General features: G+C 43.1%; 1 protein-coding gene across 5 annotated transcripts; it reads left to right on the top strand.

Moving 5' to 3' along the window:
* Window positions 1-10,270: 10,270 nt before the first annotated feature.
* DTNB (dystrobrevin beta) lies at window positions 10,271-216,260 on the top strand. 5 transcript variants are annotated; one of them, XM_075048827.1, is made up of 22 exons: window positions 10,271-10,426; window positions 11,140-11,218; window positions 27,475-27,542; window positions 31,513-31,593; window positions 33,569-33,782; window positions 38,827-38,912; window positions 48,538-48,692; window positions 55,679-55,784; window positions 68,838-69,004; window positions 79,641-79,765; window positions 109,533-109,610; window positions 128,527-128,616; window positions 136,664-136,754; window positions 149,073-149,158; window positions 151,523-151,636; window positions 155,778-155,874; window positions 162,667-162,687; window positions 200,048-200,207; window positions 206,631-206,720; window positions 209,875-209,928; window positions 213,736-213,771; window positions 213,968-216,260. In XM_075048827.1, exons 3-21 carry the CDS (start codon window positions 27,476-27,478, stop codon window positions 213,738-213,740), a joined length of 1,887 nt encoding a protein of 628 aa, XP_074904928.1. In that variant the 5' UTR covers window positions 10,271-10,426; window positions 11,140-11,218; window position 27,475; the 3' UTR covers window positions 213,741-213,771; window positions 213,968-216,260. The 5 variants fall into 5 exon arrangements, with proteins under 5 accessions (XP_074904928.1, XP_074904929.1, XP_074904930.1 ...); XM_075048828.1 differs by lacking the exons at window positions 162,667-162,687; window positions 200,048-200,207; window positions 206,631-206,720; ... (1 more) ...; window positions 213,736-213,771; window positions 213,968-216,260 and adding an exon at window positions 183,736-183,789; XM_075048829.1 differs by lacking the exons at window positions 128,527-128,616; window positions 136,664-136,754; window positions 149,073-149,158; ... (6 more) ...; window positions 213,736-213,771; window positions 213,968-216,260 and adding an exon at window positions 114,058-114,165.
* Window positions 216,261-224,889: the final 8,629 nt, after the last annotated feature.

Genomic DNA, 224,889 nt, shown 5'->3' with positions numbered 1-224,889 from the left:
AAACACTGGAAGCCATCAACAATGAAGATGCATGTTTAAGATTTAACAAAGAATTAACACCTAACTCCTACATGAATGAAGAGGTAAGAAGAGAAAAATGGAAGAACAAAGAAATGGAGAACTAGAGAGAATGGGGAATTGACAGAACAGACAAGTTCTGCTCTGTGCTTCATAAAACATTTACTAGGAGCATCAGACCAAACAGTCTTGTCTTTACCTTCCATATTATTCAGGAATCCAACAAAGGAATACAGACCACAATGTAGACTGGGACCCACACAAACAGTGTAGAGAAGTTTCTTCTTAAAATTAAAAAAAAAAAAAATACTGAGTGCTTTTTTCTTTCCTTAGACCTAGTAATCAGCTATAATTTCTAACAAAAATGGGACACAGCATAAAATGAAAAGTGAGCCAGTGTTCAAAGAGGAAATTCAGCTTTCATCTGGAGAAATTAAATAAAAGTTATGAAAGGAGTTCAGAAAGTTTAAACTATTTGAGACCAACGCCATGAAAGAATGTCAAATAGATGAGTCCAGGCTAAGGAAAACATTTCAAAGTATGGATGCTTAATGACAAGAAAAGTTAATGGAAGGAGGCATAATCAGTTGGCAGGCAGTTACCACCTCAGAAGTATGTAAGAAATGAGGACCCAAGTAAGCTGAGTAGCCTATAATACCATATAATCACTGGGCATTTTAATAGGCCATGGTCAGTCAAGCATACAAATACTCAGCTGGACTTGGCAGCGGCTGTGCTCATACAGTCCTAGGGGATGAGGTCTGTGTCTTCTGTCTTGTAGGAGCACTGAACGCCTTGCTGATGCTTAAGAGCTCCTAATTACACAGTAATCGCCATGTTCAGTCAAATAAAGCCACCAATTTGGCACATACCACCAAACTGGCAAGCCAGGATGTTATACATGTTTATAGGGTGCTGGGTGGTATATCTATTTTAAAATAGAGAATAAAGAAAAAACAAAAACTGATAAAAGGTTGGTTTAAGCCATGTGGAAGAAGAATTATACTCTGCACTGTCAAATCTGTGGATGACAGAAAAATGATTTAGAGCTCCTTACCTGCAGAGGCTATAAAAACCTACAGAATTACCTTGAAATTAGCCATCAGTAAGATTAATTTTTAGAATTTTTGACATAAATAACTAAATGTAACTAGTAGTAGTACATTTAAGCATACCTGTGCAGAGTGCAGTGCATGACTCTGATTAGCCACAACCAAGAACAGTGAATTCATAGTGCAACAGGGTCCATGAAAGCTTTTCAGTCTAACCAGGGGAACAGAGAATCTGCCATTGACAGAAACTAAACAAAATGAGGGTAGATCTTATTGCTCTTCATAAACAAAAACAACAACAAAGAGACAATAATTACTGGAACTAAAGAAACGCTGGCATAGGATTGGAGTGCTCTGAGCAGTGAATAAATGCTTCCATCTGCACAGAAGTAGCATTTTGGAACATCTTCCAATAGATAGGCAGGTGGAAAATCTAACAGGTTTTAAACCCTATAAATTTATGAAGTGAATTATAGACATGTTGCTAGTGACATCAAGAAGCTGTTCTTGATCCAATAGATTCTTTCCAGTTCTACGTTTCTAATCATGAAATACACTTTGTGCACTATGTCACATTTGGAGATGTCATATAAATAAAAGGGTCCAACTCACCCAGTGGTGGAAAGTGCTGCTTTTGAGTCACCACTTACCAACATCTTTCTTCACCATTGATTTCACCACAAGTTTAACAGAAAGGCAATTTTCAGTCAATGACTGAACCAAAACCAAGTATCTGCTGAAGATCTTAAATTCACAGCTTATCTTCTGAAACATCTTCTCTCTGTTTCAAGACATGAGAAGCTGCAAATGAAATTCTGCCACACTTTGCCACTTTGCTAAGAAAGCAAAAGTTGTAAAAGGGGAAGGACATAAAAGATTGTGCCACTGTCTCTTCCATGCCAACCTCCCCCCCCCCAATTTTTTCCATATTTTGCACAATATATCTTTGAGAAAACATTTGCCCTTGAAATGGCTCTGGTTTGAGTTTGCTGCCTCAGCATTAGTTGAGATTTCACTGCTGATTACTCACAGTGTTGTAGTGGGCAGCTCCGACTGCCCCCCTTGTCTTGTTTCTCTGTGGTTCTTTTAGACAGAAGCCTTATTACTCTTGTACTGCTGAGAAAAACCACACAGAAGACAAATATAGCCTGTGGAAAATACTTCTTTTTACTTCAGAATAATGGAAAAAGTAAGCTATTTACATTGCTATGCAACTTCTATTATTACTGACATTGCAAATCCTTCACCCTTTCTCCATACAAAGCTTAACCAACTTTAATGCTTTCTTCTGTTTTCATTTCTTCTTCACTTCTACTAAATTTGGTTTAGCCCTCTCCCATCACACCTACTGAAAACGTTTTCCTTTCTTGCCTGAAGCTGGTCCAAAACACAGCTGCTTAAATTATAAGTGTAAGGAAACCAAATAGTCCTAATAGGTATTTTGTTTTTAAAATTCCATTTAGTGCTGAATATTTAGTAATGGAAAATAAAATGAACAGCCGATTCTCTGCTGGAGGTCTCTAAATAGAGAGACTTGTAAATTGAAGTTATGGTAATGTTCCAAAACGTGCTGGGACACTGAATTCGAGCAAAGAGGTACCGATGTATTTTATATTCTGATTCCCCTTCAGATCTATGCTGAGCCATTTTTAAAGCAAAAGCAGGAAAAGCGTAGTAGCAGCAGTCAGCACAGACAAATGCATGTATGTACAATCAACAGCACACACACGGCTGCAAGACAGGGCAGGTGGCAGTGGTGTATAGGAAGATGTAGGATTTGTTTCAGACAAATATCATACTTGAGAAAAAGGAAATCGTAATACTGGGCTGCATAAAGAGAAGTATTATTTGTGAGTCTGGTGAAGTGGTTCTTTCCTGAGCACTGCATCAGGATGGCACTGACCCTGAGTACTGTATCTTGGTTTGGGAACCAAAGTTCAAGGATGAGTGGGCCGACTGGACAAGAGTCCAGAGAAGAGCAACTGAATACTTCTGCATAGAAAACATGCCCTACGAGGAGGGCTGCTGTTTAAACGTGAGAAGAGAAAGCTTAAGGAACATCTAGAACATCTAGCAATCAATCTAGAAATAACTGTAAAGAGGAAGGGAGTCAAGTTGCTCAATAGCCAATGGAGGAAGGACAGATAGTAGCGCAGAAATAACTCTCTAATGGTAAGGCTAATTTCACACTGCAATAGATCACCTAGGGAGATTATGAATTTTCCATTGCCAGAAGTGTTTTAAGTCAGGCTTGACAAGCATGTGTTGTGGGCACATGTTCCATGTTACGAGACAAACGTGATGGGCATGTTTGTCTTTCCACAGGACAGAAAGAGGTCCATTCAAGACTTACTTTCTGTGCACCAAGAACACTATATTCAAAGCAAGTAGGATGCTCTTCTACTAGAACACAAAAATAAAGAATATTATAAACCTTCTACACCTACAATCATCTACTTTTGGGTTTGCTTTTGTTCCTCTTAATGTCTTTGCAACAGCCACAAAATGCAAATTCAATCTTGTGCTCAGATCTGAGGTGACATCACCTGAGGTTTCCTTTCATTTTTGTGTTTTGTTCACAATTGGATGAAATGACGTATAATGACACTGAAGCTGAAAATCTCAACAAGAAGACAAATATTTCCTATGCCAGATTTCATGTTATTTTTAAACTAGTACCACTACTCTGGAATGCTAAGTACATTCTTCTGACAAAAACTTCTGTCAGAATTGTATCATCAAAGCATACTCCTACAGAAGAATGTCTTCAGCCTCTTCGGCTTTTTTATGTAGCTGCTTCTGCATCCCAAAGAGGAACACTGTGGGCTTGCAAGAGCTGTTTGCTATTGCCAGCTCCAATCTACTTATTCAACATTTAAAGAAAATGACATTTTGAATTAAGAAGTATCTGTAGGGTTTTACTCTCCTCTTGATGCACGCATCCATTGCCCACAAATACAAAGAGAATTTTTATCTATACAAACTGAAGGGAAAATCCATCTTTTTACTATCTTAGCTTCTATATGTGGGTATTTTTAAGCTGTAACAATGCGAAGCAGTTGAAAATGGCAGTGGGGCATTTCTAAGCATTGGTACTTTCTTCGTATTTATTTCTTGAGTGGCATTTTCTCTCTCTCTCAGATTTGAACCAGTAAGCTAGTACATACATGTGAGGTAAACAGGTTCTCCAAATACTTGTTATCGCTGGTCCAGAAAACAAAGTAGCAGCATCAGGAAAAAGCAATTTACTGAAAAAATTTAAATTTTACATTGGTGATGACAGATTCAATTCTCAGTCATATAGGATATTTTTAAATGCATTTCACTAAGTGTAAATGATAATGCCAGATTCCATTTACTCCAGGTTGCCAGCACCTTTCACAGAGGAAAACGAGGAAATACATTTGTAGTTAACTACTACATGTATGCCCAGGACAGATTCTGCACATGCTGAGGCTACCAAGTGTCTGATTTCCCTAGACATGGCAAAAGACACTGTAACACTATATATTATGTCACTACTCAGAACTGACAATTTAATCTAATTTTCTGGCACTACACTTAAAAATGGGAATATGTTCTTGTTCCTATTTTTTCCTAAGGAAGCAGGAAATGAGATTTCATTATAAGAACATGAAACAGAAAGATATGTCAACCGGGAAACAATATCTCCTTCAATTATGAATGAGAGATGACCGAACTGCTTTATTATTGAGAGAAGACAGAGTTTTTTTTAAGAAAAATCCATCAGCCAAAAGAGACATAATCATTTTCTAACACAATGCTAAAGAGTTACAAATGCCATTAACAGCTGCTCCCCTTCTCTATTAGTTTTATTCAAGTTTTAAATTTAAATATGTAATTTAAATAAACCAGAATCTCTGAAGAGAGAAAACTATTTTAAAAACAAACTGAAACAGTCTGATCTAACTTTAAAGCTGTCTCTATGGATCTGGTCCTCAACTGAGTAACGCCTTGGAGCAGCATGACCTCCAGTGGTCCCTTCTCACCTAAATTACGCTATGGCTCATTGAATATAAAGACTGTAGAGCAGCATACCTGAGTCCGAATGCAGTCAGAGGTTCACAGGATAATTCAGGCTGAAAGGGACCTTGGGAGGTCTCCGGTCCAACCTCCTGCTCAGAAGAGGGGCAGCTTGGCCTCCACCAGGTTGCCCAGGGCTCTGGCCAGCCCAGGTTGGATGGAGATGACACAACCTCTCTGGGCCCCTGCTCCACTCCTGGACTGTCCTCATATGAATAATGTTTTTCCTTATGTCCCCTCTGACTGAGACTCATTTTCTCTCATCCTTGTGTGATGCACCGCTGAGACACACCTGGCTACATCTTCCTGACAGCCTCCCTGTAGGAGCAGGGTGGTGGCTATCAGATCCCCTTCAGCCTTTTCTTCTCCAGCCTGAACAAGCTCCAGGTCCCTCAGCCTCTCCTCCCAGGGCAAGCGCTGCAGTCCCCTGAGCAGCTTGGTGGCCCTCAGCTGAGCTTGCTCCCGGTTTTTATGTCCTCCTTGTATTAGAGGCCTTGGTCAGTAAGGGTACTGCCTGCACTGTCGTCATCCTCAGCTTCTAGCTTGTCTCCCCTTGTCGAGCAGCTGGGCACTGCTGTCCCTGACCACCGGGTCTGAATACAAAGTGATGACTTCAAGCTCAGGTGGTACAATTCTTGGGCTTCACTGTCTCAATCCACTTTAAATGCAACAGTATTTCTTTTCAAATGCCGTCACTTCCTGGGACTGAATGTAGCACTGCACAATGCAATGTTTTACAGAGCACTGCAATTAATTGCAGGTAGTCGATGTTGACATTCAACACAGCAAGGAAAAAAAAGAATAGATCTATTGATTTGGGTTATCACAATTCAGGAGCCATGACTGTACCTGCTGCACTCCTTTAGAAATTGTTACCTGTAAGGGTGAGGCTGTGGAGTGCACTAGCTGCTGATACCATGACAGCAACATGAGATGGGTTTCATTGGCCTTAACTTTGGCATCTTTAATTTAGATGTCTAAATCTGAACAAGTTATGATTTCCCTTATAGTCAACGCAGGCAGACAGACAGAATTCAGAGGGCAAGTCATGTCACCGTAAGACAGGTGCTTAAGGCAGGTCATGTAAACTGCTGTCTGAAGGCTTTCCAGGGTGTTGGGATCAGACTTATTTATCTGATTTTTAGATTTCTCAAGTTAGATGATACAAATCCCACTCAGGGAGCTAGATTCACAAAAAAGATACAGGCATCTAAATGTCTCTTTAATCACCAAAGACCATCAAGAGGACACTGTTAACACTCAGAAAACCCCCATCTAGCCCTGCAGGTGCTTAAATTTTTACCATATATGATGGAATAATTTCTTTCTAATCCATGTTAAAAAGTGGCTCCTGGTCCCCAGACAAAGCAGAAGAAAATGCTTTGTGTCCATAGTGGCCTAAGTCTAAGATCCGACAAAGCAAATCAGCTGGGGTGCTCTGGAGCACGATAGCTGTTGCTTTAGCCCTTGTACCTCCATAACACAAGCTGCTCTTGCATCACTATTAATACCCTCAGGTTATTTTCTTGAGACTACATTAGTATACTCTACATAAGGCAGTACCCTCTCTGCACACTTTCTGCTGCTGTTTTTCTTTAGCTGCATAAATATCCTGTGTGCTATTGCTGCAGTTCCTCCTTTTTTTTTTTTCCTCTAGAATAGCTTGGAGAGGCTGTGACCTAGAATGGAGCAGTACTGGGCAGATGGATGTTGGCATCTTGGAGGCAACTGTACTGCAAAACCACGAGGGAATGGAAAGAGTTTTGTGCAAACCATGTCCATTAATCTCCCCTCCCAGGCAGTGACTTTGGTTTGGGTCACAGCCCAGGCTTGGTTTCCCCTTTGTCAAGGAAAGGTTTTAAGCCAAGGGACTAACTACACACTAGCGTGACTATATTGTCCTATTTACGCTGAGCAACCCACAGCACTTCAGAAGGGAAGAGACCAGTCTGTTCTGCCTCTGCCAGGAGCTGGTGCCCACTCAGGAGGACTGCGGGAGCCAGCTGATGTCAGTGCGAGGCCATGTCTGAAAGGTCATGGTGATCGGGGGATGTTCCTGAGGACTGGGCAAAAGCAAATGTCACTTCTGTCATCAGGAAGGGCAAGGCAGATCCAGCCTCACCTCAGTCCCTGGGGAAGTGATGTAGCAAGTTAGTCTGGAAACCATTTTGAAACATATGAAGGGCAAGAAGGTGATTAGGAGTAGTCAGTGAAGACAAAATCATGCCTGACCAACATTTTAGCCTTCTGCAGTGAAATGACCAACCTGCTAGCCATCTATGATGAGGGAAGAACAGTGGATGTTTACCTGGGCTTTAGCACAGCTTTTCAAACTCTCTCCTATAACATACTCGTAGAGAAACTGGTGAAGTACAAACTAGATAAGGGGACAATGAGGTGGACTGAACACTGGCTGAACTGCTAGGCTCAGCGGGTTATGATCAGTGGCACAAAGTCCAGTTGGAGGCCAGTCACTAGTGGTGTTCCCTGGGTCTTGGTACGGGGTTCAGGCGTTTAATATCTTCATTAATGATCTAAATGATGGGACAATGTACAACCTCAGCAAGTCTGCAGAGGATACAAAACTGGGAGGAGTGGTTGATCCTCCAGACAATTGTGCCACCATTTACAGGGGCCTCGACAGGCTGGAAAAATGGGCATAGAGGAACCTCGTCAGGTTCAAAGGTAAATGCCAAGTCCTGCACTCAGGAGGGACAACCCCACGTACCAGTACGGGCTGGTGGACAACTGGCTGGAAGACAAATTGAAAGAAAAGGACCTGGGGTCCTGGTGGCCAGCAGCATGCCTTTGGGACAAAGGAGGTCAACAGCATCCCGGGCTGCATTAAGCAGAGTGTCACCAGCAGATTGAGAGAGGTGATCCTTCCCCTCTCTCGGCACTAGTGAGGTCACCGCTGGCGCAATGTGTTCAGCTCTGGGCTCCCCAGTACAGGAAAGACCTGGACTTACTAGTGTCAGTCCAGTGAAAAGCCGCAAGATAATTAAGGCATTGTCATAGAATGAGAGGTTACAATCGCTGTGCTGCACACCCTGCAAAAAGCCTCCAGTAAGCCACTCTGCGTCGAGTGAATTCAGCAGCTGCGTTTGGACTAGCGAGTGAAACTTGCCCGAGGGTTATTTAGAGGCATGAGACCGTATGGCACAGAATGGACTGCAGCCAGACTACTAAAACCTGTCAGACTGCACAAAATGGTGATTCTATCCAAACTGGCTACCAGGAATGGCCCCTATCCCATGCAAGATGCCCAGAATTGCCTGGAGGATGTTTGGGAGAATAGTAACTGGGCTGAAGCTTATATATACACACTAAAATACATTGGTTGCTTAACTGTTTCAACAGTTAAACAGTACCATCAAATTCCAGTGCCAATGCCTACATCCTGCTGCTACTTAATTTACTAGTATAGATGCAGTCAGCAAAAACAACGCTCCACACCACCTCTGCCGAATCTGGTTCCACTGCTGCTAGCGGGCCTGACTCCAGAATTTGGGAAAAAAACCCATGTACTATTATTTGCACATATATAGCTCGGAATGAACATTAACGCAACACTAGCTAGAATACCTAAGCAGCACTTTTTTCCTCTCATTTTCCTACTCTCTCATAACAAAGTATCTCTCTTCCACACAGGCAAAATGTTAGTAGCCCCTCCTCTCCACACACAGTGTAGGAATCCTGTTCCTTTCCCACAGGCACAGAAAACATTTTGCAGAAGGAACCATGGCATTTCCACACAGGGAGACTGATGAGAGGGAGACTGCACGCAGAGCCTGAAACAGATGCCTGTCCTGTCCCATCTTCCTCAGAAAACACTCACGTACTAGTCATTGCTGTGACTGTTTGTACTACGATTGGTTGCCAGCAAGCCAAGCTGTAACATAGCTGATTGCTATGCAATAGCGTTATCCAGCCAGACACAGATGGTCAAAGAATGGAGCAGGGGAGACTGCCATTTGAAAAACTTGCCATTCCTCTGGTGGGGGAAGCTGTAAGACACAGCAGGGTGCTTTTAGAAGACTCCCTTGGTGTACAAGTGACACATCCTTGAAGAGCACAGTTCCTCACAAGCCAAAGCTGCCCTCCCAGCCCATGAAGGGTGTTGAAGGTATAGTCACAGCAAGATATACTGACAGAGCTAAGGCACTACACCAGCATCTGACCTTCAGCAGAGGATCCTGCAGACTGCTTTGGCGATGCCTCCTGAGGGGCTGGCTGTGGGCTGACCGGTGCAGGTTCCATCCCTCACCCTTACCTCCTTCCCTGGCCCTTTTCTGACGCAGGGCCCCAGCCCGATCCTGAAACTCACCAACGCCTCTGTGGACGAAAGCAGGCCACAGCTCAGCACACAGGAGCACATGCTGAGCGGCAGCGGGCCGACTGGCTCTGCGGGGCTTTGATACACAAATATCTATATATACGCACGAACACCGCACTTGGCTTTCTGGAGCCACGGCAACACCACGGAGCGCTCTACCAGAGCCCACCCGTGCCGGGCCTCCCCCTGTCCCACTGACAGGTCGCTCTCGGGCTCAGACCCGGGTTTCCACAGTTACCTCCGGGCGCCTCAACGGTTTATAAGAAACCGCCCCTCCGCTCCGCACCGCTCCACAGGCACCGCAGGCGGCCCCCCGGTCCCGTCAGGGCAGCCCGCGGCCGTCTCCTCAGCGGCGCGCACTGCGCCTGCGCGCTGCCGCCGCGCCCGGAGAGGGGACGCTCCGAGAAGCCGGCGGCGCGCGCCGCGGCGGCGACGGGAGCGCGCGGCGAGGCGGAGCTGGCCCGCTGATTGGCCGGGGAGCACGAGCGCTCCGGTAGGCGGGGGCCGGCGCAAGGAGAGAGCGCGCGGGCGGCGCACGGGCTCGGCCGCCGATTGGCTGAGGGAACGGGGGAGCGCGCGGGGCGGGGCGAGGCTGGCGGCGGGGGGTGTGGGGGGGAGCGACGCACGTCCGCCGGCGGAGCCGCGTCTGCTTCGTGATTGGCGGCCAGGCGGCGTCGCGCGGAGCGGGAGGGGCGGCTGCGGTTGCTGATTGGCTGACGGCGGCGAAGGACGGGGGGCGGGGTGGGTGAGGCGAGGGCGGGCTCAGATTGGCGGGAGTGCGCGCGCCCCTGCGGAGGCGTGCTCGGATTGGCTGGGCGCCGCGAGGCGGCCGGGGACCGTTGGAGCGGGGAGGCTGAGGCGTTTGGCCGCCCGTGCCCGCGGAGCCGCCGGAGCCTCCGAAGCCCGGACGGTGCGTCCCGCGCCCGGGCAGCCCCGGAACCCCCTCCCCACCCCCCGACCGCCGTCCCCGGGAGAGGTGCGTGCTCGGGCGGGACGGAGGCAGGCGCTGGCGGGGCCGTAGGCGGGCCCGCTGCGAGCTCCGCTGCCGCCCGCGGGGTGGGAGGGTGCGGGGCCTTGTGGGGAGGAGGGTGCCCCGTCTCCGCCGCTGCCCGGGCAGGGTGCAGGGGCCGGCCGGCCGGCGGGCAGGCCCGGGACGCGCCCCTCCTGCCCGCGAGGTCTCGGCGGTAGCGCTGAGCCGGAGCCCCTCGCCTCAGCCCCGGGAGCTGCGGGTGCGGTGGTGGGGTTTGCCGGGCTCCGGGCCTGGCGCGGAGGAAATGCCGAGCGGAGCGCCCTGCGGGAAGCCTTGGGAGGGGGGAGAGGGTGCGCTGCCGCGTCGGGTGCTTCTAAACGGGCCCCGGATACCTTGGAGAGAGCCTGGCAGGTTTACCTGCCCCGTGCACCGTCGCCGCTGCTCTCTTTGTGGAGGCTGTTGGCTGGTAGCGGGAACAGTCCTGGCACCCAAGTGGTTTTGGCTGTGTCTTCTTGTTTCATCTTGTAGCAGACAGATGCTCCCATAGACGCAGAATCTGCAGGCTTTGCTTCTTTGTAATTAGCAGGAGACACAATCAGGGCAAAAGTAGCATAATCATAGTTGTAACTGCAAAATGGAGGGGGGGGGTATTTTTCTGTGGAAAACCACATCTTTCTTGGAAAAAAAAAATCTTGGGTTTTTTCCCCCCATCTTTTTAGATTGTCTTTAGACGTTTGAAGAAGGAACTGAGCCCAGGAAAGTAGAAGTTGCCCTGAGAGACTTTTCAGTGTAATTCAGGTAATGTGATCTGTTGTGACTACCTGTGGTATGGAACTTAAAAACTTGTGTTATGTAACCGATTGCAGTTACCTGTTTGTTCACACTCAAGTAACTTGCATAGAAATTTTTCATTTATGGCAAACTTCTGGTATGAAGTAGTGATTTCTGCATTTCATGTGAGGTATTGGACATGTAAAAAGTATTCATATGGGAGATGCAATCCTGTAGTTAAAAAAACCCACACAGTTACATTACTTGTGCAACAGTTCCCTTAGCTGGGGAAGGTGAAGCTGATGGATTTCCTTATGGAGAACTAGGAGACTAGTCAGTTCACATCATGTTTCCAGCAACATCATTCCTCTGCCCCTTAAATTCTTGCTATGCTTTCATCTATCCAGGATGCTACTCCAGAGGTAGCTTGCTTAGGTCATTGCCTTGACTGTATTGTCCTATTTAAATCTTCTTTGGGTTTCTGCTTCTTATCATTATCATACATAGGATTCTTGTCTTTATTTCGTAGCTATTTGATGATTTATCCCCAATCTGCTGCTGAGGTTGCCTTCAGTAACAAGAAGGGAACTCCCCACTCTGGTGTTTGGGATGCCAGAGTTTGTTGCCTACATGTTACACGATCTCACATCCAGTAGACCTCTGTGTAAGCGCCTTGTGACACCCCACCTCCCCCCCCTACCTTGTTCATTAAACTTTTTGTTGTGATGAATACAGAAGAGCCATGACAGCATTTAGACTGCTGGCAGGCTGATCAGTGTCTCAAACTCCTTGTTTGTTTGCAGCAACGAGCTTGTTGTCTTAGGCTGTATGTTACTTAGAATGGTGAATTCCTTTATATGTTGTCTGTGTTGCAGCTAATATATTCAGGCTTCTGGTTTATCACAGAACCTAGAGGTTTCAGTAATATAAATTCTAAAAAGTTAAGTGATGGATGCTATGGAAAACTTGGGAAGAAACTGTAATGCAAGAACAAGGGCTTTTGCAATATCATAAAGTGTTGATAAAAAGACATAATTTTTCCATCAGTTTAATTATATTACCCACTCAGTACCACAGGGTGGCATTAGGAGTGACAACTTACAATTCTTTGTAGCCATAGTCGTACGTTATCTATGGTATGTTCTGCAAGCTGACAGTTTTTGAAGAGGGAGAAAAATAAAATCTTGAAGTTTAAAACCAATGTCTTGGGGATTAGTTGGCACATTAACCAGAGTGCACAGCACATACTCTCTCTGCATACTTCAGAGAGTCTGGCTTCATGTGGCTGGCCCCTCACAAGCTTTTATAGAACCTAAATGATGTATTCAAATGAGGCACTTTTTGCAAATAATTTCCTAGATCTTCTTTTAAAAGGTAAGGTAAATAATTCTCATAGTTCAGACATGGTAGTCTGTAGTATTGAAGTTACCGTTGTAGTTACAGAATACATCACCTGATAGAAATGAAGTCAATTTCCCAGCAGGTGTGAAGGATTGGCTTTCAGCATTCCACTCACAGCACAGCCTGATTCTCTCACCATTATCTATCACTGCTACTTTTTTTTTTACTTTGTGGTTTCAGGGTTATCTGGTGATAAAGATTTGAATTCATAATATTTGTATTGAGTTAATATTTCTTCCCCCCTCTTGAGTACCAGGGAGAAGAAATCATGATTGTATTGTGTATGTTTGGTTTAGTGTTTAAACAGGTTTCCACTGATAAACTGTGGCTGAACTTAAATAGTTTCACGGGTCTTTTCCAGCCCTGTGGCCTTTCAAGGGCTACTAGAAGGAATGAAAGTATTTTAACCTCTCAGCTGTGCTTAAGTAATACAGATTTATAAAAATACTTATACCACTGAAGACTTTTAGGCAACCTAAATCTGGAAGAAATGGTAGGAGACCTTATAATTTGATATCTGTTGTGGAATTTTATTTGGCCAGTTGTATCTCTTTGGAAAGGAATGCAATTATGACAGCAATCTTTTTAAAAGATTGGTTGTATTATGTGTGTATTATAGCTACAAAACACTTAAAATTGTAATAACTCTACTGTAAGCAGTTACTGACTGACTGCAAGTGTGAGGTATTTTTTAGTCTTTATCAGTCTTGCTGCTTTCATGTGCAGCTTTTTACTTCATTTAAGTGGTGGAGGAGTGAAGAGGGTATTTTGCTGTAAAGCAAACAGTGAGGGAGCCTAGTCCCTAACTTAAATTTTTTTAAAAACAGGAAAAGTGACAAAGGTGAGGGATAAAAGCCCTTAGTTTTACAGAAGACAATGGCAACCGTGATCAACTAGTTTTACATTTGGCTTATTTTGTTTTTCCTTAAAGAAAAAACTTCATTTGTGTCCATAGTTGGTGAGATATTTGGATTGTTGTTGGATCACAGATGATTAGAAAAGAAGCTGACAGAGTTCTGCATGTGTTACAGCTGTGTATGTGGGAACAGCAATAGAAGACCATGCAGAGCTGAATGTTAAGGACTGAATATTCTAAAAGGCATTTGTTTGAATAGAGTCTGCAAAGAGAAGTTAGATAGGAGGCAGGGAAGGGAGGAAGTTTCCAGCTCTACTATAATGTATTTTGTGTTACTGCTTGTAGGTCAGTTTTTTATAACAGCGGAATAGACTTTGAGAAGAAACTTATGGCAACAATAAACATTAAGAAAATTTGACTGGGTATTAGTATCAGTTAACTTGCTATATGATTGTGATCCTGCAGGTCGTATAGCAGAGCAGACAGCAAATTATTTGGAAGTAGGTGTGCTATGAAGTATGCACATTAAAGTGTTTCTTGCCCCGGTTTCCTAGTGGATGCAACCAAAATATGGTTTGGTTTTTTGGTTGTTTTTTTGGTGGGGTTTTTTTGTTTTTTTTTTTTATTTTTAATACCTAGCAATATGGGCAAGCCTGCAAGTCTTGAGAGGCTTAACTAGGATTGCACAGTAGAGCAACGTAGCTGTGTGGGCATGGCAGAGTTACACCTAGGGAGAGAGGTGCTTTGGGGACAGGCAGAATGCCACATAAAAAGCACAACAGTATTCTTTGTGTTTGTTTATGTATATTAAATTTCTTTTGCAGTGCTTATGGAATCTTATCTTTTAATTGTTTTGATTTACTCTTTTTTAATAGACCGGTCACATCAAAGTAAATACTAAGGCAGTAGGGAGGCAATGGTGGTTTTGACAACTAGTTTGGGCTTAGCCAGATTTTTGATGAAGGTATTGTACATTTCTGGCAGCTCAGACAAAATTAAGGTTACCTGGGACTATATATGTGTTCACTTTTCCATTGACTGTGCCAAATGGCAGATATACTTTTTAAATGTAATGTAAATTCCTTATTCTATACTCTTATACCCTTTTAAGAATGTCTGACACTTCTCAAAAAAAATATACCTTTGTAGACTTGTGAAGTCAGTGAGGATGATTTTACATTTTAAATTAATGTAGGAGATAAAATTATCATTGTGTGAATAATTAAGCTTGGGTAAGCTTTCTTTCCTAATTCAGTTGTGATAGTAGTTCATGTTTCCATGTGTTTGTCACTACCCCTTTGACTGGAATTTACCATTTCTACAGGTGTGCCAAAGGAGCAGTTTCTGTGAACTTTTTCTGATGTGCTGAAACTTTTAATCTAAGGTGATTACATCTGAAGTGAGGTGGGAAGGGAAGGTCTTGCTTGGATTACTATTGATTGGTGAAGATGGTAGCAGGTGATAGAGAACTAGAGGTGATGACAGATACTGAAAATGGTATTATCTTCTACTGATGTGGATGGATTGGGAGGAGAGTAGTGTTTATGCTTCGTACTGTCATCTGCCAGCCCAAGATCAGGGTTTGTCTGCATTCTGTCAGTCTTCACTTACGTATGTTATCCTGCTGGTGGTGCATTCCTTACTCTGTTGATGCTCAATCTGTTAATCTAGGTTAATAGACAACGGGGCAAAAATGTAACTCAAAACATTTCCTAATAAATATTCCATTTTGGTGAAGAGGCAATTTTAGAATTCTCTCTTGTGGTTTAGTAAGCAGTTCTGAGAACCTGCAGAATAAAATGGCTAGAAAGGGTTTTGTAAGATTCACACTGGAAAATCTGGGAAGCACAGATTGCACAGAAATCCCCTCCAGTGTTATAAAGAAGACGAGTCTTCCCTTCCTCAGAGGAAGAGGTAAGCTATTAGGATATTTCCAACTTCTTACTCCTTGAAAATCACAGTGTAATGTTTCATTTATCTAACATTAACACTGCTTTATTTTAAGGAAACAATTTTAACTGCTAAATTTGCTTTTGTTTGCAGGCTTGTGGTAAATCTTACGTATAGGCATTACTTTTAAATTCAGCCTTAAAATCAACAGGGCAAGTTGTAAAAACCCACTTCTGTTCCTCAGGCTTTTGGGCAATGAAGAATAATAAGAGTTTGTGATGGCTCTGCAGTTATTAAAGAAAAGCATTTTTGTATTCTAAGTACTTTGTGTCCTGACTTGTATGCGTCCTCTCTTTAGTTTGCTGGAAGACAAATCTGACTGTGCAATACGTGTTTAAACACACAATGTTGTCCTTAATAGCTTGCAGTTTTCCTGTTCTCCATGCTTGACAATTTCCTGTTTACTAAAAATGAATATATATTGCTATGTACCTAAAGTAATACCCTGTAGCATTCTTTTAACGCTTTCTTTGTTTTTGTGACAAACTTCACAAGAAGTAGGCTACTAACGTACAGTGCCCACCATCAGTCTCACAAACCTGTCTATAGTATTGCACCTGACCTGTAAATTCTTTAGGGCAGGGATTTTCTTCTGTTCTAGGCATTGAACAGTTATATATGTGAACTTAAATCCTGTTGTGTTACAGTAATTCAGATGGTTTGGAACTCTACCTGGATTTGATTTTTTTCTGTTTTGTCTTGAGGTAATCTGGAGCTTCTTTTTAAAATAGTGTTAAAAGCTTTTGAAGGTTTTGAAAGAAACCCATGATTAAATATTTTTACTTGTTCCATCTTTGTTTCTGGTAAAATCTTCATCAATTTCTTACTAGGTGGGAAGATAAGATTGCTGGTCTCATACTGGGGCGTAGACCAATGCTGTGGTTGTTTTCTGTAACAGAAAATTAAAGCAATAAGGACTGGCTGAGGTTGTGTTGCTGCATGCAATGTCCTGTACGAACAAAGCAGATGGCATTTTATGCCTTGAAAAAAAATCTTACAGTTTAAACAGAAGTGGCAAGGCATGGAGTAGGGAAATGTTTAGTTCATAGTACTAAATTTTATTTCCTAAACTACTTGATTGCCCATTCATTTTCAAGAAAGTTTACTGTACAATATGTGCATGTTTTTGCAAAATCTTCTTTAAGAGTAGCTTTTGATCCACTGTATTTATTTAAAAAAAAAAAAAAAAGGAACCACGACTTATATAGAATTTCACAGCAAAGTTATAATCCATTCTCTTGGTCTTAGTCTAGTGGTTTTTTCCACTTACTCCCTTCTTCTAGACTGAAGTCAGTTTTGATTTGTAAAGATCTTATGCAAGCATTTGAGTCCAATAGTTGTAAGCAAGCTTTATCTTAAAAATCTGTGAGTGATCCAGACCTTTAACTTTTTAGGAAACTATGCAACTAGAAGATACGTATTATTTCTCAAAGATGCTCTGTTACTCCTGTTGCTTTAGATGCAGAAGTAACATTTTAAAGTATTTTTAATACTTTTGTGCACAATTGCTTATGCTTCAATTACTTATCCCATACAGTGATTTTTTAAGTTGAACTAGGAGAATTATCAGAAATGGTTAAAATAGGCATTAAAAGAAGAAGTTGCTGGTCTAATTCCATAAGTATGAAAGGTTTATCTTTTGTCTTTCAGGGTTTTGGTCTAAGTGTGTTAGATGTGTCCCCCTGAAATAAATTCTAGATTGATTTCTTTTTCTTAGTAAGAGATACAGGGGAATGAAGGAATACTTTTAATCAATTACATATATTAATATTTGACTGTTGATAAAAGGGACATCGGAATATTAACCAAGAGAGGATGAAGAACAAAGAAATGAGTAAGACAGCATCAAGTATTTTGGACTGAGGGGGAGATGAGGGAATGAAATCAGTCTTTGTGGGGTATTTGTTCAAGTTCTTAGTAAAGAAAAAGTAAAAATACTTCAGCATCTTTTTACTGAAATCTGTCTAAGATGAATAAATGTAAGTGCCTTTATCTTAAATTTATTTTTACACTTTAACAAAGCATTTATGAACATTTAGAAATTATTTAAAATTAGTCAAATCAAATGACAGTTGAAGCCGTACAAGTTTAGAAGCCCAAAACAAGTGACTGAAGTGCTAAACCAGATGCGACAGCAATAACTTTTTTTGCAAGTGCAGGTATGCCCTGAATTTTTATTCAATATCTTCATCTCAATGACAGGTTCATTCAGATTTTAAAAGTGAATGGACTGACACGGCAGGAAAGCTTTTCTTTAAACCACCTGTGAAGATGTGTTCTTTCTAATCAGAAAATTAGCAGAAAGTTACTAAACTTCCTTCACTGTGTATCGAGTACCTTTAAGATTAACATATGCCCCAAACTGGTATTCTGAATTTTTTTTAATCACAGGTTATTTCTGAACATAAATAGGTATAAGCGCAATTTTACCCTCACACAGCAACGGCAATCTTCTTATCAGTGATATCAACTATTATTTCTTCTAGTAAAATGCAACATCAAGAATCTGAGCAAACTCAAATTTAATAATTCAGAAATACAAGTTAATTTCTGTTTGGCTGATGAGGCTGCATTTCAATGCAAACCAATGCCTGGAAATGGTTATCACATCATAAAGATCAGAATTTCCTTTGGAGTCTATCTTAAAGGTGGAAATACAAAATAAAATTTACTTTAAAGCAAAAAAAAAATATCTGTCTAGCTAATTAACTGATTGAGTGTCTAAATTAGAATAATCAAAAAGCAGTGAGGAAGCATCTGAAATTGCAGATGTGGAACCCAAATAACAAAGTTTAAGTTTATAGTCCCTAAGGTAGTAGGAAGTCAATATAATAGCAGTTAGGGAAGAATAAAAGTGTGACTTCTTAGGTGGTGGCTATAGTTAGTGCTAGAATATAAAGGCTGCTGTATTAGCTGAGATTAATTACATGGCCTGTCTCCCTCCCTTTGATTTGAAAAGGAAAAGCTGCTTATTTAGGCCGTTACCTACAGCTGATGAGCTCCAAGAAGAGCGAAACCTTTTAAGATAGGTCCTGTAGTATTGGCCTAACAATCTTCAGAGTGGCTTGCTTGCGTTCATGTTTGTGCTTAAGCTACAAGTGTGACCAAGAACCACAGAAATGCGTGGTCTAGAGTCATCAGTGGCTGAACCTGTTACAGCAAGTCAAGGGGAAAACAGTCATTAGATTTTACTTTTTATTTATATCGTTGGCTTTTATCCAGCCAGGTGTACATATATAATGCATGCATGTGTTGTGGGTGTGGGAGAGAGCTTTTAAAGGTAAGGAAAAGGGAGAACTGTGAAACAGAAGAATGGAATATAAACAGGAAAAGAAAAAAAACCCACAAGGTAAATAAGAAAAATGTTTGAGTTTATGGTGCTATTGAAGATATTTTAGATGATGACTGACTGTAGAATTCTCCACGCTTATTGGTATGGAATTTGTAAATCAGCTTTTTTCTTCTGTCATAGAGGTTATTCATGAAGCAATCAGTGTTATTGTAGCTACTGAGAGAGGGAGAAGGTGAATGGAAAAAGGGAAATGGTAAACTTTTTGAAGCTTTGCATCAAACATACTCAACTGTAGTTTTGTAACACAATTTTTGTGCTTTAAGGTGAACATTACTTTGCAACAAGTATATGCAAATAACTGATAGCATTTAATGATTTTTTTCTAATATTTAATAATAATTAAACTATGTTTCTTTACTGAATATTTTACTGCAGTAAATAATTCTCTGTTGATTCTCAACATTGCAAATTTAAATAATAGGCATCTGGAACTTGAGATTAGTCTTCCCATTACAGTAAAAAAAAAATAATCCTTTTTTATATATGTATATAGACATACAGATATATACACAGACATACGGATATATACACACACTTATGTGTAAGTAAAAATAAATTATCATTATAATATTAGAGTGTCTCGGTAATTTTCAACCACCTCAGCCTCTAATCTGAATACTTAGAAAAGCAAGTTGAGCACATGCATTATGACTGAAGTAGTTGAAATTGGGGCAGGTTGTGGCTTACTTTCGGTATCTTTGCAGTTAAATCAGCAAACACAATCAGCATGGCGTCAGGTGCTGGCTGCAGCAGTAACTTCAACTCTTAAACTTTCATTTCTGATTTCAACTTGAGCATACTTGACTGTTAAGACTTCTAGACTGCAGTCAGTATTGGTACGTATCCTGACTTCTCTGGCACATAAAAGATAAACTCTTTGCCAATACTGGGTTCATCTTACTGATTTCAGATTTTCTTTCTTAAACAAAGTTGCTGCGTCTTGACATAAAGCAGAACCATATTCTGTGGAACAAGCACCATTCTGATTTTAAATTCAAGCACTGTTCTATCACTTTGGGGAGGAAACTCTGTGTTTCACTGAGTCAGACTTGTGCAGAGCACTTGTGCACTCTCTTGCAAGTTTTCTGTACTTCCACCTTAAGTGGTGACTGTAAATTTAACCTGTGCTGTCAGAGCAAGAACTGATGAGAAGACCAAAACCTGTGGAACTAACTTTTACTTCCAGTTCTCCATGCTTATCAGAATCCTTGAAGGAAAAAATGCAGTAGGTTGAACCTACTCTTGGTCCTATCCTTAAGTGAACCAAGAGCTGTCGTAATGCAAGTGTCCTTTCTGGATTGCCAAAGGTTACAGAAAGCTTTCTGAGGAAGAAATACCAATGGAAATCATCCAGGACAGACCATGTAGACTCACTGGCACATCACCATGACTGGAAGCCGAGTAAGTTACTTGATGATACTGCTTTTGCTAGAATAGCAAAACAGGGTGTTCATCAAGAAACACTTGTGTACGTGAAATTCACATCTTTATCAGATTTTAGGTTTTCCTCTCTAAAAAGACTGGTGGCAATACAGATGGTTTGTGGCCAGGCATATTTCTTTAAGCACTGGAGGTATCAGCCTTTGGTTGAATTGTGTGTTATTAAAGCTGAAGAAATTAAATTCCAGTGTCATTCTTCAGTTATTTATATGTACACAAATTCTGTACTTTTTGAAAATCTGCTAGTCTTAGCACTTGAAGCAATGTCTAGACCTCTGATTTTTCTTTCAATTCAGTTATGAGTACAGTATTTACTTTGACAATGACTTCTATGACTTTTTAGCAGCAAGAGAGAAAACAGGTTTGTTTTATATCACACAATATCGATTTCTAATTTGAAAAACACTGGAGTGGGGAAATGGGAAGCAAAACAAAAACAGATGAACTCATCTTACTGCTAAGAATGCCTCAGTATAGGGTAGAGGTAAGAAAAACATACCTTTCTACTCTAAGAGCAAGGTTATGTTTTGGGGTAGAAGGCAAATATAGCTAAAGAGTCAGAGAATAATTCCTTGTAGGCACCATCCCCAGGTTACACTGTTGTACACTGTTGTTTATGACAGTGACAATCACAAATGATAACTGACCAGAGGGTGAACAGTGAGGTCTCTGCCGAAGGAAATCACATTAAAAATGCAAGCCAATTATTAAGATATTTAGAAGGACTCTGTTAGCAATTGACTTTCATCTACTCTTTTATTGTCCACTGTAGAGGCATATGAAGTTATGCAAATAAAGGGGTGAGAGAGGGGAGAGGATAAATAGGCAGTCCTAGATTTAAGTGTCCGCTTCTAGGCTCTGAACTGTCCCTCAGGATTAGTATCCCGATGCTTTAGTATAGTTCTGTGAAAGCTTCAGACCAATGCTCAGTCATGGTCCAAAAAAAAAAAAAGCTTAATAAATGTTCTTAAAAATATTCTTAATGTTCTATTAAGAATATTAAGAGCCTTTTAAAAAAGAAGACAATGTTATTCCTGCTGTATAAAGCAGTGGTGTGCCTACCTATTGAATACTCTGTTCTGTTTCTCCTTCATCTCTGAAAGCAGATGATGGAATAAGAAAAGGGGTGGTAGAAGATGATAAAGATCAATCATAAGTCTGAGTAATTTCTATGCGAGAAACAGCTAGTGTCCAGATTCTTCTGCCTAGAAAAGAGATGATGTGTGAGGATTGTTTGTGTCTTGTCCGATACAGAAATGGGTGGAGGCAGGAGGAAGCATAAAATGGAACTAACCAGTCATGAGTCTAAAAGAAGCAGAAAGATGATGAGGAACCATACTTTTGGTTTGACACAGTGTGCTCATTCTTATGTTTCTATTTAAAATAAACAAACAGAAACCACACCCCTGCAAATTTCCAAGGGTGCAGAATGGAATTTTACAGGTTTCTTGTCATACAGAAGAACCATGGAGAAGACAGAACTCGGTACTACAATTTTAACCCTGGCCTTTAAAGCAAAATCCAGCCTTTTTGGAATAATTAAAGCATAACATTTCTGAACCTAATTAGAAATATTGAGTTTTCTGTGAAATTCAGAGGTTTTTGATTTCTAGCTTTATACAAATAGCAAGAAGTATTGTCTGGATCTCAAAGTGCTTGGCTTCCAAGAAGTTGAAGTATCTCTGCTGACAAGTGAGGTGCTTTTTTGCTGCAAGGACCTTTTAGGGAACCTTGCTTTTCTGTGTAATTATTCCGAGGTTCAGTGACGATATAGAGTGGGGGAAGGAAGAAAGTGGATTCTTTAATTAAACACTACTAATCCCAAGTCCTGGTATCTTAATGCATAGGCTCTTTCAGTGAACTTTACCTTTGAGGTGCTCAAAGGGTATATGGCAGGAAGCGTAAGGGAAGAAGTAAGAAGTCATTAGGCCTAGTCCACAGAAAATAAGTGTACTGTCTAGCATTAGAAAGTCTGACTGGATGGAGGTCGGGCATTTTGTACTATGGCCAAAACCACAGAAAGCTGTCTGGCATTTTTGGTATTTGTGTATGCAGTTTAAGACCATGCTTAGAGAAACACTGAAGTTAGGATTTAACATTTCCCTTTCAGTCTTGGCCGTTTTCCTTCAAACACATGTACAGTGTTTACTGTTGTTTTTATAAAAGTCTGATTAATATTTAGGGTAGTTTTATGTTAAAACTCCCTCCTAATTTCATCTTCTGAATACATAATGACTCCTGCATGCATTCTTCATCTGCAAGTTCTAATGTCTGTAGGCATTTGCACCTTCAGGTAGCATATAGCTACCTGTACCGAAAGCTACAGGAAAATGAAATGCATTTTATTCTCTATTTCATGGATAGAGGAAAACTTAAATTCACAGTTACTTTATTTTGGAAAAGCTGGGGTTTTTTTCTGCTGTCTGTAGCAATTTTGATCCTTACCTCTCATCTTTCAGTTTGTCCAAGTCAAATAACGTTCTGTGTGTTCTGTGTTGCTGCTCACGGCCATTCCAGTCATTCCTGTGCAAAGCCATGATCCCCTGTTCATCTTTACTTCTCACCCCCTTGTTCAGCCTGTTGTGGTTTTCCATCCTAGGCTTTTCCTAGTAACGTGCATTAATTGTTTTAGTCACCCCTCTTTGTTTGACCTTTCCTTGGCTGCTCAGCTTTTTTCATATGCGTGTGCTGATTTGGACTCATAGGAGCACAAAGTGTATTTGGTACAAGGAATGACAAAATAAGCTGAGATCCCTCACTGTGGAAGAGAGGCAGTTGGGGAAGAGATGTGTTGGAGAGCTATAAAATCATGAATGTTGTGGAGATCATGGGCAGTGAAGGGACAAACACACAGGCTTGTGGCGGAAAGGGCTGTTGATGGTTACTAAAGACAGAGAATCACTTTGGCTTGGGAAGTCTTGGCACTGCAAACTTTGGGAACTTGAAACGAAGTTCTTGGGAAGTTTTTCTGTATGCTTGCCCCATTCTTGTATTCTTCCTTGCGCATCTGCTTTGGGTTCCTTTTGGAGACATGGTGCTGCGTTGGCAAGCTGGATTTGGCCCAGTAGCATGCTGTTATTCTTTTAGTAGAACTCTGCAATAAAATAATGAAGGCTTTTAAGCATGACCAAGCATGTTTCTTCTTCTAAATCCCTCTTTAGCATTTCATCTGAGTTCTTTTTATGACTCAAGTGCAACAAATTAGGTCTGGGTCACTGTTACATTAATATTCAGGTCCAAAGCTGATGTTTTGTGAATGTAGAAGAACTTTTGTCTGTTGATGGTGTAAAGTATTGACAGTTTTAGATGCATGTTGCTGCTGTCCTTTTTGTAGCAATATAGTACCTGGTTACTGCAGGCATGGACCTGGGACTTCTTCAGCATAGAGTGATCATATAGTGTATGCTGTATAGTTAGCACATTCTAAAATGGTAGCATATGCTAAAGAGCACAAAAATACAGTACTGTTCTCTAAGATAGGTGTTGGTCTATGTATACCGCTTATCCCAAGCATTGCTGATCTTTCGGGGATTTGAGGAATGATGAAATAGATACCAAGTGTTTACAAGCAGCTCATCACAAAATGTGAAGGACAAAACTGGATGAAAACACCCCTCATAAGTACCTGTTTAAACATGTAGTGTGATACTGGAGAATCCCCAATGCATTCACATTGTCATCTGTTGGTACATAAATATATTTGAGTGTTATTTTTCCACATATGTCCATTGTAAGGTGAGCATCCATCTTAAGAATTTTTTTCTGCCTTGTCATTTCAATCCATGCATGTTTCTTGGCACTTTTCTCATGCATTGTGCCACAAATGTTAAAAAAACAAACAAACAAAAAAACCCCCACCAAACAAAAAAAACCCACCACAATGCACAACCAGCCAAACGAAAATAAAACCACCAAAAAAATCCCACCAAAAAACCAAACCAAACACCTCCACCCCTTCAAACAAACAAAACCAACCAGACCAAAAAACAATGCAGAACAAACTGCAGTTTACCTTTCTTGTTTTCTGATGTTGAGCACTGTCATTTGCATCCTTAACATAATTGCAGTTATTCTGGTTTTAGTTCATTCCTGTTTTGACCTTGAGATAGGTTTGAAGTGCAAAGGTGAATATAGACTTTCCATCTTTCTCCTTCCCAGCTTTGTCAGTAAGGGATCCTTCTGTATCTGATTATTTAGGCTCTAAAAACAGGTTTGTCAGTTATTCTAATAGATCTTATATGACTAATGTAATTTCCACAACTTTTCCGTATGCTTGCCGGCTTGTCTCTTCTTTCTCCACTCTATTTGTTTTTAGAATGTGTAACTCTCTGGCCCAGAAAGATCATTTACTAGATGTTTGCCCCCTCACAGATAATAGCAGGAAAGAATCAGCAAGGAGAGCCTCTGAATCTAAATAGTAACATTTGATTTTATTTTTTTTTGGGGGGGGGGGGGGCAGCAGGTACAGGATTGTTGAGCTGTTCATCTAATGAAATTTCAAATCTTTTTCTCCCTTCAAGAAAGGCAAGACACTTGGAGGAGGGCCTGAGGTAGCATTCCTTAGGACATGATTTTCCTGAGACCATACCTGAAAAATCTGTAGAAGATAATTCCTGAGCTATGGGTTGATCAGGCTTTGTTGATGTGTCCCTGCAGCACCTCATAATCATGGAGAGACCAGTTTACTTACGCAGATCTCATTTCAAGGACATTGCTGAACAGATAATTCACTCATTTGCTTTGCAGGGAACATGAAGGGTAATGCTAGCTCCTTTAAAATTTTAAAAGTGTATATCTTGGTCAATCTAACCTATTTAGCTATGAATTATGTATGGTAGTCTTCTATGATCATGGTCCATGCAGCTTGAATGACCTCTTAAAAGACTCAAATCCTGACACTTGCAAGGCAGTAAAGTGTCTGTAGAGAAAGAGATTGATGTCATGGTAATATCATGACTTTAAACGCACGTGTTACCAGAGAGCAGCAAAATTAATTGCAGCCCTTAATATACAGTATTCGTCTCATACCCTGCTTCGTCTCTGCCTTTAGTCCTTTCCTCAGCCCCGGCTGTGCTACTTGCACAGCCTCTCCAGTAGTGGTGGTGAATGGGACCGTCTGGCGTTGCTGTATGCTTTTTCTTGCCGGTTGGTAGCATGTCTCTGCCTTCTGTGAAAGCACGGTAGGAGGCGTCTCTTGTGGGTTTAGCTGAAATCCATGGGCTCTGGTAGGTAATCGCTAGGAGAAATAACAGTTACGGTATCTCTAGTATCACTTTATCTTGCGGCTCTGATGCGAGGCAAGTTTCCCAGGGACTGGTTCCAGCTTTGCAGAAAAATGAGATTGGCTTGGAAGCAGGTGCTTAAGAAGGTGGAATGAGGGACACATGCACCCAAAGCCCAAGAACAAGAAGATCTAATATTATCATGAATATTTTTTTGATGTTACAGAAGATTCAAGTGGTATTGCCCCTTATGTCTTGATAAAATAGTCTCTACTAAAAACAATTTAAAAGATCAAATAAGTAATCTACCCCTTGGAGTCCATCTGTTGTGGAATTTAGAGAGGCGCTAGCACTTGAAATAAAGCTAATTACTGGTACAGTAACTGGCATTCTTCGAGATGACGTACATGTTTTATGTGATGAGGAAATAAAGAGAATAGTAGTTAGTTCCAAAAACTACTAACCTTGGGGCAGCATATGAGGATAGCTGGAACTTGTGGGTGAACCAAATGAATCGCACAGGCAAATTTTCCCAGTGCCCAGCTGTCTGAACACCTGCTTCAGTCTACACTGAAGTACAGCTTGAGATAATGCATTGTGAAGAACCTTGGCTGAGAAGATAAGTCACTCCGTTTGCATATATTTATTTAAATTAATAAATTAACTTATTTTAGGAAGCTGAAAAAAAATAAACTTTTACATATCTGCAAAAAATGCCATTGAGGTTTTTCCTTTAAAAAAAAATAAAATAGAGAAGCATGTTGGTTCTGAGTCTGTGTTTTTCTGAAGTAGGAAAAAATAAGCAAATAAAGTATATCTGCAGATTCCTTAATACCACCATACGCTTATTTTCCTTTTATGAACAGTGAAGAAAAAAGGTTTTGGTGGCTTTCAAGATGAATGTGTTGTGAGACCTTCACTAGAGAATAATTAACAGGCAACGGACAACTGCTGAGGGAAACTGTTAATCAGAGAGTGTATATTAAGTGCCAAGACATGACTTTCTTTTCCTTGGTTGACATTTAAGCCTAATGAAATCTGTCCTGCCATGTTGCATGAGGGTGAGCTAACTAACTCCCTGCCTGGTGTAATTGTAGAATAATTGTTTGGTATTTTTGCTGCCTTTTTTTTTAGACATTTTAAAAACATATTTAATGAGTTGTGAACCTGGTAACAAAAGAACAATGTAATGTAGTAATTTTAAGTGAAATTTTACACTGATACTGAATTACGTTGCGCTTTTTTTTCTGCTGGAGTTGACTGAAATTTAGCATCTGTCGTTTAGGACTACATAATAAAGTACTAATAAAAGTACATAAGAAGTACTAAATTGTCCCTATGCTCCCTTACCTTGGGTATAACTTCCACTATGTTGCTGTCACTTCTTTAATCTGTTTTCCTAAGAAAGGGAGGCCTGTGTGTCCGAACTGCATGGGTTGTTTTTCTTTCCATCTTAATTAATTACATTTAAGGTCTTTACTTCCCTAACAAATATGATTTGACCCTGGGCATCAGGTTTCAAAGTTTCACCCCCAAACCCAACATCCTCACAAAAACCCTAAGCAGGGAAGAGGAGTATTATTAATCTCTGTCAGCCAGGGAAAGGAATGCTATAAGCTTTCTCTTTTTGAACACCAAAGTCTCTAACATGCAAATCCATAGGGCTCTGCACTTCATTGGCTCAGCTGCTCCCAGAGAGGTCTTGCTTGCTTTGTATTTTGCAAACAAAATCTCTTTGAACAGAAAGCAATTCTTTACATGATATTGCTGTGTATATGTATGCAGCTCTGAGTTCTGCAAACTTAAGATGAGCAACTAAAAGGTTTAGAATTAATGTTTCCTGTGCTGTGCACCACTTTAAAAGGCATTAACAAGTCTAAAGTGTATCTTTCCATTATGGAATATGATCCTTATGAAGAGATGTTTGTCCTTCTACTGGTCTTTTCGTTTACCAAATATAATCAAACTGTTTCAATTGAGGTATAACATAATGTTGTTCACAGTAAGTTGCTCTTGTAACAGAAATTCTAGCACAAACAGTGTTTGCCATTTTTGTCTTCAGAATGATTGAGGAGAGTGGGAAGAGGAGGAGGACAATGGCAGAGAAGAGACAGCTGTTCATGGAAATGAGTAAGTAAGAAACTCAAAGACATAATGTCACTTATTCTTTACTGAGAGCTTTGCTTTGATAGTTTTACCAGATCATTTACATCTTGTTTCCACGAGACCATTACCTCATCTACTGAAAAGTATCCTGGGTGCTCCTGGGTGCTGGTCAGGAGAAGAATACAAGAGGTGGGTCACAACTGCCTAAAAGGTCATTCATTTCTAGGTTTTGTGAAGCTCCTTTTTTAAGGAACATTCATGTTTCTCATATATGGCAATATCTAAAGTTTGTGGACAACTATTAAATAATGACAACAGACCGATCACCTTTTACCTTACCAAAAAAACCAACCAAACAAAAAAGCCCCAAACAAAACCAAAAACCCAAACCAAAAGTTGCACCACAGTGCTAGTGTGACTCAGAAGAGAAACCATTTGAGGGCTTTGAGGGGTTGTTTTTTGTACAGGACCATTCTCTGAAAGAGAGGCTGTAATTGTTACTAGAAATCAAATGTCTGTCCAGAGATAATATAATTTAAAGGAATGAGACATAGCCTTTTAAAAAGATATGTGCAGTTAGAAGTAAAAGACTATGTCTGCATGACATCATGTTATTTTACTTTTCTACAGGAACACAGGACTGAATGAAATTCCTAGGTTAGGCAAGCATGTCCTATAATTCCAATTATAGGCTGATGAAGGTCTGCCTTAAAACAATAGTATAATCATGCTGTTTTGTTGAAGGAATTCCAAAGTAACATTCTTTTTGTGATTGTAAATGTCTTAATGTCAGGAACAGTTTCATTCCTGGCTAATTTATATCTGCTTCCTCTCATGTGAGACTGGTCTTGGATAGCTTTTCTCCCTATCTTCCCAGCTTGCTTTGTGTTTGAGTTTATAGTCGTGTCCCTTTTTGGCTTGTTCAGCATATGGCACAAGCTAATTCCTGTAGTCTCCCTGCTGTACACCTCATCTTCTGTTCTTTTCTGCCTCTATTCAGTTTTACTTGGGCAAAGGTGACTGAACTGTGCCTGATATCCTGGATGAAATCTCATTAGAACCTTTTAAAATGACAATAGGATTTCTCCACTAGAGATGCTTTGACTGGTGCATCAGAGTATTATATTTGTCTCATCACTTTGAAGCGGTGCAGTCATCCTGTGATCGTTTAGTACAGAAATTGACTTGCTAGTTTTTAGCTTCGGCTAAATGGTTAAAAATATTCAGAAGTCTTCCAGTTATCTTTATACAAGGTGTCTGTTTTTGCAACTATGGTTCTTGCTGTTCATTATCAGTGAAAGTGCTGGTGTATAGGCATTCCAAATTGCCTTTCTCTGTAAGGCTTTTTAGCATATCGGTATGAGAAATCTAAGGTTTTCAAGCTTCACCTGTCCTGTGGTGGAATATTTCACTATAAAGTGAACACATAAATGTTTGCCTTTCTAGGTGAGCTTCATACACAGAGTAGATGTGTGATGTGTATAATTGATGCTTTTGGTGACCATTTATTGTTGGTCAACATACAAATTTGCTGAAGTGTTTAGATAATTGCTTGTGTGAGACAAGAGTAGACCTGAGCATTCGCCCATACTGGGCATGCTACCTCAGGATGCATTTGTTGGTTTTGTAGTACTTATGGAGCTGTCTGACAGGCAAGAATTCTGTGCAAGCTATTCTAATTTCTCTGAACCACAGAATACATATGGAGCTTATCTTATGGAAGGATATAAAGATGATGGAGCCAGATTTTTCTCAGCCCAGTGGCAGGATACAAGACAATGGGCACAAGCTGAAACACAGCTAATTCTGTCTGAATGTGAGGAGAAAAAAACCAAACAAAACCAAACCAACATTTTTACTGTCAGGGTGGTTAAGCACTGGGAGAGGTTGCCGAGCGAAGTTGTGGAGTCTCCATCCTTGCAGATATTCAAAACTCGACTGAATGCAGTGTTGGGCAAATTGTTGTAGCTGACTCTGCTAGAGTGGGGAGGTTGGACTAGGCGATCTCCAGCAGTCCCTTCCAGCCTCAGCTATTCTGTGATTCTGAGCTGTATAGCCTGTCTTGAAAACACATCCCGTTTTATCTTCAGATAGTTTAGAAGAATGACCTTGTTGAAGCTTTTGTGGTAATGTGACACAGGAAGACAAGAACAGAAAATGGATGACTTTTTGTTGTAGTTTTTGCATGTAGCTGTTAAATGATCTTTTTTATATATAAAAATATACATACATCTATATTTTATATAGATTTATATACATATATTTTATATAGGCAAAACGTTTTGTGAAGACTCACAGTCTGTAGAAATGTTTTCTGTGGTTTGAAAGATAGAAGTATACACCCTAACTGAGAGTTTTGAAAGAATATTGCATAGAAAATACAAAATGAGCTATTTTGTTGTAGCCTTGGATCTGAATACTCCAGCTTACATTACCTGGCCAAGTACTTTCCTGAAATATATCAGAGACTAGTTTTCTAAAGATGATACTGTGAAATAATCCACTTAAGTTTGTTGCACCATACCATCAAGCAGAAAGCTCTTCAGATGTTGGCTAGTCTAGTGCCACTCTTAGGTAAGCCGTCATGGGGAGCCTTGGAGGTCAGCCTTGTCACTGATCTTATGAGAGGCTTTTCACCTCACGTTCTACATCAGTGATGAGGAGAAGTAATTCTTTTATGTCACTTTCAAGACACAGTGCATAGGTCTTTAAGAACAAGCAGATGCTTTGGCATGTGTGCAGATGCTTTGGCATTGTGTTTGTGAAATTGTAATGAAATCTCTAAAAGACAGGAATACTTTCTTAAATATGCAACTCTGAGTCAGTGGGTGCATACACAAAGGTAATTCAAATGAGGTATTTGCAAGTTGGTTTCTGAATTCAGAATGTAGGAGGGAATAAGTTACCACCTTTGAGCAAGACTCCCTGATACAGCAATCGGATACCTTCTCGGGAGGATGTGGGTTTGGGTTTTTATTAAGTACGTTTTAGAAGTTTAGGTTCTGTAAGTCACAGTTATCCCCGTTTCTCAGTTCTCTATTCATCTAGGCTCTGGCTTTTGAGAGAAATATGAAAGACTGCAGCAGATTCTGCTTTTATGCACTCCCGTGAGAATATAAGAGACACAGGAGCCATGTGCATCCATGCCATTGCCCATGTGCAACTGGATTGTTTCAGACTACACCTTAGAACTATATTGATTATAGGACATAGCTGCTAATGCTGTTGAAATGTGAGCCATTTAAAAGGCATTTTGGTTTATGATTAATGGGATTTTCAAGACTTGACTTGTTGGCTGCTTCCAAATTAAAATGATCAATACTGGACTTTAAACCAGTATCATTTATCATCTCATTTGATCAGTGTAGGAGGTACACAGGTCTGTTTGGCAGAGAGTTAACACAACTTTCTGAAATTGCTCAAGTTTGTAATGTTCAGAGTAATTGCTGGAACTGGTGGATGTGGTACAGACCAGTGATAGATAATAGCATTCAAATCTTTCATGATGTGGTATTGTTTGAAGGTGTAACACTTACACATCTTGAAGTGGGAGGTTGTTGGTGAAGATAAGATTTTTTTTTTTTCTTCTATGCTTTTTCTTCTGCTTCTTGCCTATCTAGACCTATTTGGGAGACCAAAAGCATGCTCCTGATGGGGCTGCAATGGAGATGGTCGTAGGAGTACCAACCGCCCCTTTTCTTTGTCTCTTATCTTTCGTGTACATGTCTTCCAACATCAGTGTGATCCTCATCCTTACTCACCACTTAATTCTTGCTCTCTTATAAGGTACTTGTATCAGTCTCAAACTTAGGTCAGTTTATAATATACTGCTGAAAATCGCTTTACCATGAGTTACCTAATGAAAATCTTTGTCACGTTCATAGGACAAAGATGATGTATGTGAAGAAACACTCATACCATTTTTGAAGTAATTCTCTCAGATAAGCTGAATGTTATAGAGGAAAGAAAAACACAAACTTTTTTTTATTCATAGGAGCACAGAATTTTGATGTCATCAGACTTTCAACGTATCGAACAGCCTGTAAACTGCGGTTTATACAAAAAAGATGTAATCGTAAGTTATAATTACTCTTTATCTTCAAAAATTTCTCATGCATGATTGTTTAAAATAGTCTACCCATGTGAACATTAAATATAGCAAGAGTAAGCAAACATTTTGTCAGACAATGGTAGTTGTTACTTATACTAAACAGACACTAAATATATAATTAAAAAGAGGCAGCGATCTTTTTCCAATACTCTGTAATATCTTCAGGTTTATTCTTAAATTTTTGAAACATTAAAAATATACGGGCCAGCCTGATGTGTTTCAGTTGCCCTAAGTGTTGGATGCAGGCAGTCTCAAGCTATTTGAGCTCCTGTTCCATCATGGTGTACTGCAAACCACCTGACAGGCACAGGTATGAGTTTGGTGATGCATTATACAGTCACTAGCATGAAAGTCTGAATCTGATCGTGGTGGCATATATGAACTGTAGCAACCATAAAGAATTCTTCAAGTTCATACCATACTAGTCAGCGTAAGTTTTCTTATTCTCTTCCATGATCCTTGACCTTGGATAGCTCACCAAAGCAAAGATTAATCCAAGGGTGAATAGGTGATACTACTTTGCGTTCTGCTACCAGTGGTGAATTGGACAAAGCAAAAAGCAGAACAGACTAATGTACACAAGAATAGGTCCCTCCTCCCAGTGAAGTGGAGTTGGTGTGTGTCTGGTGTAGAAGAGGACAGGAGAACAGCTAAAGAGTCCTGTAGAGAACATGTGCAACTGCATGCTGCAAATCTTAGCTCCTCTGTAGCACAGCTGACCCTGGGATGTGTGAGTGTCTTAGGGCTGTTGTGGCAGTACCCACAGTGCCGTTAGTTTGATGGATGGCTTACAACTTTTCATTCCTGTGCAAAAGTGTTAGTTCTTGTCTGTAATTCACGCTTTTGAATTAAAAATCTCTCTTAATCAGTAGAGAGGTATTAAGAAATGCTAATTATAGTACATTGCACGCTTTGGGCCCAATTCACTGATGCCATGCATATGCCTTGGGTAACCTTTATACCTGTGTATGTATAGATGAGGCTGTGCATTTATGATCTTTGTCTGGACCACAGGGTGATCCAGGGGCATATGCTTGGTGTGACTAGGTAGCTTGGCTTTTATTGTTGTGTGGTTTTTATGTGAGAAATATAAAGACAAGTTTTGGGTAAGAAATGTTAAAGATCACACTCTTCCTTCAGACCCTTTTTTATAAGTTAAGGAAGATGACAAAAGTTGTGAAGTTAGCAAATAAGTCCGTCCTTTATAACTTGGATCATGTTCAGTTTGGACTGATGGATTACTGTTGATCCCTAGATGTCTCTTCTCCCACTATCATGCATACCTTTCAAGCTCTGGAACATTTTAAAATATTATTTAATGTGGTTCTGCAGATCACTTACTGTGGTTTTTGGAAAACTTTTTCTCTACATTGTTAACACTTCTTAGATATGCACTAAGATATGGCAGGGTAATTTAGGGAAACGCTTTGGAGTACTAGACCTATGTTTACAAATTATGCTCTGGACTTGGCAACTGGATCAACTGGAAACAGTCATGGTTTAACTGGAACATCAAGTTCCTCCTTCAATACTCAACTACTAGTCAGCATGAAGATGTTCAAAATTATTGTAACCAATTTGTAGTGGATTTAGAATATGGTTGATGTCTTTCTCAAATGAAAATATCTAACTCTGCTAAAATGCACTGCATGATGATGGAAGATCGCTTGTCCCCTTTATCAACTTTTTCTGCCAGAGCACCCAGATGTTGAAGGGTGGAATGAAAGGCATGCAAGATGTCTGGGCACTGCTCTGTTATTTTAAACTAGCTGACACAAACTATGAGTATGAATATCAAGAGTCTGTCTCTCACTTTGAATATAGATAAGTAACTGTTCATTCCAAAATAAAAGCTAACATAGTATTCTGAAACAGTACCATAAAAGTAAGCTTGCATGCATTACAGAATAGAATTTAATTTTTTTTCCTTTATTTTTAGTTCATCTTGTTGATATCTGGAATATGATTGAAGCCTTCCGAGATAATGGCCTTAACACTTTGGATCATAACACAGAGATCAACGTGTCTCGACTAGAAACAATCATTTCATCCATCTACTACCAGCTAAACAAACGCCTTCCTTCTACTCACCAAATCAGTGTAGAGCAATCCATCAGCCTCCTCCTCAACTTCATGATAGCAGCATATGACAGGCTAGTAACTCCTCTAGTTGTATTCTTAAACTAATTTTTTCTTTTAGTTAGATGAATGCAGCCAACAACTGCATGAGTCTCTGGCAAACTGTCCGCATGCTATTTCTCAAGTTCATGAAATTGTGTGTTGCTCAGACACACACATATATTTAATATCATAATAGTGCCTGCAGAGATTTACATTGCCACAGAAGCAATGCTTTGTCTTAAAAATTGCTATCTTAAGAAAAATGAGTTAGTGCCTTCTGGAACTTGCAGACTGCTGTAAGCCATGTATCTGAACTGAGGATGAAGTGAAACTGTGTTCTGCAGACTGTGATAGAACATGTTAACCTCATGGTGATATAGCACTGTTTTAAAAAGTGAAAGTGTTTTACTGAATCTTAATCAACAAGACCATTTTATAACGCTGCCTTGTTTCGATAGTCAGCCTGCATCCCATTCTAACATGCTGTGGCCCCGTAAAGGCTAGTTCTCATTTCTTGGCTGGAAGAAGCTTGATTTCTTGTTCAGGTACTGTCTAGGCACTTCCTTGTGTCCAGGTTTATGAGTTTCTTTCACAGCCTCTTTCTTCACAGTTTGGTCTGCTAATCTTCTTGAGTAGATGTGTCTCTGTGGGTTCTCCAAGTAGCAACTGCAAATCTTTCACTGTTGTTTAGCACTTCCTACTTTTTGTCTTATCTTTCTCACAGTCAGCTATTACTTCAGTCTTATCTTTCTTCTGCTTTTGCCCTCTCTCCTAGCAGTAGAGAACTGCTTGTGGCCAGGATGCTGTCACAGAGACTGAGGAGTTTTACCCAAGACAATCTGGAGCACTGAATATGCCAAATAGTTGTTGTGTTTGTAATGTCCAGACTTTGATCCTTCCCTAATGTGACTACTACGTATTGTCACCAAACAGAAGCTAGGTTTCCCCCACCCAAAAAAGTACCAAGTCTTCAGAACAATCCCTGTCTTGCTAAGGACAGATAAAAACAACACAAAGCTTAGAGCAGGAAGACTGCTGTGACAACAGAATCAAATGTGTATTTTTCTGTTTAGTTCTGATTTGGTATTAGTTGTGACACAAGTTGTAAAGGTTAGCTGATGGTTTTAGTTCTTCTGAGACAGTTCACACTAGAAAATACAGAATTTAAAAATAGAAATGGTCATATTTTGGCTCAAAAGATTGAGGCTTTAGAGGTATGTTTTTCTCCCCCACTGCCCCCAACCCTGCAAGTTCTGCCTTTTCTGGAACCCAAGCAGCACGCTTGATCCCAGCACGGTACCACAGCTTCCCTTTAGATTCCTCTCTGGCACATGGGATTGAGAGAGAAGCTGGGATGCTGTGCTGTGTTATGCAGTGGGAGAACCAAGAACAAGAGGAGACGCAGGGCTGAGGCTCCCTCTGCAGGAGCTCATCAACATGGCAGACATTTCTTTTTTACAAAAGTACGCATCTGTGCTGGAATTGCATCACTGGGGTAGCAGTGTGGTTACTTGAATGCACATAGTGCAGTAGCTTCTTACAACGTGGTGCTGGTGGTGATGTCACAAAGTCATTAGCATTCCACCAAACAGGTACAAGAATCAAAGATTTGACTAGCGTCTTCCCCATGGAAATATTTAAGTTAGAACTTAGGTAAGTATGAAAAATGCTCGCAATGAACGCCTCACTGGAACCCATACAACACTGATCATGGTGCAGGAATGATGGCTCGTACTGCATCAGTGGTGCGTTGTGAGGAGGAACGGCTGCGGTATGACGTTCCTTGCTGCTTTCTCCCACAGAGCTTTGCATGGGTGTATGACAATTTATTCCTGGTCTGTTTTTCCCAATAGCCTCTCATGGCTTTCCAAAGTCCCTGGCACCTCAGAGTAAAGGCTCATTCCCTGACCCCATTCAGAGCAGTCAGGTTTTTATTTCATCGTTTCTAGAAATCGCATCTAATGTGATAGTGGGTTTAGTTGCTCCAGCTTCTTTTTTCTTTTTAAATTGTAGGTATCAAACCACACTGTATGTTGGTAATAAAGCAGTGTGCAATAAGGGGGAGGGAGAGGATGACCAACAAACAAGTGAGGCAGTGAGTTGGCGAGCAAAGTGTGGAGTGATGCGATTAGGAGGAGCCTTGTAATCAGCAGAGCTGGAAGGGGCTTACTTCAAGCATATGCATATACATAAGGAAATGCCGACAGATCAGCATTGTGCAGAAAGCTCTTGTGCCTTTTCTGGGAACTGAGCATGACCGGGTGCCTCTCTGAAGTGGCTGTACACTATTGCATGCAGCTTGGGGAACAAAGAGGAGGAATTAGAGGTCTGATTCCTCTAGAGAGGACGTGGTGGGAGAGCTGACACAACTGGAGTGCTGCAATGGGTTCTTTAGGATGGACAGACGAGGAGGGGGAGTTGCCCTTTATGTGAGAGAGCAGCTGGAGTGCATGGAGCTGTGCCTGGGGATGGATGATGAGCCAGCTGGGAGTTTGAGTCAGGATTAGTGGGCAGACTGACATGGACATCATTGCTGTGGGCGTCTGCTACAGGCCGCCGAGTTAGGAGGATGTAGAGGATGAGGCTTTGGAACTGGAAGAAGCCTTATGTATGCAGGTCCAGTTTTTAAACAAGTCCCTTGGTTCTGTTTCCAATCCTGAGAACTCCTGATTGTTACAGGAGTTTCAAACTCAAATTGAAAGTTCTGCCCTTTTTCCTTTCCATAGGGAATTCAGCAGATTGAATAGCATTGGTACAAAATTTGATTTTGGCAAGTTGCTTAATAATTACAACTCTACGAGATTGCAGGGGGAGGAGTTTGGGGGTTTTTTGTGATTAATAAACAGAATGTCAGCAGAAGCAGGCCTAATGTCTGAAGGCACCATAAGATACCTCTGCAAGGATAATTTTTGTCCTGTGAGGAGATATTGATGGCTTTAGTCACTTGTTTTTTCTGGAAATTAATGCAAAGCTGAACTCTCTTTTTAGAGAAAATGAATATCTATTAAAAAGGAAGGGAGAGGGGGGCTGAGACTATAACTTAAGGAGATTTGAATTAGCTAGTAAGATTTGCTCAGATAAAAGTGGAGGTCAAGGCTTGAAGAGGATGAACTTTTCAGACAATCAATTTCAGATATAGTCAAGTCTTTTTTTTTTTTTTTTTTTTTCCACAGAGATGGAGTGCCAACTTATTCTTTTGAGAAAGCTATTTAAGAGAAAAGACAGAAATAAAACAGGATGGCTGAGGTCTTTACCTTGTTGTTAACTTTATAGCCTTTATATAGCTTGAGATAAATATCTAATGTGTTTAGTTTTCTCCCTTTGCTTAGTTTCTTCAAACAGCAGTTAAAAGGGTACTGGATATCAACAAAGTGATGGCCTTTGAATCGCCATTCCTCTTCACAGCTCTTCCTGCAGTTGTAGCTGTAGGAGAGATTGCCTCTTCTCTAGAGGGAATATTTGAAAAATACTCTGAGTCTGTAGTAGAGAAATAGCATATTCTATTTAAGGTACTTCTCAGCCTGAGAAAGGTGGACAGTCTTTGCCTCACCATGGAGTGTGAAATGTTACCAGAAGATAATATATGCATATTAACTCTGCATGAGAAAGGGGCGGGGGGGGAAGTTATTTGGTTACTTCCTGATGTCTCCATCTGGTTGCTCGTCTGTCACTGACATTAGACCTTGTCACTACTTCAGTACCATGAGCCAATATTTACTTTGAATAATTCTACTCTTAACACTTTCCAAGTGCTAGTCATCCAAGTGCAAATGTTAATTATGCATCTCGTTTCCACTGAGAAGTACTCTAGAGTTTTTCTAGATCTCTTCCAACACTCATCATGTATTTTCCCCATCATTGTATTTTCCATGATAGTACAAATTATCTGTCCAATACATTTAATTACAGTTACTTGAACTTATTTTAGTTCTTTTTCTCCTTTATATGTGACTTTAACTTTCTTGGTGCTTTATCAGTCTGTACCACTGTTGCTGTTTATAGTTAAGGATAATGACTCAGTATGTTTCTGTTTGGCAATAAGTTGCTCAGAATTCCAACAGCTTTTACCCACGTTCACACACATTTCTTTTGCGTTACGCACCCCTAAACCAACATTCAACCAAGTTCACAGTAATGGTGGCTTTACACTGAGATCGCCACACTGTGGCTGTCTTAATACCATGTATTGGAGGTTTTCTGACTCCTGTCTTTATTACTATGAAAGACAGAGAAAATCAGGAGACAGGGAGGTGGGATGCATGCCTTCTGGGCCAGCGCTAAGCTGGGAGAAACTTACTGATGTCAACTGCGCTGTGCTTTAACCCAGCAGGCCGCCTTCTGTGTTCCTGGTGACTGGATTCCTTCATAATTTCATCCTTATCTTTCTTTCTGGTAACAGGAATAATACACGTAGCTGTTTCTACACGTCATACAGTGCTGAATGGGCTTTTCATACTTTCCATAGAGACAAATTCATTTTCTCTTGCTGATACTAGAAAATTATTCCCCAAATGTGCCATCTTTTCTGATAGTACAGCAGCTTTATTAACTTAAATTAGAATAAAACATTGTTCACGTTATTCCTGTTCTATGTGATGTATTCAGGATATTGTACAACTTCTCCATTAGCTATCAATTACTGTACTATTTTTAGAACGAAATGTGTATTTCAACATCAGAGTTTAAATCAAGGAGTAAAAATTTAAAACGACTAACAAAGGGTAGCAGAGGAAAAAATGAGATGTAGTACAGTGAGCAGATGTATTTTAATGGAAAAAATTAACACATTACTTTTTTATAGGACAGTTGTGGGAGGAACAAGACAAATGGTAGTCTCTTTATCTGTGTATTTTTCATAATTGTGCAAGAAAATTTGATTTGCGATTAGACACTTGTTAACTCTTCCAATATATTAAAAATACTAGTGTTATCACTGTTTTAATGTTATATTAAATAGTTTTGGCACATCTTAGTAGTTAATGGAGGGCATTTATGCATTTCCTTCCTAAGCCTCAAGTACTTTTGTTACTTATCATTCTATGTAGTGATTACTTACCATGTCATTTTTTTTCACAGTGAGGGCCATGGGAAGTTGACGGTATTTTCAGTGAAAGCTATGTTAGCAACAATGTGTGGTGGTAAAATACTGGACAAACTAAGATGTAAGTATTTTCAAGAAAATCAAACCATTTTATGAAATATTTTTCTTTCCATTACTGGCCACATATGTTTTATTGTATTAAGTTCTGAAAGCTAACTTCTTTGCCTATTCAGCGATCTTTATACTGAATTGAAGCTTGCTATATTAATGTTGTTGTTACACATGCCATCTGCTGGCCATAAAACATACTGGGTTTGTTATTGAGTAGGCTTTACAAGTACATTTGTTTATTTTTAAATGCTTGGGCACTTCTTTAAATCTAAAACTTCAGGTCTGATTTTTCTGATAGTAATGTCAAATTTGTTGCCGTTTTTCCTATTTTGAGGATGTTGGGGGGCTTCTGTATATCTTCTCCTTCATCTGAGGTGCTCTCTGCGTCTTCTCATTCTGTAATTCCAGCTTCTCAGTTCTTATTTTTTAACTCTTTTATTCTCTCTTAGTCTTACTTCCTTTTTTCTTGTTTCCATGAGTCTTCTGCTATAGCAGTAGAGAATCAGTGATATCCGTAAATACTGGTTTTGTCCTTTAGTAGTAGTTCTTGTTCTTCTATCTTTCTTAGTGCCAAGGTGTGCTGTTATTATGGGTGTTCCTTCATTTCATTTCCACCCTGAAAAGTTGGGAAGTTAATCTTGCTGTCAGTGCCAGATTTTTACTGTTCAGGTCTTGTCTTTTTCACTTCACCCTAAATTCCCTTTGTGAAAGTTATCTGGTAATAATTAATTCCTCCTAATCTCCATGGTTGTCATTCACTGTAAATAATTCTTTAGAGTTTTCTACATCGTTAAGCTTCTTTATTATATTTGCTTTAAAACTAGCAATGTGAAATACTAGTGTGCTGAATTAAACTATATGACAAGGTCTGAAAAATAGTGAGAAATAATTGCATGCATATATTAATATTAAGGCTGCATATGTTTCAGTACCAGGAAATGTAGGGGTTTTTTAATCTGGTAGTAACTATAAAACTCTCTGATTAAAAACAAAGCTGCAGGTGACTAAAAATTAGTGTTAAGTAAAGGGGACAGGCATATATGACAGAGAATATTTAAGACTTCTTAAGCATTTTTAACCAATGAATTACCTCTATAAAACGTACAAGATCAAATACTGGGGGGAAAAACAGAGACTGTATCTCCTCAGTAAAAGATTACGTTTTGGATTCAATTAAGGTAAGATTTGAGGAGGTTACGGTATATGAGCAGTTCAGTACAGGCCTGGGACAGAAAAGGAGCATTATTTCTAGAATTAGCAAGACAGTACTGAAACACATCAAGAAAATGGCAATGTGACCTTTTTAGTGGAAAAGGCAATTAACCACTGGAATTAAATGTTACAGAAATCAGTAAACTTTTGATGTTTTCAGACAAAGACCTAGATATCGTTCTGGAAGCTATATTAAACCTCAAGTTATTGATTCAAAAGGTGGCTAGTTAAGATCTTTCACCTTAAGGACATCTTATTTAGTAGTCCTATTTAACAGGTGTGTCTAGTCTTAAAACTTATAGTTTGTGCATTTAATGTACTTTTCTCTCTCTGTCTTTTCATAATGTCTGCTTTTCTTCAGAGCATTTGAAGCCTCCTTTTTTCTTATTCTGTTGGCTTCTGTTTCCTTTGCCACTGTAACTTTCTTCTTTATAAAAATTCTTAACTGACGTTCATATACGTTGAAGGAAAGGCTTTTAACTACTTTCACTGAATAGTGCTGCTTATTATAGCTTTGCTATATTCTGGTTGTCATGCCTTTTGCTTATTCTTTCTTGTATCTTATCAGCTGACCTTTAGATTGCATTGTACTTCTGGGATTTTTCCTCCAGTATCTGCTGTCCCTTTTTTCTTGGTGCACTTCTCTTTGGATATGGAGCATTATTTTCAAAGAGCATGTGACTTTGAATTTGACATGTTTTGGACAGTAACACTTCTGTCTTTTTTTTTTTAATTCAGTGTTAAAACTCAGTTCCTCTCCTTGCCTTTTCACTATGTCACACTGACTTCCCACCATTTGATGTTTCTGGGCTAGTTCTTATGACAGAGCATTAACTGTTGACCACACCTATTTAAAACCTGGTTTTAGTGAGGGTTTTTTTGTTGTTCTGTCAGGTACAATATCTTACGAGTCAACTGACAAAGAAAAATTTCTTTATCCATAACTGTAACGGTAACGCTGATTTGCCACTGCTTTGTATGGTCATGGCACTTTCTTCACGTGCACCGTCTCCTGTGGACACTCCTCTGTTACTTCTGGATACTCCTCTGTCCCCTCGTGCTCATTGTTGTCTCTGCTTAGTTGGAGAGAAAGACTGGAACCACCTTACTATTATTCTATAAAATGCTCACAGTGCCACATGCAAGGTTAGACATGGAGGCAGAGTCTCAGCACAGGATTGTCCAGGAAAAGGGGCTTTTGGCTAATTTGGAATTGAGATTTTAGGAGTATAGGAAATCTGTGCAGGAGGGAAAAGCTTTCTCTGAACTAGGATAGAATTAGGCTGTTGACTTTTCAGCATTCTGTGGAATGTGGGAGAAGATCTGAGATTCAGGATACTAGGATCTTGTAAACCTTCTGGGGGCAGAGGAGAAGAGAGCAAGCGTGTCATATTGTTAGTGGAATCAGTTTCTGACTATCACCAGAACTCAAGAAAAGTAATAAAATAGCTGAACTATTAACTGTTGGTTACCTGTCTTTCTGAAAACTTTCTAAGGGGCTAGGGAATGGGAAGAAGAAAATGTCATGTGAAGTTTGGGAGGAAAGATTTGGGGACGTGCAAGCCTGTATACCTGACACATGTTCTGGGCAAGCTGTTAGTAATAAAGGGTGAAGTTAGTTGCCACATGGATAAATGAGGTTTTATTGTTGAGGGAAATGGCTTTCGTGAAGGGATGCCTTATAAACCCACAGGAGTTCATTAAAGGAGGCAAAAAAAAAAAAAAAAAAGATGGACGAAGGAGTTCTGTTTCTGCTACAGACTTCTTGGATTTCTGAAAGGCATTCAGGAAGGTCCTTTATCAAATGCTTAAAGAGATTTAAAAGTTTGATGAAAGGGATGAAAGGTGGGGTCTTTGCGCAGGTAGAAGACTGTCTAAAAGGAACCAAAAAGGAACAATAAAGATCCTTTTTGTATATTGAGATTGGTGGATAGTGCTGGACCTAAACTGTTTTAAACACGGTCATAAATGATGTTGGAAAATACAGTGAAAGGGGACAATTTGATACAAAGTAGATCAGTGTAGTAAAAGCTAAAATAGACTGAAGAGTTGTAGCATCATCTGACAACACTGAGTAACTGTGAAATAAAATGTTAGGTGAAATTCAGTGTGAATATATGTGAAGTGCTGCATGCTGGAGGAGTGAAGTGTAATCCTAATGTGATGCACAGAAAGGTGAGCTAAGAAAGTTATTGCTCAGAGGAGAGATCTTGGAGCTATACTTCTACGAAGATGTTGACACTCTGTGGAGTAATGCCTAAAAAGCATAAGAAATGTTACAGAGGGTAAGGATGTGAAGAACAAAGTGGAGAGATAAAGGCACTGTATAAATCCATGGTGTCTTTATGCCTTGAGTAAGTGCTGCTCTAGTACCCCCCGTCTGGTACTCTGCCCTTTCCAGTTCTGATACATCTTTTCTGAGAAGAACAACAGAGATCATCAACGGTAGAGAAAGCTTTCTGTACAAAGAACAACTAGATAGAGCAGGATTCTTCAAACTGGAGAGAAAAATGGTGGTAAAAGGGTAGTGTTCTATAAAATCATGAGCAACATGGTGAATAGAAAACAGCTGTTCCTTTCCCCTTCCAGTACAAGAATTAAACGGCAGTAACTGAAATTAGCAGTGACAGATTGAAATAACAAAAAGCAATACTTCTTTAAACTTGACCAAAGCATGCTGTTGGTATCAAACGTTTGCACCACTTGATTACTCCTTGAACCAATTTCACTGAAGGCAAATTCATCAAAGGTTGCTGAATGCAAAGATACTCTCAGTGAGTGGAGGAATATTCTGGGGAACGTGGTTGCCTGAGCCATATGCTGTTGGGATAAACAGACTTTTGATCTGATCTGCCTCAGCTGTTCTCATATTCTTTATTTCTTCTTCTGATTGTTATGAATATGCTGTCCTGTTTTTTTTCCCTTTCCTGTCTTTCCCACCTGTGTCTGATTACTGACCAATTTCATCACTGAACTTCTTCTGTTTCCAGTTTACTTGTTCCCCTGATTCCACCCCCACTCCTGCACTGCCTCCACTCCCTTTCCTAAGCAGGCTGTCAGCTCCAGCTCAGCTGGAATGCAAGGCTTTCTGGAAATCCTGGAAGTTGTAAATATATATTTTTTTTCTCATCTCATAATTTATATGAATGATAGTAACTTGGTCTCTGTACTTGCATATGTACAGTCTTATTTTTTTAAATTCTGAAAATGTGAACAAATGGAGTGTTTTTCAGTCCATGCAGTGTCTGACAGCACATATGAAATGGGAGTTGTTCAATGATACCACTTTGCTGTCTCTGGAAAAGATTATTTCCTGTGATATGATACTCCTTGCAAAGGAGTTTCTTTACATGGTGTGCAAGGTAGGAATTGTAAACCCAGCCTACTGCTATGGACTTTATGATTTTTGTCATAGCTTTTTAAGCCCAAGAAATGCTGTATAAAAATGTCAAATTTTGTAGATTCAGATTACTTCATTTTGGCATTCAAGTAGATTGATTGTGAAGTAATTAGTGCTTCCTTCCATGTCATTTCTGCAAGTAAATTGCAAACAGAACTTCAAGTAATCAAGACTCCATCCTGCTTGTTTTAAGGGCTGTCTGACTTCTCTAATGACTGGCTCTACCTGTGTGGTGCTCCTTGGCTCCTTTGCCTCACTAGCTCATTTTTTCCTCTCACCATCTGGCTCTGGTAAACCTTTAGTGCTTACTGAAGTTCACCCTGAAAATTCATACAATAGTGTGTGCTAAATACTAGGTTTCACATAATAAAGGTCCTAAAAGTTAAGCTGCTGTAGATGAATTAGCCTGATTGTGGGGTTTTGTTTTTGGGGAGAGGGTATTTTGTTTTTTGGAGGAGTAGGGGTGAAGGGGGAGTTACTTGTTTTGGTCCTAATCAGTGGACCAAAGTAGCAGTAGTAATAATATGTGGTTTGTTGTGGTATCCCATCTATTCAAACTGAACAAGCTCAGTGCATGATTGCATGCAGGCTTTCTTGCATCTCATTTGTTTATAACAAATGTTAGGAGTTGCCACAACATCTGCTGGTCTGATAGAGGTAAGGCTGCTGCAGTGTCATGTCCCCAGTCCACCAGTGATGAGGGTAAGCATGCATTCCCAGTAGGAACACGCGCACGCCCCCACATGACAGAAAATACCCATGTGAACACGAGCAGCACCAATGACCTTGTTCTGTTCCCTGCCTTCTGCCTGATCAGGATGAAAGCCTGTTAGTGACATAAATATATACATATATGCACATGCCTGTACAGTATGGAACTCTCCATTGACTGGCTTTAGATGCTCATCTGTCTAGTAGCTGGTCCTTGGAGCCTCTTAGATCCTCTGGTCTCTCCAGTATCTGTCCCAGACTTAGGACCTCTCTGATACCTAGCTTTCAAACTCTAATCACTAAATTTTCCTCCAAAAGCATGTTCATAATCTCCTTGTAGGTGTTTGGGTGGTGTTATTAGGTCTTAGTGTCTTATCTTCTCCAGACTGAACAATTGGTATTTCCTCAGCCTGCCCTCATAGGGGAAGTGCTCCAGTGTACTGACCATCCTTGTAGCCCTCTACAGAGCTCACTTCAGTTTGTCTTTTATATTCTGTGATTCTCAACAATTCTCTGATTCTGGGGGTTCCAAAACTGGATACAATACCTAGAAGAGGTCTGACAAGCACTGAGTGGAGGAGGATAATCACTTCCCTCTACTAGCTGAGCTCCTGTTTGTACAGCCCAGGATGATGTTGGCCACCTTTGCTGCCAGAGCGCGCTCCTGGCTCATGTTCAGCTTGTGATCTCAAAACCCAGAAGGACCTTTCCAGCAGAGCTGCTCCCCAGCCAGGCAGTCCCCAGCCTGGATCACTGCCGGAGTCTTTTCCTTCCCAGGGGCAGGAATTTGCATTTGTTCTTTTTCTATTTCATAAAGCTTCTGCTGGCCCGTTCCTCCAGCCGGTTAGGTCCTGCTGGACGGCAGCCCTTGCCCTCAAGGGTATCACCCGGTCGTCCCAATTTGGCATCATCTGCAAACTCGACAAGAGTGCGCTCTGGTACCTCTCCTAGATCATTGATAGACATGTTGAGCAGGTCATGTCTCAGGACAGATTCCAGCAGTACTCCACTTGGTTTTGGCCTCCAGATAGAATTTGACCCATTATCCACTACCCTCCAAGCCTGATCATCCAACCAGCCACTCACCCATCCGGTTGTTCACCCATGCAGACTGGGACATCACAGGTTGGATACTGGAACGTCGTGGGGCAATAAAAAGTAAAAAGCCTTGCTCAAGTTGAGGTGAATAATACCTACAAATTCAGTCATCTTACCACAGAAGACAGTCAAGCTGGTCAGGTGTGATTTAGCCTCGGTAGATCCGTTTCTTTCCTGTATGCAGGAATGTGCACCAAGAAGATTTGCTCCATGATTTTCCCAGCAGCTGAAGTGGGACTGACTGGCCTGTATTTGCTTGGATTGTCCTTTCGATCTTAATACATACTTTGGATTAATGCCAAAAAAACCTGCACACGCATACACACCCAAAAAGCACAGTCAAACCAAGTTATCTGTTAAATTTATTTTCTTGGCTTTTACCGATATTAAACCTGCTATTTAACAAATATTTTAGCAATTTGTACAATAAAAATTGACAGCTTCATAGGAATTGAGACACAGGATACACTCAAGGTCAAGACCCTAGAAAATGAGGGTGCCAGGTTTTTGTTGCTTTTTTAACTTAATTGGAGAAATGGTTGAGCCTTCAGCTGAAACTGTACAAAGCATCAGGCAAACGCCTTGATTGGAAAACACAGAACAGTCAATTTTGGCAGTTATAAGCAACTGAAAAGAGGCTCTCGAGGGAGCTGTTGGACAGGTTTAACAGATGATATTATGAGTTCTGTTCTTTGTAAAAGTTTTACTACAAACTTTTGAAAAAAGGAAATGGCGAGTTACACAAGTACCATTTTATGTTGATATTTTGGGGACTGAGAAGTGCTTTTTGTAGTTCTAAATTTTTTTTATTCTCTCTGGTTAAAAATAAAATTATAGCATAGTAGCATTGAACTTAAATTTTGTATGAGAATTAAAATACAATACCTTGTCATCAGGAAACTCTTAGCATGTGCCTGTTGTGACCCTGAGGTGAGCTCTTGAGAAATTACATTGTTAGCTTCTGTTTTGCTTGAAGTTTTCTCTTTAAGGGTAATTTACTGCCCTTTAAAAGGGCAGATGACTATATAATTATATCCTACTAATCTTTATCTTTTCCAATTTCACTGGTAATTTCCCATGTGGAAGTTCCCCGTGTAAATGAGTTCAACTTTACTTTGACTATAAACCCACTTTTTTTAATGACCACAAGATATAGGTTAGTAGGGTTTATTTGGGTTATTTTTGTTGTTTAATTTACCCTTGATATAGCCTGTTCTATTTTATCTCATTTTCAATTTATTTCCATAGCTTTAATTACTTTCTCTTTAAAATCATTTAAATCTTGCATACTGTTCAGATTAATAGACTGTATATACCCAGAAGATTTCTGTCCTTTTTTAAATACAAGTAATGTCATGTTCCAGTCATGTTCTACCAGTGCCACCTTGACAGATTTATTACTAGACCTTCAGTTTCTGTGCATTTGCCAGTTCTGGAGTGATTCTGTTCTCGAATGGATTAGGATTCTGGAAGTTTGCCTGTCTAATTAGTATTAGTAGTTTCCATAGTGTTCATTTGTGTGCATTTTGATCCTGAGTTTTCTTCCACATTCAATTTTCAGGTTAAATTTAATTTCTCTGCTTGGCTTAATTTTCTAAAAGACAGCATTCCCCCGACCCCCATTTTGCTCCCCCCCACTCCCTTCTAATATGGTTTGTAAGATTATTCAACAAGGGCTTCCAACCTTCACTTCAAGCTTGTCCGTTTAGCCAGGGATACAAATTCCAGATAGCTTTATCACCCTTAACTTAGATATTGTAGGCTTCTTTGTGAGCTCGTTCATCCAGGAGATTGCAATAATTTCTCTGGTTTACTAGAAATATGCCTGCTGAAATAGTCTTTTATTTATGGACCTAGTTTTGGTCACTTAAATTAAGCTTATTTTCTGTCAACATATCCTTTTTGATGTTTAATTACTGATGATGTCTTAAATAACCTCATAGATGATTCAGTGTTAGTGTTAGTTCTGGTATCTGTCACACCTTGGAAAATATTAGGTCTTACTAATATTAGTGCTCTTATTAGACAAATCTTCCTTTATAGAGTAATCTGACTCTGCAAGTATCTTGGAGACCCAATTTTGCTGTTTGAGAGATTTGTCTTTCCCAATGAGGTTTTTGATCCCAGGACAGTTCTGCTTTACATGTATGCAGCTGCCCTAATATTTTATGACATAATTTTCTTCTAATGCTATCTACACATATTCTCCTATATTTTTACCTTTCCCGAGACATGAGAGCTGGGAGCTTTGGGTTGGTCTCATGGAATGGCTGGAGCAGCGAGGTTGGAGTAGTTAAGCTCTGTGCAGTAAGGGGATAGAGGGACTCCAGAGCAGGAGGCTCAGGAGACATCCTTCTGTCCACATGCCCATAGCTAGGAGCATGGCGTGGAAGTGAAAATACCTGCAGAACTGCCCTCCTCCCTGCCGCCTTCTGGGACCACCCTCCCTACCTTTCTCTTTCCATGTATGCACAGGATTGCTGAACATCTTGCTCGATTCTCTTTTTGGTTTCAGAAATACATTTAGCCCCACATAGCTAATTAAAAAGCACACCTCGTCTTATCACAAATGTTTTTCTTGTGTAAGGACAAAAGTTCCTATTCTAGCTCTTCAGTGTGTGTAGCATCTCTGATATAAAATAAGATCAGATTTCCTCTTCCCCATCCGCTCAGCTGCATGGCTCATGTGTTTTAGCCTTGGAGATGGAGGTCATTGCACCCCAGTTTCTCACTACTTTACATCTGATGCTCTCTTCTAATGCTGTGTTACTTAAATTCAACGTGCTGTTGACATGCACCAGATTTACCAGGATTTTTGCCAGTTTTGACTTTGTGATTCTTACAATGTTTTTAATTCTAGGAGACTCCTCAGAGGATTTTATGTAGTTTTATTTTGAAGGCATAAACTTGAAGTTTTAATGTTCTATAACTTTTATAATGCCTCCTAGCCTCTGCTTTCTTGCTATTACAGTTAATGTACTGGCATGATCTTTTCTCAAGGCTGGGTGAGATGGAGTGGAGGAAACAGGAAGATTTATATGATAGCATGTTTGAATACGTTCTTTTTTTTTTTTTTTTGGTAGCAAGTGATAAGAAACTATGTTCAGAATAAAACAAAAAGAAATTTCTTGGGGTTTCAATGGATTGAAATAATTTTTTTCTTTTCTGTAGTAAGCATGTATTTACTGTAGGATTTTATTATATTTTCTTACAGATATTTTCTCTCAAATATCAGATTCAAATGGACTAATGATATTTACAAAATTTGATCAGTTTTTGAAAGAAGTTCTAAAACTTCCAACAGCTGTGTTTGAGGGACCTTCTTTTGGATACACAGAGCATTCTGTACGGACCTGTTTCCCACAACAAGTAAGAGTTAACAAAACAGGATTTTTGTATTGCTTGTTAATACTGTGCTTTCTTCTGAAGTCCACTGGCTGTGTTGGTTGTAGTTTGTATGGGATTTGGGGGGTGGGGGAGGTGGTAATATGTGCTATATAAACTAAGCAGTTTTAAGACAGTCTGAATAATTTAAAATAGTATGTCTAGGTTCTTGGCAATTAAAGGATTTTGTACAATTTTAAGTTGTTCCCCCTCCTTGAAGGGACACTTCTGTTCCCTATCAGAACAACAGCAAGGATGACCTATTTCTATTCTAAAACATGAAACAGCATTTTTATTATTTTCCCTTGATTTTTTTTTGAAGCTTTCTCAGTATGTTAAGAGTATTACTGTCAACAAATCACTTGCTAGTTGGGTGGGTCTGTACAAAATAAATATGTTTATTGTACACTTAGTTTATTTTATGTATGTGTAGTTTATTTTTTAATGAATTTCACTGTTGTGCTTATTGGTATAGCTGTTTTTTCCAAAATATTTCCATTAAATGTAATGTTTGGAATAGATGGTGTAGTAATGATCTTAAAAGAGCTTTTTATTTCTTATGCATTTTAGTTGTAATTTAATTGTTCCAAGGATTTCCTTCTGATTTGAGATAATGTAAATAGTATAAATAATCCTTAAATCAACTGTAAACATGAACCTAGATAATCTTAGGCCTAAAATTAAATGTTTAGACTCTGGTCATGATTACATTCCAGAAAAAATATTTCTGAAGTATTTAGATTTAGAATTTATAGCCACTTTTCCTAAATTTAAATAGCAATCAGTATACTTGAAATACAGCACAGTAGGAACCAGCCTTTGATTTAGGAAATGATGAGGGCTCCAGCTCATCTGTGAGTTACTGAGGACAGAGTTTCGTTTTACTAATAGTGTAATTAATAAATATTTTTTTCTTTTTCCATACTGGCTGAGGCATTTGTGGGCCATACTTGTTCCCACGGACATGCCACCCTTTCTGTTATGTCAGTGCAAGCTGTTTATGCATGTAGGTAAACTGATCCGATCAAATCAAGTTTCATGTTAGTGGCAGTGCTGTTGAATGCAAAACCTCGGCCTCACTATGGAGCTGTAGAAGTCAGGTGTTGGATTCTAAGTTCTACGTGCCCTTTCTGTTGTCTGCAAAGGCAATGGGGACAGGGGTTTTGTTTTGTTCAGAAGCCCACACTCTGGAAGTGACCATTTCTCTCTTAAGCATAAAGAGAGGCTAGTGTAGTGAGCTAGACTTTGACAGTTGACTGAGATTTCTAAGATACTTGATGCAAATCTCTCCATGGTAGCCAAGTGAGGTATAGTAACTGCCCATGAATACAAGCCAGCAGTGTGCCCAGGTGGCCAAGAAGGCCAAGGGCACCCTGGCTTGTATCAGAAATAGTGTGGCCAGCAGGACCAGGGAAGGGATCACCTCCCTGTGCTCGGCACTGGTGAGGCCGCACCTCGAGTCCTGTGTTCAGTTTTGGGCCTCTCACTACAGCAAAGACATGGAGGTGCTGGAGCGTGTCCAGAGAGCAGCAACGAAGCTGGTGAAGGGTCTAGAGCACAAGTCTTATGAGGAGCGGCTGAGGAACTGGGGTTGTTTAGCCTGGAGAAAAGGAGGCTGAGGGGAGACCTTATCGCTCCCTACAACTACCTGAAAGGAGGTTGTAGCGAGGTGGGTCTCGGTCTCTTTTCCCAAGTAAGAAGTGATAGGATGAGAGTAAATGGCCTCAAGTTGTACCAGGGGAGGTTTAGATTGGATATTAGGAAAAAATTATTCACGGAAAGAGTTGTCAAGCACTGGAACAGGCTGCCCAGGGAAGTGGTTGAGTCACCATCCCTGGAGGTATTTAAAAGACGTGTAGACGTGGTGCTTAGGGACATGGTTTAGTGGTGGACTTGGCAGTGCTAGGTTAATGGTTGGACTTGATGATCTTAAGGGTCTTTTCCAACCTAAATGATTCTACGATTCTGTGATTTGCACGTGGCTTGCCTGCAGCATGTCTTAGCACTCTTTGACTTTGGCTACCATGAACAATAAAGCTGATTCTTCATATTGATTCACTTTTAGAAATTCCTTGGCTCTCATTTTATTCAGGAAAACAAAATCCCTAGTGTAAGGCCAGGTTTGTAGAGAGTAGTAATGTGTTTTCAATTAATCCAGATATACACTGTACCCCAAGACAGTTCTTTCATTGATTTGAAAACATTGAAACAAACAGGTCCTGGGAAGTAGATAGATAATGTCTTAGATTTAATTCCATTTTCTTATGCCTCCCAGATCTGAAAATAAGCTTCCCAAAGGTACTTCTGTGATATTCTCCTTTTACAGCCTGTCATTTTGCTGAAATTCTCTCCAGATGGCATTGATAAAGCTGTGGACATGATGGACATACAAGCTACATCTGTACTAGTTAACTAAACAGTGCCTTGAGCTGTTCTGTGGTCCTAAGGCCAACTGGAATGGTCTAACCACATCCATGCTATTGAACTCTCTTATTCCCTCAAGCAGGGTGGTTACATGGAAGCTGTTTATTAAAAATGATTCCTAGCTGATATTAACACCTGATCTGGCTGCTGGAATCATTTGGGAGAGTGAGTGGTTAAACCAGGCACAGGTTTAATAACATAAAAGCATGCATGATTGAGTTTTAGTGCCAGGAACATTCCCTAGTGTTATTTAAACTGCCAAGAGACAAATCCTTCCTGGCCAGCTGTGGTTCCTGGCTTACCCATGGAGGTCCTGGTTCTGGGAGCCACTTCTTTCAGGTGCCAAAGGCTGATAATTTACTGCTGTCTGAGTGGTGAAAGGGCAGACAGGCAAAGAAGTGTCAGTGATTGTATACGCTCCACAGCTCTCTTTCATTTCTTGGGTCACAGATAGAATAATTCAAACTTGTTGCCCACGCAAAATGGAGTTTATCGAGATGCTTTTGGCAAGAGCTGCATTCTTTGTGATGGCTTCCAGATGTATAAAGAGTTTCCAGTAATAATTTACTATTCTAGGTCAAGTGGGGGCTTCCACAGATGTAAGGTATCATGTCATACTTTTCTTAAGACTTGTTCACTTGGCTACAGTCCATCTATTTGTTAGAGATGATGTATCACCATGACATTCCCTGCCTCAGTCAGAATCTTTCTGTGTTTATGGCACAGCCTGCCCTGTCATTGCAGAGGTGTGTCCGCTTTATATCTCATTTACGGAGCAGTTTAATTTCTACTGAGCTGAGAAGTTCACCTTGGAGACTTAGGAGCCAGGAGCTTGGCTTCCATATAGTCAAACTGCACGTTATTCTGTTGAAACTCAGCAGCACAAATTATACAAGCAGGCCTAGATAGGCATTGGTTTGTGCGTACCTCACATGAAAGCTTTGCTAAAGCATTGGCTAACTTAGGCTTCATGGATGGTATGGCTGGTAGCTGAACTGACTGCACAAGCTTAAGAGTGTCAGAAGGATGGTCAGGATGTACAGCCTTATTAAAGCGACTAATAAGAATATTAAGAACAGGATGGCCTTGTGTATAAAGGATGGTGTAAGCATACTCTGATAGAGTTGCAGTTTAAGCACAAGATGCAGGACAGTTAGAGATACAGGCGGGGTCTAATACACAGCTGCTTAGATTGGTGTAACTTGTTTTGATCACTGCAGAGTTAAAAATTGCATATCTTTGTGTTGGCTCAGAGGATGTGGTTTTGTGCCAGTAATTTGTGGGGAAATATATGCATTAACATCTTGTTGAAACAAGCATGTTGGCAGTGTAACAATAAAACTGGCTGAGTTTTTGCTATTGAAGCAAGCCTATGGTCGTCTTCTAAATGTAAGAATAACATTGGTAAAATCTGCCACTGCACCACCTGCAAGAAGATCTGAGACTACAGAGCTATTAAGAGAAGGAAGTATGCTAACAGCAATTGGTAAAAACAATTATTAAAATAGGATAGAGAGTAAGCAGGTGATTACAGAGAGCATCTATGCAGATATGCATTTGTTCTCCTGCGGAGCATTTGACCCTTACAACTGGTTGTGCCTTCACATTTACTAATGTTCAGTTTATGTTCTTGGAACCTGCTTGGAAGATTACTTGATTGTTGTTGCATCACAAATGGTGACTGAGTCATGTTTTTGGGTTGCTCCATGGCTGGGTTTTGAACTCGGTAGGAAACGTTAGACCAGTGACAAAAAAAGGCTTTATCTAGGCTTCTACTCTGACACATAATTTCCAGGAGAAGGAGACTGCGGTTTGCTTTCCTGTCAACTCGGCCATTACCGAGAATGCCTATGCCCAGACAGACAAGATGTAGCAGCGATAACGCTGTGTGATTTTTTTTGGTCAATTGGTGGCAAAATATCCTACTTGTATTGGTGAAAAAAACGCAAAGTCTGTGCCCCGACTGCCCTCTTGTGAAGTACATGGAAGTTGCATCACTCCGTATACAGGCTTTGACAACTCATAAGGTTCTCCATGCTTAAAGGGAACCCATTTTTTTCTTTGAGGAACATCCTTGTCTATAGCAGGAAGAAACTCTCCTGCTAGGTTTAGGTTCTTCCACCACTGTTTGTCTCATATACCACTCTCTAATCATAGACTTTTAGAATCATAGAATGGTTTGGGTCGGAAGAGATCTCTGATGTTCATCTAGTCCAACCCCCTGCCATGGGCAGGGATGTCTTTCACTAGATCAGGTTGCTCAAAGCCCCATCCAACCTGACCTTGAAAGCTTCCAGTGGTGAGGCATCCACAACTTCTCTGGGCAACCTGTTCCGATGTCTCACCACCCTCATCAAAAAAATTTCTTCCTCATGTCCAATTTAAACTAAACCTACCCTTCTTCAAGTTTAAAAACATTACCCCTTGTCCTATCACTACATGCCCTGGTAAAAAGTCTTTCTCTGTATTTCATAAAACCCCATTTATATATTGAAAGACCACAATAAGATCACCTCCCTGTCTTCTGTATGTTTCGACATGTTTTCCGGGAGGATCTGCTCCATGACCTTAACAGGCATGGAGGTGAGGCTGACTGGTAGTTCCTAGGATCCTCCTTTTTACACTTTTTAAAAATAGGTGTGATGTGTAATGGATCCTGAGTCTTGTCTCCAGAAAACTTGTCTGTCTGTGAGCAGTATTTATTATCTGCAGTAACCTTCATACTCTTGTGTATGAAACAGTATGAGAGATGAGAGCCAAGGCAAAATTGGGAACTTTGGAGGCATTTTGATAAAGTTGTACAATACTGATACAAGTAAGTAACTGGTAATTATGTTAAATTTTGAAACATACAGTCTGCACATCTACTACAGATGCTGCTGCCATTTAACAAAATAAACACAGTGGTTTCTGGTTGTGTGAGCAGCCCTTTGTGGCCTCAGACATCGCATACCACTATCAGTTAATTCCCAGTTAAAAACTGTGGTTCTCCTTCTATCAGAAGGCTTGGTTCAGTATATTTAGAGTGTTTCATGGCCTTACTGAGAGGTGCATTTGTTAAAAGATTTTGGATTTCTTCAGCCAAAGAGAGGGGAAGGCAGGTTGACTGTGTGTAGTTATTAATAGCCTGAAAGATGACTTGGCTTTGAGGAGGGAAGGCTGGGATTGCCAGGCAAGATCCAGGCATTTGTTCTTGTCCAGGTAGTGCGTCTGATGTTGTATCTGGCAAAGGAAATTCTTGGACTGTCTTGTAGGAGCAGTTAAATATTCAGGAAAAGTTTTCATTTACTAAGCAGAGAGACTGGAACAAGGACACCTTATAGAAGTTAGAAGAAGTAAGATTAAATATTTCTTAGAATTTTCCTTAATGGTAATTGGGATAGATAATTATAATTCCATATTATCTCTCCAGGGTCGTTAGCTGCAGAGGTATTAGATATATATATTTGCCACTAATCGTGAAAATATTGATGCTTTAAATTTAAACATTCTGTTTAATTAAAAAAACAAACAAACAACAACAAACAAACCAAACAAACAAAAAAACCCCAAACAACCAACCCACAACCAAAAAAAACCCCTGCAAACAAAAAACACCTTAATTTTTGGCATGATAGTTGCAAGTGAAAGCTACAGTTAGTTTCACAGCTCCTAGAAGACTAGACTTGCTTTTCCTCTAGCTCTGCTTACCCTCCCTGTTGTGGATGCTTTTTGGAGTAACACTGCCATATGCTAAGGTGAGAAAAAAGTGCCATCTGACCAGCTGGTCTTCTGCCTGTGAGAAGTTCTTAAGCATCTAGCTTATTGTATGCAAAAGCCAACATATTCTTTCTTTGTATCCATAATATTCTTAGCTGTTTTTCTTACCAATTATCTCCATCTGTTTGTATTTGCAGCAGATATTTTCTCTTGCTCACTTGAATTTGAAACCTTAGAAAATATTACTCTTAACATGCCTGACTTCCTTCTCGTAATGATTTCATTTCAATTTTGTTTTTATTGACAGTTTTTTAAAATCTTAGCCTAGTTCTCCCCTTGCCTCTTTTCTTCTTATTTTGCCTTTTTAGAAAAAATTCATTTACTGTATGGATCACGTATGAATATTAGTTGTAATTACTCTTTTATGTGCGTCTACTTTTTTCAGTGCTGTCTGTATGTTTGAAATACCGTTTTCTACATTGTCAAATAACCTCTGCTCACATTTGTTCTATTCCTCTTCAAAATAAGACTCTTTATCTGCAACTCAGGAACTAATCCTGACTGACTAGTCCTCCATTTTTTGGAGTTTTCTGTTCATCTGTTTGTCACTTATTTTTGTATGATTATATCATGTGTATACTAATACCTTCTTTGTAGTGTTACTGTTTGCCTAATGTAGCCTGAAACTCCCTGAGCAAAGAAGTTGTGATATTTATCTCTTTATAGCATATGAAATATTCCTGGTAGACAGAAGTTGAGTCATAGAGAGATTTGAAGGCTGAAGTAGTTTTGGTATACAAAATTGAAATTTTTCGTATAATTAAGTTCTATTTTTCTTTTCTTTGCAGAAAAAGATCATGCTAAACATGTTTTTAGACACATTGATGGCTGATCCACCTCCTCAGTGCCTTGTGTGGCTGCCTCTCATGCACAGACTTGCCCATGTTGAAAATGGTAAATGGAATATTTTCTTGTTTGAAACATCTGGTCAGAGCAGCGTTTCTGTTCAACATATGTAAATATGCTGTCCTTTCTCATATAACAAAGCACTTAATGCCTTAATCATTCCCACTGTAACAGTCTTAGTCTCAGAGCTTTTAAGCCCAGACTTTTGTTGGAGTGAAGTGTTCTACACTTCTGGGATGAAGACTGATTCTCTATGAAATCATCAGCAATAATGCAAAATAAGATTAGTTTTAGACTTCTAGCATCGCCAGTAGTGGAAGATGAAAAAACAAGCAGCAGAAAAATGATATTCTCTAAATGTTCATGTTTATTCTGAAACTTTTAAAAATCTTCACTTGAACTGTGCTTCAACATACGCTTTCAAGTGCTGACTCCCAAAGATTTTGGTACCCATTCAAATGTCTGTCTTGAGTAGCATTTGAGCACATGAGTCACTTTAGTGCTCACTATGGGAGGCAAATGCTGAGCTCCTTTCACTTCCAGACCTTTTCTTAGCTAAAATATCCTGGGTTTACTGCCTATGGAAAGTATTTAAGGAGCAATAAGGGATGGAAAACTGAAGATTAACAGTGAGAAAGAGTGATGAAAGAGTCATGTGGCTGAGAGGGCTTTATGGAGTTCAGGAAAGCAAAAAGATTTCCTGCAGAAAGTTGTGCAAGTGTATCAAAACTATTTGTTGTTTTTAGTGGCCAAAAAGTTGCTGTGTTTAATTTCTTGCACAGTTGCACACAGTATACGTGTATGATGTTTTGTATGTGAATTCTAGGGAAGAAAAAAAAAATAAAACTTTTTTTTTCTTCACCCATAAACTAAACTTCATCCTTTGTTTCCTGCCCCACAGAGTAAAATCATGTTATCATCCTTCAAAACCCCTGCCCTACTAGTTGTAAACTCTTCTTCCACTTAGTGCATTTATGGTCATTTCAAGGTGTATAGATTTCTTCCTTTGAAGACACAGGTAGATAAACTCTAGACTCTTTTTTCTGCCTAGCTGTTTACAGGCACAGCTTGGCAGTCTGGCTTTAGCTAAGTTTTCATGATTTATATTCCATTATCTGTTTCTTGACATTTATGCCTGTGGCATGCTTAAGTATTGCTGTGATTTTGATATGCTGGTTTTTGGCATTTGTTTCATTGTATTCTCTTGATCCTCTTGCAAAGCATATCTGGTTGTGAATTTAATCTGCATTTGTTCATCAGTGAACAAGATCAGAGTTGCAATGCTCAATGGGCCTTTTCCTTCTGTATTGCAACAGAAGAGATGGTGAATTTCCCAATTGCTTGATATGTTTACAGTCATTTCCTGATGACTGTGGGTCACATTAAAAAAGTGATTTTTAAAAGAATTTTGAGGGGAGCAATTTCATGGAGACAAATCTTATGGGAAAACTTACCAAAAAGGTGAGAAGTCCGATCTATTTAAAATATTAGGCAAACTACAGTACTGCAGTGTCTTTCCCATCCTTATGGGCCAGGTTGCACTAATAGAAGGGCAGCAGTGACTTCTTGCTTTCTTCTTCCTATATCCTCTTACCCTTATAAACTTGTACTTCAAGAAAAGCACATAGAGTGAAATAAATATAGTAAGGAAATGGGCAGTAAAATTGTTTATATGGATTACAAGTCAGGATAGAATTGCACAGAGCTTAGGCAAGGGTAAAATGTTTAAACAATGTTTGGACAGAAATGAAATGGTGGAAAGATCTGGAGATAATCCACAGTCTGATCTTTTTTCTGCTTGAAACTACCTGAAAGAAATTACTAGATACCCAGAATAATATCATCTTTATAGATTAGTGCATGTGTTCCTATATTATCTGACAGCTTCTGCCCTTATTGTGCTATATGGCTGCTCCATAATATGCAGATCCCTATTCAGCCATCTTCACTGGGATCAGTTGCATAAGTGCCCCTTTTGTTGACACTTTCTTCCAAGCAGCAAGAGACTGCCCTCCCTGTTCATCTCTTCTGCCAGCCAGTCCCCAGATTTAATCCTGTGTTACACATAGGTTTAGCAGTCAGATAACTTGGCAGGATAACTTTTAACATTTGTGGCATTAGAATTATGTTTCTAATTCTTATAAGCCTCTTCTACAGCTACCTCCCAAGCTGTTTGCTGAATTTAGTTACCATTGATAATTCGTGCCGGTGTTCTTGCCCTTTAAGTTACTACTTTTTTTTTTTTTTCCTCAGAAACTTTTATTCTGTTGCAAATGGTATTTTTGCTCCAGAGTCAGGCAGTAGTTCCTCTGCTTAAAAGAGCTGATGAGAAATCATTGCAGCTGATGTAGAGGTATGTGGCAAGCCACAGCAGGCTTAGCAGGTGGGGGAGATCAAGCCTGGATTATGTCCCTGCAGTAAAAGAAGTTAAGGGAGGATTGGTGTTGGGGCCTGACTATGGGAAGGTAAAAATAGCAAATTTGAAGGATAGAGACTGTAGAAGGAATGAGTTTGGGATTACTGGGACATGTGGTAGGAAAAGAAATGTTGAGGGAAGACACAGCTCTGATTACTGATGTGTCAGCTAAGGAAAAAGCAGGCCAGAAGCTTTCATGGTTTAAAGTCTGGGACAGGACATATGCAAGAGTTCATTGTTACTATGGATCTGGATTGAATATCTCCTATTAAATGGTCATTTTCAATGTTTAAAAAGCAGAAGATGGAAGATGTGAAGCTTGTGCTGAGAATGCCTACTGCTGTGGCTTCTGTGACTAAATTAATATGAAGTTACTTTGTAAGTGTTGTGTGTGTTAATATCTGCATATATTAAAAAACCCATAAATTTTGTTGAAATGTATGATTGTAAGAGGTTACAAGAACGCCTGTCTCCTCTCATTTGAAAACTTTTCCAGAACATGGGCAAAAACATGAAAGAAACAGAAATCAATGCTGATTTAAAACAGGATCATCTTTTTTTTGTTTGTGGTGGTATGTAGTACTAATGCCTTCAGTCAGACTTTTGTCAGGCTTACAAGCCTGCCAAAACCGGTCCTCTGATTTGGAGGAAAGAATTGGCCACAAAGATTCTCTTGTCTTCATCTGTTACGTGATAATTGGCTACTGCTGCGAGTGCATACTTCTTTGAGACATTGCCTCCACTTCTAATCCTGACTGGTTGTTCAGTGCTGGGTGTAGGACTGCTCTTTTCCAGGACTGGCATGGTGGGAACTTCAGCACTGGATAGGGTAGGAATTGGCATCTCCCTATGGCAGTTGTGGAGCTGAAATCTGAGACATTAGGTTCCCAGACAAAATACTGACATTGTTCCATAAAGTGTTGCACAATTATTAATAGGGCTTAAGTTTCAGATGTTGATTTGGGCCCTTATTGAATTTGGTACACTCAGTTTTTAAATTTTAAGCTACAGCTGGCACCTGTGTTGCAGCACTGTACAATTTCTTAGTGACAGGTTCTCATATCCAGTGTAAACTAAAATCAGCAGCAGTAACAATAGGGAGAGTAACTCTGATATCCACCCAGATGCTGGGTGCTTTACTAGGGTTGCTACTGAAGCTCTCTCTAGCTGATGAACCTCTGTTATCTTGTGATCTGATACTAGAACTTGTGAGAACTGTGAAACATTTCCACCTTTACCAGTGGAAATGTAAGGGAAGCTCATGATAAATAACCTCCCTGCTCAAGGTGAACTTCACTTTCTAGCACTATGCAGATATATTTTTTTTTAATTTTGTTTTTACTGTGGATGCTTTACTAGAGGTGCTGAACTGTTTCTTCAGAATAGGTTTTCAAGGCTGTAGTCAGTTATCCTGAAATGTATAAGATGATTCTCCCAGTGCAAATTCATGAGAATGTGAGGTCTTAAAAGTAATTTTGCCTCTTTCGTCATGAGCCTCACGAAATTCAGCACTGAAAAGGAATAACCCCATGCACCAGTGCACATTGGGGACTGACTGGCTAGAAAACAGTTTGGCAGAAGAGGACCTGGGGGTCCTGGTGGACACGGAGTTGAGCATGGGCTAGCAATGCCATCTTGAAGCAAAAAAGGCCAACAGTGTCCTGGGCTGCATTAGGAAGAGCATAGCTAGCAGGTTGAGGGAGATGTTTATTGTCCTCTGTTCAGCACTGGTGAGACCACATCTGGAATACTGTGTCCAGTGCTGGGCTCTCCAGTACAAGGGAGATATGGACTTTACTGAAGTGAGTCCAGCAAAGGGCCACAAAGATGATGAAGGGACTGCAGCATGTGTGGTACGAGGATAGGCTGAGAGAGGTGCAACTGCTTAGCCTCGAGAGAAGGCTCAGGGAGACCTTATCAACATGTGTAAACAACTGGTGGGAAGCAGTGAAGAAGATAGAACTATGCTTTTCTCAGTGGTATCCAGTGGCAGGACAAGAGGCAATGGGCACAAATGGAAATAGAGGAAATTCTGTTTAAACATAACAAGATTTTTTTTTTTATTGTAAGGGTGGTCAAACTCTGCGTCATCAGGTTGCCCAGGTTGTGGAGTCTCCATCCTTGGAGATATTGAGAACCCAACTGGACAATTGCCTGAGCACCCTGCTCTGGTGGACCCTGCTTTGAGCACCTCTCCCTAGGTCCCTTCCATCCTCAGCTGTTCAGCAATTTTGTGATTCTAGGTATGATTGCAATGAGAATCATTAAATCATTCCTTGAAGTTCTCCTCTTCCATGAGTCTGTAAACAATGTTTATTTGATAAAAATGGGCTCAGTCTATAAAGATCCATCCTTTTAAGTTTGTGTCTTTGCCACTACTATCTTGAATGCTTCTCCCTGTAGTATCGGTTTAGTAGTAGTCTTGTTCTGGAGTCAGTTGTTAATTTCCACTGCAAGTTAGTTTTCTTTGGATTGCACCTTGTCAGAGTGTAGTGCTTCCCTAACCTTCCTTCCCAACCTGATGTTTGTCGTCTTCACAGCTTGTAAATATTCTCATTAATTACTCTGGCAATCACTGCTGAGTTACTTCAGAGGCACTTGAACACCTCAGTTGACACCTTTAAAAAAAAAAAAATGATCCTGCAATTTCCTTGGTTGTCTTTTCAACTCTGATATAAGCAAAAGGCAATTAAGCTCTGAACTGAGCTTGTTTTGTTGGCGACATAACATTTACAGGTAAAAAATAACATATGTTCTTTCTCAAGGCATCAAATAAACTCCATGGATTGCTAGTATTGATCTAAACAAATAGGCCAGCATGTTATTTTTGAGAGCCATCATCTCAATCTGCATGCTGATATGCAGCCTAATAACAATATGCTTTTGTGCAGACATTCTAATCTGTTTAGTTATGCTTTTGTAGAAATAGGATCCTTTGTAAAGGCCAGTGAAAGAAGTCGTCTCAGGCTATGGGGTTTTTTTCTCTCCCATTTATAACAAAGCGAAAATATAGAAAAGAACATCTAGCTTTTAAGCTTGCCATTGCTGTTATCTTAAGCTTATATTAACATTTGTAGAAATACTTTGCTAGCTCATAGACTCTTTAGGGTAAGGATTGTATCTTACCTGAAATACAACAATTTAAAAAAAAACAAATGCGTGTGGTAGGGAGAATGCAGTTCCTGTTTGGGAGTTCCTAATTAAAAAAATGTTCCATACCATTTTTTTTTAACCATGTCAGGTCATTCTTCAGTCAGGTATTATAATTCAAGCTTTGGCTGCCTTCTGTGACAAATAAGTCTTTAACTTTCCCAGAAGATCAAAATAATTTCAGTAATTTCTGAATGGGGTTGAGAATTTCTGCCTTTCGTAAAATGACAAATTTGTGTTTAGCAGCTGTAAAGCAGCCTTAGCTGGGGTAAATCTTTTACTTTTTACAAGGGAAGGTAAAGCCTTGCAGTAGAATTCATTTTCAGCTTTCCTTTGAAAAGAAGGGAAAAAAGAACAACAACAAAAAAGGCTAAAAAATCCACGGAACTGTGGTGATGATGCCATTTTTCTTTTTTGGGTTTTTCACGTTTTTTGAAAGGAGGAAGGTGATTTCCCAGGAAGATATGCAAGATGTGCTGGTGTTTTGACAGGGATGTTGAATACATGAGCCATCTTAACACTTTCCTCTTAACAACATTATTCCTCTTGTGGGAGGGTGAGTGGAGGCTGGCCAAGATCACGCTCAGTTATTGCAGAGCTCTGACACCTCTCGGTGGTCTGTGTCCGACCTCTGCTCCCTTCCCCTTTCTTCCCTTCCTTGCTTCCAGATGGGCATGTCAGTGGCTGAGCAGTATTTTCAGTGTCTGGGTGGGTTGTGTTGCCATTTCTCTGCCTTTCCTGAAGCACAGGGGAAAATCCCTTTCCAGAAGCAGAATTGCCTTATTCTCACACTTATTCTTTCTGTGCTTCCCCAGGTTTCTGTGAATTCTAGCTTCCATTAAGAAATGTAATATAAGTTTACAGACATACTCAGAGTTACTTCAGAATTATCTTGATGGTGGTAAAGGAGTTCCAGTGACAGAAGCTTGTGCTTTGGATTCAGTCTGTCCTTTGCTGCTCTGAATGTATCAGTGACATCCATCGAGAAACTACTCATCCTTTTTTCCTTATTGTGATTTTTGAGACAATGTTTTTATGATTACTCAGGAGCTAAAATTTTTTCAGTTTTTGCTTTAGGGAATGTGGACACTTTCATGGAGGTCTGCATTGTCCTTGGGTTGTCAGTAGGTAAACAAAAGGCTTAATAAGAAAACTGTAGCTGTACCAGCAATAGGTAATTTCCTGCACTGTCAGAGTTGTAAGTTGTCATTAAGGAAGACTCTTCTGATTGTGAACTCTCGCCCTTAAAAACCAGTTGTAAACTACTTAGATTCTCCAGATGATTGCTTTAAAGAAAGGGAAAGGAAGCTACAAACTGCTGTAGACATCATTATAATTAGGAAGACTGATAACCCTCTAAGAGGCGCAATGTCATTTGTACCTACTAGTGATAACAAATGTCTGAAAGCACGTTTCAGAAAGAAGCCTCTACAAAGATATTTTGGTCCATGCTGCCCTGGTATGTTAATTCCTGTCTGTGGTAACTTGGGTAGCGTAAGTCAGTAATTCTGTGTAGCTTTTTTACAGAGTACAGGAAGATGTTAAGCTACTGCTCAGCAGACACTGCTAGATTCAGCAGAGTCTTTGCACAACTTAGACTGGGTTTTGTGATACACTTGTGTTTTTCCATGCCCTGGTTAGAGCCATCATCTGACTTGGCACCTTGGAGCATGTCCCACTGGTGGTATTCTGTGAGTTCTTAAGTCCATCATTTCTTTTCTGGATACAAATTCTGTAATGTGTTTCAGTCTTACTCTGTTTTCCTGGTACCTAAGCTTTCTAGTGGAATGTAAATCATTTTAAAAGGTTCTTCTACATAGGCTGCTGTGTAGCACATGCCAGATTGCTTCTGTTCATCATAACCTGCTGATGCTGTCAAAGTAGTCCATCAGATCTACGTGGTCCATAGATCACAGGTTGTAAAGCAGTGTTCCACTGCAATGAGTGGAGCAGAATGTGGTTAGTCCAGGAGATTAGCTTTTGTTCAGAGATTTGGCAGCAGAACACAGGCCCAAAGAGTATTTGGGTATATTCACAACTGTTAATTTAGACCAAGGAGGTCAGGTTCCTGCTTTAGTCAATAGGAAGGTATAGAATCCTGCTCTGACTGCTGCCTGAGCAGACCTCTATCCACTGCTTTTCGATAAGAGTGTTAATCTCCTGCAAGAGTTCTCCTTCTGCTTATTTGAATAGTTTCCATGGAAAAATCTGCAAGTCAGAGTTGAAGCCTGGAGCTTGGCATTTATTAGACTTGATTTTTGTAGTAAAATTACATACAGCTTTATAAGGAATGCAGTATTTGGAGTAACAGGCTTTTTGTGGCTTGTTTAATCTCATAGCTAACAGTATCATTTGCATGTATTTTACATTCGAGTAATAGAATTTAGAAGTTACGGGTGTACACATCAATATTGCTGGTCTGTGTCCACTAGCACAAAGCAAAATCTTGTAGCAGTATGTCTTGTTTACAGATGTAACTGTGAGTACCACATGTAAAAGAACAGTGTAATAAAAGTTTGTATTTATAGTCATGGCAAGTTCTTCAAAGCATTTCTCCTCCAACATTAATTCTGTCTTAGCCAGAGTTTTGAACAGGAGGGGTTTTTCCAAGGTTTTCCCTAAAACATTTTTGTGAAAATGGTGAATTATTACATCTTCATCATGCTTTCTACTTTTATTATCTCCTCTTTGATTTCTTTTCTTGTATTTTGCAGCTGTCATATTTTCATTTTCCTTTACCTGCTAGTTTTTTTAATGTCTCTGGGAATTTCTCCTACACAATTTAATAAAGGCTCTCTTATTTTCCCCTACTTAGTTCTATCTACATTTTGTTATTCATACTGTTCTGCCTACAGAAATACTGTCAAGTGTAAGCAGACAACTTGGATATGCTTCTCAGTTCCAGACCAGTCTCTGATCACCCAGTCCTGCATCTCTCTTAACTCTCTCATGTATCTTTAAAATTAGGGTAATTTGAAACAAGATGTCCAAAGTATAGATCCACAATTTTCCTCTAAAACTCTTCTTCATTATTTCATTTTAGCAATCTATCATTTATATTACTCTCATATTTTGGAAGCCCTAATAATATGTCCCCATGAGAAGGGCATTTTCCAGACAGAGCAAAGACTGGGTTTTGGCATCAGCAGTCAAAATATAACATAAAAGATGACTACATGGAGCCAGGGCAGTATATGGAGATTGAAATACGATGACAGTCACTGACTGTATCAGTTGAAGAAAAAGGGAAAGCAAAAACTTGCAGAATACAGATCTGTGATCAGGAATCAGAAAAAGGAGGAAAAGCCAGACAGGAGAATTGGGTTCATGGTCCAATCTCTCTGGTTACTTCCCTCTCCTGCCCTTCCTGTGCTTTCCATTGGGAATTGGTCTGCTGGCAGGAGAAAAGGGAAGAAGGAGCAGGTTGTCCCTTTCTTGAAAGACCTGTAGGAGATTTGAGTCTGGAGTACTGGCAGCCAGAAAAGGGAATGACTGAAGACTTGGAAGCAGTGAAAAGTGCAGAGAAGCTTAAAACTCCCACTCCCATATGTGGCAAGGAGCTTTCGGTATAGGGATACCTTCAAAAGAGAAAGGTGTCAACAACAAAAAAAGTTGAGATCACTGAGGCAGAGAAAATGCAGCATGAGCATTTTGATTAGAACAAGTATTTCAGGGGCAGGAGAAGAAGAGTAGGAAGGAGAGAAAAAAAATGGATTGGGACATGAGGTGAATTCTTGCAGTCCACAGGCAGGAGGGGTCATGGTGACTCAAGTGTGACTTGGAGTTGGGCCTGTCAATGATGTGAAAAACATTTTCAATTGACCACTTCATGGCAACTACAGTCTAGTTGGATTTATGCAGATTGGAGCGTGGAAAGCGATCTGAACAGGAAAGAAGAGAAATAAAGTTTGCAACAACATATTTTATGGCATTCAGAAATGAACAAAAAAATGGGAAAAGAGTAATACCTACATTTGATCATGACATACCACCTGCCAGTAAGCCAGGAAGGGGAAGACAGCAAGTTGGTACTGGGAAGAAGCATGCTGTTCCACCTCATTTCTTTGTTTCCCATCCATAGCTAAACTTTGTCACTTTCAGAAAAAGACACCCCAAAAAAAAAAACCAACAACAAAGAAACCCCACAAACAAACCAAAAAGTGCACCTCTTTGGTTTCTATCTTGATGGCCAGGTACCTTGCCCATGATCTAATAATCTCAGATACTGATTGTTCTGATCTTCTCTTTGCCAATCATTTGGAGAGCATGCTTTTTTCAGTACATTGAGTACTGTCACCATTACTGTTTTGCCTCATGTTTTATTTTATCAGAATGTTGTTATTGCTTTCTTAAATCAAGCATATAAATTTCAAGGTTTTGATTCTTTGGTTCAGGATGCTGTAGTACTTTTGTCCCCTTTTCATCAATAGTAATCTCTTCTAAATGCATGGAGTCAGAGCAGATAAGAGACATTTTTGAAAAGGTAGGGAAGAAGAGACAAGATCAAGTGGCATGCAGAGGTAGACAGAACATGCTGCGATCAGCTGATACCAGTATATTGGCTTTCATTAAGGTAGTGACTTAATGCTCTGGCTTAACAGGAGACAGCATCCCTGCCCATGGCAGAAAGGATATTGTGGGAGAGTGTGGGGCTGGGGGTGCGCAAAAAAAAAAACTTTGGGAACCTGTGACTTCACCCATCTCTCTTCCCAAAGGCAAGCTCAAGTGTATGTAAACATTCTTGAAAGATTTGCCTCGCTGCTTCTTAAAATCCTATATCAAAAACTTTCAACACCTCTTTGGACTTGAAGCTGGGGTGAGATCAGTATTTAAATATTCTTAGGCTGAGAAAGTTTTTCCTAATGTTCTAGCATGAGTTTTTTCTTATTGCAGTTTAAACCCTTAAGTACCTGTTTTTTGGCCACTGGCTCTGGAGAATGTATTGCTATTTTTGTAAGTACCTCTTGCATGTTTGATGATACCTTCTCATAGTCTACTCCCAGCAAAGATGTCTACTAGATATTGTTCAGACAATCCTATTGCTTTCTCCTGTACATACAATTAACCCACATCTTCCTTAAAATGTGATGCCCTAAATCGGACATTTTTGATGATCATTCAGTATGTTTATGAAAAATATTGACCCATTTGTGACTTGGAATAAAGCCCTTTGCTCATCAGATCTTTCCATTTTAACTGCTCTCTGGTCTTTTTCCAATGAGATTCACATCCAAGTTACAGTCCTTTTGTCTACTGTGTATTTCCCATTGTCATGAGAATATCATGGGAGACCAATTTTGTAAGAATGCTGAAGTAAAATGAAAAATTGATGACATTTGATGCCTGTTTCCTATTTTCAAGGTCAATTACTCTGTCATGGTAAAACATTAGGATGATTTGGCAAATGCCCATGGCTCATTTCTCTGTTGTTCTTCAGGTGTTTACAGTACTGTACTTTATTATTTGTTCCAGTATGTATTCTACAAGTTAAAATAACATGAGAAGTCAGCAGTTACATAGGTATAACTTCACACCCTTTTAAGGATCATAATTACAATTCCGGTAATGTCCCTTTTAAATCCCCTGCTAGTTTTCTCTCATTCTGTTTTTTCTAACTTTGTGAGTATTTTAACCCTCATTAATAATTTGTCCCAGTTTTCACTTCTGTAGACTTCCTTTTGAATTTTAGGTTATTAAGGAGCTATTCAATTTTAGCTATGTTGGTCTTTTACTAAAGTCTGCTCTTTTCTCTGCACTGAGATATTTTATGCTTGTTTCTTTAGCATAACTTTTTAAAGAAACTTTAAGAATCCTCCTAACTCATTTTTCCTCTTGAATTTTTTCTTCTTGTAGCTTATCTACTCATTCTCATGAGTTTACTGAAACCTGCTGCACTGAAGTCGTGTTTTCGCTCCTCCACTTCCTAAAATTCACAAAATTACTCTGTTGGCATGTTAACTTAAGGTCACTTGTCATCATCTTTTTCAGCCAGTTTTTTTCTACTGTTTGATCCAAATCTAGAAGTCTTCCTTTTCATTGCTTTCTTTACCTTTTCTATTTAAAAAAAAAAAAAGTCACCAGTTCCTCTACAGTCCATTCCCAAAGGGCATTTGTATATTGAAATCGTCTACCACGATCAAGTCCTTTGCTTTATACAGTGTTGCTACCTGCTGCGATAGAGCATCATCCACCTGGTCATCTTGGCTTAATTATCCATGGCATTCCTGATCAGATTAATGCTCAAGTTGTCTTTGCTTTAATTGTTATCTGTGTGTTTTCAACAGATTTGACATATGCATCCACTCTTGATGTAGTAGTCACTTCTGCACTGTTAAACTGGCCAAACCTTTCTGTAAGAGCGGTATCTTTCTACATTAATTTTATTGCCCTGTGCAGTATTGCACCAAGTCTCAGTTAGAACAGCCAAGTCATCATTTTTATCACAGATCAAAACTCCAGACTCTTTCTAATTATTTCTCTTGCATCTTTCAGTAGTTTATAATAGATGTACCTAAGAATTTCAGCTGACTGGCCAGTGAGCTGCTCTTTTTTCCTGTGGTCTTCTCCATAGCAGTTATTTATACCTGTCTGTAACTACTTATGCTCTAGACCCACAGCAATGCTAAACCATTTGCTTCTGTAATTCACCTTCACCTTCACCCTTCCGTTCCATGTCCTGTGCCTTACCATTTAAGATGCATTTGACATAGTAAGATATCTCCTTTACCTCATTCTCACATTCCTCTTTTGTTTATCCTGAAGACTTCTCTCTTAAATGAAGCAAACCTGTGATTGTTCATGGGTAGAAGAACAGGGAAGAAGCTTTTTTCTTTTTAAATTTTTTTCAAGCCTGCTTCTGATGGTGGTTCTGCATGTCATACCTAATTTAATTTTCCTGTTCTCGGATGTTAAGGTTTAGAGGTACATTGGGGATTTCTTCAGTTTAAGCTATAGAGGTACAAGAGGAAGCTCACAGTTGGGGAAGAGCAAGGGAAGTTCCTCAGTGAGAGGTGATTCAGAGCAGAAGCCCATCGTGGTGCTCTGAATTTGCCTGTTCTGTGAAAAGCTCTCTCAGCTGACTCTAGGGCAAAGTGATCACCTTAGGCAGAAATGAGTCCATGAAGATAGCCTTTCTGCTTTTCCTGTCCACATATATGTATTCTCAGTGTTGTTGGACTTCCACGGAGCCTTCTGGGTCCGAGTGTCTCCAAGGAGGGAGAAATCTGAAGAAATACTGAGCTTGTCAGATGGAACTGCTCTGAAGAAATACTGAGCTTGTCAGATGGAACTGCTATGTTATCATCAACTTAAATTTACGGTTAATCTCACCAAAATTACCTGCTCTGCACTCAAAATCCATGACCTGCCCAGAACAACAAGTTGGTTAAGTGGTTAAGAACGTGGGGAGGGGGGGTGGGGGTTGTAAGCTCCAATGAAATTTAATGGTCGAGGTTTTCCTAAAGTTCACTTATTACTTTTCTTTTTCTTTTTCCTTTTTTTTTTTTGGTCCCCCTTCCCTCCCCATCTCCACCAAGTCTTCCATCCTGTGGAATGTTCGTATTGCCGGTGTGAGAGCATGATGGGTTTCCGGTACCGATGCCAGCAGTGCCACAACTACCAGCTCTGTCAAAACTGTTTTTGGCGTGGCCATGCAAATGGTCCTCATAGCAACCAGCATCAGATGAAGGAGCATTCCTCTTGGGTAACTCACCTTTGTTTGTCATGCTGAAACAACCACCTCTGTACTCATTTATTCTGAAAGTTAAAGTTTTTATAGTAGAACTGCACAGTAGGACTTTTAAAGGTTTTCAAATAGCAAATGCATATAAATAGGTACATTGTACTGTTTTTATTACAAGTAACGTTGTTAATTTATTGATAGTTGTCATTGTATTCAGTGCTGTTTAAAGCACACAAGACAGCACTGTCCTTCTCAAGGCCTTAACACGTGACGGGGGAAGAAAACACACATCAGTCCTACTTTTCTTGTATTTTCCTCTCTTCTAGCTTAAAAAGACTTAAGGGTTGCAATACCTTTCCTCCCCAGAAAGGTAAACCAGTTAGCATGAATGCTGTGCTTAGAAAGGAACTTTATCCAAGTGGCATTGTTGAAGATAGTATTTCTTCAAGAGAAAAATTCAGTATTGGTATTGTCCTGACAATTGTAAATACATGCATTGAAAACTCTTAACTAATAAGCCTTAAAGAAATTATATGAGAAATAACATTCAGTTAGATGACTATATGATAATCACATCTCAAGAAATAATAGACAATTTTAGATTAAAAAAACCCTATTTTATGGCAAAAGATTAAGACCAACCTTTTACTTACTCAAAGAGAAGTGCAAATCATGATTGAATTATAATTAGTAATTATCTTCATGAGGAAGAGTCATTATAGCATTACTGTTTAATTTAGAAAATTGGGGCTTAATACCATTCAGTAGTTGGACGGCGAAGATAGGAAAATTTGGTCTTAAATATTGTCCTTTTTTTAACTACGTGGGTGATAAACTTCTGGAATGTTTAATCTGAACTACCAGTAGATTATTATCCCCTTAAGTAGATATAAATCCAGTCTGCATTTTTTAATACAAAGATGTATCTAAATAGTAGCTCTAACTCTAATGTAGATATTTCCTTCTGAAGTCTCTGACCTGTGTTTGCAGCAAGTCAGGTTAGATGGACTGTGCCCTATTCTGGTAGTAGGACCTGTGAATCTGTCATCCTGTTTTGTTTCAGTATTAACTTTTGAGGCATTTCATTCTTTCTAGACTGTACAGAATAAGTTGATTTTAAGAGATAATGTGAACTGGAGGAGTGGGAAATTATATAAATGGAAAAGGAGGATATTCAGACTATCACTCTTCTGGTAAATGAAACAGTGCAGGGTTGTTGCATGATCTGAACTGCTGGACTGTCAGAACAATCCCTAGCTTTATCGTGGAGCAGACGGCAGTCTCCCAAGCAGCTCCTAAGGTAAGGTTTAGGAGTTGACACAGGCAAGGAACCATGCCTACTAGACAGCCTGGGTGCAGCCACCTTGCTTTGGAGATCAAGAATTCAGATTACCTGCCATCAGGACCAGGTAGTGGCTCTGGAACTGTTCCCTTCCATATTCTTCATGGAGGAGGAGAAGAGGGAATTGCACCTACAGAAGCAACACTAAACAAAGCATGAAACTGGAAGTAGAAGATTACTGGAAACAGCAGAAGATACTGGGAAACTGAGTTTTTACAGAAGAAAAGGAAAGAAAGTATGAAAGAAAATAATGATAGTTGGGAACCCGGAAAGAGGCTGCATTTTAATATCTTATCTAATGAAAACACTGATACATAAAAACAATTGGTCCAGAAGTCTGCAGAAGGAATTTTAGCAGTAGCAAATTTGACTGTCTTGTACAGAAACAAGATGTAACTCAAACTGGTAAGAAATTGCAGCAGTAGGTGAAATGGAAGGAACGCCTTTAAAAGGCGTGCTTATGTAAATCTCTTTGTAGGAGGTTTGTATAGTACAACTATGGAGTTACACCTGGATGTGAGCCAAAAGAATAAAAGGCATGAAGAGCGAAGGAGATACTTATGTTTGTTGTTCAGCATAGTCAGAATCCACATCAAAGAAAGATGAAAATAAGAGGCTAAAAGTTGCATAAAGGTGAAGGAAAGACAAAAGGTGGAAATGAAGGACAAAAATGGAGAAATCTGTGGGATTCCAGTAAACAATAAGGCAATCGTAAGGAGCATTTATGTTCCTGCAGTCTAAAGTAATATTTCTGGCTCTAGCTCTAAAAACTTATTTCTGAGCCTTTTTAACCATTTTGCAGATTTTTTTTAAGCAACAAAGTGTTTTAAATGGACTAAAAAATTCAGGGATATATAAAATACTACTACAGACTGGGTTGTCTCTTATGAACTGAGCATGGAAGAGGAATCTTGAGAGAGGTCTCTTAAATAGTTTTTCTTTTAATCTTTTTTTAACTTTTGCAAGTCTTGTGCGTCAATTTTATGAAAATTGAAAATCAGTCTTCCTTAATTTAAAAAAAAAATATCTTAGTTTTGGGTTTGGACTGCATTGCTAGTTAAATAACAGACAATGAAATCCATCAATTGGTGAGGTCAGGGAATCTGAAGTGTCTTTTTCACGTCAGTTTTCAGTAGGACACTTCTGCCTTCATTAGCTGGGTGATTAGTACCGCTGGTAAGGGGGCAAAGCTGTACCCAATAAGAAGATGAAGAACATCCAGCAAAGAGAATGAATTTGAAGGTGTCTATTTTGGATTGCTTATGTTTTCAAAAAAGATGCAGTTCCATACAGAAAATTGCAAAGTTCAAGTGAGACTAAGCAACCGCAAAGTTTCGTGAAGGATACGTGGCTGGGGAGCAGTTCTGCAGAAGGCAGTTCAGGGAATGCAGTTGCCTATGAACTGAACACGCATCAGCGATGTCAGACTGTTGTGAAAACACTATATTGGTGTCTAGAAAGGAAGACACGACTGCAAAATGCGCATTGTAACTCTTTCCTTCTACTGAGCACTGGTGCAGCTTCAGCTGAAATAGCATGACCTCCTTGTGTGTTTACTCAACAATAATTTCTTGAGTGAAGACCCAAAGACTCCTGCTGACCAGATCTGCAGAGATTAGCTGGTACTTTGATACAATGAAAAAAGAAACTTATTTTACCTGGGTTTCCAATACAGCCAGGTCCAGTTCAGTCTTGTATGGTGTATTTTCAGAAGTTTGGAGCCCTAAGACCCAGAATAAGCATTAATAATAAGTATTTTCATAAGGTTCTTTTTCCTGAAATTCTGAAATGCCTTTGAAAATTTTTGATACTATAAATCATATAGTATGGTGATATTTTAAATATATATATACATATATATATTACTAGAGTGATATTACATATATATGTAAGTTCAAGTAGAAACATTTTTTTGAAAGAGGGATTTTGTTGCATGAACACATTGCTTGTTGGGGCCTGTTGGGGGGGGGGGGGGCGAGACACCTTCAAACACTTTCCAAATTTTTCCTTCTGGGCTATTTCAATTTTGTTTTTATTAAATAGCCTTAAACACTGATTCATTTAGTTACGTACGTGCAGCAGAACTGAAAATCAAATTGTTCATTTTGAAAGCATGTAGTTAGTCATTGTTCATTCTGTTTATTTTTTGTTTAGTCTGCTAAACTTAAGCAGTCTGTCATCTGTAATTTTCACGTAAAATGTTAAAATAGCCAAGTACCCTAAGGGCTTATACCCTAGGGTGTAAGTTTTGATGGCTTATTAACTGTGGTTGAGTTAGAGCTCTCTTCCTGCTATAAATAATGGAATGTTTGTTATTTATAACCACCCTTAACATGGTGGCTTTGGAATATGTATCAACAAACCAAACAAATGTTTAGTTGTTTCTATAGTGATAATATCTATGGCTTCCGTTGGGAAGTCATTATACTGGGTACTAATCAAATCTAAAACAAAAGACAGACCCTTTTATCTACCGAGTTAAAGTCTAGCAATACCGTAAGTAGCTGTTAATAAGATTTTGCTCTGACAATTACATCTCTTATATTTCTGGTTCATTTAATTTCCCATTTAGACTACCTTAAAGTTGTTGTTTAAAATTTTCGAACATGCTTTTATTCAGTCTCCCAGAAACAAGCTGAAAGGGAACACGGTATTAAATGGTGTGCTCTGCATCCCTGTCACGTTGCTGTCTATGTGTGGACTTCCACCATCACATGGGCTGCTATTTTCAAGTGATGTGAAAAACCCTTTTATAATTCAGCATTTTCCAGCAGAGGGCACGCTGCCCTCGCACACAGACAGATAACAGGCCTGGACATCTGGGGTGACTGTGTACCTTCTCTGCTGAGAGCTGGAGGCAGACGTGTGTGCTTTAGCTTCCTTCTTGCAATACCATTTCCGTCTATGCATTCCCCTCGCTTCACTTACCTTACGGGCTTCTTTCTACTTAATCCACTTGGCTGCTCAGCACAATTCCTCTGCTCGGAGAAGAGGGAAAGTTCTCTGTGCACTGACTCTGAAAATTTTTTTTGCTTGCTTACCCATTTTCAGTATAGAAGAAGGGCGGATATGCTGCCTTACTTTGTGTTTGCATCCTGTGTGGTTTATGATATTACAAGTAGTATCCGTAGAATGAGACAGATATTGGAGGGGAGGGGGGGAAAGATAAAGAGTGAAACAGATAACTTTAAAACCTCAATTTTCAAACAAGTGTTCTTATCAACCAAGTTTCAGTTCAGTTTTTATTACCTACAAATTTCTAAGGCCATCGTAACAATTGTTTACTGGACTCTTTTGGTAGAGGTGGTGTGATTAATAAATAGACAATTAGAAAAAGCTAGAGACACAACTTTTGGTAACGTAGTTTGTAGTTTCCAGCTTTTTAATTCCATGATGGAAGTTTTGGGGTTTTTAAGAGATGTAACCTTTGATAGGAAGGCAGGTGGACAAAGACAGATTCATAGAATGGTTTGGGTTGGAAGGGACCTTAAAGATCATCTAGTTCCAACCCCTCTGCCATGAGCAAGGACACCTTCCACTAGACCAGGTTACTCAAAGCCCTATCCAACCTGGCCTTGAACACTTCCAGGAATGGAGCATCCACAACCTCTCTGGGCAACCTGGGCCAGTGCCTCACCACCCCCATAGTGAAGAATAGGATAGGATCTACAAACTATTCTGCAGTGAAGAGGATCTGGCAACACACAATACAGGTGCAATGGGTTTTCAAACGTATGGAACATCACAGTTGCATTTTACTGATAATTTCTCATGTCTTTTGCACATGTAACAGTTTCTCAGTGGTATCTGACCATAACATATTAGTTTTCCCAGCAGAAAGTGGTCAGTCCATTTGCATTTGAGGCACATACCTCAGCCGTATTTGTTTGTGCAGATCTAGGCAACTCCAAGGGTAATGCTTGTCGGGATGGAGGCGCAACTCAGTTTTGTCTAAACTTGGTTAAGAACGTACACACTCAGCACTTGCTGTGTTTTCTGTGGGAGGTCCCTTCGTAGTATGTTCCTAACTCCCAGGACAGCAAGCTGAATCCCTGCTATTAGAAAGCAGCTGCAGAGCAGCGTTTCCAGCTGTGAGCAGTATGCATGTCTCGCTGGTCGAGCAGAGCCAGACCCCGCACAATGCGGTGACGCGCTGACATCTGCCTTCTGGGTCTCTGGGAAAAATCAGTTGAATAGTTGCTCTAGTACTTAAAATGACTTTTATAGGCTAGGTGCACGCTTACGCAGGCATTGCTACATAAGTCATATTTTGTTCATGCTTTATTCATAACTAAGTTGGATAAAACCATGATTGTTTATTAAATAAAAATGTAGAATCTAGAACAGTCCTTGACTGATGTATCAATGATAAATTTACTGAAATAACTGAACCCCAAGTGTTTGGTTTACATTTGATTCTAACTGAGGATGAGTGCCATAGGGAGAGCGATTCCATGGTTAATAGGAAAGGTGTTTTAACCTTACCTTGTGGCTCTATAAGTGGAATGTGAAATCACCAGATGTGTACAAGTGCAGAGCCAGGGTCTCCTTCAACTTTTTAGGGGAAAAAAAGAGAACAAACATTCCAGCTTCTCAGAAGTATTTATTTTACTTTTTTTTGAGCTTTCTCTGGAACCTGGAGAAGTCAGATGTGCTTGCTGGTAGGTAGACACTGTTTTGGATAATGAAAACTGTGTTTGCTGCTACTTATGAACTTCTGCAGCTTGCCACTGCAGTAGCTGCAGAAAGCCTGCATACCAGCCAGTGCTGTGCCTGGAGAGAGACAACTTGTATAATGTTCACCTGATCTGACCTTAATTTCTTGTTCAGTTGAAAAATTTATTAAAATGTATCATCTAGAAAATGGTAGTGGAAGTGATGTTATAGAAACAGCCTGGGTATCTGGATTCATACGTAATTCAGTAGTCCAGCTCTGGCTCTGAACTTCATAGGTATTTCGGAAGACAGGAAACCCAAAAACATGTATCTCGAATAATCAGCTCAAAAGGAAGGGGATCTACTGGGATGTCTAGTAACTGCATACTGAATTGTAACTATCTGGAGGTCATTGATTCCTTAAACACCTAGGTAACTGGTGGCAAACATTTCTCACAAGTTTTATTATTCTATGCATGATGAAAAAGAAGCAGAAACTTTCTTTTGAATATTTATTGATAGACTTGGGAAAAAAGTAAGTATCCTCCACTGGTAGGTCTAGATAGGTAAAAGGCTGAGAGAGTTTGCTGAAGAAGGAATCTCAGACTGTAAGAAGATTTGTTGTGCTGAAAAGCAGGAGTTCCACAAGAAGCATTGCAGTTGTTCCTTGCTAATGCACTCAAAACTGCAAAGCGCTACTGGCAGATTGCTAGAGCCAAACTGATACTTTTGTATCTCATGAACCTTTTGGAATAATGCAGAGAAAGAACTTTTCATGAATGTCTTGGCCATTAGATGATCAGTAAAAAGGGAAAGTAAGTTGCTATGTGACTTAACATTTTGGAGGAAAACCAAAAACATGAATACCAGGGTCCAGGAAGGTTGCTGAAACGTTGTGTCCAGATAAAGAGCACGTATTTCGTTTATGTGCCTGACTTTTTTTGGATCATCAACCATGCTTACCATCAGACTGATATAATGGCCACAGTGGTGCAAATCCCGCTGAGTCATGTACCGTGCCCATTTAGGAAGTAAAAATGGATTGCCTGTTAGCCATTCCCAAGAGAGTGTGTGGATGAAGCTGAAGGTAGAGCAGCGTGTTGCTGGCTGGTTTCTGCAGTTATGCTTCTGTAGCAGAAGGAAACATTAAGTGGTTGAAAGCCTCTGAAAATAAAGGCACACCACACTGTTTTCCCATCTAAAGCTGAAGATAAATAAGTCCGTAAATTGGACTCTAGGATGTGTGAAACCTTTTTCAAAGTCTGGAATTCTTTATTAATTTTAACTACTTATTTGGAGTTGGAATTTATTAATATAGGGGATTTTGCAATAGTACATCCAAGCTCCAAACTGACTGAGATCCTGTTGTGACAAAAGTTGCAGATACTTCATAAAACATAGTTTGCCCCCAGCTATTTACAAATACAGATTAAAGTCAGGAAGGAATAAGATGAACAGCTGGGGAGGTAGAAGTTGTAAAAATACAGTAGTGCTAGTGATGGGCAAGTGGATGTGTTATGTGGGGAGGTTCACAGTGGTGGTGTCCATGATGGGGAAGGGGATAGTGGTATTTGTGGTGGTGGTGGTGGATGAGAGGATTATGTTACTCGGGGGCTTTCTGTTTGTTTTTTCTGCTTTTTTGAAGGGGAAAGTATCTTATAGACAGTATCAAACAGGCAGGAGGTCAAGATTAGCAACAATGATGAGAGAGGTGGTTTTTATTAGAAATCACTAAAGTAGAACTCAGCTAATTGAAAGAAAAAATAGCTGTTTCTCAGGGAAATGAGATACCCGTAAGAGGTATACTTGCCTGTGAAGTAGCATGCTCATTCTGCCTGCTGTGCTCTTTTCACTGTCAGCTGCACTGAGAAGCATTATCAAGAAGTTGGGATCAATGGAAATTATCTTTCCCCTATAATTTTCAGAAAGTGAAGCTGCAGTAGTGGCTCAATTGTACAGCATTCTAGACAGCACTGCATTTGTTTGACAAAATAAATGGTGGGGTAGCACAATAGGATATAGTGTTTGTTACCACAATGGAAAAAACACTTTAAAATAGCCTAAAAATACTCTAAAGAGGAGGTCACAGAAAAGGTACGCTGAGAATAGATGGTCTGTGCAGAAACCAAAGATGAACAGGGTAAAGAGTCAAGTAGGAAATACTCTAAAAGGACAAGAAGTGGAGAACAGATTGAGAGAGAAATAAATGTGAAAATTTTCAATATATAGAAGAATTAATTTAGGAAAACTAGTATTTTACTTTCGGTATCATCACATTTGTGTGCATAATTTAAATTTTACTGTGGAATTAGGAAGAAGTAACGTAAAGATTGGATTGTGTTTTTCATAGGATTTCAAAATAATTAAAGGCTGATGATCATCTGTAGAACCTTCATAGTGAGAGCGCTGTGTACTTCACTTTGCAAGGATCATCCATTGATTGCAATCTACCAGGTTTTCTCAACACATTAAAAAAAAACAAACCCAAAACAAAACAAAAACAAAACATCAGCTTACTATCAGCAAGTCTTTTTAGTGCTTAGTATTTAGTGAATTAGTAGGCTGAAGTGCTTCTGAACATGCTCTTTTACGGAGGTCCCTATGGGAGACTCACCTGAAGCAGTTAATTATCTTGACATCCTTCCTACTGAAGCCCTTCTTGGTGAGAGGAGATAAGAATCTTACACCCCTCACGAGATTTTTGCAGTGGTACTTCAATAGGCCCAAGACTTTCTGTCTGCAAGAGCCAAAGATAATATATTGGGAAGATCAATTGCCCATTCCACCCGGTATCTGATGGTTGTTAGATGGCTTGCTCTCCGTGGCCTTCATGTATTCTGCTGCTTCACAGGTTGGATCTGTGGGCTGATGAATAAAAATTCTAGAATCTGAAAGGAATTAGGCTGCAACATATTGAATAATTGGTTTGATTTGTGAAACAGTATGGTCTTAATATGGTAACCAGGCCAGAGTACGCATTGTAAAGCAGTGTTAGATGCTGATGGAGGCATGTGACTGGAATTTGACTGTAGCTACCACTTGAATTGTCTCTGACGTGTACTCCAAGGAAGAATATGTTCATGAGTAATTCTTTTTCTCCCAAAACTACATTCACCATGAATTCGGAGGCAGCTTCCATTGATGGTTTTTAGAGTTCTCAGTTAGCATTGACTTTGAGTTGTAAGGTAATTGAAGGAGGATAATAAATCTTCAGTTAAGAACTGGCTATTCTAATAAATTCTCACAGGCATCCAGCTCATCTTTTCTAATTTTGAAAGGAATTTTTCTCTTTTTTTCATTGTTTTCCAATTGATATAAAGTATTTTACTTTATACTTAAAACGCATCCCAATCTACTATAAACCATGTAAATCCACAGAGGGAACAACTTCCTCACGCATAGATTCTCCACTCAAAAAAGCCCTTATTGCCTGTTTTATATTGCTAAAGCCAAGAGGCCCAGAGTTGAAGATTCTCACTGGTTTACTAATTACTAATTGTTTTTCATTGTTAGTAAATATTAGTTAGTAGTTGCTAGTTACTAATTTATATAAACTGTAACTATATGTGTAACTCCTGTCCTGGGTTGTCTTGCCTCCTACTTAAATCAGTGTTATCTGAATTTTAATTTGAATGTGCCTTGAGAATTGGTCCTAATTCTGCTTTGCAATGTCTTACAGGAGTAGTAAAAAAATTACATAGGAGTAATTAGCCACTCGGTTACACATACGTGGACTGTTAGTGGGTTAAATCAGAAAAACAGAACTGTCAGGTTACTTCTGAGCTCTCGTGAAAGCATTATCTGGCCTCCCACATCACTGGCATGAGTTCAGTGGATGTAATAACATTTTAAGACTTAATTTTGTAAGTCAACATTGGACTAAAAACACATTTTAAGCGCATGACTCAGGCCAGCTATCCATTCTTGCGTGTTTGGCAATGCTTGTCACCAGCCTTTCATCTTCCTTAGATGATCCCAGGATAGTTGCTTCTGTGAGATTAGTTAGCACAACCAAGTGAATTTGTGGAAGAAAATAAAGAAACCAGTCATTCATATCTAACACTATGGTTCACCTTGGCTTTGCCCATAATGAACAAAAAATTTGAAAGTTGTTTTTCAAAAACAATTGCCTTTGCAAAGGACAGAGGGAGAGGGCATAGCGCCAACTTTCTGTTGATTCCAATAGATGGGAAATGAAGGCGGTGTTGGCAGTTGGTAAGGCTGTGCATGCAGGTTATTTACCTGCTCATGCACCAGGTCCTTTGTTCTTCCCCTGCCCTCCCCTCAAAATACAATATCTGTGTTCAGAAGACATTGTGAGTAAGTATAAGAAATCCCTTAATTGGATATGATTGCCCCTTGATTTAATTCCTGATAGAAAGACTAGACAATTGGATTATTTCTTCATCTTACATACTTTTGTTAAACTGCTTCATTTTTCAATATTACAGCACAACACCCCCCACCCCCCCCAAAAAAAACCCAACTTGTTCACCTATGTGTAGTGTCTGTACTAGTTTCTCAGGTATGGTATAATATAACCAGATATTTCTGAATATTCTAGTACTATGTATTTTTTTACACTTCTGTTACCTGATTGCACATATTACCCTGCTCTTCTAATAGTCAACTCATTTTTGTTATTCTTTTCAAAAACAGAAGTCACCTGCAAAGAAGCTGAGCCATGCAATTAGTAAATCACTTGGTTGTGTACCAAGCAGAGAACCACCTCGTCCTGTATTTCCTGAGCAGCCAGAAAAGCCACTTGATCTTGCACATATAGTGTGAGTATCTATTTTAATCTATTTTTCACTTAATCAGTGACACAAAGCAAGGTATTTGTGGCTGTATTTCACTTTGAAATAGGTTAGCAGAAAGGAGCCCTTAGATTAGAATTATAAAGTTGCAGTGATATAACTGTTACAAGTGTTTCTCTGAAAAATTATTTGAAACATATTGTTTTGTTAAGAATATCTTGTTAAGAAGAAAAGAGATACAGAATATGTTTATGTGTAGTTAAACTAAGTCCTGACTGTATATTCTACTTGCATCTATTAGCACTTCAAAGTACTAATCAATCTTACCTTTTGCCCACCACCATATTGGAGCAGACTCTATTTTCTTATGTATTGTAGATTAACATTGCTTTGTTTATACAATTTTAAACATATTTACTTGCAAGTTAATGTTGCCTAATATTAGCGGTAGCGTGGTTTAGCTTGTTGCTGCTGCCTGGGAGCATTGGCTTTACATTCTTACTTGTCTTACTGAGAGGTTTGTGTTTTTCTGCTCAATGGCATTATTGTTACCCTTTCATTCTGACCTTACTGTCAAACTGATGGAATGATTTTAACTAAATACCATTGTACTGTTGTTGAACAGACTTGAAATCAGTCTGCTTCCCCAATTTGCCAGTTTTCACATCAAAAGTAAAACCTGAGACAAAAAAAAACCCAAACAACTTCTGTTATTGTATATGTATAATAAACAAAGCCTCCAAATAGATCTGGTTTAATGTCCTACAGAGTCTTGAGAAAAAGTCTTAGTCTTTTTATATATCTAAATTTAAGCACGTGCTATAGAGAAGAATGAGGAGAGAGGAGTAAAGCAAAGGGATATAATTTATGTAAAATAGAGGACTCCCATTTTCATGTGTATTGAGTAGTTTGCAGTTCTGAGAGTAAGTGGAATTGATGTTCTTCCAGTTTTCTTTTGACGTCATAAATACAAGATTCTTCTTGAACTGTTTTCTCTGTCACAATTTCTGAATGGAGAACCAAGGTATTCAAATCTGAATGTCTTGTAACCTCTGACAGTTCGATATTAGGATGTGCTGCTTTGGCCTTTCCTAATGCCGAATTATTTTGATTGACTGGCTCTTCTATACGCTCCTTTTAACAGTTGTGGCAGTCATTAAGAAAAAGCTGGAGGCTAGCTTGTCAAAATATCGGAAAGGTGAGAATTGTAAAGCTTATCATAGCGTGGTAAAACACTCGTGTGGCTTTCTTTTGTGAAAAGCATAGAAGATCCATAACTTGATATGGAAGAGTAGTTGCAATGCTAGACTCCTTAACAACATAGTTTTGAGCTTTACCAATTTCTGCTTAGCTGTGTGGTTGTTTTTTCCAGTTCTTGCATCACTGAATATTTACCAACTTTTATAATGCTTGCTTTAGTCCTGTGCAGTGAGGGGAGTTGATGTGATTTAATGGTATATAATTGTTCTGATTTTCTCTGTGAAATTGCACTCAAATTAAAAAAAATTTAAAAAAATCTTTTATACTACTGTTCATTTCAGAGCTGAAGTCTGTGTTCTCCTAAATGAATGGCTTATCAGACCCACAAGGACAAGGTTGTACATTGTCCACAGAACTAGCTCCATGCCTTGGCCAGGATGTGTTGTGGAGCTTGTCACTTAGCTTTAAATCTGTTTTTTTCTGTAGTAAGTGTGCTGCTTAGCCTCGTAGAAAACAATTTCATGTTTAAAATCTTATCAGATCATGAATCTGTTCACATTTTTCTTTTTAGATTTTTCTCTGTGCTGCTTCCATGTTGAAACGCAATAACATTCACAAGAGAAAATTAGTAGTTTACAATGCAATACTTCTATTAAAAAAAAATTAAGTAATTGCATAAGTACAGTGTATGAAAACAATTACAGCAATGGTATTGTGACTGCCTGCATGAAGGAAGGCTGTGGAAACTGATCCCAAAACTACGAGACAAAGTTTTAGTTCTGACACAGATTACCAAGTTTGATAAATTACTTCTTTTGCTAGGACTTAATAATTTGTTAATGGATCAAACAAGTTTCAGTCCGCAGCTAGACAAGGAATGGTAAAAGTGGGTGGCTTGCTTTTGTGGTTTTATTTTTAATTCATGACCCATTGAAGGTGCTGGTAGAGAAGTGCCTCCAAGCTTGCTTTTTGCTTCCAATCAGTAACAGCCTATACCTTGGCTTACAAACCTGGCGTTGCCTTTTTCCTGAGCCCGGAGGCAGTTGGATGCCCCAGCAGTGGGGGGAGCTCCAGGCAGCCTGGCAGGAGTGCGTGGCCCTGGGGACATGCGGGTGGGGGTACAGCACCTTCTGCAGTGACTGGGACTGCTGCCCAGACACTCTTGGCAGCAGCGAGACAACTTGGAGACATCTGCTCTGTGCTGCCAGCTTTAATTTAAAAAAAAAAAAGAAAGCGTGCCCTAAGAAGCCAAAGTATTGGGAAATACTGCCTAATTCTACAAGGATGACTGCAGGAACAACAGATAATGGTCTGCTGTAAAAATAATGTAAGTAGGTGATTGATATCAAACAATCACATGAAAATAAAATTAACATAGGACAAAAAAAGACCTACTGGGTTTTTTATATAAGTGATGTAAGATGTTTGAGGTTTTCTGTGTAAGTGATACCATTGAAATAAAAAAAATAAATAAACTTTTAAAAAAGGCACACAAAAAACCCCCACGGTTTTTAAGTGTGAAAAGTGACATAGCCAGAGGAGATTCTTTAATAGAACTCAACTTAGAAAGAGGAATTGCTCAGGGCCACAATGACTCATTATTTAGGTGTCGGTGATCATGACTTGATTACATTTGTTTCATGTAAACGAGGTGCACATCAGCATCTAACAAATGCTTTAAAGGAGACCGTCTCACAAAGTTAAAATCTACTTCAGCTGACTAAATAATGTGAACGTAAAAATATTAATAACTAGAAACAGTTTAAGAATACTTGGCCAAATGTTCCAGGGAAAACAAGGCTTGGAAGGGAAGAAAAAGTAGCTATGCTTGTCAAGGGAAGGAGAAAAGACAAAAATGGGTAGCAAAGAATGTAAACTAATGGTTTAAAAGTTATTGGAGAATAGTTTTCAGGTTGTGGTTTGGCAGGGGGGCAGCAATTGTGCAATATGCTGTTGGTGAGATACTTAGCTTCCAGAGATAAGCCAAAAGGATGTTGAATTGCACTGTCTGTTTTCAGTCTAAACTGCGTTTTGAAAGAATTTATTAATTTGGATACTTACTGCTGATTGTTGATGTCTTGGAGCATTGGAAAGTTCCCAGAGCACTGGAAGAAAATGCATATGATCTCATTTCTTTTTTTCAAGGCAGTGGGGGAGCAGGGAATGAAGTCAAACAGGGCAATCTCTGACATGTTGTGTTTACTAACATGACTTTGATGGTGAATAAAATAATTGAGCAGTAGATAAGCTATTTTGTTGATCAGTAAATAAAAAGGTAACTCATGCCAATCAAGCATAGGCTTTTGGCAATTCAGTGTAGTCAGACTCGGTTTGTATCTTTTTTTTTAATGAGATTAATTTTGATTTATAAAGTGATATTGTTGGCATAATGCATTTATTATGAATATTGAATAATTTAGAAAACAATAATCAATACAGCACATATACAGCAGCTTGGAAAAAAAATTGTTTAGCTCGTTGTCCTCAATATAACTGCAAAAAGAAGGTTGCTGAATAGGGTGTGTTTTCAAGCGGAGTCCTGCAGAGATCAAGCCTAGCTTCTGTGCTATTAACATTCATTTTCATGAGCAGGAGGAAGACATATAAAATCCCTACTGATAGGCTAGATAGCCAAATGAGAAAAATATTGGAGGAATGAAGAAGATTAAAAGGACAATATGCTGGCAGGATGACTCAAAAAATTTTTGGAGGTCATGGTATGCAATTGGCTGAATGTGCATTTTCAGGGCGATTTTGTAACCAAGGATGCTAACAGGATCTGAGAGTGCAAATGGGAGAGTTTACCCTTTGTGCTTGGTGGTGGCAGGATCCTTGTCAGAAAACTCTGTAGTTACAGCACCCACAATCAAGACAAATGTTGAAAGACCAAAGGGTTTGAGAAGGTCAATGAAAACGATTGAAGGACTGGAAATACGTATGGGAAGATGCATAGCTTTTACATCCAAAGACTCAAGTAATGTAAGTATAACACACAGACGTTAAGGAATGATTTGATATTTCTAAAAATATCTATCCTAGGGAAATTAAATATAATCCTAGGGAGCTGTAGCAGATAGGCTTAACAAAAAGACACAGACCAGAAGTTGAAGCTAGACAAATTCAGAATAAAAATAAGAAATATGTTTTTAATAGTGAATGTAAGTAAAGAATTGTTAGAATAGATTACCAAAATCAAAGGGGGGGGGGGGGAGCGGAATTTCCACCACTGAAATTTTAAAATCAAGAGGAGAGTATTTTAAATCAAATAAGAATTCCAGTCAGTCTTATGTTCTGTTTTACAGAACCTCCATTAGTACAGCGTTTCCTTATAGCTTTGAGATATGAAAAATGCATTCAAAAATTTTAATGTAGTCTCAGAGTCAGGAGTTTTACAGAATCCACTGCTAGAGCACCATACATATGCTTTCATGAGTTTTGCTTTACTTACGTTTCCAAAAATAAGTGAGTGTTTCTGAAACTACCTCTACCTCTTTTTACCTGCATTCCTGCAGCTGTGCTGGGTCAGTAATATAAACAATAGAAATTCTGCTATTTCCTGCTATTTAGGTGCATTCTGCTTCTCTCCCCCTTATCTCTCTCCCTGCATCCTCCTCCAGATTGTAAGCCGTGTCTAGGTGCAAGTTTCCTGGCTGCTATAGAGTAATTCTGCATGAATCATTCTCTTCCTTAGGTGTTGGTTTTCTGAATACGATTGCTGGAACCCACAGGCTCCAAAGGCTCCCCCTTTTTTAAGGAATTACAGTCTATATGATGGAAAAAAATAATAGGCATTTAAAAACACTTTTTAGCTTATATTTGATAAAACAGAGATGGTGTTTGACATGGATCAGTTTTGCTCGGAGGAATCATTTAAAGTTTTCCTTCACTGCGGTGTTATTTCAGGTTATAACATGATCGCCTTCCCCTGGCTCTGGACCCATCAAATGCAAACCCCTCCCATTACAGCCTTTATTTTAAAGTGTTAGCCGAGATGGATCCTTTCGGTGACACAACCCTGTTGCACAGGACATGAAAAATTACTGTTCTTAACCGAAATAACTGTGCTAGCAAAAGCTACCACTACCGGTATCGTCCTACAGTAAACATTAGAGTGCTTAGGTGTTCTCGTGCTGTCGCTAAACACCGTTGTTCTCAGTGGCACGGCTGCTGCTGCGGTGACAGATGGGCTGCGTCACGCTCAGCTATGGCAGGTGATGCCGCTGCCCCGAGCCGCTCCTCTCTCCTCGCTGCGAGAAATCGGTGTCTTCGTGGGAGAGGCGGCGGAATGTGGCATGTGTCACCTCCGCAGCCGTTCCTCTTCACGGCTTGGGGGAGTTCAGCGTGACACTAGCGAAGGTGGGTTTGTGCTAATGAGTTATGCCACGGTTGGTGACAGCTGAAGAGGAAACGTACGTCCCACTCCGGTGGCTCACAGAAAGGGAGTCTGTCTGCTACGAGTCTCTCCAGGTGACAAATACGTGAGGCCACGGAAAGATAAGGGACTATGGATTGCTTCAAATCAACTTTCCTATGTTAGAGGACTGGAGATGCTTCTTCAAGCCTTCAGCAGATAAATGAAAATGGGATGAGGAGCCATTTGTAGGGATTCATAAAGTGTTCATGCTTCTGCTGGCTGGGATGACAAAAGATAAAGTTGGGGCCATATTGTGCTTATGTTAATGTGCTTTCCTGGTGGTCAGCCAAGGCCAGTATCAGAAGGGACTAATAATCTCTGATGTATAAAAGTTGCCCCCCGCCGCCGCAAAGGGAAGCTGGGGTCACGTGGGTTTTGCTGATCGCCCCAGCTCAGCCAGCAAGCGGCGTAGCTACGAACTGCTGCAAAGCGCAGCAGGCTGCTGAGGCTGTGGATCCGTAGCTGGTTCCCTTGTGCGAGCCTTCACCATCCCCGGCTGATGCGGCAGTACTCTCCTGGTGCTCAGGGATTTGCAGCGCAGTTGCAAGCCCACCCCTAGATCCCCACCAGCAAGTCCCAGACGTGGGTGGATGCTGCAGTCAGGTCTAGGCTCAGCCCTCCAGAGAGCTGCCTGCTAATGGGAGAATGTGTAATGCTATCAGTAATATTTACTAATATTGCTAATATGCTACTTCGATACAGTGAAGAGGGGGGAAATACTTCTGTGCATACAGAGCGGAGATGATGCGGCTGACACATGCTAGCCAGCGTATATATTGTATATATTGTACACAGTGCAATGTAGCCATGCCCGGGCTGTTAAGAAAGTACAATTTCTCTTTACGATGGAAGAGCGGTGTAGCAGTGGGGTCTAAATGGGGAAAACTGCCTGTGGACTGGCTTCTTTTTCTTCCCTGTTATGTTATTTTATTTACATGTCACATTAAGTTAGAATTTGAATTAGATCCTGTTTCTAGCAAAATGGCACTTCATAGATTGACCTGAGTTCGAAAGACCAAGAGAGTAGGCTTAAGTCTTTGAGAAAGGCAGAAATTGCTGAATTTAAAATGGAGCGTGGTTCTGCATCGCCTGCTTCCTGTAAGAAATCACAATGACTTTTTTTGTTCTCTGCCAGCAGTGGTATGACCAATTTGGGAAGAGATTTGGGTTTGACACTGAATATATTTCTTCCCAGAAGTTTTTGCAGTGTTAATGTGTAAAAGGTTTGCCTTTGCACATGAAAATAAATTCTGTAAGATCTTTGTGAAGAGTTACATGAAGAATACCACTTTGCAGGTTACAGAGGTGTTTCTGGACCATCAGATGTACGTTGCCAGAAGTTTTATGTTGTTTTCAACAAACTATTTACTGACTGTTTTCTTCTTTTGCCCACAAACACTTTCTCAGGCAGCAGTGATTTTGGGTCTCTTTCATTGCTTCAGCTCAAAACCCTGGAGGGAGCAATGACCTATCAAAAATCATATCCCTTTACTGCTATGGACAGCTCTACTGAAAAGCTTGAAAAATATGTGGATTACGGTGGAAACCAAAACTTTGATTTGCTTATAAAAGTGTGTATTTCTTGGCCCAGGCTGCCTATTGCCTCTGCAGTGCTAACAGTGGGGCTGAAACGTCGGTAGCTAATTTTGTGAGGTTGCTTTTACTGGAAATTGTTTCTTCTTCTTGCAGTTGCCAGAAAGCTCTGACGTTTAGAGGTGCTGAGACACCTCGTTGTCTGAGGTACGGTACACCCAAGGTGCTTGTGTGGCTCAAAGGAGATGCTCTTGTGAGCTGCCCTAGTGCTCCTTCCCCAGGAGAGAGAAGGGAGAGGAACGTACGTGGCTGATGCTGGCCACTGGATCTCGAGTATCATGGCCCCCTGTCCCTGGGCATCGTTCAGCTGTGGCTACTGCATGATCTTTGGCTGTCAAGTTAATGTCTTAACTTGCGTGTTACTCTGCATCTGTTCCTCCTTTTAAACTGCTCTGTTTTAAATATCTCAAAAAACAATACTCCTAGCAAGAAAAATAATGTCATGTTGAATTTTGCTTAACTGTACGTAACTGCCGGGCATGCCCATTGCAACAAATTATAGAGCAAAACAAAATGCTTGGCTATTGTTTCCTGCATGGAAACCCTTAGGAGCCCAACCCCACCCTATTTTATAGTAAGTTTTATATATGGCAGTTATGATTACTTAGGGTTTCCAGCTCCTCTCAGACAAATTAATCTAGCCTTACTCAGTGACTGGACTTAGGTGAGAGTGACAGTCCTCAATGGAGGACCACGGATAAAGGGAATCCAGTGGATTTTGTGTGTCTGGATAATTTGTCACAGGCTATTAAAGAAAAGAAGTTACCATGGGATTGGAAAAAAGGTCTTTTGATGGACTGAAAAGTGTTAAAGGTTAGGGAAGCAAAAGGTAGAGGTTGATGGGCAGTTTTGGGGTGGAGGAGGGTCAATCCTGGGGTCCATTAGCCGATCCTAAAGGGACTAGGTGGGGAAGTCCCCTCTGATGTTGCTGGTACAGCAGGGCTGGTGTTTTCTGGAGAGCAGCTTTGCGAAGTGTTACAGATCGCTTTGCTGCTGAAACCACCTCACTCTGGATCGGAGCAGACTGATCTGATTAGGAATATTTTTATACTCCTTCATCCTTGATATGAGGCTTGTCTGTCCAACTGTTGAACGTTAGTGACAACTGCAAACAAATCACAGTTTTTCTTCCAGTTAGGGAAGTTTTCTGGAAAACCTTCCTGTAAAGGTTTGTGGCCTCCAAAACCTTCAAGAAAATGTAGATCCTTTCCATTCGAATCAGGGGTTGCCGATCCAAATCGGCTTCTTAAATGTATTAAATAAAATCTACGTGAACAGAAAGGAAAGGAAGGAGAAATATGCTTAGGTTGCCAGTATTTATTGCAAACATGCATCAAAGATGACTTTTTATAGAAGTTAAGGTCAGAAAACATTAAATCAGCCGGTCTGACCTTCTGTGTTTCATTGATCATTAAATGTCACCACCTTCCTTCTCTACTGAGCCCAGTAATTTGTATTTGGGAAAGGTTACCCTCCATAAAGGCACTCACTCTTGATTTCCAGAGGTTATAAATGCCCAGTTTCTCGAATAGTGGTTTGTTTGAATGGATAGTCTTTTATTTCCATTTTTTTTCTCTTAAACTATATTCTGTTTCCAGCATTTGTTTTGTTTTTATTTCTCTACTTAAACACTAATACATTTCTGTATACGTATGTTCAAGGATCAGATTAGCTCTGCCAGCAACAAATTGCCTTCGCTGTCCACTGTGGTCTTGTAATCCTTTTTTGTAGTCACTGCTTTTGGAAATTGAGTGCTATTCTCTGAATCTACTCTGCATTTTTATGTCCTAGATGTATAATTTTACATCTGGACTTATTTAAATACAGGATAATATTAAAACAAAGTATTAAAATACAGTTTATCAAGGCTCATTTTCTGTGTATTTTGAAGCCATAATTAAAAGTCTCCAATCTTTTATAGTAGCTGTAAAAACCACTAAGATCATTTAATTTCAAAGATTACAAACTGACAGATGTTTTTGAGATCTAACAGTCCTTAATCCATTTAAAAAGACTTTGTTGATATTATGTAGTTCATATTTTCAGTTTTGTAGCAGTAAGCCACAAACTTTATGGCAAATTCCAGCAGCTGTGGTTAGTGGGTACCGCAGCAGTGGTGTGCAGTGCTTCGCACTGGTGACAGAGCACGGGTAAAAGATGGTTCATACAGCGGGGGAGGCTCGGGGCGGGCAACGAAACTTGGATGCTGCCACAACGGCTTCACCAACCCCGAAGTTGCGCTAGGGAACTGTTGAAGCCTCCGGCGTTGAGCGAAGCAGCCACAGCTCGCTCTGATCTGGAGCAGCCTCGGGAGTGCTGCCGCTGCCAGCTGGGGTGTCTGAAGCGGCGATGCCGTTGCCGCAGCGGGCACGCGGCCGCGCCGGGCGGCTCAGCAGATGATGCTCCAGGAGACTGCTACGGCTGTGAGATAACAGCTCAGTGCTGCAGCATTTGCTGGGCTTTAGGACGTTTTTCCCTTAGAAAAGGAAGCTGAAAACATGCGCGCCCTCCCCGTAATACTTCATCCCTTTAGCATAGCGGGATGCTGCTCTGGGCCGTGCCAGCCGAGGGAGGCTGGAGCGGCTCCGGCGTGGCAGTGGCTGGGACGGTGTGCCAGGGAAAAGTTCCACGCGCTTCCACGGGCGTCTTGTGGGGATGGGAGGTGAGGAGGGAGGACCAGGGCAGGGCTGAGGGATCACCCGCTCGCCTGTCAGAGCTCCTCGGTCTCTCATCCCATCATGCATGGGGTGTCAGGGCGGCGTGTTCGGGAGTGCAGTAGCACCCTGCATCAGATAGATTCAGACTAGATATAAGGAAGAGATTGTTTATGCTGAGAGTGGTGAGACACTGGCCCAGGTTGCCCAGCGAGGTGGTCGATGCCCCATCCCTGGAACTGTTCAAGGTCAGGTTGGACGGGGCTCCGAGCAACCTGATCTGGTTGAAGATGTCCCTTCCCTCATTGCAGGAGGGTTGCACTAGGTGACCTTGAAAGGTCCCTTCCCACCCAAACAATCCTGTGACTCAGTGATCCCTCGGTGCTGTTCGCGGCAGCAGGAGGAAAGGACAGGCACAAGTTGTTCCTTGGCCGGGGTGGGGAGGGCGAGGAGATTCCTCTTGTACAGGGTTCAGTGTCCTGAACCTGCAGCATGTGAATTACTGACAATTCTTTCTGATTACCGGGAACAGGAGAGAGAGCAACCTGTTACCTTTCTGTCCTTAATGGATGAGAAAAAGATAAACTGGATAATTGAGAGAATTCTCTCCCATCTGAAATGGGGGTAACGTGAGGAAAGGAGAGCACTAAGACCTCGAGGTGTGCGAGTACCTTCTTCCCCTGTTGGTACGGGTTGTAATCGGGAGTAGCCAAGAGAAACTTGCTCTCTGCATTGCGAGCTCGGAGGTTTTCTCGTTGCAGTGATGTGTGTCTGTGTATGCACGCACACACGTAGGTGAGTCTGCGTGGTGTGCAGAACGTGTTGCCTACTTTCTTTTTTTCCTCTGAACTTTTGTACTGGAAGCGATTCCAGTCCCCATCCTTCATGGCCACTCTTTCTGCTGGTACGTGTGATTAATAGCAACAGCCAGCCAGCCTCCCACGGACCGAGGAGTTGCGTGTTTACACCTGCCAGGTTGAAGAGCTCGAAGTTCCCCCACGGTGGCCACGCGCGCTTCCCCCCAGCCTGGTGTGCAAACACCAGCACGGCATCACCCGCTCAAAAAGCAGATTAGCGAGCTCTGCCGCAGGGCTCCCGCACGCACCCACCTGTGCTGAGCTCAGCAAGAGTCTTTCCACGCTTGCGCTGATGCCACCGTGATTTGAAGAAGGTGATGCGAGACACTGAAAAGCGTGTCTTAATTGTCATTGATGAGATGCTGGCACGCAGTTGTGAGGTTTCGGCTTCCTGTTGTTTTTATCTTTTTGCATTCTTTGAAAATTGCTGTATTTTCCTAAGATCTGCGTAAGCATTTGGTACAAATTTATTTTGCTGGAATACGATGGCTTATTTTTAACTTTCATGCTCATTCTGTCATGGCTGAGGAATGGTGTCTGCTTCTGTCACATTATAGGCATTTTTTACCAAAATTGCATAAATATACATTTAAAAAATGTAAATATGTTTAAGAGAAGACAGATGACATCTTTTTTTTTTTATGAAAGAGTTATAAAGTTAAACATGTTTGAAATGCACATTTTCCTTGATTTTGGTATTCTGTTAGGTTTTGCATTTGAATACAACACCTGCTACATTGAATTTTCCTTCATTTCCCAGTGAAGGAGGCATGTTTCTGTATTTTCTGTAGTCATCTTGATCATTGCTTCTTCGGGATTAAAATGGTTTTAGGTATCTCCACACTGGGGGTTTGATTTGACTGATACCCCATGAACATTTTCTTAATAGTCTTAGACTGAAATTCATTCCCAGTGTGTGTAGCAGGTTGGGCTCCAGACTAAGAGCTGCCTCATGTGTGAGAGATCCGTATCTCATGCCAGGAGAGGGATTCTTGCTGAATTTACATGCTTTTCTTGAAAGCAAGCTATTCCTGGAGGACAGGGCAATTTCCTAATGTTTGGTTCATAAATCGTTTTGCTGCTTTACACAGGCAATGTGCTCATCTGAATTAACACGTAACAGCTCTCCACCAAATTTTGTAACAGCCTTTAATGTTGGGGACTGGCACCCCTTGCAATCTAATGGCCCTTTAAAGGGTATTGATATTTACTGTGGGCTTTTTTTTTTTTTTCCTGAAGCATTTTGGCCAGTACTATAATTGAAGTGTTCAGAGTAGAGAGGCTTGGATGATATGCTTGTTTTGACTGCAGCTGTCCTTATTCTCCATGACAGAACAAAATTGTTCTTTACTTTGAATTCTTCTTGTTTGCTTCTCTGGTATGCTGTGAGTACGTGCGTTTTTTGCTGGCTGAGAGAAATCTCTTCTTGATTTCAGGCTGGTAGAAGATTATTATGATATTAACCAGCAAAATGAATAGGAAACTCCAAGTGGTGAGATTATAACTCTGGTTTTTTTATTTTCAATTCTTTTTTATTCATATGGTACATCAATCTTCTAATGATCTTTTTACAGTATTAGTAAGCAGCTCTCACCTGTTCCTAGACAATGCGATATTATCAAGGTACTATGTTATGTCATCAAGTTATGGGATATTGTCAATATTTATTTAATAATAATTTAACATCTTATAATACTTGTATTCATAGTCATGGTTCTGGAAATAATGCTGTCACTCTGGGACAGAATGTGGAGCATTAGTTATACCTCCTTTTATACTTGAAAAAGGAGCTGAGACTTGTTTTTAATGCTTAAGCTATTGATGCTGAAGCCAAACAAATTTCAGTTAAGAATCTACCTTTTATGATCAAGATAGTAATGGAATAAACAACCAAGGGAAGTTGTCGTGACTTTTCCTCTTTGATGTCTTAGATCTGAACTTACTGAAATCAGGCTTTAGACAAAGCTAAATAACTTGCCTCAATGCTGGAGTAAGTAGGTGAAATTTAATTTTTTTGTTGTTTTTTTATATGCAGGAGGTCAGATTACAGGGTGGAATAATCTCTATTATACTTACAATTTATGAATCATATTAATTTTTCTTTTAGTTCAAAATGTACAGGAGTTTGCATTTTAGTGTGTGTATATTGATTAGACCTGTGATTATATTCTAGTCAGTCTTTATTTCTGTTCCTTCCTCCCTGCTGCTCTTTCCCTTCTTGCTTCCTTCTTTTCCTTTTAAATTTCCATAGCTCCTCAGTGCTGCAGAGAACACGATGTCAGTGGCTCTTCTGTAGCCTTTATCTACGGGCAGCAGGAGATCAGCTACTAATGCTGCAAGTATTAAAGTCTTAGATTTACTGAAGTTGCTGAAGCCTGGGATCCTGTTGGAATAGGAAGAAGTCTGATCTACTGAAGACTTTAAAATCACAAATGTCTATATGGCAAATAACTAGGAACCTAGAATTTTACAAAAGAGAGAAACTATTCCATACTCTCTTTAATCCACATGGGACATGCCGTGGCTGGCTGCGAGCAGCCTCGTTAGAGAGCCACAACAATATTCTTCCTCTGAAAGCCAGCCTCTTCATCTCGGTGTGGCATTTCCTGTGTCATCTTTAAGTTTCTCATGATGAATATTGTATTTTGAAGAGTAAGTTTTGCACTTTTATATTAATTCATTCAAGGGGAAGAGTGTAGTGAAACATAAAGTGTAGTTTGCTTGTTAAAAAACTTCACACATGGGTTGGTGTGCTGCTTCTGGCTGACAGGGTGACGGGCACGTCTGTCCCTTCACCTCCAAACAGATCAAAATGGGTTAGATTTAAAAGAAGAAAAAAAAAATTTAAAAAAGCCCTCAGTCCTTTTGTAGCTGGACAATCCATCCTCGGCTGCCTTACCCAACCGAAGAACATTTTGTCGGATAACATGCCTTGTGCCCAGGAGATGCTGGGTCACGTGGCGGCTCCGTTTCCTTGGAGACGGCGCCGTGCCGCGCATCGGGATGCGGAGCGTCGGGATGCCAGCTCGGTGGAGGACCGGAGAGCCGTTCGCCAGGACCACAAAGGTTTGCTGGATTCGCGTTCCTCGCCGTTTTGTTGCTTTAGCACGAAAACGCTAGCCAGGGCTTTGCAGGCTGTGGGGATGCAGGAGCGCACTGTTAAGGCAGAGTTAACTTCTCCGAATGCTATTGGAAGCGTAACCCTGGGTTTTCTGGCGGTGGTTTGCGGGGAGCTGTTATGGACTAGCGAGAGGGATGCCCGTGAGGAGCGGCAGCGTGGCCGCGCTGTCAGGTTTTATTTGTTTCTGGCTGTTGTAAACAGATCGCAGGAACAGCTCAGAGAGGGACGCGGCATGGGATGTCTTATTGAACAGCCTGGAACGGGTAACTTGCCGAATGCTTCGTTTCCATCCTTCCTGTTAGTCATTTTTGAACAGGGCAAGAACAAAGTCATTATGAAGTAATATCTCACTTGATGCCTTGTTTACAATAAGAATTGTTATTCATAGATCATTCGTACCCCTCTGACATTTTAGTGGAAAACAGCAGAATTTACCATGACATCTTGTCATCATAAGTAATATGCGTATTGCAAATTACTGGAAATAAATAGGCATAATAACGAGCTCATATTTGTGTCAGTGTCTCTGAACTGTTACTGCTGTTCCATTTACACACTGGAGACAGCAACCAGCTGAAGAATGCTCTTTACTGTTTTTGTTAGAGATGTTGCATACAAAAACATTGGCAATTACACACAAAAAACAGTGAAGACTTCGTTCTAAAATTGCCCAGAAACAATACATTGTATATATTTCGCTAGGTGTTGTTAATAGTGGTCAGGGATTTATTTTCTTCGGTACCCGTCTTTATGTAAAATCTCAAATATCTGTATTTATATTCAGGTTTGTGATTGGTTTTTAACTTCTTAGCATGTTTCATTTTTTTCTGATCATCTTAACAGAAGCATATACCTTAAACTATTTTTTAAATTACAGCAAACCCTGTAAAATTAAAATAGTCTGTTCATCATTCCTGCTGCTAAAATAACCTAAATCTGCAGTTTTCAAGAGGACAGAGCAAAAAAGATGAAATCTTTGAGTCCCCTCACCCAGGCGCGTGGTAATACAAAGCCAGGCTGAATGACAGGAGGTTGTTATCCCAGCTTTAGTAATGAGTCAGGTAGTGAAACATTATCGTATCCAAACATGTTTAAAACGTTTCCCTTTGGCAAATATTTAGGCTGCTATTTTTGGATTATACATTTTTAACCTAAATTGTTGTTGGATTATACGTTGTTAATTATTTTTTCTGCCTTCCTTTGCATCAAGATAGTTTTTGGCTGGTTTACTATTAAGTGGCATTAGGAAAATTAGTCACAGTTAAACAGATGTAAAAGCTCCATAAAGGCATGTAGAAAACTTAGTTCAAAATTTTAAAGGGAAGCAGAGACCACGTTTCTCATTCCTAGTCCACAAGTAAAAAACCACGTTTGAATAGTGTAAGAGCAGGAATTGGCTATTTGCTACTGTTTAAAATAACAAAGAGAACAAAGGAGTAATTAATCTGTAATATATACATGCAAATTTTCTTGAAAGTTGCTCACATGATTTGCACCGGAATGGGGTGTTGAGATACACTTTAATACTACAGTAGTTATGTTCCCTTTTTATAGGAAAAAAAATGTTGGCTCAGCATACCCATGGATGTATTTGCCCTTGGTGCTCTCATTGGAGAAGTGTTAGCAGCTATTTTTAAACAATAGCTAATTTTTTCTTATAGATACACTGTCAGAAAGTAGTATGTTTCAATGAGGAACTGCTGACAGTCATCTTGTGCTTGGAATTTTACAAAAGTTTTTGCAGAGTAAGTGTTCAGTGCCTTCCTGAAACTGCAGTCATATACATCATTTTTTAATTACAATGCAATAATTCTTTAGAAATATTTGAACAATACTATAATCTGGATAGCTTAAGGAACAGGTAAAGGGCTACGGGGAATTTTACATCTGGTTCTCTGCTGTTCAGGGACGGCCACAAATGCTTTCCCATTCTCAAGTTTGTTTCATCTGCACAATTAGTTGGTTTGCATGTCCTGTAAATTCAAGGTACCCCTATTTGTTTTTTTTTGTTGTTGTTCCCTGCTCAGAATAGAAGCTGAATAAGTACCAGAAACTAAGATCTCCCTTCTCCACTGAAAGTGCATTTTGCCTTTGAACAGACTTTCTTTTTTATTTAATGGTAGAAATAACGGGTAACAATTTCCCACTTTTTTCTGGAGTTTTTTCGTATTTTATTAGGGCAACTCAAAGGTAACATCAAAGCTCAAGACTGAACCTGACTAGCTGCTCTCTCTGTCTCCCTGATGAGATAAAATAAGTCCTTGCATAGAATAGAGGTGAGGTAAGAAGCGATAGGAATTTTTCATTGCCCTGTGGCCATGTCTGCACTTGTCTGGGAGCTATGCACCAAGCCGTTGTGGTTTTTGCCTTGAATGCAGCTGCATAAAGTTTTGGCAGCTGGTCTGGAGCTGCTCCTGAGGACATGGTTTCATGAACCAGTTCACCTGTGGCAAAGTCAAGCCAACTGATTTTTTGGAAAGCTGCATCGTGTAATCCCCAAGTGCAATGAAGCTCTGTTCCAACAGCAGCAAATTGCCTTCGGGTGAATTGGAGCTAAATTTGTCGCACTTTTAAATGTCTTTTTTCCAGTGCAGAGTCTGTTTGTTTCTGATGTCTCCTATGCACGGCCTGCTCATTTCCATGTAGATAACGCAGCATTGTGTACTCCAAGTCTGTGCCTCCAGCTTTGTTGCTCCATTCACATATTCATAGCTCCCAGTGCCGGTACAGCTAGCTCTATTCACTTCAACAAAAAGAAGTGTTTAGTCATTTACTCCTGTTAGTTTGATGCAGCCATTACTTTTGCAGAAGAGTGAGTCATGTTCTGTTGTGGCTCATGCAACACTACCAGCACAGCAGTTGCACATACTCGCTGGAGAAAACAGTTGTGCCACTGGCACTAAAAGTAGAATTGGTCTCTGCACAAGATCACAAATTGGACAAAACTGAGATGCTTCCGTTCCAAGTCCTGCCTGCCTGTGCGATGGAATGCCCTTTTTATTTGAAATTGAAGAAATCTAATCTGAAATAGCTTCAGAACAGAAATAGAACTCAAACAATTCAACTCTCTCTAAAATTTTCTCATTGTAGCAGCATATTTTCATTATCAGGGTTTCCTGATGTAGAGTAAGACTTTTAAACTTTCTGTAAAGGGGGAGGGAGGTAGTTTCTTCTTTCTTAATCCGAACTTCTACCCAAGATTTAAAAAACCACAAAACCCACTAAGGAAAGATTTAATATATTTCTGGTTTGTGCATAGTACCTCTAAAAAAAACCCACCTTAATATCGTTAAATATTCTCCTACTAAAGTAGCCAGAAACCCTCCTCTGTTTTTTAGGTGTAAGTGGTGTTCCAGCTCAGTTTTCAGCCTACAGCTGGAGTGCAGTGAGCATTTTGAAATATTGTCTCCTAAGTCCTCCTGCCAAGAGGAATCAGAAATCTTGGGCTTGATACTCAAGTCCAGCCGAGCCATGCACGGTGCAGGATTCAAACTCGGCTGCCCAAAGGGCTAAATCTTCTGGCTGCTTGACGTTGGCCAGAGTTGCTCTATGGGAGTTCTGTGAGGTGACAAAGGCTGCTGCAAGCATGGCTGCAGACCTGGCCGTGAGTTCTTTGATGTACAGATGGTGAAAAGGAAAGAAAAGCCCAAAAGAGAAAGAACAAACCGTTCTTAAAATACAGTGATTTTATTTCTGAGGTCTGTTTTGCATGCACTGCAGCATCTTCCCACTGCATTGTTCAAACCTTATTTTGTGACTATGCAAATTCAGACTTTCTGAGATTTTATCATACAGTATATTACATGAAGAGAAAGTGCAGTGTAGTAGGAAAAGCAACAAATAGCATGTTGCATCAATATGTCATTTTGAAGGGACCCGTTCCCTTGCAGCATCTCGTGGTTGATCGTTAGCTGTTTGAGAACATGGGCCTTAGCTGCCAACAAAGTGTAATTTTGAATTTGCATATTTTGCCTCTTGAATTTGGCTGGTAATTCTTACATTTGTGTCTGATGGATTTTCTTGTGTCATAGATTTGTCTTCAGTCATTGTAAGAAATCATATATATATATATATATCTATGACAAAGAGAAGTTTCCAGACTTTGTCTGCTGTGAAGTTTTTCCCTCACATTTTGAGACAAAAGAGCTCCAAACATATACACAGATGTTACTACAATTATTTCCTAATTTGGAGTTCATGGAGTCCAAGTGAATCATCACAGACGTTTAACCTCAACCACAAATAAAACAGATCAGAAGATTTCTTTGAATTACTTCCTGTGCAAAAAATCAGATATTCTATAAAAAGCATTAAAGTTTCGAACATGAAGAGGGTGCCACAGCCATGGAAGTAGTTCATGTGCTTTGTTGAACTTTGTTCATTGCAGTTTCTGCTCTTTGGATTTTGTTACATCTTTGCTTGTGTACTGCGGTTTGGTTTTATTAGAAATAAATCAAATTTATATGTAAGATGCCATCAAATCACCACATAATTGTCTGCTAAATAGGAGGTTTGGAATTACGCTTCTCTCTGTGGAAAGAATGTTTTCCAGCTTTTAGTTGTTCCTGTGTTTCTTCGCTGAACCACCCCTGCTTTTCAGCCTCCCTCTTGATTGTAGTTCCTAAAATTGAAAGTAATTCCATTAGTATTCTACAGAGCCAAATGCAACAGAAACCCCTCACTTCCTAGAAACTGCTCTTCTCCTTTTGCACATGGTTATTGCATTTGGCTGTTTTGCTCTAGCATCTCACCAGGGATGCTTCTTTAGCTGACTGCCATGAACCCTCGTGCCCTTTGCAGTCATTTTCCCAGGACGAAGTCTATTTGTGTCCCTAATCTGTCAGTTCTGTGAAAAAGGTAATTCTGGCACCCTCTTCTTTGCTTTCTGTTGTGAACTTTTGTTTTTCATTATCAGCTATTGCATTTTTAAATAGGTTATCCTTTTCTTCATTGGTCTGCCTTCAGTGCCTCCTATTGAACAGATGTATTGATCTTACATTCTACTTACCCAGGCATGTAGTCAGAGGGAAAAGGCAGCAGGAGATCATTATTTAGATTTGAATAATAAATAATGGACCTTATTTATGGGTTTGGTTATATATAATACACTGTACAAAAGAAGTCATTCTTGCATTTCCGCCTACCTAATGATAGTTTTTGAGCAATTAAGAGGATAAGAGTTCATACAGCAAATAACAGTAAAAGAATTACCCTGTTAAATAGTGGAACAATTTTGTTCAGTAGAGAGAACATTGGACAGAAAATTCACCCATCTAGTGCTCACTGTTATCAAGCGTATGGTATGACCTACTAATGTCGGAGCTGATGAATTTCAAAGCAAGTAGGTATCTGACCCAATTAACTTCCAGAATTGTTTCAAGTAATTGTTGAACTCTTCAGGCACATAGAGTGGAATAGCAAGGACAATGTTTAAGTAAGAGGTTTGAAACCATTTTCACCCAAGCTTGTTTAAAAGTAGCTCTGTGGACTACTGCTGAAGCTTCGCTGTCCCACAGCATTCCACAGTAGCCCTGTCTGCTCATGCCAGCCCTCCTCTTTAAATTTAATGTATGTCTGTGTTGCGCATTTAGCCCATGTTATGTATATTGTTTGGCCCAGAGTCCTTGCCATTTGCACACAAAGCTCTGAGATACGTATCAATATGTTCATTGAAACTATGTTCTCTTGCCTAGCATGAGTTAAAGCTTTCACTTTTAGACATTCTTTAACCTATACCTATTGTGGAGAGATAATAGCCAGTGCTTGTGCAAAGTCAGGCCTGAAAGACCATTATGAAGTGCATGAACCTTCTATGTCCTGGTCTTCCCAGCTGCTTGCTCACCACTTGCCTCTAGAGCATTTGTAGGTTTATCATCATAGAATCATAGAATATCTCAGGTTGGAAGGGAGCCATAAGGATCATTGAGTCCAATTCCTTTGAGGTTATTGAGTACCTTGGTGCAGACTGCTCTGTTTCTGCAGACCATCCCAGATCAGACTGATCAAAACCTCTGATGTAAAGAGGAAAGGCTGCCTGATTTTGGATGAAGTATGTGAGGTAGTTGAGCACTGACGTAGGTTGCTCTGAGGGGCAGTGGAGTCTCTGTCCTTGGAGATATTAGGAACCTGACTGGGCAACCTGCTCTGGCTGATCCAACTTGCACAGGGAGATTGGACTAAGTGATCTCAAGAGGTCCCTTCCGATCTCAACAATTCTGTCATCTGAAATACCCAATTGCAGGAATCAGCTTCAAGGTTCTGGGGCAGGGTGATCAAGCAGTGCCAGAAATCATCAGTTAAATCACGATTGTCAGTTCCCTGTCTGCTACCACTGATGCAAGGGGTTTGCCTGGATCAGTGCTGGTGATCAAACACTGTCCTCTGGCAGATTTCTGATTAAATGCTGTGCAGCTTTGATATCAGAGGAAAAACTGAAGGTGCAAAGTCAAAGGAATACGCCCTCAATCACGTCAGAGTGCTGTGTATGCTGTTAATTTGAATGTGCCTGGGACCGTTCTTTGCCAGAGAAGCCAGCTGGCTCTGAATCGTCACATCCATGCTATCGATCTTTCTTACCTTCCAAAAGAGTCTGGCCGCATCTGAACTGCTTACTGCGAGTCATTCCTGGCCCCTGCTAACTCCCAAACTACTCCCAGGAATTGTTTGGGAGAGAGCTATTTGACTCAGGCCAAAACTGCGCTAGGGTCTGCTAACAATTTAAAGATGCAGATGATCCCGTTCCAGGGTATTAGAAGACTCCCTGGCACTGTTTCATTTACTAATATAAGTGGGCCCAAACTGGCTCTGGATCAGGCCATCAAACTACATTCTTGAAGATTTGTGGGACATAAACTGTAGGAACAGTTTGAAAATGAGGCATGCTGGAGTGGGCTCTCAGTCTTTAACTCAGTAAATGGTATCTCCTATTTTTAGTATTATTTTTGGAGAATTTGCAATGCAAGGGGGGAAGATTTCAAATGTATTATCAATATAGAGCATTTTGCATATAGCAAAATGACTTTATCCTCTTTCACTGAGGGAAGACACTAACCATTTCCTTGCTCTCTTGAACCTTCTCCCCCCCAACTCCACCCTTCGTTTTGGTCATTTAGATCCAATGATCACTTTATCAGAGTGAGTAGACTTGTATAGTTGCTAGCACTAGACCTCAATGGCCTGGATACGCTTTCTTTTCATGGTTGTGTCTTGTGCCTTTTTGTCCTATTGCCATGTCTGACATCATGCCAGGTAGGGGAGAGACTCTGTTCCCCTTAGAGCATCGCAGGGTCCTTGTACTGCATTGAACGTATACCAAGTCTTGTCTTATTTGTGACAGATGGGAAGATTCTGAACAGGAGAAGTGTTGAGATTCTCAGGCAAAGTGTATTTCAAGTGTTTGTCTCTATATCTGTCTTCCTTTGCCACTGCTTGGTAGGTTTTTCATTCAACTAGCAAAAAAAAGAATCAATCTCCTTTATACACTAGCCTGGAAGAGTATGTCCTCCTTTGGCTTTTGGATTATTATAGAGTAAAATTGGCTGGAAAGGAAGCTTAAAAACAAAACAGTAGCAAGAGATCCTGTATCTTGTCATCTTAAAGATAAACAAGACCTGCTAGAATAACAGGAAGAACAGGCAATCCACTAATCATCTTTGGTGTGAATAATATCCATGTTGTCCCAGTAAAATAAATGACGTATCATCCCAGCATCAAGCGTACTAAGGCCTTCACTGGCATTGATGAACCTACGAGTCTATGCATAATGACGGAACTGAATGAAATGTGCACATGTGCCTTCTAGCAAACAAACCAGCAAGCTTCTGAGTGTCAAAAACACATTATCTGTTTTGTTAAATGTACTAGTTATCATCTGTAAAAAGGTTATAGTTTCTCTTAAATCAGTACTATACTAGCATCAGCTGAGATGCAGTCACCACACTGACATGCCACAAGGTAGTAGCAATATGACAGCCAGCCCCTGGTGGTAATACCATCCTGCTTTAGAAGTGATATCATCTCGTCCTTATTTGAATCCAGGTAATGAATGGGCAAGATAATCTGTTCATACATCTCTGTAAAACTCTCTTTTCTTGTAAAGGTACCAGAATCGCCATTGCCTCTTCCAGGTTGGTGTCACTGTGGGTTTCTTCCACATTAGACTGGCCTTTCTAGTTGTCCTGGTCTAGAACTGCTGGTCCTCATGCACAAACCCTAAGTAACTACAGCTGTAAGACATGTCTCCACCCTGTGAACTCCCCTTCAGGAGCCACCCCTCTGCCAATGACCAGAAATTGCTGCTGAGTCTTTTTTCAGTTACATTGCTGAGTCACATCGCTGAGTCCTTTTTCAGTCCTTCTGCAACAGTAGTTCCATCATTAAGTCAGCATAAGCAGCGCTGGATCATCCGTGGTTTGGTGTTGCGTGGAGCAGGTACAAGGAAGGAGCGTTGGTCCTGAAGTTCCTCAGCCGAGTGCATTGGCAAGCGAAGAGCAGTGCTGCAGAGGACCCCGTGGACAACGAGCGTGTTCTGCCACGGCATACAGGAGCACGAGTCCTAGCATGGCTTGAGCTGGTGATGCTGTAAGAACAGTGGTGTACGCTCCCATCAGTGTTTGCACTAAGCACTCTGCAGGCTGAGTGTTCAGGTGATATTCTTGGGAAAAGTAGTAGTGTCACATGTGCCCAATCCTGGATGTAGTATACCACAGGGTGCTCGTACCTGCAGTGTTTTGGTTGCTGTGAAAGAAGGAGGTTGTGATAGTAATAGGTAATAGTCCAGCATTATTGGAATTTGTCCTGAGCTCTTGTTAGTATGATAAACTGGCATAACATCCTCAGCAACATGGTCTCAGATGTGGATGCAGTTGTTGGCTCATGAGAGTTTAGGAGCTAGTATGTGCTTCCATCCAAAACCCAACTGCATTCCTTGAGCAAATGTCAGTACAAGTGATTTGACTGCAGTGATGTACAGTTTGCTAAAGCATATAAGTTAGCTAAGGAAAGCAAAGTGTCATGATTTGATTCACAGTTTCTGCAATGTGTGTCTTGTATGTGTGTGTGGATGTATTGAGCAAAATGCGGATTTGCAACTTTAAGTTTAAATAATCAAAACCTTGTATATGGAGTTACCTAATTATGGTTACCAGCAAGTAGCCTTGTTTTCTAAAGAGTGGCAGGGGAGAAGTAATCTCTTTTATTAAATCAGCTGTCGTAACAGGAAAAAAAGAATATGTTTTTTGGGTCACAACCTTGCTCCTGTCCCTTCAAACCATCACAGCATTTGTCTTTCTGGGAGAACTGGGTGGCACTGCTAACAGACGGGGATGGTACTTACTGTAGGTAGCTTCAGTCGTGACTAGTGTTTGGAGAAGTCTTTTGGTCTCTCCCGAGAACCAGAGCTAAGACAGAGCAGGTAACATTATTGTGGTATTAACAAAATGTATTAGCATAGTTCTTCCAGGAATATGATGTGAGAAAAGCTGGTCACACTTCTGTTGCTTTGAAACCTTCCTGATACGTTATAATAGAAAGAGATTAGTTTTTACATGGTTATTCATGGGAGTCTCGCACTGGACTTCCAGATAGCTGTTGAGGCTTTCTTTGCTTCTGTGAAAATGCCATGCAGTAGAAAGCAAGAATTACATTAAATCAGATTGCACTTTATAGTCAATGTCCTTCTCACCTGGAGGGAAGTGCTAAGCAAAAAAGCATTAATAGCGTGTGTGTTGTTAGGAGCAAACAATTCTAATGAATGCTAATGACTTGTACTTCCTGAACTGTTTTATGAGAAATAATAAAGTTCCCAGAAAAAGGAATCAATCTCACTTTATTGCTTTTTCCAGTTGACTCCTTATCTGAGAAAAGTGAAAGGACTAGCATGCCAGCTGGGATGTTTTTATTTTTACAGTTTTATGCAACTATGTTTCATCAGCCATTTTTTATCATTTAGGGTGGGGGGTTTCACTTAATAAACTGAACTAGGGTTCCCACTGGATTTGGTTGCTATTCCTTTGTTACAATCCCTCTGTTCAACTTCAAGCAATTCTCTCTTATGATATCAAGGTCTTGACTGCAGTGTCTGCTACCTGTGATGCCAGCCTGCCTGGCACCTAGAAATGCTTTATGTTAACCTTTACCTACAAACATCCACAAAACTATCTGTTTTCTTTTAAATCTCTCCTTAAAGTTCCATCAGCATGCCTGTAAAATAATAGTAATAATAGTAATAATAATAATCAGAGATTATAGTCAACTACTCTAGTGTAGTGTGATGTAACATCAGTATGGTTTTTCAGTTTCATATATCTAATATAACCTTTGGTTTGTGCCTACGTTCATGTGTCGGTCCAGTCTTGGTTGTAATTCTTTGTAATTCTCTTTTCACAAAGAAACACAACCTGGCCTGTCAGTGGGATTCCTAAGCAATGTCAAAAAGACTAATAGTATCTGTTATACAATCTTACTGGTTTAGAAATTCTCAGGTTATAGAGCAAAACTCAGCTTTAAATTTAGCAAATAAATAGCTGTTCAGTTTGTAGCTATGTAAATACAATAGCTACAATTTTAGAAAAAAATAACAAAAAAAGACTGACAGATATCACGTAGTTATCCCCACTAATTCCTAATTAAAAAGTAGCTTAATTCCAGGCATTATTATATGATAATTAAAGAAATATTGACATTTATTATAGTGCTAATCAGTGCACCTGAAAAATACTGTCTTTTTTTGTTATATGTGATACACACACTGGTTCTTACACACAAAACATTGAATAAAGGTAGGAAATGTTACCAGTTATGCCTGTGACATGGATACACTTTTAACTTCTGCTGCTTGAAATCCTTACCTGGCTCGGGACCCTTCAGAGCCTACTTAATTGTCCTTCCTGAGGGCCAGTGAAATTTTTCAAATTTTGGAATTTTAGGTGTCAGTCTTTGACTTCAGACTTATCAATTTTAGATCTGACTGACAGAGCATTCTTTCTTTTTTTTCTTCTTTTTCTTTTTTTTCTTCTTTTTCTTTTTTTTCTTCTTTTTCTTTTTTTTCTTCTTTTTCTTTTTTTCTTCTTTTTCTTTTTTTCTTCTTTTTCTTTTTTCTTCTTTTTCTTTTTTTTTTTTTCTTGGCTGCTGTGACAGCCCTTAACCCTCAAGTATAGATTGCTTTTCCTGAGCTTTGCATTTTCCAAGTCTCTGCGCTCTGATGGAAGCCAATAAATAATGTTGCTTTGCTGCACATCAGCAATCTCAGATAGGAGAACTGTTTAGAGCGGAAGACAGTTTGGTAAATTTTGTTTACTGTTGCTTTTTTGTAAAGGTCCCTTTACAGGGTGATTGTCCAGCACAGCAAAAAGTCTCAAGATTTAGTGCCTTTTATTTATTGAGGTTTTAGACTTCTGAGGTCTCAGAATTGTTCTGGTTTTGTTCTGGACCTTCATCAACCAAGTCTGAAAGAAGACAAGCAAGTAATTAGACCTAGTCTTAATTGTTCTTTTCTTCAGAATGCGTAATGATTGATTTTCCTACTTAGGAAAACTGTTGACACAAAATAGCAGTGACTAATCTGTTTCTTATTTCTCATTTTTAGACAAGATTACCTTTATATTTAGACAAGATTACTGAGAACAGGTGTGACGCAACTTCAGTTACATCTGGGTCTCATAGATTTTACTACAGTTAGGAGACAGTAGTTAATAAGACTAAATACTAGTGATAGAGAGAAGTCAAGATTTTTGCTGATTTTATTAGAATTATGGTAATTACCCATAAAAGCTTGTTGACATGTTTGGGAAGATGATGGGGAAATCTAAGAACAGAATATCATCCATCCTGAGTTAGACCAAAAAGCTCTTTAGTCCAATATCTTGTTTCCAGTAGTAGCCAGAACTGGACACTTAGAGGGAGTTGGTCATGACAGAAGAGACGAAGGTAATATTCACACATAAATATGTTTTGAAAAAATAAAGGAACATAAGTGCTGGGACTGGAAAGCTCTAACTTGTGATACCTTCTATAAAGATGATTTAAGGTATTTTAGCTTTAGAATTAACTTTATGACATTTGTGTTAAAAAAAAAAAAAGTGGGTAAATTGTTTAAAATGGCTCCTAAGTGTTGGCATACCTGCATTGTTCTTTCAAGTCTTTATTTCTTCTTTCCTAAATTTGTGCTGAATGCAGAGGACTCTCATGCCCTGTTTTCAAGCCCTCCACAAATCTCTACTATTTATTTGTGTTCTGATAGCATCTGCTACTGCTATACAATGCTTCGGTACATGAAAGTGTACAGACCCTGGTTAGAGTGTGAATAAATCAAACCCAAGGAGACCACGATAATAGAAGTACCCAAAGCTGTAAGTTTTCTTCTACGTGTCCCTGGCCAAAGGAGCACCCCCATCATTAGATGCTTCTCGCCAGTACAAGTGTCAAGACGAGTCCTTGTCCTGGCTTTGAGCCTACAATGCTGTTATTTCCTCAATTATTTCTAGGTCTAGTTACACAGAGAGGGATAGCATTTCAGACATCGTGACTGAACAAGTTAGCACCTACTTCAGTGCTAACCAGCAACGTACTAAGTAGAATAAGCGTTTTCATTTTGCGAAGGATACTGTCGTGTTTTTCAAACCACTAAAAGTTTATGCAATATACACCTTGGACCTCACGTGTGGAATAGGAATAAAGATTGCCGATGTCTTGATTTATGCTCTCTGGCATAGGCTGATCTCTGATCTCCCAGCTGTTTGGCTAATGTCACTTTTCGTAAGCATCGTGAAAAAAGAGAATTTAAGGAGTTTGATTTCTCAGCTTCTATGGCTGCTGCGTTTGTCCCAGCTCCTGGGTATGTGGAAGATTTCTCTTATTTCACTGCTTATTTTTAGGTGCTTTTCTTCCCAACAGCACCCTAGGCTGATTAAACACACCTTAAACGCCAGATAAGTTAAACCTGAAAATTTTAACCTAACAAAAGAGACGAAGTTTTGAAAGAAAGTTGTAAGCTGTTCTTGATATGCATCAAAGTCCCTTAGCTGTTTTAATATTTCAGCAACATTGTGGGTGGGAGAGGAGTTACTTCTTCTGAGTGCATCTTCTGAGTTTCTCTGCCAGCGATGGTTTGGGGATTTCTCCTGTCTCAGGTGTCTGGATAGTTACGTTTTCTGGTGAGATTATCGAGGCAGAAAAATCTCTCCTCAGTAGCTGATTCAAGAATATTTGTCTTTTTCTCTGTTATGTTGGTAGGCTGTAGCAGATGCCAACTATCATGAGCATCTTGGAAGGGGATTTCAGTTATGTTCCTTTTAAACTAGAACCTGTGGTAACGTAAGGTGGACCTGCACTGAAAGTCCCAGGCTCATAAAAGCAGCTCTTATTACTCCAGTGGTATTGTGTACCTGGTTACAGCATCCTCCCAGTTTCACAAACAATATGATTTTTCTGTCATGGTTATACAAGAAAAAATAGTGCCATCTTGACAGAGTTACAGTTTTTTGAAAAAGTATTCCATAAAAATATATAAATGGCCTCAAGAAATTCTCTGAACTGGGAAAGGCTTTATTGTACTTAATAAAGAAGATGAAATTGTGCTATTAGAAATCTTTTAACCAGATGTTCGTATTTAATTTTCTTTGCCTGTTTCACGGTTAGCAAGGATTTAGCTGGAAAATTGAGGACACTGGTATTTACAGAACTGGAGTGAACGTGTGGAAATGTCTCATAATGGTACTAAAACCAGATTGCGAATGGTGAATTGAATCCACTTTCTTATTAGAAGAGTCATATAAAAGCAATATTGTAATAAAATAAAGAATTATCCTTCACTCAAAAGAGTAGACCCACAGAGGTGAGCTTCTGTGGGATAATGGAAAATGTGCCCTCATGTACAATTTGTTACTTAAAGTGAAATGAATTCTGTGGAAACTTCTGCTCTTGTATGCGTCTCGTGGAGGGTGAGTATGCGTGAGCTGTCCTCGTCGGTCTCTACGCTCCGTATACCCCCGTGCAGCCATTAAAGGCTGGCAGCACGCTGCGGTCTGGGCTTCAGTGTCTCAGGCACACTCTGCTGTGAGCTCGCTTTATCCCCTCCACTGAAATGCAATACCCTGTGATTAAATTCACTTACCCTAGAGTTATTAGGAGTACTGAGGTGGTATGTGTTGTGTTTAAGGAAACCGCTTGTCCCTCCCAAAGGACAAAACCCAGCTAATGCACACAGAAACGGTGTAACAAGAGTTGTTGCTGAAAAATACAGTTTTGGTTGCAAAAGCTGCTTCTTGTTGTAGCTGTTTCTCTCACAGCTGCACATATAGTTTTATGGTGTGTGTGGCAGGAGAATGCAAAGCCGATAAGTAAATCTAGGAAAAAAGGAGAGTTTTGCAGTGGAGATGTGGACAGAGCATTCCTTGCGTTCGGTCAAGAAGAAATAAGTAGGGAGATAAAGGGGCAGAGGGAAAGCACTGTTAGTTAACTGCTCGTTGCCACAGGATGTGTTTGTACGTTCACTAGCAAAATTAATGGCTTCCAAATGTACTGTTGGATTTCCAGTGCATTATAATCCTATTTCTGCTTTTTTGTACAGTAAGAAGTTCCTTTTCCAAAGGAGCACATTCAGTAAATACCTTATGACCAAATCATTTCTTGGTTTAATGTTATATTTAGAACAACATTAACATGAAAGCATGCAGCACAGTTACTTCTGGGCAAATCTGTCCTGAGCAAGGACTGAGAACTGAAGTGCTTGTGCACTCAAATCCTACATGGAGAAGGAATGCAGTAAGACGTACAGGAAATATGTTCTTTGTCATTTCATATGTTTGACATCCAGCTGATTTTTTTTTTAAATGGTTGTTTGATTCTCTGGATTACTGGGCTCTTAAAATTGTTGAATGAAATAAGCTAATGAGTCTTAAGGCAATTCCTAGTGTTCACACGTCCGAAAGAGGAGCTCCGTGCAGCTGCCCTGGGAATGTCAGGGAAGGCAAAACCTGCGAACGCTGTTGGGGAGAACACCTTCTGCACTGTTGTACTGTAGAAAATGGAAGTTGGTAGGAATTAATTTCAGTATTATCTGCAGTAAATCTAACTAAGAGGAAATGCTAAGATGATGGCAAATACAAACCTGTGAAGATTTTAATCCATGTTCCAAGAAACCATGCAGGAAAGTGTGGCATTTTTCTCCATTAGGATCTGCACAGGTCCCATGTTGTCTAATGTGCAAATTGAGCTTTTATCTGTGCATAGACAACCCTGCACATTTTTGCACGTCTCATTTTAAAAGATGATGGATGTATTTGGATATCACTGGAGGGTAAACATAAGCAAATATTGATTCTGTGATAGTAGCTGCTGTAGTTGTTCTCTCCCAGTGGCTTGAATTTACCGGCAGAGCTGTCTGGGGACGTCCCGTGTGGGCTCCTCATGTCGTCCCACTCCCTGCACAGCCACAAGCAGACAAAGCCTGGGTGGCCACAGCAGTGTGGCACTGGGAAACTTTCAGGGTTTAAAAATGCAAATAATGGGAGCATCAATCTGTGGTTGTATTTTATAGGGCAGAAAGGAACACAAGGCTCTATCAATTTATTTTTTACAACTACCTTTAATTTATTAAAATAAAAACCAGACAGATGGTGTATATGGTTGTTGTATAAATGATTGCTTGTTATAATAAATCTTTGCTTAATTCCTTTAAACATTTCAAATAATTGCCGTAATTTGAATGGTTTCTGCATTTTCTTGAACTACCTAGACAATGCCAAAGGTCAACTATGTAATCACAGATGGTTAGTTTTATCTTCATTTTAGTGTGACACGTGAACTGTGAAAAGCAATTAGACTAAAGCAGATCAAGCTCTTCAAGTACCTGTGTGCTAAATGCAAAGAGCACAGTTATGTCCTTTTTCCTAGTGTAGGTTTTGTTTCTTTTTTTATTTTTTAAAATCACTAACTGGAGTAAATATTTTTATTTTAGTCCTCCTCGGCCTATGACTAACATGAATGACACCATGGTGACCCACATGTCCTCTGGAGCACCTACACCAACAAAAAGGTATGCGTGCTTTGCAATATTGGTTGGTTGTTTCTGTGAGAGGTAAAAAATACAGAGCATGGATTTTGCATCACTAGGACTCTTCTAATATATTTCACATAACACTGCCCCTTCAAAACGTGTATGCAGCATTCATAATATAAGGAACTGTTTGCAGTGCTTCATTTTGTTCTCTCTGAAGAGTGATTTTCTTTTATTGGAATAGATGTTATTATGTGAGTGTGACTGAAGAAATATCTAAAGAGCGCTAAAGATATTTTTGTTTTTCATTTTTAAATAGAGCATTACTTCCAAAGCTGTTCTGAGAAAGGCTGGTCTTGTTGTATCATAGGCTCCTCCACCGACAAAGGATTATTCTGTTCTGCTGGAGACATTTCACATAATGAGTATACTGCGTTGCCATTGTTAACAGTTGTTCACACCAAACACAGCTAAGCTGCCAAAGTTCTTTCGAGTTGCCCATGTCTACTAGAGGCATTTAGGTTTGAGTTGGATTTGGTTTTACTTTTACTTAGTTACATATATGTAACTTATTGTATGGATGTACGTATGTAAACATGCAAAAAACTAGTTGAATCATGTATTTGCACTTTTCTTTCTTGTTAAGATATGTTAGGGAGAATAGCAAGGTGGTTCACTGGAGACTTCACTTGTCCAAAGCTGTGAATGAATAAATGTTCCCTGCCGGGAATGAGAAACTGAACTGTCACAATTTTAGTGGCAAGGTAGCACTCAAGAGGCAAGCCAGATTCCTCATTTTCAGCAGCAGTCCTTCAAACAGAACTAAGGAAAGATCCATGTACTTTCCTTGACAAAATAAGTCAGTTATGTATGCAGGTTTGAACTGGCTGTGTTAAAATTATTTCACAATCGATCTGTAAATCATTCCATGTAACATCTACAAATGCTACGCAATGTGCAATACACTGTATGACTTCAAATATGGGATGTAGTAGGGCCCCTATCACTGGAGGTTTTCAAGACACAATTGAGCAAGGTGTTAGATAATCTTATCTAGGCTCCTTTTCCCACAGAAGGTTGGACCAGATGACCTTGTGCGGTCCCTTCCAACCTGGGCTGTTCTGTGATTCTATGAAATACATCTTTTGCTGAATTAGAAGCAAAGAGGCTGAGAGAGCAGAAAATTCCCAAAGCCAGTGCTTTACAGACTGCTTTTACAGTCCTTAAGCAACATAACGCATAACGTCTTGTTTATTGGGTTGCAAGCAACCTTGTGGGCAAGGTCTTTTGCATTGTCTCTGCTTTTAACCTCTGTTTGGGGTCCAAGTTTGTTCGCTGTAGCGCAGGCAACAGCCATCTCCAAATCTCTGTCAGACAAGATTGTGCTTTAGTCACTCATGTCCTCTGTGCACACAAGCTCGAAACTTTTCCCAAGTAGCAGTGTCTGTCAGGTTCTCCTGCAGCCTCTTCATCCTCTTGCGTAAAAGGTCTTACAGAATGGAATGGTGCAACCCTCTGTCAGTTCTGACTCAGGAGCAACAGTTAATGTGGGTAGTGATCACCTAGTTCTGTAGTTTCTACTTCTTTGTTTAACCACCTTTTCCTGTTTTCTTAATCCAAACTGGATAATGCACATTTAAAAAATCTCTTAATTCCACTGTCATCAAGACCATCTCACCTGTCTGGTAGGGAGAGCTTCCTAATGCCATCCTGTCATGTTCTGGCTTACCAGCATTTCACCTCTTTCCAGTATGTGATGAGTTTCTGTGTTGGTCAGTGGGTGTGATAGGTGCCTTTTTGTCTTGTGGAATAACGTAGTCCCAGGAACCGTTCATTCCTCTGCTTCTTTCCATTCAGAGATTTCTTTCTTTCTCAGATTGTCTGCTGTGTTATCTATAAAAATCATGTCTGTTCTGGAAGAAGAGGCCAGTGAAACTTGAGTCAAGATTATCCACAGCAAGTGTCTCTGTGTTTCTTGCTTTGCAAAATACCAGGAGACAGACTCATGCAAAATATAAGCTTAGCACTGAATATTCTGGAGGATGGCCTCTGATGGAGGAGGTGAAGCAGTCCTCCACAGATATGCTTTTCGGGTGCCAATTTAGTTCAAGCACACAGGAACAAATACTTTATTACTAAATGAACAAAAGAGAAGATACCAGTATTGGCTTTATTGCTAAGTACCAGTATTGATCCTAAAGTACATTTTAGCTAACGAAACACTTGGGTTTGGTTTTGGTTTTTTTTTCCCATGGGAACATCCAGAAACTCATTCAAAATACCTCTTTCACATCATCATCTGCCAGCTGTGCTTCCGTTCCTCCGTGGGCAGGGGCTAGCCCACCTATTCCCTTAATTTGAGAAGGGGAACACTACAGAAAATGCTAGGAAAATACCATATCAAGCACTAATCCAAAGAGAAGGGCTGGCTATTGCCACCTGACCCTTCTACTTTTTTTCTTGGCCATGTAGATCTTACAATACACTGTTGAGATAAGGAATAGTGGAACAGCGGTTTTGTATGGAATAATGAAGGGAAAGAAAATCAACAGCTTGTGGTAAGTAGGTATTAGTAGATAAAGTAGTGCTGAAGGTAAACTTTAATTACATTATGACAAGACCTTTACATTGTCAGGGGTTTAAGGGTACAGGAATTTCATGCTGATATTGTTTCCTGTCACCCATGATGACAAGTAGCAGATGCTTAGAGAAGTTTATAAGCAGTAAATCATTAAGTCAAGTCAGTAAGTCAAATTTTGCTCTTGTTTTTTGCACTTGTTCCCATCTTGCAGCATTTATCAGTCTACTTCCTCATTTGCAGTATTTAGAGACCACTGCTTCATAAATCCAGCATCCACAAGTGAGTTCTACAAGTCAGTTATGACCTGTTCAAGAAAACTCTTTCTTTTTTATTGTAACATTCACCAGTTCACCTTCTTCATTCTATTGAACATTTTTTATACCCCACCTGCTTCTAGCCTAAGAGTCCTTGTCGACTTAATTCTTCCTTGCACAGAAGGTAGTCTGTAACTTGGATCATGCTCATTGTCCCTATCGGTACTCTTCTTCTTTCAACATTTCTTTTTGATGTGGGATGGCCAGAACTGCATCTAATAGTCAAATCTGAGGCCACTTTGGTGTTCCAGTCCCATATTCTTCTGCTTGTGTGAATTGCAGGGATCCGCGTACGTCTTGTGAGCAGAGACTGTCCCAAAGGCAGGCAACTAAAGAAATCTTTCTCCTCTCTGATGTGGGCAAGGATATGCATAGATCTGGATTTGATCACAAGAATCCCAGAAATACTGAATATAGAAACCGCAGTGATCAAGGGAAACAGAAGTAGCTTTTCAACAGCGCTACCAAGATCAGTATTTTGACTAATAAGGACATGACGGAATCGGCAACAGGGCTTTAGAATCAGCAACACCCTTTGGCTTGGACCATTTTTGTATTTATAAAGGAGCAAGGTCTCTGTTGCTGTCTGTTGTCCAAGACAAGATCAGTAGACCAAAGATAGTTCAGAAATAAAAACTTTGAGAAATCAGACCTGTTTGGACATATGGCATGTCATCTGCCTCTACGCACCCTGAAATTGTCAACTAGCAAGACTTGCTTGAAAAGTTCCTTGTGAGAATCAGTTATCATTTGGTAACTCAGGCCTCATCTGTAGAAGGGAGCTGACTGAGATCATCAAAAAACACTGGATGGTAACAAAAATGTCAAGATAGGCTACTTCAGCCTTTGGGGACGATCCTTGGTTACAGTTATTACCAAACAACATACCAGTTGATTGCAAGCAGCTCGTATTTTGAAAAACACACAAGTAACTATAGGTGACTGCCCACTTAAAAGCACAGAACTTCTCTGTACTCCGATACATAAGCCATTCCCTCAGCGATTCAAAGGCTACACTGAAGTAACTCAGAGTGAAGACCTCTATAGCATATATACTTCACAAATACCATCCCCAGCAAAGGCTAAGAAAAGAAGTTGGATTAAACACCAAAGAAATTACTTGATTCTGCAAAATGATCGTTGTGTCATCCTTTGTCTACAGTTTGCTCTTTCTGAGAGGCGAGGCATTCGCAGAAGTGTGGAATGGCACTAGACCAGTCCAGAACCAATCTTTAGAAAGCCAGAAATCATCTTACTTTCAAGCATCCTCTTTAGTCAGGCATCATGAGAACTGACAGGCAGCAAATGCATGGTAGATGTCACCATCTGTGATCGCCACACCTGTATTAGTATCTGCCTTTTACCAAGGTCCTGGCTCTTCCCTTCCCTCTTCAAGGATCCCACTTCCAGAATTCTGTTAGGAAAGGTTATGTCATCTAGCAGATTCTACAAGAGTTCACGGGAGGAGGTTCCTTCTCTCTGTACTTGCTTATTCCAAAGAAGGAATGGGGTATTTATCTTTTCCTGGACCTGGGGGGAACGGACAGGCTGCCTCAGGTTCAGGTAGTAATGTTTGCCTCCATCATTCCAGCTCCTCAGGCTCTCAGCTTGCAGAACGCATACTTCTCCATAACCACTCAACAAGCCCCTGGGGATGTACCTGAGGCTCGCAGTGGAACCCAAACACATCTCTCGAAAGGTATTGTCATTCAGACTCTGCTTAGTGCCTTTGTTCTTTGCAAAATATCTAGTTGTGGTGGCTACGTACACCTGTCCAAGTCTAATCAGGGTTGGTTTGTTTTTAATCACATAATAATGAGAAATGCAGGTCTTCATCAGAGCTTCTCTGTTTGTTCAGCTGAGGTTCTACAAGAAGTGATCAGTGAAAGCCATTTCACATTATAGGATTTGTATGACCCAAGCTGTTTCCGTCTCTGCAAGGCTTGCCTGCTGGCATTACTGAGTTGAGCTACACTGAAAAGTAGTTCTAAAGTAGCATAGATTATCTTAATCAGGCTGTGTCCACACATACCAGAGAAATACTGCTTTCCAGGTTTTACTTGAGACTGCTAAAACTTTGGCTCAGGTCAAGTGTACATATTTCAAAAATAATATGGAAGCACTGCAAAATTAATTAGGAGAGAGCTATAGAAATATCTAAAAGCTTGGAAATGTGATGCTAAAGGAGCATTATCTGTTTAGTTTATTAAGGAAGGTAGGGAAGTGATTTGATTGCTAGGTTACAAATATTTATACATGGAAATATATCCAGTAGCAGGGTGGTTTTTTAGCCTTGCATAGAAGGGCATTTCAAGGTCCACTAAATTCTGCATAACCTCTGCATACAGCCAGTCAAAGTGGATGGTTACAGAACCTGTGGATTTAGTAGTAAGCACGAAAGCTAAAATACTTGGCTCTTGCCTCAGCTTGAAAGTCTCTGTTTTTGTCTCAGCATATGCCCATCCATATTATGGGATAACATTTCCAAGTATTTTGAGACTTTTAGTGTGCTGACTGAACCACTGAATACATTGAAGCATTATTGGTTCATCCATCTAGTTAGTCAGGGGCATAGGAGCACATGTCTGTGTTGTCTTTGTATCCTCCATTTCTTTAAACCTGGAAAATGTACAGGTGTCAGCAGTTAATAATAGAGTTAAGTAAGGCAGGAGAAACAGGTTTTTCCCCCTTTAAAAATTTCTTACATTTCTATTTTGTCAGTTCACATATGTCTGATTACAATGTTCTCCCCAAGATTTATTACAGTTACTAGTGCTCTAGATCAATCCATGATGTAAAAGATCATCACTGACTAAAATTAAGGGCCTCATTTCCCTAGCTGGAGGCACTGTCGCATCTTGGCAGCATGAAATAAAGATAGCAGGGTTGCTGAGGTTGCTTTGTGTGAGCTGAATGGGGTTCGGATCCGCATTTTAATGTGCTGAAGCTGTTCAAACTGGCCACTTTTCAGTGGCTTGGCTTCTTTTTGAAAGCCAAATTTGTTCCTAAAATTGACTGTATTTTATATACCTGGAATAAATGACGGATGAAAGTGTTAGAAGTTACATGGTTGCCTGTCTGTGGACACAATAGGGCTCATCTTTGAATGTCCTCAGTGCTGAAAAAGAATGAAAGGGCACCAGCAAAACACAATAGCATTTGTTGGAAATATATTTGATTTCTGTGACAGTAATACTGTAGTAGGAGCAAAAGGTAGTATCCTGCCTAAATCCTTTCCATTCCAAAGAGCATTTTACATTTGTTTATACCTTCATCAAACTTTCTTCTTTCACGCTAATATATTCTAGCTTCCACCAGTAGACTAATCCAAGAGTAAGGGGTTTTGTTTTGCTTGCTTTCCCCAAAAGATGGAGCAAACATGGGTCAATTTATTTGAAGGCAAAGTTGGAAGGAATAGTAAATGGATATCTATACATGATTTTGTTGGAAAAAGAGAACCGTTTCTGCAATTTTTTTATTGCATTCATATACTATTAGGAAGTTGCTGTTCACGGGGCTTCCTGTACGTATAGATATAGCTAGATATAGCTGTCTGGCTAAATATAGCTAGATACAGCTAACCCAGAACCTCAGTGGAAGCCCATACCGATTAACGTACATTGTTTTAAAAGCCTTTTTCGTGTGCTTCCAAGTAATGTTTTTCACAAGAGAAGGAATTTAGTCGTAATTGTGAATTGCGCTAAATTATTTGTGAAAACTGGCCTCATTCCAGTTTTAATCTGTTCATCACAGATGCACACGCAGAGGGTGTGGGGATCTCTAGGAGGCACACGGGTTTTCTGCTTCGTCCCAGGGCTTCTCTGTGACCAGAGCTACTGCAGAGCTGGGCTGTGTGCCACAGCTCCTCCGTACTGACCTCTGGAAAAAAAAAAAAGTAAAGCCAGTCTGCATCCGGAAAATACATTATCTGTCATGAAACAGAGGCTGAAATCAGAAACTCTTGCTGTGGAAGAATGAGAAAGACTTCTCCAGCTTGTGCTTGACAGCTCTGGCCCCGAGAAACTGAGGCAGCAATTTCACTGCTGGAGGTAGAGTGGGCAGTCGTCAGCCCAGGGTCTCCCTGGGGAAGAAAGGCTGTGGCGGCAGGTCGAGGGAGGGGATTCTGCCCCTCTGCTCCGATGGGGTGAGACCCCACCTGGAGTCCTGCGTCCAGCTCTGGGGTCCTCAGCACAGGACAGACATGGACCTGTTGGAGCAGGTCCAGAGGAGGGACACAAAGATGATCTGAGGGCTGGAACACCTCTGCTATGAGGACAGGCTGGGAGAGTTGGGGTTGTTCAGCCTGGAGAGGAGAAGGCTCCAGGGAGACCTTATAGCAGCCTGCCAGTACTTAAAGGGGGCTTATAAGAAATATGAGGACAGACTTTTTAGTAGGGCCCGTAGCGACAGGACAAGGGGTGATGGTTTGAAACTGAAAGAGAGTAGATTGAGATTAGATGTAATGAAGTCCTGCTCTATGGGAGTGGTGAGGCACTGGCCCAGGTTGCCCAGAGAAGCTGTGGATGCCCCATCCCTGGCAGTGTTCAAGGCCAGGTTGGATGGGTCTGGTCCTTGAGCAACCTGGTCTAGTGGAAGGTGTCCCTGCCCATGGCAGGGGGGTTGGAACTAGATAATCTTTAAGGTCCCTTCCAACCCAAACCATTCTGTGATTCGATGATTCTATGATTCTTGTGATGGTTGCATCCATTCGTTGCACAAGGGCTGCCAAAAGACAGGACGGGGGCTAGCTGCACTGCGGAGCTTCTCGCTCTTCCAGGTCACCCTGAACGCCACCATTCAGCAGCAGGGCAGGATGGAAACCTCTTTTTGTGATTTCCTTCTGTTAAAAACATGAAAATAACCTCCCTTTGGCAACTGTTTTGTGAGGAATAAGACTGAGCTGAAAGAACGGGATTGTAATGCCTGAGCTCACTTTTTTTGTGAACTAAAATGTGAAAAACAAACCAAAGGAGCCCTCGTCAATGCTTCTCTTCAGTCCATGCACATCTCTGAGGAACCTCTAGCGTTTCCAGCCTCCTCATCCTCTGCTTTCAGTGGGAAAATATCCAGAGGGGCAATGAACTCTTCAGATCCCACCATTTCAATAACTATATTTTGCACGAGGCAGGGAGCTTTCTGTCGTCTCTAAAATGCAGTAGACAGAATGAGGTCAGAAAAAGTTTTTTCTAGTAAGCAGGGAGTTCTGGGAACAGAACTGTAGCTATGGCCATGCTCAGCTGTGGATTTTTTTCACATTTAGAAATGTAACATTATAATTTTGATATTTTCCATCCTGCAAAATGTAAGTTTCCAAATGAAAAAAGCCGATTGCTTCAATGGCATGTTTACATTTGATAGTGTTGTATCAGATGTGGGAGACAGATGTTCTGTACATCTATTGAGACATTTACAAAACAGAAATTTTAATGCAACCTTGCCTATATTTGTTACCTATGATACAACAAAACACAGCATTTCTCTGATCTTTACAGCCAACAAGCCTTTCTGAATAAATGGAGATGATTATGTCTCTTCTGTAAAAGTAGGCCAAGCCCATTAAATGTTATTTGTTTTAGCTAATTTATTTTAAATTACTTCAAGAACAGATTTTTTTTTTTCCCCCATTTCTGTTGTGGTCAATGTGCACTATTCTTCTTTCAGTAATTCTGTTCCCAAAGACAACCTGTCCTCAATTAGGTTAATGACGTGTACTTCCCTCTTTAAATACCCTTCTACATCATTTGTTTTCTCAGCAGCCATGGTCAGTCTGTAGGTTATGCAGCATCTTTTATATTGCAGATCCATGTTAGAATTTAAATGCATTGTATTTCAGTCTCGTTAATGTATATACTATGTGAAAAGATGGATTGATCACTCTCTTTTAGGAAAAAAGGCTTGTATATGTCTCTGTTGCCATTATGGCTCCTATAAATGTGTAAGAGTGACAATCATCTCGACTGCTCAGTTGCTTACAGTGGAGACATTTCTTCCTAAGCTAGCTGCAGTAGGCTCCCTACATAGTTTATGTAGACAAATAAACTGTTCTGGAGTGTGATAGAGCGGACCTGATTTAGATGTCCACTTTAAGATGAGAACAGTCTAGCAATGCCTGTTTTCTTTCCCATTGACCGTAAAGGGAGTGCAGACAGCTAGCTCATATTAAGAAGCCTCTAGTAATGTGTGTTCAGGGAGGCAAAAGTTTCTCCTTTGGACTGAGAAGGGTCTTTAAAATAGAAGTCCTTTTCAACAATCTAGCCTATAAAAGCAGTCACCGTATTTGCTACCTATAATACAAAAAAATATTGCATTCTTTTTTTCTGATTTCTAAGGAGCTTGGAGACTATAGACATTGCATTTGAGCAGGTGAAACATGTTCTTACAGCCTAAAAAGAAAATTACTTCCAACTTAAGAACTGAAGTTGAAAGGGATGTGATGTGACCTGCCTAGACAATATTCAGAAACCTTCTTTTTTCCTATCTGAGAGGTTTTATTTCCACTAACTCTAACTTGGACTTTTTTTTCAGTCTTCTGCTCCTAATGTCACTGATTATCTGCTCTTCCTAGACCCTCATATTCCTTCTGCCTTTATTTTTGTTTGTCCTTGTTTAACTTTGCGGTCTCCAGTACCATTGATTTACGCCCCTTGAGTTCTGTCCTTCTCTGCGTTTGCAAATGTATGCAGAACTGTGTAGTTTCCAGCTTTTTGATCAGACCTCCAGAAACTTTCCTCTGCCTTCATCTCTGCATTAATGTATTAGATATCTATGTCATTGATGCTGTCTCTTGTTTTTTTTAAGTTCTGTAACCCAGAGTGATTTTTATTTGCTTGGCTAGCTTAATTTATCTTCTGACAATTTCCAATGTGCCTTTTTTCTCCTTCATTCCCATGTCCACATTCATCTCTCTGACATTTCCTTCTAGCTGTCCAGTCACCAATTCCACCTGAAAGTGACTGAAACTACTATTATTATCCGCTCTGCCATTTTTCTTTGACACAGGTGGAGTACATTTGTTTTTTTTATATTCTGCTTCTTAGACCTATGTGACCTCTAGAGATCCTAGATCCATTTTAGCCATAGTTTCAGCCACGAAAAGGTTTTGGGGAAGAGAGCTCAATAGCATGAGCCTGGGTGGATTGTGGCAGCTGGCACTGTCTGGATTGCCGTTATAGATGTAGCTAGGGTGGTCAGGCATGTTTGTGCCATGATTCATAATGCGTCCCATAATACCCTATATATACCTGCATAATACCAAAATAGACTTTCTTTCTAAAAAAGGGATAAAAATATCTCTTTGTCTAGAGACAAGGGAGATCCCAGCTCACATGTAACCTTGCTCAGTGAAGATGTGATGATACTTTACAAGATGAAAGAGAAGGGGACAGCAAGAAGGAAGGAAGGGTGAGGACAAGGGTCAGCATAATGATTCAGTCTAACAATTTCAAACAAAAAAAATCTCTGTTTCAGTACTTATTATTTAAACTGATATCTAGATGCCTCTAGGTATTTATTTTTAACCTGTGGTTTAAAATCCTCTGCATGTAATTTTGAGTCTGTGGAATGTGGGTTGAGGAACATGCATTAGGTGAGAGTGTGGGGAGTTTGATGGGGAGGAAAAAATGGTCAGAAAGCATCTCCAAGGGGAATAGTTGGGACATTTTTACACTACTCTTAAGTGGCTATAAGATTCAAGATCGAGAGGAAAGTATGTGAGTAAAATATAAAAGAAATCTTGGGTTTGGAACCTAGATGTGAAAGGTGTTTCTCTCTTGCTGTTGGCATGCAGATGGTCTTGGGCTAACACAGACCTTGGAGGGTGTGCAGGTACAGCACTCTGCAGACTCATCCGGCAGTCAGCAAGCGCCTCGTGGGACTGCTGGGTAGGAACAGGAGACACAGGACCTGTGGGCAAGATAGCTGTACTTAATCCTGATGCTGCTTTGATGGTGTCTTCTAACCTATCTCTGTTGTGAAAGCTTCAGTCTACCTTTACACAACTTCTCACATCAGCTACTTTCACCTCTTGTGTAGTTTTTTCCCTTCTCCAGTAGTGGTGCTTCAGTTTATCTTACATGCTGCCGCTGAAGTAATATTTCTCGTGCGTTCCAGTTCTTCCTCCCTCTGGTTCATGGTGGGTTTTCTAATAACTTATTGCAATCCAACTGCTGTCACAGGACTGTTGGGTCCAACAGAGCAGTGGTGATAAAAACACCATGCCAGAAGGGAAGGAAATGGGAGGCAAGACTGTCCATCAGCAGCACCCTGCAGACAGAGCAGATCCAGAGTACTGCACTTTGAGGATTTGGATTTGCTCTCTATCACATTTCTCATCCCATTCAAACACTTAGTTTCTTTTTCAGTTCTTTTTCACTCCATTTTGTGTACACTTTTTTTTTCTAGCTACCTGATCTTTGCTCTGAGATCTGTCAGCCTGGTTCACCTCAATGTTTACATTACAAAGTCACAGAAATCGCAGGCTTGTTGAGGTTGGAAGGGACCTCTTGAGATCGTCTGGTCCAACTCCTGCTCAAGCAGGGTCAGCCAGAGGAGGTTTCCCAGGACCACGTCCAGCTGGGTTTTTAATATCTCCACAGACAGACACTCTACAGCCTCTCTGGGCAAACCTGTGCCAGTGTTTACCCACCCTCAGAGTAAAAAAGTGGGGGGTTTGTATTCAGATGGAATTTCTGATTTTGTGTCCATTGCTTCTGGTCCTGGCACTGGGCACCACTGGGAAGAGCCTGGCTCCCTCTTCTTCGTTCTCTCCTTGCAGGCATTTATAGACATGGATTCATTCCTCCTGAGCCTGCTCTGCTCCAGGCTGAGCAGTCCCAGCCCCCTCAGCCTTTCCCCATAGCAGAGTTGCTCCAGTCCTTCAGCGTCGTGGTGGCCCCTCGCTGGACACTCTCCAGTCTGTCCATGTCCCTCTTGTACTGGGGAGAACTGGACCAAGCACTCCTGGGGTGGCCTCACCAGCGCTGAGCAGAGGGGAAGGATCCCCTCCCTCGACCTGCTGGTGACACTACCATGCTGATACTTTAATTTTTGTTCAAGTCCTCTGTTTTTACACTTCCACATGTTCTTCTACATGTTTGGTACAAGTTTTCTGATTAGGATTTTGATTATTTTTTCAAGTAACTTAACAGTGGCTTGCATACTCAAACAGTTTTTATCACTGCTGTCCTTCTGCAGCCACTTTGCTGGCTCTTCATTCCTCCCTGTCCTGTATCTGCTTTAAATTCAAGTGTTAGGAGATCATGGTTTTATTCTCTGATTTAATGATGACCATCCAGCACGTTGCTGCTGTTGGACTGCATTACATTTCCCTGTATAATTATATTGTGTAATTTTCAGCTTGGATATACGCCCCATCGTCTTTCCTGCATATGACAGCTGGAGGTAGGGGTCTGAAGAAATTAAAAGGTTGTTCAGAGTGTTCAAGGAATGTGGTGGCTTCCCCATGACTTTAAATCTTTAAGCCAGATTACATCACTGTCTGAACAGAGTGCTGGAGGTCAGTCAGAAGCATGGCTTTGATTCAGAAATTACTATGCTAAATTTCATCGTCTGTAGTATGCAGAGAATGATGGTAATTATCCTTTTTGACCTTAACAACTATTTAAATCAATCATGGGGAAAAGTAATGTGACAGAAAACAAGAGACCCCTCTAGATTATATCCTCACAGCTCTTTCAAAAGCTCTTTCCCTTCTCAGTAGCCAGATTTACAAAGTTGTGAGCCAGCATAATAAAAATTTGCAGGGATTTCCTGCTGTAAATTACAAGATTTTAAATAAATTGTCTATTTTACTTGGCTTTCCTGGTAGATTTTCAGAACAGAATTTAATTTAAGACACCAAAAGTACCATTTAAATACCTTAGTAATTTATTGAGTTGCTTATAAAGCTGCAGAGCCAAGTCTTAGTGTGTAGAATTTGGGGCAGGAGCCAATGAACCTTTCAAACCCCATTCTCACTGACGTGCAGTTACATGTTCAAGCCCCGGGCATGACTGAGCACCCAGAACCAAACCTTCAACCATCACCCCTGAGAAGAAGGACAAGGAGGAGTGTCCTGCAGCTCTGTGCAGATTCCTCTGCCCTCAATTTTCCCTTCCCACTTAATACTGCTTCCCTTCTTCCCTTGGAAGGAGCATGGTTAACATTATTTCTTGCTATCTGTGGACTGTTGCTTTGCATGGTGTAACCTGGTTTTGTGTGTGGTGGCTGTTATATGAAAAGCATGGAAAACATATTACAGAATTACATTTTAATGCTGCTTTGAAGAATTCAGTTATAGTGTGTGGCTAACTTGGGGGAGCAGGTAGTATTTTGTCCTTGATACCATCTTCTGAAAACTAAAAGATTCTGTGGTTATAGTATAGTCCTGAGTTTCTCTACCAGGGATATATTCTTTTTTTTTTAAAAAGCAGAACAAAACAAGCCCTTAGCAGCGTGTTTGACTGCTGTCTGAATTCAGGCCACGTTAAGGGCCAGGCACGATTCTGGGAGATGTTTAAAAATTTTCTTGGAAGATGTAGATATGACTCAAAGTGCAGGATAAATAAAAAGTAACTTTGTAAGGCTGTTTTTTCAACAATGAACTTTCCCAGACTTTAGGTTTTAAAGGCAATTGCAGAATGGCACAAATACAGCTGTGGCTGCATCTGCAGCCTAACCACCCCAAATTGTCCCTGTCCCCAACAGCTGGCCATCCTTCAGCTGTACAGGCACCACTGGCTGTGGGCCTTTTTCTGCACAGACAAGGAACTGAGCCACTTATATTTTACTCATGAAAAGAAAAAAGGGAAAGGAGAGGGGGTGGCATTGTGGTGTCAAGAGGTGACATTGCTGTTTCTCTGCTCTCAGGCTATATAAAGAAGTATTTTTGCTGAAGTATGTGTCTGAAAGTCAAAGGGATACCTTCAGTTTCCTGAACACGTTACAAAACAATCGGTCCGTACCCACGTAGAGGGGTAGAGAATAAAAATAGCTGACATATCTATGTGGAGAACAAATCATGTCAAAGAATGGAAATTGGGTGGTTCTGCCTGGGTGGGTGGCCTCATGAAGGAGGGGGAAGCACTAATTTAAAATGTATTGACTCATAAAGCTTTTGACACTATCCCATATGGTATTTTCATAAATAAACTAGGTAAATGTTGACTGGTTGAAACTGCTGTTACGTGGGTGCAACACCAGTTGAAAAATTGCAGTCAGAGAAAGAAAATATCAATATTTTCCTACCAAAGAGGGAGCATGTGTCAGGTGGGATCCCACAGGGTCAGTTCCCAGTTCAGCATCACTCGGTTTACATCTTGGCAGCTTGCACAATGAAATAAGGAACAGGCATACATAAATGTCTTAGTGACACTATGCAAGGGAGGTACTGGGGATTCTCCAGAGGGCAAGCCTCTAATTCAGAATGGTCCTGTAGATCAATAAGATGAAATTAATAAAGACAGCTTCGAGGGACAGAAAATAAAATGCATGAATAAGAAGTAGAGAATGACCGACTAGACGGGCCTGTTGCTGAAAAGTATCTGGGGAATTGTAGCGGATTAGGAACTGAATGCAAATGAAGAAAGTTCCCACAAGAAAGGAGATGGTAATGTGATTGGGGTTTGTAGTAACAGGAGGGCCGTATCTAGGGCAGCTCAGACAATGACTCAGTCACGGTGGCGTCCACCCGATGCACTGCCTTGACTTTTGGACAGCAGGGGCTAAGAAGGCTGTAGACGCACGGCAAGTCCAGAAGCAGCTGGTGGTGTTGACAGCTCGACCTTCCAGAGAAGGAGAGTGCTCTGCTTTGGCAGAGCTCTTAACAGCGGTCCCCGTGGGCGAGGGATCAGTGAAGGGGACTGGGTGTCCACCTGGGGAGGGGGGAGGAGAAGCACCAGATTTAATTCTCAGCAATGGAGGTTTCAGATGAGAGGTGGCAACTGTGGGTCTAGAGGTTTGTTAAGTTCTGCAGATCCATTTCAGACCAGGTTACGTGGTACAGCAGTACACTTTCTAAGAACAGTTTAGGAAAACATCTGCGATCTCATCTGTTTGATCCCCCATTGAGGAGAAGGGTGGACTGGAGACATTTTCTTTAATTTAAAGAGTATGTCTTAAGCATGTTAGATGAAACAACTTCAACAGGAGAGTGAAAGTCCACATAATGTTCACTAGCAATATGGCTTGAGCAATATGGAGAAGCGATTCCTAAGTTTTTGGTTTTTTCATTTTGCTTAAAATTATTTAGCAAATTCTATTCACATTCACAGTTGGCTTGGGCTACTCCAAAATTGCCTTTTGATGTACAAATGATTCACTGAGGAAAAAAAGAATAGAGAAGAGAGGGTCAGAACTGCATTTATCAAGGCCAGAGGGGAGAATTTGTTCTAATCAACACCTGTGAGTATGAGAGTGTCCTTGGGAGCTGTAACTTGGTGCCTGGTGACCAAGAACTGCATCATGGTTGTGTGGTGCAGCAGGGCTGGTTGAAGCTCAGGTCTGGTGAGATGGTGTTCAGAAAAGAGCCAGGGGTAATGAAGAAGGATGGAGTTGGGCTGTGGTGAACAGAGACATTACAGGGCTTTTTCTCACCCAAAGAAATGAAATGCCTCAGAACAGTTCTAATACAATGCTAATCAAGGGTACCTAATAGCGTTCCAAAATACAGAGTGCCTTCAACTTAAACCTCAAAACACCAGAAATGTAGAGGTTAAGAATTATATACGTTTAAACATCTGAAAGCAAGCTAATACAGAATTACCATGTCAGACATCCCTGGACGAGGTGGGGAGAGGGAAGGAGGGAAGTCAGCAGCCTTGGGGTGTGATGGGGAGAGGTGAGAAGCCATCTGGGAGCGGGGAGGGGGCTGGACCAGGGGGTCCCCGGCTTAGCCCAGGCGATCCCCGGTTCAGCACACACCTTGCTCGGTGTTTCCAGTGCGTGAGTGTCCTCCAAGTAAATCCCCGCTTGCGAAGCAGGGCATGTGGCAGCAGAAGGCACCAGGAACAGTTCAGGTGTAGTGATGTTACCGAGATGCCAGTTGCCTCGTAAGAAAACGAGAGGAGGTAGGCTGGTGGTGTTGCGGGTTGTTTACATGCAACAGGGAACATTGCTGGGGGGGTAAGGAAGCAGAGGGACGTACCAAACAATTTTGCACCTTAACTGAGGCCAACGTGAAATAAATTTTTAAGGTATAGGTTTATGTACTAGGTTGGTGATTTCTTTTCCTGTCCTGTCAGTAGCGCTGTCATGTATTGCTTCTACTTTTTGCCATCCGCACTGCTGCTTAGCTGTTAATTAGCATGCTACAGCAGCTTTGAATGAGCACTAACTGCTATACAAACATTTGGTAGGTATTATACTGACAAAGTTTACAAAGAATTAAGCTTGTCCATAGTTCTCAGGCTTTCCCAGAGGAGCTGAACTCAGTAAAAGGCAAGCCCTTTGGAAATGAGAGTTAAAGGTACGTGTCAGCATAACTTAAATTCTGCTTTCTTTGAATAATGAGCCAGCACTGCCATGATGGCTCCATTTTAGGGGACAAATGCAGCCTGCCTTTTGCAAATAGAGCAGCACCTTCATCCAGGAAGGTACTAGGACAGTGGGTATGAGCTTAATGCTTTCTGTTGAACCATGAAGCTTGTGTTTATGTGAGTTTTGCAGATCAGGATTACCTACACTAACTTTTATATTTTAATCCTTCCCTTGCTCTATGAAAGCAACATGCATACCTACAAGATTTTTACAACACCCCAGTGCAAGCCACAGAATGCCACTAGGCCCTGCACTTTCTCCTGCCCACTACACTTAGATATTCTCCTCGATGAGAAAATACCTGTACACTGTAGCTGACACAGCCTGCCAAACACAGCAATGAATTGTTCTTCCCAGGATGCATCTACTTTTGGCGATAGATTTATTGGGAGCAGTGGGCTTCCCCCCTGGTGACCCTCTTTCTCCAGCTCTCCTGTAGTCAAAAACCTGATCCGACTGTATCTTTACTCTTTCCATTATTCCATATAGCTGCACCTAACAAAGTAAAGCAGCCAGAATACCTACCAGGGATTCCGGCTATCTTAGTGCCATCCTGGGAGGAGGCAGAGAGGAGGTTGTCAGCATGTACCTTAATTCTGCATTTTGTGATTTTCTGAGGTTTGGAGGCTGCTGAGCAATGTTCTGAAGGGGGCTGGGGTACCAGCCGGCAAGCTTACCTGTGTTCACAAATGTGACTGGAAAATCAGATACGTGCTAGGAAGAGTGTTCAGACTCACGTTAATTTAATCTAACTCTTATTTTTCTTCCAAAACCAGGAATGCTAATCATTGTTAAAGCTATTGCCATTTTGAGTTTAAAATGTGGTCATTTCTGCTGGGCTTTTTACTTTTCAAAAGAGCATGTGTAATGAGTTATAATGAAAAAGGTCTTGGAATCTTAATTGTTGTGGTTGCAGCAATGTGCCTGCTATAAAGCATATCTAAAATTAAGCTTTTCAGCACTTGCCAGGAGTCAGGCTTCACAAAGTGTAGATTGCTTAAAAATTCTTCCATGCAGTGGTTAATATTAAGTCTCTTTCTTATTACAAACCCATTATTACAAAGGTTGCTCATTGCCTGGAGGGGTTGACGTGGGTAATTCCATTTTTCCTCTTTTTTATAAGGTCTTATTCTGCTTCTGGCAGACTTCTTTGACATGTTGCTGCACATAACAGAGAAGAAAAGAGTTTGTATGTCTAAAAAATGTGAATTCTGTTTTCACAGTGTCAGTATATTGATGCTGAAAGCAATAAATGCCATGTTTATAAAAGCTTCTGAAACAAATACTTCCTGGACATGTGTGGAGAAGGAATTAACTGCAGTTTATCAATTGAAAGAGCAGCTTGAATACCTGACATAGAAATGAAAAATGGAATTTCTTGTACACTTGTATTTTAGGAAGCAATGCATATTATGCTACAATAATAGTGATACATGTTCAAGAATCATTTTTTTAGGTAACAATCTGATCTTATATCTGCACGGGACTTTTCGTCTCCCAGTAGAGTGGTGCTTTCTTTACACACGCACCATTTCTTGTGGTGGAACAGCAGACTGGAGTCCTGTAGGCAAAACTTCATGTGGATGTGGAGGAAATCTAGCATAGCAGAATTGGTATATCGCTCTTTTGGGTTGGAGAAGAAAACGTTGTGGCCTTTGTGTGCAATGCCTGGGATAAAAAAAGAACTGTTTTGCTGTATTCTCTCAGGGTTTTTGAGATGATGATGCTGCAAGCGTGGTAGAAACCAGCACGTTTTAATTGGACCATATAGACAAATAGTTATTTATGTGGGATTACTTCTGACAAATACTTCTTGCATTCAATCTTTATTCATAGAAGTATTCAAAACTGTAGTAGCTTTATTTTTGCGAGTCCTCAAAACAAAAAAAATACTATGTCATTTAATGAATCCCTGTTAGAGAGTAGCTTTGTTGATACCAACCACTAATTTTTTAGTTTTTTTATCGTTTGGTGGACCTGTTTTATGTGAGAAAGAGAAGAGACTGGACGCTTTCAGTTCTGATTTTAGACATGGTAATAAAACTGCAACCCATTGTGGTTTGGGGTATTTTTGGAGTGGTTTGACAGCAGAAGGGTAAGTTCTGTTCAGGTTGGAGGCTCCAGTCCCCCCAGCCATGGTGGCTCTGGTTGTGCTCAGCAGTCTGTTCCCAGTGGCTCCCTGAAGACGGCAGATCCTGGTGGAAAAGTCACTGCTGCAGTCGGAGGCTGTCTGATGCTTTTGATCGTGTTGCTCAGGGCAGTCCCGCTCTCCCAGAGCGACAGCAGGCTCAGGGAAGCTCCACAGCTGTATTCATTGCATATTTAGGTACCCAAATGTTCCCTAATCTGTGTTTTAATCCTGAACTGCAGAATGTATCCTTTTCATGTGACTTGCGGAAACTTATTTACATTTTTAATTACTCATCTGTTTGTTTTAATTTTTAACTGTTTGTTTCATTAACATTCATTATTTGCTTTGTATTTATGTTATGTTTTGTTTACTCTCTTTTGCCTTCATTGCTACTAGGTTACAGTGCAACCTGGATACTGCCAGCCGATTAGCTGACGAGCATGCACTGATAGCAACCTATGTGAACCGGCTGCAGAGCGGTACACGGTTAGTGTTAGGAAAGTGTTCCTGGAGCAGGGACGGGTACAGTAACGCTGCTTCCTCTGGGGAGTGATGTTCCAATCAAAGGTATTTGGCCTCCATTGGCAAATAGAGGGAAATGTATTTAGTATTCTCCGAAATCTTCTGAAAATACACAAATATGTACGCATGCGTGCACACACAAGTATGCACCGGGGAAGACATCAGATAGGAAGGGATCAATTTGTGTCCATTACCACCCTGTTGCATTCACTGTGTTACAGAATCCTTTACATGAACTGATTATCATTGTCCCAAATGGGTTAGATAATTTTTCTCTCCATGACCATTCTGGAATCTCATCTTTCACCAGCAGGAAACTGTCTAATTTCATCGAATCACAGAATGGTTTGGGTTGGGTTGGGTTGGAAGGGACCTTAAAGGTCATCTAGTTCCAACCGCCCTGCCATGGGCAGGGACATCTTCAACCAGATCAGGTTGCTCAAGGACCCATCCAATCTGGCCTTGAACAATTCCAGGAATGGAGCATCCACAGCCTCTCTGGGCAACCTGTTCCAGTGCCTCACCACCCTCACAGTGAAGAATTTCTTCCTTTAATCTAAATCTATCCTCTTTCAGTTTAAAGCCATTACCCCTTGTCCTATCACTACATGCCCTTGTAAAAAGTGCCTCTCCAGCTTTCTTGTAGGCCCCCTGGAAGGCCACAATAAGGTCTCCCTGGAGCCTTCTCTTCTCCAGGCTGAACAACCCCAACTCTCTCAACCTGTCCTCATAGCAGAGGTGTTCCAGCCCTTGGATCATCTTAGTGTCCCTCCTCTGGACCCGCTCCAACAGGTCCATGTCTGTCCTGTGCTGAGGACCCCAGAGCTGGACGCAGGACTCCAGGTGGGGTCTCACCCGATCGGAGCAGAGGGGCAGAATCCCCTCCCTCGACCTGCTGGCCACGCTGCTTGGGATGCAGCCCAGGACACGGTTGGCTTTCTGGGCTGTGAGCGCACATTGCCGGGTCTCATCCAGCTTTTCACCCACCAGTCCCCCCAAGTCCTTCTCTGCAGGGCTGCTCTCAATCCCTTCAGCCCCCAGACTGTATCTGTGTTTGGGATTGCCCCAACCCATGTGCAAGACCTTGTAGTTGGCCTTGCTTTACTTCATGAGGTTCGCACAGGCCCACCGCTCAAGCCTGTCCAGGTCCCTCTGGATGGCATCCCTTCCCTCCAGCGCATCGACTGCACCACACAGCTTGGTGTCGTCGGCAAACTTGCTGAGAGTGTGCTCAATCCCACTGTCCATGTCACTGACAAAGGTGTTAAACAGCGCTGGTCCCCACACCGACCCCTGAGGAACGCCACTTACCACTCGTCATTGCTCTCCACAGTCTTCCACCTTACATTTTTTTCACAGCCAGCTCATACCCATTAGTTCTTGTGCCAGCATTGTCCTATAACTCTAACTGTTCTTTCTCCTTACTGCTTTTACCTCTCCAACCCAAACGCAGTCGCAGACAGGTGTCCCATCCTGTCACCATCTTTGTTACCTGGGCTAAACAAGCAAGCTCTTTCAGTCCCATCAACGTGACCTGCTTAATAGGACTGCATCTTTCTGTGCCTTTCCAAAAAATGTTAATGCTTTGAAGAATTAATTTCTTTTATCTTGGCTTTAGTATTTGTGTACATTTATATTTCATGTCTGTGTCTATGTAGAGAAATTTTACCCTAGAGCCCCAAAATGCAGCTCTCCCATTTCATCACAGGACATAGCCAGGAGGTTTTCCGTATTCCACTTTTGGACATAATTAAATTGTGCCTTTACAGAGCCAGAGCTGTGCTGGAAAGGAAAAGGAGGTTTAGTGATCTGGAGGCTTTATGTAAAGGCCTTGCTCTATCCAAGTTGTCATCCTCTGGATAATATTTTTAGAGTCCTATTTCATCACTGTCATGTAGAAATTTGTATTCCACTGGTGTATTGATGAAGTGCATTCTGGCTGTCTAGATCTCTGGGGAAAGTCAGGTTTTTTTCTTGATAGTGAATCACTGTTGTCTGCTGTCACCTGCTATGAGCTGAACGCCCATAATATTGTCCACAAGACAATAAAACCTGAGGAATTTCAGACTCTCACCTTCACTCAATTACTGTAATCATAGGATTTTGAGATACAAAGGAGTGCATCTTGAAGAGTATATGAGATTAGAATACTGTATGTAGCTCGTAGCTGCCATGTTACAACCAGTTGGAGTAGAGTTTCACAGTCTTTTAGGTCTTTAAATTTAAAAAAATCACTTGGTAGTGTTACCAGAGTAACAGCGTACTCCTAGAAGAAGCCAAACGTGAAGAAAATAATTTAAATCCTAGTTTCATTGTGCACGGGAGTGTCTTCCAAGTCAACACCAGAGACTGATGAAATCTGTGCTCCATTGTCACTTCTTTTGATCTTCACCTCTCACCCGCCCCCAAATCTCCTATAACAGTATATCTTTCTGCTTTTGGCAGGCTGTGTGGAGATCCTCAGTGTATTCCAGCCAACCCTTGCAGACCGTCTCTGTTTCTGACTGATCGAGATAACAGTAAATCTCACTTATGGACAGCATTTTCTGTAATAACCATCACTTGCTTCCTCTCTTCTGTTCTCCTGTTTGCATCTGCTCTGAGCTGCTGTTGGAGACAAGGTACTGGACTGCTGTTCTGGCCCAGCTGCTGTTCTTACGCTCCTCACAGCCCCAGTCGGGTCAGGGCAGTATAGCCTTCAGGGCCAGAAGAGACCATTAGAGCATCTTCTCTGTCGACTCACACCAGTGTCCAGGCATTTGGACATTTAAGAGGCATTTGGACGATGCCCTTAATAATATCCTTTAACTAATATCACTTTAGGTCAGCCCTAAAGTGATCGGTCAGTTGGGCTAGATGGTTGTTGTAGGTCCCTTCCAACTGAAATAGTCTATTCTGTTCTGTTCCATTCTATCCCATCCCATCCTATTCTATCCTATCCTATAATCATAGAATGGTTTGGGACCTTTCAAGCTCATCTAGTCCAACCCCCTGCCATGGGCAGGGACATCTTCAACCAGATCAGGTTGCTCAGAGCCCCGTCCAACCTGACCTTGAATGGTTCCAGGGATGGGGCATCGACCACCTCTCTGGGCAACCTAGGCCAGTGTCTCACCACCCTCAGTGTAAACAATTTCTTCCTTATATCTAGTTTGAATCTGCCCTCTTTTAGTTTAAAACCGTTACCCCTGTTCATCCCTGTGCTGATCCTAATACTTTGTTTCTCTAAAGGCGTAGCTTTCAGAGAACACCATGATTGAGAAGCCACTCGTTTCACTGACAATCTGTCCCAGTGATTAATTGTGCCGACTCCTTTAAAAAAGAGCCCTACTTCAAAGTTGAACGTTCTTCCACTTCTAGTCACTGATTTTGTGTATACTTACCTTTGCTCTTTATTGGCCAGCATCTTTTCATGTCTTTCAGCCAAATTTTGAGAGCCTTTAAGCCATGGCTAGCTGGACCCCTGAGATTTTTCATCATATTAAAAATTATTTAATTCACTGATGTCCTCCAACCAAAAAGTCCATCCAAGCTACATAAGGAATATAGCAAACAGAGCTCAGTGGACTTCATTTATCTTACAGTAATATATTTTTCTTTTTTTTACCTACTGTATTATTGTGGTAGCAAGCCAAATTGGTTAAGTGCTTTTCAAAGAAATAATAGAAAATCCCCACACTAAAGGATGTGCTGCAGGCAAAGACAGCTGCAGAGTGCAGCAAGTTATACCATATACAGTTAGAAAGCTTATGGAGCTGATGAGTTGTGCTTTATTACTTGGACAGTTGTTTGTTACGTATTTCTTAAGCTTAGCATTCATAACTTATGTTCTACATCATTCAGCAAGCCTGTTTTTCCCCAGTCCCCATGAAGCTTCTATTTCAGCTCCGCTTTTCACTAGAAAAATTGAGTAGCCCTACCTGGAACGTTGTTATTTTTATGTATTATGTATTCTGCATTTCCTGCAGAAAACAGCTGGCCACAGGATTTATGTGTTTTACTTTTGGTCGGTTGATCTAGGTAGACGGATGGGTGGTTAGCTGCTTGGCTGGTTTGATTTGGTTTCCTTTAAATTCCTGACTCTGAAACTGCAGTTGTCTGCAGCACTCCTGATTTTAAAGGAGAATGAAAGGAAAGAGTCACTTTTCTTGAAGATACTCTGTCCCCAAGATCCTTACTCTTGGCTCATCATCAGTTGACAGCTGGGATGTGTGGCCCTTCAGGTCAGTGCTGGAAGAATAAGCCGTTGCGTTCTTTTGCTGTTCTCTGCCACTTCTCAGCATTGTGAATTCCTAAGCAGTTTTGGAAGGAGCCTAAGATCTCAAACCTCCCCCCATGTTGTATCATCTTCTCTTACATCCTTTACTGATTACCCATCCCTAGCCAATACTTTGGTTGTCCAAGCTCATTTTTGTGTTAGTATTTGACAGCAGGGCACTGGCATCACAGCTTTCTCTTTACAGACTGCATTTGCCCCCATTTTGCTGGACGTGATTTCATAAAAGCCTCAAGCTGCCATAAGTGCTGATTTTTCCCCTTTCCCCCCCTGCTCCATTCATCCTGCCAGTGCACTGGCTCTTGCCTTTGTGTTAACTCCCACGTTTATGCAGCCACCTCCTGAGCTGGCTCAGGGAACTGCCCTGGCAGAAAACAAGTTATTGTTTTGTCAGGCCAGTCTTAAGCCAATTTAATTTCCTTCGCTGGCTCATTGCGTTGCCCCGACACTACTGCCAGCACAGCAGTGGAGGGCAGAGGCTGCGAACATCCCTTTCAGTGCCGGCACACATTTGGGTCAGATCAAAGGGACCGCGGGAGCAATACTTTCTGTATGCGTTTATCACGTTGTCTCAAACGTTTCCACTGACACCTAAAAATCAGCATCACTTCACCCTCCCTGTCTCCCCTCGGGGTGCTCACGTTCTGTGGCTCCGATCAGTCTGATTCTGTCTCCTTGTCTCAGTGCCTCTCAGGAGAGCCAGGCTGTCCCAAGGATGACGCTTCCTTGTGCGCGTCAAAGCCTCCCCGAGTCAGACCTTTCCATCTGTGTTATCCCTGTGCCAGCTATCACCTGTATCTCCAAAGGAAGAAGTGGGAGAGCTCATGGACTGACGAATCACCAGTGCTGTATAAGTAGCACAACGTTGTCAGAATAGACCAAACCGCCTGGCACAGTATTTTTAAGATAGGGAAATCTGTAATATTACCTTTCCAAAATTCTGCTGCTGTGAAAATCTCTGAACTCTCACTCACATACCCTCCTCGCTTCTGAGCTCTGGGCTTAATCCAGACTTATTCTTCCCCTTTGCTACCTTTCCTGTTCTCGAGCTGCTGTCCTCTCGTTTGTGTGTTGGCTGTCGCTCTGGGACCTTTCCGCACAGGCAGCGCTGGATACCAATGGGACTCGTTTAGGCAGGGGGAGGCTCCACAGGACTCCTGTCAAGGAAGGGTTTTCAGGGTAGGAATCCTTTGCAATGGCTCCACAGAAATTAAAACTACAAAGAAATGAGTTCTCCTTTGTGAAGCGATGTAAAGAATTCTGTAGTATTTTGTAGGTTGTGTTTAATACCCTCTCTGTTAATTCGACAGAGCTGTAGTGATTCATTTGTTCAAACTTTTATATTAAAGCACGTGCAGGAGGGCCAGGAGATGTGCTTGAACTCCACTTCCTCTCCATCTGTAAGATATTTCTAAAAGCAAACGCAAAAAGTTGTTGTGGGTTTTTTTTTTTAAGTTACAGGTTTTCTTCAAGAAAGTAAGAAATTGTCAATAACTATTCTCTATTAATTAACTATTTTCTAATTCTCTTAGATAAGAAGAGGTAATAGTTCCAGGAGCTAGGAGAGGTATTAGGAGATACCAGATTATGGAAAGGGTAGAAGGGATTAAATGATCTGCATTCCTATAAAAGCAGAAAAAAAACACATACAGACAAAGTTGCAGAGCAAAGCTGAACAAAAACAGTATCAGATTCAGGAAGTGGGATGGGGAAGTTTGTTCTCCTTCAGCCAAAAAAAAAAAAAAGAAAATTAATTGGCATGAAGGCGTGCAAGAAGTTCATCAAGTCTAGTGTAGACTCTGTTTTTTCTTCTCTTAAATCAGTTTCCCCACTGTTTTAGCTCACCTTTCGCCAGCTGCTTCCTTTGTGCTGTTTAGCTGAATATCTTCAGGTCTTAATCCAGCAGGCCAAACGCAGAGGCATAATAGTGCAATTTATACTCATTGTAGACCCATCTGTGTAAATTGTAGTCGTATGTCTATTAAATTCAGTCCAATGTTTCTATGCCACCTCAAACGCATCATCTGGCAGACTTTCAGAGTCTTAAAAGAGATCAGGTTGTTAAATTCGGCATTACAAAAAAGAAATTAAATCTGTGTTTTTAAATAAACATAGTGTATGCAATATAGATTTAGTTCTTTAAATAAGGTAAACCTAAATCTGTGAAATTAAAATAATGTAAACATAAACCTGTGAAATTAAGCTTAAAGAAATTTAAATTATCTTGTGAAGTGGTAACATGGACTGAAAGTAACTTTTGCTGTGCACTAGGTATGTGTCTTTTTTTCTTTGCTACTGTCTGTGGTGTGATTCTGACCCTGAATTTCACTGTAAGCACATACATGTACCGTGTTGTGTTATTTATGGCAGCCAGCATGGTATTTGTGAATCCCACATGAAACACCATGTATAGTGTTAGGAAGGCTGTGTTGCAACATGAAGCAGGTTGCTCATTTCCACATTAATCCTGGCTGTTTGCAGTTAATAATGGTTTGGTTTATACAACTAATTGAGTTGCTTCCCTTTTAAAGGGAGACTGTGATGAGAAATCTCTGTGCAGCAGTAAGACAACAAGCAACTATTGAATAGTTCAGTTGGATGTTGACTTAAAAAGTTGCTCTTTCATTTGGCTTCCTCCTGCTGCTTCTGTGTGGCAAGGCCACTGTGCCACCGAAACCAAGCTGGTAATAGATCTTAACATTGACTGGCTTCAGTTAACACAACCTGAAAATTATCCTTTGTCCCGCTGTGTGTTTATATTAAAAAGACAATTATCTGTGAATAGTAGAAACTGATTCAGCACTCTAGGCACTAACTGGGTTACCAGACTAGGTTAATCACGTTAATGATTAACATGCACAGAGGGGATGATGCTCCTGTTAAATGTGAGAAAGATCCAGGTGCTGCCTTTCACTTCCTAATCTTGGGAATCTGCCCATTTACTGTCTCTACTTCTCCCATTGCAAAATTCAATGTCCCTTTCTTCTGTCACCTCATGGTGCTGTCACTGTTGCTGATGATTATTGGAAATATTTTTTAATACCTCTTTAGCAACATTTCCAAGACAGCTACAGCCTGTCTGCGTGAGGCAATGCGAGGCAGCTGGAGCTGTTTCATCCTCCGCTAGCTGAGATGTGAAGGACCAAGTCTCAAATTACCACGTTTTGTACATTTGGGTGTTGTAAGGTGGGAAGTCAGGCGTAAGTCAGGCTGACTTACAAAGTACTATTTGCATTTAAGTTGATGTTGCTCAGTGAGAGTCTGTTCTTCTCAGGTCAGTGTGGTTCCCCACACTCTTCCTCCTGGAAATCATCCTGACTTTGACACTTGTCATCCTACATCTCCTGAGGACAAAAGTTTTGTCCTTTGTCATTCAGCTATTTGCCCCTATTTACCTTGAGAAAACCAAAAGGGTTTGCAGAAAAGCTCCTCAGAAACAAATGAAATTTGTTCCTCATGATGCATATTTATGAATTGTTGAAAACAAGTTATTTTAATCATTTAAAACTGGAATATGTGAATCCTGGAGAAAATACTACTAGGCAGAAAATCTTGAGAGCAGCCCCCCTTTGGAAGTGGAATGAAAAAGAGAATGATCTAGATTATTTCCTGTGTGACTCTTCTATTTCCCATCACTGTCTCTTTGCAATAATACCTCCTTTTCTCTGTCATCCCCCGGTATGAGTAATATCTCGAGGCGGCGGATACTGACAGGGTGTTTTGGCTTTTCCCCAGCAGTGTCCTGGACAGCCCTGGCAGGCTGGACGAGGAGCACAGGCTGATTGCCAGATACGCCGCCCGGCTGGCTGCTGAAGCTGGAAATGCAGTAAGTGAATATTCATCCCTCTTTACCAACCGTGGAATATGGAAGGTGTTTTTCAGAATCTAATTAGTAGCTTAATGCTAATAGCTGTGTGAAATTGTCATTTTTTGTTTATTCAGCTGATGCAAAAGAGCAGTAAGCTTTCCTCATTTTCAGCAGAAATACTGTGTTCTCAGGCAGCAGGGGAAGAGCAGGGAAATGGGAAACGACAACACAAATTATTAGAAATGAGGTCAGAGGAGACAAGAGAATAAGCAGATTAGTCCTACTTAGTCTACAGAAGAGATAAATACGTAGATACCTGAGGAAAACAAATCATGGAACAAACGTTATGGAATATATTTATTTATTCCGGAGGGAAGGAGACTGAGAGAAAGAAGGGAAGGTATTTTTTATGTTTGCAGTCTCTTATAATAGAAGAAACTAAAGGAAACACCCAACCAATTTTAAATTGGTAAAAATAAACACTGCTTTAACAGAAAATTGCTACAGGAGGTCATGGCAATTAAGAATTTACTGACATTCCATAGCATAATTGCAGTCTAGCTGGATGGGGAGATACCTGCCTTTGCTGTTTTACCCGTACAAAAGGAGAGCAGTGTTTGCAGGAGCAATCTTCCATGTTACTGAGTGGCAGTGTGTCTCCCTCAAAACACGGCTGCCAATTAAAACATTTCCACCGAGCGTGCTCCTCAGAAGCAGCTTGGCTTAGCACATACTCAAAAACCTGTCTACACTTTCTGTCTGTCGAAGGTGCACATCCTTAGGCCTGCTATATCAGCTCTGAACGGGCTGCACCAATGTCTCTCCCTCACTGCTGCTCTACGCGGTTGCTATTGCAAAACATATTCTTATCCATATACCATTTCAGATATAGCCCTTGTCTTCCACAACCTCCAGCAGTAGCAATGACCTCTCCTAAGCATCTTACCACTATGGCAGAGTGTGTGTCTTGCCACACGTTACTGTGGCTAGAGAAGTATCTTAATGTTAGTGTCCTCATTCACCTTTTCATTAAGTATTTGTTGTATAAAAACTTCCAAGTCCTTTCCAGCAAGGTAGGCTTATGCCTCCTCATAATTTCCTTCAGTGTGTGTTCAGCCAATAATCTGACTTCATCATATGGATGTGACCAGGTATTTCCCTTTTGTAAAACTTTAATAAAAAAGAATTATTCTTTTTAAACATTTTTAACTGTCAGTTCCGATTATCTCTGTCAAATGGTATCTTTGCATTTCTGAAGTCATTCAGTTCACTAGGACTGTGTTCGTGTTGAAATATTAAAGCAATACAGTGCAAACTTTGGTTTAGATGAAAAGGGAGGTGATTTCTATGTAATCTTCATATAAAATTAAAGTTTTTGAGACAGTAAGTGCTGAATCAGTTTCACCCTGGAAGATGGTGGAAGAATTCTTACTCATGACCTGACTTTTTCTGGTAGTAACAAAGGAGTATTATGAAAACTAAGGAGTCACAATATTGGTTCTGAAAGAACCCGATCATTTAAAAATCTGTAAATCACCTCAGTCTGTTTCTGTGTACTTTGTAGTTCTGAAAGAGGTCAAAAATGAAGCAACTTATTTGGATGTAAAGAAAGCAGCATTCAGAACTTCCTGAGACTTTTCAAAGACCCGTGACAAATTACTGCTTTCTTTTCATCCAAATAAGTTACAGCATAGGGTAGATGTCAAAGTGCTGCCAGGGATTGAAGTGTGGTAGAGAAAGGATGTAAGAGTAATAATAGTGTGTTTCCATTGCGACTGAAGCTTAGCAGCAAGGAATCTGCTGGGTCCACTGTTTATTCACAGTCCAGAAATAATAATCAGCTGAAATGGATATATTTTTCATATTCGGAAGGAATCAGAGTTTAAAGTGCTTCATGGCAGATTCTAATTATTTCTTGCCAACAGGAGATCCCCCTTCCCTAGCCAGCACTTTGTATGACTAGTGTCCAAGTTGGCCATTGCAACTTGGTGGAGGAACATCCTGCTGAGCTCTGGGACAGTGTGCCGTGTCTGCAGGACTCACTTCTGAGGATTCGCTGTTTGTGGGAAATGGAATAGCTGAGATTTGTCAGCCACAGTAATTTCTTTTAATACGCTTCTTCTAGCATTAAAACAGAGAGACAGGAGTAAATTCAAGGCTGGGAAATTCAAAACCAAAAGAAAAAAAAAAAGGAACAATTTTTTCTTCCTGTATGGAATTACAATGGGAAACATCAAATGAAAACCCCAGTATAATAAACACCTTAGAGATCCAGTAGGAGAAGGATGCTCATTGAGCATACGGCAGCCAGGCTACCAACTTCACAGGAATGATACAGTAGGATGTGCAGGCAAGGGAATGTTACTGTACATGAAGGAAATACACAGTGTAACAGCATAAAAAAATCACAGAAAAAGAGAAGAGCTGCAGAATCCTTGTGGGTTGAAATTCCAAATTCTTAATAATGGAAAAGAAATACTGACCCCCTGATTAGATGATGGTAGAGATCAGGAAATGTTAAGTGAGATAAGACAAGCTGCAAATTTAGGCCAGGTAAGTAACAGTGGGAGATTTCAGCTACCCACATAGAGGCTAAATGAATGCCTTTTCAGAGGGAGATGCAAAAGCAGTTTGGAACACAATAAATGATACTTTTTTGAACAACTAGTTTCAGAATCCACAAAAAGATGCACTCCTGGATTGGGTCCTGAGTGGTGCATTGGGATAAGTTCGAGTAGTGTTAACTGTGCTAGCTGATCTGTAGTGGTAACGATCACACAAGCAGGAGAAAGCTCACCAAGTAAATCCAGTATGCAGATACTCAGTTTCAAGAAAGGGAACTACGTAAAAATGAAACTATTAGGAAAAAAACATAAAAGGATCAGTCAAAAAAGCAGGAAGCCTGTAAGCTGCCTGGAGACCGTTAAAAATCCTGTATTAGAAGCTCAGCAAATCTATGTGTCAAAATTCAAAAAGAAAACAAAACCATACAAAAACTCTTTTCATGGGTCAATCAGAAAGCTAAGGAGGATGTCCCAAGGAGAGGATGGCATTCAAGAAATGGAGAGCTTGCCCAAATGGAAAGAAAATGAAAGCCTATCTACATGGCTGGTTAAATGTTAACAGGAAATTTGGAGATGGGAAGAGAATTTGAAGAACACTTCACAAGGGATGCTGAAGTCTATGGTAAAAAGATTTTCAATACCATCAAAAGTAGGAACCTAACTAGGGAACGAATAAGACTTTTTGGTGACCAAGATGTACAAAAGAGTAGTCAGGAATGAAAAGACCATAGCAAAGAAGCCTACTGAGTGGTTTGCATCAGTCTTTACTGCTGAAGGTGCATCATGCAGTGTATTCTTTATAGCAGATAAGTTGGAGGACTCAGATCAGTTCAAAATAAATATACAGGAGCTTTTAAAACGGGTAACACATAGCGTGGTAAGTCACTGGATCTGCATGGCATTAACTTGAGAGTCCTTGACAGGCTGAAATCTGTGGATTTCAGTGGAGAAATGAGCTGACAATTATAATGCAGTTCAACATAGCCCAGTGCCGATCCTGCATCTGGGCCAGGCTAAACACAGTGCAGCAGTGCCGGCTGAGTGCCCAGGGGCCAGAAGGCAGCTTTACAGAAGAGGACCTGGATGTCCTGGTGGAAAGCAGGAGTCAGGAGTGTGCCCTTGCAGCAAAGCAGCCCACCACTGGCAAGAGTGCAGCTGGGACAGTGAGGGTCGCTGGCTATGGGAAGTGACTTTCCTCCTCTATTCGGAGGTGGTGAGGCTGTATCAGCAGCATTGCATCTGGTTTGGGTCTCCACAGTGCGAGACAGACATGGACATATTGGAGCAAGCCCAGCAGACACCACTAAGATTGTTGGTGGCTGTAGGGCATGACATGCGAGGAGAGGCTGAGAGAGCTGGGTATGGTCAGGATGGAGAAGAGAAAGCAAAGGAGGATCTCACTGCTGTCTGCAGCTGCCTGATGAGCCAGATACATGGGGACCTGTTCAGCCAGCCAAGGTCAACCCACCACAGAGGTGCACAGTGAAAGGACAAAAAGCAACAGAAACAGACAGAAGTGGCGAGAGGAGAAATTCCAACTGTATGTTAAGAAAAACTTTTTCACCATGATAATGGTCAAATATTGTTGTCCAAGAAGTTGTCCAGAGAAGAACTGGAATCTTCCTCGTTGGAGACATTCAGAGCTCAACTAGGCAAGCTCTTGAGCAACCTGCTGTGAATTGGCCCTGCTCTGAGTGGTGCATGGACTAGAAACCTCCAGAGGTTCCTTCCCACCTATATTTTTCTATGAATCTGGACCTTAATGAGAAGTAGAGAATGGAAACAAACCACCATAAAGGAGTTATGGAATATTTGTCAGTGGAGATTTTAAAACCAAGGTACACAAGTATCTTCTGGGAATACTTGAGAGAGGTTGATGTGAACAAAATTATTTCTTGATATCCTCTGCAGCCCTACCTCTCACATATAATGTGCTTTATTTTTTAACATGCTCTAACTGCTAGAAATTAAGAGGATCCCAGATACCGACTGTTCATACTACAATACCCTAATGCAAAGTTTCTTACTGTCTTTGAAGTAGTTGGCAGTGGTCACTGCTGGAAATTGTACATTGGGCTGTGTGGCAATGGATCTGACTCAGCCCATCAGTTTCTGCTTTTTCTCTAATTAGATAAAATGGTAGAACTGCCTTCTGCAGGCTTGTTACTATAATAAATGTCACTTGCCATATGAATGCAAATACATTCCATTAACATTTTTAGGGGAAATGCCTTTGCTTGAAGTCTTACTGGGACAAAGTAATTTTAGGCAGATCTCAGAGTTAATTCTTGAAATCCAAGTCTGTTTCTTTTTAAAAGAAGAAAAATAAATGGGGAGGGAGGAGAAGAAAGGAGAATGCATCATTTGTCACTTGATACATGTGAGTTGCTCAGTAGTGCAGGAGGGGCTGATGGCATGCAACCAGTGCAATTACGCACTGCTAGACAGCAGCTTAGTCTGTGTTCTCTCAAACAAGCTCTGACTGGGCTACTCTTGTTTTCTTCAAGCCAGTCTTCGGAAGACAAAATCCCTTTTATTGAATTTAAGTTGCTCAGGGCTATGCTTGGCCAGCCAGTTTGGTCACAGCAGAGTGCGGTGCATTAAAATAACTGTTGGCTGGCTCCGCTAGACCGGTTAGCTAGAAAGCAGAAGACAGAAAAGCAGAAGGTGACTAGATGATAAAATGAAGAAATTAATGGAAAGCAAGCCAAACTTCATTTAAATCACAACTTTCAAGATCACAGCTTCATCTGTGTGTCTCCCTCTGGTGATCTGTTGGAACTATCAATCTGAGGTGAGACATAATCTGGTATTTCCTATCAAGCATCATCTTTTTGATAAAAGCAGGGACTGAAAATGATGTCCTGTGTCCCCAGCCCCCTTGCCTACCTTCCCTTACAAAATGCCTTCCACATACATATCAGATCCTGCCTCAATACTGCCCTCTTACTTGAATATAGGTAATCCTGCATATAAGGTGACTGCATACTTTTAAGAGAAGGGGTGATTATGTGTATTTCGGGTGAATATATGTATATACAGCAGCCCTAGGCCCTCTGTTATCAATGTCCTATACAACACCTCTCTTTGTCCAAGCCAATACCTCCTTCATCTCCTCTCCCACCTGCTCTACCTCAGCTCTTTTTTCCCCCCCCTGTTTTCTGCTGTTAGCACACTCGCAGATCCTCCCCTGTTTCTGCTGATACATCTGGGCAGGTTGATTCGTACAAGCACAGGGCAGTATCTGGGCTGTGCGCCAGATGGGCCTGCTGCTTCCCGATGGACTTCTGATGGAGAGTGACCCACCATGGCAGGCAGCAGCCTGTGGCACTCGGCAGGGGCAGAGGTCCACAGGGACCCTGCACTCTTGGCAGGACTCTGCTGACCTGTGCAGCCTTGCTGCTAGGAAAAGCACGAGCACCCAATAAATATGAGATAATACTCAGTTATGGATGAGTGGATAATTAGGTTGAGTTATGTGGATGAGTTACAATAATTAGGTTCTTGCCCACGTTGCTTTTTTTTTTGAAAACAGTGTGTGGTTGCTCTTCTTCCCTCAACATTAAGCACTGCTAAAAGCCTATCGTGATCTCATCTTGTTAAAGCTACCTACAACCTAAATAATATTTGTAATATTCCCTTCATGTAGCTTTTCTTTTAGGCTTTAGGCATTATTTAATGAATAGTTTTTTAAATAAAGAAAGAAGAAGTAAACCAGATTTCCTGTTGTACATGTTTGCAGGATAAACTTGCAGCTTGGTTCTTGGATCATTTCTTCTTCTTCTGGATACACCAGTTATATGAACCATTTTTGTTATTTGTTTCCTCTTCTTCTTTGTCTGTTGATCATAAAGAACACTGTGATACCACAGTGATGGGCAGGAGAAGTACTGGTTCAGACTTTCCATCACACCATGAGGTCCTTTCACCAAGGTACCTGGAATCTGATGCCCATGAGACGCAAGCTTTACTGTTCCTTGGCAGTTTCTTCCAAACCAGGGTGGTGGAGGAGTGCAATGGCTTGCCAAACTGGCTTTTTGGGGCTTGATTAAACACTGTCATTAAATCCTCTTCTGTCACCCACAAAAGGTATACTGTAGGTGAGGTCTGAATGCTCCTTGTTACAGATACCAGTCTGACAGGGAGTTGGACTCAATGATCCTTATGGGTCCCTTCCAACTTGAGATATTCTATGACTCTATGACTTGAAGTTCCAGCATGTCTCTCTCTCAAGTTTAATGGCCTATTAATAGGAAAACTGAATTACAGTGCTATAAGGTTTTACTGTTCCTATGTGATATTAAGGATATTCAGTAGATTTTATGATCATCACCGTAGGAATTTTCTTGCTGAGAGAAAATGGGGCTTGCCATTTGGATGATCTTCTCAGAACTGTTGAGGCTTCAGCATTGCTGCTGAGCACCAGGAAAGCAGAAGAGAATGGTAGTCATACCTTCAGCTGTGTTGGAGAGTTTGCTTAGCTTTTAAACTTTTTTTAACATTTTAACTTTTAAAATATTAGTCTTAAGCTCAAAAAGCTTCAGCTTTGGTCTTGCTGCTGTTTGGTATAAAATGAGAGACCTATGTTACAATTCACTGTCAAAAAGTCTTTTTTCTTTTCAAGCTCCACCATACTTCAAAATCCTTTTCCCTGGATAAACTCTATAGGTTGTTTCTGCAGGGATCTGTAATGTTTTGGGGTTTGGTCATACTACATTACTGTCAGAAAATTGGGAGCTGCATCCCGTAGGGCCAAGTAAGGATCTCCACATTGCTTCTATGCCATAATAGTTAGGACTATTCTCTTCCTGAGATACTTACTCCTTACTGTGAAGGAAAGCTACGGAGGACAAAATAATGTAAACTCTGTTCATTTTCTCATGCACATGCAAAAATGGGGTTTGGGAGGGGTTGTAGTAATTTTGAAAGCATTACATCTTATGCTGTTGACTCCCACCAGGTCTTTTTTGCTCTGTTGTAGTAGAAAGCCTTTGCAAGAGTTGAGTAGAAAGGGGATATGTCCCTGGTGTTCAGTGCTGCTGAGCAGGTAGGGAGCTGAACCTGCTAGGCTCTTTAAAGAAAGGAATTACAGTAATAAATCTTGGAAGGCAGAAGTCATTCATACCTGTCCAGTATGGTGGAGTGCAAACATAAGAGTGCTGAACAGTAAACAAATGGTTTGGGTTGGGTTTTTTTTTAAGTGCAGAGGTTTTAAGAACCACATGTAACTTCACAGAGAGGACAGGTACCTCTCATCAAAGTAAATAGTAGTATGCAAATGCTCTAATGAATGATATGGAGAGCAATGCATTACTTGCCTCTTTGCAACAAGTGTTATATACTTGTAGTTTCTTATGTTGTCTCCTCTCATTCTTTTATTCTCTTCATTTTTTCAGTCTTTCCTCATTGTCATGATTTACAGACCTCTGATCGTTCTTCTTCACTTTCTTTTTCCAGTTGACCCTTAGCTTTTTTAAAATTGCAATGCTCAGGCTGGAAACAGTAGTTCACCTGAATTAGAGCAGGGGTAAGTCCTGCATTGTAGTACATAGCATGCCCTGCGTCAAACAACCCGATCCTGGACTCCACAACAGCATGTTATTGACCCCTGTTTGGGTTGTGAACTAAACTAATTTGCAAATCCATTTTTGCAGAACTGCTGCCTCGTCCATTGGGTGTTTATGTAGTTGACATGTCGAAAGTAAATATGAGAGTTTGCGCTTGTCTTAATAGAATGCAACCTGTTCTTTCAAACCATTTCTCCAATTTCTCAAAAAATTTTGTATTTTAGTATATTTTATATTTTTTCTTGTCCTATAAAGCAGAAGGAGCTCGCCACAGTGTGACACAATCTGCAGATGTAGGAAATAAATGCTTTATTCCATCATCCATGATACTAATGAAAATATTGAATGGTACTAAGTCTAAGAGAAAAGCTGTAAAACCCCACAAGAGGATGTCAAAAGCATTGCTGGGGTCAGTGTATTGTGTTAATAGTTTCTCTCCTATACGTAGAATTTGATTTTTTACTATGGAAGAAAAGTGCTTTGCTTTGGCAAGATTTGTTCTCAAAAACACCCATTACTTAGCCTATCTTCTAAGTATTTACAAGTGTTCTTATTTCATGTTTTTTCCCCAACAGCTAAGGTTAAGCTGACTGGTCGAGAGTTGTTAGTTCCTTCTTACATTGTTTCTAGGTGTAAGCTTTTATGGATGGCCACTTCTGGTGTCTGGAGTGTCACCTTATAAAACTTAGTGCTTTCAGAGATGAACACAAAAGCTCTGAGATTGCCTCAGGTTTATTTAAGTATCAAGATCTAAGTATTCTGATGAATTTCCTCGTGCCCTGGCTACTTGAAACATCTGTCTATGTTGTCTTCGGTCTGTTTTCTCTTTTCTAATCTGAGTTTTTACCCCAAGGCTGTAAATTCCATGTCCAGGGGAGTTAATGTTTTTTAATATTAGACCTCCATTGGATTTTTTTTTTTTAATAAAACCTAACCCAGAGAGCATGAACCAGAATCCCAGGGCTGCCTCCTGACCACCACTGCATCTAGCACTGCTGCCTGTGGCTGGGCTTTGGCAGGAAGGATGGAGCCTGCTGCCTCACAGGATGCCTGTTTGTTGGGGGATGTGGCACAGGAGCGGTGTCTTAGTACCCATTCAAGGTCAGATATATCTAGAACTGGTGTCAGACATTTCCTGGACAAGTGCAGTAGCAATTAGGCACGTACCTCTCTTGTATTTTCAGCAGGCTCAACGCTGTCTCAGGTGACTCTTTGAGGCACTTTTGAATACCCCAGAGTTTAGACATCTCTCCTCCTGAGTCCACATTGTAGTATAGATTAGGTGAGTGATAAGTGCTATTTCTCAATAGCTGAGGGTAAGATAGACACTTAGGCTTTGTGTATAGCAGTCATTAAAAACTGCTGGTGCCCACATCTATAATACTGAGTGCTCTCACCCTCCAGAACAGTGCAGCTGCATACAAACCACCTGCTGCAGATAGTTCTCAGCTTAGGGTAGATCCCAAACCATGCTGAGAATTGCTTGAGAGAGCTAGTTAGTCTGGGCTAAAAATAAGGCAGGGGCCATACTAAGTATCTCACAATATGAGTGATCAAATTCCAGTGCCTCTGCCTGGTGCTTTTTATTTCACGAGCATAGGCATCCCCTTTGCAAACTTTCAGACTGAGCATCAGGTGCCCTTTAATTTTAAGAACTTGGAAGATTTAGATGTTGGTGGAGAATCAGCAGCCTGAATTTTTTTTCTGGGGTTGTTTAGCCTTGAGAAGTCTCGTGGGGGTCTTTTTCTGTATTAATATATGATTGTGGCAAGTAAAACGATGGAGCCAGACTCTGTTCAGTGGTGCCCTATGAAAGGACAAGAGGCAATGGGCACTAGCTCACTTCCATTTAAACAAAAGAAAAAACTTTCTTATGGTGTAAGTGCTCAAACACTGGAACAGGTCACCCCAACAGGTTGTGGACTCTTCATCCTTGGAGGTATTCAAAACTCAGCTGGACAATGTCCTGAGCAACCCGCTGTAGTTGACATCGCTTTGAGCAGGGGATTTGGATTAGACCATCTCAAAAGGTCCTTTCCAACCCCAGCAACTCTGTGATTCTGAGTTGTTAAAAAATCAAATAGACTCTTGGAAGCAATAGAGCATTGAATTGTCATGTAAAATAGCCACCGTACAGTTTCCAAAAGACCTCTTGACTAGCAATGTTTGAAAGTGAGCAGCATGAGGGATGTGTCTGCTCTAAATAAGTTCTCTGCAGTGTTGTCTTTGCTCCTGAGAGTACTTTAGGTCATGAGGGTCATTTCAGGCTTTGGACAGGATTTCTGAAGAAAGGAATTAAGGACAAGATTGTGATTTTATAGGCACGGTCCTACTTTGCAGCAGAACAAGGGTTCATGTGCTTCGGATGGAGCCCCAGAGTGCACTTGTCCTCATAGCTGATTGTACCAGGATGCAGGGAGAGACCGTGGGACCTGGACTTTGTGACGCACTGTTTTGGGGGACCAGTAGGTCCTATCAGAGTTATGTACACCGAGACTGTTCAGGTCACCCCAAGATGGAAAGAGTGGTGGCAGTGCTGCTGCCTACATTGTGCACCAACCTCGACCATCAAGATGAGATGAGAGATGAGAGCTGGGGTTCTGCCCTGGCTGTATCGGCAGATCCATCCCACTCCTCCCCCACACCAGCCCTGTTCCTTGGTGTGAGAGCAGAGCCCACCCTGCACCGTCAGCTCCTCCCCGCTGCCTGGGAGAAGAGGGTTTTTTCCTGACCCTGCTGCAATGAACAGTGTTTCTGCACTTCAGTTTCTGGGTTGGTTTATTTTTATTTTTCACACTGTTCATTTTAACTCCCAAGCTGTTTTGTTTCTTCTTGCCTGGAACCTGCCTTACCCAGAAGTTTCTACACAGGCAGTTTCCACATCATTAGGAGACTCCCGAAGTGGATACCAAGCTCTTCCCTCCAACTTCTGTTTTTCTACCCAAGTAGTTTCAGAAAATGGTTGTGAAAGTGTCTTCTCAAACCAGGATCCCAATCTGAGGTCCTTCTGAAAATGTTGTCGTAAAAATCTGTGCAATCTTGAGATCAGATGAAAAACAGACAAAAGCAGAGCACAGAAGGGATACCTGCAGGGTGGGTGCCGAGAGGACAGAGCCAGGCTCTTCCCAGTGGAGCCCAGTGCCAGGACCAGAGCCCACCTTGGAGATCTTCAGAAGTCGTCTGGACACGGTCCTGAGCAACCAGCTCTGGGTGGTCCTGCTTCAGTAGATGGCCTCCAGTGGTGCCTTCCAAACTCAACCGTTCTGTGATGCTATAATGACCTGGTGTTAGAAGCAGACCCTGCATACCATCTTGTGCATCAGGCATTTCTTAGCCAGGGAGACCTGTCCATGATAAAAGATGTCTTCTCAGCTCCGAGTGGACAACTTCTTGTGTCTGATGGCCAGAAGGATGGCTTTGAGTCGTACTAGAGCTCCTAAGCAGAATCTTAGGATTCCACTGGAAAAATGCACTGAATCAGTACAAGACCTTGTAATATTTCTCTCTCTCTTCTTGGTTCATATAACTGGCTTCTTCACCACCCAGTCCAGCTGCCAGCAGGTTCTCCCAGAAAGTACAGATTCTTGTTTAATTGCCTAGTCCTTTTCTCAGTAATGGTGATGGTGAAAAGTACCTAACACAAGGATCACAAATCTCACTTCAGCTGATGCTTTTGAGGGGTTGAGAAGAATTAGATTTTCCAGAGGCAGTGACCATGCTTAAATTTAATGTCTGTGAATAATCCTGTTCATAAGCTGTAAGTTATTCTAACTTTTCTTCACTAGCTGACGTATGGGAAGATCAATGTTTCGCTAGAAGACTTTATGATAAAAGGTAAACATGCATCTCTTCCCAGGAAAGCCTATCGGTGCTTTAAGAACAGATAGGTATGGTGTATTTTTTTCTGAAGGTCCTTAAAAAAAAAAAAAAGGGCAAATAAAATTCTTCAGACAGATAGGATGATAAGCCAGGTCACCCTTTCAGCAGCCACCCACCCTGAGATCAGACCAAGTCAGCCATAAAAGCACACCTCAGCGTGCCCCCGTAGTCCATCTCGGCACAGATATTTTCACAGTTTTGCAGCCTGGGGTGTAAGTATCGTACCACGGCATTCAGGAAATATGAGGCTGGATCCAGACTGTGTCATATGTGGTAACAGGTAATGAATATTTTGTCTAATTTTTTCTCTGTTCCTCATCCACCAGCCTCGCCCACCAACAGACCTGGGTTTCAGCTTTGATGCCAATAAACAACAAAGACAGCTGATAGCAGAGCTGGAAAACAAAAACAGGTAAAAAGCAAGCTTTGATCAGTATTGTTTCAGGAACAACATTTGAGGAGAGAAGAGCCTTCAGTCCTTGTGCTTTGTTGTTTTTAACCTTTTGTATTATATTAACCAGATTGTTTTCCTAGATCTTTTGTTGAAAGGTGTAGCTGCCTCTAACCAATTAGCTTAGGGTGGATGCAGCTGCAGTGTCCTTATTCCCCAGGGAGCAGGTTGATCTTCTTCACTGATCTTAAGATCATCTTAACTGGCGCTGAGCGTCAGGAGCTGCATTGCTATCTTGTATTGCTATCTGCAGACCCAGCAAACTTCTCACAGCAGGGTAAGCCATTCAGGTGGCAGCAGAAAAATAAATCAGCTGCGATGTAGTGGAGTGAGCTGGTTGGAAGGCTGGGGTGGTGAATTCAGCTTGAGAAGAATGCGTGCGTTTTTTTCTTTTGCTGTAAAACAAAACAGTCTGAAGAAACTGGGAGGCCTGAAAGAAATAGGAGATGGGCTGTAGAAGATGGTTTCCTTCTTCTGGACGTGACCTGGCAATGTGCGCTCACAGCCCAGAAAGCCAACCGTGTCCTGGGCTGCATCCCAAGCAGCGTGGCCAGCAGGTCGAGGGAGGGGATTCTGCTCCGATTGGGTGAGACCCCACCTGGAGTCCTGCGTCCAGCTCTGGGGTCCTCAGCACAGGACAGACATGGACCTGTTGGAGCGGGTCCAGAGGAGGGACACTAAGACGATCCGAGGGCTGGAACACCTCTTCTGTGAGGACAGGCTGGGAGAGTTGGGGTTGTTCAGCCTGGAGAGGAGAAGGCTCCAGGGAGACCTTATAGCAGCCTGCCAGTACTTAAAGGGGGTTTATAAGAAATATGGGGACAGACTTTTTAGTAGGTCCTGTAGTGACAGGACAAGGGGTGATGGTTTTAAACTAAAAGAGAGGAGATTCAGGCTAGATATGAGGAAGAAATTGTTTACGCTGAGGGTGGTGAGACACTGGCCCAGGTTGCCCAGAGAGGTGGTCGCTGCCCCATCCCTGGAACCATTCAAGGTCAGGCTGGACGGGGCTTTGAGCAACCTGATCTGGTTGAAGATGTCCCTGCTCATGGCAGGGGGATTGGACTAGATGACCTTGAAAGCTCCCTTCTTGATGATTCTTCTTGCTTCAGAGGGACTGTTAAGAAGAGATCGCTCTGTTTTTATCATAATATTGCATTTTCACCAGCATGATTCTTCAGCACTCACATTTTGAGTTCATGTTTCTCTGGCTAAGAGAAACTAAGAGGGTACACCTCTAAAGAGCAAGCTGTTGAGCAGCTGCAAACCCCATGTGTTGTACGGCACAGGCAGCCCGCGGGTTACCTATGGAGCCTCTCCGGGTGCCCGATGATGTGTTCTCCTCAGAAGCGTGCTCGGGTCTCCCTGTGCTCCAGCTGCGCCTCAGCTGGCGTGCGTGAGCTTGCTGCTTGCACAGCCCCTTGCCAAGGCACCCTCAGCATGCCAGGTAAAAATACTTTTTAAGGTTAGTTTGGAGGAGAACCAGTTCCTGGAGAGCACAGGAACAGCTCAATCCTTGCACCATCTTGGCTTCAGTATGCTACCAAGAGACCTTGCAGGTATTTGAAATTATTCATCGAGATCACAGATAAGGGAGATCTCAGTCAGTGCTGGTATGAAACCTTGCAAGGAGAGCAGCTCAGCAGTTTTAAAAAAGAGCGGGGGGGGGGGGGGTGTGGAATTAGAGATTATAATCTTCACTTTCAGAAGGATTTCATTTCCATTTTAATGAGTGAGTCCTTGGCCATCAGTGCCACCTTCACTTGCCTCTGGCTACACAGAACACAGTGGCCTTAATTGGGCTGCTGGCTGATCACCTTCCCTTTGTGAGACCTCACAAATTTGTCTCTATTACTATGAGCTGTTACTTTCCTTATTCCTCCTGACCTGCCACGAGCCCTTGGAAAGGTGAGTAGGAAGCTAACTGGTGCTGGCACAGCTGGGCATGCTGGCGGTGTCACTTCAGAGCCCTTCCTACAGCACGTGCGATGCAGATTATGCTGAAAATGGAACTTTTTTCTTTTTAGAACAGTCTCTAAGCCCATTCTGCATGAAAAGTTTTGGAGAGATGTTGCCAGCGTATGGCACATACGTGATTTCATGCTTATTAAGTAGTAAATTTTCCTGTGTGTATTACAGCAATCCATAGGACTGCGCAAACTTACCTGTCTTGGGTTTGAGTCTGTGCCAGTCATACATGAACAGAATTGTTGTACTTAGGCTGGATACTGACAGAAAGAATGCTTGAAGGGCTATAACAGTATTCAAGAGCAGTACAGAGATTGACCTTTTTCCTCTTTAATCTTCCCTATGTCATTTCTATAGAGAGATACTCCAAGAAATTCAGCGTCTCAGGCTGGAACATGAACAAGCTTCTCAACCTACCCCTGAGAAAGCCCAGCAGAACCCAACTTTATTGGCTGAACTCAGGCTTCTACGGTAAGAAATATCTAAAGCTCACGGGCATTTGGTACTTGGGCCACTCAGCCCATGGGGTCTGCTCTGTGGCACAGACAGCACTGCCTGTTATTGGGGAAAGGGTAATGTCAGCATATCTTCAATGACCTTAAAGTGTTGTTTTAAACTGCTGAATTCTGAAGACTGACAGCATATTGAAGGTTGCCTTTTTTTTAAAGTGACTTTAGAAGTAAATAAAAATGTCTTTTAAAATGAATTTTATTTGTATAGTTCAGAAAACTGTAAAGAAGAAACTGATAAGAAAAACTAGCAGAAGTGACATTAACTGCTTATTATTTATTGTCCAAGGAGTGGAGCTGAAGATAAATGTCAGTTATTTGATTAGTCAGTGAAACTCCAAAACTTCATACCTACAGATAATCAGACATACATCCAAAGTTGGAGAACAATCTTCAAAGCCTCTTTGATTAAGTTTGCATTTTGAAGTGACAGGGAAAAAATGTCAGTATTTATAGAATAAAGTGTTTCATAGTTTGGGTAGTCACAAGGGCATTCTCTGGCTATATTTTATTTCATCTTCTATTACTAGTTAATTCAGGGCTCAGCCTTCAAAAATGCCATCTGTAATCTAAAGTAGGTTCTGAAATACAAGCTCTTGGCAGTAGTAGCTCTTTGCAAACTGCATCGTATTTCATTTGTTAGGGTAAACTTTTCCCACCCGCTTAGGAAGTGGCATGGTTGTTGTGCTTCCCAGGAATGTTTAAAGGTTTTCCATGAAGTGCACTGTTCTTGGGATGGAGCTACTACAACTGCAGGCAGTGCCTGCAAGGTATAATCCAGCCCCATATTGCAAAATCTAAGGTTTTCAACTCCTTTCTTTACTTTTTCATATAGAATTTGCTACATTACAGTACATTTTGGTATCTCACTGATATTTTTCATTCTATTACCTAATGATAATAATAGCTCATAGATTTTCCTAGCTTTATACTTTACATAGCTATGTATATTTTTCTTAATTTTTAAAAAACTGGAGAGGATGCAGAAAATACCCACAAATGTTATGCAAGAGGTGGAGAAAAAAGAGAACGCAGCGCAACTTGATGTGCTGTTTGACCCAACAGAGAAAGAATCAAGAGCTTAAACTGGAAACCAGCCACATTCAAACCACAAATAAAGCACATGCTTTTTAAAGCGAGGCAATAATCTCAAGAGCAGTGATAGAGTTTTCAGTCCCTAGACATCTTTCCTGAAGATGTTTTTCCAGAAATATAGGTTATTAGGAACAAAACAGAGCTAACCAGGAAGAGTTAGATGGCCTGTATTTTGCTAAAGAAAAAAAGCTGAATGATCATTGTAGCCGTTTCTGGCCTTCAGATACGTAAACACCACTGGCAAATAGAAGAGTTATGAAAGAAAAAAAAGGTTGAATTAAGCATGTAAAGCCTGTGAAGCCATCATGATTGTCCAGTCTGGGCTTCTATGTAACACAGGCTGGGAAATTTCTCCCTGCAGCACTCCTACAGAACCCTTTTTGATGGGGCTACAGCATCCATGCAAGACAAATGTTCAAGCTTTCATGTTAGAGATTTTAGTATCCCCCGATACTGTTAATGTGATCGTCAGTTAATTTCTGTGCCGCATCTGTGCTTGGTGGACTAAAAGTGTGCCCATTATTTCTAACCTTCATAAGCCTAGTGCCATTTTCCAAACCTTGTCTTTCCCCATGCTTTTGTCTGCTGGGCTAAAAAGGTCTTATTCAAAATTCCTCTTTGTGTGTGAGTATTTAGAGATTTTGATTCCCTCCCCTCTTAACCTCATCTTGCGTAAGTAGCTTGAACTTCTTCAGTTGCTCCATAAAGCAGGTTTGCCAAATCTCCAGCTATCGCTTTAGCTTGCTGTCGGGCTCTCTCTAAGTCCTCTGCATCTCTTCTATATATAGGCTGGAGTATACTGGCTGCAGTATCTCATACGTAGTCTCACTGGTGCTATAGATAGAAGTAGTGTTAGCTTTCTTACCACCAAACACCACTCTCATTAATAAATTCAAAGTGCATGTTAATTGTCTTGACTGCATAGCATCACACTGGAAATTCACAATTAGTGGGTTATCCGTGATGTGAAAGTACTTCACAAAGTCACAGCTAACGAGGAGACGTTCCCCGAGCCTGTGAGCAGTGTGTGATGACCTTGCCTTTGAGTATATGTAAGCACGTTACCAAATGATCTCAGCTGCTGTGTAGAATTTAGGCTGTGAAAGCATGAGAAGGATAATCCATGGAAAATCAACGTGTCCCAGGTTTAAAAACCTGCAGACAACACAGCCTGTAGAGATGAGTCATCTCTACCACGCTGCTGACAAATGTAACCTTGGAAGAAGCACGGCTGGATCCGTCGTCCTTACAGATCCCTGCCCTGGATTGCAGATGCGCTCAGCTGCTTCTGCAACTCCGCAGGGTGCTCACTGATGCACGGGTGCCAAGGGCCCGTTTGGCCCAGGCATATGGCTCAAACTGCGTCTCTCCATTTGTCCCTAGAGGCTGTCCTGTCTTGTTTTTGTAAACATTTAACACCCCTTGTCATTGACAAACAGTACCTCCTCTTTCTTCACTGGGCGTCGTTGAAAAGGAAATTGAATAACATCAATGAAAATCAGACATACACATTGATGTTGCTTCTTCATTAACAACTGCATTTGGAGACCTATACTTATTTAATATGTTGATTTTTACATTATTTGTAGTTGTTAACCAGAATGTTACATTACATAACTATAGAATAAAAGCCACTGACTTTGAACTGACCTAGAGAGAGAAAAAAGACCATATAGACAGATAAAGCTATGTCTGTGGTGGTTTTTTAACACATTCTAGGTGACCAGGCATGTGTAATCTTGCTCTTTATCGCCTTATTTTTGTGATATGTGTCACCATTTAATAACCACATTCTTCAAAATACAAAAAGATGTTGAAAGAAATACCGAGGATAGTTAATACTTCACAGTCTTCTGTCCTTTTAAGAACCAGTATAGAAACAAGTTCATTCTGTTATGTAGCCTTAGCAGTTTTCTGGTTGGATTGTATGCTTATGATGTGTGATTTTCACCATCACCATAATGAAAGCAAGCCATACTCGGCAGATTTATTCAGTCTAAATAAATGGCCTGTTTCTTTTCCAGACTCTGATGTCCAATTGTTTTTTCTAAAATTAGCTGGTTATTAAAATTCCCAGAATGATTTATCCATAGTATATCACGTGAGAACACAGATATAATCTAAGACATTTACAAATTCAGTCTATAATATGTGGTGCCTTTAAGTTTGGATTCAGACATTATGATGTCCACAAAAATAACTGTAGATTAATAAATAAGGCTTTCTAATATCTTTTTTTTTCTTACAGTTATTTATTATTACCTATGATTGGGATTTGTGGAGCCCAGCATTTCTTAAATCATATAAGATACTGAACTTCTGACACGTTGATGTTCATCTTTGAATTTTTCCTTATATTAGTCACTTCTTTATTTTTTTAAATATAAAATAAAACCAAACTCATATTTCTTTAAATATCTCACAGATAGGCATCTGTTGAAATACAGTGGTTTTCTGATGCCAAGGAAAGGGAAGGTCACTTATCTCCTTTTCTTGTTACCTGGGTTCTGGTACAGCAAATATGTCAAAAATTGTACGTCACATTGGTGGACAGAAATAGCTCTGCCAAGTTTCCATCCAGACAGGTGATAGCTTTTCCTTTCCAAACATCTGCAGCCTTTTCTCCTCTTTTTTTTTTTTTTCTCTGTCTTTCCTCCCATAGTTCATTCTTGCTTGTCTGAAAGCTCTGCAGGATGCCTGGGTCTGATGTTAAGAGAGTTCTTAAAAGGAAGAAAAAAGCGGGCTTTTTTTCTCAAAATGCAGTGCTTTTGAAAAGGGCTTCCTACTACCAAGGTGCTGAGTGCAGATTTGTGGATTTTAAGTGAAAAGCTTGGTTGTTATATATACATTTCATGGTCATTGTACTGTGCTTTGCTCTATTTTTTTAAATTGGAAGCAGGGAGGAGTGATGAAAATCAAAGACACATTTATACGGGTGAATTTCCTGAAGTGGTTTTGAAATACCCAACGTTTATTTTCTGACTCTTTCTTTCATGTAACTTGAACAGGCAGAGAAAGGATGAATTGGAACAGAGGATGTCTGCACTTCAAGAAAGCAGAAGAGAACTGATGGTGCAGCTTGAAGGGCTGATGAAACTGCTCAAAGTAAGCCATCTCCTGTCAGAAATGCAGTGCATCCTTCTCTTCCCCAGGTCTGGAATGCACTACTGCTGCTCTGAGATTCCTGCTTTTCTGTCGTACCATTATAAATACTTCATGAGGAATAGAAGGAATTTGCAAAATGTCATTTCCATACTGGCTCTGTGTGGAGGTGCAGATGGTTAATGGGTTTTCAGGTTCATATGCTGCTGCTTTGATTAAAATATCAAGAACCGGTAAGATTTGGAAGGCTTTAAAGAAGTGTTGGGTTTGGGAATCAACTGCATGCTGTTCTGGGTACCAATTCAGATCTTCCAACTTTAACTGGAAAATAAACTGGAAACTATAGGTACTGCAATACTCCCCAGTGGCATGGTGCTGTGTTTCACCAGGTAATCTTACACTAACCCTGCAATGTCTGTGGAGCTTTTTTGCTTTAGAGTATGATGGTATTGGCTCTGATCAATAATATATGTTGTTGTTTGGATTTCTGATGAGAGTCCATTATTATTTTTTATAGAGTCCTGCTAGAGTTGAGCTCATAGTTGGTGACTATAGTCTGAAATACTGTTACGTGTTTATTCTTTCCGTTCTTTAAATTGGACAAGAGCCTCTCTATGAAGTGAATGGCAAGACATTGTCCTTAAGCAAAGAGGTTTTGGTCTAAGGCAAGGTGCGACAAAGATACTATTGGCAATAGAGGTGGGGGAGAGATTGCAGCAATGACACTGACAGGAACAGCGCAGGGGTTTATAGATTAGCTATAGGCACATCTTGATAGTTCCAGAAAAATTCAGAGCTTGTCTGCACTTGAAAGCGATAATGAATTCACATCCTCTGTAAATGTAAAGTGCGGTTGCTCTTCAGATTAGGCTTGCATTCTGGAATAGAAATTTATATATATATACAAGAGGCGATGATCGAGTACTCTTCAGAGGTGCCTGTTTTATTTAGTTTCCCTTTGCAGATAAGCACATAGTTTGTATTAATATTTAGGAAGTAATTTTTTTTTAAGTCAGTGGCTCTGCACGCTGTATTTTTTTTTCCTGTTCAGCCAGTTAATGTCTGTCTTCTAAAAATGTTGAAGACAATCACTTGCTAAATTCACCTTGATTTCTTCAGACCCTAAACCTTTGTAAGTTGAAGTGTTGTATCTCTGAAAATGGGCATCCAAAACCAAATTACAGATTTAGGAAAGTACAAAAAGTTGTTGCATCAGAAACAGTTTGCTTCTTTGTGGTTCAGGTGACCACAGTCGTCATTTTTCTTGCACACATTTGAGGAGCCTCTTTATAACAAAATCAGTTTGGATAGCTGCTTTAACATGATGACAAGCTCCGATGTGAGTTTTCTGTAGACCCCATTATTTTCAAAGCACTCGTAAGCCTTCACAAATTAATTCTCCCAAACAGGAGCTGATGTAAATGCTGTCATCTCATAAGGGTAAACAGCTGTTCTGCTGGCCAGCCTGACTGTCTGCTCTTCCATCTCGAAAGCCTTGAAGGCCAGGTGGAGTATCTTTCTCAGATGCGCTACTCTGAACCTGCAGACTCCAGAGCAACCTGCAGAGATTTGCCCACCCGCTAGGCAAGATGCAGCAGGCAGGCCGGCAGCGTGCCCGCCTTTGCTGCCTGCTTGGCCATCATACTCTCATCTCCCAAGTGCCCAAACAGTGTGTGTTTCCTCTCGCCCGGCTGGTTGGACACGTGAACGTGGCGTTGTGTGGAGCAGCAGAGGGTAGCGGTGTCAGTAACACACCGACGAGGAGAGCACAGATACCGCAGGGGACTGCAGAGGGAAGGGAGCACGAGTACGAGTGGCAGGTGCTGCAGCTGGGGAGAGCCAGGAGGGAGGAAGGAGGACTGCAGAAGAGGGACGGGAACCGTAACTGACTCACCTTCGATAAACTGGTGTTTCTAGGACCGATTCATTAAGTTGAATCATGCAGTTCAATTATGAGCTTGATGGAAACTTTAATGCCATCTTCTAGGCTGCATTATACCCAAGGTTAGTTTAGAAGCTGGCTCTTACTAGACTTTTCATTTATAAATCTAGTAGCTTTTCATTAACTCCCCCAGTTCCCAAAATTGTGTAAAATCTATAAGGGCAAATAGGACTGGATATAAGGAGAAACTACTTCCCCATGAGGATGGTCAAGCAGTGGAGCAGGGGCCCAGAGAGGTTGTGCTGTCTCCATCCTTGGAGGTGTTCAAGACCCAGCTGGGTAGGGCTCTAAGCAACCTGGTCTGAGATTAACTTGACCCTGTTCTGAGTAGGAGGCTGGAATTGAGACCGCCTGAGGTCCCTTCCAACCTGAATTATCCTATGAGCCTGTGACTGTTGTAATTATTTGGTTCTACAGGTTGCATAATATAGTTCTTTGCATTTCCCCTTCTTAGCTTTCTATGGAGCCTGGCAGCTTCTCTTTGATTAAAGCATCTCCCAGAAAGACATCTGTTCTTGAGCTGAAGAAATCAAAAATGGAAATTCGCTGCCAATGCAAATTTGCTTGCACAGTTAAAAATTTATGCCTCATTTTCAGTTTTAATGTATTTAGCTTCACTTTACACCCATTGGCTTTGCTACATGTGGTTCTCCCTCCATTAAATTAAGGAGTACTTTAGCACTCCTGTTTTTTTCCTACATAGATACTTACTCATCTCAGTGAAGGCACTTCTCAATCTTCTTTTTTAAATCAGTTAAACAGGTAGAGCTTTTCTGAGCTTCTCACAATACTGTATTTCAGTATTTTTTATGGTTGATTTATTTGGCTTTTCCCAATTTTGAATATAATTTTTTAAATTGGGAAAAAACAAACTGTATGTTGAATTCTTCTCTGAATCTTAGCAACACTATGCAGAGAGTTACAGGAGGAGTTTCTTTACTCTTCATGACTATTTCCTTTTAGTGCTTTTCTGCACCAGTGAGTGCTTTTTGAAAGCTGTCAGTAATAAGTGCTTTATTTATTTTGTATAGTGCTAACTGGTTAATGACAACGGATTACAAGTTTGGCCTCCAACAGAACTGCAGATATGAAAATATATTACGTCTCTGCAGTTCCTTTAGAAGCCAAACCTGTAACACATTCACGTAACAAAATCAAATTTATTTGGCAAGACCTCTTTTCCATGAAGTTATAATGCTTCGTATATTACTTATTAGTCGAGTCTTGTATCAGCATTTCTGTTACTTTGAATAAATTAATGACAGGGTAAGATGTTTATGCTTATTTAAGTTGTCATACCTTCCTTTTTGAATATGAGTGCAACACAGCACATTCCAGTTCTGGGTATTCCAAGATCTATTAAAAATTACTTTCCCTGGACCATGTAACTCTTCATGTAATTATTTTAAGAATCCCAGCTGCAAGCTACCCAGGCCTGTTGATCTAAAAATATTATTTCTAGTAGATACTTTTTAACACCTTTTCTCATTACTAATGGAAAGTACTTCACTGTTTGCTGATAGAAACTACAAGGGAAAAGTACTATTAGTCAAACACAGAACAGAAATACTAATTCCTCTTCCCACATTAAGAATTTTACCATGACTATCAAGAAGCAGTATACACCACCTCAGGGCTTTGTTTTGTTTCTGATTTGTGTTCATTTCAAAGTCTCCTTTTGGTGGTTTTTCGTGCCCTGCCAGACACGAATTGTTCCCACGAGGTTTTAGCTTCTCTCATCATTTGGTGCACTTCAAAAATTTTCATTTATAATTTACATCAGCTGTTAAGTTTTTATGGTTTTTTCCATTTTCTTATGGAGTATTTTCTACATTTTTAATGCTGCCTTCATTTCACCATTTAGAGCTGGATTCAGCTTACCTAACTTTGGTTATCTGTGAGCTTGGTACCTCAGCTCCCTCTGTGAAAAAAAGGAGAGACAGAGGAAAGCCTACGTTTGGAAGGACGTCGTTGTTCTCTGGAGGTTCATCCTTTTTTCCCATGGCGAGCCATGCTGTGATAGTTGGCCTCAGAGTAGAGAAAGGCCCTTGACTATTTTGGGTGGTAGTGCAGAAGTATTCAAAACCCCATGATTAGTGTCCTGCTCTGATGTTTATTAGCCCACACAGTGACCTACCCGCACCGCTGCCATTTAGAGTTAAGGTTGTTTTTTGCATCGAGTGTCCTTCCACATCTTATTGCCAACATGTGTTGACACTCCAGTTAGGAGGTTCTGGTTACGGGAATTTGTTGGTGGTTTTCCCCAGAGGAGAAGTTCTGGCCGTTCAGCTCTTCCCCAAGTGCTGCGATTGGCGCCTTCTGCTGTGTCGTCCCATGCACTTGTGAGAGCCCGGCTGTATCTGTCCGGGTGAGCTCCTTCGTGCCGGACGGCGTTCCTTGGACTGCCACTCAGCTACCTGCTCTGCTCTTGCTGTGGTCACTGACGTGCCTTTGGGTCAGAACTGCCAGCACTTTCCCAAACCATCTCCAACCACCATCCGGAGGTTATCAGGTGCCCAGATCTGTTCCCGGGGAGCAGTTTGGATAAGGGCACCCCGATCAGGGCGATAAGGCATTTTAACAGTGTGGACGTGTGCAGATCACACCGGAGAACAGTTGCACAATTTCGTTTAATGCTGTAGCCTCCGAGTCTGCAGGGCTGCCGCAGTGGCCACCGTCAGGCTCCCCCTTGGCTGCTAACCTCATGTCCTCCTGGCCGCTCCAGCAAGCCTTTAGTGAGCCCCTTGCACACAAGAGGCAGCCTGTCCCTCTAGGCTGATCAGTCGCCACAACCTGTCAGTACTGTCGTCAGTGACTTTCTTCCAATATTTTTTATCTTCTTTTCCTCATCCAGGCCGTTGGCTTAGCTTTCTTTTTTTTCCTAAAGTCTTCTGTAATAGATGTAGTGCCATTAGCTGGCACTCTTCTAATACGTAGTCCACAGTGATGATTGTCTGCCTGGGCTTTTGCTTTCAGCTACACGGATATTCAGCAGACATATCCCATTTCACTTTTTCCATTTCCTCAATGGTAATTTCCTCACTAGCTGATTTGATGATTTATCTAATAACTGCTCAGTCCTTCTAGCAAAGCTCCATGCCTCTTGAGATTTTTTTTCACATCTGTAGTTAATGCTAAAGCCTCATTTTTCAAACTAACAACTTTTTTGTAGAGTGGAGATCATTTAAGATCTTTCCTTTGACCTGGCTCACCATCTGGTCCTGCAAGTCCCAGTGCTGGTAGGAGGAACAACTGGAAACATGTGGGAGTGTGGGGAGGGCAGCACTGGCCTCTGCTGCTGATGTTGATCCATGACTGAGTGGAGCCATACCCTACATCTGCTACATCAGTGTCTAAATACACACCTGAAAGAACCCCAAGTCTTGGGAGAAAAGCACAAAAGTATCTGCTCAGAAATGTGGAATTCTCTGCAGTCGTTCCTAGATATCTGTGTAGTGCCCTGAGTGCACAGTTGGGAAAACATCTTTTAGTACAGTGGTCAGTGAGAAGAAGCTACTCTAAATTAAGGGACAGGTTCTGGTTAATCGTGCTCAGATGGGAAATAAATGAGGGAAGGTGGATAAACGGGTTCATGGGATTTCAAGGCCAGAAGGAGCTTTTATTCCATGAATTGTAATTCCATGACCTGAATTTCTGGGGAGACGTGCTTACCAGTTGTCCTGCTGCCCTCCACACCATGCAAAGCCACCGTTGGAGGGAACACACGCTGTTACCCTGAAAAAGCTGTAATTGCTATTTCTGCGTAGATGAGAGTCATCAAAAACATGCTGCCAGCCTTTCTTTTAATAGACAGTGTTGCTGCCCGCACCACAACTACTGTGCTCCTCCACACAACCGAGCCTGCAAGACATGAACCCGCAGGAGTCATAATGTTTGTTATATACATGAGGACAAAATCTATGAAAACTTTTGACTTAAGAAAGAAACTCTTGACTAGGTGGTATTTTGCTTGTTCCCAGGAATGGTCATATAGTTGAAGTCAGAATGTGATCCCGCTGGCCCAGCAGGATCACAGTGTACGTTTCCCTGCTTCAAAAGAGGATAAATTCATCCATATTTCACCTTTTCTGGTCTTTCAAATTAGTAGTGATCCATACTGACAAATGTTGCATTGCAACAAAGGAATTGTTTTCTCTGCATCTTTGTCCTTACCCTGCATCTTTGGTGCTTTTGCCTCCCAGTTTCTCCCCTCCCATTCTGGACCCAGTTGCCGGCCGCTTGTTAATTTGCCCTTTTGAATCCGATCTGCAGAGGTCCCTGCGTGCCTGGTGGTAACAGGTACTCTCCGACCAAAAAGGTGATATTTTGCCTCTCAGGCTGTGACAGTTTGGGTCTCTGTGATGGCAGATTTGTGCACACAGGGAACTGAATGCCATGCAGTGGTTGCACACTCCAGATGGTATTTCCAGACTTTAGAGGATGGTAGTCTGATTGAGGACAGCTAGAGAGGCATTTCTGAGTCCAGGGTAGGAAGAGAAGCCAGTGAAGGTTCTGCGTAAAAGAAAAGATATCCGTTGGATATCCTATTCTATATCCAGGATATCCATACTGTGATATCCATCCCGGGGATTCAACTTTTGCCAACACTGAGGGCCATTTTAGAGAAGATTCTTCTTTTGAGAATGGAACAAATGACAGCTTTGCTTTCCCACCACGGCTGTTGTGTCTAAGGTCCTTGTTTCCTTTCGTGTCTGCAGATGTTTCTACAATTTGCCATGTTCTGTTCTTCCATTGGGTCTGTCGTGTATTTTGTGTGCGTACGTTTCCTTTTCATATGATAATTAATCTATCCTGTTTCTCTCTTCACCTTTTTCTTTTGCCAACGTTTATAGGAAGAAGAGCAAAAGCAGGCAGTAAGTTGACTTCACTTTGTAGGTGATCTAACTTTTTTCTTTTTGCATGAAAAACAATTTTCTGTTAATTGGCTTGTATGCAAATAAACCATGGGAATGTGGGGTCTTTCTCACTTGTAAATTTGAAAGCAGCCTTCATCAGTTTTCAGTAGAGCATGTTTTTGTATACATCCTTAAAGTTATTCCTCTCTCCCTTTCAAATTAAGTTTATTGCCATGGGTACACAACCAGTGGCTGTATTCATTAGGTTTTTATAGAATTGTGCATCACCATCCAGGGTTGATAATGTGGATTCTCAGCTGGCTTCATAATTTATTTTGTTGGAGATTCTTTGGAGTATTTTACATGCTAAGGAAGCTTTCTTGTCTCTTCAGGAATCCTTTAATTTGCCTCCTTGCCACATACAAGTCCATGCATGAAAACTAATTAATGACTTAATATTCTGGGCATGGATCCATATCATTCAGTCATGATATAGTCTCCTTGAATTAGTCCCAGTATGCTCATTGTAAACAGGATGAGTAAACTAACAAGAGACAAGAATGCATTTGCTTTGTTACTGATTTTCATTTTCTCTGCCTGCCTATTAAAATCTGAATCCTGTGTTAATTTCGGAATCCACTCCAGAGGGAGCCCTTTTGCTTTTCTCAGAAATAGCCAGATGTTCAATGTCTTCTCTCCAGTAGAACAAATTTTCAGCATTTTCGAACATGGTTTTCTTTATACACAAAGCTTTAATGAAGATTAATCCTGTGTTTCCCAGTGTTTGGGGGGGGGGGGTGTGGGGTGTTAAATGTTGTTTATCAGATACCCAAATTGGATATTGGATATATGAATTAGAAATTCTGGTGACTTTTTTTTTGTAAGGAAATACATATTTCTGGGTAACTTCTATTGCTGAAAATGCTTCAGTACTACATGTGCTAAAATTGGCTTTTGGTGACTCCTGGATGGCCTTTTATTAACGTTCTGTCATCAAATTAAAAAGAAGATGGTGGTAAGTGTGCATCTTCTGTTGGAGCCCAGTTCATCTTTAGTTGATGCTGCCAGTGAAGATTTATCCCTGGGTTTGCTAAGGCAGCACCTTACAGAAATTCTTTGGCTTAATGAAAGGACCAGATTGCAGCATGCAGCAGCGACCTTCAAGGAGTTTCCTGCAGGAAGGAAAACAACCAAGACACCACCATCCCTGTCTTCCAACTTCTAACTGTGCAAGTGGAATGCTGTATTGTATGTCATTCTCTTACCCAGCATCATTGCTTGGAATAATCATCTGCATGGAAATGCAACATTATATTAGCTCGTATTTCCTGTGCTGTGCTGTTCATCTGCATTATGGATATAGAAGAGGGGCAAATAGAGGAAAAAGAAGAATTTGCCCAATTTTACCTCCCTTCTTTCCCTGGAACACTATGTTAGTAGGAGGATAAGAGAGCCAAAACTGACTGCTAAAATAATGTCAACACATTGACTTTCGGTCCAGTCCCATTCTGTTGGAATCAATGATGAATGAGCCAAAAAGGATTTGAAACTCAAGAAGGCAGATTATGACCAATGAAAGGACACATTGGTGATCTGTAGGAACTGAAACTACATCCTTATATTTGCATGGATGGAAGTAGCTTGAAATGCTCTCCTCTTAACTATAAAAGTGCAGCCTGAAAAAAGCTGGAATTCCCAGGATACAGTCCTCCACTTGGCCAAGAAACACACAGAAATCACAGAATAGCTGAGGTGGAAAGGCAGCTTTAGAGATCATCTAGTCCATGCCACCATGCTCAAAGCAGGGTCAACTAGAGCAGGCTGCTCAGGAATTTGTCCCATGTTTTGAGTATCTCCGAAGATGGAGACTCCACAACTTCTCTGGGCAACTGATTCAAGTGCCCTCACCCTAAGAAAGTTTTTTCTTTCTTTTTAAATGGAATTTCCGATATTTCCATTTGCGCCTATATTTCCATTCCATTGCCTCTGGTCCTTTCAGTGGATACCACTGAGAAGGGTCTAGCTCTGTTTTCTTTACTTTCTTCCATTAGGGATTTGTATGCATTGATAAGATCCCCCTGAGCTTTCTCTTCTTGAAGCTAAACAATCCCAGCTCCTTCAGCCTCTCCTCATATGGCAGATACACTGGGTCCTTAATCATCTTTTTGGGTCTTCCTTGGACTTGCTCCAATCTTGCTCCAAATCTTGTACTGGGTTGTCCAGAACTGGACCCAACACTCAGATGCAGCCTCACCAGTGCTGGGTTGAGGTGAAGGATCACCTCCCTCGACGTGCTGCCAGTGCTCTTCCCAACACAGCCCAGAATGCTGTTGACTTTCTTTGCTGGACGGGTACATTGCTGGCTTGTCTTCAACTTCTCTGCAGGACCCCAACATGTTTTTTCTGCCAAGCTGCTTTCCAGCCAGTCAGCCCCCAGAGTGCATTTGATGCCCAGGGTTATTCCATCCCAGGAGCAGGACTTTGCACCCTGTGTTGAACTTGATGAGGTCCCTATCTGCCCATTTCTCCAGTGTTTCAAGATCCCTCTGAATGGCACCACAATCATCTGGTGTATCAACCACTCCTCCCAGTTTTGCATTGTCTGCAAACTTGTTGAGGGTGCATGCTGTCCTATCATCTAGGTCATTACTGAAGATGTTAAATAGTACTGGCTCCAGTATCAAACCCGGAGGCACACCACTGGTAATTGGCCTCCAGCTGGACTTCATGTGGCTGATAACAACCCTACACATCACACACTGCATTGGTATCTGCACTATTCTGGAAGGGATGTAATGGCATATCTCCAGCTTGAAGTCCAGAAGAACTTGTTGGACCATACACTGGCTTCCAGATGTCTGCAGGACTTCATGGTCATCCATGTACTCCAACACTTGAATAAAGGGCTGGATGTCTGTGACACTTAAAGGAACACAGCCAACTGAAGAACTTTAAAAATATTATCAAACATCCCTTTGTCCCTGAGAACCTTGAGAACTGGTTTTGGTGGCTCTAGTGTCATGTCTTCCCTCTGCATGTGTATAAAACCTTAGAGTAGCTAGGAGAGGGTACCAGTCTACTGTGTGCTCAGCCAGCCCCATCCTCATATCCACAAGCATCTGGCTAGGAAAAAGAAGGTAGAGGAGAGGAGGCTCGTCTGGTTAGTACATCACAAAGGTCTACGGACTAGTCCAGAAACAGCAGGACCACATATGACGGAAAATGTGGACCACCATCTGGGTCCTGTGAAAGAGAAGGCCCAAGTATCTTAGTGATCTAAAGTGATGATCGTCTCGACCCTTGACGAGGTGGATAGATTATGTGGTGGCAACATGAATTTATATGAAGGGTTAAAGTAAATAACAGGCAGAATAACAATCACTGATTCAGGACTGGCAGCACATCAAGAGCAGTAGCATCAGCATCCACATTAGGAATTTCTGGTTTCCCTTCACTGCTAAGGCTGCAAGTCCCATTCTACCTTCTCCATGTTGCTAGTAAGATTTACAGAGACAGGTCAAAGAGGATCAGGTTTCTTGGCTATGTTCAAGCAAGTTGCTTGGCAAGCAAAAAAGGCTTCCTGAATAAAAAGCCATCTCATTCATTCTGCATTTAACTGACACAGCATACGCTGTATTCCAGGGGCTGAAAGTGTCCAGGTTAGCACGGCCATTTTGAATGGCTTGACTGTCATCTTGAGCCAGCATTCCACCTGGTGCAGCAAGACACTTAATCTGGTGGGGCAGTTTGTTTATGTATTTGCAGCCAGAGTGACTGCATGTCTAAGCATTGAGTAGAGATCTTTGCTGCTCCTGGGACGCTAGTGAGAAGTTACTTGGCTGCTGAGGTTACCACCAAGTGCCTCCAGAAAACTGTGATAACTGACTTTCATCTCCAGCAAACAACTAGGTGAGCACAGTGACATCCGAGAGACCAAACTCCAGTCAGAAAAATGCCCTTAAAAGGCCTAGAAGCTGCCAGTCTTGGTCAGAAAATCATGGCAAGCTATAAGGAATTTGTGTCAGGAGAGAGCCACTATTTCTGGTCCTGGTATTTACAGGAAAGTCCAAAACTTCTGTGCCCCATGTTCAGAGCTGATCTGCTATGAAGATTTTGAAAGTTTCTGTACTGTCTTTCCCCTTGCAGGACTGCCCCTTGGAATCAATGGGGCCGGTCCTGGTCACACCCTTGAGGAACAGTGCATTGTGTAGAGATATTAGTCCAGTAATGGAGTATTAAGCCACATGGTATTCATAGTCCACCACACTATTCTCTACTACTGCTAAGATTGTTGTGTCCCAGCTAATAAAGATCTTTGCCAGCGTAGATCCTAATTTACAACAGGACCATTTTCATGTCACAGCTGGTGAGAGGCTTGAATAATCTGCTAAATATTAAAACCTCTTTGTTTTATAGTCAAATGAACAGCCATTGGAGCTGTACTGTTCAATATTCAGAAGAACGTTAAAGGAATTCACAAAGATGTACATCACATGTATGATGTTTTTTGCGTGTAGTACAATTCATACAACAAATCCAGAAGAGCGTCAAGCACTCATACTCCAACACAAGAGAACTTCTCTAATGTCGAACAGGCACAGAAATGGCTTCACAGCAGAGGACCTCACATGGGAGTGTTTAAACACTGGAATGAAAATCTTTTCCTTTCACAAGATGGTGGGAACCATACAACATAGCAGAGCAGATTGGGCTCATGAATTTCAAGGTTATGTTACCAATCAGAAAAAGTGGACACACTGCTACCCAACAATCCTTGTGAAGTCATGGAAATCGTGGGAGGGTTGCTTCTTAAGCCCATGGAGAGGGAGTCAGGACCTCCCGTTTTCCTCCCATTGTTCAGATTCAGAGTATATAGATGATACCTTTCAGCCAGCTTGAGAAGTGCAAGGGCAGCAGTGCACGTACCTTTAATGAGGTGAACCTTCTCAACCAATGGCTATAGCAAAGCTGAGCCCAGACAACAAGCTAGGATGATACCTGCATTGTTTCCCAAGAGATGTAGAAACCTGTGAGTGGGGAATTCCTAACCTTGAAGAGCCCTGTAACAGCTGAAGAAGTCTCATCATGTTGATATCTGAATCTGAGACTGCCGTTCAGTTCTGCATCCATTTTTGCATCAGCCAAAGGTCCTGTACGGCCCTCCAGAGTGGATCACTGATGCATGTCTGGGTGACTCCCAGCATCACATACTGATGCATTTTTAAAAAACTATGAAGAATTCCTCCTAATGCCTCAACATTGCAAGTCATCTTCTTACACTGCATGGTCTCATTCATCTGCAGGGTGTGCCTTTGGTCTCTGTGTATGATTAGCAAGCTCTCAGCACTGATGGATTATGTCTGCCACCTATATAGCTAATATGACCCAACTTGCTTGAATGACATTCATTTATACTCATAACTGAAAAACCTTTCTGAAATAAGTGGAAGACCACCTTCTGGAGGGTAGGAGTGAACAGCCTGAGCAGAATAATGTAGAATAAGACAAAATTGCCTATTTGGGATGAATTTAAGGAAAGGACCATACCTGGTTACCCACCACGCTGGCACCCTTAAATGCCTTTTCTGGTTAAGCTGACAACTATTGTAGCATGCAGGCTATGTCTGTGCTAGTAAATGCACACGGAAAAATTCTCTGACAATGACGGCAACTGGCATGAAGATGCCTGCGTCCATGCTAGCACCCACCTCCAAGACCTGGTGGCTGCATGCAGCATTGGGAATGGTGTGCCTGGGAACTGACGGGGAGTGTGCTAGCTGAAATGTGTCACAACCCTGCCAGGGAGCGTTCTAACACTTAGATAGTGTGAATTATCTTGTTCCAGTGCCAGAAACACTCCTGCGTATGGTTCAACTCGCTAATATAGGCAGACATAGCTTTAGAATAAGCTTTGAGTTGATGCCTCCACACTAAGAGCCATGTTCACGGGCCTCCTGGAGGATTTCAAACCTGGAAAGGCTCCTGAGAGAGCCATTTAGATGTTGATTTAAAGTCATGTAGGCAACCAGATCTCCGTATCTATGGAGTTTATCTGTCAGTAGACATTTTGGAAAGGAAGCCTGGATCTGTGCTGACAGCAGGTATTGGAGGTGAAGAAGACCTTACCCTGCTCTGTAATTGGCAGCGCTGCCCCTAGCAGGTGACCTTTTCAGATATGAGGGGGAAGGCTCGGCAGGGAGAAGCCATGGATACGCATTGGGATTACTTTCTTGGAAGTCTTTTTGCTCTAATGGATCACGCTGTCCTGTGGTGGTTGTGTCAGGTAAGAGACAAATCCCTGAATAATGTGGTGGTGCTTCCTATCGCAGTGAGACGAATGCACTGAAACATAGACCGAGGTCTGGAGCTGATGTCTGCAGAAGACCTGGTTTCTGTCTGAAGAAGCAGAAAATCCCTCTCCCCACACTAGCGGAGCATTAGCGAGTTTCTCCGTGCTCACACAGCCCTCCCCTGCCGCCTTTGGCCATCTGTGCCAAGCTCGGCGGGCAGAGCTAAGAGGATTGAGCATGGCTCGGTCAGCAGCAGAGGAAAGTGGGTTGCTGCTTTTCTTTCTAATGCTGTGTCTAGTGGATGGTGGAGGCCAAACGCTGCCGAAGTCTGCCAGAACCTTCCCAAATAAACGCAGACCTGCAGTGGTTGCGTCTGGTGGCTTTGCATAAACTTGCTGCTGGAGGGGAGCAATGAAGAGGTGCAAGAGCCTCTCCTGACGCTCAGCTGGGGACTCGCTGGCCTGTTGCTGTCAGTCCAGAGGGGATCTAGTCATTCTGTCCCGTTTTGGAGGGCACACAAACAGCACGAGGGAGTAAGTAACTGTCAAACACAAACTAAAACAGTAGAGACCACTTAGGTGTTTTTAATCCTGAATTGTAGTAACCAGATATTTTCCAAAATAGCAGTTGAGAAAGCTGTCAGGGAGAAGTGTGTTTTTCCTGTGCTCCCGCTGTCCCATGAAGAGGTAACAGCCATAAGGCAGAACAGTTTCTGCAGAGTCCCACTCCATTCATGCCTTCCCTGAATTGCATTCCTCTGTACTTAATCATGTTTTGGATTGCACAGCTAGAAACAGGCAGGAGTTTGTTCAGTTTCTTGTCTTCCAAGTCCTGCCTTCGCTGAGAAAGACACATGTGCCAAGTTCCAACTTTTAAGCCGCTACCATTTTTAACAAAGCTCTGTGCAAAAGCATTGCAGATACACTTGCTTTTGACTTGGGGGGGAAAAATACGCTTATTCGTTCTAATGTACTTCAAAACCAGCTGAAGGGATTGGTTTTATTTTCTAAACAGATCCTCTGTGAAGAGACTGCCCAGCATGAAAATTTTTCAATTTTTATCTTCTAGAGGTTTCTGTTGATTTGCATACTTTTTTGTTTTAATGCACGTTATTTGTGAAAAGAGGATTAGAAATGAAATGGTGTTAGAGTGTTTACACCAAGATGCACAGTACTGGCATGCAGCAGTTCCTATAGATTTATCATGGGCGGTTATAAGGAAAGTCAAGGCTTGGTCATATGCCAGGTGTGTTCAGAGGGGCTCCAAGAGCCCCAAGAGCTTATTTCTGTATTCAGTGTCTTCTCCCCTTCCTTCTGATGTCCCATTTTGATGTTAATAAATTTGAAACACAGTGGCTGCAGGAGAGGAGTGTTCTTGCTTTGAGAAGGCACGTCGTGCCCCCCTGGACGTGGCAGCTCTGCTGCTCGCTGGCCATGCTGCCGGCTGGCTGTAGTGGAAGGGTTGGTGTTGAGATGCGTTTCACTTGGGCGGAATGACCAAGGCTCTGGTTCACACACTGCTTTGGTTGCAGTTCCCACCTGGAGGCTCCTGGGTCGTTGCAGAAATTGTAGGGACATCCCATCCCAAGAGACCCTCTGCCCCGGGGAGTGGGGGCGAGGGGCACAGCTTTGGAGGGAAGTTGTATGTAGGAAAGTATGTGAAAGCTGTATGTGATGTATAATGTAGCGCCTGTTTTGTACATCTAGGTCTCTTTGGGACAGTTAAATACAGCCAGTTCTCCCTTACTTCTGCAGCAGGCCCTGGGGTGCCCCAGGCACCAGAAGAACCCAGGTATTGCAATGGGGAGGTGGTGCAGAGGCACCCGCATGTCCTAGCACTGTGCCAACCTCCCTAATGCAAGTCCAGCGCCCATCCTGCCGGCTGCAGGATAGCTCCAGCAGATCTGCGGGGTGCTCCTGCACCCCCCAGGAAGCCCAGGATCTCAGGGGCTGCTTTAGCAGCAGAACAGCACAGGAGCACAGAGCCGGCTCAGGCATCACGATGTGCCCCAGCACATAAAGGTGGAGATCGGGGGAACTGCTGCAGAAACGATGACTTTGCTCAGACTTAGCCTGGGTCTGACCTGCTGGGACCAATATTCCCAATAATCTGCTCGCTGCAGAACCGTAAGCGCCGTCCCACAGCACCCACTTCTGGGAGCCCAGCACTGGCCACCCGGGCTGGACTCAGCCAGAGTGAATCCAACAGCATCCATTAATGGGGTCACCATGTCATGCCAAAGCAGTAGTCAGCACACAAAAGCATCGTGTCTTCAAGGCTAAACTTACCTTGGATGTAGAGGTGCATGGGAACAGTTCTTGAGCTAATCGCTACCACCAGATTGGAGCTGTCTCTGCATCTTTGACATGAACAAGCTGTAGTGCAGATGATGCCCCAGAGGCCACAAAGTAAGAACAGTGTCTGAGAGGTGTCCGAGCACGGGCTATCGGTTTGGGGTGTACCAACAACAGCTTTATTCCACAAGTCACTTATATGAGAAATTTTCCTTCTTTGCAGTTTAGTAATATTTTTCAAATACCCAGATGTATTTGTCAAATGCCCAGGGTTCAGCTTTACAATAAGCTGTCTGACAGCAAAGCCAGCTTGAAACATTCCTTTTCCTGTGCCAGTATTCACTGCTCCAGCAATTATGTTTGTACAGTTTTTGAGGGGCTGTGCTACAAATCAGAGCACTGAAATTGTCCTACTTAAAAACAGCACTCCTAGAAAAAAGGTGAAGCCAGAAGCTCTTGTAACTACGCCTTCATTGACCTTGCATCAGATCTTTGAGAAATACCAATCCAAACTGGAAGAGGCTGGATGCAGTTCCCGAGACTGATCTTTTTGTGTCAATCATTTAAGGTCCTTGGCAGAAAATAGGTAGCGAGCACCTGTGGATCAGGGGAGTTGTAGTTGCAGGGACATGGTAAGGTACGTGCCCCTTTGGAGCAGCAAGAAAAAAGGATAGTTTGTGTAACAGCAGATCAGAAAGAAGGTTATAAAGGCTGACGAGCAATGTCTCTCCAGAGTCAGTGATTATTTAGGACCATGAATTCAGTGCTCAGGCTTATCCCATAGGAATATTTTATCAGTCACCATGAAAGATCTCATATGCAAGGTCAGAGTGGGGGTTTTTTGTTGAAGATATTCTCCCACTACGTGGGTGTTTCTGTTCTTTGTCACTTGTTCATGAGAATTCACTGTGGTGTGTTGGTGGTATTTTTCATTTCACATAGATGTTTCCACTAAAGCATTTGTTGCCACATTTGGGGATAGATATTCATGAGCCTATAGATGTTGTGTTTCTGTTGTGGAGACATCATTAAGATGACTGGAGGGATGTACTCCAAGGATTTGCATTTGTTTTGGCAAGATTGAATTTTTCTTGATGTTTGTTTAGTTCCTAAGAAATGTGATGCTGAGGATGAGTTTGGCAAGACTGAAAGCTAGAAGACAGAATTCTGGAATAATTTATTTTACCGTACTTTCTTTGAGCATGGGTTGTAACTGGTTAAATGATTATCCTTGTAGAGTCCAGGATGTGAAGTACTTATTGCTTCCCTGCTGAATTTCATAGCCATGCTGACTCTTCTAAAACAATGTTTTCTTCACTTCGTAGTCAAGGACCTGCTGTAGTATGTAAATAAACTTAAGTAAGTGCAAACAGTGCATGCACACTCCTTTAGGATACGATCCAGCATAATGCTTAATTCTCTGCAATTACTAATTCCTTCTACTGTGCTGTAGCACTGGCTTGGCACCCAAATACAACTGATTGATGCCATAAATAGTGGATATGCTTAGCTTTTCCATAGCATTTTAATCTTAACCAAACTACATAACCATACATTTTCACATCTTGCTGTATTAAATTGAGTGTGTCCATTTCAGAGACAGGGAAAACCGATACTTTTTTAGACATTCAAGACTATCCAACAAGATGTTGATGAAATTCAAATGAGAGCTGTTGCCTGTATCTTGGCTGTCACTTGTAGAAGGGATTGCTTCTCATAACACAATCATGGAAAATATGGCAGAAGCCCAGATGCTGTAACTTCATCCTGAAGGACTGCCTGCTCTACACCTTGCGGGAGTGCCATCCACATAGCTGACCTGCAGACATTCAGTAGGGTGGGAGGTGTATAATGCTGTTAATGCCCAGTAATTCAATTGCAGAGAAATTAATATTAAACGTGTTTCTGTGTGTGCATCTGTAAAACTTTCCCTCCTGTCATTATCCAAGCCTAGAAGGGTAATCAAAGCCACATGAAGGACATCTGGATCCAGTGTTGGTTTATATGGCACCTGGCCCTTATTAATAGTAATGAGGAAATGGCAGTTTGGGATTTCTTGACCTCACATGAAATTCATTTCACTGGGCAAAGGTTGCTAACAGATGGCAGCAATTTGGGGCTCATTTCATCATCTGTTACACAGACTTTATTGCTCCATTTTGGCCCTTTCCTTTGTAAGGAGCTATCCCTTTTTCCACCTCGCCTCTGTATAAGGGTTGTCTTTTTCAAAGGGAGTTCTGAAACATCTTGTTAAAGCATGTTATGTGCAGCACAGGGGTTTAGGTATGGTCTGATACAACAAAATGATCCCTCTGAGCATAAATCACTCTTTTACTAACTGTGTTGTAAACTTTTATCTTTTTGAAGTTGGTAGTTTCTTCTGGGTTATTGGCTTCTCTCCAATTTGTTCTTTATTTCCCCAGCCCACGAATACACTTTTGCACTCCCGACTTAGAGCAAATGAAAGAGCTATGAGAAGACACAACCCCATAATTGTCGACACAATGCACTTTCTCAAACCAGCGTTTGTGTCACTGAAGTCTAACTTAATAATAGATCCCAGCGAGCTGCATGCCAGCAAGCCTGGTTTTGAAGAGTGCATAACACCTGTAGAAAGGATTTGCATTTTGGCATCTACCTCGCTGTTGTCACATTGGTGTTGATTCATTTATCCTTAAAAAGCATCCCAGGTTGAGCAGCTGAGAGGAGATCTTTGCACAGCTTGCTCTAGCTTGTTTGTAGGTTGGCTGGAAGTCCTCCCCACTGGCCATGGAGCTAGTTGCCAAATTGGACCATTTGTGGTGCTTCTGAAAGGGTAAAACATTTGAGCTGTGTGTTTTGCTTTACTTTTGGGGTTGTTTTTTTTTTTTTTAGTTACAGCTGATTTGAAGCATGCTAGAGGTAAGATAAAGAAACCTAGGAAATACAGATGCAGTGCTGTTTAGTATTAAAGAAATACTAGGAATTCAAGACCTTGGAAATGATGAGGTTCAATATTTGCTTACTCAGATGTTATGTTAGTCATTATAGTGGTAGCTTCCTCTTGTACAGTGATGGCTACTGCACTGTGACAACACGTATTTACAACCTAGCTATCAAAAAAATCAAAATACTTCACATAGTCAAAAGCTGGTGTAAATATTACACTGTACTGCAGAAATGAAAAAAAAACCCCGTACCTGGAATCAATTTATCCGTAGTGCTAGATCAAAATAGTCTTACCTAAGAGCCTGATTGTATGAAATATCTGTTCCAGCTGTAGATTTGGCCTTTCATGATGCTTTCAGACTGAAACCTTTTGGGGGTTTTATTTATCAAAGTGAAATGAAAGTTGTTCTAACTACTAAAATCATCATGTAATCCAAATTCGGTTCAGAGAGAAATGGTTGTATTGTATTTGTGATTTAGTCTGACTACTGTAAATATCCCTACAATTTTGCAAGCCTAAAGCAGATGTGCTTAAATCCACAAAGAATTAAAACAGCAGAGAAATAGAAAATCACGGTATTTTAACTAATGTAGTTTAGTAAAAACCCTGCTCACATGAATATTAATTTTCTTTCTCTGAACCTTACTCTGTTGAAATAAATTCACCAAGTTGAGGTGAGAGGGGTGCTTGCTTTAAGAAAGATCTGAATTCCAGTAGCATCCTGGGACTGAAAATTAAAAGTGGTAGTGCAACCATGGTACAGTCAAACCCAATTGTCTGTACTCATTTGAAAACACCACGTTTACTTCTAGCAGACTCATTTCTCCAGATCATTGGCAGTTTAATCCTGTGTTTCTGACAACATTAATGAGTTCATCAGATTAAATAAAATGCAGAATTCCAGGAGACCTACATCTTGTAAGTTGGGTTATGCCATTATGAATGCTCTTGGCACTCGTGCATGTCAAGGTCGGACTCTGCTGAACATCTCTGTGCATCCAAGTGTCAGGTACACCCTGTCTCTGCGTGGTCGGAGCAGTCGTGGCAGCCTTGGTCAGTACCGCCCTCTTGGCAAGATCGAATTGCCAAATTCTTAGCTCCAATATTTGTCTCAAAGATTCCTGCAGTTTTTCTCACCCATTGATGTATAGCCTCAGTAATTGGCTTTGACCTGTTTGAGCTGGATGCTGACCATCAGGTTCACTCCAGCCCAGCCTGTATCTTCAGATATCCCTTTACACATCCCTCTTCCTCAGTGTAGGAGACTGGAAACCTCCGGTCACCAAATCTCCCACTGCTGATAGTGGCTGATACCAACAACTTCATCATCTTGATATCAAGGATATCAAGAATCTTCACCATCAGTTTCAGATCCAAAGTCTTACTTTCATTGTCAAGAATGGTCGCAGACAATACGTCACCTGTGACATCAGGAGATGCCTCATGGGATCATCAGCTCCTTTGACCGCAGGAGTAGCCTTTGGCAAAGGCCATCAGGAGGAAACAGGCAGGAGCTCTGAGCTCCATCATGTCCAGCCTGCCTACCAAGGAAGCCATTGCCAAAGGTCTTGATAGGGTTATAGCACAGTTACTTGATGTGGTTATACGTGATAAGAGGAGATCAGGCTTGATGTCTAGAAAGTCTTTCCCAGCTCTCTACTTGCCCTAAAAAACAGCAGGTGACTGAAGATTATTGGAAGAATTCATGACTTTTAGAGACTCTATTGATAGTGACGCTGGTCGTCACCAGTGAAACCTCTTCAGAGATTTGATAATGTGGATGTTGTTCAGCCACAGTGCTGTACTGGCCTTCAAGCCACCCACGTTCAAATGGTTGGAGATCAGAGCTAAGCCCATCTGCCAGGATTTGTGTGTCTTACCCCATCCCCGTTCTCACTCCCTGCATGTGTCAGTACCGCAGGGAAACCCATTTGCGGAAGGGTACCTTTGAGCTGGTGACTGCAAAGGCCCAAGTTCTTCTGCATCCCCGTCTGCAAGGTAGCCAAGCCCAGCTTTTATTTAAACTGGAGCAGGGTGCTTCTGTTCCTCTCAAAACTCTAAGGTGATAGTGAGAGATGCAGGGGAGCTATTGAGGCAGCTAGGTCAGAGAGCAGGAGGCATTTCTGAAACCAAGAGCAGCATGGAACGATGATGTAGAACATCAATGCTGCAAGCACCGGGTTTCCCTAGAAAAGGGAAGAAGTCTAGATCTTTGAGGGGTTGGTGTTTGTCAGGTGGAGTGTGTGTGCTGCCACAGGCTGTGCACTGCCTGCCTGACATCTCAGCTCCCTGCTGCCAACCCTGCAGGCCATCAGCTCAGCCAAGGCAGCAGTCGCTCTCGCAGCGTCGTAGGCAACTGCTGCTCTACCCACAGGGAAAGACCCAAAATACAGCAGAGATCATCAGTCTGTGTCATCCGCAACAGTGCATGCTGCTCAGCTGACAGCTCTGTGAATTTGATGCTGTTTTTGTGAACCATCTGAGAATGAGGGAGCATGAAATTTAAGAAACTTCACTTCTCTGCCCATGGCATCAGACACGAAGGGCAGAAGCCATTGCTTGTGCCTCCCGTATCCATTTGTGTGCCAGTCTGTGCTTCTCATGATCATTCTTCTCTCAAGTGATGCTTCTTACGTGAACTTGTTACAAAACAGCATATGCTTGTTGCTGTAGATAGGAGCTAACAACAGTTTTTATTCCCAGATTTTTTTCTTTCAAAGAAGAAAGAGCTTTTTTTCCTGATGCTTGACCCAAGAAGATGCAAGGTGCCTCTATGTCAGGTTCAGGATGGTAATGCTTGCTTTGTTTCTTACTGTCCTCCAGATCAGAAGTGACATGGCCAGAGTAAGCCCTATTCTTACTTTCCTCTGTAAGCTCCTGGAAAATATGAGGAACAGATCATATTATCATCATAGGGAACAAAGTCTACAGGGACTTGTCTGCTCTCAATCAGCAAGAAATTTCCTATCAGAAGCACAACACTTAAATTTGACCCCAGTCATCATATGTTCTGTGCATGGGACACAGGGTGATACATCAGCACGCATATCGTGCTTAGTCTGATCAGCTAAATGATCAACCCGGGAGTTTTCCATCAGAAAACACAGTGTGGAGGGGGAGGAGAGAAGCTGTACGGGCTGTTCCTTGGGCCTCGCTCTCTTACAGTGACAGGACTAAGCCTTTCAGATTATCTCCCTTCCTTTTGTGGCTATTTGCAGCTCACTAAAAGACCACAGCATCACATCAGAGGCTCTCGTGATGCGTCATACTCCGTGTCCGTGTGTTATTAATTAGCTCGTGAGCCACTCCTTCCGAAGATCAAAGGAGCTTCGCCAGGACACGAGGAGCTTGCTTTTAAAAACATGCCTCCAGCAGCTGTAAGGCAATGGAGCAACCTACTGCCTTGTGCTAAACGTGCGATCCTTGGTTTGGGTCTCGGGCAAACTTGGGGAGAGCAGTTCTTCCATCTCAAATTCACGTAGCAGCTGATGCTTCTCCTGTCCATCTAGAGTGGATTCTGCTTCCTCGGATTTCTCTTAGATCTAGTAAATCTTTCACCTTTTACTACAGGTGTGAGTCCAGTTTACTTTTAGTCAGTCCAGGAAAGCATGCTCATGGGATTCACGCTGCCACACGTTCAGACGAAAGGAGCCAGTGTTTATCCTGCCCTCAGAAGGGCTGTTGAACCAGCGCGAATCCCATGAGCATCCTTCCCATTGCTCATTTTCTAAGCCCACAGCTAGCGTGGGCATCTGCCCCGTGCCGGGGCCGGTGCCTCAGCCGCCCCGGGCGCAGCCGTGCCCGTGCCGAGGAGCAGCGGGAGCGTGGGCTTGCACCCGCTCCTGGGGAGCGGAGAGAAGATTCCTCCTGTCTTGTGCACAAGAGGTGCCTAAACACCCTCCCCGAGAGCCAGCCTCCCAACGCGGCGCTTTCGGTAGGTAAGTAACCATCCTCTCTTCTGCGTTTGGGGATGCTGCCTGCCCGAAGTGCGGCAGCCGGCGCGGCTGTACTTACCAAGCCTCTGAGCATCACTAACGTTGCTGGGCAGGAGGGAGGAGGAGGAGAAATGAGGCTCGTACTGCAGGCGCGGTGTGACTAGGCGGCTTTACTGGCTCTTTCCTATGTCATCTCCTCACGCTTTTCTGCTCTTTGTGTAGGCCATTGCCTGTGGAGGCATACACCGAGGAGTAACTTCACACGCAGATCATTTGATGAAGTTATTCATTTGTAGAGTATTTGCGGCATCCTTGCGCGCCAAGCCTTACAGACAACTAATCTGCATTTGTTATTGCTTCTTTTAAGAGCCAAGTATGTTAAAAAAGGATGACAAATCCTTGAGAATTTTATAGGTAGTACACTTCAGAAAAGTAGTGAAAGTTGCTAAGTAACCAGCTGCTACTTACCTATGAAAATTTATAAGACCGTGGCTTCAAAGAGTGTGGAAATGACTACTTAAGGGCACTGAAAGCCTTCCATTTTCTGCATAAAGCATAGATATATTTATCCAAAGAACTAGAGATTTCATCACAGCACAGCAATTTTTCACCGTCCCAAAATAAATATTTATTTGTAATCACAGTCTTCCTGAAATGGGTTTAAAATGTGTACTTTGATCAGTTTCTACAGAAATTCATAATGTTACATTAGCAATGAAATATACTTTCCTTAAAGCTTGTTCCTCATTGTATTGTATCCTTCTCATCAAACACTTCATTTATCTTTTAATCTATTTTCACCACTTTACAGCTATTCAGAGAAAATGTTTAGGTACAGAAATCAAGCTGTGTACATTTTTTATTATTCAGTGGTTAGATTTAAGTTTATTGAGAGTAAAATATTCATTTCTGTATCCTTGTTATGACTGTATTTATTATGCTAGTCTGTGGTCAGTGAAAGATACATCATCCTAATAATCTTTGGGTTTTAGTGCTTTGGCTGTGTATATCAGCTGTATATAAACGTCATATAAACATTTAGCAAACTCGCCTCGTTTGGAAGGAGAAGACCAGAGGCTCAAGCAGCGTCTCGCTCAAAGAGTGAGACCGATGATATTGACTTCAGCGGCACTGTGCAGGACCTGAACACGTGGGGTCTTAGGCTAGTTCATTTTTTGTCATGGTCACTATCTTCATGAAAGTAATGTTTTCTGGGAGAGCTCATGGCCAGAGAGGTTTCCTTATGTTTTTGTGGCATGTAAGCTCCACATTTGACACTTGTCTTTCAGGAGGAGTGTCCTGGACAGTAGAGAGAAAAGGAACAAATCTTTCTCTAGGAGCAAGACAATAAAAAGAGCCTGGAAAAGCGCTCAGTGCCCTCAGCCATCGCAGCGGCGGTGTCTGGAAGGGGACGCTGTAGGGTCCTCTCCCTGCTGAGCTCCTTGGCATGGAGCAATTCATGGTCCTGCTTACGTGCCTTCAGAGCAAGTCCTGGTGCTGGACCCCAGGAGCATCACCTGTAGTATCCGTGGGATGTTCTCAGGTGGTTGGACCATCTGAGGCATTGCAGGAGAAGGAGCTTAGGACTGATACGCAGCATCTGGCAATTTTGAGGCCCTTTATCTTCTCATGTAATATTTGTAGTTTGGTCTCAGTGCAGCCCATTCCCTGTTCACGTCTTGGAGAAATGCGAGTTGGTCCTCGCTGTATTCTCATTAGCCAGGGATAAGATCACTGTGAGCATGTCTACTTCATTTTAACTGGAAGAGGGGAATAATATTTTACCATCTATACCCATTTTCACAACTGAAAACGAACTGGACCGTGACTCCCTGAGGACATAGGTCTTTAGACTGGGAGAAGCTCAGGGTGAGAAGGTGCAGAGGAAGTTCAGCATCCAACTTCAGACACAGCGCAGCACAAACACTGAAACCATCAGAGTCCATGAAAGTTGGGAATTTCCACATTTCTTGCAGTAATAATGCCAGTGTTTCTCAAAGAACACGAGCTGTGTTCCCAGCCACTAAGTTTAGCTGGTGAAGCTGGCGTTCATGACTCTCGGATGAAAAGCTGGATGTGAGCGGGCAATGTGCGCTCGCAGCCCAGAAAGCCAACCGTGTCCTGGGCTGCGTCCCAAGCAGCGTGGCCAGCAGGTCGAGGGAGGGGATTCTGCCCCTCTGCTCCCATCGGGTGAGACCCCACCTGGAGTCCTGCGTCCAGCTCTGGGGTCCTCAGCACAGGACAGACATGGACCTGTTGGAGCGGGTCCAGAGGAGGTCACAGAAATGGTCAGAGGGATGAACGTCCTCTTCTACAAGGAAAGGCTGAGAGAGTTGGGGTTGTTCAGCCTGGGGAAGAGAAGGCTCCAGGGAGACCTTATTGCTGCCTTCCAGTACTTAAAGGGGGCTTATAAGAAAGATGAGGACAGACTTTTTAGCAGGGCCTGTAGCGATAGGACAAGGGGTAATGGTTTTAAACTAAAGGAGGTTCGAATCAGACAGATATAAGGAAGACATGTTTTACGCTGAGGGTGGTGAGACACTGGCCCAGGTTGCCCAGAGAGGTGGTCGCTGCCCCATCCCTGGAACCATCCAAGGTCAGGTTGGACGGGGCTCTGAGCAACCTGATCTGGTTGAAGGTGTCCCTGCTCATGGCAGGGGGATTGGACTAGGTGACCTTGAAAGGTCCCCTCCCACCCAAACCATCCTGTGATTCGATGATTCTATGAGTCTCTGCAGCCAGTGGTCCTCCAAAGAGCAAGTCAGAGGCTGAACCAGCCTCCTGCTCTGAATCACTTTCCAGAGGATGCTGCACCTCCCACCATTGACTTCAGCATGACCTCAGGAGGTCAGCCCCACTAAGCGAAACTAGACTTCACAAAAAGCCCTGCCTCCCCCAGTGCTCAGCAGTTTCTATTCTTAGTCCATTGACAAGTAGTTTTCATCCGTCTTAATTTTTGGCACATAAAAGTTTTTCAGTGGAAGAGTGGATGAAAAAGCAAAAGCTTCCTGTGCAGTTCTTGGGAACACCAAAGGAGCACGTGGTTTTTCTTAGTTGCCATTCGTGGACTCTGTAGGAATCATTCCCAGACCCTGATACTGATGTCTGTGCTTCAGTTACATGAAGTGGCACGGACCTTCTGTGGCTACTCCATCATTGTTAACTTCTTGCAGTTTTGATTGCATAAAGCTTCACATAAAGCCCCAAAAGGTAAGATTCGAGGATTGTTCACAGATTCAGCTAGGGACAGCTAGCCCAAGGGGACTCACAATTTATTATTTCATGTCTTGACTCTTTGAGCCCAAGTAGGCATAGTAATCTTCCCAATTCAGCTCCTGGAGAGTCTCTGCAGTTTGTCAACACTGTTGGTTGCAGACTGAGCGCTCATCTCTCTTGTGAATAATGCATTATTTTTTCACATTCCAGGCAGCTCCTCGTCCCTGCCCTGCAAGCAGCATATTGCATAGCCCTCATGCGCTCCATGCTTCTGCTGGCCTGAGTGCCTCTGTTTCAGGGCCAACACTGGAGCATGTATGTGTGGCTACAGCCTCTATTTCTAAATTAATCATGCCTGTTTCAGCCATTTCCATGGCACAACACAGGCCTGTGTTATTTTGGCAGCAGGTTAGGCTACAGCAACACCTGCGTTGGCAGTGTTCGTCACCAACACAGAACTTCCCAAGCACAGTCTCCAGTGTCCTTGAGGACTGCATAAAATATTGGAGAGTGTTCCAGGAAATGATGGAAGCCATGAAGAATTTAAATATTTTCCCGAGTTTTCTGTCCTCGCCCACATTCTGTCTTCGTTGGCTTCTTCTCCTTTTTTCCAACAAACTCAAACCTTGAGCCACGTTTTTTAAGGTCCTGCAAAAACGTTGAGTACTCTGTTGCTTTACACTTCCTCTCTGACGTGACAGCCACGGGTTTAAACAACAGATGAACAACCTTGTAAATTCATCCAGTGTTTTCTCTCCTTTCAGCATCTGAAGCTGTATCATTAATTAATGATTAATTCTCCAACGCAGTTAGTAATTGTTTCCATCACCACCCCACATCAGTCTGCCCCTGGGACGACTCTATACCTTTTTTCCTCTGCATACGTCAGTAAGGTCTCAAGAGCTCAATTTGGAACCAGAATTACTGTTCTCCTCCGTCACCCGATTGCCCCTGCGGGTCCCTTTACGAGCGTGTACACACCATGACTTGTAGCGGTTACATAGTCCTGGCAAGTGGCGATCCCTGTTGCAAATTGCTAATGGTCCTGCCTCTTCACTCATGAGCTGGCTGTGAAGATTCTCCTGTAGGTGGGGGGGATCTCTGGAGGTCCTGCCCAGAGCAGGTCCAGCTGGAGCAGGTTGCTCCAACCACGTGTGCTGAGCGGGGAGGACGGCTCCCTTCCCCGGCTCTGCTGACCACTAACACACCCCAGGAGGGGGTTGGCCTTTGCTGCAAAGGCACGCTGCTGGCTCCTCTTCCATGGGGCTTGGCTTGCACCTTCTGCAGCGAGGATGGGCGGGAGCAATGTGTCAGGAAGGCTTGGAGCCCAGCTTTGGACTTTTTCCCCTATGGCAAATTCATTCATTGACCCAACGTAGCGTTACCCCGTAGTGAGTAATATGTAAAATAAGTGCAGTATAACAAATAGCCCAGGAGGAACAGTGTTCTCGTGGTTGGGCGCCTCAAGGTGTGCATCAAGAGGAACATGTCTACCTGGAGAGATGTCTTAAATACAGAGCATCTCATGCTGCTGTCAGGACTGGTCAGATAAAGTCTGATCCAAACCACGAAGCAAATGTAGGTGTTTATTGGGTCTCAAAGAAGAGTTTTGACTTGAGAAGTCTCTTTTCTGGATGGCTTCCTTCAAGCTTTATTGAATAACACAAGAGTTGCAAGTTCAGAGAAATCAGATTTTTCAGTAATTACATGCTACGGTAAGAAACTGTTTTCTCTTTTGAAAGTAACAATATTCTCTTAATGCATTTTTGTCACTTATCTTTTCCATGAAGCAGGTGTTTTTTCCTCAAAGCAGCCTTTTTTAAGTGACTGAAATGTTTCAGTTCCTCAGGAAGACTACTGTTCCCCTACCATTGTTTTTTATGCACCTCTCCAAGTTTGCTTTGTCTAAATTAGAAAACATTTTTTTGTTTAAAAACATCCCCAAGGCTGGGAACTTCACTTTTCAGTGAATACTTTTATGTTCAGAATACATTTACATTTGCATAGCAAAGGTTCTCAAATATTCAGAAATGTCAAAATTACGTTGCACTTACAGATTTTGCGGTGCTCTTAGGTTAATGCACTACACCTGTTCCTAAGGATTAGATGATAGGCAGTACGTGGCATAGAAAATGTGTGAGATCGGAGTTTGCTTGCGCATTGAGCTCTCCCCTTTCCAAGCCTGTGCTCACCAAGATGGGCAGCCACCTGCACAGCTGCACTCTACCAGAGCTGGCCCTGAGCTACGCAAACCGCTGGGGAGGTAGAGGATGGGCACAGCTTTTTGGTGCCCTTGGGTCCCTGACGTCCCCATCCAGAAGACCCTTGGCTCTCTGGCTGTACTGTGTAACAGTGCTCCTTAGGGAAGGGTTGATGGTCTTATCTCTTGGCTTTCTTCTCAGACTGGCATGGACCCTTACAGGCTCCCTCTTGTCACTTGAGTTTCTTGTCCAAAGTCCAGATGTCCATCTTGGAAACTGGTCTGAGCAGTTCATGGACTCCTGAAGGTGAGTGACCGTTTCACCAGCTAGTCTGTCGTTCTTTTTATCATAGGACATTTCATCTGGTTAATTCATGTTTTGAATCCAGTAAAATTCCATTCTGTATTAAATTGTTGAGCCAGAAATGTCTCTGATTTATCGTGAAAACATGACGATACAAAGGATCTGTTGGGTTGCATTGCAGGTTATCCCACTGCTGCATCACACATTGTTGAAAAACATGTTGTCTCCATCCCAGGATGTACGTATCTGGCTTCAGCTGATTTTGATTTTACCTTTCCTTGCTAGATTAAGCATCTCTGGTATTCTGTATTTTCATCCTGTTAATGTATCTAGTTGGCTCTTAACTAACTTTTGGATAACCGAAGAAGGTAGATGTGTCCTAGTCTTTTCAAATCTTTAACTAATGCCTCTGTTTGGCTTTTTTCTTGTGACCACCTTCTCCTCCTCACTCTCTGTTTTACAATGTAGTGTCTAAAAGTTTTTCGCTCAGGTAGTCCAGTATCACCACCATTAGCACCCTCGGTACCTATTGGCTCCTCTCCTCTTTTGCTGCAGCAGCCCACTAAAAGATCCTGTTAATGATCATCAGTTATAATCCTTTAATTTTTTGCTATTAGAATCTCCTATCAGCTTTTTTTGTTATTCTGCCTGTTATTAACATTAGGCTAACTGGTGTTAGCTACCCAATCATTCTGCTTTTTAATATTATCCAGGAAAATGCTAATATACCATCTGGAATTTCCCTGTTACTTCAAGATTTATTAAAAATGGATATCAGTAGGCCAAAAAACTCTTCAAGCAAGTCTTCAGGGACTCTTAGGTTCAAGTTATCCAGCCTGCTGCCTTTAAAAATAAGTATCTTCAGAGAACAGTGTGCTGAATACTGAAATACTGTGCTGTAATCAAGTCTGGTCCCAGAACAACGACGAGTTTCCCCAGCATCAATTATTTCATCTTTGTTTGCCATCCTGAAGTCCAGGTGGTAATCTTGTGTTGGGTATGGTGCACTTTGTAGAAGAACACTGTAATGTCTAACCTTTCTAAACACTAGCAGCGGTCCTAGGGGAACTCTTACAAACTCATCTCGAATTTAAATCCTCCAAAACCATGCAACTTCACTTCTGTGCTTTGTGAGTAAGGTCTTAAAGAAGAGCTCATCCTGCTCCCTTGTTTGCTGTGATACTTAATTATGTTAGACCTCTCCATCCATATCAGTTATCTCATGGATCTATTGCATTTGAGATGGTGGAGTTCTGGCTTAACGATATATCTAAAGGAAGAATAATTAAGAAGATGTGCCACCACCCACACACATCTTTTTCTCTTTACATTCTTCACCTTTCCTAAATGAGAAAAAGTTGGATTTTAAGATGCCAAGCATGCAAATTGTCTGTGATCACAGTGTCAGCACCATTGGTTTCTACTGCCTTGGGGGTTTTACTTCTTCTTTGGACTAATATTTTTGGATACCCAAAGGACTTTTTATATTTTTGTATCTGAGTTTTCACAACACTGTTGTCCTTAGGTAGCAATAATATTTTTACTTTTGCTAAGATGGAAAACAGAGTTTGTGTCTTCCCCCATTTTCCGTTTCACATTACTCTTTCCGGAACAGGACTAACCGGATCCTGTGCACGTTGTTCTGCAGGGTGTCTCGTCAGTGTTGTGGCTGTTAGAGTAGAGGTGAGGACATATTAATGGTAATACCTTCAGAGTGTGCCCTGGGGCTACTTACATGACTACACTGTCCTGGTAATTAGTACTTATCTGGAATTAGTAACTAGTAACTCGTACTTGCCTGGTAACCAGTCACTAGTTGTCATCCTGTGGGCATCCATATGCCCGGGCATCGGAAACCCTTGCTCTGTTGTGCGTGAGTGTACCCCACGCCATTTCTATTCTTCTGAGCCTCCAGTTCATGTGTAATATTCTGCCTCTGTATTAATGATTCATCCTAACCTTTATGTCATCAGGAAGTTTCATTAGAGTGCAGTTATTTTTGTGCACGTAATTAGAATATTAAATAGATGAATCCCTGAGGAATTCCTCTTGTATCCTCCAGCCTGCAGGTTGTCTTTCAGCAGAACCCATTTTCTTCTCAATACAGAGCCACAAATCATAACCCTGCCTTGCTAGTTGACCTGTGCTGACAACTGTTTCAGAGAACAAAACCAAATACCAGGTTTATCTCCTGTAGCATGTTACTGCATGGTGCCTGGGGCAGATTCCTTGGTAGTTCATTTTCTAAGCATCATCTAACAACTCTGTGTTCTGGCTTGAAGATTTCACGCTTCTGTCTCATGGTCACAAGTCGACAATCCATCTTTTCAGCTTCTCACAGGCTTGTTTCTCTTATCTTTCTCTTTGTTGTGTCTTTGGCAATGGTTATCACATCAGGCTAACCAAAATGCCTTTATCCTTTGGATGTGGTGTTTAAGCGTATGCTTCTAGATGTGTATCTTTTTGTCTAGTGTGTCCCCCAGAAGGTGCAAGCTTTGGAAGGTTTTTTTCTGGTTTGTGAAAAGGGAGCACAGCTCATCCAGGATTGCAGAGGTACTTCTTTGTTGTCAATATCTGTCATGCATTTACACAGAGCTATGGGTCGCATCCAACTTCCTTGCAAGTCACATGCCCTTGCCTGCTTAGAAGCTCATGTGCAAACTTGTTTATGTACCATCTTTTTAGCTTCATGCTCTTATTACCAAGGAAGAATTTCATCAGTGACTTTAAAAGCTGTATTTCTTGAGAGACCCACTGGTTCTGGTTCTTATCCCATAAGCGCTTTAATTGGGTGGCTTCCGTCGTCGTAGTACCCGTATCCTGCCCAAGAACCACCACAAGCAATAATTCTCTCTCCTTAAGAGCAGTTCTGCTTGTGCAGAGGGAGAAGGAACTTGATCTTGGGAAGCAAGATGTCAGAGATGAGTGTTGTGCTAGAACATGCTGATTATTGTAGCCTCCAGATTTGTGCCCTCCTGCTGCTTGCTGATGGCACTGTATTGGAGCAGTTGGGCTGGTCCATGGCCACTTGCTCATAGGTAGCCACGAATGACAAGAGACACTTTGATCAGGCTGTATGTTCGTGGAGAGATGGGTGCAGAGCCAGAGCTGCAAGAGGTGTGCTCTCAACAGCCTGGTTTGTTGAGAACGAGTTCCCAATACAAGCTTTCGAAGTTTTCTAGGGGAGATGGCTTCTCTCCCACGTCTGATCGGCAGTAATGGGTGTTACACTGCTGCCATGGTGTAACCATGCTGAAAGTCAAATAGACTTACAGCTTGCCTTCGTACTTCTGGTAGTGCAGGTCTGCCTTCTCAGCTTGGGTGAACTTTTCTAGCGGTTTTTTTAATGGTAAGGAAATTGGACCCGAGGCACTTCACAAGTCCCCTAGTTATGTCTGCAGAACAGAGAAATCCCAGAGCCACCACCGCAGACAGTGGCTCCAGTGGTTGGTCTGGATGCGCCCAGAATTAAGGCATTTTTCTCTGACCCTGTGCAGACCCCCCCAGCGCTGGGGCTGCAGGATGGGGCCTGGGGCAGCTCCTCCACCCCTCCTGCATGGGAGCAGCTCTGCTTGCCTCCGGAGAGGCGGCGGAAAGCTTTCCAGCCATGTTAGCAATCCTGATGAGTTAAAGGGATAAAAGTGCAAACTGAGAAGCCTGAAAACAAAACTCGAATAATTCTGAAAGATAACACTTGCTTTTAGCCTTTGTAATACAAGTCGGTCAGGGAATCGGATGGGAATTGAAACTGTAGGAGTCCTGGGAACCGCTGCAAGTGAGAGCGCGGAGCGGCGGGGTGGGAGGCGATGCTGGATGCTGGGGAGGGGAGCAATCTGGTACATATTGAGCGCAGTTACGGGATCCCCACATGAGGCCCCGCTGGAAGGGGAGGCAGCACATGCCCCATAACTGTGGAAATGGCGGATGAAAGCAAAAATGTCAGGCTTTGAAAGGAGCTAGGAAAAAGGAGGCATTCTGTGTGGTAACCAAGATTTTATTGTTTCCTGATCCCTGCTCTATATCCCACAGCTGGGGGGATAGAGAGGAATGAAAACAAACAACATTTCATGAATGGCGGAGTTCAAACAACTATCTCGCACTCAGCGGAGCTGGGGATGGAGCAGACCTGTTTCTGGGGGGGTCTCGGAGCAGCGGCTGGGCTCCTCGGCAGCCAGGCAGCAGAACGCTTCGCATCTTCTGCTTTCTTGTACCAATAAAAGAAGGATTTGGTTGCTCAGTGGTAACTGCTGGAAAACATGGATTCTTCTAAATCTGACCAGTGGAAAAGTCAAGTGGAGCTTTCTCTTCTTTCTCCCCCTTTTCTCTATCATAATCCAGGGAGAAGCGTCCTCATCGCTCTCTCCTTTATAAGACACGGTGTTTAATTCTGCAAGGAGTGTATATGGCTCTGCTACATGACTCGCCCTGCCTGATGTGCAGGGAGAAGGCAGGGGAGGCAGGGCTGCCTGCGTGGCCATCACGTTCAGCAGCACTGCAAAGCAGGTCCCCAGCTTCGATGGGTAAATGGTTTGAAAATACTCACCTCCCAAAGCAGTGATGGCAAAGTTGCGTAAAATAGCTGTCCTGAAGTCACGGGTTATCCGTGCGTTAGAATTAAAGCTGAAAAAGCAAATTGTAAAAAGAGCTGAGTAATACCAGGCGGTTGCCAGAACAGCGGTGGAAACAACACTGAGGCTAGATGTCTCCCAGTTTGGCAGAAGGATGCTCCGAGTTCTGCCCAGCTGCCGCAGGATTAGCCGCTCGCTCCACTGGCAGCTCTGCCGGCTCCCAGGGCACTGCCTGGACGGAGGCGATTGCCGCAGGGCCCTGCCCTTGGGATGGGAATTGGGGACTCTGGCGAAGCAGTTTTAATTTAGCACTAACAATCATAGCTGCGTTGCAGCCCGGCAGTCTTGGGCTCTGCGATGCAGCAGTCATGCAGGACGGGGGTTTTGCCAGCCTGTCTGCAGCCCCCAGCCCAGTGCATGGCTCTCACCTGCAGCGAGGGCTAGAGCTGCGGTCAGGAGGGGAGAGCCACTTTCTTCCCAAGCAAACTAGCTGTTAATTAACACTGTGATTTAAAAACAAAGGCTGCTCCCTGCGCAGTCTTGGCCCCCTCTCCTCCCCTCTGTGTGCCCCCCTGGCACGTTCAGCCTCCCCGCCAGATTGCCTGTCTCACAGCCCACGCAGTATTGCTGGGTGGTTTTGTGTATCTAATCTAATTATGTGATTTTGAACAATTAAATGCAAACCTTTCGGTGCAACGGGCAACGTGCTGTCTAATAATCCCGCCGACTCTGCCTAGCCTCTGCACTGCACCGCTGGGTTAGACAGTTAGCATCACTGGGTTGGCATCGCCGAAAAGCCCAGCATCAGCGGGGATCCAAAACAGAGCAGCCTTGATTCGGAGGTTGGTGTTTGTATATTTGTAATGCATTCCTCCATGCATGCCCACGTGAGCCCTCTATATATAAATACATCTTTATTTTATATAGATAGGTGCATACGTCCATAGATAGATGTTGGGGTGCCAGCAGCACAGTGTCCGTGCAGAGCACTTTTCTCGCCCCGTGTTTTGGAGCAGCGTGTGCCTGTGCAAATGGGGAGTGTGACGTCTTCAGACAGGCTGCAGGAGGACGGAGGTCCTTGTCCAGGCGAGCCGGCTGCTCGCTGGCTGCCACCCCGCACTGGGGGGACCAGGGGGTCTGGGGGGGGAGAGGGCATCACACCTCTCTCCCTGTTGCCTTGAAAACAGCCCTGCGTTAGGTTTTAGTCGGGGGATTTTATTAATGCTTCAGAAAGGTTATTAGCCTACCCAACTAATAAGCCTTTTATGTATTCCTTGACGTGATTGTTCTTGGAAAAGGGCAGCAGGCAGTGTGAGGCCTGTTGGAGCCGATAGCCCTGACTGATATGCCACAGAGGAGAGTAAAATTCAATTTTCCTACAAGAATAAGGTTAACAGGACCAATTGGTGGGGGCTCTGATTTAGTGACCTTATTTTCTGTTTTAAATATTTTCCTCAAAGTGTATTTGTGGAGAGGGGGTTGAGTTATTTTTAGCATTCGCTTCGATCGAGCTGGAATTATTCAGGCAGCAAGAGCAATAGTTTCATTTGCAGCACTGAAGGGATTTTTCTTCTCTGTTTCTGGTTAACATAAATAGTTTTTAAATTACTAGTAAAAAGGAAAACCGCAAATGGAGTTACAGACCCAAATTCTGGAGAAATACCTTGCAGGGAAGTTACAGCCCCAGTGACTGCAGTTGTGGTACTCAATTGCACAAGGGGCTGCAGAGCAGGAATGGGGACGATGGCTCCAGTGGTGTCCCAGGAAAATAGGATGTGTACCCGTGAGCTGCATCAGTGCTAGCTTGCATCGTCATGCTTCTAGCACCTACCTGATCTCTCTGCAAAAGCTGTAGGGACAAGACCAAACAGTCTTACAGCAAACCGGCTGAACAGCATTCCAATTTTTATCACAGGTTAAAGCAATTTGAGTAAATGTGTATTGGGAAAAAGCAGTAATCGGTGAGCATCCCCTTTGTAGTTCTCCTTTGCAGACCTACTCCAGAGCAAACTCCTATTTTCCTCCCATAGAGCTGGAGCAGCGTAGGCTAGATGAGCCTCATGCAAAGCAGTTATAAATTTGGTTGGGAAAGTTTTCTCCAAGATCAGTTGTCAAGGGTTTTCTATTAAAATAGAAAGACGTGTAAATTGAAATTCCTCTATAGTTCATTATTTCTGTCCTGAATTAATTACTATTCAGCCTTCCTGCAAGGGACTTGGATTTGCTCTTGACATCAAGCAGGAGGAGATTGCTGGGTCTTTAGAGAAGGGGATGAGAATTCAAAATTATCCTGAAAAATTGCAGGAATATTTGGAGGGGAAACAAAATGGATTTCAGTATGTAGGAAGGAATATATGCAGTATGTACGTGGGAAAATCAGCTAAGCAAATACGAAATGCGAAGCCACTGGAAGGATAGCTGTTCTGCAGACGAGCACCTGGGGCTGTGGTGGATTACAAAGCAAACATGAGTCAATGCTCTCATGGTATTAAAAATAAAAAGACTAGAGATGACTGTGGGGTTCACTAGACCCACAAACCAGCCTCCCACTCCACTGCCCCTCGCTGTGGTCCCACCTGAAAGAGGAGTTCCAGCCCTGGGCTCCAGCTCTCCAAAAAGATGCGGCAAGTCCCAGGCAGGTCGGTAAGGAAGCTTGTCTTGGCTGAGCCACTGGCTCACCTGACACGGCTGAAAGACCAGAGTTGTTTACCTGGAGAAGAGAGGTCTGAGAGCAGGTTTAAGGAAGGCTTAAGATGCAGAAAAGATTGCTGCACAGAGGAAGGAAGAGCTGCTGTCCTTGCTCCACAGGGCTGGGCCATGCCACAGGCTCCACTTGCTGAAAATTTCATTTAGGAGTTTCATTTAGACTTTAGGAAAACCTGAATGTAGAGGTTTTTAAGAGCATGTCAGATAAACATCTGTCAGGAGGCGATTAAAAAGAGTGGATCCAGCTGTGGTGCACAGGGGTGGATGAGGTGTTTTCTTACAGCTTCATTTTTCTATGATGCTGTTCATTTCTGTGTCAGCAAATAACGTCCTTTCCCTGCACCTTACCTTTGTAAACAGCAGCTTCCATAACTCATGACTGCAGAAAAAGTGCCTGAAATTACAGTAAACACAAGTTATTTTTGTTACTTCTGTGGCAATGGTTGCAAAGTTTCCTGTAGGTCTACAGCATGTTGGTTCTACGATAGAGTCTAATGGAAGAGGTGCTCCACATCCACATTGGGTATGTCCATGCACACAAGGGGATTGCTGTTGCTCCAGCGGTGGGGACAGGCAGGGCATTGAAGTGTGCATGAAAACTGAAAAAAAAAATATGGAGGAAACGATGCCAGCAAGTGGTCAGGATGGAGGAGGAAGTGCACAGCACATGGCTGTGGCTGGGGGCATCAGGCAGGACTTGGGCAATTCATTGCTCTGAAGACCAAACCCAAATTACCTTCAATGTGACGTGCCCTTCGGTGGTACATTTTTTTAATAATCTTTTGCTTAATCTGTGCAGAGTGCACACTACTGCTGCTGCCTACTGCTCACTTTTTTCATCAGAAAGTCACACATTACTAAATCAAATGCCTTATGAAGGATATTATTTCTCCATAATTATCCTTGTCAATAAAACTCATAATCTTCTCAAGAAAGGAAATCAAGTGTTATTTGGCAAGGCCTGTTTTCAGCAAAACCAACTTGTCCAACATCCGCTGTGTTTCTGTCATTTATTCCTCGTCATTAAAAACTTCTGGGTTTGTTGGTTTGTTTGATCGTTGGCTGAGGATTGCTGCCTGCCCAACCTGCCTGCGGTACTCCATAATATTCTGTCTAGTAAAATATTTGCACTCTTCGGGACTCAGAAATTTCCCCAATATTTCAAGACGTTTCTAAACAAAATTAACCTCAGTGCAAGGAGTGTCTCAGTTTGTTGTTTTCAGGCTCCTCGACGCTATTTATTGGGTTGGCTCAGCCCCAAAATGAGCAGAGGAATGCAAGGGCACTGTGGCTTGTGGCTTTTGGGTTGTATATATGCATGAAGTTTTAAACACAGATGATGTAGGCTAGACAGATGACTTATACATCCATGGAAAGAATAACTTGATTTCCTACTTGACAGTTTTTTTGGTGAAATACGCAGAAAGCATTTTTTTTCTTCCCTGCTACATAATATTTTGTGGTCACGGTACATGCAATAACGTCAGCAGAGGTTACGCTGCCCATTCGAGCAGGGTGATGTCAATGTTACTTGAAAATGTGGGGATGTAGAGGGCCTGAGGGTCTGAACAAGAAGAGAGCTGCAGAGAAAGCCATGGGCAGTGTCAGCTTCAGGGGGCTGGGTTCAGTGTGTGTCCCCAGCCCTTGATATGGAGAGAACACCTGGGTGAGAAGAGAGGGGCTTTTGTTTCCAAGAAAGGCCCTGCAGCATGGAGAAGAGCTCCAGTTACTTACAGTGAATATTATAAAAGCTCTTCAGCTTGAGCCCCATGATACTTGACGTGAGGAAGCCGGGCTCAAGAGCCATCTCATGATTCTTAAGTAAAGACAAAGGGAAGCATGGTAAATGTGAATTAGACATCAAATGTGCATGGTATGCAGATGAAAAACCCGTTGCCATTTCACTTTCTAATGAAGACCCCCTGCTTTTTCTTAGATGCTGTTTGACGTACTCTGGCTTGCTCTATCTCCTGCAGCAAAGATGCAGAACAAAAAATGAGAGTTGTAGGCCATGTGTTCATATTTTCATTTTCGTTCTGTTTCTGCTGTATTTTCTGGAGTTAGTTATTTGGGGCATGATGAGATGTTTACTTGTCTAAATCACTTATCTAAAAACTGTTAGCTCTTTGTTCTTATATGTATACACAATCCCTTTTATTTTAATCTATTCATAGGAATATGCTACATAATAAAATGCATTAAAATCAATGTATATTTCTTGCAAAGCAAGATTTCTTAGTTTCTCAGTAAACATCTGTAGACTGTAGAAATATAAGGCCTTCTGGGGGTCTTTAGCCCAACTTTCTGCTTGAAGCAGGACTGCTGCTGGCACTGGAGCAAGTCAGTTATGGCTTTACGTAGGCAAGCTTTGAAAAGCTCTAAGGGTTGGAGGTCCCTTACGTCTCTGGTGACCTCCCCATGAAGAAGCTCTTTCTAATGTCCATGTTCTACAAAACCCTCTGGTCAGGGTGACATATAAGCTGGTTGTGTTCAGCCTGGAGAAGAGGAGCAAAAAGGAAATCCAGCTGTAATCTTCCATCTCCTAACGGGCGACCGAGAAGAAGGCAGAGCCAGAGCCTTCCCAGAGGTGCATGGAGAAACCAAGAGGTGATGGTCACAGATTGACCAGGGGGTTCTGGCTGGGTGTGGAAAAGAAATTCCCATGACAGTGGTTCAACTTTGGAGCAGGCTGCCCAGAGGGTTGGTGGGATCTCCCTTTTGGAGGATTTTCAAAGATCAGCTGAAGAACACCTTGAGCAACACTTCGAAGTTGACCTTGCTCAGTGGAGAAGGTTGGACTGGACACCCTCTGAGGCTCCTTCCGACCTGAATTTTTCAATGCTCCTTTAAAACTCTCCTCTGTCACAGTGATTGCAGAATATTTGACAGCAGGTCACCAGAGAAGTGGGGGACCTCCAATTAAACTGCTGGGCCGAGGGAGGTGATGGTGCAACAGCATTTTGTATACGTGCTAAAAGCTATTACGGTTACTGCTTCCTGTACCTCCGTTGAACTGGGTTTGGTGCACAGGCCAGAGCTCTGCTTCTTCTCTTCAGGAAATATTAAGGTTTTTTTAGGTTAAACCTCAGAACTCTTGTATACAAGACTTGATAAGCTGGGGCCAATAAATAGAAGTCAGCTCCCAAACATTTCAGGAGCCGGGTCAGAGGTTTCCTTCATTGTTTCTCTAAATTGAAATCCATCTTCTGTGTCCTCCCTGGTGCAGTTTCCAGGAAGAACATGCAATAACTCCCAGGATTTTGTAAGGCTGCAACTCCCAACAGAGTCAGAGAGGAGTTTACAAACCTATTCAAATCTGTCTCTGCTCTGTTTACAAAAAGCATCCCAGAGTTTCCCATCTAGTGAGTTCTGCAGTGGTGGCCATGGAGGAGCAAAGCCATGCACGCTCCTCAGTAAACCCGTCTTCCTATCAAGGAAAGCTGCAGAAGCACTTGCCTGTGCTGGGGAACAGAGATGCTGAAACAACAGGCCCAGCACAGGCTCACTTAGAATCAGCGAATCACAGAATGGTTTGGGTTGGAAGGGACCATTAAAGGTCGTCTAGTCCAATCCCCTGCCATGAGCAGGGACATCTTCAACCAGATCAGGTTGCTCAAAGCCCCGTCCAACCTGACCTTGGATGGTTCCAGGGATGGAGCAGCGACCACCTCTCTGGGCAACCTGGGCCAGTGTCTCACCACCCTCAGCGTAAAACATGTCTTCCTTATATCTAGCCTGATTCTAACCTCCTTTAGTTTAAAACTATCACCCCTTGTCCTATTGCTACAGGCCCTGCTAAAAAGTCTGTCCTCATCTTTCTTATAAGCCCCCTTTAAGTACTGGAAGGCAGCAATAAGGTCTCCCTGGAACCTTCTCTTCCCCAGGCTGAACAACCCCAACTCTCTCAGCCTTTCCTTGTAGAAGAGGACGTTCATCTCTCTGATCATTTTTGTGTCCCTCCTCTGGACCCGCTCCAACAGGTCCATGTCTGTCCTGTGCTGAGGACCCCAGAGCTGGACGCAGGACTCCAGGTGGGGTCTCACCCGATGGGAGCAGAGGGGCAGAATCCCCTCCCTCGACCTGCTGGCCACGCTGCTTGGGATGCAGCCCAGGGCACAGTTGGCTTTCTGGGCTGTGAGCGCACATTGCCAGGTCCCGTCCAGCTTTTCATCCACCAGTCCCCCCAAGTCCTTCTCTGCAGGGCTGCTCTTGATCCCTTCAGCCCCCAGACTGTGTATCTGTGTTTGGGATTGCCCCGACCCAGGGGCAGGACCTTGCACTTGGCCTTGTTCAACTTCATGTTGAACTTCAACAGCTTCAAAAACCATGGGAACAACCTCAACTCCAGTATTTATTGGACCTTGCCTCATTCGCTCCCTTTGCCTTCAGCCGTTGGAGAAGGAAGGTTGCAAGAGTGATTTATTGAACCTGCCCCAGTGATGCCTTGGCAGCCATCCCACAGCGTACCCATTAACGGTCGCGTGCTGCCTCCGGGCTGTCCCGGTTCACTTCGCACGTCTGCAGAGGCACAGTTACACCAGCCGTGTCCTCCCACGGCTTCCTTCGCCCCGAGCCCTAGCGCCCGTGGGTCGTGTAGTGTCTGCCTTTGCTGGCAGGGCTCTGCGCTGCTCCCTCGCTGTCCGCCCCAGGTGCCTTTCTTGCTTTCTCAGTAGATAAAGTGCTTTCTAGGACAGGGCTGGTTTCATGCCGTGCAGTGTGAGCCCAGCTGTCACTGAGGCTCGTTGTCACCATTGGTGTCCTTGGCTTTTACTCGTGTCCTCAAGCATCCTCCTTTGAGTCAACCTCTGAGTTCCTTGTGGCTGTAGATGCCATCGGGGTCCCACAGGCAACACGCTGCCTGAGAGCCATGGGCTGAGGGGCAGTACAAATAATGTGAACGGTTAGAAAACGCCAACTCATACGTTCTTATTTCTGCTTTCTGTATGTATGTGCATCATGGTCAGAGGTCATATACCATTTTTCCACATGCATCATTTTTCCACAGGACTCATCATTCAGTACAGGGGGAAAACACACAAACATGTTAAGACTACATGGCTATATAAAGTACAAGAAGAGAGATCAATATGTAGAATAGATATATTTTATTTTATTTTATCTGGAATTAGAGAAGAACAAGTATTACCAGGTGCTAGAGAACCACATGCAGCCCTGGCCCAGAAAAGCACCCATTCACTCTCCTGTGGATATTTGTTTATGTGTATGCTCGTGCTGGGAGTACATCCAGCCACTGGAGACAACAGTGGTTTGTGCTTCCGCATCACCCACAGAGTGTGTTCAGAAAGTCTTACCCAAAGTATGTCAGCAATGAACACCCCACACACACACCCTGAGGTTGTTGCTGAGGTTGAACTGACTTCTGCTGACTTGTAATTTGGTGAATGCATCATTACATTTGCTTTGGACTCAATCTTTCTTCCTTTCCTTTCCAAAGCTTCTGTCCATTGTGCTCGTGATGCCAGTGCTACTTCTGGATTTTAAGTTCTGCAGTGATGGTTGCTACTTTTCTTCATGATTGGTTCCTCTACTGGCCTGGGAAAGCTCCATTGATACTCAGGCTATGTCAGGTTCAAGCCATGAAAAATGCGGCCGTCTGATGGGAACTGTGGCCTCAGAGAGATCTCCCAAGAAATCATCCACAATTGATCAGATTCTTTCTTTCCTCCTAGAGACATAAACTTGGAGGGCTTTGTAACAGGCCCCGCAAGGTTGCTCATGCTGTGCACATGCAGGTATAGCTCAGACCACGGCATTTCCCACCTGCCTTTTGGTCAATGCTGCACGAGAAGGTTTAGTGTCACTGTTGACCAGGAGTTGTTTTTTCACTCATCTTCTAGATCAGGAGTGAGAGGCGCATCCCTCTTTGGCTAGGAAGTCCATCCCAGGTTGACCCAGGAGTTTTTTCTTGCTTTTGCTTTTCCACTTCTCTCCCCCATCCCACTGGTGGGGAGCGCACAAGTGGCTGGTGGGTGCTTAGTTGCTGTCTGGGGCCAACCCACCAGTGCGGCTACTGGAGCCCCTGGGGTCCCAGCACAGCTTCTGGAGCCAGTGGGATCCCAGTGCAGCAGAGGAGCCCGTGGGGATCCCAGTGCAGCTCTGGGAGCACCAGCAGCCTGGGAACTGCAGCCCTGTGGTCCTGAGCAGCAGCCGTGTTTCCAGCAGGCAGGCTGGGACAGTGCATGTTTCTTGTGAAGGTGATTTTCAAGTCTTCACTGAACCGAAAACTTTCAGATCCTCCTTCGACTACTGAGTGCATCACGTAGAGTCACTGAGCACGGGAGCATGAGCATGCTTGAGGACAGGAGCAGCAGGGAAATGCAGCTCTGCCCTGTAACTGCTCCCCGTGGAAATATGTTGTCTGTGTGTGACCTCACAAGCTGTTCTCAAAATCACTACAGTTTCCAGGAACCGCGTCATCACACAGATGAGGGACATTCCCAGCCCCTCTGCTCCGGTGGCTGCAGTATGCAAATCAGCAGGGCCCATCTGCATGCCCAGTGGTTAAAAAAAAAATTAAAAAAAATAATTAGAGTGCTTGGGCACTTACTCTAAGAATATAAATGTAGACAGTGTGTCTCACGGATAAATGACAGTGAAAAAAAGATTTCCCTCTCCCAAGGGCTGAAGTCTACGTGTGCATGGGGTGGGTGCTGCTCTCCCGGCTGTTACTGCCAGCCCATCAGCATTTCTGGGGCTCCGGGTCTCCCCTTGGTCCAAGGAGCGAGCACATCTGCAAAAACCACCGTGGGCCAGATGTGGGGGTGGGACAGGTCGAGTTTGCCACACAGGGTAAAATCTGTCCCCTCGCAGCTTAGGCAAATGTGTTTTGGGGAAAGGAGGTCAGCGGTGAGGTCTTACTCCATTAATTGAACTTGTTGCTTTTCCAACTACCAAAATCTCTAGATGGCTTTTCATTTGTAATCCCTCTCACACCTGTCACCCTCAGCAGATCTCAGGTGGTGAACAGGAACACGTGCCAAGGTCCCACAACGCGAGGTGCAACCCGGGGAACAAACTTCAAAACATCAAATATTCCCACACCCTCCTCTGGCTCCCTCCTGGGGAACGGGGAGCTCCGGCTCACCGGCCGCTGCCTCCGATGTGGGTGTCAGCACTGGGTTGCCTCCTGGTTTTCAGTCTTAATTTACACCTGGGCTGTTTTTCCTCATCTGAGCGGCTGCTGAGGCTGACGCTCGGTCTGGGAGGAGGAGAGGGAATGAGCCAGTTCCTCCAAACGAAAGCCCTGGGATGGGTGAACGCTGCCGCTTCCACCCTGCCGCATCCCACGTGCTGGACTGGGAGTGCCGAGTGGTGGGCAGGCGTCTTGCCACAAATTTATGCAAATTCAGACACTCCTGCCTGTTTCTGTGCATTTTCAGGTCGTTTTTTAAGGTTTTATTTGAGGTTTTAGTGTGGGGAAGTGAAGTTGCTGGTGTGGCATGTGCATTTTCTAATGATTTTACCTTTGAAAGACGTCATTTCCCCCTGCAGCCCTCTCCTCTGCCTGCACTCGTGTCACAAGAGCATTTTACTCACTTCTTTTCATCCCCCTATTATTAATACAGTTTCAAAATGACAATTTTACACATGACTAGATTTTCATGTTAATAAGAATATCAACTTTGGGCTGGTAGGGATTAGCCGGAGCTGCAGCCATCCCCACGCAGTCCCGAGCAGCATCCCATTCCTGGGCGCTCCCATGGGAAGCAGGACCTTGCAGCAGGGCAGCGCTCGACATGAGCATGGGTAAAACATGCCGGCAACGGATGCCGTGCCCTGTGGGCTGTGCGGGGTGCCGGCGGTGTCACCGTGCCGCATCGTCGCTGTGCCGGCCGGGTTGCCCCGGTAACTGATGCACGTCAAAGGGAGCAAACGATGAACAGGCTTTAAAAAAGGGCAACAAATCAAATGGCACAAACAAACCAGGTATTTGCTCAGAGCAGTTGTACGGTTTTAATGCCCTTCGTGTGTAATTATTTATGAGTAGCTTTCCTTTAATCAACAGCAGCATAGGGACCGTGCTTAAATATAAATACAGTCACAGATCATAAACCCTTGTTAGCAAAGCCAGACAAAACTGATCACTAATAACTTTGCAGTTGAGCAAGAGGGTTCAGAGGTTGTTGACAGACACGAGTGGCTGCAGAGAGCAACCAGATTATGAACAATAAAGTAATACTGTGCACATTCAAAGCTCTCGTAAGTAATGGCTGATGCTGCGGGGCAGTGTGATGTCTTTGCCTCCCGGGCGGTAAGGATGGATGCTGGGGGAGCAAGCGACTGCCGGGGATGGGGGGCCCGGTCGGGCTGCACAGACCTGCATGAACAGCCGGAGGAGGGAGATGGGGAACCGAGCTCTCTACAAATGTCCTGAAATACCCAGCGAGGTGCATCGCTTGGTGAATGCCTCCTTGCTCTCTCTCCTGCTGGCACCACATGCCGAGTACTTAAGTGAGATTATTTTTTTGAAAACATGGAGCCAGTAAGTGCATGTAGTCTCCTGTATTTATCTCGTCCTCATACGTTTGTCAGTCCCTCTCCTTTCTGGGCTCATCGCTCTGGTGCCTAACCGGAGGTTGTGCTCCGGAGGCTTTGCTGGGGCAGCATCTTCTTTGAAGCCAGTGGGAGTTTTGCCCGAGTGAGTATTGCAACAGTTTCCTCTGAGCCTTCGAACCACACGCAGCACAACCTTGGGTGCTGCAGGCCGACGCGTGATGCGTTGCGCCCAGCTTGCTACCACCGCGGGGTCCTCCCACAACATCTACCGATCATGCATCACATCATTACTCAAATTGAGAGTGTTTTAGTGAAGCGTCTTTCCTTATGTTGTTTTTTTTTTTTACAGAATTATTTTTAGACATTGACCCAAAAAAAAGTTAAAAATTTGGAAACTGTGTCTCGTGTCTCCCGTGCAGGCGCAAGCAGCAGGCTCAGCACACTCCTCGCCCACCCACGGAGCCAGCCGCCCCATGCCCATGCCCGTCAGATCCACCTCCGCCGGCTCTACCCCAACTCACGTCCCGCAGGACTCGCTTGCAGGTGTCGGGGGAGATGTGCAGGAAGCTTTCACACAAGGTGAATATCACATAGAGCAGAACCACATCTGGTCTTAATCCTGCCATCATCATGTAAAAGAGTGTGTATTCAGACTAGATATAAGGAAGAAATTGTTTATGCTGAGAGTGGTGAGACACTGGCCCAGGTTGCCCAGTGAGGTGGTCGCTGCCCCATCCCTGGAACCATTCAAGGTCAGGTTGGACGGGGCTCTGAGCAACCTGATCTGGTTGAAGGTGTCCCTGCTCATGCCAGGAGATTGGAACTAGGTGATCTTCAAGGTCCCTTCCAACCTAAACCATTCTATGATTCGATGATTCTGTGTATACAGCAAAAGCGTAACTCACCAATATCGAGACAATAATTACGAATCCCTTTCCTGTCCTCTAGACCAAAGAGATTGGGGACACATTTTTAATCTTTATAACTTGATGAAATTATTTCTGTGATGGTGATCTTCCCTCCGGGGAAGGGATCTTCCATCCCAGAAAGTTACGCCCACAAGTAATTTAACAGTTAGATATTAAAAACTGGTCATATTTACAAATCTGGTGGTTGAACTGTGCTATGATTTGCAAGAGGAAAAAAACAGTTTAATGACAAAAAGCAAGAAAACAAGCAGGCCTCTTATCCAGAGTATTTAACTAATAGCTACTTGCCTCTCTGCTGGTTATGAGGCAGAAAGGAAGATGAAATTTTGCAGCACAGCTCAAGGCTGTTCCTAACGGAGCGGTTGGCTGGCGTGCACATCTGCAGAATGGCTCGCTTGCTCTGCTGGAGACACAGACGTGCAGCAGCCCTCTGGGGACAGGAAGAAAAAAGTGCTAAACATGAGAAGAGGAGAGGAGAGGAGAGGAGAGGAGAGGAGAGGAGAGGAGAGGAGAGGAGAGGAGAGGAGAGGAGAGGAGAGGAGAGGAGAGGAGAGGAGAGGAGAGGAGAGGAGAGGGGAGGGGAGGGGAGGGGAGGGGAGGGGAGGGGAGGGGAGGGGAGGGAAGAGAGAAGAGAAAAGAAGAGAAGAGAAGAGAAGAGAAGAGAAGAGAAGAGAAAAAGACCATAATGAAGAAGCAGAAAGACAGATAGGACAATGAACTTTTTCTTGCTGCAACGCTCGGAGCTCCTTCTTTTGCAGCTTTTCTACAAGTTACTCCCCTCTGTGTTTGAAAAAAATATCACTTTCTGGCCTAAACTCATTGCTGCCAACTGCTCCGTAAGTAGACATAAGAAGTGCTGGATTATCAGGTAGTTTGAGCTGTATTCCTGTCTGACCACCTTGTCCTTCAGTTCTTCGCTAAAATCAGTGTGGCTGGATCAAATGGGTAAGCTGTCCATTTGTGAATAATACAGCTTATCGTGCTTTATAGAAAATCAGGGCAGCAGTTGACATACATATTTTTATTCCCCAACTTCTGTAGGTAGTGTGAGTTTATACTTAGCTGCTGTTGCTTTTTAAAAAGAAAAAAAAGTTTTACAGTCACGCGTTTCAAAAAAGTCAAACTTTTCCATGTCAAAGCCATTGTTGGCTCAAGAAGGGCTCCAAAATTGGAAAACCAGATGAAATGGAAACTTGTTCAGCCCAATGCAGACCACTGCCTCTTCCTCAAATACCAAAGAGGCTTTACTATCTGGTGATGTTGGAAGGCGGCAAGCAAAGACATGACTGTCAGTCTGCTGTCAAGAATCTTGGCAAATATTTTTTTTACCTTCAGGGACCATCTCACTGCAAATGAGGGGGAAATTAGTTATTCTTCAGTCCTACCTACTTCAGCTCTGCTCGTGGTGAAGGAAGCCATTCCCAGTAGGAACGGGTTCCCATACTCTGTATTTCTCAGGAGTGGTGTCACTTGGGTTTTATGCATTCTTCTCTTTTGCCCATATTGGTCCAGAACTCTTCATCTTTAGTACTCCAGAAGCATTCTGGGATGTAGAGTTATGAGAAAAACAGCAGCAGGACCTGGTGTCCCCAGGTACCTTTGACAGACACAGAGGTTGTTTTTGAACACGATCTGTGTTTCTGGAGGTGGACATCCAGCCATATTTTATATTCTTCTCATAGACAATAAAAGAAAGAAGGACAGAAAATCCACCTCTCCCTAATGCACTGGCAAGGACTTCACCTGTCTGTGGGCAGAGGCAACCGGTGGGCAGCAACTCTTCATATGGACCTCTTGGTACTCCGTGGGAAATCCCACCGGGTACTGGACATCTTAGAGCCTGTAGTGCCGGGGTGCTGCAGCCTCTCTTGTGTACTGGTCCTTTGCAGTAAACAAGAGCCCTCATCTTGTTGCAGAGGCCGGGTTGTTTATTTCTTCAAAAGATGACAGGTTGTATCATATGGAGTCACAAAACTGGAGGTGTTGTTTTCTCATTCTGGGTAGGGAAAATCGTGAATATCAGTGTCAAATACCTTTGTCAGATGGATGGTCTCCTTTTCAAAACAAAGAAAACATGAAAACAAACTTCCCAGAACTGAAGATAAATCTCAAAACCAAACAGATTTTAAATAACAGTTTGCATTTATCAGCTTCTCATTGCACATATCCTTCCAGAACGATCTTCTTCCTTGCCTAAATGAGCTGCTGCCAGAAGGAGGTGAGGAAAGAGACTACAAAATGGTAGCAGAGGAGCAGGAAGTATCAGTGAATACTTTTAATTGGTATTTGATGCCTGGAGTGCTACCGCAAGGACTGCAAGCCCGTAGCCCCCAGCATACTCAGTAGAGGGAAAGGCTGTTACTTGTTCTCCAGAACTTTAACCGGTGAACAGGTCAGGTGAAGGAGGACATCCAGTCTGAAAACACCGAGTATCTACAACTCCTCTGTGAGAAGGATATGTCTTTTTCCGATCCCATTGGTAGGAACAAGCTCCTCATCTCTCTAAACACTTCCAGAAACGACAGCAGAAGCAGGCATTTCCAGGGAGGCAAGATGCCAAATACCAGAGGCACAACACTCCATCTGTTGCTGTGGGTGGTCCAGTCGCCTCCTCTTCATCTCTACAACAAGTTTGATGGTACAGCCGAGAGCTCTCAACTGATTTCTTTGGCAGCTGCCTCTCCTTCCCCCCTTTGCAGATTGGCTTTCTTTTTCCAGGCTGCGTAAAGTGGAACAGCAGCGCAATGAGTCCTACCAGTTACTGGGAAAATCTGCTCTATCTGCTTCATCATTTTCCCCTTTCCTTTTTTAATTAGGAGAGCACAAAGACATGAAATTATCTCCTTTCTGCTGCTAGGAGTAATGAACACATGATTACAGTAGTACATTAACTGTCCTACTTGATTTTTTTTTCACTTTACAGTATTGCTTTGGCATCCAAATTTGCGCTCTTATCTTTCTGCTTATTTCTTCGGAGATACAGGCAAAAGCCATGACAAAGCAAACTTCTCTCTGCACGGTTTACTATCACTGTCTTCCTCAAACTCCTGGCTCCGGTAGAAGCTGATGTAATTAATCAAGGGTTTATTCATGCCTTTTACCCGAATGACTGGTTCATAAGGCGATAGTCTTCGTCAGGACCTGTTGATATTGCCCAAAGTGAAAACTTGTTTTTTTCTAGGTTTTTAACACCTGACAGCAATATATGTTGCAATGAACCAGGTGTTGTATGAAACTATTCAGGGCTGGGCTAAGGATTTGTACAGCAGCCACATGACAACAGCTAGGTGTCAGTGTGGGTGACAACTCCCCAGAAGCAAAAAGTCTATAGGCAATGCCTGCAGTACACTTATTTTATGAGCATTTTTTAACAAAAACATTTAAATTATTTTTGCTAACTTTTGCTTATCCACCAGCTTCTTATAAAATGTCACAGTGGGAGAGAGGAGGAAAAGGGAGTGAAGATGTCGGCGCTGTTCCACCTCTTGCTGCTGTGACCTGGGAGCGGGCAGGGATGTCAGCGTCTTGTCTTTCCTCCCAGGGCACAAGTCTTCTGCGAGCTTCCCCATCAGTGCGGGAAGGTCTAGAGAAGGAAACCTTTAAAGAATTGAGTCCCAGTGATTTTAATAAAATAGTCTTAAGATTAGGTAAGTTTCTTCCATAGGTGATCTCTTGATCTTCCACTTGGCCAAAGAGAGAGAACGCAGTATTAGAATAAAATGTCTGGATGGTATTCCGGTTGAAATAGTCAGATAGAGAGGCCACCATCTAATTAGAAAACTAATGCTGCTGTTTATCATCTTGAAAGAGAAGAAAACAGTCCCTCAGGATTTCTTAGATGCAAATACGATCCACTGCTGGCAACAGAAAGGTGGAATTCCTCTCGTGATAACCACAGTGGTGGCTTATTCAACTACTGGAAAAACCCTTGTAAGAAAAGAATGGTCAACAGACTCTGTAATAAATTTCCTGGAATGATCCTTCCGGAAAGGCAATCTGCACAATTAGTGCTATCAAGGCAACTGGAGAACACAGGAAACAGGATAAAATTTCTATGTTTTCACATAATAAAATAACTAAATGCCACCAGCCAGGAGGGCTTCAGGTGGCTTCTGCACGTACATGTCCAGACGTGCTCATTAACATTATTCATCTGTTTCACAGGGGAGACAGGCTGGAATTTTACAACCTTTCACGCCCAAAAGTAGCGCTGGGCAGGGTGGTGGCCGTGCTTCACTGTCACATGCAGTGACAGGACTTGGGACATCTAGAGACCTGGATGAAGTGGCCCTGTATGCAGAGGAGTCCCCTAAGTCAGAGGTCCCAGACTTGTTGGCCTAGATCTGCCTTTTTCCCGGGAATTGCACACTGTTTGTACGTGCACAGGAACACCCAGTGCCTTGTTGCTGCCTTGGGCATGATGCTGGTCAGCTGGCAACCTAATCTGGAAGAAAAAAATGCTGATGGAAAGCACGTCAGCTCAGTAGCGCGCTCTGGCAGCGCTCAAACAGCACCAAAATCCATAGGCAAAATGTAGGAGCAGGCACTCTGACAGCACCCCAGCCAAGGACGGAGTAAAAGCCAGCACAGCATTTGGGAGATTAAAGCAGCACGTCTGGAATGAAAGAGACACCCGACTTCAAACAAAAGTAAACGTGTAATGTACAGTTGTCGTTACTGCAGTTCAGTACAGCTGCAAAATGTCACATCAAATGTCTCCGGCAATTCCACGTGTTGTCTTCATGCCCTCGCTGGAGTAAATGGCAGGATGGGGTCCCAAATGCCGAGATCTTAGAGCACTGTCAGACACTCAGCATCAAAGCGATGCTCCTGGCGGCTACGCCAGTGTGGACGTCTGGTGCCTGTGTGGGATAACAGACTGCCTAAAGCCATTTTCTGTGAGCAGTTAAAGCACGGGGATGGCTGAGTTGGGGCCAATGAACCCTTACAGGGACCTGCTCCCAGCAAAGCTTCAGCTCGGGGCCATTGGCTCCGCAACCTGAGAAACTGCAGCTACAGACCACCTGCCAGGGCAGAAAACGTGACCCCGCGCCATCAAAGCCTCCAAATAAAACCGAAACAGTGCAGCACAAAAAGGTGCCGGAGGAAAGGGGGCTCGGCAAGGACGGGGAGTCACGTCCTCAGCATCTGCAGGCGCTGGAGCGCCGCAGAATTGGGCTGCGGTCGTCAGGATGGATGCTCTGCCGCGAGAATATGGCTGGCTCTGCCGGAGGGACTGGCACAGGGAACCAGAATAGATGGCGAAGGAGATCGTTATCTTCCCAGCATCAGCAATAAGCATTATCCCCGACACGGAGCAGCTCCTGCTGCCCTCACTCATCTCTCTTATGGGCAGCAGCCGGTTTGACGGTTCCTTTGCAGATCGTGGCCCCTGGCTGGTCCCGGTCGTTCTGACGGAGCCGTGGCAGATGTTCACGTTGCTGATGGGGTGAGCAGGTCCCTCGAGCAGAGGCTCGCACAAGACAAGTGTGCAGACTGGAACTGGGCAATGCCTTGTGGGTGACAGCAAGGTGCCATGCCCCCCAGCTGTGTGGCACACCGAGGAAGAGGATTGCTTCCTCCAGTGACGCAAGAGGAGAGCTCTGCAGAGGGCGAGAATTCAGTTATCTTTTATTCCGCTCAAACCTGAGCAATATTGATTGCAACAGAGAAGCCAGCAGCGATAACGACTCTGCACAAACAAAATGTGTGGATCAGCTGCGCCACAGCCAGCGCCCAGCGACTCCTGTCATGGAGAGAGAAGCGTCTGCCCTTGAGCTGCCGTACGAGCGCTGTCCTTGTCAAGGAGAAGAGCGGTGTGATAGCTAATTAGCCAAACAGGCAATCAGGCAGCCAAGCAGAACTGGGCTGTTCCAGAGCAAATCACCATGTCTTGCTAAGCCGAGCTGCTTTGATGGGGCCAGGGCTGAGGCACCCAAACTCTGTCCCGAGATGGGGACGCTGCTGGGGACCAGTGAGGGACGCGTGGCCGAGCATCGCGGCGCGAGGAGGTTGGGCAGTGGCAGTGCGGCATGTGCAATCCCTGCTGTTTGTGTGTCTGCTCTGCTCCCAGGTACGAGGAGAAACCTCCGCAATGACCTGCTGGTAGCAGCCGATTCCATCACCAACACCATGTCATCGCTGGTGAAGGAACTTCATTCAGGTAAGAGTTAACGTAGCGACACATCGCGCAGCAGAAAAAGGAGAGCTTGAAGCCACAAGTTGGAGATTTGTCTTTAGGTTTATATTTTATAAAAACTACTTAAAGCATAATGTGAGATTATGTGTTCATTTTTTTCAATGATAAAATGAAAAATAATCTTTATAGCTAACATCATTGAGAACTCCAAATACCTCCTGAACAGGCTTTCCATTGATTTTTATCACTGATAGTTAAGGCAATACTCTGCAGATACAAACCTGGCTGATAGCACCGTTTGGTGATTCATGAAGCAGACTCACATCTAGCGCCCACACTCCTGCTTGTATTGATCGTGCATATATAGCAGCATTAAGCAGCTTTTCCAGAGTACCCTGCAGGCATGTCCTGGACCTCTTACGAGGCAGGAGAAGTGCCACTTCCCAGTCCCACTTCTGGAAGTCAGAGCTCCTTAACAACACAAGCCAGCAAGTCAGAAGCCAGGGCAGATGTGTGAGTGAGTCCCCCCAAAGTATTGCTTAGTGACGGCAATACTTGTGCAGCAGGTGAGACTCCTGTGCCATGAATCCCCGTTAGATGCCGTAATCACAAATATATAGTAAATGTACGTGAGGCCAATTGCAACAAAGGATTAAACAGCGATGTGGCAGAAACGTAATTATTCCCTTCGTGCCTTTTTACTGGGCCAGTGGAAGTAAACACCCTGATGGGACTGTAGCAGCTTCTGCTATAGTCCAGGGACGCATCCTGTGACTCTCGAGCTTTGTCAGCAATGGAATATATGACCATTTAGGATTTCAGCAGCTTGTTTGTGGGGTGCCTTCTCTTAAGAAAAAAGTAAAGCATTCTGTATTCAGACTGAACCTCATGGTTTCTGTTTCATACCTCCCCCAACCCCTTGCTCTATCTCATAATCCCCCCATAAACTTATCAAACTCCATGTTAAAACCAGTTAGGCTTTTTGTTCCCACTGCCCTTAATGGAGAAGTCACAGTTATAAACCGGGTTGATATTTTACTGCTAAGCAGTAAATTCACCCAGTCTAAACCCTGTGTCTTGGCTGCAAAGGCAGCTGTGAGTTAATAAAGTCTTTCATGTATGACAGCAGCACCGCTGGTGCCATTGCAGTGAAGGGCCGTGTGTTTCTTCAATAAATCACCATGCTCGAGACGCACAGCTCTCTTCCTGCTAGGCTGAAACCCAGTGAACAAACCCTCTGCCCAAAACAGATGTCTGCAGTAATTTATTTTTTGCTTTTAATAGAGGAGTGCGTTTGCAGCGGTACGGCTGAGCTCAGGGTCTGGTCCGGGGTGGCTGGTGGCAGAGCTGAAGCGTCGGCTGGACCTGCGATGCTCCTGCCCTCCTCTGAGATCCCTGAGAGTTTGGCAAATGCAAACAGCCCGGGTTTGCGCTATTGACAGCCCTTTCAGGCTTGTCGGGGATCGTGCAAAGCAGTTATGGTTCACAAGGGAGTGAAAATGGAATTAATTACTCTCCTACTTGAGGATATGCAGATACTAAAGAAGGCTCCCTTGAAAGTATCTGAAATCATTTCATTTGTGTAAATTAGGAAAAGCATGAGTTATCCTCAGCTGATGAGAGTCAGTGGGATTTAACACATATTGTCCTGGAGGTACACTGTGAGAATAGACACCTCCTCCAGCCCCAGGCTCGCCCAATATAGCTGCAGGCATTGTGTTTTGAGTGTTTTGTGAGACACGGGTGCGTACGCCACCCACACCTCTGTTTGCCTCTCCATACCTTTGCACAAGCTCAGAAAACAGATTCCTTTGGAAAGGAAACACTGCTTGCGTTACCCCTTCCTAGATGGGCTTCCAGAGATGCTCTGGCCATCCCCTTCTCCTGTGCCGATAGTCGAATGCTCCTGGTGCTGCAGAGGGAACACTTGACGTCATTTTTACTCCCAACTGAGCTTAAAAAGACACCCACTGCTGCTCTCCAGGGACCAGGCATGATACTGCCGGAGGCAGCTTGGCCCCTGCCCTGCAAAGCTGCCCAACAGGAGCCAGGTTCAGGACACAGAGCGGCTGCTGAGCTCCGGGTCACGTCTCTTGTTATTAAAAATGCGTTTGGTTTTGTCAGTGATGTCTTCTGCATTCGCATTAAGGACTCATTGGTAGCCATCGCTGAGTAGGCAGAGGCTGTGTGACTCCCAGGTGTCTCATCGGTCCTGCTGTCAAAGCAACAAAGAGATCAAATGTGTATAAGAACCCCTTTGATCAGATCAATTCAGAATGCTTCAGTTTTTCAAATTGTGCTTTTCATTGCAGGGTTTTCTCCCTTTCTTTGCTCTCAGCAGCATGTGAAGTAGGCAGAAGTGATATCACTGCTCATAATAACTATTACCTGTTTACACAGGTCTCATTGAAATGTTGCGCAGAGAGATATGAGCCACCATCTGCAGAAGAATGTGACCTTCTGCTCCCGCTCTCTGCTACATAAATACGAGCCTGGCCATAAACTCTCTTCAACTTAGCCGGAGTTAAATATAATGAACCACCAGCTCTCAGACATAATGAGCGCCTGTCTCTGGAGGCACAGCCTGTCACCAGTTACGTGGCTTTGCCCCAGTGTGAGCGTCGGCGTCCCTGAGCACCTTGCATGGGCAAACCCTGCAACCCCAGGAGGGACCCTCCAAGGTTTTCACCTCACTGTAAACCGTTTTCATTTTTCTTCCTTAGGTTTGACCTCGGCATAAAAGTCGTGACTTCCTTCCCACTGTGTACATTGTGCAGTTCTCTGTTTCTTACAGTGCTAAAGTAAGAGTGCACAAGGGACTTTGGTCCCAGTACTACCCGGGCCAGGTAGTAGTCCACTCTTTTGGACAATGTAGACACCGCTTCCAGCTAGTATTCTACAGCCTCTAATCATCCGATCAGGATGGAGCGGGGACTGTTTCGCCGCCAGCAGTGAACAGGCACCGTGCCATAGGAAGGATGATGATGCTTCCATCCAGATTTTCCTTGGGAGCCTGAACACTCATCCTCTTTCCCCTCTAATGTCCGCTATGCCTGAAAAGCCAGTTCTTCCTTGCCACAGAAAAGTTCCCCAAGCATCTATTCAAAAGTTCCCTGAGCATCTATTCTCTCACCTGCTTGTCTCATGTTTGCTTTTTTTTTTTCCTTTTTTTTTGAAGCAGAGGAAGAAGATGAAGAAGAAACAGAAAAAATGCAGAATGGAAAGGACCGAGGTAAGGGGACAAACTACAGTCTGTGGGCTGTAAAGCATTTTCTGCCTTGCTCCTCCGCAGGAGCTGAGTTTGGCATCTCCATTTGGAGTCCCAGGAGAGGGCTGTGAATGCAAATGGCTCCGGGTGGAAGCAGCCCGCCTTGCTGCTGCTGCTGTTACGCCACCTGCAGACACAGCACAGGTTTGTCTGCTCCGGTCATCGCCATGCTGCTGGGTCGTTCCCTCCACCATCTGCCATGGCTTGAGATGATGTCATGGCCAGGATTTCTTCAGCGTGTGTATTCAGCTTTCAAGAATGTTTTTCTTTCAGCAAAGGTCATGCACAGAAATGTGTAAGAGGAGGAGGAGGAGTTGCTCTGAGTGCTGCGAGAACTCCAGATGAATATATTAGAAAAAAACAAAGCGTGGGCTGGTTACCAGTGAGTTCCTGAGCGGTGGGACCATCATCTGCTGAACCACTGCCTCCTGTGACCTTGGCTGGACAAATGTTCAGAATTACTCTGCTGACGGTAATCCCGTGTAGGCAGTGCCATCGGCTGAACGCGGTTTCACAGGAGGTCTCTTTCATCTCTGCTATCCCTGGATTGCAGGTCTAGATACTAATCCTCCCCAGACCACATCTTCCTTTGGTGCGAATGAATCCATGACACGTGCTAGCAGAGTTATTCCCGGGGCTGGAAGTGATCATCGCAGGCGTGGAGTGCAGCCCCGAGACTTGCAAACAACCGTGCAGCGTACGGTTGAGTTGGAGGCGTCTGCAGGAGATCTGTTCCTCATGTCACACTCCACAACTGAACACAAAAGCACCTCCCTGAGCCTCCTTGGGAAGAGACCTTGCTCGGGGGTCTCTTGACTTTTGCTTTCGATGTTTTAAACCAAAGCACGAGAAACAGACTCGGACAGGTTTGAATCAGCCCAAGCATTTGTCTCACTTGAGCCAAACCTAAGTTCAGCGTCAACAAACTGGAACTTTTTATCCTTTTTTTTTGTTGTACGCACATTTTCCTTCTGGCTAAGCTGAAGTGGCGGGGCTCACATTTCTCACCAAAAGAGCTCGTTTTCCTGAATTTTTCTGTACAGCAAGTCCTGCAAAGCATTCAGGTGTTTGGAAATGCTCTGCTTCCTGATGGTTTGTCCATCAGTATTAGACATTATAAGTTTGTAGGAAGAAGTGCAGTAAGTTTGATTTTAGCTAAAACAGGAATTTTCAAAGCAGAATTGCATTGGCTTTAAATCACAGGACCCTGTCTTTGCCCTAGAACATTCCTCTTCAATTAAATATTTTAGATGCTTAGCAGATGACCCTTCTGCTTTTTTCCAAATGTGCATTGTATCTTGCATGGGAAATAGGGAAAGGGGGATTTTGAAGAGTTGAAATATGATGTATGGTAGCAGAGACGTAGTAAGACAAATTCAGCTCTGTTACTCATTGCAGCAGCATTGAAGCTGGGGCGGGGGGACGACGACACGAACAACAGGGACTGAGATGTGTAACCAAAAGCAGAACTTGGTCCAAAAGCCTTCATGTGGAATGTAAATATTATCTCTGCCAGAAAGTAAGTGATTTCTTAATGTCACAAAGTTAGTGAGATAAAAATCTTGCAGAAAAATCAAGGAATGATCAATATATAAACTGCAGTCCTCCTGTGGAGCGTGTACTCTATGGGAGCTCCTCCAGACACCAAAGCTCGCACAGCAATGGGGAGTCCCAATGGGTTTCGTGTGGGCTACGTAGAGTTCAGGCGTTACGAAGCGCTTGCTCTCTGCCCCACGTTACCTATAGGGACCCGTGGCCAGGATGCTGCAGGCACGTGGGGTCCGATGGACCCTGTACCCATGCCGAGCGCTACCTGCCCCAACTTCGTTCTTTGCACAGTGACTCTCGTGTGCATCCCCATCTCAGCAAAGCTCTTCCGTTACTTCCTCCCATCCTGGACAGACAAGAAGAAAAATCTCTTGCAGCTCACGTATTCCCCCAACTTCTCCACTGACGTAGACCAGGGAGACACCGGTCCTCGCAGGGACTCCACTGCGATGTGTTTCCTAGGGACAGCATCACCCTTGGGCTTCCTCACAAGTTTCTTCACAAAGTTATTTCATATTTCTCTGGGTCCCAATTAATCAACCTCAGAACTCGCTTCCCCGCTGGAGAGGCTTATGTTCGTACACTTGATATAGCAGCGGCGTGGTACGGCTTTAGAAGGATGAAATCATTCGGGAAGACTCCAAGTTGGCTGCGTCTTTTGTGGTTAGGATTACAAATTAAGCAGCATCTCCAGAGATGATGTCTACATGGGTTTCCAGGCACAGAAGAGCACAGTCGGGAGCTGGCAAAGCCACGTCCATCCAGTCACGTTAGACGTCACCCCACAGCAGTTCAGCCAGCCTCAGCACTCTCTTTGAGTTATCCCTTCTTGAAACCTGGCGTTACGTATCCATACATTGCAAACATGCCAGTCATTATTCCAGGTCGGATGCCTGCTTGGCTAGGGCTGTCCCACAGTCACTGGGTCCTGCTGCCCTTCTCCAAGATGGCATGCTTCTGTTGGTGACCAGGAGGTGAACCCATGACAGTATCACCTGAAACAAGACTCTCCATGAGCTGGTCCCTTCATGTATTGGCCAGTCAGATTTTATAAGCCCCATACCGCTAGAAAAGGGACTAAAGAGCTGTGATCTGCTCTGTCAAACTGCTGGAAGAAAGTGCATGGTTTGCAGCCCCGTAAAATTTGTTAGACAAAAATATCCAATTTGAAATACACCTGCCCACACCCATCAAAACTGTAGTCCATGCAGCCATCTGTTCTGGAGAACAGGACAGAGCCCATCCTCAGCAGGTTTGCAGGTGACACCAAACCAGGAGGAGCGGCTGTACACCAGCGGGTCGTCCGGAGGGACCTCAGTGGGCCGGAGAAATGGGACGGCAGGAACCTCATGCAGTTCAGCAAGGAGAAGTGCCAAGTCCTGGGAACAACTCCAGGCACCAGGACGGGCTGGAGGCCACCTGCACGCAGCTTTGCAGGGCAGAACCTGGGGGTCCTGGTGGACACCGAGTTGACCATCAGGCAGCAACGTGCCCTCGTGCAACAAAGGCGAATGGTTTCCTGGGCTGGCAAAGCATTGCCAGTCAAGGGAGGGGATCCTTCCCCTCTGCTCAGTGCTGGTGAGGCCACCCCAGGGGTGCTGGGTCCAGTGCTGGGCTCCCCAGTACAAGAGGGACATGGACAGACTGGAGAGGGTCCAGCAAAAGGCCATGGCAATGACGAAGGCATTGAAGCATCTGTCACACGACGAGAGGCTGAGCGAGCTGGGATCAAATCAATGTGTGTAAATAACTGATGGAAAAGACTAAAGAAAACCGAGCCAGAGTCTTCTCAGTGGTGCCCGGTGAAAAGACAAGAGGCAACAGGCACAACTCAAAATACAGGAAATTCTGTTTGAACATAAAAAATACTTCTTTACCGTGAGGCTGGTCAAACACTGGCACAGGTTGCCCAGAGAGTTTGTGGGGTCTCCGCCCTTGGAGATCCTCAAAACCTGATGGGACAAGGTCCCGAGCAGCCTGCAGTGACTGACCCTGCTTTGAGGGAGGGGTTGGTGCCGCGATGCTGGGATTTCTGGGATTCAGTAAGATCAGGAGCACTTTTCTACCCACCTTGTATTTCAGAGGACTTGCCATTTGTCCCAGTGCCTGTAAAGCTGTTTGCAGTCCTGAGAAGAGCAACAAGAGACGGGGAGGGTAGATTTTTCATTTTACAGGAAATAAAATTACCTACTTTCTAAACGTGCCTTTCCGCCTGTGTTGCAGGTTAGATGGATGACCACCGGCTGTACAGTAATTCAGGTAAGGATGGATATCTTTTTTCTTCCCATCTCCAGCAGCGTTGCTCTGTACGCACCGTTGCAATGCATAGGACCAAGTCCCTGGTCACCTCCTGCCCTTGCCCCTGATCTCCTATTTGTGCACAAGGAAGGTTCCCCGCCTGCCCATCGCTCCACAACCGTTCAAAAGGATGTTGATTATTTTTTTTCTTGTTAAGACGGAATTCTGCTCCTGCTGCAGACAGTGGGAAAACGTCATCAACTTCAGCGAGAAGAGCATTATCTCCTATTTTATTAGTATTACTTCTATACTGAGAGGCCTCAGCCAGGAAATAGGACCCTATTGTGATGGACACTATCCAGATGTACTAAAAATACCATCTCTACCCTCGAAGAGCCTGTGCTTTAAGTTATAATAAGGCACAACAGATGGATAGACAAACAGGTGGTTGGAGAGCACAAGATACGGTAAGGGAGAAAGCCTGAGCCCTACGGTGACAATGCCTCCGAAGGACCTGAATAAGATCCCTATCATCCCCATCTGAAAAGCTCGTAGGAGGGCACCCGATCAGGTTTCCACACTCCCCATACACTCGCTGGACATTTGCCTTAGCCACAATGCCCATCTTTCACCATTCCCAGTGGGAAGGAGGAGGGTTCTTGTGGCAGAAAAATGTAGCGTGGATGCACACATAATTAGCCAGAAAGGGATGGGGACTCGTGTACTAGGTAACCTTCCTTCTAGGACCTGTTCCTTTACACTGTAGGTGGGTTAGCTGGAGAAGCCAGGCAGAAGAATGTCTTATCTTTAGCTTATCAGTTCAGACCCAGCCCACGGTGGTAGTGGGCCAGATGAATTAGTCATGATGGATCTGAAACACAATTTTGCATGATAAAACCACCACAGTTGTCCTCTAAAGGTAATTTGCAAAGGAGGAAAAAGAGGCTTTGCCCTTTCTGCCTCCCTGCCATTTTAGTGGTGGATAGAGATAACCTGAAAGTGGCTTGAGAGTTTTTCTGATAGTTTTTACATTAGAAATTCAAGTCCTGCCTCATCTGGGAAACAATCTGGTAACTCAAGAAGGAGTGAAATTATACCATTAGAGAGGAAGCCAGCAATGGGGAGCTGTTTATACTGCTGTGTGTGGCTTTTTCTTAATGTCCCTTTAACTCTAATGGCTTTGGAGGAAAGGATGGCTTTGACCCCGGTCACCCCTTAGCCACTGATCTGGAGACGAGAAGCTCCCTGTTCCCTGAGAAGCCCAGCAGTGCCTCCAACACCGCCAAGGACCGGCGCTGATGAGCGCTAAATTAGACACAACTGAAAAAATAAGAGAGAGAAACTACTTTCAGGTTTCTTTATCCTCCAGAAAGAATGAAGACATGTCAGTGAAAGAAAAAAAATCCTTTAAACTGCGGTAGCTCAAGTTCCTCGCATTCCCGTTTGCAGTGCCAGAACCTGTGATGGGTCCTCCTGAGCCGTCCCGGTGGCGGTGGTGTCCGGCCGAGCCACAGCTCTGGCTGCCCACCGATGGCAGAGGGGGCTGGGACGGGCAGCGTCGTCAGGGGCTTTCTGTTAACAGATCTTGGCTATTCTGGGGGGAAGATGCCCAGCACCAACCTCACCTTGGCTTGCAAAGTCAACCGTGTCAGCTCACGGGCCCTCGCTCGCGGGACCTGGGGACCTGCCACGGCACCGCGGTCCCGGTGTCGGTGACTCAGGAGCTCGTGTTTCCTCTGTTTCCCGGGTTGTCGGGTCCAAGGTGAAGAGCTCTGGGGTCAGCAGGACGCTTGACGGTCGTGGTGGGCGCCGCGCGTTCGGTCTGCTCCGAGCTTGCCCGGGACGTCCCCAGAGATGCGCAGCCCCAACCAGAGGGTTCAGGAGGTCCCAGCAGAGGAGCTTGGCTCCTGCCCTGCGACCGTGCGGGAGCTGATCTCCAAACCCGTGCAGGGTCAGGCCGGAGCTCTGCTCTCTGCAGATGCTGACGGCGCGTTGTGTGTTTCTGATGACGCAGGCATGGAGGGTTACGCTTACGATTGAGAGACGTCTCCCCATCCTTTGGAAGAGGCACATTTCAGCCGATACATTCACCATCGTGCAACTGTGACCGATCTCAACCACCTGCTGATGAAAGCGGCTTTCTCTGAACCACCTGGAGGGCTTTCCCTGTGGGCACTTGCCTCTTAGGTCATTGCATGTACTATTTTCCTCCATGTGTTTACTAACGGTAATCAGACAATACCCCATCAAACTCAGCAATTTATGGGAGGTTTAAAAAAAAAAAAAAAAACAAAAGGAAAGGAAAGGAAAGCTAATACTCCCTGCTCCTGCTAAATGTACTGATCTTTTTTGATTTCCTCCCAAATAGTGTCATCATTGCGTCACACACTGGTTATTTCCTCTTGACTTCTGCCCCTCGATATGCATGAAAAAATGGGTGTAGAGCCTCCTGGATCCCTTGCGTGTGACACGAAGGGGATTCTGCCTTCAAAAAACTCACCGTCTCCAAACACCGCGCTGTCTGTCAGTGTCTGGTTGCCATCGTGTGTGATGTCGCGTGTCATCCTGGGATTAAATGGCAGGGCACGTCACGGGTGGAGGGCTGCACAACCAGAGGAGCAGCAGCAGCAGCCACGGGCCACCAGCCGCCTGCCTCCCAGCGTTCCTGGCTCTGCTTCTCTTCAGACTGTTAAAAAATTTCCCTTTATAAGCAAGGAATTCAGGGACGGCCATTGCTAGGCTTAGATTAGCATCTCTGCATTCATTTTCAGGCGTCGAGTTCGGTTTTGTTTAAAATTAAGAGAAATAACCCAAGTTGTGTAGTCTGAGGCTGGCAGCTCACCACTCTCTGATCCTTGCTAGGCTTTTCTTCCATAGCTGCTTAGAAAACATTGTAATCAGTTCCAATCACTGGTGATTTTTTTTTTTTCTTGGTGCTTAGGAATGTTATTTTTAGTGGAAGGAGCTGAGTGCCCTAATGCATCTATAAATATTTATCAAGGGTGATGAATGGAAAGGAGTGATAAACCCTGAAACCAGCCCTCAGCTTTTCTTCCTGTCTGAACCGATACATGGCCTCGGTTCTCCGTGGAAAGTGCTCGCTGGGTACCTACAGCCCTTGGGGAGAGAGAAAATAAACGTACGTGGTGGCCACAGACTTAGTTGAATATAAATATTGTGAATGAGCTGTCAAGAAGGAAAGGAAAGTGATGATAACCTGGTGCAGCATGTTAGCTTTAGCCTGCCAAACAGAGTGCGCTCGCGGGGATGGGGAAGGTTTTGTGTGCGTTTTCGGCTGAATTTGCTGAATTAGGACCTGCAGGAGCTTTGGCTGCAGCTACGGGAGGATTTGAGCACTGAAAATAGGAATGTTTTGCTGATGGCCGCGCTCGGGGACCTGCTGGGGTGGCGAAGGCTGTCGGCAGCAGGAGGTGTTACGGCTGCACAGGCACCGGGGTCTTCCTCCTGCTGGCCAGAGGTGCAAGCGGCCGGGGAGTTTGCATCGTGCCGGTGGGATCTCCTGGCACCTCATGCGGGCAAGAAGCTGGGAGCTCCCGGCCGAGCTCCGCCGAGTCCGGCGTCAGGGACTGGGTGTCTGCACAGGCGGCAGTGCCGGAGGAGGGGGGCTGCGCCGCAGGGCAGCCCGGGGCGGTGATGGGAGAGCCCGTGACAACGTGTGGGATGGTGGGGTGGAAGTCGTCGCCTCCTTAGAGGTGCCAGGGCCCAAAATGTGGCACAGACTGGAAGGAAGGGATGAAGACACGTCTCCCATAGCCGTCAGGGAAGCACAAAGCCTGGATCGCAGGGGAGCGTCACGCTTGCTGCTTTTTTCCTGTTATTACTCACCCTGTGACTTTCCCTTCTCGCTTTTGCTACCACAATTGCCAGGAGGCAAAAAAACCTCCTGCCGCAGCTGCCACCTCGGCCGCGAGCATCTCGCTGAGCCTGCGGTCCGGCCGCAGCCGGAGGAGGTGCAGGTGGCACCGCCGGGACCTGCCAGCACCGGCCACCACCGCTCCGGCTGGCCAGGCGCTCGGAGGGGAGACGCTGGGGAGAACCCCCCGCTGCCAGGGCTCTTGCAGCCAGCGCTGCCGGTCGCAGGGAGGGTGACAGCCAGGGGAGCGGGGGCATCTGGGCTTTGTTCGGAAAACCTGGCGGGATCAGTGGGGTTTTGTACAGATGCAGCGGGGATATCGTCTGTGTGTGTTAAAAGTGACCCTGCGTGCCGTGGCTCTGCAGTGCCTCACCCACGATGCCATTTATTGTAGCCGGTAAAGCATTTTAGCTATAATACTTTATACTATTGCAAGGCTGGGGCTGCAGGCTGGCGCTGGCTGCTGCCGTGCCGGCTGCTGCCAGGAAGATGGCGTTCGCCCAGCAAGCCACTGCTGGAGCAGGAGGAATCTGTGCCCCCCTGGTCTAAAGGGTCCCGGAAAGGCCACGGTCCTGTGGGCATGGCTCCAGTAATGTGCACCCTGCAGCCAGCAGGAGCAACCGGGGGTGATGGAGAGTGAGGGCAGCTGCTAGCCAGGTCCAGGCATCGGATCACCAAGGCCTGAGCTTAATTGCACCTGTCCTCGTCGGCCTGCTGCCGGTAGCTTCCCTCCGCCATCGCTCGGAGGTGACGGGAACGATGCCGCGGGGTCCCCCCAGCCTTTCCCTGCGGTGCATGGTGATGCCGAGGAGAGCAGGGTTAGCTGGCTTGGCGGCACTCCGGGCAGGCTGTCATGACATGTCACTCAACGGTGTCATTTAGGGAGGTCACCGCTGGTCCCCAGACCCTGTTGGTGAAGCCCAGCTGGTGCGGTCGGTCCCGGTGCCCTGGGATCTGCCCTCGTGGTGCCGCTGCCCCCAGCACCAGTCTGGCACTGGGCTCAAAGCAGGGCTTGGGGCACAGACTGGTCCGGTAGAGCCCGGGAAGCACCGGGACAAGCGCGGATGCTGGGGTCTGAGCTGTGCCATGGCCATCAGCAGGGGCTCCTGCGCCGGACAGGATGCATGGAATCATTTTGCACCCCGGTAACACCAGGCGCCTCCACCGGTGACATGCTGGGACATTGTGTAGGGGAAAAACCACCCAGCACCCCAGCTTGCTTATGGTCAACTTTGAAACCTGCTTACAAACTATTGTTTGCCTTCGGAATAATCGCCTTAAACCCTCCAGGAGGAACAGTTCAGGCCGGGCTTTAATATATGTCCCCAGGCTGTGTCCTGCTGTGGCATTACTGCACCCCGGCTCCAGCGTGTGCGGGTTCCCCGGGCCGGTGGCACCGTGCCGGAGGGACCGGCCGCTCACCCAAGTCCTTGCTCAGCGCCCGGGATGCAACGTCCCGGAGGCTGCCAGGGAAATCTCCTGTGTGTGCACATGTGCGGGTGTGCACGCGTGCATGGGTGCGTGTGGGTGCACGTGTGCGGGTGTGCACACGTGTGCCTGTGTGTGTGGGTGCACGGGTGCCTGCATGCACTGCAGGCAGCGTGTCGCGTGCCGGTGCTGCTCTCGGGAGATCTGCTGGGTCTGAGCGTGTCTGCCGGTGCCTCCCTGCCCATCCCTGCTGCCCAGCATCTGCCCGCACCCCTGAGGCTGCCGGTAAAAATATAAATAACCACAGATACGGTTCTTTGCTTTATTTGGGGCTTTATTTTATGCAATTGGGTGGTCATTTTTCGTCAGGATCCAGGAATGGGTGTCGCTAGCAGAGAGCGGGACCGGATCCGGAGCCCGGGGAGGACGGCAGGGCCCCGCGCAGAGCCCAGCCGGGCACGGTGCTGCCGGAGCCGGGCAGGTGCAGGCAGAGCGGGCAGAGCAGGCAGGCCACGGGCCGTGGTGTCAGGAATCGCTGCTGAATCCTGGGGACAGTGTGTTGAGATGGGCTGTAAGGGAATAGTTGCTGATTGCTCTCCGGTGACTTTCTGTGCTGTAATTCCCTCGCCAATACTGACCAAACCACCTGCGATCGTCCCGGCACCTGCAAAACTGCTGGGAACGGCACCGCTCCCTCACCCGCATCGCCCTGGTTTTCCTGGGAGACGGCTCTGCTCCCAGGGAATGGCCGGTCCCCAGCACAGACCCGGTGCCTCAGCAGTGATGGGAAGGCATGCCAGTGCTGCGGCATAGCCACGGCGGCTGTAATTAAGCCCCGCTTTAATTCCCACTTGGGCTGAGCACAGGCTGGGGCAGAGCCATGGGGCTCGCGGTGCCTTCTCCTGCCGGGCAGAGCCGGCCGGCAGCACACATCAAATTCGGATTGCAAGGAAACTTTGCAATTTCCTTAGGGCAAAACCCACCTGAACAAAAAAGCAAAATGCCACCTAAAAATGTTTTCTCGTGGGACCGTTACCTAGACAGAGCCATGTCCCTGCGCTGGCATCCCCAGCCAATGCCCCGGTGCTGGGGGTTAATGCCAGGAGAGGGAAACCCCCAGTTTTCACAGGGTAGGGAATAGGGACGGGTGCCCTGCAGTATGTCCCACACCCGGCTGGTCTGTCGGCGATGTGCCAAAGGAAGGCGGTGGCTTTGGCCACTCATGCCATCCCTTGGCACAGGCGTGCTCAGAGGCTCCCCGAGCCCTGGCCGTGCCCGTGCAGTTGGGGTGTCCCCAGCAGCAGAGCCCGGCAGTCGGGGGGTCGGGGACCGTGCCAAGCTTTGGTGCTGTTCCCTATTCCTGGCACCGCATGAGTGCGGGCGCGTCCCTGGGAGCGGTTGGCAAACCTGCGCTGGAGCCAATGCTGTAAGTGTGGGGAATGTCTCTAACAGAAACCTGTAAACTGGAAGCCATGTTCTGTCATCTGCCAAATATTTAATAAATTCATCTCATCCCTAAGGGGTGTCTTGTCCCTTCACCATGTGAAAAAAGCAGAGATGTTCGTGAAAAAAAAAAAAAGGTTTTTAATAGGAAACGACTGCTCCAAAGCAGCACACAGTATGAGAGCAGCTGCCGGCACTTCGCTGTGGGTTCGTACGGAGCGGCAGAGCCAGAGGATTACCCGCATTTGTCATGGCTGCAGGTCACTGGAAGCAGACAGAGCTGCCTGTGTTCGGGGCCGTGGCGCCCGCCACATCTGTGCCATCGGCACGGCGCCGACGCCCCGGCATGGCTGCCTGCTCCCCGCCAGATGTTCCCCCCCACTGCAAACCCTGCACCGGCAAGCACATCTGGTGGTGGCAGAAAGGGTGAGGGCCGGGCTCAGAGGGCGGGCAGGCACCGGGGTGGGAGCATCCGCACCGGAGCCCCCATCCCCTCCCAACGCAGCGTTAGAAACTGTACTGGGGGAGCTGGGGTTTGCGGTACCAGGTGCCCGACCCCCCGGTAAAGGCCCCTGCAATGGTGGGGCCGTTGTCGCCGCTGGTCCCCCCGGACGCAGAGCCACTGATGGAGGGGATCTCGTGCCCCATCCAGCCCCGGTGCGCTGGGTTGGCGGTGGCTCGCAGCCGGCACTGGTTCTGCCATGGGGACGCCCAGTTCCTACACCACCAGACTCGGCGGAGATGCTTCACGCCCACGCCCGGACCCTCCTGCGACCGCTGCGGAGGGATGCCCCAGCTCCCGCAGACCCCCGGCAGAGCCGCTGGCAGCAGGAGCCAGGCTCCGCTCACGCAGAGGAAACCTTAGCTCCAGGAATCCGCAGCTTCGCGGGCACAGATGCATCCCCTCCGCTTCTCGGCCCCGATTTGGCACGGCGCTGCCCGGCTCCAGGCGCTCATTTGTATTAGGGATTAGGCACCTTGGTGGGAAAGACACAGACCCTTCCCGTAGCCAGGGGGGCTGCAGGGCCTGGAGCGGCTTCGTGCTCCTCTCAACCCAGTGCGAGGTGAGATTGGGAGCGAGAAACCCCCCGACAGCTCAGTGCGGCTTCGCAGGAGCAGAGACCGAGCGGATGGCCAGCTCTGCCGCCACGGCACCGGCACGCTGCCGGGCTCTGCCTGGGGGCAGCTGCCTGTCCTCAGCGCGGGCACCGTCCCTGGCAGGGGTCCTGCCCGGCCACGGCCACCACCACGGACCTGGCGTTTGCCGAGTGCGGCAGAGGGGGTGGCACGGGTGTTGCCGGCACTGCTGGGCTCTGCTCCCCATCCTGCATCCCCCGGCCAAGTGTGTGCCCAGGGAGGGAGCAGTGGGTGCTGCATCCCCCGACCCCATCAGCAGTGCCTAGGACCACCTGGGGACGGAGACGGTTTGTGATCCCAGTGCCACTGTGTCCCCTCTGCTGTCCCCCAGCCCCCCGACCGTTCCCTCCCACCCCGCGCTGGGGGCACGTGGGGGCAGCACCCCTCTAAATATAGCTATTGCCCTTAAAAGCCATATTTAACTGTCCATCAGCACCCCCCTGCTTGTGGGCAGGATTTTTTGCCTCAATCCCCGGCTCCCCCCTTCTCCCACGCAGCCCCCACAGAGGAGGGTCCCCACAGTGGGGACACTGCTCTCTCCTCCCCAGGATCGGTCCCGCTCCCCGCAGCACCCTGTGTCTCTCCCTCCCCCCCTTGGCACCCGCAGACCCCCAGGAGCTGCCCGGAGCCCGCCAGGCCCAGGGCCCCATTGGGGGGGTCCCCGGGGACCCCACGCGCCAGCCCACACAGGGACAGTGGGTGGGGAGGCCGGTAGGCAGCCACGAGTGTCGTGTCCATCACCAGACCGTGCTCGCAGCCCACCGCCTCCCACTCACAGGGACCGACCCCAGCCCGGGGACCCCCCACTGCTGGGCTGAGCCCTGCCTGCACCGTGGCCGCCGGCGGGCACGGGGAGCCGAAGCCCCGAGCCTGGCACGAGGGCTGCATCGGCCGCTGCTCACCCGTGGGTGCGAGCACGCTCGCCTGCACAGAGCGCGTGTGCACTGCCCGTGCGTGCACACACCGTGTGTGCATGCACGCTCGCCCATGCTTTCAGGCCTGTGCGCGCTCGCGCCCCACGTGCACGTGTGGGCAGGGTCCCCACGGGGTCGTGCATGCCCGTGCACACGTGCGCGTGCCTGCACGCGCACCCACATACACGTGCGTGCATTGAGACAAGCTTGTGCAGAAGCGCGTGTGCTCTCGCACACGCACAGAGCAGCGTGCTCGGTGCCGGTTCCCCCGTGCTGCCTGTCCCCTCCCGTCCCCGGCATCCACCCCGTCCTGCCCACCCACCCTGCCAGCCGTCACTTGGGGACACCGAGCCACCGCGTTGGTCCTTCCCCAACGCTGCCGGCAGCTTCCTCGGTGCCAGGCGGGAGGGCACGGCGGGGGGGACCCAGCCGCGGGTGCCATGGGGCAGCACCCAGGTCCCGGCGGCAGCCGGTGGGATCTCCGCGTGCGCTGAGCTGCTCCGCGGCACAGCCGCGACACCACGTCCTCGAGGGTGGGGAGGGTCCCCCGCCTGCCTGCGCCCCTTCCCAAGGGGGATGTGGGTGCTGTGCTGAGGGGGACGTGGGTGCTGCTTATGGACACAGGACCTGTTTGCAGGCTGCAGCCGAGGTGCCTGTCCAGGGGCACCTATATCCCCACCTCTCTGTTTACTCTACAGGTGATAACATTTTCACACCTCGTTAGTGCCGTATTCGAACCCAATTACCCCCAGCCCCAGGAGGGGGATCAGCTCCTGCTCAGCATGGGGCAGCAGATGGCCTCAGCCCATCGGAGACCCCAGGGACCCCATGTGCCCCACGGAGACCCCAGGGTCTCTGTGCGCCCCAAGGCGACCTCAGGGACCCCATGTGCCCCACAGCTGGGCTCAGACCTGGGTGCCCCTCACCAGGCTCCCCCCAGCCAGCACCAGGAAAGGTGCCAACCCAACCCACCGCCCGCGGTGCCCACCCCGCTGCCACGCTCCGGTGCTGCGGCCCCCAACCGGCAATGGCCACGCGTGCTGGACGGTGCTCACAAGCACCCAGCACCTTGGAGCGTGCGAGGCTAGGACTGGGGTCCGCGCACCCACGCCCACCCCCATGACCCCCTCTGGGACCTGCTCAGGGGGTACGGCAGCAGGGCATGCAACGCTCTCTGCTGCATCCCCCTCCTTCCCTTCCCACCCACAGCACGGGGTGGGCAGGGGGTCCCATGGGTGCCATAGATGGGGGCCGCTGCCCCAATTTGGGGGGGCAAGGTCAGCCGTGGCCCCGTGTCCGTGCAGTTCAGACACCCGCAGCCCCCTCCCTGGGGCAGCCCCCAGCATGGCCCCCCCGGGACGTGGGGCACTGCTAAGGGGCACCCGGCCTCCCCCCACGCAGGGTCGGGGGCCTCATGTCAGCGCCTGACCCCGGGGCCGGGGCTGCTCCTCGTTTGCACCATTTAACGGCCACCCTGGGCCGCATCGGCTGCCCCGGCTCCATCCATCACCAGGGAACTGATTCCTCCGCTCCGCTACAAGCTGTTGGTGTGACCCGTGCCTTTCCTCCCCTGCCCTCCTCCTCCTCCCTGTCCCGCACACCCACCCATGATTTATGGAAGAGGAAGGGGAGCGCCAAGCGCGGTTATCGGTGGGCAAACACCACACCGGGGCAGGACACGGAGGGTGCGGCCGCGGGTGCCGGGGACCCCGGCACGGTGCCTGCCCCGGGGCTCCGCGGGGGGCTGCCAGTCCCTCCCCAGTGCTACCAGTGCTCCCACAGCCCCGGCAGCCCCTGCACCCCGGCTCCCCGTGCCCCTCGCCTGCTGCCCTGCCCCGGCAGGGGCTGTGGCGTGCCGGGGTGTGGCACAAGCCCCCATGGCACGCCAGGACACGGCGCAGGGGACGCGGCCCCACTGCAGCCTCGTGGGACATCTCTGAGCCCCTTCCAGCATCCTTCTCCCACAGGCACAACGTCGGGTTAGGGACGTCCAGGCAAGGGGCTGGGGCACGCGGGGTCCATCCTGGCCACCCCCTGCCACGCTTTGGGATGCCGGGGCCATCGGCCATTTCTGCAGGCTTGTGCGGAAATTCGGCGGCAATTACATAACGAGGAGCCATCGGTCCTGAAAACAAGGTCAGGCGGGAAGACGGCGGTGGCGGGGGGAGCGGGAAGGACCGGCCGGCGGCTGCTCTCCCTCCCCAGGCTGCGGCGGCGGGAGCAGCGCTGTGGGAGCCGCGCACCGGGAACGGCACCGGGACCTGGCACAGCGTGCCAGCCCTGCTCAGCAACGCGAGTGCTGAGAGCACGGGGGTCCCTCAAGCCATGCTGCATCACGCCTGC

The sequence above is a fragment of the Buteo buteo genome, chromosome 17, assembly GCF_964188355.1.
Source record: "Buteo buteo chromosome 17, bButBut1.hap1.1, whole genome shotgun sequence".
Taxonomy (NCBI): Eukaryota; Metazoa; Chordata; class Aves; order Accipitriformes; family Accipitridae; genus Buteo; species Buteo buteo.
Note: the sequence above shows the minus strand (reverse complement) of the source record. Positions and strands in the feature narration are given on the sequence as shown.

Bases quoted from the DNA above. Each gene is read 5' to 3' on its own strand.
- DTNB (XM_075048827.1), top strand. From the start codon at position 27,476: ATGATTGAGGAGAGTGGGAAGAGGAGGAGGACAATGGCAGAGAAGAGA. The intron at 162,688-200,047 runs GTAAGTTGACTT...TCTCCCGTGCAG, and splicing joins AAGAAGAGCAAAAGCAGGCA to GCGCAAGCAGCAGGCTCAGC. The intron at 200,208-206,630 runs GTGAATATCACA...CTCTGCTCCCAG, and splicing joins GCAGGAAGCTTTCACACAAG to GTACGAGGAGAAACCTCCGC.